General features: G+C 42.8%; 6 protein-coding genes across 10 annotated transcripts; 3 read left to right on the top strand and 3 right to left on the bottom strand.

Annotated features, from left to right (window-relative positions):
- Nucleotides 1-26,703: 26,703 nt before the first annotated feature.
- Nucleotides 26,704-74,096, top strand: DSP (desmoplakin). Of its 2 annotated transcripts, none has more exons than XM_035124690.3 (24): nt 26,704-27,405; nt 41,970-42,072; nt 42,955-43,103; nt 44,072-44,243; nt 46,671-46,799; nt 47,547-47,597; nt 48,326-48,487; nt 49,041-49,145; nt 50,299-50,394; nt 51,404-51,529; nt 52,123-52,275; nt 53,283-53,437; nt 54,579-54,705; nt 55,171-55,387; nt 56,254-56,465; nt 58,675-58,841; nt 59,470-59,608; nt 59,976-60,169; nt 61,262-61,424; nt 61,780-61,863; nt 62,873-62,980; nt 63,847-63,945; nt 65,651-67,945; nt 70,198-74,096. In XM_035124690.3, the coding sequence occupies exons 1-24, from the start codon at nt 27,176-27,178 to the stop codon at nt 73,399-73,401; spliced, it is 8,640 nt and encodes a 2,879-aa protein (XP_034980581.3). In that variant the 5' UTR covers nt 26,704-27,175; the 3' UTR covers nt 73,402-74,096. The 2 variants fall into 2 exon arrangements, with proteins under 2 accessions (XP_034980581.3, XP_034980582.3); XM_035124691.3 differs by having other exon boundaries at nt 65,651-66,616.
- A 4,119-nt stretch (nt 74,097-78,215) lies between these two features.
- Nucleotides 78,216-108,509, top strand: LOC118089788 (uncharacterized). Of its 4 annotated transcripts, none has more exons than XM_088675162.1 (7): nt 78,216-78,482; nt 82,240-82,407; nt 86,354-86,451; nt 88,433-88,577; nt 90,967-91,065; nt 97,481-97,531; nt 106,251-106,624. In XM_088675162.1, the coding sequence occupies exons 1-7, from the start codon at nt 78,341-78,343 to the stop codon at nt 106,604-106,606; spliced, it is 1,059 nt and encodes a 352-aa protein (XP_088531288.1). In that variant the 5' UTR covers nt 78,216-78,340; the 3' UTR covers nt 106,607-106,624. The 4 variants fall into 4 exon arrangements, with proteins under 4 accessions (XP_088531288.1, XP_088531291.1, XP_060133961.2 ...); XM_088675165.1 differs by lacking the exon at nt 106,251-106,624 and adding an exon at nt 106,682-108,076 and having other exon boundaries at nt 78,229-78,482; nt 90,967-91,091; nt 97,495-97,531; XM_035124696.3 differs by lacking the exon at nt 106,251-106,624 and adding an exon at nt 106,682-108,509 and having other exon boundaries at nt 78,237-78,482.
- Nucleotides 108,510-114,857: 6,348 nt separating this feature from the next.
- BMP6 (bone morphogenetic protein 6) lies at nt 114,858-201,957 on the top strand. The gene is made up of 7 exons (XM_035124694.3): nt 114,858-116,723; nt 181,305-181,497; nt 192,773-192,921; nt 194,644-194,841; nt 198,355-198,431; nt 199,550-199,660; nt 200,520-201,957. Exons 1-7 carry the CDS (start codon nt 116,075-116,077, stop codon nt 200,667-200,669), a joined length of 1,527 nt encoding a protein of 508 aa, XP_034980585.3. The 5' UTR covers nt 114,858-116,074; the 3' UTR covers nt 200,670-201,957.
- TXNDC5 (thioredoxin domain containing 5) lies at nt 201,790-228,993 on the bottom strand. The gene is made up of 10 exons (XM_035124695.3): nt 228,642-228,993; nt 223,918-224,067; nt 221,238-221,343; nt 220,090-220,186; nt 218,125-218,240; nt 213,083-213,169; nt 211,557-211,700; nt 209,759-209,841; nt 205,595-205,724; nt 201,790-203,363 (listed from the first exon to the last, which is right to left on the bottom strand). The coding sequence occupies exons 1-10, from the start codon at nt 228,848-228,850 to the stop codon at nt 203,241-203,243; spliced, it is 1,245 nt and encodes a 414-aa protein (XP_034980586.2). The 5' UTR covers nt 228,851-228,993; the 3' UTR covers nt 201,790-203,240.
- A 29,935-nt stretch (nt 228,994-258,928) lies between these two features.
- On the bottom strand, nt 258,929-269,618 carry BLOC1S5 (biogenesis of lysosomal organelles complex 1 subunit 5). The gene is made up of 5 exons (XM_035126204.3): nt 269,479-269,618; nt 267,324-267,406; nt 264,958-265,087; nt 264,087-264,145; nt 258,929-260,551 (listed from the first exon to the last, which is right to left on the bottom strand). Exons 1-5 carry the CDS (start codon nt 269,597-269,599, stop codon nt 260,375-260,377), a joined length of 570 nt encoding a protein of 189 aa, XP_034982095.3. The 5' UTR covers nt 269,600-269,618; the 3' UTR covers nt 258,929-260,374.
- Nucleotides 269,619-275,180: 5,562 nt separating this feature from the next.
- On the bottom strand, nt 275,181-279,055 carry EEF1E1 (eukaryotic translation elongation factor 1 epsilon 1). The gene is made up of 4 exons (XM_035126299.3): nt 278,937-279,055; nt 277,655-277,855; nt 276,651-276,746; nt 275,181-275,797 (listed from the first exon to the last, which is right to left on the bottom strand). Exons 1-4 carry the CDS (start codon nt 279,045-279,047, stop codon nt 275,660-275,662), a joined length of 546 nt encoding a protein of 181 aa, XP_034982190.2. The 5' UTR covers nt 279,048-279,055; the 3' UTR covers nt 275,181-275,659.
- Between the last annotated feature and the right edge of the window lie 9,303 nt (nt 279,056-288,358).

Below are 288,358 nucleotides of genomic sequence, written 5' to 3' on the forward strand. Positions count from 1 at the left end.
ATTTCTAAAGTTCAAATCGTCCTCCAAGCTCATAATATTCCAAATCTTCCCCTTACAGTCACCTAGATGTTTTCCACTTTCATCCGATTGTTCCAGCTGCTGAGATAAATGTCAAACGAAGTTTCACAGATGTTCTTTCTCCTGTGTGAGTTAATCAGTCCAGCCTCCCCATAAATCTTCTTAGTGGAGCTCCCTGTTGCGACGGAGTAGCAGCGCCATCTTAAAAGGCTCAAATCACTTTCATTTTCTCTCATAGCCATGAAGATTTACGATTTATTTATCTTTATAGAATTTACAGCTTTTTCAGGCAGGAGACCCAAACATCCAACCATGAACTCTTGGTAAATTAATGGATCTCCTTGCCCTATAGCTGAACTTAGCTTCAGGTCGCTGCTCCAATTTAAAGTGCGTCACAGCTCATAAATCCTCCGAACGCGTCCAGAACTCCTTCCGTCTGACTAGGGGGGGGCTTTTCTCATCGGCAACTTCACATCTTTAAGAAATATGCTCAGTAACAACAGCTATAAAGTTCAACTCACACAGTCTTTTGCTTCTCTTTCACTCCAAACAAGCCAGGACATCGCGTCCGGGAAGATACGAGGCAACAATATGAAGAAAAAATAAAAACTTGCTTCCCTTATCGCTCCGTCCCCATCAATCCTTCTTCCAGATGCCGTACATTCTTTGACTCCTCTCGCTCAGCAGCATAAAATTCTCAGCAGTAAACAGCGCTTCTTCCCCTCCTTCTGAAGTATGTCCATAGATTTAAGCCTAATTATCTTCTTTAACCATGGAAATCCCCGCCATGCAGATTAGCGTCCGGGAGTCCTGGCCGTCGTAAGTGCTCAGCCCAAGCTCCCCCCACTCCAAAAACAGTCGGAGTGGGTCTGGGGGCATCGCGGGCCAGCGGCCCCTCTCCGTAACCCCCGGAGAGGGTAGGGGGTTGCCATTTACTCCCCTAGCAACCGCCAAATTCCTTACGAAGGTCAGAGAGATGGAAAACAGGTCCGCCATTCCTGCAGGCGGAAACCGGAACCCAGCAACCTCAACTTTTTAACAATTTACCTGATTGCCATAGACTACAGGGAATGTAATACAGAGGAGTACATGGAATGTCCTCTAGATTAAGTAGGTCTGGTGGAAAAGGAATAGTTCTCTCTATCCCACGTCAGGAAAACTGCCTGATTTGTATGTTGGCCATGGAGGGAGTATAAAGCTCCCTCCAACCAGGCTGGCATGGAAATACTGTGGGCAAAGAAAAGAGGGGTGGCTTGCTGCCTTTTCTCTGCCAGCCTGCTTTTTGTTTCTGCAGAGGAGAAACATAAAGTTTCCTCAGCTCCCGGCACAGAAACCAAGCCTGCTGCCGCCACAGGAGGAACAAAAACTGGGCTAGCGAATGAGGGGGGAAGTGACCCACCCCTACAAGCCATGCTTTGGTAGAAGACATTTTAATTCTCAGCTATACTTTTCACAGCCTCTAGAGGGAGCCTCAACTTCATCCTCATAGGACAAAAAGGACTAGAAATAGATACTGAGATTCGTAAGTTTTTTGAATATATATATATATATATATATATATATATATATATATATATATAAAGGTACCAAATAAGGAGGGCATAAAAGATGGTTACTTTTAATGTAAATAACATTTGACGTGGCACGTCCTTTGTAGAAAGAAAGGAAAAGAATATATAACCATTTGCCCCACCATATTTAATAGGGCTTACTCCCTAGTGTGTTTTAAGATTTCAGGCTTAGTATTTTATTTTATTTTTTAAAAATGGCTTTCTGTCTACATGAGAGTCTACATGGCAATATTTATGGGAAAGACTACAACTGTCTTGATTACAGTTTCCTTATTAATTAGTACAGTATCCGCTACTACTAATCTAAAGGCAGGATTCAATAGCTATTTTATTCGGCCTTCGCCCAGAATTGTTGCCTCTACTTGCGAGAGCCCTGAGGTACCATAACAAGATGGCGGCTATGTTGCCTCATGCCCTTGCCTAATCCCCTTGCCTGCATTTCTTTGCTCTCCTGTTGTGGCTGACATAATTCTCTACTGCTTACTGGGTAGGCTAGACTTTAAATCAGATAAAAGTTTCAACACCTTCCTTCCAGCATTAGAGTCTGGGGTCCTGCGACAGCTTTCCTCTTGCGTCACGTGGCCCAGCTCCAAAATGGTAGAAGGCAACTTAAAAAACTTAGGCCAGTCCACGTGTCACCAGAGGACACATACCCTTTATGACTTCCTTTCTTCATTCAACTTCTGCCAAACACAAGACAAAGTCCAAGTTTTGTAGGCTGGAGATAAGACCGCTTCATTTGTTTGTCATCTCTTTCTTTATGGCTGCTGCACCTTTAATAACAGCCAGGCGCACAGAAACATAGCAGGTGGCACCTCTGCATTTCTGTTTCTTAGACCTGCTGTTGAACCCCAAGGAGCAGAGACGGTGCCAAAGATGGCAGCCCTAACCCTGTGTTGTGGGGGGGGGGGGAAGAGATGTGTGTGGGGATCCAGGTTGCAGTCCTCTACTCACTTGACCTGGGACTGCAAGACCCACTGCCAATGCAGTGGGGCTTAGAAGCATATAAATACAGTGCTAGGCTGCAAAATCCTGTACACCACGGGCGGGAAACATTTTTCAACCCAAGGGTTGTATTTCTTTTCCAAGGGCCATGTGCCAGGGGTGAACATAGTCAGAGGCAAAGGTGGACAGAGCAACAAATGCAAAATTGACCTTTGTACAGTGGTACCTCGGCTTAAGAACTTAATTTGTTCTGGAGGCCCGTTCTTAACCTGAAACTGTTCTTAACCTGAGGTACCACTTTGGCTAATGGGGCCTCCCACTGCTGCTGCTGTGCTGCCGCCACCGCCACAATTTCTGTTCTCATCCTGAAGCAAAGTTCTTAACCCGAGGTACAGTACTATTTCTGGGTTAGCGGAGTCTGTAACCTGAAGCGTCTGTAACCCGAGGTACCACTGTACGACACACTAGTTTCTGCACCACGTTTACCCAAAATGGTGCCTTCTAGATGTTTTGGGCTACAACTCCAACCATCTCTGGCTATTGGCCATGCCTGCTGAGGCTGATGGGAGGTGTAGGCCACAAAATCTGGAAGGCTACCATGTTGTCTTCCTCTGTTCTACATACACTCAAACGCCCCACTCCGTCTACCACTCAGAGAGCCCTGGATCCCCACTGTATAGCTTATGTTTTGTCAAGAGAGCTGAAATCACAAACCCCACGTCACAACAGCTTATATGGGAGCAAGACCCACTGAACTTGGTGTAACTGACTTCTGAGTAGATATTCATAGTATTGCATTATTAGTGGGGGGTCAATGTTAAGCTGAGGGCTTTTTTTCCCCCAGCAGGAGCTCACCGGAGCTCAGCTCTGGCACCTCTCAGGTCACAGTGGGAGCCAGTGCCACTTTAGGAGAACAAGGGAGGAGTTCATGGTGAGCCCTGGCCCTCTTTTCCTAGAAAAATAGCACTGGTTAAGCTGTTCAGTAATTTCCCTCCTCATATTCCTTCCAAAGGAATACTCTGGTGGAACACTTAGATCAGGGGTCCCCAAACTAAGGCCTGGAGGCCGGATGCAGCCCAATCACCTTCTCAATCTGGCCCATGGACGGTCCAGGAATCAGCATGTTTTTACATGAGTAGAATGTGTCCTTTTAAAAAAAAATGCAACTCTGGGTTATTTGTGGGGCCTGTCTGGTGTTTTTACATGAATAGAATGTGTGCTTTTATTTAAAATGCATCTCTGGGTTATTTGTGGGGCATAGGAATTTGTTCATATTTTTATCCCCAAAATATAGTCCAGCCCCACACAAGGTCTGAGGGACAGTGGCCTGGCCCCCTGCTGAAAAAGTTTGCTGACCCCTGACATAGATTGTCTAATAAACCATTCCCTCCATGTGAGAAACTGAAGAATCATCACATTCCTTTCACGATAGGCAAGAGAGGAAGTTGGAACTGAATCAGAGGAATTAGATCTCTTGTCTCAACTAGCAGGCGTATATGCCGAGATAGTAAGATTATGTGTTCCTCCCTTTTTCTCACATGGAGTGGGCTCTGTAGCTGCAAGTGCAGGAAAAGTGGACTTGTAAAAAAGAGAGAGAGAGAAAGAGATGCTTCACCTTTGCCACACTCCTTTTGTGATTAAACAACATCTAGCTATATCCTGTTTGGCTGTGTGTGCATGAAAACCTTGTCTTTGCTCAGATCCATTCTGAAAGTTAGAAATGGAGGCTAAGGTGTTTTCCTCTTTAGCTGAAATAGCACAATCAGGATTACACAAGAGCCAACAGTAGGGACTAGCCTGCTCTGGCAAATGAGGTAGTGCTCCAACAAGCCCTAGTCTGCCCTTAGTGGCTCCCACATTTCTGCCTTCTTACCTGCCTTCAATCCAGGAGGTGGCACTGGTTATCAGCTTCCTCCTTCTTAGTCTCAGCCTTTGCCACTATAGAACTCAGTAGAGAGGACTGGGCTAAACTAGCATTAGACGGCTTTGCCTGTCATTGGCTCTGGCTGCACCTACAATTGGCCCCTCTGTTTTGTGCCCTGCCAGTCTCAATAGGTAAAAACATACTGGTAACTACTTGGGACTAAGTCATCCTGAGTATGAACTCTTCCTGAAGGTTGTAAGCGCTTTGCTGGATCAGCCCAGGGTCCAGCATTGGTTTGCAATACCCCCAGCAACCAGTAGACTGTAGGTGGTCCACTGGAACCAGCGAGTATTCAAAAATGTTTTCTGACTCCCTCAGATCTGGGTGTGAGCTACGATCTTGGACCGCTTTCCAGATCTTCGTGTTCCCAGCGGGTTGTTAGTTTCTTCAGACAGGCACAGGCAAGTCTGAGGGAGGGAAATGTATTCATATATAAAGTGAAACCTATTTTTCCATCAACGCTTTGGTGTAGCTCCCTACTTGGGTGATATGAACTGAACGTTTTTTTATAATTTGCAAAGGTGGATTTACACTAATCTGGCACATTTCACCCCAAATATATAATCACAAGTGGGAGAATTCCACCTAGGAATTCTATTCAAACAAATTTTTACTCAGAGTAGACTTGTTAAAATTAACAAGTCCATTCATGTTACAGTATCAGGTGACTACAACCCCCAGTATGGAAGCATCCACTGGAATGTATTTGGGATAAAACTCTCTTTAGTGGTTCGAGATTTGCCAAGACCTGTCAGTTCTACAAATAATACACAAACACATATACTCAATTTGTTGTGAAAAGATACCTGACAGTCTCTGTTCATTTATTCATTTACTTTTTCTGATTGCAACGGAAGGAGCTGGTGCAATGCAGCTCTTAATAGGGATGGAAGGATCTGCCAATGTTTGTTTCTCCCAGCTTCTGGTTTCCCCTGCCTTGAATTTAGTCCTCCACAGTTTCACAACAATTTGTGATAATAATAAAAACCCTTATTAAAACTTGACAGCGTTTTAGTGCAGATGTCTATTATATACATTTTTTTTGCATGCAGTTTTGACTAACGCATGCATTTTTGTAAGCAATGGTCATAATACAATGCATTTTTTAATTATTATTATTTGGGTTGCTGGATTCCACCTCCCAGCCACCATGGCCAATGAACGAGGATGATGGGATCTGTAGTTTAGCAGCATCTGCAAAGCCATAGGCTCCTCCTCCTTGTTTTATAGCCACCATCCCAGGCTTAGAGAGGCTGTTTCAAACTCCTGGGTTGCAAAAGTCACCATAACATGAGCTTGCAGGAATATCATGCTAGTAATAGGTTTCCCCTCTGCAATGCTTTAGCCACATACTCATCAGAATAACCCAAAACTGTGCAGAGCTCCAGGCCTAGGCGTGCCCCAGCTATGTTGCTGAAATGAAAGTTGCCGCCTAACTGCTTTTGGGCAACACTGGATGAGCAGGTAAGGGCAGCTTGAGCACCCGTGGAAGGTGTATCCCGCACCACACTCATTATATGGCTTGCGAAGACTGATTTATGAAAAGCACTCAAATGCACCATAGCTAGGTTTGGAAAGCACTGGGTGTTTATGAAGTTATTACACAGAACAATATTTATATGCCCCCCAATAGCAAAATTATCTGAGTGACTTAACCATAAAAAAAGACACAAATATATATCAAGCAGAAAATAAGTACAGTGGTACCTTGGAAGTCGAACGGAATCTGTTCTGGAAGTCTTTTCGGGTTCCAAAACATTTGGAAGCCAAGGTATGGCTTCTGATTGGCTGCAGGAAGCTCCTGCAGCCAATCGGAAGCCGTGTTAAGTTGCATCAGACATTCGGGTTCCAAAAAAACGTTCACAAACCGGAACACTCCCTTCTAGGTTTGCGGCATTCAGGAGCCATAATGTTCGACTCGCAAGGTGTTCAGGATCCAAGGTATGACTGTATAGGAAGAACAAAACTTTTCAACAACAGCAAAAAATATATTGAACAGGTCTTCAATTTAAAACTAAGGGTTAAGGAGGTTTGGGGAAAATATAAAGGTCTGTGCATGGCACCCCAAAGACTGCCAAGTGGGTTCTTCCTTAAGGCAGATCATTCCACAGATAGGGTGCTGGGAATATTTTTATTCCCCAGACATTTTCTGCACCTTAGACATATGTAAAGAACTGAGTTACTAAACAGTTAGTCCGTACTTCTAATGCAGATTTCCTACCTTGTTATGTTGCCACCAAATATAGCTAACATGCTTGTTTTTCTTACAATCTTCCTGATTTAAATGAATAAAACTGTAAAAAGTAAGCCATTTTAATTGTTTCTATAAAATGCCAGCAGGCCTGTTTCCATACCTATGTTTCTAACAAGTGCACCTACCAGGCAGCTGGATTTGGCTTCCGACAAAAGCACACGCTGTTTTGACACGCAACACGTCAAGCAGTCCTAGGAGAGAGATTTGATAGTGTGGGCTTTCCGCAAACAGCCACCGTTCTTGACGTTTGCTACATGAACATGTTGTCTCCATAAATAAAGTTTATAGTCCTCCATAAGTAATAAACAAGCCTATTATAGCAGGAAATCTACACATTAGGTTTTTTATCACAGATCTAAATGGATGCCAGTTCATTTCTCGACAGGGGAGCCAAATGACAGCAAAAGCTGTTTCCTTGAGTGTGCAGCACCAGCTAGCTTTTGTGTACTTGTTTGTGCAGTGGTGAGGTTTCCACCTTAATCTGTGTTGGGGGGAAATGGTGACTGCAGTAAATATGGGCGTGTGGGATGCTACTCCCACATTGACACAGAGCCCAGTAAGTGAGGCAGGGAAAAAAAAACAGCACCAAGGTCTTTTGAAAGCCCAAATGCACCGAATTTGTCAAGAATGAAGTACGTTTGTCATTGTTCTAAAAACAGCTGGAGCAAATTAGGAAGTCAGTTCTGCACAAGTCACATTATGCTAAATAGATTGCAGTGACCCGTTTTGTCAAAAGATGGGTGCTGATATCAAAAGACTGCTGTGAGATTCGTGTATGCTGTTGCATGCTACCCCAATCTCCAAACTATCGGGGTGATATTACAGGGGTTCCAGGCGCGCTTATCCAGTTTTCGTGTTTCCTCTTGGAAAATGAGGAGACTGGGGTGTCATTATGGTGGATGGTTTATTTACATTGAGGGGCTCACAGCGTTAGCACTCTAAGAGCGTCCTGCTTTTCCCATAGCTGCAGCCCTGGATTTTTATTTTTATTTAATCAGCCATGGCTCTGACCCTCTCTCTAGCTTGCTGCGTTTTACAGACTGTCACCTTTACCAGATTGCAACCTCCCCCCTCCCATCCCATCCCAACTCACAGAATTCTGTGGAGAAGTCATGCCTGTTAAAGTGCTATAAGAGTACTTTAAAAATATGGTGTGGGTTAGGCCTAGGCACCCCTGACCATTAGGTCCAGTCTTGACCGACTCTGGAGTTGCGGCGCTCATCTTGTGTTATTGGCCGAGGGAGCCGGCGTACAGCTTCCAGGTCATGTGGCCAGCATGACAAAGCCACTTATGGCGAACCAGAGCAGTGCACGGAAATGCTGTTTACCTTCCCGCTGTAGCGGTACCTATTTACCTACTTGCACTTTGACGTGCTTTTGAACTACGTCCCTCGGTTAGGCCTAGACTAGGGCAAATTTCTTTAATAAAAATGAATAAGACCAACTGGGAACTGTAGTTTGTTAAGGGTACTGGAAATTGTAGCTCTCTGAGGGGGGAGACTACAGTTCCCAGGATTCTTTGGGAGATGTCGTTGTGCTTTAAATATATGTTGGATGTCTTTTAAATTTATGGTATGGAGCAGCCCTAAGAGGAGAGCTTAGAAGAAGCTAAAGGCAGAGAGTGAAAGGGTGTGTTCTGTCACCTTAATGACTAACAGTTCTGCAATGCAGTCCTGGACATGTCTACTCAGAAGTAAACCCAGTTGTCTTCAGTGGGGCTTACCGGCAGGTGGTCTAGATAAAGTGGACTCTTGCATCTGAAAACTTAAGCCATAATAAATATTTTAGTCTTTAAAGTGGCACAAAACTCTTGTTTTTTACCGGCTATCTATTTGCATAGCTAATTGCTCCTTTCAGTCTGTGAAAACTGTGTCTAGGTCCAGTCATACTCTGATTCCCCAACCCCTATTTTTCATTTTGTCAGCAGAAACTGATCCCACATTCACCCCATGAAACATCAGTCCCTCACCCTAAATTTCAGGTTTCTGAGTAACCACTGTGCCTTGATTTGAGACCATTAACTAGACTGGGCTATAGTTTTAATCTTGTTCTCAGGCTTTCCTGTGTTTATGTAGGAAAGGTCACAGAGAGCAGGCAGTACCAAGGCAGAAGAGACTAAGCAGACTACTTCTTGGGTGCATCAAAGGAATCCCTAACACATCTTTCTGTTTGCAAACTGACATATATATTACTCATTTGGATTACAGCTACTCCCACTAGTGACCAGAGAAAGCCTGAGTCTTTAAACACATTTTTCAAAGAATGGAACTAATTGCAAACACTTCATTTAAAAAAAAAAAGTAAGTTCTCTGTACTATTTTATGTCTGGTGGTCAATATGCAAGAATGCCCATGGTACTGTTCTTTTGGTCCTTTTGCGTGAGCACAGAATATTAGGACCAATGGTTTGATTTTATTGTTGACCATATAAAAAGCTGCTCTCTCCCATCTTTCTTCCCTCCGAACCCTGCTGGGTGCTCTGCTCACAATATGTGTTGTCAGGTATGATTGTTGCTGCCAGGGGCCCCTCCATGAAATCATCTGAATGTGAGTTGGTTATGAGATCCTCACCTCACCAACCTGAAATGCCGAGTGCCTGAGCCAAGTGCCTTGGGAAGATTTCATTTTAAAGATGAGATGTGATAGCATCAGCAAGCAGGCACCTACTGGTGCCACCTTTCCCCAGCCTCTTACCAGTACCAGTGTTTGCAGGTGCTGAACAGAACACACACATGACACTGTTGTTAGGGAATTTTATAGGGGGGGGGCACCCAAACGAGGCTTCATTTGGGAATCAAGATTGGCACTAATGCCCTCAAGGGGACCCCATTTGATCCTACAGCACCACTCTAGTATCGCACCAACACGAACCCCCTCAAGATCAAGCCCTGAGTAATAAAGGCTCCCTTTCCTACCCCTTCTCTGTTGCCTGAGACTCTATGTAACCATATTTCTTTATGAATGAATACAGTGTATCTTTATTTCTAAACGAAACCCCCTTTTTCTACTCTGGCCAAGGGCTCTCAGGGATGCAGGGAACAGCCATAATCCCTTAAGCAAGAGGTCAGGTAGCCAGGGTGGTGCTCCTCTGCATATCCATAATCCATTCAAGTACCATCTCCTGCCATTCCCAACCCTCCGAAGCCAGAGGCAATACTCACACTCGGACCCATTGTTTTTCCCCACCAGGTACTCAAGGATCCCCTCCCAGATACTTACTGGTACTTGCTTAACAATGTCCTGGGACATCGTGCATTGTTACCTTATGCTAATCCTGCTTACCTCCTGTTTACCTGTATGCTAATGCCCCTTGCACCTTCCCCTTTTCTGACGTTTTACCCTGTCACAAGTGATGTATGTATGATGCTTTCGATGTGCATTATGGGATGGTGGTGGGAAGTTTTAAAAGTTCTTGCAGCCCTGTTCACGGTGTTCAGTCTGGCATTGAACCTGCTGCGCAGTAATAAACCTTGCTGTTTGCTCCGGATCATGGCTGGACTCCTTCCTTTATACTCTGCAACGACCACAGGCCCTTGCCTGATGAGCTGGGTGGCTGAGCATTCTCGCACCCAGAATTTTGCCCTAACATTGTGAAGGTTGCAATTTCCCCGCTTGGCCATGCCCTTTTGCTTTTAGCAACAGCTCTACACACCCACAATTAGCAGGTGAAACTCTCCCCATCACTTATCTCTATGCTACCAAAAGCTTTGCTCGAATATTCAGTCTATGCATGTTGGTCTCCCACGAAATGCACAACTAATGTCTTAGGGCCTAAGTATTTGCTGGACTGCCACCACCTACATCAGCCTCATCCTTGAGATGAAGGGAAGACTCCCTCTTAGCTGTGCTGCGCTTGCGGAGGGTGGTGGCATGTGAGATGGAATTCTCCGCAATGGCACCCCAACTGTGTAACACCTTCACTGATTTGGTTGACGCCAGCATTGATGGGTTTTAACTGGAAAAGCTACTGTTATTTACTGAGGCACTTGGCTAAGTTGACTGGAGAAGATATTTTGTTGCTCTCTGGCACTGTGATGCAGCTTTGATTTATTGTTGTCACTGTGGTTTGAGTTTATTTTTTAAAGATTGCTTATTGTTATTATTAATGCATTATATTGTACTCCACTCTCGGATTAATTTTAATGAAGAGTGGGTTATAAATCACCCAAAGAAATAAATGAAACTTTAGCAACCTTGTTTATTGGACAGACAAAATCCAGGGTCTGGGGAATAGTTAATAATGAGCACATTGAGAATGAGCAGAGGAAATGGGAGCAGTGCTCTTCGTATAACAACCAGGAAGCATTGAAGCAAGACAAAGGGGGAGCATGGGAGAGTACGGTACCTGTTTTGCATGCAAAATGTCCTGGGTTCTATCTTGCCATATCTTGTTAAAAGGACTGGATAGGGAAGGTGATTTGATGTGGGAAAAACCCTGCCTGAAACACTGGAGAGTAGACAATATTGAGCATGGCCTAACAGAGCATTCCAAACTCCTGATTTGTTGTGCCAATGGGATTTGAATGGAGAGGGGGTGTCTCTGCTCAGTTTTCTCCAGCCCCACAAGCCTTTGGTGGCAGGGGAGCTCTACCAGTGGCATTCTTGCTGGCAGTTCAGGCACCAAAGGACTTGCTGGATCCTTGACAGATCCTGATGCCGTCCTACAATGACAGTGAGTCTGTTCCATGCCTCTTCACTGTGTCAGCCTGGGAGCTTGTGCAGCAACGGAGCATTTCCCCCCTGCCCCTCCACAGTCTGCCTTGTACCACACAAATGCCAGGGCTGTAGGTGTGGCATTGCCTGCACTGCTCCATCAAGCTCCACCGCTGCCAGCCAGGGCTTGGGGTTGCACCCTAATAGCTTGCCCTGTTGGAAGCCAGCTTCCTATGATGTAAAAGCAGAGTTCCCAAACTGTCATCCACAGAGGTGGAGCCATCAAACTTCTCCCTGCGATGCAGCTATTAAGGATACAGGAGTACCTTGTGGTCAAAAAAAGTTGGCACATCTCTATGGAATGCAGGGATCATCTGCCTTGCCTCTGCTTCAGGCTGAGGATCAACACATACTATAACTTGGAAACCTGCAAGATGAGTCTGAGTTGCTATTCAGACACCCTCAGGGAAAAGGAAGATGAAAGGTACAAGTGAACAAGCACCGATTGGTTTAATTTTACATTTTCCTACCCCATACTTTCCTGAGCAATTCCCCTCACTTTAAATTACATGAAAGAATGAACAGTACACAAGGTCAGAATATACAAGGTCCTTTATTAAATGCTTAATTTTATAGCCGGCTCTGCCAGTATCTCACCAACATACACAGACTTTTTGTTGTTGTCATCCATCTGTCTCAAGAGAAAGAGGAGTGCCCTCCTAGGGGGCAAGTCAAATCACTGTGTTAGCAGCACGGAAGTGACCTCCCAGGTAATGTGTATGGAGGTCTTGGGCTGCCCAGGAGGCAAGACTCCTCTCTCGACCTCGCTGATACAGGGGCGAACAAAGGCGTTGTGACACCTGGGGCAGGCATTGCTACGTAGGGCGCATGTGCGGCGTCGCTACGTACGATGCATGCACCGTAGGTAGTGACATCACACATGCGCTGTACATAGCGGTTTTCCGGCATCGCCACTCCAGTGCTGTGCAGAAGATGCCGAGATCCTCCGCTCTGTTTGTGGCTGTAGCAGCGGAGGAGGGATCCTGGCACTGTCCATATGGCGCTGGAGCAGCGGTGCCAGCAAACCGCTGAGTACAGTGCATGTGCAGCATCGCTTCGTACAGCACATGCGTGCGATGCCACACATGTGCTGTACATAGTGGTTTGCTGCTGGCTCCAGGATCCTCTGCTCACAGCTGCATCTGTGAACGGAGGATCCTCCACATGTTGCCGCAGCAGTGCGATGGCTGCTCACGCTGCCGCGAGCCCCCGCGGGGTGCCTCCTTGTCACCCCTGCAGACATGGCACCCGGGGCACACTGGTCCCCCACCCCCCATTGCACCGCCACTGCACTGATTTGGTCCAAAGGAAAGCCGAAGAACATGTTTGGCACCTGCTTCGCTGCAGGAGTTGCTGGAAGAAGGCATACAAGGCACTCTGGATTTATGTAGGTTTTACTCTTTTAGCCTTTTTTTCTCCAGAAGACAGCCGGCCAGTCGAAGCCATTCCTGGGGTGTGGCTGCTCTCGCATGCTGACTGAACTCAGAAAGCACCTCTGGAAAGTCAGTGAATCCAGGTGTGGAATTTCAGTGTGACATTCATCTAAGTGATTGAGGAACCACTGTTCCAGCAAAATTTTGCTGGTGGCCAAACCTCACCGGGCATGGAGGATCCATGATTAGATCTTCAGTGATGTTATTTTTTTTTTATTTGCTTAATTTAAAGCCGCTTCAAGGGGCTTCAGTTTTGACTGAAGAAGTGGCTCTGAGGAGCACTTAACCCATTTCCCTGATGTAAATTACCCTCCCAAAATCATGATTTGCCCTGAAACAAAGGGGAGAATGCAGGTATCTATACAGTACCATGTTTGTATCCCCCCCCCCCACAATTTTTAAATAGCTATTTCAGAGTGGGAGGTTTCGATATGGGGAATGGCAAAGGGCATCGTTGCTCTGATCAAAATCCAGCACAGCTGCTTTAAAATGGGAAAGAAAACAAACTCCCAAATATCTTATAATCTTGTGTGGTTGAGCCTTAAGCCTTTCATGGCACATCTGTGCCCCAAAGAGGGCCAAAGGGCAGTGGAAAAGAAAAGCAGCTGTACCAACTGCAGCTGCTGTACTACTGGTGTTGAATCTGAGGCTAGGGTGGGGCCTGCTGCTTAATTTCCAAAATCAGAGGTGCTGATGGGGGGGGGGAGAGAAGGCTCAAGTATTCCTGGAATGAATGATCTCTGCTCGGGTAGCTGTTCTTTTTCAGTGTGGAATGGCTGCTGTGTTTACACAGTAGTATTGGAAAAGAAGCCAGGTGTGCTCAGATATAGTTTGCTTTTTTAATCATTATGTACACGCTTTAGAGCTGAGCTCAGACCTGGAAAACAGGATCAGGGGCAAGCTAGTCAGGACTTCACAAGCAGGTGGTTTTAGGGTTCTGTTACTAAGACCCTTTTGATTTTCATGGAGGGGATCCCCACTAGAGAAGCGGGAACAGGTACCTTCTTTTTGATGCAACACTTATGTACAGTCATCCTGTCTCTGTTGGCTTCCTAAGGGCAGATGCACACCATACATTTAAACTGTATTCAAAATCTATTACTCCCCCCCCCCAATAATCGTGGGAACTATACTTCCCCCCTTCACAAAACTACTATTTGCAGTGCCCTTAACAAGTTCCAGGTCCCAGGATTCTTTGGAGAAAGTCACACCCTTTAAATGTGCGTTGAATATAGATGTAGAGAATGCATCTGCCTGAAATGAGAGACAAATCATTTATTGATCATGCACATCCATGTTTACTATGTCTGTGCTACTGAGCCACATGTGCTTGCACATTTCTGAGTAATGCAATTGATGGAATATGGGACAAAGCTGGACCCATAGGCCATAAACTGTATTTGCACTTATCATTTAGAGGTTCTGTTGCTCACAGAGAGTCAAGGGCAAATGTTTGTTTTATGATGTCAGCACAGATAAAATGACATATGATGAGTTAAGTGTCTGCTTAATCTAGACTGTCTGAAGCTCATGAATGAACGTTCCTGGCTTTGTTACTCTCCAGTAAACCAAACAGGAAATATGTGCATAGCCAGGATCTGTGTTTGGACCAGACAACAGGTGATGGATGAGGGATGTGTTTCTGAACAGTTCCCACAGCATGCAAATCATGCGGAGCTGCAACCAAATTTATTTTAACTGCAGGTGCTGAAAAGGGTAACTATATAGTGTGCCTACAATCATATCTTAAAGAGAGGACTCAGTGAAGTCCCCCTCACCCCAGTGGAGCTAACCTGGCTTCTTAATGCCTACACGATTATTTGGCAGACTTAATTATCAATGCTATGAGCACTGACAGAATGAATATGTATCCAGCCTTCTGTCATCCTTCAGGTGGAGTTGTCTGAAAGATAACTTCTCAAAATACTGCTTGCACGTTTATGCAATTTAATGGTTTGGGTACATCATCGTTATAATATTAACAACAACAACAGTTGAAAGGCTATGTGCACACTATACTGGCTGAAAATGCACCTAAGGTGTTCTTTTTCTTAATTTGGATCAAGGCTGGTTTGGGGGGAAATGCATCAAAGCACAGTATTTGATAATGAAATTACAGGATAGATGTGTATTGTATTGTATTGTATTGTATTGTATTGTATTGTATTGTATTGTATTGTATTGTATTGTATTGTATTGTGTGTACCCTGCTTCCCAAACGAGCAGTGGCAATGTGATGGCTGCAGAATAAACAGGACTGTGCATGCAGCCTCCATTTTTGAACAATGTTAAAAAACAAACTGCTTTTGGGGAATGAGTTGAGGGCATCAAAGCTTCGTGCATCATGGCATCCAAGGTCTCTGGCCAATCAGTACAATGCACAGCTGGTTTCTGCCCCAAAGATGTGGAACTGGTTTTCCCCAAGCGCAGTGCTGAGGAGAAGATGGCATGTATGAGCAAATGTAATGAGTGCAACCCTCACAGAAGCGCCACTGCTGAAAAGTATGTAGCATGTACACACCTTTGTCACGATGGCAACACCCTGCCTCAAACCTTCAAGGGGAAGAATTTTATTTATTTATTTTGGTGGTCTCCTATTTAGCCTGATCCCATAAATTTACCCTCCACATTTTTGCTGGAAACTCGGCGTCACTGTAAATCATGCCTCTCCCATTCTGCTCCTTCCTTTATTAGCTTTTTCACACCTTCCACTTTTAATTGCAGAGGCTGATCTCCAAGGCATTTGGGGATCCACTCACAACTCCACCCTGCTTAATTGTTTGGTGTTATCTCATTTCTTCCTTTTCATTCGTGTTCCCCAAAATTGGTGGGGATTTTTTTGGGGGGAAGGAGTGGGATGTCTAGAGCTGGTTGTGCTTTTCCTTTTAACAACAACAACAACAACAACAAAGATGTTTTCATCTTTATACAGTGGTACCTGTATTTACGAATAACTCTACTTATGAATGTTTCTACTTATGAACGGAGCTCCGTCCGCCATCTTGGATGCAGTTTAGATAGGGTTGCTTCGACTTACGATTTTTTTCGCCCAATGCATTCCTATGGGATTCGACTTACAATTTTTTTTGACTTACGAATGTGCGTTTGGAACGCATTAAATTCGTAAGTAGAGGTACCACTGTACTTTTTTCCAAACTTTTTTTATTTGACTTTTCTCCATGTCCCTTAGGTTAACAGAGTACTTTGGTAAATGGGATTTGTGCCGGGATCCCTATGGGTGGAGAACCTTTTCCATTGGAAGGGACACATTCCTTCAGAGCAGTCTTCTACAAGTGGTGGTAGGGCCAGAGGCAAAAGTGAGTAGAGCAATATCTGTTAATTTTTACCTTTGCAAAATAGGTTAGTATCTTCTCACGGCATCCCTCTCTGTCCTTCATCTAGGCAAGCAGGGTTCAAGCACACATTCCTACCAGGCAAAAACACTCAAGGGGGGTACATGCAAAGCAGATGTCAGGTGTGGCTTTGATGGGGGTGTGGCCTGGGAGACTCCTGACTCCTGGGTAGGCATGGGCAAATATATCAATTTGCTTCTCTCTCTTTCTTATATTTCCAGTCTTAAGCTTGTGGTTTGTTTTTTTAAAGTGCTCATGAAAATTCAACATCACTTTAGTGTGGATTTCTCACGATAGACACGTTTGTATACAATGTTACCCAATACACACGTGTTTGCAAAGCGATTTTCTGTAATAGAATTCATTTTTGTGCAGTATATCCACCAATACAGAGCTTTCCATACTTTTCATGTTGGTGACACACTTTTTTTAGTCATGCATCATTTCGCGACACAGTACTGTAATTCAGTTTCACTAGCAAACCGGATGTTAAACTAACCCCTTTCCAGCCCCGGAAGGAACGTGGGGAGTGTTCGTGCGACACACCTACACACTGCAGCCGGTGCACTAAATGTGTCGTGACACACGGTTTGGAAAGCTCTGCACTAATATATGCATTTATATGCAAACTTTACACTAGTATATACAATTTTTTTTGTACGCGTTACTTGGCTGGAGAACTACACTGCAAATTTCAGAGAAGTGCAAATTTCAAAGGATGCATGTGTTTCATTCAGTGTGCAACTTGTTTCAGGAAGTGCAAATTAGGTAAGTTCACCTTTAAATGCAAACTGAATCAGATTTCTTCCCCATCCTTATTCCTGAGTGCCAGATAGGAACTCCTGGAGGGCCGTGTTTGGGCCCCCGCCCCCCCCCTGGTTTACTTCTCCCTCTCCCTCTAGCTCTTGTGTTTTCTATTTTCACCCTTGTTTGCTCCTTGGATGCTATTCAAGGCTCCTGTGGAGCTGAAAGCTCACATTGGGGCTGTACTGAGGATTCTGTTTCTGGCTTAATTGGTTCAAACTTCTTGCTGTTTTATCAATACAAAAAGGCACACCCAATGTCTAATTAAAACTGGAGCAATGCCATAGATCAATTGGTAGACCAGTGTTACTCAAGACCAGGTGTTATCTCACACTTCTTTGTAGCTGTGCATCTCTTTGATCTTAAAATGAAACCCTTTGGGCAATGGCAGCAACAAATTTAGTGAGTATTAACACTTTTAACTAGAACAACAAGAAGGATGGTGAAACTACGGGCAGCACGCTGTGTAGGATATATGTTTAAGTGTTCATGTCCTGGGCATGATTTCTTAGTTAAAGAGAGTTAAGGCTTGTGAGAGGCAAGAAAGGAAGAAAAAACAGGAGCATTGACACTCCTTAGGGTAGGACCCACAGCTTGAGTATTAAAATGGGTGTGACTCATCCGAGTCTTTTTGTTCCAGAAGAAGCCACACCTCTTGGAAAAAGGTTCTCAGTGCCAGACAGAAAATTGCTTGTGCGAAAGATACCAAGGACATGTTTGAACAAGCAGGTTTGTGGATTTCTGCCAGTAGCGTGCGCGCGCGCCCACACACACACACACACACACACACCATTGTGATTTTGTTGTTTGATTAATGTGAATGGGTCAATTGCTCTGTTTCTGCTAGTGGTCAGACCACAAGTGACACCCAGGAGGAGGCGGCAGAGACTTGGACAACATTAATATTTCTTAATGACTGTCAGCCGTATGGGTGGAGCAGAGACCCAGCAGATGAGTGATGGGAAACAGCAGTTAATGCTGTCATAATGAGAGAGAGAGAGAGAGAGAGAGAGAGAGAGAGGGAGGGAGGGAGGGAGGGAGAGAAAGAATTGTGAGTTGGCAGAAAGAGAAGCATATTGAGCTACAGGGCCTCTCCCTGGGGATCTGTTGCCTGTTTGCCTCCATATGCACTGGCTCCGTACTTGTAAATAAAATACAAATATGCCCAAAGTCACCAGTGTATTTTTGGATACTCTGCAAATAGTCCAAAATAGGAATGCAAACAACACTGAGAGAGAAAACGACATTGTCACAAACTGATCCTACTTAATTGAAGACATACGGTAGATAGGCTGTTGTCTTGATCAATTGTGCGGGGTGGAGCTTTTATTCAAGTTGGCACCCCAGCGCTGTTTAATTTTCCAGTGGCGACCTGGAATTGGAAGATCCCAACTCTGCAAAGCAGTACTCAAAGTAGAGTAGTCCAGATTTTCCTCTTTGTAAAAGCAATCATTTCTACACATCTATCCACCCATAACTTGGTTAGCCTGCAATAGGTCCATCCCTTCCCATACACACTTCGCTTTAATTAAAACCTGCACAAAGAAGGTGCGTACACATGGCTTTGGTGTTAATGAAGATTAGGATCTAGGCCTGGCCATCCTTGGATAGTCTTAGGGAAACCTCTCACTATGGCTCCAGCATGAGTGCAAGCCTCTTAGGCAGGACTGATTCACAATTCTTCTTATTCACTAGGGACACTTTTTCGCAGTATTGCATGCATCTTCTCCAAACCTCCTGATCTTCCCGGCTGGAAAGCACCATGCTGCACACGCACACACCCTGTTGTGTTGGCACCATCTCTGCAGTCTCTGATCCACATAGGTGTTGCAAGAGGTTGTGCATAGATGGGAAAATTCCACCCCCTAGACAAGAATGGCTAAGAATCCAGTACAGGCAAGAAGAAAGAAGAGTGAAATGAAACTGTCAGCTAAAAAGCATCTAGAGAGCCTATGCATGCACGAAATGGCCAAACTAAGCACCAAGTGGTAGATCTGTGATCAGATTATTTTTATTTCTCTCTCCCCCCCCCTTTAAAGTATTTGCAGAGCCTGCCAGCTTGGACAGTGGAAGGGAGATACAGTGGTACCTCTACTTACGAATAACTCTACTTATGAATGTTCCTACTTACGAACAGAGCTCCGCCCGCCATCTTGGATGCGGTTTAGATAGGATTTTTTCTACTTACGAATTTTTAGATAGGGTTGCTTCTACTTATGAATTTTTTCTCCCAATGCATTCCTATGGGATTCGACTTACAATTTTTTCCGACTTACGAATGTGCATTCGGAACGCATTAAATTTGTAAGTAGAGGTACCACTGTAACCATTTCCTTAGGTCACTTCCTTGATCCACTCCAAGGCACCACTTTTTTGCACCACTGGAGAAAGCCACACAGCTACCTATGGCAGCAGTATATTCTTGTGTGTCTATTTATTATTATATTTTCAATTTTACATCCCAGAAATCCATCCTTCGTGAAACAATTTAGTAAATATATCTGAGAGTTAGCACTTGCACAGAAAAAGAACTGGACTCAGGGTGCATTGGGTCACATCATACCAAGAGAATAGCTGCAGAATTATTGCAGCCTGAAGATGTGAACAAGCTGCCCGAAGAAGCACAGTCAACCACCTACCCCCCTGCCTATCTTTTTAGAGCTAGCAATTGAAGGACTGACTGGGTAGCTCCAGGGTGTGATTAATCGGAGGAGGGTGAGGTACCACCTGCCTTTAAGGAGGCAGTGGTGCACCCCCCTCAAGTGGGCTTTTTTTGCACCCAGAAGTGCTAAACTACTATCACCCAGTGGCAACTATCTCTTAATTGGGCAAGATGCTGGCAGTCTAGCTTCAAACACACTTGGAGGAAACTGCTTATCTGAAGTCTGGACCTAATCAAGTCTGGCTTGAGGCCCAGTCATGGCACTGAAAGCGCTTTGGGTCTAGGGTTGCCAGACTCAATAGAGGACAGGGCTTCTGTGCCTTTAATTGCCCTGCTCTCTTTTGAGTCTGGAAACCTTAAAGAGAAACCAGCAGACCCTTTGTTTAATTTCCAAGCAAAGGGTCTGCTGGTTTCTCTTTAAGGTTTCCAGACTCAAAAGAGAGCAGGGCAATTAAAGGCACAGAAGTCCTGTCCTCTACTGAGTCTGGCAACCCTACTTTGGTCATCCTGGCTGATGACATTTGTTGGGAAAAGGTGGCAGGAGAGTGACTCCTAGACATCTCAGTGGCTTTCAATACATGGTTCTGCTCCTGCCTCCATTTACGGAAGAGGTAGTTATGGGAGGGCACCATGGCTTGTCTAAGAACAGAAACTAAGGTCCTGACAGAAAGGAGGTTTTTGAATGGGAGACTTTCTAGTTCAAAGCTTATAAAGCTACAGCCCTGTGCACCCATACTTGGGAGAAAGCCTGAGTGGACACAGTGGGTCCTAATTTCCAAATAAGCATGCTTAGGATTGTATACCAGCTATTACTGCCAGTACAGGTAATGTTTATAATAAAGGAGGGTTTCAGAAAGCCCCCTTTTCAAAGGGAAGGAAGGATGCATAGCTTCAGTGGAAGGAGAAGTAACTTCAAGTTTCCCCTTCTGCAGCCAGAAGCTTGAACTGAAGCTCTCCCTCCTAATCGGTCAGCTCTACAAACAGTATTTCTAAATGTTTTGGGTTGTTGTTTTTTTGCTGACTGTGACAGAGTCCATCATTTATAATGCAGGGAATTGTTCAAGAAAATGTCAAGGACAGCAAGTAATTAAGCCTTCCATTTCACTGTCAGAAAAGCCTTGTGTGAGGCAAGTAACATGATCCACTCTTGTCTATTGTCTACGGTGCCAGCTGCGCTGCCTTACTCCACCTGAAGCAAAACTGCTTAGGCATTTCAAGTTTTTCGGCTGAGCTGTCCATCAGGTCTGACAAGACTGAAACTTCATTCACCACACCCTCTGTGAGAAACATTCTGGGCGCTTCATGGAAGCAGGCATGCAGTCCTATAAAGGTTTTTGAAATGCTCTTTGTCTTGTGCGAAATAACTCATAACTGAAGACATCCTGTGCAAAGTACTTAGAATAGTTCTGTCAAGGATGACGTATTTGGGAAGGAGCTATAGACAGAACCACCTCGCTGAACATACTCAAGATACAGAAGGACTGGATGAAGTCTTAATTTTCTTGCTTATCTGACTTGGATCTGACCTGACACCCAAATTTCTTCCACGGGGGACTCAGAAAGACTTATTCTGAGGCGGTCTGCCATACTGGGCGAGGAAGATCAGCATTGTTTAGTAAAGTTGTTAGGCCTTTCTCACCACCATGAGAACATTGCCATGCACATGCCTTCTGCTCTGTGAACCTGACAAATGACAAGTTATTTCAGCTGTATCTACTAGAACAAAAACACGGGTAATGAAATTGCAGGATTCTTCTTTTAAAAAAGACACTTTTGACTCCCATTGATTTCAGTGGGAGAGATTACATCCTCAAGTCTCCTCTGTTTAAATTCAGTGTTGTGTTTAACAGGGTTGTATTGAAAGTATGATTTACTATTTTTCAGTCCCGAGGACATTATGTAATTGCTGCGCCACCACTGAAAGGGCCTTCTCTGTGGTGGCCACCTGTCTAGTCTAGTCTAACCAATGAACCTGGAATAGGACAGGTACAGTATATAGAAGAGGGGGCAAGAAGTAGGCGTGGAACTGGTGGAAGATAACTTCCCGTGTAAGTAGAGGTCTTCATGAAAATAGCACAAAGCTATTTGTGCAATTTTCCCTCTTAAAAATGAGTGTGAGGTGGGAATATTGCACATTTTCCCATCCATTGAGCTTTCTCAATGCTCCCTTTCTTCCAGCAGCGAATGTATGAACTAATGAACAGAATGGAAGCACACATGAAGGCAGTTAGTGACTGAAAGGATGCTCAACTTTACAGAGGACAGTCCCCTATCTGAAGGGTCATCCTGCCCAATTTAAAGAGCCATAAGAAGGGAAAACGGAGACCTTGAAGATGTCTGTCAACAATCAGCATATGGACAACAGACTGGGCAGGTACCCACCCCACCTAGTTATAGTGATCCACATGGTAGTGAGATGCACTGTATTTTTATTTGAATTTTAGTTATTTGTTCTACAAGTGCATCTATCCATATAAATCTGTGCATGCAAATTTTATTTAAATTTGTGTAATGCATTGCCTCTTTTTGGAGCGAAAAATTAAACCCTTCCTTATCCAGCTCCACGTCCTAATTGAATCCTCCCTCTCCCAGTGTCTGCCATTAATGTCTATGGGTTAATGGATCAACTACATTATGTCTACTTTAGCTCGTAGTCTAAACATTTAAGTTACATAATCGGCATTCACAGACTTTATCAGCCATTTTAGTTAACTTGTTTAACCACTGACACTCTGATTTCTTTGCACTCTTACTGATACTCCTACTTGAAAATGTAATTAGTCAGATGCAAGTGATGCTGCTACATGGTATTAATAGTGGGCGATTAGCTCACTGATTAAAAGATGTTATTATCATTTCATTTACATATCAAATTACTGTAGAGGCATTTCACATCTACAGAGGCAAAAGTGGCATTCAGAATTTAAGTTCTAAAATGAGACTTGTCTATTCTCAAACTCAAATTAGAAGTAATCCCTATTCTCAAATTCAAGTTAGAAGTAATCCCTTCTCATTTTGCCTAATTTCAGATGTTTGAGTGAGGCAGGCTGAAGTCTGTCACAGGAAAGCAGTTTGCACATGCTTTCTGTGTTTTAAATTGCAGCACCAGTCTGATCCTTACACCTATTTTCAAGGAGTCCAGGAAGAATGCCAAATAGCCAGATTTAAACTGGATATGGAACAACTGGATATGGTTCAAAATTGGGAAAGGAGTACGACAAGGTTGTATATTGTCTCCCTGCTTATTTAACTTATATGCAGAATTCATCATGCAAAAGGCTGGACTAGATGAATCCCAAGCCGGAATTAAGATTGCCGGAAGAAATATCAACAACCTCAGATATGCAGATGACACAACCTTGATGGCAGAAAGTGAGGAGGAATTAAAGAACCTTTTAATGAGGGTGAAAGAGGAGAGTGCAAAATATGGTCTGAAGCTCAACATCAAAAAACCCAAGATTATGGCCACTGGTCCCATCACCTCCTGGCAAATAGAAGGGGAAGAAATGGAGGCAGTGAGAGATTTTACTTTCTTGGGCTCCTTGATCACTGCAGATGGTGACAGCAGTCACGAAATTAAAAGATGCCTGCTTCTTGGGAGAAAAGCAATGACAAACCTAGACAGCATCTTAAAAAGCAGAGACATCACCTTGCCTACAAAGGTCTGTATAGTTAAAGCTATGGTTTTCCCAGTAGTGATGTATGGAAGTGAGAGCTGGACCATCAAGAAGGCTGATCGCCGAAGAATTGATGCTTTTGAATTATGGTGCTGGAGGAGACTCTTGAGAGTCCCATGGACTGCAAGAAGATCAAACCTATCTATTCTGAAGGAAATCAGCCCTGAGTGCTCCCTGGAAGGACAGATCGTGAAGCTGAGGCTCCAATACTTTGGCCACCTCATGAGAAGAGAAGACTCCCTGGAAAAGACCCTGATGTTGGGAAAGATGGAGGGCACAAGGAGAAGGGGACGCCAGAGGATGAGATAGTTGGACAGTGTTCTCGAAGCTACGAACATGAATTTGACCAAACTGCAGGAGGCAGTGGAAGACAGGAGTGCCTGGCGTGCTCTGGTCCATGGGGTCACGAAGAGTCGGACACGACTAAACAACTAAACAACAAACATTTGGCTCTTCACTTTGACGCACCTTTAACTACTACTTTTCTAGTCAGTGTCACACAATTTAAAACAAACATTAAAATACTAATGCAATAGCAATAGTGCTTAAATTTTAGCACAATTGTAAAAACTGACTTAAAAAAACCCCACACTGATGAAATTGTGTCCATAGACAAAATGGTTAACATAGCTGCCAAGTTTTCCCTTTTCTCGCGAGGAAGCCTATTCAGCATAAGGGAAAATCCCTTAAAAAAAGGGATAACTTGGCAGCTATGATGGTTAATGTCTCACTAAGGTGGACAGAACATAGGATGGAACACACACAGAGAATTGCTATCCTGGCTGAAATGTGAAGTCAGCTGCAATTCTGTATGTAGCTTAAGAGTGGAAGAGATAGGACTGGGCAGCATTCAAAGCTCAGTCTGGAAGAACACTTGTTTGTAAACACCTGCTTAACCTCTGCAGTCATTTTATCTCTATTATGAAGCAAAGCCTCTTGAACATTGCACTTTAGAACTTCAGTTTTCTAATACGGTCCTTGCCTAAGGGGTCAAGGAAGGTAACACCAGCAGAAAATGAAACAAAATAAAACCACACACAACAAAGGCAGTTACCCAATTAAATGAACATTATTCACTTAGAATTAAGTCTGGGATTTGGATGCCAGTATAAAGAGAAAAATTTAACGGCTCTTCCACAAAGGTTCAAAAATCTGACAGTCTTCTCAGGAAAGGGAATCTGTTACAATATTATCGGCAACCACAGATACTTTTTTTTTTCGCCTGTTCGGCTTTAACTTGGTGTGCTCAGACTTACTTGGCCTTAAAGGTCTTTAAGATATATTTAATAGTTGGTATAAGAAAATGTGTCCATTGGTTCATAGGAAGTAATTGTTTTTTGACTGATTGTACTGTGATTTTTTAGGGACGCAGGTGGTGCTGTGGGTTAAACCACAGAGCCTAGGGCTTGACGATCAGAAGGTCGGCGGTTCGAATCCCTGCGACGGGGTGAGCTCCCGTTGCTTGGTCCCAGCTCCTGCCAACCTAGCAGTTCGAAAGCACACCAGTGCAAGTAGATAAATAGGTACCGCTACAGCGGGAAGGTAAACGGTGTTTCTGTGTGCTGCTCTGGTTTGCCAGCAGTGGCTTTGTCATGCTGGCAACATGATCTGGAAGCTGTACGCCGGATCCCTTGGCCAATAATGCGAGATGAGCACTGCAACCCCCAGGGTCCCTTTGCCTTTACCTTTACTATGATTTTACTACATACTTCCTTTTGCTACTGTTAAAAACTAATCAAACTTTAAGGCATAAATATGGACATACTAAAGGTGGTGGGGCATCCCTGGTCAAGCATACCATTTGAAAACAAATCACACACTCCATACATATACCCCAGACACAACCTGGTACTCTGCATTAATTCATATGGAATAACTGGGGCTGGTTCAAGACCCTTAGCTGCCTGATCCGGAACAGTAAATGGTATTCAGTCATGGTAAACATTCCTCTCCTTTGGAAGGAAGGACTGGATAGACATGTAATAAATAAAGTATTGGGGTAGGGGCCAGGTAAGTCCCACCCCGTACAATTGAGCACATGCACCCTGCTTGAAAGGCAATGCCCATCAACTTTGTGATGATATATAATGAAAAGATGTTCAAAATAATGTTCATAAAAAACCCAGCAGCTTTTCTCTTGGGAATTATAGGGATAGAACTACCTAAAGCAGGGGTAGGCAACCTAAGGCCCGTGGGCCGGATGCAGCCCAATCACCTTCTCAGTCCGGCCCATGGATGGTCCGGGAATCCGCATGTTTTTACATGAGTAGAATGTGTCCTTTTATTTAAAATGCATCTCTGGGTTATTTGTGGGGCATAGAAATTCGTTCACCCCCCCCCCACAAGTATAGTCCGGCCCACCACATGGTCTGAGGGACCAGCCCACGGCTGAAAAAGGTTGCTGACCCCTGACCTAAAGTGTATAGAAACATATTCATGTATGGGACTGCCAGCGGCAAGAATGTTACTTGCCCCAAAATGGAAAGAAGTCGTCCCAGCAAAGGAAGAACAGATACCAAAACCTATGGAATATGCAGAAATGGCGAAACTTGCCGGAAGAATAAGAAATCAAGATAACAAACTTTTATTTTAAAAAATGGAAACGGTTTATTGAATATTTACAGATAAATTGTAAACAGATAAAAACATTGGCAGGATTATTGTAATAACCTGCAATTTCATAAGAGTATATATTTAAAGAAGATGAATAAATCAACAAATTAAGTTAACTTGGCTGTGCAGAAGATACTAAAAATGAATTTAAGTAACCACAGAAAGCGGGGAAAGGAAGTCAAGTTTTGAAATGTCAAAAGGATTGTAAAATCAGTGCCAATGTATAAATATGAAAAGTTTAAATAAAATAAAATTTAAAAAAAAAACTTTGTGGGGGGGGGCGGTACCCTCGAACATTCGGCTCCTGGGAGTTGCCTTCCTGGGAGGTTTTCTCCCACTGAGCTGCCAGGCGCAGCCCGGCCCCCTCCGCGCGCCTTCCCGAGGCTCCTCGCCGTCCAGGGTGGGGCCAGCGGGGCCTCAGCACTTTCCTTTCCTCCTGCGCGGTAAGGACGCCTGAGCGAGCCGGGCGTTGGCTCCCTCGCCTCTGGGTTGGGCCCAGGTAAAGGCGGAGAGAGAGATGTCAGGAGGGAGGGCTGCCGCGCAGCCTCTCCAAGTGTCCCAAGTCGCCAGGCGAGGGCTGCAGCAGCAGGGGGGCCGGAGGGCGGCGGCTCCACGCCCAGGCTTGCAAGTTGAGCAAAGAATCGCCCAAGGTGTGGCTTGGCCTCTCCGGTGCCAGCAGGGAGGGGACTGGCCCGTCTCCTCCTCTTCCCCAATCCCCGCCCGCCGCCACCATCTCCAGCAACGCCGCAGTTTCGGCTGCCTCCTCACCTGGACGCCGCCGCCGCCGCTCAGCACCACCAAGACCTGCGCCTCTCTCTCTCTCTTTCTGTTTTCCTTTAAAAGTTCCTACCTTGCTCTTCATTTGACCCCTCCCTTCCCCTTCCAATCCCCTTCCCCTCTTTAATGCCCAACCCCGGCCTTTGACCTCCATTTTGCCTCACCACCTTTGCACGCTTTCTCTTTCTCTTTTTTGGAGGGACTTTTTTGAACTCTGTCGCTTTTGGGGTTTGGCTGCCCGGAACTAACTCCGTGAGGACTTGCGCCTTGCGAAGGCTCCTTGCTGCCGGGCGTTGGAGGGAGGGGAAGAAAGAGAGCCAGAGGGGAGCAGCCTTTCGCCCGCGAGAGAAGTTCATGCTTTTGTTCTGAACAGTGGCTTTCCATTTCTGATTCTGAGGCACCCAAGTCTGAGCGAGCATCCCAGCCGCCAAGATGAGCATCAACGGATCCCACCCCAGGATCAACACGGTGGGGAGGATGATCAGAACCGACTCCGGGCCGGATATGCGCTATGATATTAACAACCATGCGATGCTGAGCGGCGGCGGCGGAGGTGGTGGTGGAGGAGGTGGTGGAGGAGGAGGGGGAAGCAGCCATACCCACACTCATAAGATGTATTACATCCAGAAAAACTACGGGGACATGAGCTCGGAAGGATACACGTAAGTGCACCCTGCCTAGATCTTCCATCCTGTTTTTTTCGTATTTTCCAGTTGGAAACAAGACGCACGCGTTAGGCGCGCATTTGTAGCTCGCTGTTGCTAACCCGAAGCGGTTTATGAAATGGTTCCCACCCTTGATTGTGATCAAAGCTCTCTGTATGTGAATAATAAATCCATCCATTCATTTGACGACGCCCCTACCCACTTTCCACATTGCACTTAATTTATTGGTGGAGAAGATAGTGGTTGCATTTGGAGTATTGACAAAGCCTCGGGGGCCTCTTAAAAAAAAGTGAACGCGCGGCGAAGTTCAGAACTTTTTGTTGCTGGTTCTCTGCAGGTTCTGTGTTTTGAAGTCTGGCTCAGTTGTTTGTTGTTGGATTTTAGAGCGCGGGTGGGGGGGGAGAAGGGGCTGATGAGAACTCCTTGCAAGTGGGGGGGATCTCAGCCCCATTGAAAACGTAAAGTTTCATGGCAGCTCTTGTCCTTATCTCTTACATGCCTTTGGCTGATAACCTCTGGCTGATAACCTTCTGGAATCCAGCTAAGTTTCCCCAGATAAGGATCCTTTGCAGTATAAGAGACTGACTTGTGAGTGGGAGTTGCCAGAAATCAAGGCTGAGAAAGTCTTCATCCTTACCCAGTTCTTTCAAGTGATACAACTGCTGAAGAATAATTAAATGTAGCTAGCTCTCCCTTGAGAAAGACTTTGGATTTATTGCCCCAAAAAGGGAAAAATGTGTTATATTTTCCTGTTCAAAAGGCACTGCTGTTTACAAGATAACATGCACCTGTGAGTCACTTCACACATTACATTTCCTATGAAGCTTTAAGTGCACCCAAAAGGTATGCCACAAATGTTTTCCAAACAAGCTGTATCACTCAGATTTATCAGGGAGCAGTGACTGGCTTCAGCGTCATGTGAATTGCGCAGTCCTTCACATGTGTAGTTCAACAAACATGCATGTAGTGGGAAGCTGTAGACATTTGTGACTCATCGGTCATGCAGGTTGTGTTATTTCTAACATGGAAGTGCATTCTGTAGAAGGAAAACCTTGACATATCAAAAAGTCCTTTACCTTGTTTTATTATTTACATTTGATTGGTTTTCATTTAACTCCGGCTCATAATGTGGTTTCAGTGGTGTGGTTGAGCTGTGGAAGAGGTGGACTGTGATGAGAGTGCTCTTGTGAGCATTGTTCTTTTCACTGAGTCTGATACTGTCCTGCACATTTTACATTTGGGGGGGGGGACTTGAGCTTGCAGATTAGAAGTTACCAACTTCTGAGGAATGTGTTTTGCAGTTCAAGTTCGCATAAATTTATTCCTCCTTTTCTGAGGTTCAGTAATTTGTTTTTTACTAGCTGGGTTGTAGTTTGTTAGACAGCTCAGAAAGGACTTTTCCTCTGCACCTTGGACACCTCCAGATTGACGTTTTACAGAATTGTTGCTCTTGACCAGGCATCCCAAAACTGCGGCCCTCCAGATGTTTTGGCCTACAACTCCCATGATCCCTAGGTAACAGAACCAGTGGTCAGGTATGATGGGAATTGTAGTCCAAAACATCTGGAGAGCCGAAGTTTGGGGATGCCTGCTCTTGACACAACCAACCTGCACTACTCATGGATTGATCCTGCTTTATTAGTTGTTCTGCAGTGGTTCCTCAAATGCTACCACTTTAATGCTCTCAGCAGGAACTAAAGTGCCGCAAAGGGGGGGGGACTCCCTTTCTTATGCAAAATTTGGGGATTTCAGCAGAAAGTCACTGGATAAGTACTAGAAATGAAGCAGGATGACTGTGGCAAAACTTTTCCAGGTACAAATCCAGGTTGCATATGGCTGCTCTGATTAGCATTATGAGCTCAAATCATCATGAATGCACAGTAAAAATGACACCTGGAAGCTATTCCAGTAATGGTGCCACATTGGTGTGTGGTGTTCTATGAATGTAAAAATTCCCAGAGGAATGTAGATAAGCTGCTATAGGAAACCAAGGACAAGCTGATCTGTCTGCATGAACGATAAAAATACAAGTCCACAGTCCACCTTGCAATGCAGCTGTTTACTTTTTCGGAACTTGGGCTGCACTTTCTGTGTGGGCGTGTATCCACAGGCAGCTGGTAAAACAGCATGCTTGTTTTCAAGTCCCCCTTCTGTGTTTGAAGAATCATTCCATTCTCATCCCCACCCCACCTCATAACCCTCGGCACTTTATTTCTTCTGCTTTGTTTATATTGCTCCCCCCCCCCGCCCCACTGAGAAACTCTCTGTTTCTAGTGTATCTGAAGAAGTGTGCATGCACACGAAAGCTCATACCAAAATATAAACTTAGTTGGTCTTTAAGGTGCTACTGAAGGAATTTTTTTATTTTGCTTCGACTCAGACCAACACGGCTACCTACCTGCAACTGGCTGTAGGCAGCTTAGCAGGGCAGCTTCACATATATTTTACCTATTTATTTGCAATGAGAAAAATGTTCTCTGTTTGGCTTATAAGCAGAATTAAAACAGTAACTTACAATAATGCAAAGTGACAACAAATCCAAAACAAACTAAAACTAGCAGCAGAGGATAACACCAGTACAGTACAAGTGATCTGAAAAGGACTATTTCAGATTGAAAAGCCTGGGAAAATAAAGTGTTCACCTGATGCTGAAAAGACCATAATGGATATTTTACATATATTGTTCATGTGCAATATATCGAGTTTGAACCACGTCATACATCAGAACAGTTGCAGTAGTGTATTTTTGTGTGGAAGCAAATAGAATCAGCATTTATGGGTCTTGTAGAAACTCCAGCAGAAGTGTTGTCTCAGTGGTATACACTCAGAATGTGGTATACACTCAGAAACCTAAACTCTTCTTGAAGTTGGGACACAACTTAATTCATCCTAAATTGTTAATTCCCGTTTTACAGATGGGGAATGGAGGTTGAAAGAGTGAGTTAAAAGTACTGAGTACTGAGATAAATGGGGTTAAGTTCCCACGTCTATTGAAGAATGCTTCATGCAGTTCTTTCTAGTGGTACAATTCTGGAGCTTTCTGGGCACAGTTCTTCCCTTCTAGAAAGTAAGCCTTAACGACCTTGGAAAACGTGATTAGGATTCCCTATATATCTGGGCATTGTATATCTGGACATTCAACCACCCCAGGCTAGCTCAGCAACAGCTATGCAGAGGCAAGATAGGATTTAGCATATGCAGTACAATCTGTGATCATGGGCAGAGGTACTCTTGTGGATGTGGAAAATGGCAGGAATGCAGTAGGTTAAATATTTGGCCAGGCTCATGAATTTCACCTGTTGGATTTTTTACCTGTCATGTAGCTGTTTAAGTGCATAGGAGCCCTGAAGCAATTAAACCTGGTAACCATACACAGGATTCCAGGAACTTTTCCTCTCCATTGGGTGTTGAAAAGTTCAGGGCTCTATAAGTATAGGTTGACCTTAGCAGTCATGGTTCAGCATCTCATTATTACACTTCCTTTTGTGTAGGACTGAACAATTGAAGGTGCTCTGAGCTGTTCCATCTTTTTTTCCAGTTTACTGCTGTTGCATATCAGCTCCTTGGTGCTTGTGTGGCTGAACAGGGCCACCATACAAGCACGTTGATAAATAAGACTTCAGTCCTAACTCCGCTTACCATGGAATAAGCTCTGTTGAATCCAGTAGAACAGGCACCCCCAAACTGCGGCCCTCCAGATGTTTTGGCTTACAACTCCCATGATCCCTAGCTAACAGGACCAGTGGTCGGGGAAGATGGGAATTGTAGCCCAAAACACCTGGAGGGCCGAAGCCTGGGGATGCCTGCAATAGAACTTGCTTCTGAATAGACATGGTTAGGACTGCAGCCTAACTGAAGGTATGCAATAGATGTGCCTGGTTCATTATGACCCTAGTTTGATTCCCTGTATAAAATGCTGTACAAGTAGATATGCTAAACTATTTATATAATTTTGTACTTTTCCTGTTGCAGAACTGGAGGCTAAATTTAGGGCTGGTTTCCACAAATTTAGCGTCTTGCAGAACTTTTATTACAGAAAGTTGAGTTACTTGTGAGTATAATTTGGTGCCTAAATTAAGAAAGGAATGCTGGCTCTGTATTGTTTCAAAAGGATCTGCCCACTTGTTTGTTAATCAGTGATTTACTAGTTAGAACTGCACATAGTATTGCAAGTTTCGCAAGCTTCTTGTATTTCACAGGTTAAACCTTATCTGGGCCCAAATTGGAGTCTGATTACATGGCAGATTTACACCCTTGTCAGCCCAGCAAAAGCTGCCAGCAATTTAATTACTATCCCATGTAACCTCAGAAGAATATTTCAAGATAGACGCAGGACTAGAAACCTTGCTTTTGTCTTTAGTGACAGCATAGTTTATCCCATGAATTCATCCCATGAGTTCCCTTACTGAAAGTAGTTCAGATTACCGTAGATTAGTAAACCTGGTAGCAGAGGAAGTGCATTAGGCAATAGAAGGCTGTAAAAACAATAGCTTCTATCCTTCCGACAACTAGTGACTTTCCTGGAAAGCATGCAGCATTTCAGAGGAGCACTTGTTAAACACAAAATTCAGTGCGCGTTTTCTTTATTTCTCTGTGTTCCCTTTGTGCCTGCAAAAACTTCCGAAACTTTGCACACTTCTCAGAAATTAGTCTTCAATATCAGGCGTTTAGCCCAGTTACTAATTTTTCTATGAACTGCATCCAAACAAATACTGCTTGTGTGTGTGAGAGAGAGAAAGAGAAATATGAAAATTTAAATGCAAAAGTGACGATACTTCCATCAGAGTTTCAGCATAGTTACCTTTGGGGCGGAGTCTTTGTCCTGCTAAGGCTTATTCTGTCGCCCTTTGTTCATTTTATTAACTAGTACCTTGCTCAGGTAGCATTGCCAGCCTCTCCCTGCCCCGAGGGGTTGAGCAAGCTGTCTCTGTAATGTTCCCAGCTTCTGTAACCCTGGGAACTGAGGAAGAGGGTGGTTTCTGTGGAACCTCAACTGACAGGGAATTACCCTGCTGCCCTCAGTTGCCAGCCTGTTTCTGCAATTCAATTAAAAAAAATTTTTTTATAACACCCTTAGCACTGTTTTAAACCAGCAATCCCTTTGAATTGTTCACACCGCAGAGCACAATAGCTAAAGCTACTCCCAGTAGGTTTGAGAGAAACCAAAGGTCTTTATATACCTCTAGCGCAGGCAGATGCAAACTCTGCCCTCCAGATGTTTTGGGACTACAACTCCCATCATCCCTGACCACTGGACCTGTTAGCTAGGGATTATGGGAGTTGTAGTCCCAAAGCATCTGGAGGGCTGAGTTTGCCTCTGCCTACTCTAGTGGTATTGGCTTCTGTAACTACAGGGTGGTGTTTGCCTCCTGTCGACACACAGTCTTTGCAAGTATTTACTCGATGAACATCAGCAGCACTATGCTATTTGTACAGGTGTGTGTCCACATATTATTTTTTTGCTCAGATCTTTAGCCAGTTTGATGTAGGATCCACAACAGTGATGCTGAATGAGATGAAAATGATGGCGCTCCATGTGGTAGAGCAGTGTGGGTTCCCAAAATGTGGTCCATGGATCATTGATGGGTCACAAGCCTCATTGAGGTAGTCTGTGGCATGTCCTCATTCAATGTCTGTATTGTTTTAAAATTGTATTTCCCCCCCCTGCTATGCAACATCTTCTGTTTCTTAATGTTGCATGCGTTTTAATTGTGTTAAAAATAGAATTCTGTGGAACGCGAATTGCAATACAATAAAATGCAAGGAGCAATAAAAAGACAATATTTAAAAATGTACAACATCTGGCAAAGCACATTACATTAGTGACAAACACCGTTGTAATAATTAAGAGGTCCACTAAGACCATCAACAATTTCCAGGCCTCCGTTTGCGGGGGGGGGGGGACTTTGGGAACCACTGTGATAGAGCATTGGATAATTATGATGATAAAACATGTCTGCTGAAAATTTTATGATTCTGTACTTACTACTTTAATTTTTTTTTTGTAAAATCCTGCCCTGCCCCATGTAGTTCAGATTACTCGCCTATTTTCTCTTAACAACCCTGCAAGGTAGGTTGAGCTAAGAGATAGTAACTGGCCTAATGTCACCTATTGATTTTCCTGGCTGTGTAGAAATTTGAACCTGGGTCTCTCTAGTCCAAACTCTTAACCACTACATCCCTCTCACAGCTTTCCTTCCTCACCATCCCAGACCCCCATTTAGGCTTGAAAACATCTGTCTACTGACACCAGCAGAAGGTTATTTTCAAGCCTAATTCCAGCATGTAGCTTCTTGATCTCTTTATCTGGTGCTTTTATAACAGGATGGCCATCTTCTGCCAGGGGATTTTCTCCATCTTGCTGTTTGGAGGTACAGAGGTTTATAGAATAATTTGTATGCGTTATCTTAGAAATCCTACCAGTGACATATACTGAGGTCAAGGTTATTAAGTAGCTTGCATCAGGTTACCTAGAGAGTTCATGGCAATATTTACCTGGGGATTTCCTGCCTCACAATTCGCACTCTCAATCACCAAGTTACCACTGTTCAATACCCCCCCCCCCGCCCACCGCTGTAACTGTTTCCTTTAAAGTTGGCCTGCATAAGGTTTCCAAGTGTATGGTACTTGCATTGATACTAACGATCATAACAGCCGCTTCAAAATCTGCTGTAGCAAATGTCCTTCCAATGTAACTTGCACAGGCAAGTCGGAATAGCAGACTGAACAGTCATGCAAAGACCAGAATTGCAGCTTATTTTTTTTAAAAAAAAGAAATTGGGATCTTCCTATGTCTCAGTTTTCAGAGCCCTGCCCTGTGTGAATAAATATACCAAGTCTCTTCTTTGCTAATAAAGGAAGGCTGCCACCCCATCGCAATATCCCAAGTTGTGCGTTAGGAGTGTCCTGTATATGCCGTGACTAATGAAATGATCACACGATAAAAAGCAAAGAGCAGAAGCTGCTTGCCAAGTACACTTCAATTGCACAGAGCTAATTATCGCAGGTGGGTTAGCTCAAGAGAGGGAGAGAGAAATGATAATAATAAAATAAACCCACTAGAAGCAAAGAGTGCTGCAACACAGTGAATCTTTTGACATGAGAAACTACCAGAGGGATAAGCCTCTTTGCCACAGACTCTGGGAGAGCTGCACATTAAGCATTGCCCCAAAGTTGGGTGTGCTGAGGCAGCATGCTTGATGCCCAAATATTGTGTCATTAACTGTGCGATGATTCTCTTTGAAGTCAAATGATATGGGGTACACAGTCCTAAAGGAGTGAAGCCAGTGTGTCATAGTGGAGAGGCTGCAATACAAAGAAGTCCTGTGTTCAAATCCCTATTCGGGCCCAGTGCAGATTTTTAGTCTGCTACTCTCTTAACCATGGCAAATGGATCAGAAGTAGGTTGTGGGCTTGTATAAGCCTCCTTTCAATCACCATTCGGTATTACTTATGCACTGTTGCTAACCATGGTGAACACTTAAACAGGCTGTTTCTTGATCAAGGTTTTGCATGCCGACTTTAACTCTCATTTCAAGGATTGGTTGAAAGAATTGGGAACCATAGCGATAGTTTGCATGTAATGCTGAACCTTGGTTAAGGAGAACAAAGCAAGGGGAATTAATGCTGGAGAGTGACTATGCTACAGTAGGAAAGTGCAGGGAAAGTACAGTGGGGGATAACGTCACTGGATAATCCCTGGGAAGATTAATGTTTAGTTTTGCTGTTACGATTCTCCAAAGCTAGGAATGGGCAGTGTTTTGTGTGACCTCAGGCTGTTAGCATTTTAAAAAGGAAGTAAAGTTCTTTACGATTGCAGAGGCAGGTTTGCCTTATTTATTTATTTATTGGAGCAATTTATTAATTGCTTCATTTTTGGGGGAAGTGGTCTCCAATGTATAAAAGGTATAAAATTTGTAATTTCCCAAATAGCCTCCAACTTATTAAAAAAAACAAGCAAACAGGCTGCTTGGCACATTCCTGGGTTAGTTTTGAAAGGGACAGACATTGGATCTGTCTTATTTGTGCCATTTAACCTTTTAAAAGTTTAAGAAACAAAACCAATGGAAACCTAATCATAGCAGCATTCTGCAGCTGATGAGGAATGGGTGTGTGAACTCTTTCAAAATAGCAATTACTAGTGGTGTAGAGATTTACACTTGATTTTCATTTCTGTGCAAGTCGCATCCAACCACAGTTGTAAATGCCAGCAAAATTTTATTCTGGTGTTAATCTTTTTGGTGTGGGAGTATCCAATCTTAGGGGGCAGTGAAGTTCACAGTTGTGTATGTTTAAGGTCGCTTTGGGATTTTAAAAATGAAAATAAGCGTGTGGTGGATCATGGCTTTGTGAACAATAGATAACTGAGACTCTTTCAAAACATCTCCACCAGTTTTGAAGTAGGTATCATGGGCGATTTAGACTGGTGGAGTGTGGGTAGGAAACGTGGCAAAGATAGGGATTGGTTGAAATGGTATTTGCCTTATTCCATAGCATAGAATCATAGCGTTGGAAGGGACCTCAGGGTCGCCTTGTTCGACCTCTTGGAATGCAGGAATTCCAACTAAAGAATGCCTGACAGATGGCCATTCTACCTCTGCTTGAAAGCCTCCACCGCCTTCAGAGGTAGTCTGCTCCACTGTCGAATAGCTCTTACCCTCAGAAGATAATTTTAAATCAGATGTGTGTGGCAGGTACTTTAGGGGAGAATCTTGGCAGACCTTAGAGCAGGCATAGGCAAACTCCAGCCCTCCAGATGTTTGGGACTACAATTCCCACCATCCCTGACCACTGGTCCTGTTAGTTAGGGATGGTGGGAATTGAAGTCCCAAAATCTGGAGGGCTGGAGTTTGCCTATGCCTGCCTTAGAGGCTCTCAGTGGGACAGAGTGCATTGTATGATACACTTGACAGAGTGAGGAGTCCTGCCCTCAGTGATCCACGGCGTTTCCCCCAGCTCTTTCTATTCGTTTTGGAATTAGAGCATCTCCTGAAATGTTCTGTACCTCCGATCTCATATATTTACCACAGTGGTAATACGTTGCATCCATATACAGAAAAATTAATGCACATAATAACAGCTTAACTCCCTTTTTCTCTACGCCTTGTAGGCTGCATTATTTCTTTAAGGGCCACCATGTGTAATTAATGTCAGAAGTTACTGTTGCCTGCATTACCGTATCTCCAAGTGATGCATCAGTGACTGTACAAGGTCCTTCAATGATTTAATCGTGGCACACGGTATTCCCCCCCCCCTTTGCATCTGAATTTCTTTAATCCAGGGTGCCTTTCGTTGTAACCCCATGCTTGTTCAGACAGGTTGGTTGGGAGGTGAAAATAGAAAGCACAATTCCTTTTTTCACATGGGAGAATTGCTTAATTATTTAAATATGAGCAATAAGAAGTCACAACTAATTCTTGTTATGCACGTGCTCATACACACAGAGAGAAGTAGCTTATCTAAAAGTAACGCTTAAAAGTAATTTTTAACCATTCTTAATATTTTAATAGTAGTCAAGAGTTTTCCTTGTGGGGCCCCACCTGAGTAATATTGCCCTGAGGTTTCTTCCTAGGGTGGTGTAGAGTTTTCTGCCCACCCCGCCCACATCCAAGGAAGGGTGTGTGTCTGGGTAGGGCTCATAGGCAGCCATTTAAGAGTTTGCAATCTAAATAATAATTAGGGCCAGCTAGTGATCAACCTTTGTGCGAAAGCGTAAAAAATGGGAGGAGTCCTATTCCCATTTACCTCAAACTCAAAACGGAGCATACCTGGGCGTGCATTCTCACATGCGCACACTTTGCTCTGATCCTTTTCGTACAAGTTGGGCAACTTCTGTACATATAGCTGAATGAATTGGACTATCCACATTCATGTTAGCTGCCTCATGCAGTAAGCCCAAAGCACTTTGCTGAGCTAGGCCCAAGTGTGGAGCAAAAAACAGTGCTGTTTTTGGGGGGACACTCTTTTCTCTGTGACACTCGAGATGCCTGGACTGTTTACAAAGGGACATGAAAAATCTGATGGGTGGCTGTTGCTGAAAGGATGCAAAAGTTGTTGATTTGCAAACAGAAAATGACACCTGGCAGTTGGAAAATGCATGCAGGGAGAGCGGTTGCAAATGAATATTTTCATTATTTCAGCAGAGGTTTTTCATTTACTCCCCCCCTCCCCCAGTGCAGGAGGGGGACGTACGCAAAATGAATTGAAAGCTTCCTATGCTTTCTTCCAGTCCCCTATCTGAATTCTGGGCCAATAAACGCCAGTCTCTTATCTGAATGCTGGATCAACAAATATATATGGTCCTTCCCATAATGCCCTTGCCCTGAGCTGGAGGGAAGACCATTTCCTCAACAATAATTGCGAGCAATCTACTCGCAAAGCCTCCTGACAACCCTTGATCGATCTCTACCTACCCTTTAGGAAGCATGCCTATGAACTTCGCTTTATGGCTCACAGTGGCATCAAGGTGCATTATGGACACTGGAAGGGTTTACGTTTCCATGGGAGAAAACAGGTGGCTGCTTGTGCTTCTTTGGGGGTTCACGGACTTCTTCGGGGGGTTCACCTCTCTGCTTTTTCTCCTCTGCCTACTTCAAGGGTTTTGTCTAAAGTGGGAGGATGGGCACGAGGAGTATATAGACTGGAGAAGGCATCAGCAGGAACTCTGCGTACACAAGGTCACATAGGCGCCATGTTCCTCCTTAGAAGTCTTCTCCATTTGGCCTGGAAGGCAGACTTGACAGAGCCATGCCCACCTGTGCTTCACCTGGCATCTTACGATGCCATGCACTGAACAGGTGAAGCCACGACACCCAATTCCAAAAGAAGAATCTGGAAGACTTAGGAACCCTGCTTGAATATGTCGTTTCTGAGTTTGGTTCCTTTTTCCGTCGCCCTGCACGGCAACAATGCAGCAGTGTTAGAAACTGGCATGGAAAAACTAGGAGCCAGAGGGCTTCTGGGACATGGGTTGTGGGCGCCGAAACGGAATGTCTAGTCACCGGGCGAGGCGGGCGGATAGCAAATCTATTGAAAAATACCGCCACAGCAACATAGTAAATGCTAGAGTTCCACCGGTAAAGGGCACACACATCCTGCTGAAATGGTCACAGTGCAAAACTGATATAGAAAAGTCAGGCCTTGGGGAAAAAATGACTATTGGACATCTTTCTTAGGCTGAATCGCATATGCACATGTAACAGCACGTGAAAATGATTATGGGTTGCACTCAATGCTAGTTGTCAGAGTGGATTTGATTTATATCAAATCAAATTGATTTAAATCACAATTTAAATTACTAGTCAGTAAGACTCAAATCTTTTTTTTTTTTACAGAAAGACTCATTCTTGCTGGTATAATCTTAATATTTACAACCAGATGAAGGTTTCATTTTTGGAATAAATTTTCAGAGTAGTTTTTACAGTTTATATCAAAAATTTCTGATTTGGTTATACTATTAGAAATACATAGACAGATAATTATGAAATCGTTGTGAGGTTTAATAAGTTAACTGTTTATATTTGGACAACTTTTCTGCTGTACTTTATTGGAAGGAGAAAAATAATCATTTCCTTGGTAACAATTTAAGCAATTTATTTAACCAAAACAATAACATTGTAGCATATGTATCCATGTTTGATAACTGATGTGGTTAAACGTTTTTTAAAAAAACAAACAAAACCTTAGACTGAGTTTTAGCACACATGAAAAACTTAAAACAAATCCTTATTTCCTGATGAATAGCCTTTGGACTATAATGTAACTTTAGAAAACTATCTTTTGAAATATTTTTTCACCAAAAGCATTTTATTTTAAAAATCCAATTTAAATAAAAAAAAATCCAATTTAAATCAATAAAGCTGATTTAAAGAAATAAATTATTTTATTTATTTATTTATTTTAGAAAATCATTGATTTTTATCCACCCTGGTTAGAGTAGACCTGTTGAAACATAGCTCACTTAATTTCTGTTTCTTTTTTCCTACTCCTTTGCTTCGTTCGATCAGACATAGAGCCTACTTTAAATCAGGAGGGGCAGCCCTTGCTGTCATATGAAGAAAGTCATTTAACAGGCCGCAAAGTTTGGCAGATATTAAAAGTATTGTGCATTTGAACAGCAGTGGCTGTTTTGCATGTGCCAGTTGTCACTTGATGTTTAATTCATTGCTTTATGAACTTGCATGTAAATCCATAATCGCATAGAAGTCACTAGGTGAACAATTATTATTATTATTATTATTATTATTATTATTATTATTATTATTATTTATTATGGGAGCTCTTGAATCTGAGTGCACAGGATAGAATTTAGCCTACACTGCAGAAAATAATCAGTACAAGTGAATGTACTTAGCCAGCTGGATTAGGCTTGGAAGTTTGTTGGTCTGTTTTAATAGAGGTGCTTCCATTTGGGAAATGCCTGAGCTTGTTGGAGAGCTCTGATGCCATCAGCGAGGTGTGGCTCCTAGTTTGCAGCACCTCACCCATAGACTACTAGTGCAGGCTTGCACCTGTGGCTGAATCCAGCATGACCAAACACTTGCAAAGCAGCCTCTCATACACAGCTATCCTTTGTGTATGTTATATATAAAGCGGCCTTTGAAGCAGAACCCCCCCCCCCCTTTTAACAGGGAGGTTGTTTCAAACTGCACTTTGCTCTGCTTCTCCTATAAGCAGGCTGCAGCAGTCTCCCCCCTGCTGCCCCTAAAAGAAGTAGGCAAGGGACTTTAATCTCTGCTCATCAGTTGATGAGCAAAGATGGAAATCCTGTTGTCTAGGCTTTGTGATCCTGTTCGCTGCTGCGAACTGAGGAGTGCAGCCAATGCAGGATTAAACCCTATCCTTCCACCCATCAGCTGACAGAACCAGTGACATCAGCTGGTGGGTGTTTGGGGGAAATAATAATAATAATTTATTATTTATACCCCGCCCATCTGGCCGGGTTCCCCCAGCCACCCTGGCCTGGCGAGTTACGTTAGACAGGCCAGAGGTTCCCCAACATGGTAGCATACATTTTTTTTAAAAAAAAGTTATCCAAAGCTAGTACAGTAGTCTCTTCTCTACTGTACTGGTACATTTTACCTACATAAAAGGAGATTTTCTAAGCAGACTACATTACTAAGCTATTCCTGTTAGAGGCACGATTTCCAGAATGTATTTTTCTGCCTTGAAAGTAATAGAATTGTAGAGTTGGAAGGGACCCTGGGTTTTTTTTAGTCCCACTCCCTGCAGCAGTGCAGGAATCTCTTGCCCAGCGTGGGGCTCAAACACATGACCCTGAGATTAAGAGGTCTGCTCTACTGACAGAGCTATCCCAGCTCAGTCTTCCAGTTGACAATACAGAATTCCAAAAGATGGTTCTCTTGGACTGTTATCACTAAGGAATCATTGTGTCTAAAAAGACAGATTAAGTCCCAGGTACGGAAATCCTCTGATTATACTGAACGTGTTTTGAGCTCTTGGGAATACTTACCAATGGAAAGAACCACATTATTGGGTTCCAAATCCACTCTGATCCCTTCTCTTTGGACGTATATAATCCCAAGCTCCCAAACTGTCTCTGAATATCTTGTTCAGGATAGGATCAGTTTACTTGGGAATACAGTTCTGGATAAAACTTCAGTAGTGGCAGAAGTTTACGTTATGTGTTGGCTTTCTTCTTATTATTACAAAACCTTGTCGTGCCTGGGCCCTTAGGCGCTGTTACATAAAAGGCTGGTTGGCAATACCCTCACCAAGATGCCACATACAGTATATAAATCTGGAATAGTATCTGGTTTTGTAGATTGGTTGAGAAAGCAAGGTCTGGTCTGTATTCTCTGTCTGGTTAAATATCCATAACAGGTTCAGAATATCAGGTACAGGCTTCAGCTTGAGTATTTATCATCATCACATCATCACCATCATCAGTGCTCTTGATGCTTTGTAGTATAATGATAAGTAAACCCCTTTCCCTAGGTTCTTTTAGCCTAAATGTAGACAGTTAAGGGAGGAGGTAATAGAGGAGTTGGCCAAGGATAACAAGGGATGGGTACAAAATCAAATACAGAGGTGTGTGCTTTGGCTTCATTTGAAATGAGATCTCAGTCCAGATTTCACAGAAGAAGGAGGGATTTGAAGGAAGACATCTGGTGTCATATATAATTCTGGAGGAATTTACAGAATGATGGGTAAGAAGGGAGAATGGACAATTTTGCAGAGTATTCCGACTGTCCTGGTGGTCTTGTTTGTTTCTAAGCTAGACTAAGAATGTCTGTTTCATACACCATTCACCATTGTTTCATTGGCAGAATGGCAATCACAAGCCAGTTGGTTTTTTTTATACTTAGCTCACATTCCCACCGTGGTTTTTATGAGGCTGCAGACTCAGCATTATAACTCTTGTGTGTGACACACACACAAAGGAGGGGCAAGTGTATCAAGGAGAATCTGTGAAGCTGCACAGGTTACAACACTTGTAATTTGAATAAGGTGTGCTGCTTGCCTTTGGAAAACGCGTTTAAAATCCATGATTAATGACATCTGTGTGATTAATTCGCGGCCTCTCTTTCTCCTTCCCTCAGCCACAATGGAACCGGCACAATGTCCAGGCGTCAAAACACCATTCAAGACCTCCTGCAAAATTGCTCCGATTGCCTCATGCGGGCCGAACTCATAGTGCAGCCTGTAAGTTTTCTTCCATCGCTGAACCTATAGGAATGCTAACCTGGATGAGATGCTGTTTCCCTGCTCTGAATGAGCAAGCGAGAACGCAGACCTCGGAAAAAGTGCTGTAGAACAGTTTATTACAGGGGTCGCCTGCTTTTTAAGACTTGTGTGCACATCTGGCTTTTTTTGAATATGTGCTGTGGGTCCCACTCCCTCTGGTCACTTCTTTCCCCACTCCCTCAGATCAGCTGCACTCTCGTGAGATGGGAAAATATAGTAAGTGCACACAAACGTAGTTTCATTTTTCCAAGGTAGGATTCAGTAGAATTAACCAGTAGAGTAGAAAGAGTGTCGTCCTCAAGTTCAAGGAGAAAAGATATTATCTTATGATCAAGGGGGAGTAGTTGGGGGTCGGGGAGCTCAGGGGCTTTGTAGACACCAAGAGGACGCTTCAAGGGTTCCGTTGCACCCATGTTGCTGACCCCCCAGTTTATTAGGAAGAGAGGTTCTGTAGCTTAGTGGTGCAGCACCTGCTCTGCAAACTCGGAAGGTTCCAGGTTCAATCCTTGGTCTCTCCAGTTACGAGGGATTAGCTAGCAGGTGATTGCAGAAGATTTCGAGACCTGATACCTATCAGATTAGGCAGTGCTTGTCACTTTTGTTTCTGTACCTGGTGTAGCTTAGGCATGCTAATAATGATAATGGATAACAGCAACAATCAATAATACACTACATATTTTTCAAATAGTAGCTGTTTCATGGGTTTCAGTGCATTACTGACAGAAAAATACTGGAGTTTAGAACATCTTACACATGTTGCCTCTTGCTATCACATTCTTTTTGCGGTGGTGGGGATTTGAACTAAATATGGTGATTTTTGGTTTCTTTCCTCTCACTTAGGAGCTGAAATATGGGGATGGTATCCAGATTAGCAGGAACCGAGAGCTGGAGGATTGTTTTGCTCAGGCAAACGAGCACATGGACATCCTAGATGGGCTGATCAGAGAGATGAGGCAAATGGGGCAGCCCTGTGAGCTGTACCAGAAAAGGTACCACATTCTGTTTTTGTCTCCTGGCCTCCTTCCACAGAGTTCTAGTTCTTATATGTGGGGTTGCCTCAGTTTACACTTAGCATAGTCCCAGCTTCTGCCAACCTAGCAGTTTGAAAGCACGTCAAAGTGCAAGTAGGTAAATAGGTACAGCTCTGGCGGGAAGGTAAACAGCGTTTCCGTGTGCTGCTCTGGTTCGCCAGAAGCGGCTTAGTCATGCTGGCCACATGGCCCAGAAGCTGTCTGCGGACAAACGCTGGCTCCCTCGGCCTATAGAGCGTGATGAGCACAACCCCAGAGCCGTTTGTGACTGAACCTAACGGTCAGGGGTACCTTTACCTTTACCTCTAGTTGCAGACATGATCCGTTCCGGGGTGGGCCGTTCACACCCCGAAAAGTCCGCAACTAGAGCGGCGCTTCCACGCAAGTGCGGAATGCGATGGAACACCTCCACGCATGTGCGAAGGACGCAGAATGCTTCTGTGCATGCATGAAGCATGCAGAACATTTCTGCGTATGCACGCAGCAAAGCCCGGAAGTATACACTTCTGGGTTTGCCACATTTGCAAGCCGAAAAGACGTAACATGAACCTAACGCAACATGAGGTATGACTGTATTTCATTCTGTGGAACACAAAGCATGGATTTCCCCCTTCCATTCCTATTGTTTTCAAGCCAGGAATGTCATGTTCATTGCACTTATTTATTTGTCTTTTTTAAAAACAAAAACAAAACTGCAGAGAACAAGTTTTGTGGATCGGGCATCTAGTGCATTATCCTCATATTCCATTGCTATTACTGGGTGTTACCCAGTAAGTTTATAGTGCTGGGGAACATTGGAGGACTTTATCCCCTATTTTTCATTACAAGCTTATGGTGGCTCAGAGCCACCTCCTCCTCCTCCTCCTTTGCTCCATCTCTTTCGGCTTACAGCCCCTTGACGTTGTTCTCCTTCGTTGGCCTTTCAGATTGCTTCAGCTTCAAGAGCAGATGCGCGCCCTCTACAAAGCTATCAGTGTACCTCGTGCCCGTAGGGCTAGCTCCAAAGGTGGTGCCTTTACCTCCCAGAGTGGATCGGGATGGGACGAATACACCAGGCGTTGCACCACAGAATGTCTGAACTGGATGAGGCAGCAGAAGGTAAAGCTGTGTGTGCTTCGTGTTCTGGCTTTTGTTGTTGAGAAAGTGGAAATGCATTTTTCTCCCCTCCACCAACACCACACCAGCCGGTTATTGCTCTGTCAATTCAGGGAGCGGCAGGCGTGTCTCCCTGGTTTCCCGTCGCCGGTGTTACTGTGGCATGCTGGGAAGGGTGAGGTGGGGAGATTGGCGCAGTGCAGACGCAGTGACAGAGCCAATTCAGTGCTCCTGCCAAGGTGTCCCTCCCGGTAAGCCACAGCGACACGACTGCGGAGAGGCAGTCCCCTTCCTATTGTCTGCTCCTGGGCATGGCACTTTCCAGCCTCAAAATAACGTATCGGCAGCAGGAGTCAAGGGAAAGTAAGCCCATTCCATTCTCTTGAGTCTGTGTTGTTTTAGAACCTTCTGGACGCACCTATTGCAAGCTCAGAACATTCATCCAAGCACGGCAAAGATTAACTCTATGTACACAATACATTGCTACAGTCATCCTATTTCTGCATAAAGAAAAGGGGTGTGGAAAAATAATGGTTCAGACAATGACTGAAGAAAAAAAAAGAATACGGTGGACAGAAAAAGAAACGAATCTAAGATCTCATGTGTCTGGCAAATTGGAAAAGAAAACAAGAGACCTGCAGATACGGCAATAAGTCATTTGCTAAAGGGGCTTGCAGTTTATATTTATGGTGTGGCTTCTTTAAGATGACTATTTGAATGGCAGCATAATTTCCCTACCTGTTCTGCAAGGGAACAGGCACCCCTCCTATAGCAGCAGCAGTAGCAGCCTAGGAAGCCCTTGCAGTGTTTAAGCTGTGACGGAGTCCAACTATGGTCACAGTTTACCTACCACAAATGTGAAATGCTCTTTCCAAAGGAAGCAACGTCACATGCATGGGGCAGGAAGCAGGAGGGGATGACACACACAATCACACTATTTCTACATAGTCTGTAGGTACAGAAGGGGAGGTGGGCCCCCCCTTTTAAGTCCCTCCCCAAATACCTGCTGTGTTGTCAGCCCAATGTAAATAGGCTTCCTTACCTAGTTGCCTTCCAACTTTCTTATCATACCTTGACCTTCTCTGGCTTTGCATTCTGTCTGCAGAGCCCAAGTTACAGCATGCCAAAGAAATGTGATACGTAGGGAAGCCCTCCCGGTAGCTTTTGTTTTCTTGCCAGCGTTTTGTTTTACTTCCCTGTCTTGGAGATAGGAAAGCTGTGGGCTTCAGACCTGGGTTGGGTTTCTCTGGTGGGGCTGGGAGCTGGAAATGAGTCACCTTTTTCGCTCGCACACTTTGACAAACGTTCATTCTTGCTGCTGCTTTGATGGCTTTGGCTCACAGCGAGCTGAAAAAAGAAGAAGGAATAAAGTTCTTTTTTTCAGATGGCCGGCAGCCTAAAATGGCTTCGCTTGCTGGAGCCATTCCAGCTTCGCTTAAGCACAGGTGTGGCTCAGGGTGGTGTCTGCTGTGGTAGCGTTATTGCTGTGCTGAATCATAATTAGTTCTTTTAAAAAAAACAGCTGATACCTGATTTTGAAGGTAGAAGAGAAATATCCTACACCATTCGAATGGGCAGAACATTTTCTGAAACGCAGCTCAGCTCTCCCAAATGACTTTCTTGCCCAAGGCTGTTTAGTGTCTCCCTTCCTCAGTCCACTGTCTGCAAAATGGGAATCTGAAAGAGTTGGCATGTGAAAGAATAGGATAGGGCACACTTCTTAATACTGTACTTCGTATGTTATCAGTACTTACATATTTACTGGTCATCTTAATTTTCACATGTTAAAAGCAACGGTAACACATGCTAGCAAGGACTGTGTGTGTGTGTGTGTGTGTGTGTGTGTGTGTGTGTTTATAGAAAGAGCTAGTTTCAAGTTCAAATTATTACAAACTTTCTTAACTTTACCATTTAGAAAATATGAAAAAAAATTTTTTGTCATGGTGTGCATGGAGCTGAGGGCTGCAGGGCAACAAGACATGGTGCACAAATTTAATAGTATTTGGGCGATTGCTGCACTAATGTGGCTGGAAAGGGTGGCTGGATGGAAATTAATCTTCCCTGTAAAAAGGTGGCATAATAACTTGGCTGCTGCTCATCTGTAGCTACCTGGGTGACGCCTCCTGAAGTTCTTCAGTGCCTGCTCTACTGTGGCACCTAAGGTAGTTTGTTACCTTTCTCCCTGCCTTGAAGAGCAGAAAGGGACGTTGGGGAAGGCTTTAGTCTTTTTCAATTTGCACGACTCCTGTGAAATAGTAACCCCAAGCAATAATATGCCAATCAAGGATAACCACCTGGTAGCTGACAAGCCATGTCTTCCTTGCAAAGCAGCTCTATATAACTTTGCTTATGCACCATTGTTTTAATTTTGCTTCACATTGGCACCTATATAAATGAACCACTAAAGAAGATGCTCATTCTTCCTTTCAGTCTGAAATGGAGTTAGTAAAATGGGGGTTTGATGCGGCAGCTATTGAGCAACAAATTGCCGACCACAGGAGATTCCATAATTCCATTGGAGACTATCGCTGGCACCTGGACAAAGTCAAAACCGACCTGGTAAGATACTGATTCTGCTCCCTTGATTTTTTGCATAGCTGCCTGTTTTAAATTGCTAACTGGCGGTTTCACATCTGGTGAAATATTTGAAAGAGCCCTGTTTTAGCACTCCTGTGTCTTGCTTATTCAGAAGTATTGGTGCATGAAAGAGCATTCTCTCCCCCCCATCACCCAAACACACTTTGTGTGGTTGTAAATGAGTCTAACTTGGGGTCAGCAGCAATGTATCGAGGGGCCTCCATTACACATTTTGGTATTCTATCAAAATATTTTAAGTATCTACACCCACTCCTTTCTACACTCTTTCTGCCTCTGTTCTCTTATGGACACTTCCTGGGTTGGGGACCCTTTGCCCCTACAGGTGTTGTTGAAATTCAGCTTGCATTGGCACCAACCAGCATGACCAGTGGTGAGGGATGATGGAAGATGGAGTCCTTCAACACCTGGAGTGTCGCAGGTTCCCCATCCCTGATCTAAAACACCCTGTGTTTCCCACTCAGGTTGGTGTTAAGCCCCAACACGGTCTCCTTTGCCATTTCTGCTTCTCCTTTGGTTGCCAGCATTCCCTTGCTTCTTCTTGTTGAGGCATGTGGTCATTGATGTGGCTATTTGTGATATAAAGAGGCTCCCCAGGAAACTGACTACAAATTATTTCATCTTAAATTTTGTTTCTGCAGAGGCACCCTTGGTAAATGGGTCAAATTTGTAAGCTGTAGATCTTTATTCTTTTTATTCTTTTGTCTGCAGCGTGAGAAGGCTGCTGTTCATCAGCTGGAGGAGGAATATGAATATCTTCTGGTAAGCTAAAGAGCAAAGGCCTTGTTATATGCGCTTTGCCCTCTTAACAGTGGAACATCCTTTTGAGTCAGGGAAGGCAACTATGAATCCCAAGAGGATGAAAAATGCAGGTTCAGCCCAGTTATGGTGGAACTTGACCGTTCTTAGCTTTTATTTCAACAATTAATCCTTAATTATAAAGTTGCATCTAAAAACTTGTGGGCAATACTTGCTGAAGTATCTCTGCATGGCAATTTACCCTTGCCCATTACAGTCGTACCTTGGAAGTTGAGCGGAATCCATTCTGGAAGTCCATTCGACTTCCAAACGTTCGGAAACCAAAATGCAGCTTCTAATTGGCTGCAGGAAGCTCCTGCAGCCAATCAGAAGCTGCAGAAGCCCCGTCAGACATTCGGTTCCCAAAAGAATGTTGGAAAACCAGAACACTCACTTCCAGGTTTCAATCGTTCGGGAGCCGATTTGTTCAGGAACCAAGGCATTTGAGATCCAAGGTACGACTGCATTTGCATTTTTAAAAAATGTTGTTGTCATGGAGCAGAATGCAGATTTCCTCTCCTTTTTTTTTTAGTGCAAAGTATCCCCAGCCCAAATGGGGCAAAAGAGCATTGGGTGTGTAGCCATTTGCTTTCCAGAGCTCTGCCTTGATCCCTCTGTTTTGTTCCACAGTTTTGTTTGCACAATATGCTTTGATCCTTAAGTCTGAAGCTCATTACTTTGATGTTTTGTAGAGATTCTCCTTTGAAAGAATGGATCAGTTGCGCCAGCTGCAAAACATTATCCAGGCCACTAGCAGAGAAATCATGTGGATCAATGACTGTGAGGAGGAGGAGCTTCTCTACGACTGGAGTGACAGGAACACCGATATTGCCCGGAAGCAGGAGGCCTTCTCTGTAAGTTACGCTAAGACATCATTGTTCCGACAGGCTTTCCCAGCTGGATAAATGGGTCATTACCATAAATGCAATAAATAAAATAAAATCTCCCACGAGTGTCTACCTAGTTACAGTTTCAGTCTTTTTAAAAAATGTATTTGCTGGCCTGGGGTTTGAACTGTTTTTAATTATCTTCAGTGTAATTCTCCTTGAGACAGTTGTTCAGAAGCAATTAATGAATCAGTGATGACGATAATACTTTGTGTGGCAGGGAAAAGGTACGAAAGATATTTTGGGTGCTTGATTCAGTAAGGCTGTTCTTGCTATCATATAGCACAAATTAAGTCTGGAAGGTTTGCAGGCCTATAAACGTTATGCCACGATATAAATATGCTTGATTGTATTAATTCCATTGACATTAGTGGGCTTGACTAGTTTAGCTTCAATCAGTTACAAACCCACTAATCTTACTGTATGCTGGTGATATGACCTTATATGCATTCAACTTTTACTGTCATTCTTCTTCTTATTTTAAGGTTGGCCTTAATGCTTTTTCCTTTTCTGTATACAGAAACGCATGAGCCAGCTGGAAGTTAAGGAAAAAGAACTCAACAAGCTGAAGCAAGAATGTGACCAATTGGTGGCTAACCAGCATCCTGCCTCAGACAAAATCGAGGTATATCTTAAACTTTCTGCGTTCTTGCTCTGCTCTTTTTTTCTGGAGGGTGTGATACAAAGGTTCCACAGAAGTGAAAGGTACTGCAAATCAGATCCTGAACCTTGACATTTTTGGTGGATCAACAAGAGTCAGTGTTAGAAACAATGCAGGACGACCTGCAGGCTGAACACGCCACAGTTGTGACGATTCAAAGACTGGTTGCTCTGGTTGTGTGGGGGACCATTTTATAACCCTGGTTTACAACTACGCTTAGTGATGGGCCGCTTTTGGTGTCTGAAGTGGAGGGCCACGTTTTCCTGTTGGTTTTCCTTTAAGGAAGTCCAGTTCCTTTAAGCCAAGTCCTGTTTATTGTCTCTTCCTCCCTCCAAAGCTGTTTTAGGAAGTTTAAAAAAACCCACAAACATTTTTAAATTGAATTTTACAATTTTATAATCAACATACTCTATCAGCAAAAATCACATAGAAAAAAAAAACGTAAATCCCTCAAGCTGGTCTGTGACCATAATAAAATATGAATTATGAACATAAATCCCCTTTCACCGCTCCCCCCACCCAGCGACTTCCCTCAACTTCTCCTTCTGGTTCTTTTACTATTTTCTCATTCTGCATACTTTAATATATTTTAAATTCATACTCTTTTACCTAAATGTTCTATTATCATCTGAATTTTATGTCAAACAGTTGAAATCACATATTTGTTTGTTTTCATATCATTCTTCTACATCTTTAACATACATTTTTTTAGTTGTGTTTACTCAAACCCTGCTATTGAGTCTACCGGTAATTCTTTACAATATTTCTGCAAATATAGTATAAATAAATTCCAGTCCTTTTTAAAGTCTCTGTTGTATTTATCTCTTAATCTTGCTGCAAGTTTCTCCATTTCTTCGTATTCCATCATTTTAAGTTGCCAGTCTTGGTATCTTCGTTGGTATCTTCGTTGGTATCTTATCGTCCTTCCATCTTTGAGCTAATAGAATCTAGGCAGCCGTTGTGGCGTACAAATAAGTTCCTTGATTCTTCTGGTATTTCTTGTCCTGTAGGAATTATAGCTGTTTTAGGAAGTTTTGAGAGGTGTCATTGCTAGCTAGGTAAAAGAGATGAATGAACAGAGGATGAACTGTGATTTATTTACTCTTTAAATATATAGGCCTACATGGATACCCTGCAAACTCAGTGGAGCTGGATTCTCCAGATCACCAAGTGCATTGATGTTCATCTCAAGGAAAATGCAGCATACTTTCAGGTGTGTGCAGTAATCACAGATATTAGAAGTTGAATCCCAAGCATTTAAACTCTGTTTGGTTGTATAATTTTTTTTGGGGGGGGGGAGGATTCACAAACATGCAATATCTTGCATTCCAACTATTGGTAAGTAAGGAACGTCAGATTGTGAGTTTAGTTTGTAGTAAGGAAGGGTTGCTAAATAAAGCATCTGAAATTGGATTGAAGGTAATAGGCTGTCTTTAGCTTAGTTTCCTTCATTTATTCTTCATATAGCCATGCTCTTGGAAGGGGATTGTATTCATATGTTCAAGTGCTGCATTTTCTATTAATGCATATTAGTCCAGTGTAGATTTTACGAGTTCAGCATTACTAATCTCTTAAAAGTCTGTTGGATCCTACAAGACTATACGGAAATCTCATTCAGGGTCCACTGTTATCATTATGTACAAAAAGTATACTTCACACCTTTAATTTATTTTACACCATAGATTTTATCCCCACAACAACCCTGTGAGTTAAGTTACAGGTGAAACTCGAAAAATTAGAATATCGTCGAAAAGTGCATTTATTTCAGTAATGCAACTTATTATTTATTTTTATTTTTTCAAATGCTTTCTTTTGGAAATTCCACAGTAATAAAACAGATAGTTACAATACTACAAAAATAAACATCACTATTACATTTCATGAATTACATTCCATTTATAATTGACCCGCCTAACGACAAATAATTACAATTACAACAAATAAAGGCTTGACATATCTTGCTTTGCATGTCATGCATCTATCTCATATATTGGTTTCACCTTTTAAATTGCGTTACTGAAATAAATGCGATATTCTAACTTTCCGAGTTTCACCTGTAGACTAAAAGAAAGTGACTGGCCCAAAGTCACCCAGTGACCTTCATGACTGAGTGGGGATTTGAGCCCTGGTCTCTCAAGTGCTAGTACAACACTCTAACCACTATGCCCCACTAGTGTGATTAGATAAAGACAATCATATGTATGTTTGCTTTTTATGCATAGTTTTTTGAGGAAGCCCAGTCAACTGAGAGCTATTTGAAGAATCTACAGGATTCCATCAGAAAGAAGTTCATCTGTGATAAGAATATGTCCTTGCAAGTTCTGTTGGAGCAGATCAAAGAGTTGGAGGTATGGCTGCCACTGTGTTTTGAGATCCCAAAGCTTCTTTCCACTTCAGCAGGAAGGGCAGATTTCCTTGTATATGAAAGATACTTCGTTTGAATGACAGGCAGCATGAAAGCTCATTGTGGTTATGTGAAGCCATTGGGTGAGGAAAAAGAGAGGAGTTCAATTGCAACTTCCAGGCCTTCTTGTCACGCTGATGCGATTAAAAATGAGCAGCCTCTGCTCTGGTCTATTTCACTGAGTATCTTATGCTTCATATATTTGGGACTTCTGCAGCATTTTATGTAGTCAAGCAGAACTCCAGGAACTTCAGGTGGATTTCTTAGTTTTCTTTTCCTCTGTTAATGATTGCAGAACCCCTAATTTTAGAACTTGAGTTTATAAAGTTAGAGTTTATAACTCGTAAGAATTTATAGAATTCTAAAATATAAACTCTGATATTCTCAAAATGTTACCACTGAAGTCTACCGAGATATTAGTCTTAAATTTGAAGAGAATCTGGATTCGACCGATAGCAAATGAAGGTTGGTGTTGGTGAATGCGGTTCCTTGTTTATAAGTATTTTTTGCCATGACAAACTTTCTCTGTCTTTCTAGAGCGAGCGAGAGAAAATTATGGAATACAAGAGACAAGTGCAAAATTTGGTGAATAAGTCTAAGAAGATTGTCCAGCTAAAGCCACGGAACCCTGATTATAAGAGCAATAAGCCAATCATTCTCAAGGCTCTGTGTGACTACAAACAAGATCTGGTAAGAATCATGCTATTGATTAATTACTCAACCGTTGATCGTATATATTATAGATTTATTGGCATTCTCATTCCAAGCACCTGAGGCAGGCTACTGTGTATCTTCAGTTAAAATCTGCTTAAAACAGAACAAACGTATTGGATGATAAACCCGTTCTAGTTTCTTTTTTACTGCAGCTTGCTAAGCAGGTGCTCAGGTAGAAATGTCTTCAAATGTTTCCAAAGATGCATGGAGTTGAACTACATTCAAATCTATTGCTTGGTATAGCCCTCGTAGGACTGTGCCATTCCTGAAGGTTGGGGAAACTGCTTGCTTGAATGAAGTATGATGTGTTCTAAGTGCTACAGAGAACACCCTGTGATTGACCCATCAAATGGTAGATTACGGTGTTCTGCATCACACCGCTGGGCACAGAGGGCAACCCCAGCACATATTGCAGTAGTTTAGCCTAACAATTTTTACATGAGGTTATTTTATGCATAAAGGTAAAGGGACCCCTGACCATTAGGTCCATTTGCGGACGACTCTGGGGTTGTGGCGCTCATCTCGCTTTACTGGCTGAGGGAGCCAGCATACAGCTTCCAGCTCATGTGGCCAGCATGACAAAGCCGCTTCTGGCGAACCAGAGCAATGCACGGAAACGCCGTTTACCTTCCCACTGTAGCAGTACCTATTTATCTACTTGCACTTTGATGTGCTTTCGAACTGCTGGGTGGGCAGGAGCTGGGACTGAGCAACAGGACCTCAGCCCAAGGCTCTGTGGTTTAACCCACAGCGCCACCCGCGTCCATATATAAAAAGTTGCATGTTAATAGGAATGCATGCCAGCTTCAATCTCGTATGTCTAGGCCTCCGGGTATCCAAGCCTTTTTAATATGTGTATTCAGACCTATGAGTAAAAGTTGTCTAGTTCCAACTAATTACAGCAACTGAAAACTACGTCATAAGTATTTACATTGTCCCAGTGTGTTAATGCCTACCATCGTTTTCCCCTGCCTTTTCCATAGAAAACCATGCGCAAAGGAGACGAGTGCATTTTGAAAGACAACAGCGAACGTAGCAAGTGGCATGTGACTGGGCCAGGAGGAGTCGATATGTTGGTGCCTTCTGTCAGCCTCATTATCCCTCCCCCTAACCCGTTAGCTGTGGATCTGGCGACCAAGTGAGTTGTTATTCATAAGGACCTGAAGCCCATATTGCTTGAATAGTAAGTCAGGCCTCCCCAAAGAAGTACGAGTTCTTCCCTGGCTCCGTATGTTGTGTATCTTTGATGGGGTCAGAAAAGGGCCCAGTTGCGTGTAACAGTGTCACTGGGTGGACTTTGCGCTGAGCACCCATCTATATATTATTTATGGAACTCAAGGCCAGCGAGCAAAAATATAATTTTGTGTTTTGAGTGGGAAGTGCTGGCTGTGAGCAAGTCTTTCAGGAAAGGGGAACTTCTTAGGTGTTGTGGGACTCCAACTCCCATCATCCTGGAGCATTTGCCATGTTGGCTGATGGGAATGAGTGTTCAAGAACATCTGGAGGACCAGAAGTTCTCCATCCCTGCTATAGAACGTCAGTCTCCATTGTGTTGCAACAGGAAACCTTTTTAGAGAGTAGGTTTTCCCCACCCCTCAAGATCCCATTTTGCAGCCTTTCTCCCAGATTCTAAGCAAACCTAATACTGACTGGAAACAAAATTTTTGGTTTAGTTTAATTCAGATTTGTTTTAATTTGTGGTTATTCAGTACAGATTAAAAAAGAATAAGGTTCTTTCATATTTATGTATTCTTTGGGGTTAAATGAGGTCACATCATTAGTTGAATGTATCGCAATACAGTGGTACCTCGGGTTACAAACACCTTGGGTTACAAACACTTCGGGTTACAGACTCCACTAACCCGGAAGTAGTACCTCGGGTTAAGAACTTTACCTCAGGATGAGAACAGAAATTGTGTGCCGGCGGCGCTGTGGCAGCGGGAGGCCCCATTAGCTAAAGTGGTACCTCAGGTTAAGAACGGTTTCAGGTTAAGAACGGACCTCCAGAACAAATTAAGTTCGTAACCAGGCGCACCACTGTATGGTATCCAACCCACTTTAGCCCTGCAGTACCTAGTTTGGGAATTATTGCACAAGGAGCAAACTTCTAGCTCTCAATGCGCTGCATCAAAAAGAGTCCACATTTATATTGAAAACACTTGTGTTTTCCTATTTGGGGTTTTGATCCCTTACCTGCTCAGGACGCTCGTCTTCAGGTTGACTAGTAGACACTGATGTTGCTTTTCGAACCTGAGTTAACACATTCATTGCCCCCTTAGGATTGAGCAATACTATGAGGCCATTATGGCTCTCTGGAATCAACTCTACATCAACATGAAAAGCCTGGTGTCGTGGCATTACTGCATGATTGACATTGAGAAGATAAAGACTCTGACTATTGCTAAGGTGGGTGTTGAAATGACTTCTATAAAGTTAGACCTGGAGCTTTTTTCATAGTCTCTGCAAATGTGTGCTTTTCCTAACTTTTGATTATAAGCACATATATAAGAAGACTTGGGTATATGCATTATAAGAAGACTTGGGTATATGCATTCTGGATTTCACAGGGGCTGTCTGCCTTTTCTCAAGCCTTGTTTGTATTGATAACGTTACCGGCAATTCTGCGGTCGACTCTTGCTTTTGCTGACCAAGACTCTCCCTGTTTCCTTTTATCGGCTCATTCCATTGCCTGCAACCTTAAGGCTCTTCATTCTAACGTAAACCTCCACGGTTAGCTCATTTTGTCATTGTTAATCCTACAAATATAAATAACTCTCCAGAATACCCCTCTTCTGTAGTCATCATTCTGGAGGTAGGCATCAACTTTCTTTGGCTGCTTTTCCTTAAATTGTTTCTGCCTGTTCATTTCAGCTGAAGACCATGCGCAGAGAAGATTACCAGAGAGTAATAGCTGACCTGGAGATTCATTATCAAGAATTCATCAGGAACAGCCAGGGCTCGGAGATGTTCGCAGATGAGGACAAGAGGAAAATCCAGACTCAGTTCTCCGATGCTCAGAAGCACTACCAAACATTGGTCATCCAGCTGCCAGGCCAACACCAGCAGCGTCCGCAGCAACCAAATCAAGGTTGGCTTCCCACAAGGGTGGTAGTAAACACACCATCTGTTGCAGGGTGCAGCCGTGCTTCACATTGGAAGCCTGCACAACTTGCGACCCACTGAGCCAAATGCAGCCCACCAACCATGCATGCAATTCACCTAGGCTGCGGTCAATTGTGTGTCCCTCTTCCATGTCTGGGACTGCAGAAATACAGGAATGTCAAGTACATGCTGGGCCGACAGGTACCTGGTGAACTGCATTCAGCCTGACGCATAGTTTGTTGTCCTCTTCCCTCCTTTTGTGTCATGCCTTTTAGACTGACGGCCGGGGCTGCCTTGTTCATTACTGAGTTTATGTACGTAAGCTACTCTGGGAGCTTCAAATCTAGTTCAGTATGGCCTGCATTGACTAGCCAGGAACCCCAGGGTTTCTGAGACTGTTCTCCTCCAGCCCTACCAGGAGATGACAGCGATTGAACCTGGGTTCTTTTGTACACAAAGCATGTGATTCACCACTGAACCATAGCCCTTCCCCGTAGCTTCCTCATAGGTAGGCCTCCGCTTCACCAAAAGGCTTAATGGGTACACTTAACCAAAAAATAGGACATTTGATGTGTGTGTAGGTAACTGGGTGCTGACCGCTATAGGCAAACACCTTTTAATCATCTGGAACCTCGCCTGACACATGCCCAATCGCTTGCATGCTCCTTGCCAGGTGGTGGGGCAGGAGAAATGCAGGCAGACTTATTCAGCAGTGTTTACAAGTTGTTCCCTATCCACAGCGCATTGTTTGCCATGACGTCACACCACCTCGATTCACAGGGGTTAATTTACCAAAACCGAAAACTGACCCACTGGTTGTTTTCCCTTTCTTCCCCCCCTTTCTAAAACCAGTTGTGACAACTGAAGTCACTCACCTGGGCTCGTCCAACCAAGTCCAGAATCAGAAGCAGGAGTTAGAGAAGCATGAAGCCTGGATGCTTATGGAACTCCAGAAGCTCCGTCGCCAAATCGAGAACTGTGAGCTCCGCATGGTGCAGAGAACCATCCTTCAGCCAGACCAAGGGGCCTCTCAGAATTTGTCCATCAGAATCAATGAATTAGAGGTACGTGTTGATTTGCAGCGGGCAAGCATAGCATGGTTGTGTGTGGTTCTGACCGAATGAAACACAAGCATCCCAAATCGTCTTGATTCCCTCTTTCCCCACTCTTCATATTCTTAAGAAGCACCAACGGTGCCAAGATGAATTGATATCACTAGTATAATAACACTGGTGGCATTTGTGGCCAATCTGTTGTGCAGTGAGGTCACGAGATGACGTCTTTCTACACTACAGCAAGTACTATAGCAGCTACTAGGAGAGAGATCATAGCTCAGTGGTAGAGAGCCAAGGATCAGCTAATACGTGACACGAGAGCCGTTGCCCGTCACTAGAAAATACTGAGCTAGATGGACACAACATTATCACAATAAAACACCCACCAACTCTGCTTGTTTATAAGCAGCGCAGCACATTTAGTATCAGTCAGGGCCACCACTGAGAAGACCCTGCCCCTGTCAGTCCTAACAACTCTTTCCGGCAGACTTTTAAAAAGTATGCATTTATCTCATACAATCAGAATTTCTTAGCTTGCAAAGATGGCCATCTTTCACAGCTGGTGGATCTGGTACCTGCACAGTATGTGTGTGCAGAGAGCTTGGAAGGATAGTAGAAAGTTTTTGGGGATTTGTACTAGAAGTTGCTTATTATGGGATTGCATGCCATAGAGCAGTGTTTCCCAACAAGTGGTCCGCGGACCCCCAGGGGTCCGCGGGCTATGCCAGAGGGGTCCGCAAGATCACCTCCCCGGCCGACGGCAGCACCGGGCGGCGGGCGACGTGTGCGCACCGGGCGGCGGGCGACGTGCGCGCACCGGGCGGCGGGCGGGCTGGCCAGCGCAGCGCCCCCGGAGCCGCGGCAAAAGTGTAAAGGAGTCCACCACAGCCGCGCTGTAAATGTGGGAGGGGCTGACGCTCCCGACGTTCGGGAGACCTTTGCGCACAAGCACAGTGGGGCGCATGCGCACAGCGCGGCTGTGGACTTCGGCGGCCACCGCGTGGTGTTCATGCGCCCATGGTGGCAGTAAGGCCAAGAAAAGGCTGTGTGGCATGTAAGTGCAAGAAAGGAAAAAGGAGGGGGAGGCGTGCCACATGCTCTGAGTCTGAGCCATCCGTGAACGGTGAGGAGCAGCCAGGCAAGGCTGGAAGGGAAATAATCGTAATTCGAGGGTGTGGGGCATTCAACATGCAAAGCAATTGAAGAGTGAGAATTTGAGCCAGCTCACCACCACCTATTGCCACGCAAGGAAGAGGTTTGGGGGACAGGTGCCTCAATGTGGCACGGTTTAGCTGCTCTGCTGTGCTTTGGACTCTGCACTCACTGATGTCTTTTTCTTCCAATCTTGCTCTTTGGCCACCCACCCTTCCTTGCTCTCCCCCAACCAGACCCTCACTCTATCCACATAGTTTTGATGATGACTTTAAATATGGGACAAACTGCGTCCTGTATTAAATCAATAAGCGAGTCCGTATTTTAAGGTTTAGGTGGCAACCCTAGAAGTAGACCATGAATTGCCATAATCTACCTGGGAGGGGAAAGGGAGAAACTGGGAGCCTGGTTTCATCAGCAGTTCTCCACATAGGGCACTTGGCCTACTCCTACACCACCTTGCCAAAATATTATGCTTTCATTTTTGTTTGTCTTCATAGCTGTTTTACTGCTGCTCTTATCCGTCAGGATGCCAGGGTTTTGGCAGGATGCCAGGGTGTGTGTGTGTGGACTAAGGCGGTTGGCAGAGTTATAGTTATTTTAAATGTCACAATGGTTTTGCGGCTCCCAATTGTTGTTGTTTTCTTTCTTTGGTTTGGAACCTAATATTTCAGAAATAATGGACTCAAAGGACAGATTTAACTCATCTCATTAAGAATTGAAAATTAAAACTAACTGTATACTGATGGAGTACTCTGTTGTAACTGTAAAAAACGTATAAAAAAGACTCTTAATTTGGCTGTCACTTTTTAATTTTAGAATTAGGAATTAATGGGGGTCCTTGTCACAATAGCGGCTCGATGAGGGGTCCTCGAGAAAATTTTGTTGGGAACCCCTGCCATAGAGAAAAGTACTGTCTAAACATCTCTTGCAGTACTTTTATTTTCTTAACATTAGCTGAAACACATGTTCTGTGGGGCAAGATAGATGATACGTCAATTGCAGGTTGTATATGTGATCTTAAGAAGTTTGTGAGAGTAAATAACATTTCTTTTCTCTCTCTCAGGGTATACAAAACGATTCTCAGACAATAGCGGTCGCTCTTAATGGACAGAAAGATTATCTCCCCAGATTTAGAGGCTCTGAAAAGTATCTCTATTTGCAGTCTGAAATAAGTACCTTGTTTCAGAAACTGGAAAATATTAATGGGGTCTCTGCTGGTTATTTGGACAGGTAAGGAAACAGACAAGCAGTCCTATGGTTATCCATATTATAGGTGTGCTTTGTTGCTATTTTTTAGTGATTAGTGCTTTTATTTAATCAAGTGCATGTTTTGAGGATTTAAATCCAACATACACCCGTAACTGTTAATATTTTAAACTAAGGTAACTCTAACCAAGGAGGTCCAATTTCTTCAGCAAAAGAAGCTGTACACAGCAGTGTCATTTATGCAGATGCCTAGTTTTCTATACTGTTGTTGACATCTATCCATCTCAAGAGACGATGAGAAAGTGTGCCATCGGGGGTGAAGTCAAGCCGTAACAAGGCCTGCTGTAGTTGTGGAGACTGATAGGAGAGAGACATGTTTTATTGCAGCTGGGGCAAATGAAGGCGTCCAGTTTCGTTTTCTATATATATTACTCAGATTGCATGTGGAACAGTTTGCATGCGGGCTTGAATTTCCTTAGATTCGACCGGCGACCAAAACCAACTTCATAGAGCCTATTACTCAGAATTAAGTTCTGCTGTGTCCAGTGGCACTTACTCCCAAGCAATGAGGGGTGGAGAGAAAAGAGACTGAAAGCAAACAATCTTTTCACAACCCTGCATTTGACTCTCTGATGGCATTGTTTTGCTACAGCTTGAATGCACTGAGGTCCCTGCTCCAGGCAATTCTCCAAACAGAAGACGTGATCCGAGTGTTCGAAGTCAGACTTACAGAAGAGGATACTCTTTCTTTGGACCCAGATAAAGTGGAAGCTTATCGAGCCTGCCTGAAGGTAAGAGAGAGGGTTTTATGTATATATCGGAGATTGAGCCATGAATTGGTTACTCACAATGTCTTAAAGACTTTGTGCTGTTTTTAAATTTGGGGGGGGGATGCTTAATGTTATAATATATTTGTATATTACGATTCATAATTTGGTCTTGCTTCCATAAATTAACATATTCTATTTCCTATGAATAAATAATCCAGTTTATGATTGTTCGCGTTCTCTAAATATTGCCAGATATGTTAAGTTTGATCATATGCAACCTATTCTGCTCTTTCTTGCAGCTGTCTGGATTATGTTGTGGTTGTGTTTACTTTCTGGTGAGAACTAGGATACAGAAGATAGCTTATTCTGTTGCTTATTTTTTTTCCAGAAAATGAAAGGAGACCTTAGTATGAAGAAGTCGCTGCTTAGTACCTTGGAGGCAGAGCTGCAGAGGGCTCACCAGGTCCACTCGCAGTCTTGCCAGTCGTATCCTCTCCACGATTTAGATTTTGGAAAGTTCACTGAAAAAGTTGGGCACCTCACAGACCGCTGGCAAAGGGTGGATAAGCAGATCGATGACAGGTTGGTTTGTGATTTCTAAAGAGTAACTTCAAATCAGGTGTTCAGTAAGTTGTAGACCTCGTGCACACATTGATGCTAACCATAGTTAATAGTTAAAGCTTAGGCATCTGGCAAAAAAAAAATCATTTAAAACTTGACTTTCCTAGTTCCTAGAATAGTTAAAGGCATCAGGGAGATCAGTTGAGCCTCAAGAGTGGTTTGCATTTTTGCTGGTCTAGACTCATAACTTTGGGGCTGTGACAGCTCTTTAGCCATAGTTAAGAAGGTCCAGGTTAACATTAGGTATGGTTTGTAAAGAAGCTACAGACCTTGGTTGACAAGCAACTTTTAACCATAAGCCAAAGTTAAGCTGCTGGGCTGGGTTCATACATAATGCCAAGTCATTTTCAGACTGAATTGATGAGTGTTTGACTTGAGATTGTAGTAGCTGAAAACGTGTTTCCCTAGGAAACTACAGCTACTTCTATGAAGATTCGAGTTTATAATATTTAGAATGGAATGCCACCACAGAATGTTGGAGGGAGGTAACACTTCCCTGACCTTCTAGCAACTGAGTTGCCACTGTTTACGGGAAAGGAGAGGGGTGAGGTAGCATGCAGGTCAGTGTGGAGCAAACACACTGGCAGGAGCACTGGATTGGCTCTGCCAGTGTGTTTGCACAATTCTGACCTCCCTGCAACTTCACCCCTCCTGGTAAGCAGCAGCAATTCAGCTGGTGGGAGGTCAGCTAAGTGCCATTGCCTCACTGCACTATCCACCACTGACTGGTGGATGTTAAAGCAGAAGGCATTTATGTTGGCATATGTTTATATTTCAGCTGTTGCATGGTATGCATATATTTCATGATATGTGCATTTACTTGGGACTTTTTGAAGTAGCAAAGTGGCTCTCTTTCAGTTCTTAGGAAGAGGCTGTGGCTCAGTGGAGCTTATATGCTTGGTGTATTGTTCCTAGGATTAATTCTGCTTGCAAAAACCTCTACCTCATATCTGGAAGATCTGCTTTCAATTATAGTGGGCAGCACTGGGCTGCATAGACTAGTGATGTGAATTAGTTTAAGGCAGCTTCATGTGTTCCTACATTGTCTTACAGGACCTGGGATTTAGAAAAACAGGTGAAACAGCTGAGAACCTATCGGGATCTTTACCAAGCTCTGAATAAATGGATCTGTGATGCCAGGCGCCGGCAGGAAACTATTGAAGCCATGAAGTTGGGAGATGTTAGCACCGTCATGAGATATCTGCAGGAGCAAAAGGTATTGTCTTGCACTCAGTGTTGCAAAGTGTTTCCCCTAAGTAATTTGGCTGATGTGAAACCAACTTGAATTCGGTGAAGTATTAGGAGTTTGTGTCAGAATCCCCGCTAATGTAATAATGATTAAGGATGCAAGTTATGAGCTTGATGTCCTGATTTCAAATCCCATCTCAGCTAAGCTTGCTTTGTACATCTTTGTCACCACAATTGTCTCTTGGGATCATCATGAGAGAGATATAGTATCATCAGTGGAGTGATTGACAAGTGTTGTCATTCTCTTGAACCAAAATAATACTTGACAGCTAGAAATCTGATAAAATTAATATTGTGGGGTTGTTGTTGTTGTTGTTTTGCAGAACTTGCATGCTGAAATCACAGGCAAGCGAGACAGAGTGGAAGATGTGATGAAGAATGCGGAGGTGTGCTCAGCTGCAATCAAGGTACTGTTATTTTTGAACATTTCCCTAAGAATATATCTTTTCCTACAAGAGCTTAATCTTGCAAGGCTTCCCTCTCTCTTCTTAATCCTAGACTAAATCCTTCTCACCCCTCAACACACTCACATTTCTCAGCACAATAGGCTCAGTTACTGGGCAAACCAAAGTTTACAAGATACAAATCCACTGACAGCCTCTGTATTTCTGGAAGTGTTTCCATGGCAGTCTGGCTGGCCCAAAACTTCCAGGGCAAATTTGGAAAAGCACAAATGCTGACAACAACCTGAGGTGACAACACCAAGCGATAGAAAATACGCACAGGATTATCTTGTGATTTTATTTTTGTGTTTCTAGTAGTTCTGTTCAGATTGCAGTACTGAGCATGCTTCCAGGAAGCATTTGAAAAAGAAAAAAATTGGTGGGTCTTACTTCCAAATCATTCTGTCATTCCCCTCTCTGGGTTAATCATGGAGCTGACTTTTGGAAGTTTAAGACATGTTATTTAAACCCCATTGATCTGCTTGTACAATAAATCCTTTTCTGTTGCCTTTCATTCATTCAAAGAGTTTTTAATGCAAGTTGTGTAAAAAAGTTTCTCTATCTTGCTTCCACCATGTCTGGTTATAAATGCATTCCTTATTCTTCTTTTTAGCAACTACTCTCTCCTCCAACCCTCTACCGTGCTGATTCTTAAAATCAGGATTTGGGGTTTTATTTATTATCTGTCTGTCTAAAACACACTCTTCATTACAAATGCCGTTCCAGAGAAGCTTGCAAATTTAATACATCACATAGGGACTGAAAACAAGGCAGATATTAACGACCTGCCAGCTAAAATAAACATCAACACTGGCACCAAAATTCCACCAGAAACCTGGGCAGATAACCAGGTCTTCAGCTGGTGTCAAAAGGTTGAAAGAGTAGGTTATTGCCTCCTTGCAACTCTGAACATCCAGGTCAGGAGGCATACGGTGGCTGTCTTTATGAAATGTGTTTTCTTCTCCTTCTGCAGGATTACGAACTGCAGGCTGCAGCTTATTGCTCAGGACTGGAGACTTTGCTGAACATTCCCATTAAGCGCAGCATGGTCCAGTCTCCTTCGGGGGTAATTCTGAAAGAGGTAAGTGATAATAAAGTGCATTTTCATGATAATTTGTAATGCAGGTTGGGGAATTGCATACTTGGGGTATACCTGTCATGTCAGAACCCCTCTGCGAATCAAAAGCTGGTGTGTTCTAGCCTAATTTCCCTCCTTGCTGACCTGTTTTTTCTGCAGGCAGGGTGGTTTAGGGTGGTTGGTTGGTTTTTTAAACACAGAGAAGAAGTTAAGCATGACACTCTTTCCCCCTCCCCCCCGGGCTTATAGTCTAAAGTGGCAAAATCTAGAAAGGGCTGCACCACAGGACGTTCCGTTATTGGTAGATCAGCTCTGAATCCATTTCAACTCGTTTATACTTACGTCAGGGACGCAGGTGGTGCTGTGGTATAAACCACTGAGCCTAGGGCTTGCCGATTGGAAGGTCAGCAGTTCGAATCCCTGTGACAGGGTGAGCTCCCGTTGCTCAGTCCCAGCTTCTGCCAACCTAGCATTCGAAAGCATGTCAAAGTGCAAGTAGATAAACTGGTACCGCTCCAGGCAGGAGGGTAAACGGTGTTTCCGTGCGCTGCTCTGGTTTTGCCAGAAGTGGCTTAGTCCTGCTGGCCACATGACCCAGAAAAACTGTCTGCGGACAAACGCCAGCTGCCTCGGCCAGTAAAGCGAGGTGAGCGCCACAACCCCAGAGTTGTTTGCAACTGGACTTAACGGTCAGGGGTGCTTTACCTTTTCCTTTACCTTTATACTTACGTCAGAGTCAATCTAGGATCAGGCTGGCATTTTATGTTAAAATAATAACAAAACAAAACCCCAGGCCTGTCGATGCAGACGAAACATAGCGTTCAGGATAGGTTGACAATAGATTGCTTTCTCCCCCCCTCTCCATGCAGGCTGCCGAGATCCAGTCTCGTTACATTGAACTTCTTACAAAATCGGGAGACTATTACAAGTTTTTGAGTGAAATGTTAAAGAGCTTGGAAGATTTAAAGGTAATATCCCTCTTCCTTTATGTATTGTGAATTGTCCAGTTCCTGGGTGCTTTGTAAATAGTTTTGATGCTGTTAATAATACCTTCATGCAATCAAAAATAACATTCTAAGGCTACACTTCTACAATGGAAACCAGATTTTCTTGCTATACGCGATTCAGCTTTTTTAGTCTTAAATTTTTTTAGTCTTAAATTTGAGGTGTGCATTCAGCAGATTCATACGATACAGATTTTTGTGGACTAGACCAATTTAGACTGCAGATAGAGCTGTTTCCTTGTTTGAACACTGCTTCCCGTAAGACAAAAGCCTCTCTCTGCACATAAAAAATGAGCATATTAGGAAGATTTTAGAGTAGCTTTCCTGGATATGTTAGTTGTTTAGGTGCATGAGGCTCCCCCCCCCCAAAAAATGAGGCATCCTTCAATCAAGTGATGGGCTCATCTGCAGTTTGAAGTTGTAATAGCTTAGAATGAGCTATTATCAGATGATTTGTTGTCTGTGTAGATTGATTCCTAGTTATTCCTGTTACAGTAGATGCAGGGTGGATAAAAAAACAATGTTTTTGTAAAAAAAATAATCAGATTTTTTTTTATTTAAATCAGATTTTTTTAAATAAAATGTTTTTGGAGGAAAAAATCTTTCTAAATATAGTTTTCTATTTAAGTTACATTATACTCCAAAGGCTATTCATCAGGAAATAAGGATGTGTTTTAAGTATTTCATGAAACTTTCATCTGGTTGTAAATATTAAGATTATACCAGCAAGAATGAGTCTTGCTGTAAAAAAATGATTTAAATCAAGTCTTACTGACTAGTGATTTAAAGCAAGTCTTACTGATTAGTGATTTAAATAGATTTTATTTAAATCAAATCCACCCTGAGTAGATGTGATTTTTCATTTTAGCTTCAGTAGTCACTCCCTCAAGTTCAGGACCCCTGAATTTGGTTTTGCACCAGCTTTACATAGGGCATAACCTGAATTTAAGCATGGCTTTGGATGCCCAGTCTTGGCCACTGAAGACATGAAGCAATAAAAACAGGATACTGAGAATGTACAGTTGTTGTTAAGGAACCAGTTTTCCTTCACATATTGAGATTAGCGTGCAGGGCACCCAAGAGGGAGAATACTATTTAGTGGCCGCTGTGAGTATTAGCACCTTCCCCTCTTTTTCCTTTTTGTATAAATTAGCCTGTTTGTGGACACCTGGTTTCTGTACAGTTGTTTTCTATTTGGTCCAATATTGGTTCAGACATGATATGTGATCAGCAAGTTTTTTTCTTTCAAAAAGCATTTTATATCATGCCTTTAAAAATGTTTTCCTAGGCTAACAAATGTGTAAAAATCAGAAAATGAACCCTAGAGCTCTGTTTTAAGTCTGCTTTTGGAGCTTGACGTAGGGTAGCATATATTCCTCCAGATTCAATGTTTTCTGGTGCATTAGGACTTTTGCACTGAAAACCATGGCATATTAAAAAGGCCTTGTTGAGAATGTCAGGAGTCTTGTCCATTATGGTTAACAAGAGAATGTGAAGTTTTTAAATAAAATAAAATAAACCAAACAGCAAAAAGGGCATTTTATTAAAATTAGCTGTGGAGTGGTGGTTTTTTGGTTTGTGTGTGTGTGTGTGTGAATGAGTAGCATATTGTTGGTCAAAAATGGTTACGATGGGTAATTTTTATCTTTCATGCTTTCTGAATCTGCAGATGAAAAGCACCAAAATAGAACTATTGGAAGAAGAGCTGAGACTAGCCAGAGATGCCAATTCCGATAACAGCAATAAACACAAATTCCTGGAGCAAAACCTGCAGAAGTACCAGTTGGAAATTTCCCAGCTGAAGGCCAAACTGATGGGTTTGGAAGAGTTGAAGAGGCAAGCAGAGTTGGATGGTGGCTCTGCCAAACAAAACTTGGACAAGTGCTATGGTCAAATAAAAGATCTGAATGACAGAATAACAAGACTGACTTATGAGATTGAAGATGAGAAGAGGAAAAGGAAGCTATTGGAGGACAGATATGACCAGCAGAAGACTGACTTTGACCAACTGCAGAAGACAAGGCAGAATGAGAAAGAAAGCCTTGGTTGGCAAAAGATAGAATCTGAGAAAGTCATCAAGGAGAAGGAATACGAGATAGAAAGGTTAAGGGTGCTTCTCCAGGACGAGGGGACTCGGAAGAGAGAATATGAGAATGAGCTGGCTAAGGTAAGAAACCAGTATAATGAGGAGATGAGTAATATAAAGAACAAGTATGAAACAGAGATTAACATTAAGAAGACCACCATCCACCAGATAGCATCCCAGAAAGAAGATGATGCCAAAAACCTCCGAGCCCAGATCGATAAGCTGCAGAGAGAGAACAGAGATCTGAAGGATGAGATCATCAGGCTCAATGACAGCATTTTGGATGCTACAGAGCAGCGGAGGAGAGCAGAAGAAAATATTCTTCAGCAGAAGGCTTGTGGCTCGGAGGTGGCTCAGCAGAAGCAACAGATCGAGCTGGAGCTGAAACAGATCATTCATCTGCGCAACGAGGACAACGCGAGGTACAAGCAAGCGCTTGAAGATGCTGCTTTGACCATCCAGGACAAAACCAAGGAGCTTGAAAGAGTAAAGATTCAGCTGCAGGAAGAGGCTAAAAACCGATGGGAACTTGAGAATGAATTGGCTAAGGTAAGGAACAGTTATGACGAGGAAATTATTAGTTTAAAGAACAAGTATGAGACTGAGATTAATATCACAAAGACCACAATAAATCAGGTGACTGTGCAGAAGGAAGAGGAATCCAGTAATTACCGAGCACAGCTCGACAATGTCGTGAGAGAAAATAGGAGCTTATGTGAGGAAATTAGGAGACTGAAGAACACCATAAGTCAGACATCGGAGAACCTTAGACAAGTGGAAGAAAATGCTCACCAGCAAAAAGCCTTTGGCTCTGAGATCTCCCAAAAGAAGCAGCAGCTTGAGATTGAGTTAAAACAGACTGTCCAGAAATACACTGAGGAGACCATGCGTTACAAGCAGTCTCTTGACGATGCTGGGAGGACAATTAAGGACAAAAACAAAGAGATTGAAAAGCTGAGAAAGTTGCTAGAAGCAGAAACAAACCAGAGGAAATCTCTGGAGGAGGAGAATATCCGATTGCAAAGAGTCCAGTACGATTTGGAGAAAGTTAACATCAACGCCACGGAGACCATCAGCAGGTTGAAAATCCAAGAGCAGGAACTGGGGCGGCTAAAAAGCGAATACGAGAGGCTTGCCCAGGACAAAAAGGGGAAAGATCAAGAAAGTACAAGGCTGCAGGGCACAATGAAAGAGCTGCAGCAGCAGAAACGCAAGCTGGAGGAGGAGCTTAGTAGGCAGGCTAGAGCCATAGCAGAAGAAACTTCCAAGAGGAAGGAAGTGGAAGTAGAGTTAGAAACTATGAGGAGGTCTTGCAGAGAGCAAGCTGTCAAGATCGCAAACCTTACGCAGCAGATAGAGGAGGTCTCGATGGTCAAGAAAAGGAGTGAAGATGACTTGAAGCACCAGAGAGAGGTGCTAGATGGTCAGATGAGGGAAAAGCAGAGATACCTGGAGGAGATAAGGAAGTACACTTCAGAGATCGAAACCTTGCGCCGCCAGGTGGTCCAGGAGCAAGACAATCTAAAACAAGCTCACATGCGCAACGAGCACTTGCAAAAGGCTATTGAGGACAAGAGCAAAAGCCTCAATGAGTGCAAAATAGAAATCGAAAGGCTTCAGTCTCTTACCGAGAACCTTACAAAAGAACACTTGATGTTAGAAGAAGAGCTGCGTAACGTGAGATTGGAGTATGATGATCTAAGAAGGGGCAGAAGTGAAGTGGATGAGGAAAAAAATGCCACAATTATTGAACTTAAGAGTCAACTACAAACAAGCAGCAAGCATACCCTGGAACTTCAGGGTCTGATAAATGGTTTACAGAAAGAAAGGGACAATTTGAGACAGGAAATTGAAAAATTCCAAAAGCAGGCTGTGGAGGTATTCACAAATATTTGATCACAACTTTACTGTCCCTCAGATAATTCATAATTCAACAGCAAATGCATTTTCAGCCAGTCATTGGACCCTAAATTTATGTATATTGATTTTAATTGATTCATTTTAAAATTTGATATAAAAATTCAACTGGCTTCTAAGTGCAGGTCTCCTGCAGGCATTTGGTTAGTCCTGTGAGAACAGGATGCTTGACTAGATGGGCCATTGGCCTGATCCTGCAAACTGTTCTTATGTTCTAAGCTGTAGGCCCAGATTTGGGTCGCTTCTAGACTAGTGCAAAGGAGCTATAAATCTTACCTATCATCTGCCATGCTTTTGTTACCTTTGGTGCTTAAAAAATATATATTTGGGCGATATTTAATTCCAGTAGAATTTAGCGTTTTTCCCTATGGAAAATTGGCCAACTCTTCATCATCCTTAGAAAGGAGCAGGACTTTGAAGACCAGGCCATATTTTCAAAACCTGTTGTTTCAGAGGCTACCCCCTGAAGTTCGGTTACTCTGACATCTCAACCTCCAAAGAGAAATGTACACAACTTTAATAGATAACTCAGGATTTATCTTTCACTGTGGTGCGGTATGCAATATGTTATTCATGAAGTTGCATGTTGGAGCTTATCCTTATCTCCTTTGCTTTTCTCATTTTTCATTTTGCTGTAGGGTAGTATATGTATATACATAAATACATACACACCTTAAAAAGTGTACATATGCAAAAGTGTATACATTGGTGTTGTATATTTGGTATACATTTTATTGCTGCTTATGTACCTATAGTATAAAATGCACATGTATACATATACATATATATATATGTATATATGTATATGCATGCTATACATGTCACTGCTTTCATTTCTTTCTTTAAAAAAGAAAAGAAATCTATGAGTCACAATCCTGCACAGAGCAGAGCATACTTAAGCCTATTGACATTGCCTCAAGTGTGCTTTATTCTGTGTTGGAGTCTGGCCATTTAGCCTAGTAGCTTGGGCTCATAATTTTCAAGTAAAATGATAGTTATGTTTCCCTATCTTTGTTTACTAGGAGCAACCCATCAGGCATTGCTACAGTTCAGCCTCAATTCATATCAATTAACTCGTTGAAATGAATGGAGAGCCTGCCTTAAGCAATGTTTGCTGAACTATATTGGTTTGCTAGTGGTCCAAAAGCAGTATTTTCCTCAGTGGGGTATCTGTTTGCTCTCATTGTCCCCTCCCCACACCTGTAATTCACACACACATTATTTTCATTCACTCAGATTCATCACATAGATACGTGATGGAACTTTATCCATTAGTCTAGTTGTAGTCTCAAAATGAGTGCTTTCTTGAAAGAAGAATCAGATTTTTGGAATTAATTAGAACTTTTTTGTTCAAATCAAAAGTTTATTGCATTAGCCATATAGCCATAGCACATATAAAAGATCAAACAGGCAACTGTCACACAACCAACATAGAATACAACAAATACAACTATAACATTAAATATATAATCCAGCTGAGTGTGGCTGGTAAGGTAAAAGACAAAGCAAGGCATGCCGACTCTGAGTTTTGTTAATGTAGGTAAATCGGCTCCAGGGAAGACCAGTCTGGATCTGATGTCGTGATGCAAATGTTTTGTAAACAGAGCAAAATGAAGGTCTCCTTTCAGTGGACACAAGATTTTATTAGCAAGGCAGTACTGAAGTGTAGGCATCCCAAATTACTTAGCTTCTGCTAGACTACTGTCAAAATTAAGACTGGATGCCGTATATATGTACAGGTGGGAAAGGGAAAATACTAAGCACTGACAGTACAATCCACCCCAAGTTAAGTATTTTTAATTCCTGTTGATTTCAAAGGGAAGAGATAGGATTGTGCTGTATGCACAAAGCTGCAGTCCTATGCACGCTTGCCTGGGAGTAATCCCCATTTAATTCTGTGGGTCTTACTTCTGAGTAGACTTGTATAGGACTGCGCTGTTAAATACATGCTTAATCTTTCCACTGAAACTGGCAGGACCCCAGTGTGCCAGACTCTCTGGTTAGAATTCTTTTTAGCCCATTTCTATCAGTGTGCTATCCTGTATTAATAAAACAAAATCCACAGCTGCATCTAAAACACCAGATTTATTACTCAGGGCTACAGTTACCCAGTGCCCCTTACAGGATAGGTTGAAATATAGGGAATATAGGATGTTAAGAAGAGGTACTAATTTTCTCCTTGTTTGTTTCTTTTTTTAAAAAAAACCCCATAGACATCCCATAGGATCCAAGAATCCAAAACCCAGTATACTCATATTATGCAGGAACGAGAAGCGCTGCTGATAAAAATTAATACCTTGGAACAAGACAAAGCAAGGTTGCTGAGGTTAGAGGAAGAGCTGAATCGGGCCAAAGGCACACTGGACTCAGAATCCCGCTTGAAAATGCGGCTGGAGAATGAGAAGCAGCAAATACTGAACGACTTAAATCAGTGGAAGAGCCAGTATTCCCGGAAGGAAGAGACAATCAGGAAGATTGAGTCTGAGCGAGATAAGAGCGAGAGGGAGAAGAGTGCCTTGCTGATAGAAATTGAGAGGCTGCAAGCAGAGATTAAGAGGATCGAAGAAAGGTACCGCTGCCGTTTGGAAGAGACAAGCAGAAAGAGCCATTCGGAGATGGAGGCTGAGCGCCTGAGGCTGCAAAGGGAAATTGAGAAACTGAAGCAGCGCCCATATGTGGCCAGCAGAGTCACCCAGACAGAAGAGGACTTTGCCATCGACCCTTCCAAATTACTCTTCAGCGGCCTGCGGAAAAAAATAACTGCTGTCCAGCTGCACGAATGCCAGCTGATCGACAAGTCCACCCTGGATAAGCTGCTGAGGGGGCAGAAGTCCGTGGAAGAAGTTGCTGCTGATCTCGAACCCTATCTCAGAGGAGCTGGGGCTATAGCTGGGGCCTCTCTTAGCCCTAAGGACAAATATTCCCTGGTGGAGGCTAAACGGAAGCAGCTTCTTAGCCCAGAAAACACCGTCTTCCTTTTGGAAGCCCAGGCAGCCACCGGAGGTGTGATTGACCCCCACCGCAACGAACTTCTCAGCGTGGACAGTGCAGTTGCTAGAGACCTGATCGATTTTGATGACCGGGAGCAAATCTACACCGCTGAAAAGGCTATCACCGGATTTAAAGATCCCTTCTCAGGGAAAACAGTGCCTGTGGCACAAGCCATTGGTAAACAGCTTATCGACAGGGAGACTGGCATACGTCTCCTTGAAGCTCAGTTGGCTGCGGGAGGAATCGTTGACCCCATCAACAGTGTGTTCTTGCCGAAAGACATTGCTTTAGCTCGTGGGCTGATTGATCGAGACCTGGTCAGATCCTTGAACCAACCTCAGAGTTTAAATAACTTAATTGACCCAATCACCAAGAAGGCCATAAGTTACACGAAGCTGAGGGCGAAATGCAGAATCGAACCACACACTGGTTTGCTCCTCCTTCCCGTGCAGAAGAGAAGCATGTCATTCCAAGGCATCAGGAAGCCCATTGACATCTCTGAGTTAGTCGACTCTGGCATCATTCGGGAGTCGACAGCAAATGACCTGGAAAGTGGAGTAATCACGGTTGAAGAAGTCAGTGACCGAATCAAAGATTTCCTCCAGGGCTCCAGCTGCATAGCTGGCATTTATAACGAGGCCACCAGAGAGAAGCTTGGCATTTACCAGGCCATGAAAATAGGTTTGGTCAGACCAGGGACAGCTCTTGAGCTTCTGGAAGCCCAGGCAGCCACTGGATTTGTCGTGGACCCTGTGAGCAATTCACGACACACTGTGGAAGAAGCTTACAAAAGAGGCCTAGTTGGAATAGAATTTAAAGAAAAACTCTTGTCTGCTGAAAGAGCAGTCACTGGGTACAAAGATCCAGAAACGGGAAACATCATCTCCTTGTTCCAAGCAATGAACAAGGAACTCATCGAGAGAGGCCATGGGATTCGTTTGCTGGAGGCACAGATAGCCACTGGTGGGATCATCGACCCGAAGGAAAGTCATCGGTTGCCAGTCGGCACGGCATACCAACGTGGCTACTTCGACAAAGAGCTGAATAACATTCTCTCCGATCCCAATGACGATACCAAAGGCTTTTTTGACCCCAACACAGAAGAAAACCTGACCTACTTGCAGTTGAAAGAAAGGTGCATAGTCGATGAAGGAAGTGGGCTCTGTCTCCTGCCCCTGAGAGAGAAGAAGAAAGTGGTGCAGACTTCGCAAAAAAACACCCTCAGGAAGCGCAGGGTCGTCATCGTAGATCCAGACACAAACAAGGAAATGTCCGTCCAGGAAGCGTACAATAAAGGCCTCATAGACTATGATACTTACCTGGAGCTTTCTGAGCAGGAATGCGAATGGGAAGAAATCACTATAACAGGTTCAGATGGGAGCACAAGAGTAGTGCTTGTTGACAGGAAAACGGGCCACCAGTATGACATCCAGGACACCATTGACAAAGGCCTTGTGGACAAGAAATTTTTTGAGCAATACCGTTCCGGGTCATTAAGCCTCACTCAGTTTGCAGACATGATTGCTTGCAAGAATGGCGGTGATGAAGTTTTCAGACACGAGTCCACTCGTTCCCCCACGGTCCTGAGTATCAAGAGTTCATCTATCAAGCTAAAGAGCAGTTCGGGCTCCGGCTCCGGCTCCTTTTCGGAGTCCCTCGAGGAAACGAGTCCAATCGCAGCCATATTTGACACAGAAAATTTGGAGAAGATCTCCATTTCAGAAGCCGTGCAACGGGGCATTGTTGACAGCATTACTGCCCAGCGTTTGCTCGAAGCCCAAGCTTGCACAGGAGGCATAATATGCCCCGTCACAGGACAACGGCTTTCCCTTCAGGAAGCGGTTGCCCAAGGCCTCATTGACCATGAGATGTCGACACGTCTGAAGCCAGCTCATAAAGCCTTCATAGGGTTTGAAGGCATCAAGGGCCGAAACAGAATGTCAGCCGCAGAGGCTGTGAAGGAAAAGTGGCTTCCTTATGAGGCTGGCCAGCGCTTCCTCGAGTTTCAGTTTATCACCGGAGGTCTCATTGACCCCGAAGTCCGCGGGAGAATAAGTACCGAAGAAGCCATTCGAAAAGGGTTGATTGATGGCCGGACAGCCCAGAGGTTACAAGACACCAGCAACTATGGGAAGATTTTGACCTGTCCCAAAACAAAGCTGAAAATCTCCTTCAAAGATGCAATGAATCGTTCGATGGTGGAAGACATAACTGGGCTCCGGTTACTGGAAGCTTCTTCGGTTTCATCCAAAGGCATCTCCAGCCCATACAATGTCTCTTCGGCACCAGGCTCACGCAGTGGATCCCGCAGTGGATCCCGCTCAGGCTCACGCAGTGGATCGAGGAGAGGAAGCTTTGATGCAAACACGAATGCCTCGTATTCTTATTCCTATACAACCATCAGCAGCAGCTCGCTTGGGCGCTAGTTATTAGCTAGCTAGCCTATCTGAATTTTGCACGGGAAGCATCTGCTGGGATCTGTATTCCTTCTTTGTTTTAACAAACAGAAAGAACTGGTTGGTGGTGATATTAGCACTTGCTTGGGTGAAATAGTTAAGCTGCAGAATAGAAGCCAAACCCAAATGCCAATAAAATAAATCTTTCTGGATGGGATGCTATGTTTCTGCATACATGTATATATAAATACACACACATATATGGATGTGTGCATGCTTTAAATGTCTTGGGTGCAGACTTCTCATAGTAAATGGAGGAAGCAAGTTCTCTCTCTGGTGTTGGCGTGCATCTTTCCTCATGTATTTAGCATTTGCTTTTGTTCCCTTCAAATAGTCATGCACGGCCACAAACTATTATCCCAGGCTTCATATTGTTTTTGTATCGGTGTTGATGTTTTTAAAGCCACTTTTTTATCAATGTGGATGTTGCAGTACACAACAGTTATGGTCTGAAAATCCTCTTCAACAAATGTTATACCCAATTGTGCTATGCTATATTCTCATTTGGTCACTCTGCATTTATTAGGGCAGGTTTATTATGATGTGCTTTTTCTTTTGCCTGTGGCTAAACATTTTTTGCTTGCTTGTTCCCTTTGTAATACCATGCAGGCCCATCTGTGTAACATTTACTATTCTGGCAATAAAAAAAAATTAACCACCTCTGATTCCTTTGTGGTAAATATCTTGGCATTAAATGTTTGTTATACTTGCAGTCTTGGCAGTGGCTAAACTAGCTGCAGTAGTTAACTGCAAAGTGAGTACTGCGAATTGGAGGTTCCCTTAGCCTCACATTTAACGGCTGCTTCAAATCTCAGCTGTAAATATCTGTGGTTGTCAAGGAAGCTAGGCACTTTAAATTCATGGTGGGGATATGATCACTAGAAACCATAGAACTGGATGGGAAGCCATTGGCAAGTACATTCCAAATTGCTTCTGGTTTCCTATCGGAAGTAACTGGTGAGCAGTTTTCTAGATCTACAACTCCATTGCTAAATGCTGAAGTACAGATGTGGAGAACTGCATCCATCCATTTAAAACTTACTTGATCATAGGAACATAGGAAGCTGCCTTATATCAGACCAGAGTATTTGTTCCATCTAACCCAATACTGACTGCTCTGACTGGCTGAAGTGTCTTTTCCATCACCAGAATCTTAGGCAGAGGTCTTCTCCATTACCTGCCATCTGATACTTCAAAAACAAGGGATTTGAACCTGGGACCTGCTACATCATGTGCTGTACACCTGAGCTATAGTGTCGTCTCTACTTTCAGCTCTCTTCTGTGGCAAACCAGTGAGATTAGCATGGAAACAAATTTCTTTTCTCTCAAAAAAGCAAGACACGGGTGGCTTATATCGTAGCCACCATTTAAAGCATCCTCTATCTATTGCAAGAACTACTACTCAAAAAACAGCATTGCTGGAAAGAGGTGGACCCAGGTGGCGCTGTGGTTAAGCCACTGAGCCTAGGGCTTGCTGATCAGAAGGTCGGCGGTTTGAATCCCTGTGACGGGGTGAGCTCCCGTTGCTTGGTCCCAGCTCCTGCCAACCTAGCAGTTCGAAAGCATGTCAAAAATGCAAGTAGATAAATAGGTACCGCTACAGCGGGAAGGTAAACGGCGTTTCCATGTGCTGCTCCGGTTCTCCAGAAGCGGCTTTGTCATGCTGGCCACATGACCTGGAAGCTATACGCCGGCTCCCTCGGCCAATAATGCGAGATGAGCGCGCAACCCCAGAGTCGGTCACGACTGGACCCAATGGTCAGGGGTCCCTTTACCTTTACCTTTACCTATCTATTGCAAGAACTACTACTCAAAAAACAGCATTGCTGGAAAGAGCAGGGGAACAAAGCACAGGAACCCTTGTTAGCTTGGCTGTTTTATAGTGGTTACTTCTCTATACCTGATGGGGATACACCTGTGATTTGGGGAGGCAGCACACTTTGACAATACGCAAATTAGACAAGGATGCATATAGTAGAAATTAGGGAAAGGAGGAAAAATGACACTTGGCCATTTTTACTTACAAATTATCATAATCTCATGTTGCAGTGTTCCAACACATGTCAGCAGAATCTTCCAACTGAATGTTCTATAAATGGGCAACTCCTTTACTAAGGGTGAGTGCCACAGTCTTTTACTTCACAGTCCAGAAATATCCGGGGGACCACTGTATCCAGGGAAGCCTAGTGGAATAGCCAATTTTGGAACAGCCAAATTGCAGAGTAGCCAAGAAATCCTGGATGAAGAAGCAGAAATTAACAGGGTTATAGCCCTGTCACCCTTCCTGCTACCTGGTTTCTGAGTGCAAAGTTAAAGAATATTCAGTCATTTACATTAGTAAAATATGGCATATGCAATCATCTTTTGCTCCGTTGGTAGGGTGGGATATAAATGAAATAAATAAAACACAGTTATCTTAATCTTATCCTCGCAACAGCCTTGGAGGTCGGTTAGGCTAAGAGTTAATGACAGAATGGCCTATGGTCACCCCCTGAGCTTCATGGTTGAGTGGGAATTTGAACCCTACTCTCCCAGATTTGACACCAACCAACTACACTGGCTCACCCGCATTTTGAAGTGGTACAAGGCAAGATGCAGGTTTGGGATGGAATGCCATCAGGCACTCGGTTTATTACCTCAATGAGAACTAACCTGTATTCTTGGCCACAGTACACCTTTGTGTAGAAACATATCTATCCAGACTACATACCCCAAGGCAGACCTGCTACATATCAACCAGTATACAAATATTACAAAGGATGCTTTGGGAAACAATGGTCAAAATGGTTGGCTCAGCTGCATGCAAAAACAGCTGTGGTTACCGGTAGGTCTGGTTGCTTTATTCTACAGTGGATTCGGAGTTTCACAGAAGGTAGCTGAAAATAATGGGGAAATGGAGTAGCACACTTAGACATTTGCCTTGTAAACTCTGGAATCTTACCAGGTCCAGGAAGGCCTGAACCCAGTTTTCTCCATTCACTTTTCTACCCATTTTCTCTTAGATAGTAAAAGCATATCACACAAAGTTCCATGAGTTGAAATAGATGATTTAAATGGTTAAGTAAAAAGCTTTGGGGTCCTTACCTTTGTCTCCATGAGCTCCTTTAGCTCCAGGATGACCAGCAAGTCCCACTAGTTTAGTCAATCAACACAGGGTTTGCCCTCTCTGCAGAGTAACTGCATTAATTTTCCCCCAAATATTAACCCAATGCAGCATGTCAGTGGTGCCTGTTCAGATGGCAATAATATGAGAACGGCATTGCTGAAAGAGTCTAAACTCAGTTATAAGGGTCTGCCTTAAAGTCTGCTAATGTATGCGTGTGCACATCATTTGACGACTTCAGTATCAAGTGATAACTTGCATGTGTGGATACAATGACATAGAGGTTTCATATCGCATTGCCTTTAAAAAGTATGTTTTTCAGTGGAGTTGGTTCATAAATTCAGTTGCTCATGATCAGGAGTAGAGATATCAAGTGCATGCATTTAGCCAAAGGGCTGCATTGTCTCATGGGGACCGCATGCCAATGGTGGCTGGTCAAAAAACTGAGCAGAGCGACAGATACCGGTACAGGACTGTTTTCATTTAGTGGGCTACATTCCAGCCGAGCAAACGAGAGGTTTCTGAGTGCACACAACACATCTATTCGTCCAGACAAGTGAGGGTCGTTATTACAGTTCAAGTACACAGCATTCAAGGAGGTTGTGGAGTAGGACCAGCAAGAGCCTGCAGACTGCACAAGCTGCACTTGTGCCACCTGAATGACAAAGAGAAGGGATGGACTGCAACAACACTGGTGGGAAACCGAAAGCATTTTTCTAGTTGTTGCCATCAAGGGTGAAGGGGTCCTCTTGATTATTCACCGGAGGTTATGCCCACACATTCAAACTTCAGCGGCAGAGCTGTGCCTGCAGCACCATCGTCACAGCCTTCCTGTGTACAGTTCCATGCACAGAGGCCCCCCTCAATAGCCTACCACAAGTGTTCAGACAACACATGCAGATATCAGAGGGCAGGGCAGCAAGGTCTAGCTCCCCATTCATGCACTGACTAAACTTGAGACTTATAAGGTTTTCTGCACTGAGCCCTAGCAAACTTGGTCCCTATACACCAGACACCCCCAAACCTCGGCCCTCCAGATGTTTTGGACTACAATTCCCATCTTCCCCGACCACTGGTCCTGTTAGCTAGGGATCATGGAAGTTGTAGGCCAAAACATCTGGAGGGCCACAGTTTGGGGATGCCTGCTATACACAGGCTCTCAAGGCTGCCGCTCTGCTATCACCCTAGTAGTTGTGTAATGCATCACACACATTACAAGAATGCAGAGCTGTGTCACACTTTCTCATTTAGCCATTTAAGCATTGCTTGAGACGACAGTGCTATCGTCTCATTGACCAGGAATCAATTGGGCTAACACTGAATCACCCACTGAAGGCTGCCAGCTGCAGGCCAAGAAAACAGGTGTTTTGGTCCCCTTGGTCCCCTCAAATATTTTATTGGTTCCTGTGCAAGAAAATGGTCCCTTGAGATCTTCCACCTCTGGGGCGAATTGCTCGCTATTACTTGCCACCACAGCCCTAAAACTATGGAGGCCTAGGCGATGGTTGGGAAACCAAGGGAAGGGCGTGTCCCCTGTCGTTGCCTTCGGGAACAGAGAAGCAGATTTCCACATGGCAGACCCTCCCAAGTGTCCCTATTTTCCAGGACAGCCCCGGATTAATAGGCTTCGTGGTCCCCAGCCACGTATGCAAAGCAGGAGGAGAGCCTGCCTTTGTGCAAACAAGGGGGCTGACAGCTCCGCGGTGAGTAATCAACGTTCATTCCACTTCGAAGCCATAGCGGGCGCCGTCGAGCCCTGCCGTCATTGGAGCCCCGTTGACCTTTCCCACTGCGCGCCCTGGAGAAATGGCCCAGCAGCTCCTCCGGTGCCAGTGCGCGCCTCTCCTCAGCCGAGGCCTCCGGAGGCCGAGAGCAGCCGCGGGGACCCCCGCCGTCGTTATGCAGGCGAGCTCGGCCAGCTCGAGTGCCGGAGAGCCGGCCGGAGAAGGTGAGTCGTTCTCCGGTTTTGGGGAGCGAAGACGAAGAGCCCTTTGGAAAGCAACTTTTTCGTTTCGGCGCAAAAGCGAGCCTCCTCGGCGCCGTGGTGGGCCGGGCTGGGAGTTTTATTCTGCAGCCGCGCGGCGACGCCTGCAGGTCAGGCTCCAACGCTGCAGAAATGAAAGGACAATGCGCCAAGCAAAAATTCAGCAGGTCGAGTCCCCCAATCCCCACCCCTATCAGCTGCTGGCTTGGCAGAAGTCCTTCTGATTTTCGACTTGTATGCAGCACAAGGCTGTGGTTTTAAATGCATCTATTTATTTGAACACACACACACACCTTACAGTCACAGCGTGGTGTACAGAAACAAAGCAAATTAAACTTAATGGAAACTGGACCAGATTAAAATTCCAACAAGAGAAGAAAGCAACATCAGAAATAGTGCAAGATGGGGACACTCATCAAAGTCGTTGTTGTTGTTGCATATTTGTTTATACCCCATCTTTTTCTCTTGACAGATACGCCAGGTGGCTTGCTGGTAAAATCAGGGGAACCACTCATTAAAAACAAACATCAATAGGATCTATTAAAAGCACATTCATCCAAGCCACCTGCCATCTAAGGATGTGCAACATTTGCTGTTGTCTGAAAGACTGGTGTCAAGATGGACCTCAGTGGGCAGGGAGCTCCATGGGTGTGGAGCCACCACAGAAATGGCCCTTCCCTGTGCCCCATGTGTTGGATCTCCTCCAACACAGGGACCGTTAGGAGTGCCTCATTTGCTGACCTCAGTTTGATATGGGAAAAGGTGCTCTTTCAAGTGCTTGGAATTAGGTGCAGTACTGCCAGAAAAAAAAGATGGCACCCTTTATCGCTGTCATGAACAACTAAGGACACAATCCTAACCCTAGTTGGCAGAGATGAGGGAGTTAGGATGTGGCAGACCTCCAGTTCAGCCAGCAGGGTCCCGTCCTCAGGCCATGTAGTAAATTTGTGGCTCTTTAGGGATCTGAAGCAAGGAGCCTCTGGTATGAAAATCCACATTGGGGTTAGAATGTTAAGTCTGGACACTTGCCCAGCTATGAAGCTCACTTAGGTGATCAAAGATTTTTGCCTGTAACCTTGAGGCCTAGAACCATTAAACATGAAAGCCAACGTTCTCATGGATTCATCAAAACTTGGGCCATGTTCCCCTTCGTCTTTAAAAATCTAAAACAAGGGCTAAACTAGACTAGAGCTAATACATCCTAGAGCCAACTGTGCCTCTTTGCAGACTGTATAGGCAGTCCAATAAAAGATGGCGCACATTGCCAATACATAGTGGGTGTAATTTCACAGCGTTCGAAGTGGCTCTAATTGTGCTTTAAGCGTTCTCTCGTGGGCAGTGAGAAGGAACTTGTTCAGAGACTGAAGTCCTTCATGTTCGAGTAGGCTGAGTAAACAGCTATGATGTAAATAGACTTTGATCCATCAAGCTGCCACGTGCCTACATTTTAATGAAAGGCATTTCAGGAGTAACTAAGCATTACTAAAGACCCTTCATACTGTAGCCTCCTGGTTTTTGAAAAATATTTTATTTTCTGGTGGTCTTTCTTACCAATTCATGTGGTAGTAGTTGTATCCATTGCATGCTGAGACCAATTATAAGCCAGCTTGTGAGCTTTATGTTATTTATGCGGCTGAACATCAGCAAAGAAATATGTCATTAAAAACTTTAAAAACTTGCTTACCCTGGCTATTTAAAACAAGACAAATGAATTAAGTTATACATCTTACACAGTGTTACAAATTGTGTTTGTAGGCATGAAAATAACAACTGGTTTTAAAATACTCATTATATGAATCAATTCTCTTTGTTCTTTGAAAGGGAAAGCAGTGTCTCATAATTAGGGTTGCCATATTTCAAAAAGTAAAATTCCTGACACCCACAAAGTTGCTGAGGTTTATTTTTGGGAAACCACCCCCAAAAATAGTGATTGTAAGCTTTTGGAGCTGTTTCTGTTGTTTTTCCATCGTGTTGCCATACATCTGGGTTTCCCCTGACATTATTTTGCTTATTCTGCAAAATTCCCCCCTGACGCCATTTTTATACCCGAAAACCAGGACATATCAGGAATTTTCCTGATGTATGGCAAGGCTACTCATAATTAGCTAAGTCAGTAATGTAAGAGCAAGTTCTGTCTTCCTTAGGGTTACTGCTATTGAGAGATGACTCATTAAAAAACTGAACATCTATTTTCCATTTTAATAATTTATAATAACTCCAATGTTTTGATGCTTTGATGGTGTTTCCTGCCTGGCAGAGGGTTGGACTGGATGGCCCTTGTGGTCTCTTCCAACTCTATGATTCTATGATTCTATGTTCGTTAATTTGTATTGTGGATATTTCAGTAAAAACAAGGGGTTGTAGTACATGCATTCAAAGCAGACCTAGCACAGGGAGAACTTTCCACTGCAGCCACCTGAGTTCTTGGATTCTCCTGAGAGTTGGGGAAGGACTTTGGGGAAGGTGTGGGACAGGGGAATGGAAAATATGAGTTAATTGCCTCTAGCTAATTTCCCCAGATTTTCTCCCCAAGGGAAGCAAGCAACAAAGAATTTGTTACAGTATTTGCATAAGCATCTTATACTTCAGATGGAAACCGCTTTTGAATGTTATGAAACACTTGTTTGGAGAGCCATTGTCCAAGATTTGGAATCATGGAATCATAGAATGATATAATTGTAGAGTTAGAAGGGACCCCAAGGGTCATCTAGTCCAACCCCCTGCAGTGCAGGAGTCTCCGCTAAAGCATCCATGACAGATGGCCATCCAGCCTCTGCTTAAAAGCCTCCAAGGAAGGAGAGTCCACAGCGTCCTGAGACGGTTCCCCTGTCGAACAGCTCTTACAATGGAGAACCATTGTGGTCCATTAGACAGATTTCTATCTGGAGTACTAAATTAAAATAACTCCACTGCCTCATATGTACTGGAAACGAAATGCATGGCTTATTTGAGCTGTTCCTGGGTCTTTGTTGATTTAAAGTGGAATTTGTGCTCCCCCCATCCTTGTTTGTGAGATGCACAGGCTGCTTATGTTGGAAGCATGCACATCTTGCTGCAGGTGGCATGGACCCAAGTTCCATTTTGGACATCAAAAAGAGGTGTGAAAGTAAGACTGGTTGCATTGCCTTCAGTGTAATCAAGGCAACATTGCTCAGCTCCCAACATTTTGGAGTTTGTGGACTGAAAAAAAGAGATTCCTAGCAAGAAAAGTGAGGAATCTGGAATCTGGGGGCTATGTGCCTGACAGTTTGGGTTGGGATCAAAGTTTTAAAATGATTCCTCGTCTAAAGCATTTTTCAACCTAAGACATTCCTTTTCAATTCAGTTATTTCTTGCTGTGCCTCAGCCCATTTTTAAAATAAAAAAATCCAGCTGTTCATTATTATTAATTTCCAGGAAATGCCCAGTGTCTTAATTTTATTCTTTGTATCCAAGCCTGATGATGAACTGCCTCACACTCTTGTCTCTGGGACAGGGAACGACAAGCTGCAAACAGATTGAATCCAGCCCATAGTGTTAGTTGTGTTCATGATGACATTGTAAACATGATACAGTATTAGCTTTACCTACTAACCGTTTCACGTGTCACCCCCTTCAGCCAGTCTTCCAAAATGTAGTTTACTATATTAATGGGTGACTCTAAAAAGGGGGGGGGGAAAGGAAAAGAAAGAATTAATAACCACACACCAGGGTTTCTTTTTGACCTGTTCTGTTTTCTCAGGAAGAAGGAATGTAATTACTGAAATCCGTGGGACCATAATGACAATTGGCATCAACAGGCCGGAAGCCAGGAATGCTGTGAACCAGGAGACTGCAGGATTGCTGGTGGAGGCTTTCAGATCGTTTGAAGAGAACAGCACGTTGACTGTGGCTGTGCTTCATGGGTTGGGTGAGGCCTTTATGCTGTATTCCTGGGCCATTCCTGAGCCTATGCAATGGCCATTGAGGGCCATTGGCAATGCAAGTGAACTGTCCTTTCCCCCTGCCCAGAAACTGGGTGTAACTGGGTGTGAGGTGACAGGTAAAGAGTGTCTTTAGTAAGGTGTGTTGGGAAGAAGTAGGGGGAGAACACAAAGACGGAGATCCATCTTGGGGCAGGCTGGCTGAAGGCCGAGTGGGAAAGATGCCTGGCTCTCTCCAGTGCTGCACTGCTGTGCGGAACAAGTGCCTCTTGAAAGGACCATGCTGTAAGATCTGGACTCCCTCCCTCCAAACTCAGATGTAAATATATGAATAGATCATACTTCTAAAAACTACAGCAACCTCTGCTGCATCTTCAGTTTTCCAAAGGAGGACAGACCCTGGAATCCCATGAATGGCTCTGCAGGGATTGGGGTGGCCTGTAACAATACTCTTCAGTCGTGCTCTCATTCGAAACCCTTTCCATCCAGCGTTCAATGTTCTGCATATACAGTAAGCCCACAACTTCCACACATTTAATTTGTGAACATTCAGCTTTAGACACATAGCAATATAAATAAATAAATGAAAAGAGGGCAGGGTTCTGGGGAAAATAACCTTGGCAATCTCACCAACCATTGAACCCAGTGGGCTTTGACTAGATGTGGTTTTGACTTTTAGCACAATCCAAGGAACATAGCCCCTGCACAAATTACGGGCCTACTGTACACTTAAAACTGTAATATTTGAATAGACACAAGAGCAAATTGATGCAAGAGGTATGAAGGGTATTTGTGTCATAAAAGCCTTAAAATAAGTTATCTGCTGTGGCTCGGGATATTTGCGCCAGCATCCAGAACTCATACATGCCTACAAAATTTCCCCTGGTAGTGAGTAGGAGCAACCATGATCCTTGGCTTAGCATTCCATCTTCAAGGAAACCATGGTTGATAAGCACAGAACAAACCTTGGCTTCTGATTGTGGTTTGTATGGAGAGAAACAAACCATGATCCCCATGGTTTGGATGCAACACTAGTGTTTGGATGCAACACTAAGCCAAGCATTGTGGTTTGTAGCTCCCACTTGCTTTAGCGGAGAGGAGTGAAGTGGGAGCAGTCTGCGTGTTCATGGTTTAACCATGGCTTCCCGTGATGTGCGAACACAACCACGATGTTGGCTAGAATCACATTGTGAAGGATCAGTTAAGTTTTTAACCAAGGAAAACAGCTGCCAGTGGCAACGGGCACCAAAAAATAATGGTGGTTATTTGGAGTGAGGCGTACCTTTTTCCAGGCCTTCTGAAAGCAGTTCTTTGAACCAAAAAAAAAAAAAAAAAAATGAAATGGGCAACCCACTTGGCACAAACTTTAGAAAATTGGCCATTGTGATATGTGATAATGAATCACACATTTAAATATGCGAGCGATAGTTGCAGCTACCAGCATGACAACATAACAAGCTTTCAGAGAAAAGCAAAACAGAGCGCGGGTTTTTCCTTCCTCATCTCTCCTTCCTCAGTAGATGGTCTACTTAACAATTCTGCTCTATAATTACAATATTTACTTTGCTGAGATAAAGAAAAACAGTATTTAGTGGAATCAGAAGCAGCTGCATTATTGGTAGTCTTGAGGGGGAAAGGATAGAGATTAGAGTTGGAAACTTTAAAACAAGAAAGATTTATGTATATTTTTGTTTTTTTAAGGGCTTTGTCCCTCAAGGATGTGTATACATAAGGTTATTTTTAGACCATCAATTTGATTGAGAAAATTATAGTGTTGGGACTTGATCCGAGAACAGTGGTCCCATCTGTTAAGCTCATATCTGGGTGATGCCTGCTTTGTGGCCTTTTATGTGCTGGGCTCAGCAAGTGAGTTATTCCCCTCCTCCCTTCACTGCACAGTTGCAGAGCTGGTTCTTAAAGTAAATACTGCGGGCACTCGTGCTTTGGTTTTCATCATGGTGGCACAGTCAACAGCAGCTCTTTCTTCTGCTTCCAACGCACACAAGAAGTCATGGTTCCCCCGCCACACAAGAAAAGGCTTGAATTAGCTGCCTGTGCGGTAGAGGAGGGAGTAGGGAGACACGGTTTTTGCTGATGACGTGGAGGATGTGCTGGCCGGTATACATGCCATCAGGAACCCTTTGAATGAAATTCTTGGCTGTGGTTAAAATGCTTCTTGCCCGGGGGGGGCGGGGATGATGTGCCCCTGTTAGGTTTTTGTACTGGAAGTTATTAAAATGCCATTCTAAAAAAGGGAGTGAATTTGATACACTTACATCCCCCCCACCCCAATTTCAGGTTTTGGCTGTTCTAATATTAGACTTAGGATGAAAAGCAATTTTGATTATTTTAATTCTGTGCTTTGTGCTCTGTATAGTGTAACTTTGTGTTGTGAACCGCCCTGAGACCTACGGGTATAGGGCAATATACAACTTATACAACTTTAATGAAGGAGGAGGAGGAGGAGGTTGATTTGGCCTGCAAAGTTTAATTTAGTTGATCACAAGCTGCAGACCAACCAGCAAAAAAAGGCAAAAGCAATTTTAGACTGCATTAACAGCAGTTCAAATGCATGCCAGTGCAAGCAGATAAATAGATACTGCTTCTGCGTTTCTGTGCGCTCTGGTTTCCATCATGGTGTCCTGTTGCTCCAGAAGCGGTTTGGTGATGCTAGCCACATGACCCAGAAAACTGTCTGTGGACAAACACCGGCTCCCTCGGCCTGAAAGCGAGATGAGCGCTGCCACCCCATAGTTGCCTTTGACTGGACTTAACCGTCCAGGGGTCCTTTTCCTTTCCCTTTTTGTTTGGTCAGACTGCATCTGGAGTATTGTATCCAATTATGGACACCACATTTTAAGGAGGACATCAACAAAGTGGAGTACACCCAGTGGGGGGTCGGGGGTCAACCAGGATAGTGAGAGTTCATCAGGAACATAGTCCCATGAGAGACTGTTGAAAAAGCACCATGAGTGGTATTCAACTAAGTGTTACTCAGAGGAGACCCATTGAAATTAATGAGCATGATTATTTCAGTAGGTCAATTCTGACTAAAACTTAGTTTTACCACCCAGTGTGTTTAGCCTACGGAAGATAAGAGTAAGTGGGGGATATAATATAATAATAATATAATAATAATAATTTATTATTTATACCCCGCCCATCTGGCTGGGTTTCCCCAGACACTCTGGGCGGCTTACAACAGAAAAATGAAAAAAAAACAATTAAACATTAAAAGCCTCCCTAAACAGGGCTGCCTTCAGATGTTTTCTAAAAATCTGGTAGTTGTTTTCCTCTTTGACATCTGATGGGAGGGCGTTCCACAGGGCAGGCGCCACCACTGAGAAGGCCCTCTGCCTGGTTCCCTGCAACTTGGCTTCTCGCAACGAGGGAACCGTCAGAAGGCCCTCGGTACTGGACCTCAGTGTCCGGGCAGAACGATGGGGGGTGGAGACGCTCCTTCAAACAAATAGTGGTCTTCAAACAGCTGAAGAGCTAACATGCAGAAGATGGAGTGGACATAAATCAGGTCTAGAACCAATGAGGGGAAATTGCAGGGAATCGGCTTTTGCCTAAGCATTAGCAGAAACCTCCTGGTGGTATGAGCTGTGTTAGACCATGGGAAAGGCTTCCTTGGGAGGTGGTGTGTTTTCCTTTGGTCGAGATATGTACATGGAGACTAGATGGGCATATGTCAAGGATGCTGTAGTTTCATCCTGCTCTGCAGGTCTTGGATGATCTCAGAGGTTGCTTCCAACTCTGCTATTCCATGAAAATTCCTCTACCCCATTGAAGAGCATCTAGAATGGCTCAAATAACCAAGAGCCTAGCCAAACAACAAAAAAGGCCGAATAGAAACCAAACTTTTTTTCTTTATTCCATAATCTTAACTTTTGTGTGTGTCTTTCTTCTTCTATGTGTGTGTGTTTTTAGGTGGCAATTTTTGTGCTGGTTATGATTTGAAGGAGTTGGCCCACGCCCCAACCTCTATCAAATTGGAACAAGATGTCACCCAAACGCCTGGCCCCATGGTATGTTCCGGAAGGAAATCCTGACGATTTTCTGAAAATCTGATGCCCTTCTCCACGGTAGTGTTTTGTTTCGCTATGGAAACCACAGCGCTTTTCAGTTAAATTTATAGACATTTTAAAAAAAAGTGGGAGGGAAAAGAGGAATCTTTCCTTCTCAGAAAATAACTCAAACCAAATGGGATTGTTTTCCCAAAAGAAAAGTTGTAATTTGTCTACTCCCAGCAAACGTGGGAATCAAGCACACTGTGCCCTGTGCTTTATATAATGTGAACTTGGTGTTTGAGTGTGCAGGGCCAGTTGTAGTGCCTATGGAAGCAGAGGTAAATAATGCAGTGTGGATGGGAAAGCTGTGATTCAGTCTACATGAGCATTAATTTGCGGTGCTGCTTCTTGCTTGCCCATGAATCACACAATATGTTTTGTTTCCTTCATGTATCACTGGGTTCGATAGACAAGAGTGAGTAACCCATGACCCTCCACATGTGGCTTGACTACAACTCCCCTGACCATTGGCCACGCAGCCTGGGGCTGATGGGAACATCTGGAATAGCCACTAATCCAGACACTAAAGGCATAGACTTTGAACTGATTTATCAGGATTATATTCTTAAAGGACATCAGAGGAGACAAAAGAGATGTGAGAAGAGGTGCCACGAAGTATGGGTTTTTGTTAGTTTTTAAATACGTTTAATAGCCCTGTAATGATAAGGGTTGCTTCTCAAATTCTGGGTGGGCAGTGGTTGTGGCCTGGCATGGCTCCCCCAGGATGCGGAAAATATTTTCTCCCTCACGGCTGGCTATTGGGATCCTCAGCTGGCTATGAGGGGTGATGGGATTGCCAGCCAAAACATTGAATCTGATGAGGCCAATGGTAGCCTTTGTGGGGTGTGGGCCATAACCCAGGCACAACCCTGTTCGATTATCAGCCTTCAGCCAGAAGGCTAATACAGGTTACATGCACAATGCCTGAGCCAAAGCCTACCTAGATCTGTAATCTGAGTGGACAGTATAGGACGCTATCTTCCAGAGATGCCTCAAAAGTCTATTTGGGTGTTTATTTAGCTGAACGTGTGAAGGGGCTGTGGGGGTCATTGTGTGTGCCCCTTCATTCCTCTGTAGCTGGATTTTAACTGAATGCGACCAAATGTTCTCCTCCCAGTGGTTGCGAACACCATGTGAAGAAGGTTTCCAGTTATAGGAAGGACTGTAACCACTTCCACTGTGGTTCCACCTGAATGTGTACAAGCTCCTGTCAGACCTTCCCCTTCAACATGGGAAGAAGGGCAGCATACGCAACTCCTCCATGGACACAATCAACAAATGTCTGAATGTATTTTTTGGTTTCTGGAGACTTGGACATAAAGGGCTCCCCTCAGTAATCCTAGATGGCGGGCCTCTTGCTTAAGGGATGGGCGAAATGCAATTAACTTCTTTTTCCTTGGAATTGAACATGGTAAAAAGGTAAAGGTAAAGGGACCCCTGACCATTAGGTCCAGTCGTGACCGACTCTGGGGTTGCACGCTCATCTCGCGTTATTGGCCGAGGGAGCCGGCGTATAGCTTCCAGGTCGTGTGGCCAGCATGACAAAGCCGCTTCTGGCGAACCAGAGCAGCACATGGAAATGACGTTTACCTTCCCGCTGTAGCGGTTCCTATTTATCTATTTGCATTTTGACGTGCTTTTGAACTGCTAGGTTGGCAGGAGCTGGGACCAAGCAACGGGAGCTCACCCCGTCACAGGGATTCGAACCGCCGACCTTCTGATCAGCAAGCCCTAGGCTCAGTGGTTTAACCCACAGCACCACCTGGGTCCTGTAATTTCCAGCTAACGTGGACACACTTCGCACGTTAGTTTTGACTATATGCTCTGCATCACCGTGAATGTTATTAATACGTTGTCTCTGGGTCAATACTGATTGGAATATACTGTATTCTAGTCCTATTGAATAATAGTTCTAACACTATTCCAATACCTGTTACAGGGTCCTTCCCGGATGAAGTTTTCTAAGCCAGTGATTGCTGCAGTGAGTGGATATGCAGTGGCTGGTGGGCTTGAACTATCCCTCTTGGCTGACTTGCGTGTGGTAGAAGAAAGTGCTATCTTCGGAGTGTTCTGTAGGCGTTTCGGTATGTTTTGTGAATTGCATGGAGTTTGGTTTCGAATGGGTATAAAAAGTGTGTGCGCCCTATATCTTTATGGTCGGCACAGCACATGGCCTCTGATTAGTTGATTAAGCTGCTAATTAAGGTTTACAGCGCTGACAAAAATGGGATAGGCTATAAAAGTATCAAAAGAGATTTTTTTTAAAAAACAACCTTTTTTTTTAATGTGAACAGTCTACTATACCTGCTCAAAAGACTTGCGAGCAGATTGGCACAGCTGACTTACTGAGTATATGTAGTAAATACATAGTAGGGCCAGTTTGGCTCAGCGGAGAGTGAAGCTATTTCGTCTTCAAATTGAAGATATTTTTGCAGCGCACGTCGTGTTCATTAATTTCAATGTGTTTACTCTGAGCAGAACTTCACTGAGTCCCACCCAATGGATTCATGGAGACTTAGGGTGGAATGCAGTGTTGCCCTGATGGTTCCATCAGGGAAAGCACTTCGGCTTGCCAGATGGAACAATGTCTCCTCTCCACCACCAACCCACATGCTGCTCCAGAGTTTATCGTAGCCCAGGGCTTCCACTGATGGGTCTCATTAGTTCATAGAATTGTAGAGTTGGAAGGAACCACGAAAATCATCTAGTCCAACTTCCTGCAATGTAAGGATCTTTTGCCCAATTCGGGCTAAACCCCACAATCCTGAGTTTAAGAGTCTCATGCTGTACTGAGCTATCCCTCAGGATAGTTGAATCCTGTCCTTACTCTCTGGCCACTATTCTTGGGCATTTCAGACAAATTGCTGACTTGAACTGTTTCCTTGCTCACTACACTAATTTTGCACTAGCTAAAGTCAGCCAAGGGTATAAAACATCTGAAAAGGGAACCACTGCAGACCAGGAAAAGATGGAAATTCAACAGGTGCAGGGGACAGGTTCATTGACACCGGCATTACTAAGCATAATTAGAATCAGAAATTAAAGAATTAAAAGAATGACCGCTTCCCCAACATAAAGGGGAGGCGCATTTTGCGCAGTCGCGCGCAGCCCCCCTTGGGAACCCTAGGGCAGATCTGGAAGTTTGGAGGCTGGCACAGCCTACCTGAGGCTGGAGGCTGGAGTCACCGCCCACTCCATCAGCCGACCAATCCGGCCGAAGGGGGCGTGCCAGGGGGATAGGCCAGGTAGGATCAGGTAGGCTTACCTGCACACAAAGAAGAGGGGCCATTCCTGGGAAGCAGCCGACCCGGAAGCTCCCTTTGCCAATAACGCGAGATGAGCGCCCCAACCGCAGAGTCGGTCACAACTCGACCTAATGGTCAGGGGTCCCTTTATCTTTTAAAGAAGCATTTGCTCAAATTGCACTGGGATCAATACACCTGATATCAGTACATTTGTCTCCTGTGCTTGCTGGGTTTTCAGAGTGTTGGAAGTAGCCGTGTTGTTTGCACATCACAGTAAACCGAAAGCCGCGCAAGGGCTGATTGTGCCCTGCTCATGCTGGGGAGAAACAATCCATGGCATCACATGATGTCTGCTCAAACAGATAATGATTGATAAGCCAAGTGCAAACCTTGGCTTGGGAACCAGTGTGGTGTAGTGGTTAAGAGCAGTGGACCCGTAATCTGGTGAACCGGGTTTGATTCCCTGCTCCTCCAGTGTGCCAGAGAGCCAGTGTGGTGTAGTGGTTAAGAGCGGTAGACTTGTAATCTGGGGAACCGGGTTCGTGTCTCCGCTCCTCCACATGCAGCTGCTGGGTGACCTTGGGCTAGTCACACTTCTCTGAAGTCTCTCAGCCCCACACACCTCACAGAGTGTTTGTTGTGGGGGAGGAAGGGAAAGGAGATTGTGAGCCGCTTTGAGACTCCCTCGGGTAGTGATAAAGCGGGATATCAAATCCAAACTCTTCTTCTTGGCTTAGGGTGGTTTGCTAGGAGTGAATCAAACCATGGTGCTTGGCTTGCACATGACCCTAAGCTCAAATATCATGATTTGCTTCTCCCCAGTGTAATCAGGGAGGAATGAAGTGGATGTGATTGGCTTGTGCACAGCAAACCATGGTTTATGGCTTACTGCGATTGTGAACATAGCCAGAGTCTCTGTAGGACACATCTCATTGCTTACCTTTTGGCCATGTGTTTCATGATAAGAAGGCAGTTGGATGGTAGATGAGGATTATACATGCCTTTATCCCACATTATGGGAGTATAACGTGTTAGGGTTGCCATATTTTGAGGAGCAAAATGACGACTCTCATTTTGCATACCCATGAAAAAGTGGGTGTGTCCTAGAAAAAGAGGACAATGGCGACCCTAGTTTCAGAGACATTAAGATTCCAGTTTGCTTAAAACTTGCTTATTTGAGTGGGGGTTCCCCCCTTTAACTATTGTTGGTTGGTTGTTGTTTTTTAAGGTGTTCCGCTGATAGATGGTGGCACTGTTAGACTACCAAAGCTAATTGGCCTTTCACGCGCGCTGGATCTCATCCTCACTGGGCGGCCCGTTGGTGCACAGGAAGCATTTCAGCTTGGGCTTCCTGTCGTGCCGCGCAGCCATTCAGTCGGGTTTCAGTTCAGCTGAGCTGAAACCGACGCGTCAAGGACTGGGCGCCCTGCTCCGGCGAAGCGGGCACCCTCAGAAATCTCAAGAGGGGCTTCTTGAGAACATGGACGGTCCGGCAGCGCAGTTTTGCGGGCTCCCCCCTCCCCGGAAAGGCTTAATTTTGAGCCCCCGAGAGCGAGGGGGTCGGAGCTGCAGCGCTATGGTGGACACAGCACTCTCCTTGACAGCGTGAAGCCGCAGGACTGAATGGCAACAGCGGGCGATTCTTCCTAACAAAAGGCTAAAGAATGGACCGTGAGTACTTAGGATATTAATCTGACTTAATTTGGAATAAATTGGCCACGGATAAGGGGTTTAAAAGAAGGAAGCCAGCCCCTTTCTACTGATTGAAACGGCAGCAGCAAAAGTTACTGAAGCCGCAAAGACTTTTTTCTTTCTAAGACTCTTTCTGGAGAGCTGTCAAACCTCCCCCATAGAGAGGGGGGGGGGAGACGATTTAGGTGTACTTAGAGAGCAATTAAGCAATTAAGCAATAAAGATCTAAAGGGAGTCATTTGCTGGAAACGGAGGACCTGTCAGCTCAGCCAGAGAATAGAGGCTTTGTTAGTGTAACAATGCCTCAAAAGAACTGAAAAAGAGCTGTTGAAGTCTGCCTCTTTTTAACTATTTGTAAAATTGGAGACAGTGTTATTTGGGAGTTAAGGACTTGCCACATTGTTGGAACTAAGTTATATTAAGAAGACTGCAATAGACTTTGTTGGATTTTGACTATACCCCTATGGACAGAAAGAAAGTACTTGCCGCCTGTGAGAAAGGAGCCTGATTTCCAGCACCTACCCAGTTGTTTGGGTTACAAGAAGGTTTGATGACCTTGGGAGCCAGCTGGGGGAAAGTGAGTGTTTTCCAGCATTGCAGCCTCTGTTGGTAATACAGGGGTGTTTCGAACTAAGAGGAAACGAAAGTAAATTCCAGCACGTTGGCTGCTGTGTGGATTACAAAATATTTTGGGTTTTGGAGAAAGAGAAAGTGTGTTCCAGCACATCAGCTGCTGTGTGGATTACAAATGATTTTTGGTTTGGTTGTGGAAGAACTTATGTGATTTCCAGCACGTTGGCTGCTGTGTGGATTACAAAATAATTTTAAGGGCAGGAATCCCACTGGTCTAGCACGCTAGCTGCTAAGTGGATTATAAAATTGGGGACTCTGCAAAGAAGGCATCTCTTTGGAATTAGAGACATAATAATTGCATTGTGGATTACAGTTTTCTGGCTTGGAAAGGCACATTAGCTGCCTGGTGGATTACAAATTATTTGGCAATCATAAAGGTGGAATATATAAATAAAAAATGTCGGGCACCGACAAAAAAATGCAATTGAGAAGGGATTCTAAAGATCAAGTTTTTCAAGAGCAAATTTTGGAATTTATGAAAGAAAATAAGCAGAGTCTACAAAGTTTAACTAAAGAGGTAAAAGCCACCACAAAGTGTCTCCAGGAATTTAAAGAAGAATTTGGTGTGATGAAAAAAGATCTTCAGGAAGTTAAAACACAGGTCTCTGGTTTAAATGTGAGAGTAACAGACATTGAAACAACTAAGCTAATAGACTTAGAAAAGTTGCAGGAAGAAACACAAATTAGGCTTGCTTTTATTGAACTACGGGATAAGGAGAATCAATTAAGACTCAGGAATTTGCCGGAGCTGGAGAAGGGAAAAGGAGATTTGGGAGATTTAATCGCACAAGAATTTTCTGATTGGTGGGGCCTGGACAAAGAAGAGATAAAAGCCACTATTTTGAGGGCTTACAGAGTAGGCCCAAAAAAGAAAAAGGATTCCAATTTCTTGAATGACTGTATAGTGGTTTTTCAAACAAAGGAGCAAAGAGATAAGATACTAGGTCACCACTACCAGAAAAAATTGGAAGTTCTCCAGCATACGGTAATTTTGTTTAAAGAAACTCCTAAATTCTTTTTGGCTAAAAGAAATAAATATTTAGACCTGACAACGATTTTGACGAGGAAAAATATTTTCTTTAAATGGAAATTTCCAGAAGGCCTGGCATTTAAATACAAACAAAAAGAATACAAGATCCGATCGGTTGAGGATAAAAGAAGATTTTTGGAAAGCCACGCAGAGGATTTTAAATCACCAACTGGAGGAGGCCAAGGTTTGGGAGCAGGAGCTGGACCAGGAGCATTCGATTTAGAATTGCTGGCAGGAGCAGGAGCAGGGATTGGCGCTGGACCAGGAGACGAAGATTAAACTTTAAAGTAAAACAAGATGGCGTTAAGAGTACTTTCGTGGAACGTGAATGGACTAAATTCATGCGTTAAAAGAAGGAAGATTTATCATGTAGTTAAAAAACAGAATTTGGACATTATCTGTTTACAAGAGACCCATGTAATTAGGACTCATAGAAGAATTTTACAAAATAAGTTATTGGGCCAAGAATTTATATCTTCTGATAAAGTTAAGAAAAGAGGGGTAGTCATCTATGTAAAGGAAAAATATAACCCTAGACTATTGTTTAAGGATGAAACAGGGAGATATATCGCAGTGGAAATATCTCTGCAAGGCGAAAAATGTTTGATACTTGGAATTTATGCACCAAATGAAGCTAAATCAGACTTTTTCAAGAACATTCATACTGCGCTGTTGGAATATTTGGATTATAAGATCATAATGATGGGAGATTTTAATGGGGCTGTATCGACTATGATGGATAGAACTCAAAGACAAAAAATATCTAATGATGGCAAGCTTCCAAAAACATTCTTTGATTTGGTGGAGAATTTTGATTTAGTAGATGTTTGGAGGCTAAAAAATCCATTAGAAAAAGAGTTCACTTTTTTTTCGGACTCGCAAAAGTCAGGAAGTAGATTGGACTATATTTGGATTACAAAGGACTTATGTCCAAAAGTGACAAAAAGCGAGATATGCCCCAGAACTTATTCAGACCACAACGCAGTTTTAATGGAGTTAAAACAGTACCTGCAGGGTTCTTTTAGATGGAGGATGAATGACTCTTTACTGAGAAATGAGCAGATAAATAATAAGGCCCAGAAGATGTTGAAAGATTATTTTGAATTAAATCTGAACAAAGGACAAAATATTACAATGGTTTGGGATGCCGGCAAAGCAGTAATGAGAGGATTCTTGATTCAACAGAATACAATTTGGAAGAAGAGGAGGAATGAAAAGAAGGAAAAGATTTTAGACAAATTGAAAGAAAAAGAAAAAAAATTGAGAGATAATCCAAAAAGTCAGGAAGTTCAAAAAGAGATAAAAGCTTTGCAGGTGCAGTACTCCCAAATAATAAATGAAGAAATTGAATGGAAAATTAGAAGAATGAAGCAAAGATCTTTCGAATCGGCCAATAAATGTGGAAAATTGTTGGCTTGGCAATTGAAGAAAAGACAAAAAGAGAATACAATTATAAAGATTATGGATGAAGGAAAATCTATTGAGAACCCTGCAGAGATACGGAAATGCTTTACAAAATATTACAAACAGTTATATAAAAGGGAAAAAGAAGATTTAGATGGAATTGAGAAGTTTATAAAAGAAAATGGACTGCAAAAAATTCCAACACAACAAAAGAGCCTACTGAATGGATTGATTACAAGACAGGAGGTTGAAACAGCAATACAAGAATTGAAAAACGACAAAGCCCCAGGACCTGATGGACTTACCTCCAAGTACTACAAAACATTAAAAAACTGGTTGATACAACCATTAATGGAGGTAGCAAATGAGATTTTAGGGGGGGGCAAAGCACCAGAGACTTGGAAAGAAGCTTTTATCTCTCTGATACCAAAACCGGATGTGGATAAGACTCAGGTTAAAAATTACAGACCAATCTCCTTACTAAATGTGGATTATAAGATATTTGCTAGTATTTTGGCATCAAGATTGAAAAGGGTGTTGAAAGACTTAATTCATAAAGACCAGGCAGGATTCCTGCCTGGTAGACATATGAAAGACAATGTGAGAATTATAATAGATATTCTTGAGAGATTGGAAGTGAAAATAAACACCAAAGCAATGTTAATTTTTGTAGATGCCGAAAAAGCTTTTGATAATATCTCTTGGAATTTTATGAAAAGAAATTTTGTAAAAATGGAGGTTGGCCAAAACTTTGTTAATGGGATTAATGGTATTTACTCTGAGCAAAGAGCTAAGATTATTGTAAATAATGTGGTCTCAGAAGAGATAAGAATTGAGAAAGGAACAAGACAAGGGTGCCCACTCTCCCCCCTGCTATTCATTTCCGTTCTGGAGGTTTTGTTGAACATGATAAGGAACGATGATGGTGTTAAAGGAATTACAGTGGGTACAAAACAATATAAGTTAAAAGCCTTTGCAGACGATTTAGTACTGACCTTGCAGAACCCTGAACAGAGTGCAGTGAGAGTACTGCAGATAATTCAAGAGTTTGGCAGTGTGGCAGGCTTTAAGTTAAATAAAGGGAAAACTAAAGTACTAGAAAAGAACTTGACATTGCAAGAGAGACAGAATATAGAGGATTGCACAGGACTGAAGTGTGTAAAAAAGGTGAAATACCTAGGAGTTAATATGACGTCAAAAAATTTGAACTTGTATAAAGACAATTATGAGAAACTTTGGAAAGAAATCCAAAGAGATTTGGAAGTATGGTCAAGGTTGAAATTGTCCTTAATGGGAAGAATTGCAACTGTTAAAATGAATGTATTGCCGAGAATGTTGTTTTTATTTCAGGCCCTACCGATAGTTGACAAAATGAAATGTTTTCAAGAGTGGCAGAAGACACTGTCTAAATTTGTCTGGCAGGGGAAGAAACCCAGGATTAAATACAAACTTTTGACTGATGTAAAAGAAAGAGGAGGATTCTCCTTGCCAGACTTAAAGATTTATTTTGAAGCCGCAGCTTTTTGTTGGTTGAAGGAATGGTTTTTGTTAGACAATGATGACTTGTTGGATTTAGAGGGCCATGATAATGCGTTTGGTTGGCATGCATATTTATGGTATGATAAAGTAAAATTACACAAAGGTTTTAAAAGCCATATAATTAGGAAATCATTGTTTAATGTTTGGATTAGATACAAAGATCTATTGGAAAGAAAAACTCCTAGGTGGATCTCACCACTTGAGGCAAAGAAACCTAAAAGGACAAATATGGATGAGAATAGGTTGAAATACAAAGATATCCTGATGGAGGTGGGAAACCACTTTAAGTTAAGGCCATATGAACAACTGAAAGATAGGTTGAGTGACTGGTTTCAGTATGTGCAGATAAATGAAGCATTCAAGCTAGATAAAAAAATAGGATTCCAGACAGAAAAGTCGAAATTAGAAACGGAGTTATTAGAGACAGACTACAAGAATTTGTCTAGAATGTATAATTTGTTGCTAGAATGGCATTTGAAAGATGAGCAAACAAAATCAGTGATGATTGAATGGGCCAAGGACTTGGGTCATAATGTGATGATGTCGGAGTGGGAAAAATTGTGGAAGAAGGGTATGAAATTTACGGCTTGTACTGTGTTGAAGGAAAATTTGATGAAAATGATGTATAGATGGTATTTGACGCCGGTCAAGCTGGCTAAAATGTATCACAAAAGCGACAATAAATGTTGGAAATGTAAGCAGGATGTTGGCTCATTCTACCATATGTGGTGGACATGCCCTAAGATAAAAGGCTTCTGGGAAATGATTTATAATGAGTTGAAAAAGATGTTTAAAAACACATTTTTGAAAAAACCGGAAGCCTTTTTGCTTGGAATAATTGGGGAAGAAATCCCCAAGGACGATGTTAATTTGTTTATGTATGCCACCACAGCCGCTAGGATCTTAATAGCACAATATTGGAAAAAAGAGGAACTGCCTTCGAGGCAGGAATGGCAAATGAAAATGATGGATTATATGGAATTGGCAGAATTGACAGGAAGACTCCGGGACCAAACAAATGACAAAGTTTTAAAAGATTGGAAGAAATTTAAAATATACATAGGGTATGAATTTGAAAACTAGATTTTGAACATCCAGGAAAATAAAGAAGTTAAGGCAATAGGGAAATAATAGAAGATTGAAAGGGAGAAAATATGATAGATGATATAAAGATGAAATTTTTGAAGTGTTAAAGAGACTATATGATGGGTAAGAAGGATGATTTAGAAACTGCTACAGAAGTTTATAAAAAAGAAAATCAGATAGTAGGGAATTGGGGAAGCCAGAGGACAATGAATATTAAAATGGATTAGAGATGATATATTTTTTGTTGTTGTATTTTTGTATTTTTGTATTTCTGTATTTTGATGTTTACTTTTTGTATTTGTGTTCTGTATGTGTGTTGATAAAATGTTTAATAAAAAATATAATTTAAAAAAAAAAAAGGAAGCATTTCAGCTTGGACTGGCTAATCGAATTGTTCCCAGTGGCCAAGGTAGGTGTCTTATGCACCATGTCACTAGTACTGGGTTTAAAACCAGTCACAGTCTCACAACATAACCTACCTCACAGAGTGAGGGAGCAGGAGAATCATGTGTACCTTCTTGGAGAAAAGGTGGGGTATAAACAAAGTAAATAAATAATAAGATTGGACTAATCCAGGGGTCAGCAAACTTTTTCAGCGGGGGGCTGGTCCCCTGTCCCTCAGACCTTGTGGGGGGCCGGACTATATTTTGAAAAAATATATGAATGAATTCCTATGTCCCACAAATAACCCAGAGATGCATTTTAAATAAAAGAACACATTCTACTCATGTAAAAAATGTCGATTCCCGGACCATCCGCGGGCCAGATTGGGCCGCATCCAGCCCCCGGGCCTTAGTTTGGGGACCCCTGGACTAATCCAGTGTATTATTGGGCTGCTACAGTCCTGCATGTTTCAGTTTCATTCAACCTGAATGGAATTAAATGCACCGAGTGGGATGCAAGACTGCAGCCTTTGTTGTGCTGAGTCATGTTTTTAGATAGGGAGATGACTTGTGGTCAAGATTGGACCAACAGGCTGGTGCAGAACAAAGGTCTAATCCAGACACCCCCCAAACTCGGCCCTCCAGCTGTTTTGGGACTACAGTTACCATCATCCCTGACCACTGGTCCTGTTAGCTAGGGATGATGGGAGTTGTAGTCTCAAAACAGCTGGAGGGCCAGTTTGGGGATGCCTGGTCCAATCTGTTGCAGGGCTCTGTTGGCATCTCCTTTAGTGAATGAAGGACCTGGTGCGCACCAGGAGTTTTCAACTACAGCTCCCATCAGCCCCAGCCAGCATGGCCGATGGAAGTTGTAGTCCAAAGTGTTCAGAGGGTTCTGGGTTTGCAAAGGCTGCTTTAGAGAAGTTCTTACTGGCCATAGACTAGCAGGCAAAAAGCAATTCGGAAGCCTAGCTTTCTAGCGTTTTTTTCCTTTTCCCCATGGGGTGGGTGGGAGAGGCTAGGCAGGATGCCCCCCCCCCTATCTCAGAGCCCTGTAGAACACATACGTCGCATGTGAACGTATAGCACCCTTTCTGTAGCCAGCAACTGGCAGCTCTTTGCGAACTTTCATTCCATTCAGAAGGCAGAACCCTGATTTCTGTTTAATTTAGAGCGCGGGTTTGACAACATGGAAATACATTTCTTTCAATAACAAGGGTGTGTCCCATCACGAAAACACATTCCTGCTGCTAACCTTTGACCACCGAGGGGGAACTACCTCCATTAAGGTAAATGCACACAGCAGTTCTCTTGACTAGACTCCGGAGGTTTCCTGCAGAAGGAAAAAGGAAGACCCTTCTGAATCAGGCTTTACCTCATTCTGAATTGGCATGGAAGCTGGCTTAAAAAAAACGACTAGCAACAGCTGCTTTGATTCAGCTTAAGCTGGTGGGGCTGCTGTTCTCCTCCCCACCCCCGACTTGTTAACAAAACGATGACAGCATGTAATGTACGTATCTGAATGCAAAACAAGATTTGGAAATTGCTGGTGGGGTGAGGCATCCGTATTGTAGCAGAGTTTTTAAAAGGAAATAAGCCAGGACTCAGAGTCAACTAGCCATAACAAAAAAGGTACATATTCAGATGTTTCTCTCTTTTTTTAGGCTTCCTGTGTATGCGAGTGTGTTAAAATTTAGATTATTTTGATCGTGGAAGTGTAATGGTGGGGTGGGTGAGGGAGATCATTAATAACACAGTAAGTTATTCAATCCCTCCTGAAGCTGCCGCCATTCTTCAGGTCCAAGAAGTGAGTAACGTCTCCACAGACTTTCTGCCCATGTGCTCTGTGCGTTCTGATATCCGGATTCCTTTTGAAAAATATGGCTGTTTTGGTTGGCATCTGGAGAAGTATCTTTTGAGAGAAACATGAATGAAACCCTGTTTTGTTTACCGTGAGCCAGGGATGTCCAAGTGGGGCCCCCCTGCAGACCAGATCCACACACACACACCAACAATTTTACCTGTCTCCCTCTAGCAGCCCTTCCAAACCTAATTGGAGATGTCTTTTCATACAGTTTCACTTGTAAGAAACAGAGCAAATGTTTTCAAGTACAAGAAACTGAGGATGCGGGTCTTACCCAAATTTACCTGGGGCTGGGATGGGAGCAAGTCCTGCTGAACTCAGCGGGAATTCATTTTGATCAGGCAAGCATAAAGGTAAAGGAACCCCTGACCATTAGGTCCAGTCATGACCGACTCTGGGGTTGCGCGCTCATCTCGCGTTATTGGCCAAGGGAGCCGGCGTACAGCTTCCAGGTCATGTGGCCAGCATGACAAAGCCGCTTCTGGCAAACCAGAGCAGCGCACGGAAATGCTGTTTACCTTCCCACTGTAGCGGTACCTATTTATCTACTTGCACTTTGACGTGCTTTCGAACTGCTAGGTGGGACCAAGCAACGGGAGCTCACCCCGTCGTGGGGATTCGAACTGCCGACCTTCTGATCGGCAAGCCCTAGGCTCTGTGTGTGGCATCTCTTTCGGATGTTATAAATATATGTATGTTAATAATAATAATAATAATAATAATAATAATAATAATAATGTAATAGTAAGTAAAGCACATACAGTCTATAACTGGAAATCGCTTTACTGCTTAGGAGCAACAGTTGCAGGGGGCGTTGGGCATCCATCTGTCTGAGAGACAATGGAGTGCGCTTCTGGGGGTGAAGTCAAACTGCTGCATTAGCAGCAATCAAGTGACCTCTCTAGGATGCAAGCCTGGGCAGTGTGTATGGAGGTCCTGGGCTACCCAGATGACAACATACCCCCCCCCCCCGGCTATGCTAATGTGGTCCAAAGCAGAGCAGAGCTATACATTTGTCACCATCTTGGCTGCAGGAATTGCCGGAAGGAGCCGTACAAGGCGCCATCCAATTGCCTTAGGGAGATAACTCTGGATTTGTGTTGGGTAGCCTTTTCTTTTCTCACAGATACCCAATAAGGCAGTAGAGGTTTAGGATCAGAGTGGAAGTTGCTGTTGGAAGGCCATAGGACTTTGGACTTTGTCATCATAGCTGTCAAGTTCTCCCTTTTTTTTAAAGGGAAATTCCCTTATGCCGAACAGGCTTCCTTAAGGGAAAACTTGACAGCAATGCTTTGCCATGGTGGGCCTTCCAAAGTCTGCTTCCTGGAATCATCGGGAAGCAAAATTGGGGCTTTGTTCAGGCTTAAATTTATTAAATGTAATATCCTGTGATTACTCCTATGCTCCAGCTTTATACTTTTGGTATGTGTGTACTGAAAATCAAAACACTTTTCTTATAAACTCAAAGCCACACGTAAAAAAAAAGGCCACATGTTCCTAGTGACAGAAATTGTACAGTTCTTGATTTCAACATAGGCCAAGAACAGATTTGCACTTCTGTGCTGCTGCTGCTTCTTTCTTATTTATTTATTTATTTATTTATTTATTATTTTAAATAAAATTTAAAAAACAGCATAGGCAACAGGTTGCACCTAAGCATGTACCCTGCCTGCCCCTATTTCCTAAGGTGAATTCTTGTTTCTCGTTGCTTTGTCCATGGCAAAGCCCATATTTTTGTATTTGGGGAAGCTTTTGAGAATTTGCTCTAAATAATATTTGCACGTTGACCTAAGTTACTATTCCAGCTCCCAGAAGTTAAATCCCCCCCCAAGGATTGGGGGTGGGTGAACAGATGCTCTGTGCCACAAAGCAAGGGTACAGCTTGACATTCGTACACACTGTAGCTGGTTGTGCTTTTGAACTTGCTAAGTGTAACCATATTTTGGGAGAATTTTTAATAAAATGCATTTTTTATATATTTCTTTTGCTTTTTAAAGTCATCTGAGTCCCAGGCTGTGGTTGTTAACTTAATTCTTTTCTGGTTGTCTAAAGACAGTGTGGCTACTTCCTCTCTAGCCCTTTATAGGCATTGCCAAAATACTGTAAGTGCAAAAAGTTAACCACAAGGGCCTGGGCAGTCCGGGGACCAGTGTCTTACTTCTGCTACCCCCACTTGTGTTCTCATCCCTCTCCAACTTGCGGAAGGCTGTCTTCTGAAATGGGGAGGCACCAGTATTTGTGGAGGCTTCCTGTGTGTTCTAGAACAGCGTTTCTCAACCACTGTTCCGCGGCACACTAGTGTGCCGCGAGATGCTGGCTGGTGTGCCGCAACGTGCGGCAATGAGAAGGGCGATTTGCATTGTCGCGTGCCTGGCGGCCGCCAATATACAACACTGACCCGCCGGAAAGCAATATTTCTCCTCCTCTTTCCCAAAGCTCAGTGCAAACGAGCCTGGCGGCCGCCAATACACAACACTGACCCGCCGGAAAGCAATATTTGGCAAGTGTTTCTTACAGTCATAATTATAATATAGGGCGGCACAGAGTTAACTTTTTAAACTTTTTTAATGGTGGTGTGCCTCGTGATTTTTTTCACGGAACAAGTGTGCCGTGGCCCAAAAAAGGTTGAGAAACACTGTTCTAGAAGCCTGGAAAATCCAGGTTCTAGAACCCCAGGGGTCTTCCAGAAGTATAGGAGGCCCCCCCACTTCAAAAGGTCAGCCTCCACCAACTCATGATAATGGTGAAGGGGGGGGGGGAGAGCTGGCACTCTTGTCCTCACTGTGCCTGAACAGGGCTTTTGGTCTGTTCCACAATTCCTTTCTCATCAAGATAAGATACTAAATGTTACAGAATGTATTTCAGCTATTCTGTAACAACTGTATCAATTATAAGATCCTTAAGTTTGGGTTTTGGGGTGTTTTTTTTAAAGAATCCTTAAATTTGGGTTTGTTTTTTAGTTGGTTATACTGTAAAGGAAAGTGTTGTGGCTGTTTTATTAGCGTACTGCATCAGAAACTAGTGCTTGGCAGGGCTCAATTAATAGTTCCAGTAAACAAATTCTTTTATTCTGTATTGCTTGTCTGTGGCAAATCACTGGCTCTATTTTGGTGATGGCATGTGGTGGGAGAAAAAGGGTAAATATATGAGAGACCCAGTTTTCGTCTGTGACATTTTGGGGGCATGTCTATTGTTTCAGCTGTATTTTATTTCTTTTGTTGGTGAAGCGGCAGCAGCAGGTTCCGGTGAGACCTCACAAGATCTCATCAAAATCTTACGAGAGATCGTCAAAATCTTGCATAATATCTTGTTGAAATGTGGCACTGCCTCTTTGCAGGTGCTGCTGTGCAGCACAGGTAAAAAGGTGGCAGTGGCAGAATGGCACCTTCATGTTTCACTGATAATAATAATAATAATAATAATAATAATAATAATAATAATATATTATTTATACCCCGCCCATCTGGCTGGGTTTCCCCAGCCACTCTGGGCAGCTTCCAACAGAAGTATTAAAATACACTAATTTACAGTGGTACCTCTACTTACGAATTTAATGCGTTACGAACGCACATTCGTAAGTTGAAAAAAAATGTAAGTCGAATCCCATAAGAATGCATTGGGAGAAAAAATTCGTAAGTCAAAGCAACCCTATCTAAAAATTCCTAAGTAGAAAAAAGCCTATCTAAACTGCATCCAAGATGGCGGACAGAGCTCCATTCGTAAGTAGAAACATTCGTAAGTAGAGTTACCGGTATTCGTAAGTAGAGGTACCACTGTATTAATCATTAAAAGCTTCCCTAAACAGGGTTGCCTTCAGATGTCCTCTAAAAGTCTGGTAGTTGTTTTTCTCTTTGCATCTGGTGGGAGGGCGTTCCACAGGGCAGGCGCCACCACCAAGAAGGCCCTCTGCCTGGTTCCCTGCAACTTGGCATCTCGCAGCGAGGGAACCGCCAGAAGGCCCTCGGTGCTGGACCTCAGTGTGCGGGCAGAACGATGGAGGTAGAGACGCTTCTTCAGGTATACTGGACTGAGGCCACTTAGGGCCTGCCCCTGGCTGTAGGGCCCTCTTCTCTGCCTGTCCTTCTTTCTCTTCCCTTTCATGTCCTCTGCCCTTTGCACACTATCTTGTTTTAGGTGGTAAAGATTCCATCCCTTTTATGCAGTATATAATTCCTACATGGTGCCTAGCACTTGTTTAAGCACATACTATTTATTTTTAGAAGAGGCCAAGGGTGTTCTAACAACTGAACCTTATTAGGAAATACTTACTGGTAATTAGAAGGTGAGTAACAGTGGAGAAATTTCCCCTTTTTAAGATGGTTTCCCATCACTCCTTATCCTCTCATGCAGCTGCCAGTGAACAAGTGGACACATTCAGTTCACATCAGGTAATGGCCAGGCCTACGAGACCTAGTCTGTGCACTGCACATGAGAACGGAACATGCGCCTCAAAACATACTCCCATAATGCTTTGTGACGCACGGGGTCCCCATGGCAGATGTCCAGAGATTCAATGATAGACGTTGACACAGAAAATATTTCTCAGGTTGTGGCACTTGATCGCACAGGAGGAGGAGATGAGGGGTAAGTTCTAATTTTAACAGTAAAAGGGTAAGGAGTACAGAAAAGGAAAAAATTGTTATCAGCTCCCTAACCCACGCCCTGCCTTCTTGGTTAAAATCAGACCACCACCTCACTCCCGTCTTTCTGCATGTTTGAGGCAGTTCTATATTTAAATACACAGAACTGCTGCTATCTAGCTTGACACTTAGCTTTTGGCGCATATGTGTACATTTCTATATTGGGATGTATTGGAAGTACAAATAAAGTTACACTGGGTTAAGTGTGGACGTGGATATTCAAACAAAGTTGTGATTATGTGCAGAATCGTAAGTATGAGGTTTTTTTTGGTGTGCTTTTAAATCGCTTTCCAATGCTTATATAAACAAACAATATTGGTTTCTTAGTGATGTTGTTGTTGAATTAATCAGTGTTTATTCACCACAGCCATCGCACTCTCTCTCTCTCTCTCTGATTTTGATCTGGGAGATCCGTGCGATATTTTTGGAAAAACATTTCTGGTCAAAGAAAAGGAGTGGTTGCTAGTTGTGTGAATTAGCAAGGTGTTGCTATTTCTCATTAAATACCCACTGCTTGACGTCTTCCATTAAAATATGCATTCACTTGATAAGGAAGGAAAGAAAGAAAATAGGGCAAAGACATCCATTTTTATTTTTAGATGGCTCTTCCCATGCTCTTCCATAGATGCAGAGTTCTTGGCCCTGCCCATATTGCCCAGAGATGGTATCTTCTTCCCAGGCTCTCCTTCTTCCCAGCCTTGTTTATTGTGACCATAGGGCTTGCCAGCAGATTATCAGAGAGACATTGATCCTCTTAATACCACTATGCATTGCTGTTGGTCTTCTTCTGGACTGAGGTCACAGTGTGGAGCAGAGGGGTGGGAGCTGCTTCTTGCAGTTTGGAATCTTCAGCTTTGAAATGTGTTTACTTGTCTTCAGCCAGTTTTGTTTTGCAATGTGTTCAGCAAATGTTCCTGCAGAAAGATATGCAGGCAGCTGTGAAACAGAAAGTTTTGTGCTGAAGCTCCTGGCGTCTGTTGTGTCTTCCTGGGTAGCAGAATATTCTTTTCTAAGCCAAGCATTCATCCCTCCCTTTTACTCTGCAATTGAATCCTATTACATTGAGGGTGTTTAGAGACTGGCATTACCTTCAGGAAATGAAAGGTTCGAGGTTATGGTAATGTAAAAGCAGTTTATATATATAAAAAATATAGCGCTAGTACTTAGAGGCTTAACTGAAGGCGTTACATGAAATGTAGAACATGTGTGAAATCATTTTAATGAGTTGTCTGGAAAGAATGAAGATGATACATACATTATAAAAGCCTATCTAACTTACTGAAAAGCATAACAGGTATAGAGCAGGAAATTAGTGATCTAATGGGTGAGCTTTGACTCACTGTTTTGGAATTACTGGATTAATACATAGGAACCACTGCACCAATAAAGTGGTACAAAGCAGAATGAGAATTAAGAGTAGACAGGAAATAATAATTGAAGCAAAGTCTCCATGGGATTAGAGATAGCAATAAAAATTTCTATGATCAAGGATTTCCACTCCACCAGGACTTCCTGCTCATGGAAGTTGCCGCTGTGATTTTTGCATGAAGATTATACTTTTCCTCTCATAAGTTAAGCAACAAATCGGCGCCAGCGGATCATGATAGTAGAAATATATATAAAAATAACTTCTTCAGATACCCATGTGCATGCATACGAAAGCTCATACCAAGAACAAACTTAGTTGGTCTCTAAAGTGCTACTGGACACTTATTTTTATTTTTTATATATATTTCTACTGCGTCAGACCAACACGGCTACCTACCTGAATCTAGGATCATGGTACTGTTCCCATAACATCTGATAGCTGGAGTTCACCTACCTTCTAAATAAAAACGAGAACCTCTTTTTGCTCTTACGCCTCAAAGAGGTTTGTTTTTAGAGTTTGGAAGAATTATTCACTCTATGATGATAAGCCTGCTTGCTGTATTTCTGCAGAAGTATATAAGTATAGATTATAGAAGATCCCCTCCCCTCTTCTTCCTGACCTTATACTGTCCTCAACACTAATGTCTCATAACAAATGTAACTGATCTGTAGAAAAGACTGTACAACTTGAAAAAAAGAGAGAAGGCATGTACTTTTGTAAAGCAAGAAAACCTTTAATAAGAATAAGAAGTATAGAAGATTTGAAAGGAGGCAAACCCAGAGCTGGGACTTAGATATAGAGCAGGACACATCCTGTCAAAAAAATGCAATTCCTCTGCTTTGGAAATGATTGAAGAATCCATTCACTCCCAGTGCAGAGATGCCGTCAGGATAAGCGTCTCTCAGGGGAAGCTGATTGGAAGGAGACGCAGAACAGTGAGTCATACAGAGACACACTGAGACATGAGGGGGTACAGTCATACCTCGACATCCGAATGATTCTACTTCCAAAGGTTTCGACTTCCGAAGTCGACAACCCCGGAAGTCTTTTCGGCGTGCGCACCCTGCACCTGCGCAAAGTGGCACGGTCAGTGCCTGCGCAGGAGCGCGGAATCGCGCTTCGCGCATGCGCAGAAACGGTGCTTCGACATCCGAAGACTTCAACTTACAAAGATGGCCGCGGAACGGATCGTCTTTGTAAGTCGAGGTACCACTGTACTCAAGTCTAGGTGCAGTTTTCTATTATTGTGTCCCACTTTCCCTAATTTTAAAATATGGTTGTGTTTCCCTTTTCTTTCTTCCAGCTCTCCAGCATGCCATTGAATTAGCAGAACAAATTTCAGCATTTCCCCAGCACTGCATGCGCGCAGACAGAAATTCTGCTTACTACAGTGCGTTTGATGCCTCTTCCTTCACAGAAGCCATGCAGTTTGAGTTTGACACAGGAGTACAGGTGGTGTTAGAAGAATCTGTTCCTGGTGCTAAGAAGTTCAGCTTGGGGCACGGGCGTGGTGGAGCAAAGTTGTAGCCGTTGAGTATAATGGCTCTTTCCTCTGAATGCATTAGCTTCACCCACTTTATAGTAGAAATAACTATGTTGCACTTGCAAAATAAGAAAAGCCACATGCAGTATACTATACAGTCATACCTTGGAAGTCGAACGGAATCCGTTCCACAAGTCCGTTCAAATTCCAAAACGTTTGGAAACCAAAGCTCGGCTTCTGATTGGCTGCAGGAAACTCCTTCAGCCAATCAGAAGCCATGTCGGACTTTCGGCTTCCGAAAAGTGTTTGCAAACCCAAAAAGCCACTTCTGGGTTTGCGGCGTTCGGGAGCCAAAACGTTCGGGAACTAAGCTGTTTGAAAACCAAGGCACGATTTTTATATGCATATCCCACTGAAATGCAGCCTTTAAAATGTTTTGTACAGTAGTCCCTCTTTAGAGGGTAGAAAATCCACACTTGAACTCATGCTAATGAGGGCTATATTTCTCAAAAAATGTAAATGTAGTTAAGAATTGCCAGCTATTTGTATATTCAAGGCCTAAAATGGTCACAGAATCACCACAATTCTTACCTCTTTGAAGCGTAAGTCCCATTGAACTCAATAGGATTTATTATGAGCAGATAAATATAGGACTGCTCTATTAGTGTTTTGAAAGGTGCCCATGACATAATTATTGCTTCTGAACTCATATATATATATATATATAGAGAGAGAGAGAGAGAGAGAGAGAGAGAGAGAGAGTTCTCTCATTTTCATCGAAAATCTTTCTTCCTATAAATACTTACATTATTTGTTGTTGTTGTTGACAAAATACTACTGATCCCTAATAAATATTGGTCACTAATGTGTATCTGAAACCCTAAGGAAATAGGTCCCAAAATAATCAGTTAATGAAGCTGCAATCCTGTACTTAGTTGCCTGGTAGTTAAGTTCCAATGTTCCTTATTTCTGAGAACATCTGTATTGCACTGGAAGTCTCTTTAGTTTAATAAGCTGGGCACTGCTGTTCTTGTATGTGTGCTCATTGTCTTCAAACACAGTAGCTTCTGCGTTTGCTCCCCTGGGAGGTGCTTTCCCTTGTATTAATGTGGTTGAAGAGTGTGCAAACACAGGACCTTGATATGTGCACTTGGGTGCACCACAGTGTTGTACATGTGAGCAAGTGTGCTTTTTAAAGATTCAAATATATGTTATGTGGGCCAGGAATGAGTTATACAACTTTAATTACCTATGACCTAGGACTCAGCTATACAGTTGCAAAGACCACAGCGCCACCCACATCCCTAAAATATATATTATATTTTCACAGCCTTTTAAATATATGTGTAGATTCAGTCCTACCCAACTAGAAAATTGCTGAAGGTTTTGGTGGGCCACTTAAAATATTTTTCTGCCTTTTGTTGGGCTTGCAATATTCAATGTTAGACGCTGCATGTTTTTTCATTGTGCTTTCCTTGATTCTTTTATTTCTCACAATGTATTTTACTGTCTTATTCCATGGAAAAATTCCATTCTATTAGAATAAGTCTATTGCAATTACTGAATTACATAGAATTCAAATGGTAATGTAATAAAATACAGCCTAAGAAATAAAAAGAAGCAATAAAAATACAATTAAAAATCAAAACAGCTATATAATGTGGAGTTGCTTCGGGTCACCTGAATGAAGTTTGCTGTCCACTGGTGGTGTATGGACCACAGTTTGGGAACCTTTGTCCTACTCATTAAAGCTGCCAGAGGAAATCTTCATGATAGGGAGTAGAGTTTGGATATGCATTCAAAAGGCCAGATTGAAATCCTGAGCCAATCATGACACTAGGTGGTCTTGAAAAGACATTTATGCAATACAACCTACATAATTGGGTTGTTATGTAGATGAAATAGCTTCAATTATGCCACCCTGAGCTCTTTGGAGGAAAGGCGAGATTATAAGGTGACAGATAAATTATACATTTAAGTACAGTGTTTTAGTTTTTTCTCCCTGATAAATGCTCTTAAATTCCTCTGCTGATGATTTCATGGGTGTATTTACAGTACATCACTGACAAAGAGGTGCCACACCTTCTGAATACTAGCACAGACAGTACCTTGGCTTTGGGGCAAGAATTTAAAGGAGCTAATTCAAAAAGCAAACTTGCCATTTCCCCTGTATGGAATAATTTCTAGTAAGCTAACTCTGGTTCGCCACCAGATGTCCTTCATGAGTAGGAAAATATGATATTCTGTATTCTGCATTCATAACATTCTAAGACCAGGACAGTGAAAGGAAAGTTTGAGAGTGAGAGAGAGAGAGCAAATATTAGGAGGTGAAACATTCTTTTAATAGTATTGGTGTTTTAATTCTGTAGCCTGAGACCTCATGGAACACCATTATGTTTTGTTCAGCAAGGCATAATTTTCTGTACCCTTAAAAAAAAACACCTTTAAAATTTCAAATGGAAATTTTACATATATGTAGGTGTAAATTCACATTTCCTCTCATCAGTTCCTTGACAGTCGTAGAGCATCCAGATGATTTTTTTAAAAATTAAAGTAACATGACCTGAATCCAAATGGAAACATTGCAATATTGAGCTCTGACTCCCCAGGGTCATACTTCTCCAAATGTGCAAGTGTAAATAAGGTCTGGCTGAAGATATATTGGTTTGCCTCTAAGTAAATATTGCTTTGCCTCTTAATAAAACGGGTATGCTCCATGCAGATTGGAAGGGTGCCCAGCCAAATGGGGACTAGGGAGAAAGCTGGGAGTGGGTACCCCCCAACTTATGGGAGAGCATGTGTGTGACTTCATTGAGGTCTGCAATAAATCGGTCGGGGAAACCCAGCAAACAGCCTGGAGACATGCAACCTGCCCTCATGATGCCATGGAACTCGGACAGCAGAGAGCAGGATCCAGGGCCCATTCCTCAGTTACGGAATGAGTTATGGCTGAAGTACAGCATTCAGCCTGAGGCAATTGGTAGTGGAAGAAGCCATGCATTCGGTGTTGTGGGCCGAAGTCCGTGGAACTCCCTCCCAACTGAAATTAGACAGACGCTCTTCAAGCTGGACTTCAGGAGCATGGCAAAAATTATCTTGCTCCGCCAGCCATTTTAAGGTAGTGTTCGGGTTCCAGTTTGGTTTCATGAAGTTTGGTTTAATTTTACGTAAACCGCTTGGAAATGCTCGCGATTGAATTAATTATATGAATCCCTTAAAAAAAATAAAGAACTGGCCCTTTGAAATGGATGCAGATGATCAAGCACATATTCGCAGAGCTCGGTTTCCGAATCCCCTTGTGCTCATGGTGATACTTCCATCCCCCTTGACAGCTTCGGAGGGGAACTTGGTCAAAGAGGTTTGCAGGCAGGAAACCCGGTGGCAGCTTTCGGCCAGGAGGAAGGCGGGCGGGGGAGTTAAGGGAGGAGGAGTGAGTGACCAAAGGAATGAGGAGCTGGCTAAGAAGAGGGGTGCACTCCGTTTGAAACCCCCACAAATGATCAGCTATATTATGTGGAACAAGTTTCATACCACACTGCCACAGTTTTTGCCCCAGATGCTGTCGTGTAAGCCTGAGTACCATAAGCTCAGAGGAAGTTTTGTGTTCTTCCCCCGAGACCTTTCATTGAGTGGCTGGGGAGACTCAGCCAGATGGGCGGGGTATAAATAATAAATTATTATTATTATTTCATTGGCTCCAGGGTAAAAAGACAACAACAAAGTTAACATTCCCAGGTCGTCCCTAGGAGTGACTCAGGCTGCCTGTGGAACCAGAAAGTATGGGGAGAGGGAGGGAGAAGAGAAAGAATCTTACCCTTTGCGATGTTTTGTTGTGGAACCTCACCTGTAGCAATTATTTTTTAGTTATGCTAATATGTTATAGCCTATATATTTTACAGACCCTGTTTCTTCTATAGCTGATCCCTAGGGAATGTTGTCACAATATCATAGCTGCCAAGTTATCCCTTTTTTAAAGGGATTTTCCCTTATGCTGAATAGGCTTCCTCGCGAGAAAAGGGAAAACTTGGCAGCTATGCACAATATGTGTGTGTGTGTGTGTGTGTGTGTGTGTGTGTGTGTGTGTGTGTGTTTAGGACTGTTGTGTCAATTTTGCATCAGTGGAGACCTCCTCTAAACCCCTCTGGGTTCCCTGCAGATGATAGGAGGGAAGATAATAAGATGAAGAGATTTCTGCACATTCCTCCCTCTTCCTTTACTAAAGTCCTGCAATGGTGAAATCGTAGTCCAGCAACATCTGGAGGACCATAGGTTCCCCACATGGGTGCAGCCAAGGGGGGCAGGGGGGCAGCTGCCCCCCCCCAAATCAGTAAAAATACTTAACTGAGATTCTGGTTACACCCATCGTTCCCCATTCCTACCTTAAAGGTGAACACATTGAAAAGAATTCTGTTTTTATAGGTGGATAGATAGAATCTTGTCTGAGCTGTGCATGTTTTGGTTTGCCTTAGACAAGCCCGTGTTTCCCAGGCTCAGTGCTGGAGTTTCCTTATCTGTAATATGGGAGCTATAACAGTGCTGTGCCTTTGTATGGCTGTAAAAATGCTGAATAATATGTTGGGGCTGTGGATTTTTTGGGAGCACTTAATTATGTAGTGCTTCAAGTAGTATTGTTTTTATTAAAACATGTACAATTTAATACGCAACCCACTCTTCTTTTAAAAAAAATAACTTGGATTGTTTGTTAGGCAAAAGAAAGGGAAAAAGCAAGTATGCCTGTTATCTTAAGAGATCTTTTGGAATGAACAAAGATTAACTGCTTAGTTTATAAAACAACAACAAAACAAAACAACCCTGTTCTAAGTTCATGGACTTCCTGTTAAAGTTATTCACAGGTTATTATACTTCCTGTTAACCACTCTGCTTGTGAAATAAGATACGTTGTTTTCGGTTTGAGGGCCTCCATAAATAAGTCGTGGAAGGGAGAAGGAAACACATGGGAGTATATAAACTTGCATCTGATCATCTGTGAACTTCTTTTCCATTACATGCTCGTCAGCCAGCAAGGGTACCGTTCTTGCGACCCCTTTTCAAATGGACTTGGAGCCTTAAGATCCATACAGATCCATTATTATTATTATTTTTAAAAAACATTGTCACCACCCCAATGTAAGTCAGTGTACTGACCTGGAAAGTTAGGATGGCCACGTGAGAGACAGGATAGGGCTGCTCTGCCTTTCGATAGCTGTATAGATGAGGAGGGAATTTCAGCAGGTGTAACTTCTCTCTTGTAGTGCTATGCTGTGAAGCAGCTATGTTGAACGTCCCATTGCTGCACATTTTGGGATGGCGAACTTAGGGCCCTCCCAGATTCTGTTTGGATGGCAACACTCCTTGATCCATGACCATGCTTGCTAGAGCTTATGGGAGTTTGAGAGTTTGAGTCCATCATCTGGAGCAGGGGTCGGTCATCAACCTTTTCCAGCCATGGGCCGGTCCTCCGTCCCTCAGACCATGTGGGGGGCCGGACTATATTTTGAAAAAAATATATGAACAAATTCCTGTGCCCCACAAATAACCCAGAGATGCATTTTAAATAAAAGCACACATTATACTCATGTAAAAACACCAAGCAGGCACCACAAATAACCCAGAGATGCATTTTAAATAAAAGCACACATGCTACTCATGTAAAAACACGCTGATTCCCGGACTGTCCACGGGCCGGATTGAGAAGACGATTGGGCTGGATCCAGCCCCCGGGCCTTAGGTTGCCTACCCCTGATCTGGAGGAATGATCAGTTTTTTTCCACCCTGCTTTAAAAGTCCAGCAGCCTCGTCTGTTGCAGCTGCTTAGTTACCCTTTTTGCAATGGACAATTCTGAACAAGACCCCCTGATCTTAAAAGACTTTTTTCTGAAAAAGCTGCATTCCCTAAGTCATTCACTCCAAAGCAGCTTCAAGTAAGAACCTTCATACAAAGTATGAAATAAGATGGGAGGTTAAACTCGCCGTTAAGAAGGATGAGAGAATTTTTCAAGTTTATTAAGTAAAGGTAAAGGACCCCTGACCATCAGGTCCAGTCATGTCCGACTCTGGGGTTGTGGCGCTCATCTCGCTCTATAGGCCGAGGGAGCCAGCGTTTGTCCGCAGACAGCTTCCGGGTCATGTGGCCAGCATGACTAAGCTGCTTCTGGCAAACCAGAGCAGCGCACGGAAACGCCGTTTACCTTCCCGCCGGAGTGGTCCCTATTTATCTACTTGCACTTTGACGTGCTTTTGAACTGCTAGGTGGGCAGGAGCTGGGACTGGGCAACGGGAGCTCACCCCATTGCAGGGATTCGAACCGCCGACCTCCTGAGACTTTCTACCCAGGAGGCTGGAGGCTCCGTTTAGAAGTCGCAGGATACTGCACATGCGTACAACGTAGAGGGGGATCGCGCCGTGCTGCGCGGGCTTTTTATTGGGAGGCTGGAGGGGTTTGGCTTGGGAGTCACGGGGTGGGGCGCCGACTGTCACCCCCCCCAGAGTGGAACCCGGGGTGGACCGCCCCTATCACCCCTCCTTGCTACGCCACTGGGGTGGGGGACAACAGGTTCCCCACCCCTGTGAAACTCTCTGGCTTCCATGGAGTTAGTGCGATCAGATTTTGTGGAAGCAAGACTTTGGAACAATTTCTAACGCAGTTCTCTAGTGAAAGGTGCCTTTTGTATACACTTGGACTTCTTAGATAGGAGTTGTTTTATATTATGGTGTTGTTGGGTGGGTTCTTTCTTTCTTTTGAACTGGTAGAATTTGTTACAGGACCTTGTTAATTTACATTTTTTAATAAAAAAGTTTATGTCCTGCTCTTCCTACCAAAGGAGCTCAGGGCGGTGTTAAAAGTTAATATCTATACTTGGTACCCGCTTTCTGAAGAAGAAGAAGAGCTACTGCCCTGCAAAATAACAGGAAAAGAACTTATAATGGATACGACGACTGAGCCTGTAATGTGCTGAGCATCTTCATTCTAAAACACAAGGCCAAGCAAATAAGGTTAGAATGGCTGCTGATCTAAATAGTTTCAGGGTGGGTTTCCATATGCCCTCATTTCATAACAGAAAAGTCACAGGCATAAGCACACATGGATAGGGTGTAAATTATAATAATATATGTGCCGTTATAAGGAGACTTCCTTCTGATCTCCTGGAAATGAAGAGGACCATGCTGCTATTCCAAGCCCATCTTGCATATTCTCTAGAGTACTGGTCTTCAGCTGGTGCTGGGGCCCATTAGCAGATTGTGGCCTGATCCAAGGTGGGTCGCTACAAGAGTGCAAATACATAGTAAAATATATATTTGACCATGCAGATATATAGTAAAATATTAATAAATTGGTCCCCAAATGCTTGTTTTGATTAAAAGTGGGTTCTGGGTCTGAAAATGTTGGAAATATCTACTCTAGGTTCTGGGCTCCCAAATGCCCTTTGCATCCCTTTACTTGCTTGTCAACCTTAGATTAGACAAACTGTAAGCATAGATGTGCTTGCCTTCTTTGAGGCCATTACAGAAACCCATGCTAGTGCACCTGATTGTATCCTTCAGTGCACTATGTTTCTAGGTTAAAGGAATGAGGCTTCCATGGCGCACACCTACAATAGAAGAGGCTTTTTGTTTTTGTTTTAAATAGCTCTTTGAAATCACAAAGTCTGCACAGTTGCTCAGTGGAGTTCGCCTAGTGGATTTTAGCCCAATACCACATGTGTTTCTTCAGAACTACCGTAAGCCATTATACTGAATGGGGAGGTTAGGTACACAAAAGGAAAGTATGCACAGAATTAGCCTGCGCTTCAAGAATGGGATGGTATCTGAATAAGCTACCAATTCCTACACAGAACTTAACGTCTGTTCCAAATTATCTCTCTCATTTTGCCTCCCTGATTACCACTGCTTCCCTTTTTTCTCTTTCACTATAAGAGACGTTAACAAATTTTAATACCCTGCAGAAACCACGCTAGGAAAAATAAAAACCCTCTCGCCTACAAAATACGTTCCGTCGAAGGCATTGTTTTATTGCAGCTTTCTCCAACCTGGTGCCCTCCAGATGTTTCAAACAACAGCCTATAGTCAGGTATGATTGGAAACGCATGGTCCAAAACATCTGGATTTTATCCTGGAAGGGACTCTCCCGCCCGCGCCAAACGGGCTTGAGAACCAATCTACTGTAATTCTTTAGCTCGGGGTCAGCAACAAAACCAAATGCATTCCTCCCTCGTCCTTTGCACACGTATATTTCCATTCCGGCAATGTCCTTTCTCTGTTTTAATCCTTATCCGCCTATACAGTATCTTATTCTGGGAAACGAGCAGAGAAGTCGAGCCGCCCGTCCGGCAAAAGCCAGCTCTGGAGTTTGCAGGAGGGAACGCCCCCTCCCGGGGAGGAGAGGCTTCGCACATGACAGACAGGGACCCGGAGCCTCTTTAATCGTCGCCTCCGCTGCCCATCAACGAGAGGAGGAGGCGGGCGCTTCCCTCCGCTGGGTCGTGGTACCTGCGAGCAACTTGCAGCCGCTCACATGAGTGACTCGAGGCTGCCCGAGCTGACGAGAGGAGAGCGCGCGCAATTGGGATTGCCTTGAAAAGCGCCCCCAGGCTTTCGCGCAAGGCTCTGAGAGGGAATTTGACAGGGAACTGGGCTGCTTTGCTTTTTAATTTTTTTTTGCAAGGAATTTGGTTCCTGGGGAGAAAGCAAGGACGTGGGAGCAACGCTTCTTTTTCCATTTTTTTTAAACTTTCGGCATTTTAGGTTGGGGTCCCTCTTCTTCTTCTTCGGTCCTCCATCCCACCCCTCGCCCAGCTCTGTCAAGAAGTGCATCTTCTTTTCCTTGTCCGAATTGCGAGGGAACTTCTCTGGGAAACGGGGGCGACGAGGCGGCTTGCTCTTACCCCCCCTGCGCTGCTTTCCATTCTCCCTTTGCTCTTTGACGCGCAAGAGGAGCAAAACAGACGCCGGGCAAAATTGAGACCCGCTCGGCGGGCGCGGAACCTCCGCGAGCCTCTCTCTGCTTTATATAGAGGGGAATTTGCACCTGACCAGGGAGAGGAATGAGGCTAACGACTATAAAGGAGTCTCCAAACCCTCCCCGTCCCCTTTCAATGAATTAAACCCCCCGAGGGGGATAGATAAAGCGAGGAGACTCAGGGCGCGCTCGAGAAGCGCTTCCGAGGTCCAGCGAAAAAGCGAGCAGGTTAGGCGAGGCGGGCGGGTGGAGGAGCGATGCCGCCTCCGAGGCTGCGCTGGCTTTGGTGGTGGGCGCTGGTGTGCAGTAGCGGCTGCTGCTCGCCGCCGCCTGCGCCGCCTCTGCCGGCCTTCGCGGGGGCGCTGCTGCCGGGCGGCGGCGAGGGCGCGAGCAGAAGCCAAGAGCAGCCCCAGGCGCCAGTCTCCTCCTCCTCCTCTTCGTCCCCGGCGGCGGGCTTCCTCTACCGGCGCCTCAAGTCTCACGAAAAGCGGGAGATGCAGAAGGAAATCCTCTCCGTGCTGGGCTTGCCGCACCGGCCCCGGCCGGCGCACGGCTTGGCTCGCCAAGAGGAGCAAGGAGCGGCTCCCCCCCTGCCGCCGACGCACCACCAGCGGAGGCAGCAGCAGCAGCAGCAGTTGGTGCCCCCTCCGGGCAGGCTGAACTCCGCGCCGCTCTTCATGCTGGATCTGTACAACACCCTGTCCAGCGAGGAGGACGAAGAGGGGACGCAGCAGCAGCAGCAGCGCACGAGCGGCAGGGAACCCCCGACGGCGCACCCGCTGCAGCGGAAAACGCTCCTCAGCCACCACCCAGGATCTGGCGGCGGCGGCTCCCCAGCCTTAGCCACCTCGCAGGATAGCGCCTTCCTCAGTGACGCGGACATGGTCATGAGCTTCGTCAACCTGGGTGAGTGTGAGGAGGAGGAAAGGGGTGGAGCCTTTGCGGAGCCGTCTTTAACACCTGGCGGCGTGTGCGTGTGTGGCGCGCGCGCTAGAAACTTGTCCTGCAAACGAACTGCGCGCGTGGGGTGGGGTTGCATTTATGGTTCTCTCTTACTCTATCTTGCTTCTCGTGTTTCTCTCTCTCTATCTCATTTTCTTGGAAAGTTGCTATCTCGGTTTAATCGTCATGCCAAAAAGGTGAGACCCACTTGCAACCGCCCCTCGCCAATTTCATGTACTAAATGAGCTCTGAAATCTTAATTCGCATAGTTGAGTTGCGTTCAGATGACATGATTTGCATGCCGTTTTATGAAGTTGGCAGGTGCATACGAAGCCCGAGAAGCGATCTTCCTGGAGCATGGGCGTAGCCAGGATTTATGTGGAGGTGGGGGCGGGGGCGGGGAGACAGGGCACTCACCTGTCATCATCCTCTGTCTGGCTCTGTCTAGCTGCAGATTCGGAATGAAATGTCTCAACAAGAGTTGCTTTAAATTACTTTTCTTTTGGCCCCAGGTGCTCAGAAAAATCTGTCAAAATCTACGATTTCTACTCTTACTTAAGGTTCTATTTATTTATTTATTTACTTGATGGGGGGGCAACTGCCCCCCTGGCTATGCCCATTTACTGAATTATTGCCAGCTTCTCTACATGCATGTATGTACAGTACCTACATATGTGGGTGTGTGTCTCTCTCTGTGTGTACCCATCTCTTGGGATGGTGGAAGTGTCTAAAAAGCACATTTTGGTAGTTATGAATGGACCACTCAAAAGCAGCAGGAGCCTTTCACTTCTCCATCTGCACAATCAATATTAATTGATTAAAGCAGGCATAGGCAAACTCGGCCCTCCAGATGTTTTGGGATTACAACTCCGATCATCCCTAGCTAACAGGACCAGTGGTCAGGGATGGTGAAAACTGTAGTCTCAAAACATCTGGAGGGCCAAGTTTGCCTATGCCTGGATTAAAGCCTCCTCTCATATCAGAAGAGCTTTTAGCTGTATGGGACATAAACAGATATTTTGAATACTTAAAAAGTTTCCTGATTCCATACATTGAAATTTACTTGCATGTAGAAGATCCCAGGTTCAGTCACTGGTATCTAAGATTAAAATAAGTCCAGGAACATCTCTGCCTAAGGCTTTAGAGAGCTGCTGATGACTAGAGTAAGCTCTGGGCTAGATGGAGTAGTGGTTGTGACATATCAAATCACACCTATTGGGGGTGCAACATAAATAAAGGGCTTGCTTCTACAATCCAGTGAAGTTATATTGTTATAATTCAGTTGGCACCCATCTGTTTTAGGAGACAACGGAGGAGCGCTCCTTTGGGGGTGAAGTCCAACCATTAAATTGGCCATTGTTAATCCAGGATTGTGCTAATAAGGACTTTTAGTAGCATTATGTACTTTGCACAGTTTCATTGCTGCACATCCCTTGCTCTTTAGTCACCTCAAGTAGCCACTGACTGTCCCCAGGCTTTCACTACTTTTGTGGATGGGATTCAGTCACATACCAGCAGAATCAATTTACACAATTACTGTAAAGTGAATCTGGTGCTCTTGTGCCACAAACACGCTTCCAAAATAATTGAACTTTTTGCAGTAAGGAAAGTGATGAGAAAATGCTCTGGAAAGTATGATATAACAGTTGATTGACACTGCATCTCCCTGCAGACAAATCTGAATGCATGCTCAATAAATGGGTCATCTGGAAGAGATCGCTGTCTATGCATAGTGCAATGCTTCTGTGTTCAGGTTCCATGAACATATGGTACTGACCATGGTACTGTTTCCATATGTCTTTGGCTGGCTTAGGATTGCTGACTCTAAGTATGCTACCAGAGGTCTGTTTCCTTCAAACATATATTGCATTTAGGTCATGAGCATGTATGCACATCCCAATATTGAAAACAAACCAAAAGTCTTGTTCACTGGAATAAGCACCCAAGCAGTAATAAAACACTTAGGGTTGTATGCAATTCAGTTGTACTCAGAGTAAACCCATTAAAATTAATGAACTGATGTTAGCTATGTCTCTTAATTTCACTGAGCCTCTTGGGCTTGCCGATCAGAAGGTTGGCGGTTCGAATCCTCATGACGGAATGAGCTCCCGTTGCTCTGTCCCATCTCCTGTCAACCTAGTAGTTCAAAAACATGCCAGTGCAAGTAGATAAATAGGTACTGCTACGGCAGGAAGGCAAATGACATTTCCGTGCGCTCTGGTTTCCGTCACGGTACTCCATTGCGCCAGAAGCGGTTTAGTCATGCTGGCCACGTGACTCAGAAATCTATCTGTGGACAAACACCGGCTCCCTCGGCCTGAAAGCGAGATGAGCACCGCAACGTCATAATCAACTTTGACTGGTCTTAACCCTCCAGGGGTCCTTTACCTTTTTTTTAACCTTAATTTCAATTGTCTATTCTGAGTAGGACTAACATTGGCTGCAATCTTATACATAGCACTGAGATCCATTTGGCTGCAATCTTATACATAGCACTGAGATCCATTTGGCTGCAATCTTATACATAGCACTGAGATCCATTTAACTTAGTGGGACTTTCTTCTGAATAAACTTGCATAGTATTGCTCTTGTTAATCCCTTGCATTTTCTTGGAGGGTTGATGACCTATAATATTAACCACTGTTTCTTTAAACAAACGAAGCTGATTTATACTGCTACAGGTTTGGGGTTGCGCTAGATGCCCTCTCGGTGTCCCTGGTAGCAGAGGCATAGGAAGCAGGGTGTGGTGGGTGCAGCCTGCCCTGGGTGTCATGACTGAGGGGGTGACAAAATGGCAGGCGAGCGGGCAGCACACCTCACGCCCGGCGACAGCAGCTCTTCTGACCTGGCAGCAGAGAGCAGCCCTCCTCAGCTGTGGTGAGGTGTGTGTCTGACCCAGCTGCGGAGAGCAGAAGGAGAGGGAGCAGCAGCTTCCCCGCCCCTCTCCTGCCCTGAACTGTGGCGTTTGGGAGGGCACCGTCTGTGCCGTGTGTGTGTGTGTAATAAAAACCTTATATCACAGAAATTGCAGCAGTCTTCAGTAACCTTCACTCAAAGGCAGTAAAACTTAAGGGATGTTATGGGACCTGCGAAACTTCTAGTCATTCAGAGACTATCTGTGTATGTTTGTGTGAGTGTGTGTATGCAATACAGTGGCACCTTGGTTCTCAAACGCATTGGTTCTCAAACGCCGAAAATCCGCAAGTAAGTGTTCTGGTTTGCAAATGTTTTTCGGAAGCCGAACGTCCAATGCAACTTCCGCTTGAGTACAGGAAGCAGCTCCTGCAGCCAATCAAAAGCTGCACCTTGGTTTTTGAACATTTCGGAAGTCAAATGGACTTCTAGAATGGATTACGTTTGGCGCTTTTGTTTCTGCTATTTATTTTGCATTTTTGTTTTTGAGACTTTTTCGGTTAATTTGTTTTTGTGACTGTGTGGAACCCAGTTCAGCTACTGACTGATTTATTGTGTGACTGCAGAAATTGATAAAAAGCCCCCCCCATCCAAATAATGACTATCATTTTTTAATTTTTTTTATCATTTACAATACTGTCTCATTTATTTTATTTTATAGTACAGTACATTGATTATTGCTTTCATTTTATGGATCAATGGTCTCATTAGATAGTAAAATTCATGTTAAATTGCTGCTTTAGGGGTTGTTTTTAAAAGTCTGGAACGGATTAATCTGTTTTACATTACTTTCTTTGGGAAAGCGCACCTTGATTTTAGAACGCTTTGGTTTTGGAACAGACTTCCGAAACAGATTAAGTTTGAGAACCAAGTTACTACTGTAATATCAGATCACTGTCCCATCTTGCCCAGTCATGTCTCTCCTGACAAGTATACTGCCCAAAATCCTTTTCATGCCAGGAATTGAACCTGATTCCTCCAGCATGCAAAACACATTCTCTGCTACCAAAAGTACGACCTCTTTCCAGACATCCTATCTTCCTAGGTAAACCACGTGCCAGCATATTCCAGAGCATTTTATACTTTCCAGTCCCTTAATTTATGTTGGATATTAAAAGCACTAAAAACTTCAGTGGCTGTGAGTTTGTGTGGTTAAAGTCTGACATACCGTCTAGGAAAACAGGGTCCGTCTTTTCCTGTGTATGGATGGACGCAGGTTAGCGACTCGTTCCCCAAATACCCCTCCCAAATGCACATAATTCCTCTGATCCCTTGGGAGTTGCTTCTTGGTGTATATGCAGATAAAAGGCATCGCTAGGTGCAGAGACAAACATTATTATTATTATTATTTTAAAAGCCACCCCTTTTCTGATTTAGGAAAGGGGGGTGCTTAAAGCCCTTACAGAACATGCTGATTTTCCTCTTCAACTATTTATCATCAGAAAGAGAGAATATAGCTTACTACTTGCTGCCTCCCCCACAAAAGGTGGCAGTTCCTTAGGGCTTGTCCACACTGTCTGCTTGTCCCATGCTTTCTAAGAACGAGTCTGAACAGTTTCCCCCTTGCCTGCTCCTTTTCTAGGGAAAACCTTTTCTTTAGCGGGAGAAAACCTGAGTTGCTATTCGCTTCAATTGAGCAATGAAGAGTGGTTTCCCTGGAGGGGAGAAGCAGTAAGACAAGACAAGAGGAAGTGTGGCTAAACCCCTTAGAGCTAGTTTAAATATTGCAGATAAGTGAAACCAAACCAAACCAGAAGCACAAATAACTTGTGTTGTGCAGAAGCAAATACTTTAAGACAGGCATCCCCAAACTCAGCCCTCCAGATGTTTTGGGACTACAGTTCCCACCATCCCTGACCACTGGTCCTGTTAGCTAGGGATGATGGGAGTTGTAGTCCCAAAACACCTGGAGGGCTGAGTTTGGGGATGCCTGCTTTAAGACATGCTACACATACTGTAAGTTTAGCAGATATCTCTGGGGCCCATGGGTTGGGGAAAAGCTTTGGTGAACCCTGTGTTGTGTGCAGAGCATTTTGGTGAGGCGATTTCAAAAGACGAATTGTGCTTTGATCGTTGGGGGTAATGGTCTCCTATGAGTACAATGAATGTTTGCAACCACTGGCGATGTAAAGAATTTACACACATATAAAAACCGCTCTGAAAATGCTTTTTTTTTTTAAAAAAAAGTGTTTTAAAGAATACTGTACACGGAGTTTTCCATAAGGCTCACCATCACCATCTAGCGTCACATCGTAGATTGCACTTAAAACACACTTAAAACGTTTTATTTGCAGCTGTGTAGCTGAGTCCTTAAAACACACTTAAAACGTTTTATTTGCAGCTGTGTAGCTGAGTCCTTAAAACACACTTAAAACGTTTTATTTGCAGCTGTGTAGCTGAGTCCTTAAAACACACTTAAAACGTTTTATTTGCAGCTGTGTAGCTGAGTCCTTAAAACACACTTAAAACGTTTTATTTGCAGCTGTGTAGCTGAGTCCTTAAAACACACTTAAAACGTTTTATTTGCAGCTGTGTAGCTGAGTCCTTAAAACACACTTAAAACGTTTTATTTGCAGCTGTGTAGCTGAGTCCTTAAAACACACTTAAAACGTTTTATTCGCAGCTGTGTAGCTGAGTCCTTAAAACACACTTAAAACGTTTTATTCGCAGCTGTGTAGCTGAGTCCTTAAAACACACTTAAAACGTTTTATTCGCAGCTGTGTAGCTGAGTCCTTAAAACACACTTAAAACGTTTTATTTGCAGCTGTGTAGCTGAGTCCTAAGCTGTAGTACCGGGTTCTGGGCATTGCTGTTCCTGCAATTCTAGGCTACACAGCATGGATGTGCTCAGTTTTCCCATCTCATTCTTGTCCCTTTTAGTCAATGTGAAGTGGTGCAGGACCACAAATGACTGTACAGTCTGCACGCACTTCAGAGTTGTTTAGGTTGTGTGTGTGTGCGAGTACATGGTCTTGCTATAAATCCAACTCATCCTTATGGTAGTTTATTAAACACACAGAATGAGGGGAAGCCCATAAATTTGTTTCCAGCTATAGAGAATGTGCTTAACTCGGATGAAAGTACATTGCACAATTGTGATTCTTATCTTAGAGAATAATGCAGAATGGATGAGAATGATCTCTTCTCTCTTCTCTAAGGAATACTGACTGACAGCTGGAATGCAGTAGAAAGATGAGTACAGAAGAATAAAGTATTAAAGCAGGCTTGATTAAAATGTTGATAGTTTATTTTTAAAAAAAGAGGATGGCATTTGAAGAGTATTTTTGGAACCGAAATATTATGCCATTTGAGATGGGGGAATAATGAAAATGAACTTCAGCATGCACAGTGAAATTCTGAGATCGTGAGAGAATTTTGGTATGTTGAGTTCATTGTGGATTTATATATATATATATATATATATATATATATATATATATATATATATATAATAGATGTTTTGATAAATGATGTTGATCATTAAGCTAAGCAGTAGAACTACGATAGCTATGCAGGAAATGGTTTCTTTAATGATTGTGCTGTTGAAATACCCTGCTGAACATTTTTCATGTTTTCAGTTCTAGTCCAACAATATGTTTACATCAATTTTCAAAACACTCCCAGTTGGCAACAGAAGTATGGGAACCAGAATGAACACTTTGCTAAGACATATTTAAAAAGAAGTCTGGTTAATTAATTTCATTAAATGGTGTTGGATAAGTTTCTGAACTAAAGACTGCATTTTGCTATATGGAATCTTAAGCCCCCCCACCATAGCTGCCAAGTTATCCCTTTTTTAAAGGGATTTTCCCTTATGCTGAATAGGCTTCCTCGCGAGAAAAGGGAAAACTTGGCAGCTATGCCCCCCACCCCTCCCCAAATTTACATACTAAAAGCAGGCAAGATGTTTCATTGTATCCTAACCTAGTTCTGCTGATGGTGGTGGCATCTATATACTGTATTACACAAACTCCTCCATTTCAGATTCTGTGGGGAAGGAAACTTCACTGGGGGAAGAATTGTAGAAAGATTCAAAGGACTGAATCTTTCAGAAAGGGAATCCTTTAATGAAGGATATTCTTTCCTAGAGGATAAAGCTAACAGTGGCTACTAACCATGATGCTTATGCTATATATATATGCAACAACAATAACTATTATTATTTATTATTTATACCCCACCCATCTTGCTGGGTTTCCCCCAGCCACTCTGGGTGGCTCCCAACAGAATATTAAAAACACGATAAAACATTAAAAAACCTCCCTAAACAGGGTTGCCTTCAGATGTGTTCTAAAAGTCAGATAGTTCTTTATTTCTTTGACATCTGGTGGGAGGGCGTTCCACAGGTCGGGTGCCACCACTGAGAAGGCCCTCTGCCTGGTCCTACCTCTTCTGTAAACTGGGCAGCCCAGGACCTCCATGCACCTCAGGGAGGTCTCTTCAGTGCTGCTAATGCAACAATTTGTCATGGGGCAGGAGTCAGCTACGCCTGCTGAACAGCAGCCTGAAGGGGGAGAAGGCAGAGTGACTCCACCTGCAGCTGATCAGCCTTCAGGGACACAGTGGAGAAGGCACTGATGAGAACCAGCTGGCTTCGGTCTTTTTAAGCAGAGCTTCCAGCAGCAGTCAGATGCTTATAGTTCCTAGTCCTACCTTGCTGCTTCCTGCTTGTCTTGACCCTTGACCCTTGGATTCCCTGACCCCTGGAGTATCTAACCACACCACACAGATTGCCATTCGCCTGACCATAGGACTGGACCTGACTTTGCATGCTGACTCTGTCTCCAGGCAAGTATGTACACCTCAGATAATCTTCTGGCCTCACCCTCCACTGAGCTCTACAGGTTGTTGTTCAGCAAAGAGACTACAACAGGTGGTTACCAGCCCCTTGCCTGGAGTAAGGATGAGGGTAGATAGTATGTTAATTTGCCTTTGTGTTCCGTGTTTAAAGTGCATGTGAGATAAAGCCATGCTTAGAGATGTCCAGTCACCCATGGCAAAGAAGAGCTGGGCTTTACTTCAGTCTGCATGGTGGGATGTTGCTTCATAGGCCACTGCAGAACAATTAAAACCTTGCCACCTGCTTTGTTGGCTGTTTGGAATATGCGACTCTTACTTTTTCAGAACATCTGAGCACACTGTAAATCATCTGATGTTTGTTGACACCCTTGATAGATATGAAAGCTGGACAATATGTTTATGACCTCTCTTTTTGTTACATTGTTTTATTTTGTAATTTTACTTTTGGGGACCTTTTGCTTTTCTAAGCTTTTTATTTATCTGAAAACTTTTTTTAAGCCTTTGTGCTGGGCAGATAATCATCTGAAAGAGATTTGAATCTATTTTCTTTCTAGTCCATTATTGCAGTGTTTCCCAACCAGTGTGCCTCCAGATGTTTTGGGACCACAACTGCCATCATTCCTGACCACTGGTCTTGCTAGCTAGGGATGGTGGGAGTTGTAGTCCCAAAACAGAGGCACACTGGTTGGGAAACACTGCATTATTGTAACATAAGTAACTAATGGAGGTTTGTGTTTGTAGATGACTTGGTGCAGGGGAAACCCTTTGAAAGGCTGGTTTAAGGTCTTCCTTTTGGGGGACAGTGAGGAGAGAGAGAGAGATATATATATATGAAATGAAATGCTCATCTGTTTAGGCAATCAAAATAATAATAATAATAATAATAATAATAATAATAATAATTATTATTTATACCCCGCCCATCTGGCTGGGTTTCCCCAGCCACTCTGGACGGCTTCCAACAGAAGAATAAAATAATTGATTAAAGATTAAAAGCCTCTCTAAACAGGGCTGCCTTCAGATGTCTTCTAAAAATTTGGTAGCTATTTTTCTCTTTGACATCTGATGGGAGGGTGTTCCACAGGGCGGGCACCACTACCGAGAAGGCCCTCTGCCTGGTTCCCTGCAACTTGGCTCTACGTGGGGCTACCTTTGAATTGTGCTCGGAAATGTACTGGGAGCCAATGTAGATTTTTCAAGACCGGTGTTATGTGGTCTCGGCCGCTCCCAGTCACCAGTCTAGCTGCTGCATTCTGGATTAGTTGTAGTTTCCGGGTCACCTTCAAAGGTAGCCCCACGTAGAGCGCATTGCAGTAGTCCAAGCGGGAAATAACTAGAGCATGCACCACTCTGGCGAGACAGTCTGCAAATAGCATTCATTACAGCAGATGAATTCTGAATCATGTCGTGTCATGGATAAAGTACCAGGAAACATGAATCAACACCAGAAACTTCTCACTAGAACCCAGCTTGCAAGCATCGATGATGCATTTTGCCTCTTTAACTAGAACTAGGTTTAACCAGATGTAGTTAATTGCTGCTTTCACTTCTGTCTTCTTTCTCCCCACTACTATTCCTAGTGTAGCATACTACACTTCTTATCTTAAACAATGACACTTTACAAAGAAGCAGAACAATATGCCATGAAATTGAGAATTTGGCCTAAATAGGCAGTGTGCTTTTGGCTTATCTGTCCTATTCTGAAAAGGTAGAAAGCATGGCCTCTTTGTAAAGACCACCCCACCCCAATACTCCAAATATGCATGGTATTGACAAAATTTCAGGGTGCCTATATTTTGTCCCTCCCCTATAAATCAGAATGGTGATGGAACTTAGTCTATCAATCATATGTTACAAAGAAATACAAGTATGAATTAAGCAACATACTTTTAACACACCGTGCTAGTTCATAGCTCTTTTGGTCTAGTGTAACTGCCTGGGCTGTGTACACACTCCTGTTTACTCTGTGCCCAGTACACTCCCACTGCTGGTTTGAGAAGCAGAGTACACATGATGCTAGCCACAACCCATATCCTGTATCTATGCTGTCATTTCTTATGAAATACTGCATTTTGATGTGTTCCACCACCACCCAGCTTTGCTCCAAACTGAAAGAATTGAAATTGGGGGGGAAAAGGAAAGTCCTTTCAGTACTTTGTTTTTCAAGCCGGTGATGTTTTCAGGGTAGTTTTGAAATTGCAGATCAAAAGGAGACCACTACATAGATGGTGATATGGTGTCTAAGGAATTTGTGAATTTGTGTTTCTGGCTTTGTGCAGTGCTTTAGCATGTTCTTGGTACTAAATACAGTGGTGCCTCGCTTAACAAACGCCCCGTAAGACAAAATTTTCGCTTAAAGAAAGGATTTTTCTAGCGGAGGTTGCCTCGCTAGACAAATTCGTTTTACAAAAAATTTGTCTAGTGAATTGCGGTTTCCCATAGGGATGCATTGAAATTCAATTAATGCGATCCTATGGGCAATTTTTTTAAAAATAAAATAAAATTCAATGCATTCCTATGGGATTCGCTAGACAAATTTTTCGTTATAAGAATAGACCCGTGGAACGAATTAAATTCGTCTAGTGAGGCACCACTGTATTTGAACAATCTCTTTATGCAGTCTTTCTTAAAGTGGTCATGCAAAAGTAGTTTTTATGGTGCATGTAAGAGATCACAATACTGTACTTGGGATGCTTTGAGGGGGTTGCATGAAGAAAAAACTGCTGAGGAGCTAAGTTCTCTAACCTATGATCTAAGCAGGAATGTATATAATACCTTTTATTTCCCCCCAGCCCATGTTCTGCACTTCCACAGCCTCCCACTTTGAGCCACCTAAATACCAGTGTAGTAGTGGCTAAATGTTGAACTCTTAATGCCTGTCATCCCTGGTCAGCATGATCAATGGTCAGGGGTGATAGGAGCTCTACTCCAGCAGTATCCGGAGGGCCAAAGCTTAGCTACCCCTGCAGTAGAGGAATCTCCTGGCCTAGTGTATGAAAACTGGCTCTTCCTCTGCACTAGATTGTATCAAGTTCACAAGTTGATGCAAAAGGGTCAAGAGTAGTTTCACAGAGTGTTTGCCAGAAGTAGCAATATCTTTTTTAAAAAAACCCTCATATTAGTAAACAGAATATCTTGTTTCTATTGCTGGGGCCAGAGATTAAAAACAAAGATAATGTATTACATAGTGACTAAGTAACTTTGCAGAATGCTAATCTTCTTGGGAGAAAAGCAATGACAAACCTAGACAGCATCTTAAAAAGCAGAGACATCACCTTGCCTACAAAGGTCCGTATAGTTAAAGCTATGGTTTTCCCAGTAGTGATGTATGGAAGTGAGAGCTGGACCATAAAGAAGGCTGATTGCCGAAGAATTGATGCTTTTGAATTATGGTGCTGGAGGAGACTCTTGAGAGTCCCATGGATTGCAAGAAGATCAAACCTATCAATTCTTAAGGAAATCAGCCCTGAGTGCTCACTGGAAGGACAGATTGTGAAGCTGAGGCTCCAATACTTTGGCCACCTCATGAGAAGAGAAGACTCCCTGGAAAAGACCCTGATGTTGGGAAAGATTGAGGGCACTAGGAGAAGGGGACGACAGAGGATGAGATGGTTGGACAGTGTTCTCGAAGCTACGAACATGAGTTTGACCAAACTGCGGGAGGCAGTGCAGGACAGGAGTGCCTGGCGTGCTCTGGTTCATGGGGTCACAAAGAGTCGGACACAACTAAACGACTAAACAACAACAATCTTCACATTTAGCGCAACTGCTCTTTGTAGTGTACTGATGCCCAGCGGATCAGTAACTCAGTTTCCCTCTAGATTTTTCAAACATTTGTTGATACTTCACATTTATTTATGCAAACATTTTAGAATTCCTTAGAGTTCTAGAATTGCATTTCATTAGACAGCAGGAAAGTCAAGTTTGCTACCAAGCATGCACTTGGTGGGGAGCAGCCAGGTGACAAATATATTATTGCAAGCCACCCCATTCTCTGAGCAGTGCAAGGCTCCAGGTGCTTACATGGTTCCTTTTGGAAATGAGGCACATCAGACACTTTGGTACCTTTAGAATATATGGTTTATTTACACATATATACAACCTGAGCCATAAAGAAGGCTGATCGCCGAAGAATTGATGCTTTTGAATTATGGTGCTGGAGGAGACTCTTGAGAGTCCCATGGACTGCAAGAAGATCAAACCTATCCATTCTTAAGGAAATCAGCCCTGAGTGCTCCCTGGAAGGACAGATCGTGAAGCTGAGGCTCCAATACTTTGGCCACCTCATGAGAAGAGAAGAATCCTTGGAAAAGACCCTGATGTTGGGAAAGATTGAGGGCACTAGGAGAAGGGGACGACAGAGGACGAGATGGTTGGACAGTGTTCTCGAAGCTACGAACATGAGTTTGACCAAACTGCGGGAGGCAGTGCAAGACAGGAGTGCCTGGCGTGCTATGGTCCATGGGGTCACGAAGAGTGGGACACGACTAAACGACTAAACAACAACAACACAACCTGAGCCAATGATTGAGGGGTTCACAGCATCAACAACCCAAAGAGAGTCTCGCTTCTCCCATAGCCACAGCCTTGGATTCCAAGAGAAATCAGGCATGGCTCTGCCTCTCTGGCTTTTCAGCTCGCTTGCCTTTACCAGCCTGTAACTCCCCCCACCCCCTCACATCAGGGTCAACTCTCAGCTCTTAACTCTGGCTTTTGTTCTAACTCTCTCAGAGCTGGAGAAGGAGCCTCACCCATTTGTGATCTGGCACAGAGCCTTTGCTTTCTTAATGGCTCATCACCCTTCCTTTGTTTTCTTAATGGCCCATGTCCCAGGTGATCTCCTGAACATGGAAAGCTGGGTCCAAGGATTAGAAGTCTGTCATATAATTTAACACCCCCAAGTCTTGATTAAATTCTAACACCTACTGGACCCAGGAATTTAGGGGGAGTCTGGCATGCACAAATCCGTAACACCATATAGCAAGTCAACATGCTGGAGAGATTGAGCAGCCGTGAAATCACCCAGGCTATCATGATGATGTTTTTTGTTGTTGTTGCCATAGCTTTTTAGGAGTCAGTCCTTCCATTCTTTTTAAGCAAACAAAATAAATGTTTTGTTTGCTTAAGATTCTTCAATAATTTCATTATTAAAGATGCATGATTTGCAGTTTTCTGTTGGTGCATCATTTAAATCCTCGGCCATAAAAGCATATGTTTTTAGCGAACTGCCCCACACAGGTGCATATGCAAAAATACTTATCTTGTCATTTTCAGTATTATGGTTGCTTAGAGGGTATTGCTTGTAAAGAGGTTAGATGTTCTGTTTACCCAAGGGCGAAAGAGTGACATAACGTCTATTTGAAGCAAAGGCACCTTTCCCATTAGGCAACAAGGATTAATTGAATACAGAGCAAGGCTTCTTAGGCACACTGGGATGTTTATATTTTAGCATGGAGATACTGGGGGCAGGGGGAACATTGCTGAAGGCACATCAGCACAACGCGTGAATTTAGGGATTGCTAGTCTCTGCAGTTCATACTTGTTGGCAAGACCCCCGATCCCACATCCAGCTAGAGAGCAAGTGTGGGCAAAACGTTACATCCAGTTATGAAAACTATAACATACACAGTAATATAGAGTTTCCCCCTAAACCAGGGGTGTCAAACTCAAATTCATCGGGGGCCGCATCAGCAGTTTGGTCACCCTCAAAGGGCCGGTTGTATCTGTAGGACTATGTGTCCACTCTTTATTATCATAAATTATTGTCACTGCATTCAATTATTACTGTTTTTTTAAATAATGTAAGTAATAACTAGCTCTGAAAGCAGAAACATAGTCAGAATAATGGCAAGTAGATATTCAAATGTATAATTATTGTACAATTTATTGAAAAATGATTTTTGGTAACTGCACTGGGTGGTGGAGGGTTTCATGCAGGGTTTCATGCAGGACCTTTGCAGAGCTACTAGTACCTGGAGATGCTGGGATCCTTCTGCATGCAGGACAGATGTTCACCAAAGGGACTGGCTGAGGTTGACTCACTAGAGCTGCTCTCCTGGTTCCAGGGTTTAAGGGCCAGAAGTATAAAGCAGCATCCTATGTTTCTGAGGAGAGGGAGAGGGAGGGGAGGGGAGGGAGGGAGGAAGAAAAGAGGGAGTGGGAGGGAGAGAGGACGAAAGGAAAGAGGGGAGAGAAAGAAGAGTAGGAAATAAGGAAAGGAATAAAGAAGGAAAGAAAAAGAAAGAGGGAGAGAAGACGGAAAGGGAGAAAGAAGGAAGGAAGTAGAGGGAAAGAAAGAATAAGAATGAGGGAGAGGAAGAAAGATGGGAAGGACAGAAGGAAGAAAGGAAGGAAGAAAGAAAGAGAAAGAAAGAAAGAAAGAAAGAAAGAAAGAAAGAAAGAAAGAAAGAAAAGAGGGAGCAGGAGGGAGAGAGGAAGGAAAGAGGTGAGAGAAAGAAGAGTAGGAAAGAAGGAATAAAGAAGGAAAGAAAAAGAAAGAGGGAGAGAAGACAGAGATAAAGAAGGAAGGAAGGAAGGAGAGGGAAAGAAAGAATAAGAATGAGAGAGAGGAAGAAAGAAAGGGAAGGGGGGGGGTCGCCGCCTTGATTCAGCGCCAGAAAAGAGCACGAAGGGACCCAGGGGCAAAAAGCATTTCCCGTGCAGCGTGAGGCAGCGGGTGTCCGTTTTAGGAGAAGTGCGTAAAGCCTCAGAGTTGCACGTTCATGAGGCTGAGCCGCAGCAGGAAGAGGAGGTGAGGCAAGAGGAGGAGGAGGAGGAGGAGGCTTGCCTGGTCGGTGCCCAGCAGCGCCGTGCGGAGAGTCCCGAGCCTCTGGGACGCAGCAGTGCTCTGTAGCACTTTGAATCCTCCTCCTCCTCCACGCAGCGCTGCTGGGTGCTTTGTCTGTGCTTCAGCAGCAGCAGCAGCCGTTTCCAGGCGCCGAGCCGTGGCAGGAGGAGGATTCAAAGTGCTACAGAGCACTGCTGCGTCGCAGAGGCTCGGGACTCTCCGTGCGGCGCTGCTCCGGCCGCCTTTCTACCCCCCCCGCCCCAGCTGTTTGTCGGCGCTTTGTCGGCGCGGCGCTTCAGCAGCAAGGTCCCGCTGCTGGGTCCCGCTGGCTGGGGCGCTCGGCGGGCCACATGACGAGGTCTGGCGGGCTGGATTTGGGCCCCGGGCCTTGTGTTTGACACCCGTGCCCTAAACGTTAGTGTAGCTGAGAACATTTTATGCAGGGTGAAAAGGCAGGGAGAGAGGTAATTTGCAAGCAGTGAGTGGGGCCAAAAATTAAGATCAGAGGTACTTCTCGCTCCTTCTCTCCCAGTCCCCTTTTTCCTTGCTGAGCATCCCTTCCTCAGCTGGATAAACTGTATCTCCTCTGCAGTGTTCTCATGATAATTGGGCCTCTGCTGCTATTAAGCTTCTTCCTATGAATGAATGAGTGTTCTCGAAGCTACGAACATGAGTTTGACCAAACTGCGGGAGGCAGTGGAAGACAGAAGTGCCTGGCGTGCTATGGTCCATGGGGGTCACGAAGAGTCGGACACAACTAAACGACTAAACAACAACAATGAATGAATGAATGAATCTTTATTTGCGTCAGCCATTGGCCATAGCAATAAAACAACAACACGATATACAAAGAATAGAAATAAAAAAGTCAATTATATAAAATACATTTTAGGGTTTTGAATCAATAGTCAAATAGCGGATCTTATTCTAATTGCTCCAACTAATTCTTCCAATGCTTAATATAATAGCTGAATGGGAGGGATTTCCATCAGCATTGTAAGAGGGAGAGGGCAGGGTTTTGTTGTTGTTGTTTTTTTAAAAAAATCCTATCCTTGCAATCTTCCTTGTGCTGTTCAACTAGTGGACTGTGGGGAAAAGGGGGCTGGACTGCAGGAAAAAAAGGGCTCCTTTGGAGAAACGGTTTAAAAATAAACAATTTCGATCCACTTCTTCCTGCTGCTTGGCTGGTGGGCCAGTAGCAGTCCAGGGAGCACAGATTGCACACTGCTTAACAACAATAGAAACTGAAAAATAGAAAAGGGGGCATGTTTCTTAGAGACTGTGTGTGCTGACTGGAGAATGCATATGCTTCCCAGAAAATATACAAAATTCACTTGATATAGGTGCATGCCCCAATATTTGTTGAGGGTTATGTATATTGGGTGGTAAAGGTGCCCCAGACCATCAGGTCCAGTCATGTCCGACTCTGGGGTTGCGGCGCTCATCTCGCTCTATAGGCCGAGGGAGCCGGCGTTTGTCCGCAGACAGTTTCCGGGTCACGTGGCCAGCATGACAAAGCTGCTTCTGGAGAACCAGAGCAGCGCACGAAAACACCGTTTACCTTCCCGCTGGAGCGGTCCCTATTTATCTACTTGCACTTTGATGTGCTTTTGAACTGCTAGGTGGGCAGGAGCTGGGACCGAGCAACGGGAGCTCACCCTGTTGCAGGGATTCGAACCGGCGACCTTCTGATCAGCAAGCCCTAGACTCTGTGGTTTAACTCACAGCACCACCTGGGTCCCTATATTGGCTGGTAAATGTGCACAATTCTCTCTTCACGTAAGAGGCCTGGTAAATGTGCACAATTGCCGGTTGTTGTGCATACTAACCACTGAATATATATCAATCTGCCATTAATCTCTGTTTCATGAGCGCATTTGAAAGTGCTAGAAATCCCAGTTTTAACTGAGAACTAGAATTCTTAACTTAAAAGGTAATGGTTGAAAACCAGATTTTCTGCAATCTGCTCTCCCCCCCCCCCTCACCACCTTCCTCAGCCTTTTCCACAATTCCTTTTTTTTGCGGGTGGAGACTAAGCAAATTGTTAGCCTTTTATTTGTCCCACATCTTGATTTGAGAAAGGGGATATAGGGAAGCCAGCCCAGCCACATGGCAGTCATGGAAATCTTTTACCCCCACCCATTCTTCACCTCCCAGTGCAAGACAGATATTCAGTTTCTTAATTGTTGAGGTGGGAGGAACCCTTTCATTTTACTTCAAAGCAAATGAGCAGTGGCTATAGAGATAATGATTTGTTTAAGTTATTGTTATAAACAGTGCAGGAAAAGCATAAACATGGATGTCATGCCAACATTCAGTATTACATACAGAATAAGCTCTAGTCTAGTGGATGTCATTGCCTTGCCTTTTTTCATTTTCTCCAACAAGGGATGTGCAATTTCCTATTTTTAAACTGGATACTCTTTTGCTTACTGGGATTGTTAAGATGAAAGACTACAACCGTTTACTACAAGGAAAGAGGGCTCAAAGTACAGGAATGTTGCTCTTTTGCTCTTTATTTTAAATACTTAGGCTGCGATCCTATGCACATTTGCCTGAGAGTAAGTCCGGTTGAACACAACAGGGCTTACTCATGAGTCGTCATCTCACGTCACTGCACTGCTCATGACTGCAATAGCAGCTTAGACAAAACATTCCATTCTATGGTGCACGTGTTGTTTACCAACTGGAAAAGGTAAATTATATACCTTTTCAAGATACCTTTTTGCAAAGTTGTTTTACAAACACTTAGATCTGACGACAAGCAGTATGGAAATTGCACATTTAGAAGATGACAGGGAGAATTCGAAACCAACAGGACCAGAGGTTCTTGAAGGATTGGACTAAATTTGAGAAATATTTGAAAGAAAATTGTAAACAAAAAAATTATGCTTGTAGGTTTACAAGAAGTTTTGTAAGGAGAACTATATGAAATATTACAGGAAAAAGTTAAGAAAGGAAAAATTGGTTATTGTTTTTTTAAAGTAATAGTGAATTACGAAATATAGAAGAAGTTAGGATGATTGGAAATCTTTAGACGTGGCTGAGGGAAGTCCAAAAAGATTGTATAAGATGTGAAGGAATGTTGAATGATGTATGGAATGTATGTAAAAACTTAATAAAAATATTTATAAAGGAAATTGCATATTTAGAAGCATATATTCTTCAGTGATGGACAGGAGAGACACAAGTTAAAAGCTTTATAACAATACTATAGAATAGGGTAGCATTAACTATACATTACAATGGATAAAATGTTAATTGCCTGTGGATGCCAGGGACGTAGGGTTTGAAATCGTGTAGGAATTTGTTTAAAGTCATGTCTTGAACAACCTTGTTCTAACTATGAACCCACAACTGTCATTAGCTTTACTGATAACCCAATAGAGCAGAACTGCATTTTTTAAAAAAACCATTCTGATCTAGAAGTCATGCCCAAGGCAGAGTCATGGATGCTTGAAGGGCCTTCTCATCCAAGGGAGATCCAAATACATTCTTCTGTCTGTTGACTGGGAAGAAGTATATAGGACTGGAATAGTGCTACTGGTGCTGAGCAATGCTTTTGGTGCAATGCTCCACTTCCCCCTCCTCCTGTGTGAATGTGCTGCTTTCATTGCTTCCCTTGTGGTATGATCCCTATCAGGAATACCAGCTTGGCCCCGTGGCCATGGTTGCCTGGGGCCATGGTTGCCATGCAGTGTGCACTGCCCAGACACTGAAATTTGTGGGTGCCATGGGGAATTTTGTGGGTGCTCGGGAACCCAGGGAGTTGGCACCTATGATCCGTATTATACTTTTTCTGCCGCTCTACAAACAATCGGGAAATCTGCAAGATAAAATTTTGAAAAGCTGAATGGTACAGGGGGGCGATGGCAGCTGCCTTTCTGGAAGGGTGCACCACCCATTGCAGTTTTCTTATGTGGGTGTCCACAAAAATCTGTAGTTGGCCCTGCAAGCGCCTGGGGTGTGGGTCTCCTGGCAGCACTATTAACTTAATAAAAATTTACTTGCAATTCTGCTCCTAGGAGTGCTCGATTCAACATGCAATCATAAAATAAAGCCATAACAATCCAATAAAACTAAACAGTCTGCAGCAGCAGCATCCAGCTAAGATGATGTGGCTTCTACACAGCGTTAGCATGTGGTGCCTACATAAATTGGTGCTTTTGGTCAGAAAAATGCACAGAGCGGGGGATAGGTAGGCAGGAGGTACAGAAGGAGCGCTGCTCTGCTCCCATGCAGATGTCACTATGGAAAAAGAAGGGATGCAAAACAGGCCCCTGTCACCTGACCTTAATACCCGACTTGGGGCATACGGGGAATCAGTGCTGGGAGGTATGCAGCACCAGTTAAACCTGGTCCAGAAACCAATTGGCAGCCAGTGCAAGGAAGCCAGTAGCTTTTTCTAAGAAGAGATGAAGCTGGTAGCTGTGCTGTTCCCATGTTGCAGTGTTCCTATGTTTCTGGAGAAATGTTTTTAAGACGAGAAGACTGATACTTCAGAGTTATATTCAAAGCCAGGAGCCCTGTTTTTAGCAGGGCTATAGGCTTTTGTTGGGACGTGGGTGGTGCTGTGGTCTAAACCACAGAGCCTAGGGTTTGCCAATCGGAAGATTGGCGGTTCGAATCCCCGGGACGGGGTGAGCTCCCGTTGCTCGGTCCCAGCTCCTGACAACCTAGCAGTTCGAAAGCACCTCAAAGTGTAAGTAGATAAATAGGTACCGCTCCGGGGGGGGGGGGAGGTAAACAGCGTTTCCGTGCACTGCTCTGGTTTCGCTTAGTGGCTTAGTCATGCTGGCCACATGACCCAGAAAAACTGTCTGCGGACAAACATCGTCTCCCTTGGCCAGTAAAGTGAGATGAGTGCCGCAACCCCAGAGTTGTTCGCAACTGGACTTGACTGTCAGGGGTCCTTTCCTTTTTTTATAGGCTTTTGTTAATCACAGTTGGTGGTCTTGCGACTGGCAGCCTTGAGCATAGATTCATTCTTCGTGGGAGTGAAGGTCCTTGCTGGAAAAAAGTTCTGACTGCTAGAGATCTAGCTGTTGTTGGCCTTGCGGGCAATATGCTGTGCAACACTGATAGTAGTCGATTTGGAGTTAACAGCCACAGCTTGCAAACATTGCCAATTTAATAATAAAACACCTAGCAATTTATTTCTGGCGCAATATTACAAAATGGGTGCATTGGTACACTGTGTGCTCACAACATTTCTTATTTACACAACCAGGCATGGACCACAGTTGTAAGCCACGTGCATGGGAGCTTTAAATATGGCTGGTGTCCTTTGCCATAACCGTGTGCAACAGGAACAACAATAGAAACACAATAATCTAGACTCTTTTTCAGGTTAAAGTAGTGAATAGATTTTGTACATTGCATGTCTTAATTCAGATCATTCCAAAGGGATGCTTTAGGCCAAACAAAATACCAAAAGGTAGACATGGGAGTTTGGGGGAGTAAATTCCTAACAAATTATTTGCATAATTGTTGAGTCAATAATTCATATTTCATCCACTACCGCAAGAGGCTCAGGTCACATTGAAATGTATCATGAGCTGGAAGGTCCACTGATAATTTACATTTGTAATTATACTCAAAACCTCCACGTACCTTGAGGATACCATTGCTGGCAGACTGATTCTATTTCAGCCACTGCCTTAAAGAAGACTGGAAGCGTTGGCTTTTAAGGAAGTTGCAGAAATGAACATCGGTTAGCTTGAGACTTCTAGTTACTCTTAGCAATACTCTTTTGGGGAGAGAGGACCCTTGGCCAGGGAAGGGCTCAAAGAGAGAGAAACTGAGTGTGATGCTCAGAAACGTAAAGGACCAAAAGATAAAGCTGGCTTAGTTATTTGTCTTGGAGTTGGATGCAAGGCAGTTCCAAGAGATGTAAGAAATAGAGGGAGGGTTGCAGTGCACCTGATGCAAGCAAAAATGAAGCAACTTTCACCTGACATGAAAAGGAGATTTGAATGATACGCTTGTTAGAGATGATCGTGTTTGCCTCCCCCCTCCCCCCTGCCGTCTCCCTTGGATGTGATCCTTTGCACCAGCTGGCCGAAGCCTGTTAGAAGTGTGGTCTGCCCAGAATGTGGGAAAGAATGGATAAAATGTGGAAAACTTGATCATTTTGCTGAAATGGAGAACATCTCAAGGCACAACTATGATGTTTACACTGGCAGAAGCAGATGAAAGCCCACATGATTTCTTCATTGGTATCATAAATTCTTCAGTTTTGGAATATGAGAGGTATCTGGATTTTCTCATAAATGATAGCAAAATTGAACTTCAACATTTATGGGGGCACAAAAACAAACCCAGTGGGTGGGATTCAGCAGAAGCTTTGTGCATGAACTTCCACTTGTGCAGTGGGGCTTCCCCCCTCCCCCTGCACACCCCCAAAGCTGGCGGGGGGGGGGAAGAGTCAGAGCCCCCAGCACAGCCAGAGAGGGGTGGGGTGGGGAATCATTCCATCTGGCAAACAGAAGTCGTGTGCAGATGGAATGTTCATCATAGTGCAATGTTTAATTCTACCCAGTGTCTAAATAAATTACAAATCATTTCATGCTGAAAAACTTCCTCGTTAATAGTATACTCCAGCAACAGGCTAGAGAGGGTTGGATAAATTGGTTTTAGGGCGTATGTTGCTTACAGGAGCAATACTCTAGAAACCTAGAACCTTTCTAATTTGCATGATTTACAGTCAGTGCTTGTAATTCATGCACCATTATGCTGTTCATGCATGGTAAATGTGGGAACATAGCCATTGTTCATCAGTTTTCCATCCCAATTAAGGCACATGGTCTGACTTATTCTACTGGCTATGTGCTCTTGCCTATAGATGCGCTCGATTCTGAAGGAAGCATGAAGCAACAACACACACACACACACACACACACACACACACACACACACACAGCGCCATCACAGTGGAGTAAGCCACCACTAAAATCAACTGGGCTGCTCCAGTGTTTAAGTTGAGAGTTGTTGTTGTTGTTGTTGTTGTTGTTGTTGTTGTTGTTGTTGTATGTTTAGTGTTTTAAGTCCCGTCCCCCCATGTCTTCAGCTCTTTAGCCCTCCTTAAAGATTCCACCCATTTCCCAGAAAAATATATATTCCTACTGTATTTTGGGAAGGAAGGGCAAGTAGAAGGCAAAGGGTCAGGAGAATTGAGTCTGAAGACTGAATTAGGTAAGACGAAATCCTTTCAATTAGCAATTCCATGGGTGGCTTTTACAAAACAAATGTCAAGTGTGTGCACAATCTAGACCAACTCCATCTAAACTAAATGTGATTTATAGAAAGTATGCTTTCAGATCCAAAGAGGGATTTAATCCAGATCTTGGAAATAGTTGATCACTTGGTCACCTGCAGCAAGTAAGAATAACCTTAAGGCCAACTAGGCAGGGAAACTTTACCAAATGTTCTTTTTTGTTTCAGGCCACATGTGTATAGACTGGCAGATTAGGGTTTGAGGGGCTAGTAACTGCGGGTTTGTGCTATAAGGTTGCAAAATCTGTATCGGGGAAATAGTTAAACCCATCTCTGACTTCATACTGTAGCCTTAAATCTGAAGCTGCATGGATGCCATGAGGAAGACCGGGTTCTGCACTGCAGTCATTTCTCTGTGTTACACTATGAGGTTGCTAGATCCTGGATGGACTTTTGAGAACAATCAGCACATTCCCCTGTGTGTTGCATGAGATATGTTTAAGTGGGTGCCTCTGGCAGTTGGGGTGTTTTGAGACAGAGTTCCTCACCCCCCCCAGTACTGTAACATTAAATTTGATTGGAACAAAGCCAGAGATGTAGCTGAGGTCTTCAGACCTTCTCAAGAATGATGGCTGAAAACCACCCTTTCCTTCTTCCACCCTTCCCTCTATTTTGCTGTGCAATATTTATTAAGGCTTGTTACAAGTTTGGAATACTTGTAGCGCACAGATGTTTTGTGAGGCTTGTTATTTTCTATGCTGGAGGTTATGAGTCAGATTACTGTTAAGCAAAATGTTTATGTGAAATCATTTCTGAGTCATATATTTGCATCATATACAACCTGTCTGACAATCAAAACATTCACCACTCTGCTAATGATTATATGAACTTTTCCAGCGCTCTGCTCCAACATAACATAATTACACAGAAAAGCACAATAAATTACTTTGACAGCGTTCTCCATGTGCCTTATTGTGATCTCTTGACATTATCTCACCACTACTCAGAACTGCAAGACTAACATGCAGCTCAACTGTGTGAATGTCGTTTCGGAAAGACCTTTCTTAACCTATTGTGTGCACATTAATTAATAGATGGTGCAGATGTTCCAAATATTTTTTGGGAGGTGCACAGGGGTATAATTTGCATATATGTACAGTACCTGTTTATTTATTTATTATTTATTGCAACTGAGGAATGTATTTGCAAGGTTTATAACCTAATCTCCTGATAGGTCAGGTTTTCTGTGCTTGTGTAGGTGATAGGTTCAAATATATATGTGGGTTGGAAATGAGGAGTTGTGATCAGGAAAGACACCTACAAATGTTACCTCAATGGTTTGGAAGCCTCTGAGGCATGTCCACTTTTTGCATTGCTTTGGCAACATTGAAGGTCATGTGGGAAGAGCTGGCATCATAGCTATTTCTGATGCCAACATTAGTCTTCCCAAAAGCTGAGGCAATGCTCTTCTAAAAAGGAGCACATCATTCCATTCCCCTGCATTAATTGGGCTTCTGTTGGACTGGAATGAGATGACTACTGACTGGAAGTGGCCCCATGCTGGTTTAATAAGCTATAATGGCTGGCACAATTTGTTTTAAAGGACTTTGATGACTTTTGCCCAGATCCTATCAGCCCATATGTGCAAAAGGCAGCTCTGATGTGTACTCATAATTGTCATGTTCACTCAAGCGTTCCCATTCACCTTAGTTGTGTTGGGTAGCCTTCGTGGTCATGTCATTTTGCATGTGGATTATCCTGCATATAAGAAAACCCTACCTCGCGGCTTTTGGATTTGAGCCATTCTGTAAACCTTGCAAGAACATACACTATATATCTCACAACAGTATGTACACAAGATTGGTCTACCATTCAGTAGAGTGAGGTGAATGCTTTAGGTTAGGTGACAGATGCTGTGAGGTAAAAAGGTAAAGGTAAAGAACCCCTGGACGGTTAAGCCCAATCAAAGGTGACTATGGGGTTGCGGCGCTCATCTCGCTTTCAGGCCGAGGGAGCCGGCGTTTGTCCACAGACAACTTTCCGGGTCATGTGGCCAGCATGACTAAACCACTTCTGGCACAACGGAACACCTTGACAGAAACCAGAGCGCATGGAAATGCCATTTACTTTCCCACCGCAGTGGTACCTATTTATCTACTTATGTACATTGACGTGCTTTTGAACTGCAAGGCTGGCAGGAGCTGGGACAGAGCCACGGGAGCTCACCCCGTCGTGGGGATTCTAACCGCTGACCTTCTAATCAGCAAGCCCAAGAGGTGGGATTACTGCGACCCCAACTCTGCTGTTCCTCCTGAACTGCTGTTCACTCTCAGGAGGACACCAGATCTATATATATACTATGGCTTGTCCTGGGTCCCCCAAACTGTCTTAGGAAACCTTAACAGTCTTGGGTGTAGTGAAGGACTCTCTTGTCACCAGTACTAAAGTTGGATCCAGCTGTCATTCCAGGTGGCTTTTGGAGTACAGTACAGTGGTACCTCGACTTACGAATGACTCGACAACCGATTTTTTTCGACTTACGAATGGGGGTAATGGCCGCGCGCTTACGAATGTCTCAACATCCGGGGGAAAACTGTGGCGGTTTTAGATGGGGATTTTTCGACTTACGAATTTTTCCATTTTCAATGCATTCCTATGGGAAATCGCGTTTCCAATGGCCTTTTTTGATTTGCGAATTTTTCAACTTACGAAGGTGCCTTCGGAACGGATTAAATTCGTAAGTCGAGGCACCACTGCATATGGACCAGGGAGTGTGTGCGTGTCCATGTTGTCCTTCTCCTTAAGCTGCAAAATGTCTTGCGCACACATGTTTCCACTTTAAATATGTCGCACTAAGAAAAAACACAATTTGTGAGGTCTTACCTCTCAAATGCTAAAATGTTTCCAATCTCATAATTCTGAAAGAGGTATCGGAAAACATGAATATAACAGGTCCATTATTGAAGAGACACGCTCCACTATTATGAACCATAGCTGCCAACCCTTCATTTTTTTTGCGGGGAACTCACTTATTCCAAGCCACAACTGTCAGCCTTCCCCCTTTTTTTGCTGGAAATTCCCTTATTCCAGTGCCGTTTCCCGCTGCTATTCTGGATTGTTAGATATACCGTAGACTGTCCCCAGGACAGGTGATGCTGCTGCTGATCCCTTATTTTCAAATCTGAAAGTTGACAACTATGTTATGAACATGCCAGAATCTGGTGAAGTTAGTGTGAGAAAATAAATGCAGGTGGACAGTGTGTTAGAAAAGAGCATATACTGGTAACTCCCAAAAGCTATTAGCTATGGAAATTGCTATTTTTTTAATAATAAAAAAACACTTTTCAATTAGTAGACTGAGCTCAGGGTTTTTTGGCAAACATTGGTGTGTGTGTGTGTGTGTGTGTGTGTGTGTGTGTGTGTACATATATACATACCGCACCCCCCCTTTTTTTAAAGAAAACCCCACAGGCTGTCTTAAATTGACCTTCATTTTTTTTAAATTTAGATGTTTTATTACCTAGATTCTACTTCAAAACCGTGTGGAGACTTTAAATGGCAAGCTTTTTAAAGAGCTGACATGTCACAGTGTGAAAGTTTGGTTTATGGTCTTTCAGCATTCGCTTTTCTGAGCTGGATTATAATATGTGTGGAGGATACTGGCAGACTCTGAAACTATAAAATACTGCTGGATTTCATCACTTTTACTAGACTGGCACTGTGCAGGCTGCAGGATGGACTCTGATGACATTCTTTATGTCTGTGGTGAAAAAGTCAAGTGTGGACAATACCATAATAGCTTTTCTGAAAGTATGTTAGCTAGGCCATACGTTAATTGTTAACGAGCCTGTGAGTGTGTGTGTGTGTGTTTTGAAGCCATAAAAAAAAGCTTCCGCACATAATGTTGGACAGCCTTTCCTTAACCGAGGTCTCTGACTAGTGCGAGTGACGAATGCCTAATTGGACTACGAGGACCAATATATTGTGAAGTGTAGTGGAAAATGCCCCAAAAATCTGCTGGATGAAGGCCATTTATCCTGAGTCAGTTCCTAGCCCTGTAAACAAACACAGCTGCTTGAGTGTAGAATCGGTGAATAAGAGCGGTAAAAATGGTGATGCGTTGCTAGTGAGATCACGGCAGAAAAAATATGTAACGCACGAGGCTGCGTCAGGACTAGCGGCTATCTTCGGCCGAGATTGGCCATTTCTGTTTATATAGCTCATATATTTATGGCACTGTAGGGTAACATTAACATGAGTAAGTCGTTCTCATTCCCCAACAGCTCATGCAACAAGCCAGCCAGAATGTTAAGCGCTGTTGAGCTGATAATGCTAAACTTTGAGAAATGGTCTGTAAGCATTTGGTCAGATGTATCTTCATTTAATGTCCAACCTTTTCCCAATGAAAATAGGGGCATCCTATTCCATAATAATTTTATAATTTATACCCTGCCCTTCTAACTGGGTTGCCCTAGCCACTCTGGGAGGCTTCCAACATATAGAAAAACATAATATGACAAACAGGTTTTTTTTTTTAAAAAAACCCTCCCTATACAGGGCTGCCTTGTCTTCTAAAGGTTGTGTAGTTACTTATCTCCTTGGCTCAGGGATCGTATAACTCCATACCCTCCAACTTTTCTCTGAAGAAAATTGGGACGTCCTGAAAATACGGGCGCCTTAAGGAAAAGTGGAACATTCCAGGATCAAATCAGAAACTGGGACAGCTTCTGTAAATCTGGTACTGTCCCTGGAAAATAAGGACACTTGAAGGGTCTGTGTTCATACATGCTCTCCCTTTTTGGAAGGACCGTGCCTTCCTAATATGTCCCTGATGCAATATTTCTTCACGCCAGCGGAGAGTCAGTTACTGTTCCTTTAAATCTTTGCAAATATGTGGTTTAAAAACCACTGCACATTGCTAAGATTAGTGACACAAGAATTGGGAGCTAGGTCCACTCGGTCATTGGTAAAACTTCTTCAGCACCAGTTTAACTTAAGCACCCCAGTTGACATGTTTTGACACCCTTGAGGATAATTGGTTCACATAGCCACACCACCGCAAGATATATTTTCTGTTCTGTAACTCCTACACTCCTCTTTTAATAACAGGAATAGTTCCTATTTTCTAAGTGGCAGGAGGCACTGCTTTAATTTATCCCCTCACATTTAATATTTAAAAAGAGAGAGAATGAAGTTGACTCTTTGAAGTCCCCTGGACTCTTCTTTTTTGCTTGCTTAAAAAGGTAAAGGTAAAGGGCCCCTGACAGTCCAGTCGCAGATGAGACTGGGGTTGCAGCGCTCATCTCGCTTTACAGGCAGAGGGAGCCGGTGTTTGTCCGCAGACAGTTTTTCCGGGTCATGTCGCCAGCATGACTAAGCCACTTCTAGCACAAAGGAACACTGAAACTAAAGCAGCACACGGAAACACAGTTTACCTTCCTGCCAGAGTGGTACCTATTTATCTACTTGCACTTTTTGGGGTGCTTTCAAACTGCTAGGTTGGCAGGAGCTGGGACTGAGCAACGGGAGCTCACCCCGCTGTGGGGATTCGAACCGCCGACCTTTTGATCGGCAAGCCCAAGAGCAGGCATAGGCAACCTTGGCCCTCCAGATATTTTGGGACTACAACTCCCATCACCCCTAGCTAACAGGACCAGTGGTCAGGGATGATGGGAGTTGTAGTCCCAAAACATCTGGAGGGCCGAGGTTGCCTATGCCTGCCCAAGAGGCTCAGTGGTTTAGACCACAGCGCCACCCGCGTCCCTTTGTTTGCTTAAGAGAGTAGTTAATGAAAAAGTAGAAATAAACTTTTCAGACATTATCAGGATGGTGACTGAATGCTTTAAATTGTTTTTAACATTGTAAGCCACCACACCAGCTAATTAACAACTAATAAATCTCTCAAATAGGTAAAGTACTTTGGACTCAACTTATATGGCACTTCTTCAGTACTTGAATTTTGACTTTCGGATTCAGTCTCCTCAGCTAGTACTTGGTCTTTCAATATAGAGAAGGAATTGCATTTGAGATTATACTACCGCCATGACTTGGAATGGATAGTGGCCACTAAGCGGGTTTCCATAGTGGAAGTAAACATGTTGGTTACGGGGACATTTTGGACTAACACCGTGAAACCCTGGAATGGAGTGAAAACCACAACCAAGTTTTAACTGATGCTGGTATAGCTCCACATAGAACCACTCCGAACTAGGAATGGACATAATCCTGTGAAGATCACCGCAAGTTGACAAATTGAACCATACGTGCTCAACCATGTTGTTATTTAACTGGGAAACATTTGAATGATGGAGGGTTATTAAAATGTTCTTTTAGGATTAGTTATCCAGACAGGTATGTTATATTCCCACCACGTAGTGATGTAACAGCTGTCTCATTCAGACTAATGAACCTGTATCACGGAGATGGAACTGTGGGTAATGTCCCTTCATGTTTTCTGGTCTGTTCCATGAGCAGCTGATGAATGGACTCCCTTCTGAGGTGTCTGGGAGGGAAGTCTGACACAACTGCCTGGAAGGAAATGATATTCATATGCTTCTCTTGTTATGACCTTATTAAAAGAAGCTTACCACCAGAATATTGCTTGTTCTCTTGTTAAATAAGTATTTCAAGGAACACACTGGAATACTCCATGTGTGTTAAAAGAAGATTTAAGAGAAGCCAGGTCTGGACTGGATATAAATACAGAGGCCAAAAACTCTGGGAACCAATAGCTAAAAAATATTCAATATATTAGGTAGCTCTTGCTTAAATGTACACAGACCCTCCAAGTGTCCCTGCTTTCCATGGCTGCCCCAGTTTCTGATTTGATCCTGGAATGTCCCCCTTTTCCTTAGGATGTCCCTATTTTCATTGGAGAAAGGTTGGTGGGAATGGAGTTTTGAGCCAAGGAGATAAGTAACTATACAACCTTTAGAAGACATCTGAAGGCAGCCGGGTATAAGGAAGTTTTTTTTTTTAAAAAAAAAGTTGAATGTTTTATTATGTTTTAGTGTATGTTGGAAGTCACCCAGAGTGGCTGGGGCAACCCAGTCAGATTGGCGGAGTATAAATAAATTGTTGTTGTTGTTTGTTTATACCCGGCCGATCTGGCTGGGCTTCCCCAGCGACTCTGGGCAGTTTCCAACAGAATATTAAAATACAATAACCTATTAAACATTAAAAGCTTCCCTAAACAGGGCTGCCTTCAAATGTCTTCTAAAAGTCTGGTAGTTGTTTTTCTCTTTGACATCTGCTGGGAGGGTGTTCCACAGGGCGGGTGCCACTACTGAGAAGGCCCTCTGTCTGGTTCCCTGTAACTAGGCTTCTCGTAGCGAGGGAACCGCCAGAAGGCCCTTGGCGCTGGACCTCAGTGTCTGGGCACAATGATGGGAGTGGAGACGCTTCTTCAGGTATACTGGACCCAAGGCTATTTAGGGCGTTAAAGGTCAACACCAACACTTTGAATTGTGCTCGGAAACATACTGGGAGTAAACGTACTATTATTATTGAATAGGATGTTCCCATTTTCATTGGAGAAATGTTGGAGGGTATGCATTTATGCAAGTTGCAATATGCCTTGCCCAGAATGCATTGCTCTGAGGAAGGACTGCCCCTGAACCTTTGTAAATGTGAGGCAGAAGTGAGGAGAAAGAGAATCCTGGAAGGGACCCCAAGGGTCATCAAGTCCAACCCCCTGCATTGCAGCAATCCCAGCTAAAGTATCCATGATAGATGGCCATCCAACCTGTTCTTAAAAACCTCCAAGGAAGGAGAGTCCACAACCTCTCAAGGGAGGTTGTGCTGCTCCCTGGGCCAGTATCCAGGCCAGCAAGTGGGGGGCCTGGAGGGTGCTAATTTGCCAACCGCCAAGCCCACCACCTGAGGCAGTTGTCACCACATAATCCAGCCAGGCATGTGTGTGCTACCCAAGCATAGATAAACACTATAAAATTAGAGTTTGATAACAAGCTTCTATTTTTTGAACCCCAAAAAGAGCTGGATGTCAAATGTTTCTAGAATTGCTATCCAGTAAACTCAATATCCACCAACACTCTAAACGTCGGTTAATGCAAAGCTTTCTATATCTACAGTCGTACCTCGGGTTTCGACCACCTCGGTTTGAGAACAATTCGGGTTACGAACTGCGCAACCCCGGAAGTGTTTTCGCCGCGCGTGTGTGCATGCGCAAAATGGCGCTTCGGGTCGCGTTCGGGTTACGAACTTTTCGGGTTGCGAACTGCGATCCGGAACGGATCGTGTTCGTAACCTGAGGTATTACTGTAATGCAGAATTTAAATTTTCTAGCTGAGCAGAATATTTGCAGCTTGAAAGAATTAATAAAAAATAACTGAGCTAGTTACTTTTTTTTTATTGCAATCAGCCAATATTTCTTTAGTGGGCAAGTGCAACCAGCAGTTAAACAATATTCAGGCATTTATTCACCAATGAAAATGTCAGTTTCTCAGAAATGGAAAGAGATTCAGGCTGCAATCCTGTAGTCACTTACCTGTGAGTATGTGCTGTTGAGGTCAGTGGTACTTTATTCTGCGTAAGCGTGTATAGTATTGCACTGTAACAGTGGAGTCCTAAACTTATGCCCTCAAGAGGGACCGAGCAATCCACGAACACCTTTTACCTGCCAGTGCAGGGTGTGTTTGTGTGTCTCCAAAAGCCTTACACAGAAATAAATGCTCCTGTCCTCCCTGCTCCCATGCAAGGAGATGGGACCACTAGCAGCCCATGTGAGACACTGCTGCTCTCCTGGCTGCCAAACACAGTGCATCGCTAGTGCTTTTCACAGAGGGGGGGCACAAGGTGCGCGGAATTTGCTGCAACAGCAAGATCGTTGGATTGGCTTCGCCATGCTGCACCACCCTGAGCTCCCCATGCCTCGCGCCTCTCTCTAGTAGGCGCCAGCGATGCACAGTGTTCGGAAGGTAGCAGAGCAGTAATGCCCTCTCTTATGCTCCTGTATGGGTCACTGCTGGATGGAGCCAGGATCTCATCACTGTCAACTTCAGCTTTTTGCACTCATTGGGAGAAGTGGAGACAGGCACTCGCGATGGAGACTGCAGCAAAAGAATTTGCCGGTCTGGGTGAAAGCCTGGTTTTGTGTACATTCGATCTAACATGTGACATAAAAAGCTTCTGTCCTCATCGTTTTTCATTTATGTTATTCTGCGTATGTCACCGGTCCTCTGTTGTTGGGCCAGAATTTCTGAGTAATCTGCAAGAGTGAGGAAAAAGGGGGGAAAGAGTCTTAGGCAAAAGCTTCGCTGTGTGGCATTTAAAAATATACAGCAATTTTAAATGCCGGTTTAACACAGTTCTTGCCATACAGCATCATTCTTTAACAACAGACAGTGTGTGTGTGTGTGTGTGTGTGTGTGTGTGTGTATGTGTATATTATATATATGACTAAACTTGGGTGTGGAAGACTACTTTGTCCATTGAGACTATTTGGGAATTTTTATGGGCCTCCCAGCATTCCTCCTGGAGAATGCTGGAGGTCTGCGAAGGAGAAGGGGTGGGGGTGGGGAAGCCAACACAATAGGAGAACCCTGCCAAGAAAAGGGCCGAAGTGTCCACAAACGTTTACAGAGTTCATTATGGGAGCCAGTCGCAGCTTGCGGCTTTCCCCAACTGGAATAGTTTGAATAACTCTGTAATACTGGTGCAGTTAGTACATGTGGCTGGCCACACACGGCTGTCAGCCAGATGTCTTATTCTGTGTAAATGTAAAAGGATTCTGGGGGTTGGGTTGGGTTGGTTATTTGTGTCATATTTATTGGTGTGTGTGTGTGTGTGTGTGTGTGTGTGTGTGTGTGTGTGTAAGTATTCAGTCCGTTCACTCCACCTCACATTTCATTGGCACAGGAGCCCAAGGTTTCATGGAACTATTTAAGCCAGAATGTCCCCAAACTTGCCATAACTGAGGCACACTTATTTTCTGAATTAAAATAGGCTGTGTGTATATATAAAAAAAGCATTTCTTTCAGCCAAGGTAAGGGTAAGTATGACCTCCCCTCAGAAGAGTCAGCCCCCTGCATGAGTCAATGTTCTGGGCATGCCTTCTAATTGGAAAGAGGTGAACCCGAGACTGTAATCCAGAGACACCATTGGCAAATACCTCTTGGAACAGGGCAATTCTGCTGTGACCTTTCCAGAGCAGTGACTCATGCATGGAGATGGCAAGTAGGCCTCTTTCGGAGCCTTTGATTATTCAACTCGTTTCTCATTGTACATTAGCATTTCTCTCGGGGCAGACACATGATAGGAGCTGGCGATTTAAGGAAAAGGGGAAATGTGTGGACGTTCCGCATTTTTATGGATCCTGTTATTTATTATCATGTGTGTACCAAATATGGATGATTCTACCTCCCTTTTACCCTCTTCCTGCTTATCTTGGATCTTCATGCTTTCGCCAGGATATAGAAAGGGATAGAAACTCCCAAATTTGGTCAGCTTATTGTGGAAGGGGGGATATGTGGGAAAGTGAGATGTAGCTGAAATGCAGGTGGTTATATCTCCTATCTATCTCCCTTCCCCACATCTCCCCCCCTTCTTCCTTTTTTTTTTTTTTGGTATGGCTAGGATCCTGAGGTTCATTTTTTGCAGTCAGATGTAGAATAATGGCTAATTCTCTCTCTCTCATTCTCTCTCTCTCTCTCTCTCTCTCTCTCTCTCTGTGTGTGTGTGTGTGTGTGTCTCTGTGTGTGTGTGTGTGTACACACAGATGCCAAAGCAGTGGCTGAGGGGGAAGTTACCTACTGTTACTTACACACTAGGGAGATCTAAATTTTACGTCTGAGTAACTACCTTGAATTTTAAGGGTGCGGCTTATATGTGGGTGCGGCTTATATTCGGGCCAATACGGTACTTGTGTAACACACAGACTGAGAGGACATGTGTATCTGGACATGCAATACTTGGGATTATTAGGATGCTGACAAGTCATTCTACTCCTTGCCTGTTCATAACATCCACTACTTTGTCGTCACGTTTGCTGCTGTCTTGACAATGAGCACCATCGTAGTGTCTTAAAGCTTATAAAATCAATGATGCTAACGCAGAGGGGAAAACCAGTGGAGTCCTTTTCGTATCATATCAGTGCCCCGTAAGCAAAAGCAAGCCTGCGTTGCGTCGTAATTTTCTGTGTCATTATTATTATTTATTAAACCCATGGAGAGAAATGTAACATTTAGAGACAAAACTTCATTCTTTTGTTGGGATGTGTCTGAAAAAGCAACTGTTTTTGTGAAAGGGTACATAGTTGTGGGTAAGTGTAGGAGGTTGGGTAGCACAGTAAATCAGAAGGCGGTGTTTTAAGAAGCCAGGCTGGTTTAGTCACCTGTGTTATTCTTAACTCTAAATGCTGACTCAAAGGAAGAGGTGAATTCGAGGGAGCAAAGGTTTCTTTTATTTAGGTGCAGCCAGGCGATGTGGTGAGGTGAAGCAGCTGCCACAGGCGGCACAGTGCCCCCTGCAGGTGAAACACCCACCCCACCCCACCCTGGAGAAGGGCAGCACCAGCATAGCCTTGTGGACAGAGATCTGTGTCACAGTTCAGCCTATTATGTGCAGCTAAAATGGGAGCCTGTGGGGCTAGCTCAGCTGAACTACATGACTTATCTTCCTTGGATCTGTGCAGAGTCACTCTGGAGGGGAAAGAGACTTGACCCTTTTCAGGGTTGCTTCCTGCCCTCCCAGTTGTGCACTACCACACTAAACTGCCCACGCAGGAAACTTCCATACAGATGTTTTTCCTTAGAAACACAAGCAGGGTTCCCCTTCCTTATAAGAATAAGGGAAAACTATGACCAGCCAGGACAAGAGCATCATTGTCCTAGAAGCTTGGATCTGGAGCCCAGGTGGGTGACTGGGAAATCTCTGTGTGTTATATGTTTGAGTTGGCAGGAGTGGTAAACAGATGAGTAAAGTGAGTAGGAGACACAAGAATGTTGCAGAATGGATGAATAGCTGAGCCTGAGCAGATGAGTAATGATGTGGAAGAATTAATAAGGAGCATTGAATGAGTGATGTCTAGGCAAGTCCTGTGTCTGCTTGAATGTTGCTGTGTGTTTTGGCAATCTGTTTGTTGGTGATACATACCAGGGGGTGTGGTCAAAGTTGCATTGTATGTACATGCTATTAACAAAACACCAGAGGAGCCATTTCCCTGTTTTTCTCAGTCTAACCCTCCCTTGCATAATAAACTCAATATTGCGCATATAGGATTAAGTTATGTCACTAATACTTGGGTTCTGGCGATTTGAAAAGGTTCGACAGCACAGAAAATGGTTTGTGTCACCACTGCTCAGAATGACTTCCCGTGAGCCTGAACAAAACAAGAATTGCCATGTTGGATTGTGTCAGTCTTAGTACATCATTCTGTTTCCAACGGTGACCCGCCATATGCTTTTCAAAATAATGAAAGCGGAGTGTCTGGTATTTAAACCATAGTTTACGTAACTGACTTGTTTCAACAAACCATACTTAACCTATACAACCATTTTGAGTTCGGCATAACACCAAACTGTGGTTAATCTAAAACAGAAATGGCAACTAATCCAAGGCTTTTACAGTCACATCCTTGTCATGATAAACCATGGCTTACCATTATGCCCAGACACTGTTGATTGTAGGACAACCCATGAAACAATAAAAGGACAAACCATATGACAGTAATAAGAGGAACCATACAATTAGTAGCAATAAAAGAGCAATGGTTACAATCACTACAATTAATACTAAAGATGAGGTTAGTTATAAGCTACAGAGTGAGTTAGCTACATGTATGGAAGCTAATTGACGAATCAGAACATTTGTATCATCTCAGGTTGGTTGGTACCTTCCCTGATTTATGGCATACATTCTAGCTAATCACTGTGGTGCTGAACAACCTTTTTTCATGGGCTGTCCTGATCAACTTCAATAAAATATTGTGGGGACCCAAGTAAGCCCCGCCCTGCCTAATTGATCACATGACACAGTGCACACACACCATTTGAATGGGAATGACCATTCATCCTCAAATATTTTATTGTGGGGGCCGAAGCCCCCACAGCCCTTAGGAGTCGGCTCCTATGAGCTCAATAGTGGAAGGTTCGGGATAGACAAAATGGTACATGGCACATAGTTAAACTATGGAAATCACTAACATAAGATGTAATGATGGCTGCCAACCTTAAAAAGGGCATTAAATGAAGTTAAGTTCTAACTTTGTGGTGGAATCTCAAAACTATCTACATCTACTGGGGGAGATAATTCCCAAGGAAGGCTGCTGCAACAGAGAAGGTTCTGTCTCATCTCACCAAATAGTGGCCTATACCCACTGGCTGGATGATGGCTTTATACTGCTTCCGGGAACAAAAAGCAACAGCAGGAGTTGCCTTCATATCTTGTTTCTTGACTTTTCATAGGTGTCAGGTTGGCCATTGTTGGAAACAAGATACTGAACAAGATGGTCCTTTGGTCTAAATCAGAATGGATGGTTTTATGCTTTTATAAAAACTGGATAAAAGTGGCTGGATTTGCTGTTGCAGCACATATAATATTCGAGAGTGTAGTGTGTTGTAAGGATGATGGCTTAATGACATTTTTAATTTAAAAAAACTGGATGGAATTTTTGTTTTAATATTTTGAAGGTTTACTTTATACACTTTTTGAGCCTTTTGCTTAAATAACAAATGATGCTGTTGATGGATGATTAAGAAAATGCAATAATATTTGCCAGTGTCCAGTTCTGGTGAAGTGGAACTTATAGGTGGATTGGGAGGATGCAGGCGCCGGAAGAGGTGAAAGGACAGTCTGAAACAGATCAGGATTCTAGTACCAAGGGTGACCAAAGGCAGGTTTTCAGGACCCTGGACAGAGCCCCGGAAACAGGATAGTTGTTCCAATGAGAGCTGGGTCTCAGCTGAGCCCTTTTGTGTGTACTCCTGGGCCTGATTACTCATTTCTGGTGCTACTGTCTGCAGGGGTGGAGAGATCCTTAAAAAAGCATCTGTCTGCCTTGGAATCCAGCACTCTTTATCAGCTCCCCAGTCTGTTACTAGTCATGTTGCCTTTGTTGGCAGGCAGGCTCAGTGCCCTTGGAAGTGAGAATGCCAACCCTTCAACAAAATCAGGTTCAAGGACTGCAGAATCAGGAACTCTGTTCTTTTTGGCTCAGGCTCGGTGCCTCTTCAGTCTGCCACTGGCTCCCCACCCTTTGTGCCTGCAAGTCCGAGTCAAGCTACTAGTGATTTTGTAGTCTTTGCTACAAGGATCCAATGATCCTGGGAGCTTTCCAGGGGTTCATCAATATGGTTAGGTCATTTGAATTGTAATTCCAAACCACAGGTTGGCACTAGATGAACAAACTCTGCACTCATAAGTTTCCAATTCTCCTGATTTGTGCTCAGATCTGAAATAATGGAAAATGATAGTTTGCTGCTAGCACCTGAACTGGCAAGTTATGGTTTGAACAAATCATATTTGCCCTGTTTGAATGTAATGCTAAGCTGGATGCGAGAAGGGAAATTGGAATGCATGAGGGTCAAGGAAGGGAGTGGGTGAGCACAGGATTCATTTGTGTAGTCCCAAACAGTAGTTTGGTGGTACATCTGAACTGACCCAATGTTACTAACAGCTGGCATGCAACCCTGATTAATAATAATAATAATAATAATAATAATAATAATAATAAATGCATTTCATTTCTATACCACTTTATATTTTTAAGAGGGAAAAAAATACCAATGCAGTTTACAATATACATCAAAGAATCAAATAAAACAATCAGGATTAAACATGATAAAGGTAAAGGTACCCCTGACCATTAGGTCCAGTCGTGACTGTCTCTGGGGATGCGGCGCTCATCTCACGTTATGATAGAAGTAAGTAAAACATTCAGAAGAGCATAATTAACAGGAAACTAAAGCTTTCAAAATGAAAAATTACAAAGGAGGGTCAATTACAGAATGCACATTTAAAGAAGCCAAGTTAACAAAATCTCAAACATTGCAGTGGTGGGAGCAGAGGAGGGGAGCGTAAGCAAAGGGGCTCACAGAAAATTGGGCGATGGGTTTAAGAATATGGAGCAAAGGACTCCATCCACAACAGCTCCTTATGATGGGCCATACCAATGCAAAAAGGCTAATTGGACAGCGCCTAAAAGACCTTGAGCAACAGAACAATCTGGCCATCATAAAGAAATCCTGCCCTTGGTTTACCATCTTTCCCCCCTCCCAGCTGGAACCCCTGTCACGATATCTGTATAAACTAACCATCTCAAAATTCAGACGTGCTTTTACACTAGCCAGATTGGATGTGCTGCCCTCCGCCGTACTCGAGGGCAGATTTCAAAAGATTCCAGCAGAAAAACGACTCTGTCCCTGTGGAATCGGCAACACAGAAACAGTGGCTCACATCCTTCTGTCATGTCCTCTCTACAAAGACTTGCGGCTCGATCTCATTACACCCCTACTTCTAACTTTCCCAGGCCGCCCAACTGAGGCCATGTTGTTCTTTCTTCTATCAGATCAAAATGACCTGAGAACAACAAAAGTTGCCAGATTTATCGAGGGTGCAATGAGATTAAGGACTACCTTTTAAACGACAACCACAGTCATATGATCCTTTTATCCATGTTGTTTTTAATTCTATATTGCATGTATTTTGTTGCTATGGCTGTTGGCTATGCAAATAAAGTTTATATCTATCTATCTATCTATGGAGCAAAGGAAGAGGCAAGAGAATAGGCATTGGCTAGCAAATGCCTCCAGTATTGATATCCATTTCTGATGGGGGGACCACAGGAGAGTTTTAGACTTGTTCTAGGATTTGCTTTCAGTTCACTCAGGGTAGCAGGGAAGCTCAACAAAGCAGGAGAGTGGCCCACCTCTCAGAATATTCTGCAAAGCACTGCAGTTCCATCGCAAACAGTTTCCTTGGCAGACCTGCTGCAGCAGATGGATCGGCATGGAAAAGGTCCCCTAAAAGATGTAATTGGGTTTCTTTTTCATTCCTGCTTCCACAGTCTCTATTCCTTAAGCCCATTTTTAAAGGGGCAGCTGAAGGATTCTAAACAATACCAGAACATAAATTCCACAGTAAGTGCAACAGACAAACCAGATGTGTCTTGGCATACACCATGTCCATGCAGATGGTATGCAAATTATGCCACGCATGCAAATATGAGTATAAAAATTAGTTGCAGCTTAATAGGTGGCCCTCAGTGAGCATTACGTAGGTTTCCCTCCCCTGTTTGTAGTGCAGAGGGTGTTTATGACAGTAGAATTTGTGCTTGCAAAAGTGTTTTGGAAAGTATAAGTGAAATAAGCTTAATGTCTAACAGTGTGACACTTGTACAGCTTGCTTCCTCCCTCAACCATGTAGAGTAATTCGCAGCAAAAGAAGTTTGTGATGGTAACACAAGGTTAATTGTTGTATGTTCGAGTGTGATTGATTTTACACACACACACGGAAGTGTAGCCTTTAGGCATTTTGCATCTTTCAACATTATGGAAAACACACATATTATAAGACTGCCCATACTTTCTACAAGAGCAGAAGAGAAGATTTGTAGCAGTTTGTTTTAATTCCATTTTGATTTCTTAAATGGATCTGGTCCCTCCCCCCCTCTTTTCCTTTTTAATCTGTTTATGGGGCAGGAGTATGTGCCTGAAAAAACACTTGTACATAAAACAGCTGTTAAATGAATCTCCACACACTGAGATCAAGAGAATGTGAAGAAATATGTACTTCCAAAGACCTCTTTGCCAACTTGGATACTCCTTCAGAAAATAAATACAATCTTGCTACAAGTTTTTGGTAACTTAGTTACTGAAAAATAAATTGTGCTACTTAGACCTTAGAAGTTTGCCTGCCCTCCGATCCAAAGTCTTTAGCTCATAGGCAGAACCGAGTTTAAAAGATACCCTTGAATTTAGATAATATAATTATGTGTGACCCAATTAGCTATTCTTTGAGTAGCACAGCAGTTTCTGCACAGTAGTCTCGAGAGTTCTCAAAACTTTTTCCAGATCAGCACTCTCCTGGCCAGGTGTGAACTAAAACGTAGAATCATAGAATTGAAGAGTTGGAAGGCAGCCCAAGGACCATCTAGTACAGGCATCCCCAAACTGCGGCCCTCCAGATGTTTTGGCCTACAACTCCCATGATCCCTAGCTAACAGGACCAATGGTCGGGGAAGATGGGAATTGTAGTCCAAAACATCTGGAGGGCCGAAGTTTGGGGATGCCTGATCTAGTACAACCCCCTGCAGTGCAGGAGTCTAAACTAAAGCATGGCCATCCAAATTCTGCTTACCGGTAAAAACTTCTAAGGAAGGAGAGCCCACAACCTTCCAAGGGATACCGTTACTGTTGAACAGCTCTTACTGTCAGAAAATTCTTCCTGAAGTTTGGTCAGGATCTCCTTTCTAATATGGTTTTTCATTATCCAGTGCCAATACAACCCCCCCCCCAAAAAAAGTAGACGCAAATTACAGCGCTGACAATGACTGGTTATAGGAAGCCTTTTAGAAGTAACAAACTGGGATCTAGCCAAATAATGAAGGAACATTGTGCATTATGGAGTTCATTGTGCATTTAGGTTTATCCCACACAGGGAATTTACCGCTTTATCAGTGTACATACAAGTTCTGGGTATTGTTGGTCCATGGTGAAATGGGGGGGGGAGTGTTTTGAGTTTTCCTTAGATAATAACTAAGGAAAAGAAGACCACTCGTTGGTGTTCATTCAACTTCCAACTCCAGGCAGCCTAAAAGTGATGGAATAAGGCCACACACAAGTGACCCCAGTATATTTTAAGTGTTCCGTAGGGAACAGGTCCAGAGAACAATCGGAAGAATAGGAGGCCGGTCCCAGCGCTGCCAATCAGCATTAAGTTGACTAGCACATGTTATGTGGCTCACACAGACAGCTGTGCTCTGAAGGATGGAGAAGACCTTCACATCTCTCCAACTGATCTCACCTCCTAGAGGATGTCCTCCCTGCCTTTGAGAAACATGGTGATAATACATTTAATGCATTTAAATCTGCTTCAAGGTATGAAAAATGTGAGGCTTTTTCTAGAAGGGAGGCACTGCCCGTAGCTCCCAGGACATAGTCTGAAGGCACACTTCTGCATCAGACCTCCTTCCTGCAAGTTTGTTTCATGTCTGAGTGTGTCCTTTCCAGTAGACTGAAATTCGTTGTAAAGCCATATCCCTTTAAAGTTCCTCAGGAGCGCAGTACAGATGTTTTTGCAGTTCGTTTCCAAACAGCTGCCTTTCCTTTCTTTGGTCTGTTTTCCCTTATTTATCAAATCCATTGGGGAAGGCTTCCTTGGCTTGGAACTCTGGCAATTGTTTCCTCGGCCGAAAGTATTTGAGAGCTGCATAGAGATATTGCTTCACAAGTAGCACCTGCTACTGCAGTAGGTTTATAGATTTAACAGGTTGTTTTCATGGGGTGCGTAGGGGGGGGGGTTGTGTGAGTGAGAGAGCATATGTATGAAGATTCTGTAGGTTTCCATCAACCTCGGAGAGCTGTCATCCCCCAGTGACACTCCTGACATATCTAGCATTCCATAAAACAATACAGGAGATGGAAAAGCACTCACTCGCAAATGGAGAAAATGCTTCTTGGTCTGTGGAGCAACGGCTGAGGCCCCAAACCCCTGTGCAGGGAAATCTAAGCCAAAAATTTCCTTGAGGGCAGTCCATCTTAAAAGCTTTAGCTAGGTGGCTTATCTCACAAGTTCCCCTAACTTTTGATACCTGGGCCCCTGCTTTCCTGGATAAAAAAATGGAGATGCACTTGGCCAAATCATTCCAGGAATAAATATAACCATTCCTTGTAACTGACCAGAACAATGGGCCGGGGGGGGGGGAAGAGACTTGGTGTGTGTGTGTGTTGAGCTGCTCCTTTGGAAAACTGTGAAAAACTATGGATTTGCTGCTTGTAGGAAGTACTTCACTCTCTGCTTCGTCATATGCTAAAATTTGCATGCGTGCAAGTAAATGCAAACAGCACAAGCTTCAAGTCATCTGTCATTTTGGTAAGCAACCGGGTAAGCACTGCTCCTGGAACTCACCAAATTGGAAAACTTGTGACGGACGGATGACATGCAATTGATTAAAGTCCACTTCTCACCCAGGTGATAAACCTGCGAGTTGACTGCACCAGTTCAGACTTCAGGTGTTTGGAGGGGGCTGCGACGTAACTGGATTTTCCTGTATACAAAACCAAAACCTTGCACATAGAAAACCTGATATCAGGGAGAAGGTTTCTACCATGATAGGTTTCTCCCTGATATGCTAGTATTCTGCATGCAGGGATTTATTTTTAAAAATATATATTCAATGGCATTTTCTCCATTTTCCTCTTCTCACAGAGCTTTCATTCACCCTATTGAGATAAACAGCAGCTTGAGATGGAGGTGGGGATTATAGGATCATAGAATTGTAGAGTCAGAAGGGACTCTGAGGATCATCTAGTCCAACCCCCTGCAGCTGTCCCTTGTGGGGATCGAACCTGCAACTTTGGTGTTATCAGCACAAATCTCTAAGCAACGGAGCTATGGAGAATGCTGAGTGTGGGGAAATGGTTAACCCACCCACTCTTCCAATGCCATTGTAGCTCCCATCAAATCCCGAGCACCCTGCAGCTTCTTTTGCATTATTATTATTTTTAAATTGTTTGTGGGCCAGTCATAGTTGTCTTGCACCTCATGTAGATCATCAGCTCCGAGAACTAGACAAAAGTAGTGCCTGTTTTCCAAGTGCTGAGAGGTTGAAAAAGCTGAGAAGTGTTGAGTTTGAAAAGAAAGCTGACGTTGTGGACTACTTTTAAAAACAACCTGGTTTGGAATAAGACTTCTGCTCCATGTGAGGAGAAAACAGCACAATCATTTTAACCCAATAATTACACAAGAGCTGTGTGTGTGTGTGTAAAGGGCATTTTATATTGTTCCCACATTCTTAGAGAGCCAAAGAGGTGGGGAAGAGGCAGGTTAGCTGCTCAGCTATGAAGTTTGCTGACTGGCCTTGCACTCAGTCCCTGTTCCAGCAAGCATGGGAATCTGCTGCAATTGACCTCTCTGACATGTTTAATGATATAATTAGAACGGCTGTTGAGGAACAGGAGTAGAGTAACTTGCTAAGTCAATCAGCATCTTTTCTTAATGCAGAAGAGTTTACTTTGGAAAAGCTGCTTGCTTTTACCATTAGATAGATAGATACGGTAGATAATTCTGCTCATGTTGAAACGCTTGCGTTGCATTTAAAACTAAACCAAACAGATTTTTCAGGTACGCCCGGGGCCACTCTGCTTTTTGCTGTATTGCTGAGGGAAGCTGTTTAGCTGGAGATGGATTTTGAACTTTTGTCCGGAATTCCGTTGAATTCCTGTTCGGAGTCAAGTATCCGTGCAGACCTTGAAAACCCAGGCTGTAAACTGACGGCAGTAACTAGAGAAGGCTTTGTCTGGAGTTGGAAAGCGCCTGACTTAAACCCTTGCCGCTCTCCAATAAATAATGCTCCTGGCACTTCTTGGAATGTTTCTCTGGTATCATCTTTAAGGCTCTCCTTGTGACTTGCTGTCACCTCATTGTTGACATAACTTTTTTATTATTGTTGAGCTCAAAAGAAAGCGAGTGGGGTGGGAACCAGCTACAAGAAAACACCCATGACGTGAAGCTTGATCCTCAAGAGCTCTGATTAAGTACAAACTTCACTAAAACCTACGAATCTTCCACTCTGAGCTACAGATAATTGTGTAAAGGCTTTTTCCCCTCTTGCCCTGCTGTTATTTCCATAAACTGACACCCCCCACCCACCCCAGTATCCTTTATTTGTACACAGCAAGCCTGATACGGAACTGGGTAGCTCAGTCAGTAGAGCGCGAGACTCTTAATCTCAGGGCCGTGGGATCGAGTCTCAAATTGGGCAAAATATTCTAACATTACAGGGGGTTGGGCTAGATGACCCTCGTGGTCCCTTCCATTTCTACGATTCTATGAAGTTTTAGGGAATATCACCTGACCTGTTCAATTGGATGAAAAAATGTTTCCTTGCCAGTGTGGTTGGTCTTGTTGCAGTTTCTTTTTGGGCCAAAAATATGTGCTGGGGCACAGGCTGAATCCCCTGGGCTGCCTCTGAGCATTTCCTGACATGCTTTCACTCCTGCCTCCAGTAACCACACACTGTTCTTACTGCTTTATTTCCAATAACCTTGGCTTTGGCTGCCTGGCATCTTCTGCAGCATATATGTACGTGTGTGCACACGTTTTGTTATATTTTATTATGAATAACAACAATATAAATGCCTTTTGAATAAATTGCCTAATATTTCCAAGTGTGCAGATATCTAAAGGTAGTCCCTGTTTGCAGGCATACAATCTAATAAGGCACAGCACAAAAGGAAAAGGGAATGGGGAGGGAAGAGGAAAGCAAACATTGAAGCAGCTGCTTGTTTATTGGCTGATAGATGTGGCTGTCTTAGTTTCTGCCTCATCGTTATGTTCCTCCTGGAAGGCAGTGGGTGCAGCCTCTTCCCTTCCCAGCAGCCCTTGGTCTCCTGACCAGTGGCAGAAGCCAGAGTCAGTGTGCCTCCCTTCTCTTCTTCAGTCCCATGGAAACCTTCTGTTGGAGCAGAGTTCTCTTTCTGGCAGAAGCAAGAAGCAAGCAGTTGCTCGCCCTCTGTCCTGTGGATGGAACCAGGCTGGTCTCTCTCTCATGTTTTATGTGTTATTGTTAGCTGTCTTGGACGCTTAGAGAGGAAACTAGAAATTTAAATAAGAAATATGACTACATAAGTATGTCAATGTTTAATGCAGAGTAGAGCAACTATTTATTCAAAGTACTACATATGAAATAACTTGAGAGCACATGCAGCAAAATATTGGTTGCTTTTAGTAATGTTTCTTTAATATTAAAAAATGAATGAATGAGTGAATGTCTTTTTACAGACTGGGTTCTTAGGCTAACATTCCACGTTATCATCTTCCCTACCCCGTTGCCCTAAATAAAAAATTCAATTGAAGTGGTCACACACAAGTTTTCTGCACTGTGCCCCCAAGTTCCAATTTAGTGCAGTATTGGAAATGTTTGAAAAATGGTGAACTGAGCATGCAATGGGGCATTCTGATCACTGCTTCACTTCTGCAGTATTTCTGCCTACCGTGACCTCAAGGTTGGCAGTGGAGAACAGTCTCCAAAGAGGGAAAGCCAGACCCCAAACTGGTGGTGTGGGTTGGCCTTCAGAAAGATTTTAACCTGTCCTTCCTACAAATTTTTCTTGCAACTAGAACTCCCAATCCTTACCATGTCCAATCGGAAGCAAGTACTTACACCCAGGTTAAGCGAGGTTAGGATTTCAGCCTTGAGCAAGACATGGCAGCCCTGCTCATGTCATCCCCCTCAGACATTGCTCTTTATTTCTGCTTTCTACTGCTCCTGGGTAGGCAGTGAAGATTTAGAATCTAGATGAGTTATTTTCTTGACAGTGAAACAAGTAAACACTGGTTTTGAGGTTTTATTCCTGAAGCCTGGATTTGTTGGTTGCAGTATGCACATAACAACTGTCCTTGTTTTCAAGCAGGAACAGGCAGTAAACAGGAAAGCTTGCAGCTTAGGATTCCAGAAAAGCAGATGTGCTCAAACCAACTAATAGGTTTTTCTCTCTCCTACCAATGGTGACCCAAATTCTGTGTGACAAATGCTCACAGCTGCCAACTCTGAATTTTTGTGAAGAGCTGCCCAGTTTATCCAATTAGCTAAGAATAAGATGAAAGTCGGAGGTATCGCTACTTGATTTAGAACATTTTCTGTGCATTTGTATACAACTCTGTGGATTAGAATGAAACATATGCTACAGTGAGTAAATATTATGATTAATTATATTATCCGGCCCCTTCCTAATATACATGCAAAGGAAAGCTTTATTGCTAAAATAGAATGAGAGGGGGAGCATGGGAATCAACAAAATATGAGCAATTTAGAAAATAGAAGGGAAGTTAGAATTCTAACTTTTCTGTTTTGCTGTTTTGTGTATTATCTTCACAAATACATGCATTTTCTGCATACAATTGCCATTATTTCCTTGGAGAACAGCACCATTAAATTTGGAGAATTGAAGTCTTTGAATAAGAGGTGTGGTTTGGTTCACTTATTGGTTCCAGAAGTGGAAATTTGATAGATTCACATTAAAATGTAAACCAGATGAATTGCCCCCCCCCCAATCTCAAGTTCAGGGGTCACCAAACTTTTTCAGCAGGGGGCCGGTCCACTGTCCCTCAGACCTTGGGGGGGGGGCGGACTATATTTTGAAAAAAAATATGAACGAATTCCTATGCCCCACAAATAACCCAGAGATGCATTTTAAATAAAAGGACACATTCTACTCATGTAAAAACATGCTGATTCCCAGACCGTCTGCGGGCCGGATTGAAAAGGCGATTGGACCGCATCCGGCCCCCGGGCCTTAGTTTCGGTACCCTGCTCTAGTTCATAGGCACTGTTAACACAAAGGACAAAATGATACTGATGATGGTCATCTACAGCCAACCCAAGACATTTTGCTGCTTGAGGCGAAGGAGAAGTTATGTCCCCCTTGTCCCATTACAGATATAGAAGCCAACGTGGCTGGCAGCTGAATATTACGTCAGCATCCTCTGGTCATATCTGAAAGTTGCAGGTTAGCTTAGGGGCCACAGGTCTGGCCATGTGTCCCACATAACTCTCTCCGCAAATATCTCTCTTCCTCCCTGCATTGACTGCCTGAGACAGCTGCCGTACTCTCCCTAATGGTAGGGCCAGCCCTGGCAGATTCCTTTGATATTGTGTATTGTGTATTGTGTAATATCAAGGCAAGGTTTTTAATGTATAGATAGATAGCCAGAAAGAGATTTATTCATCACAGCGATAGAGAAGATTTTCATTAAGATAAGGGGACAGAAGCACCTTGCAAACTAACTTGTCTGATGTTGCAAGGACCTTTTGTAGGCAGTAGCCTGATGAATGAGGGAGACTGAACAGGTGGTAGGCTGAGCATTGATATATAATACACCTACTGTCTGCCAGGTTACCTACCTCTTGCTAATTAATTAGTGATGGACATTTAGCATATCGCTTAATCCTCTTCCGTAGTTCTTTTTTAAAAAAAATTGAAGAAAAAGAATTTTTAAACAATACAAATTACCAATAACATAGCCAATTACAATCCCCCTCCCTCCCTCCCTCTCCCCTCTCTGATTTGTTTGTACATATTGTTTTCTGCACGTTATAAAATTGTACATATCATTATGACCTTATCTATCATATGTTCTACTAATAAAATGTGGATGTTTGTTCAAAACCTGCCAAGGAGTCCAGATCCTTTTGTTGTCTTTTTAAAGAGTTTGTAAAAAGTTCCCATTCTTCTTTGAAGTCACAGTTGCCCTTCTCATGTTGTTTGTATGTCATCTTTGCCAACTCCACATAACTCAACAGTTTTTCTTGCCATTGTTCTTTCGTTGGGATTTCCTCATTCTTCCGTCTTTGTGCTAACAAGACTCTTGCCGCAGTTCTCTTTCCATTCTAATTACTCCATAAAGCAATGTTATCTGTTAATAATTTCCACCAAAGCAATGACAAATGAACGAATAAGTGAAAACATCAAACTCCTGCTCCCACTGACATCAATTTAAAGAGGAAATGTTCAGTGTTTCTTAAAAAAAACACCCTCCAGCTTCCAAGAATGTTGATCATTTAATTTGACAAATACTTAACACTTGTTAAACAGTTTTATCAAAGCTGTACAGTTTGCACAAATGGTTGAATGCCTACATTTAGTTTATCAGTAAGCAAACAGCAGGAACTTAAAAAGTTTCTCTTTAATTTTGGCAGGATGTTTGTAATGCTCCGCTTAAAATAAAGAAAAGAAAGAGAAACACACAACCCTGTTTTGGAAAACAAAATGCTTTTAATGTTCTGCTTGTGGAATTCCCCCAACCTGGACAGCTGGCCGGCGGCAGTTCTGCACACTCTCATCCCATAGCCCTCAATATTTACTTTTCATGAATTTATAAAAATACTACCACATGTAAACTTGCAATTTAATTTTACTTCAGTTGGGGTTATTTTGGCCAAGCCTTAAACCATAACAGAATTAGTCTGAGAATACCAAGTATGAAAACTTAGCAGCGAATTACTTCTAGCCTAGCAACATAAAAAGTGTTCTGTAGGTTTTTTCTGGAAAAGTATTTTTATTATTATTATTTTTAAAAAATAAATATATAAATTGGAACAGAAAAATATTATTCCCTCTTGAATCCACTGCAACTTGTTAAATACTGCCTTGGAAGATCCTTTTCTAAACATTTTGATTCCAAAATCTCATTAAAGTTAGATTTATAGCCGAGTACCTTTTTTATGTTGGGCTGTATCCATCCCAATTAGTTAAGAAAACCTTAGGTGTCAACTATAAAAATTCTGAATGTGCAAACTGCTGCTCCCAAATGTTCAAGACACTCTAAGGAATATCTAGACTTTTATGAAGCGTACAATTGAATACGCAGAGATTTCTGGCTTGTAAGTGTAAAGGTAAAAATATATGTGCCTATGAAACTTGAGAAGTTTGCTCACTATTTCTCATTTTGGTGTGATGATGGAGGTGTCATTTCAACATGGAGGGCAAGTTTCTTCCAAGATTTTGGATGTACTCAGGATTAAATAACAGCATTTATTGTTTCAGTTTGTTTTATATACCTCAGAATGTGATGGCTGTTGACGCAGGTCAACATGGCTTAGGGCCAAGCTATCTGAAAGACTATTTTCTCATATGAATCTGCAGGCACATAGCAAGGGAGGAGCGAAGGGGGTGGGCCGCCCCTAGCTCCAGTCTGGCGGGGGCAGCGCCACCGGCCCCTGGCCTGCCCCTGGCCTCCTCCGCCTGAGCAGGAAGAAGCAGAGCGCTGCCCGAGTGCTGCTTCCGCTGCTCGAGCAGAGCAGCAGCGTAACCTGGACGGACTGTGCATGTGCGAACATGTGCAGTCCGTCCTGGCGCGTGCGTCGTGACGTCACGACACATGTGTCAGGGTGCATGTGCGCTGCGGAGTGACGCCCCGCCCCCAGGGGGCGCCGCCGCAGGCAGCCAAGCAGCACTGTTCGCCACTGTGAACCTGCCTGGGATCTGCAGGGAGGCCCTTCTCTCCTTCCCTCAGTCCCACCACCCTCACAAACATGCTTGGTGGGGATGTGGGAAAGGGCTTTCTTAGTGGTTGCTCCCAGACTCGGGAACTCCCTCCCTGGAGAAGCCAGACTGGCTCCTTCCTTGTGTTTTTTTTCTTTCTTTTAATTGGGTTTTATAAACAAGAATAATGTTACACAAATAAGTATACCAAGTTTTCTCATGTCATATGTAACGTATATTTTACTTTGTGTGTGAGGGGTCAGTGTTAACTTGTATGGGTTCTCCTACTCTTCACTTGTTGTATTTCCTTGATGGTGAGAGAGGTTGGGTGTGGCTGGTTGTCTTTGGTTGGCTGTAGTGAGAATTGTTTCTGTGTGTGAGCGCGTGTGAGTGTGTATTTTTGAATCAGGTTAGCCAGATTGATTCCTTCCTAAGCTGTTGGCGGATTCTTGTTGTTGTCTTGTTGGGCTGCGAATGTGATAAAGGGGAAACCAAACTGGAGTGAAGGTGTCTTCTTCTATTTGTCCCCATGTCAGTTTCAGTTTATTGGTAAGTTTTTCTAATAAGCCTGTTTTCCATACTATTTGATACCATTGGTCCAGGCTTACTCCTGACAGGTCTGTCCAGTGTTGCCTCATTCCTCGTTGTTGACCTTCTGTTGGCCGGTGAAGGCTTTCTTGTTCCACCAGGATTTTGGGAATTGACCTTTATTGTAATTATTTGTAGGTTTTAAACAGATTTTATACATGTATAGTGTTTTAATTCTATTAATATTTAATTTTTTAAATAAAAATAATAATAATCATTTTTTCAGTTTGTAGAGGTTTTAAAAAATCTGTAAGCAGCCTTGAGTCCAGGCAGGGAAAAAGACTGGGTATAAATAAATAGATGAATAATAACAATCAGCAGCCAGCCATTTTTTGTTAAGCATATGAGCCATATATCCCTAGTACCTGGTGTCAATTTAATTGTTGACAGCGGTGAACACGCACAGTGCATAAAAAGAACCAGTAAGATGAGCAAAAAACTAGGAACTCCTAATCAATCATATGTGGTCTGAAACATGGGGAGCAAGGGGTTCATTGCATCTCCCTGCCCTCACTAAATGGCAGCCCTGGGAATAAGCATTTATACAGTCCGCTGGTAACTTGTGTGCATTTGACTTGTGCATGTTTAGCTTTACGCTCTTAGCAAAATAATTTTTTAAAGGGGGCGAGCGTCCGACTTCGGCAATCCCACCTGCCACTGCACACAATATGTTTTGATTATACAGTGGTACCTCGACTTACGAATGACTTGACTTACGAATGTTTCGAGTTACGAACAGAGTTCCGTCCGCCATTTTGGATGCGGTTTAGATAGGATTTCTTTGACTTACGAATTTTTAAATAGGATTTTTTCGACTTACGGATTTTTTTTAAAAAAATTCCCCATTGGCTTCGACTTACAAATTTTTCGACTTACGAAGGTCCGTTTGGAACGGATTAAATTTGTAAGTCGAGGTACCACTGTACGTGGTTTTGGCTTTAGGCACGGTCCCTGGATTGTAACCCCGTGTAGGTTGCAGGCTTAGTGTACTTCAAAACAATTCATACTATAGCTCTGGTGGCTAGAAGTCGGCTCGCCTAACACTGTTAGCCTTTGCCACAGGCGAAAAGAAGTTTTAAGATGAGCCATGACTACTGCTGGGCAGTAAATTTTCCTGTGTCTGGTGAGCTTCCTCAGGACATCATACATGCCTTTGTAGCATTAGAAAATGTGTGATGTTGAGCAACTGAGTTACCAGAACAGAACTGGTAGGAGGGCTAGAGGTATTTAGTGAAGGGGGGACTTTGCAGGGGGCAAAGTTCTTCTGACACATATTAATCTTTATTTGGTTGCTTGTAGCCATGTCCTGAATTAGTTCTCTAGTTTTAAATGTTTGTACCCACACATTCCCATGAAGGTGATGGTGTGTACTGTGGAATCAATGGTTTCAATGAGAACTGCCAACATGGTCAAGAAACCACTGTTCCTGGGAAGTTTTGTTGCCAGTCTAAGCAGGAGGATCGTGGTCTAAATGAGAATAGAAAAGGAATGAAGCTGTGAATAAAAAAAAAAAGCATGTAGAATTGTCAAAGGAGCAGTGTGGAGAAGCTGTCCCTGCGTCACCCTGATTTGTGTGTGATTAGGTAATTCCACATGTAGGTGGGTGAGTTGGGGGGTGGGAGGCATAGGAAGGCCAACTTAAGTAGTTTTCCTGTCTAATTATATCCAAGCAGTCACTTAGATTTGGATTAAATATTGGCCTGTAGTAATAAATAAGAATAATTTGTCCTTGTACCCAGAGGAGGATGCTATAAATAAAAGCACTGGAAATGAAGGATATTTTTTTTATAAAAGAAGCATTGCTAGTTCAATTTGTACACTGTGCTAATTATGCAATACAGTGGTACCTCGGTTTATGAACACAATTGGTTCCGGAAGTCTGTTCATAAACTGAAGCGTTCATAAACTGAAGCGAACTTTCCCATTGAAAGTAATGGAAAGTGGATTAATCTGTTCGCGGAGTACTTAAACTGAAGCGTTCATAAACTGAAGCAAAGTTTTCCATTGAAAGTAATGGAAAGTGGATTAATCCGTTCCAGACGGGTCCGCGGAGTACTTAAACTGAAGCGTTCATAAACTGAAGCATGGGTGTAATTGGTTCCGGAAGTCTGTTCATAAACTGAAGCGTTCATAAACTGAAGCGAACTTTCCCATTGAAAGTAATGGAAAATGAATTAATCCGTTCCAGATGGTTCCACGCCGTTCATAAACTGAAAATTCATAAACCGAGGTGTTCATAAACCGAGGTTCCACTGTATGTTTATTATTTTATTGTCCTGTGTTGTGTTGCTTTGTTTTAATTGCATTCCAAACCACCCTGAGATAAATATTACGAAAGGTACTATATAAAACACCTTAAATAAATTAACAAATAAAATGGATTGTGGAAAAATGACATCTCCACTTCCATGTTGCAAATGCCGTGAGCGCCGCTGAGTTTTGCTGTTCTTAAAGCTTCAATAACCCCCAAATTCTTCTCCTCCCTCCTCGAATTGTAACAACTTGTGCACTTAAATCAATTCTTCATAACTAGCGTCTGACTCACTGAAACCTGATAGAGACAGTCCTGCAAGAAAGAAGTGATGTTGCAGCTATGGACCACGCCTGTCTGGATCCACATGAATCTTAATTAGAAACAAATTTCAGTGAATAGGGAATCATTTCCTTTTTGGATTAAATTATACCCTCTTCTGTGCGTAGGCGACTCTCCTGAAGCCAGTGTGTGTGTGTGTGTGTGTGTGTGTGTGTGTGTGTGTGTGTGTATTGACAGGAGAGAATCTGGCCTTGTTAACTTAAGATCCAGGATGAGAGTATTCTAAGATGGAGCGCAGATAGCTGGTGCCAGCTCACGCTTCTCCCGCAGGTTTGGCTTGCTTTTAATGCGCTCGTCTGGTTTCTAGAAATGTTTGAGGAGCTCCATCAGAATTGGGGTGGGTGGGGAATCTCCTCTCTCTCTCCTCTCTCGCTCTTTACAAGCGTTGGTTTAGTTTGTTGAATCAGATGAAATAGTTTCTACCCAAACATGAGATGTAATCTGGAAAAAATCTTGGAGGAGCAGCTTCAGCCTTAAATTGTCTGCACGTGTGCCTTTCACATCAGCTGCACCTGCTTGGCAATTACCAAGAGAAATCTTTTCACTGGTGGCCTCTATGATAAATGACAGGCACATAACTCACAGCACTGTGGCTCCGTTAGGAATTGCAAACAGTGAGGCAACTATAGTGCCAGCTTTGATCATTCAGAATTATAGTAAAATATGATATGATTATTGAGATGAAGGAACGGGGTTGTTGAAAATGACCCAAATATCTATTAAAACTTCAGGTTTTTTAAGGAGGGGACGGACGGACGGACAGAGAGGCAGCTAGCCACTTTTCTGACTTCTTGGGGAAAGCGATATATTTTAAGCATGTATTTATTCTCTGTTTTAATGCTTATTTAATATGTGTTCAGGGTAGGTAATTTATTAATATGTGTTCACTCTTAAAATATTACCTGCCATAAATACTTGAGAAGGGAGTGTGTCTGAATTTCAAATATGGCAGGATGCCAAGGTAGAGAGTACTGGTTAAAGGACCAGGGAGACCTTGGATGCGAATCTGTACTCAGCCATGAAGCTCACTGGGTGACCTTGGGCCAGTCACACACTCTCAGCCAAACCTACCTCACAGGGATTTTTTTGGAAGATAAAATGATAGGGAGCAATCCATGCCTCACTGAACTTCTTGGAAGAAGGGGAGGATAAAAATGCCACAAATAAATATGGCTCTGCTTTGTGAAGAATCTTCCCCCACTCCCTAAAATCATTGTGAAGGATAATCCAAAACAAGAAACATTATGGCCTCAGGCAGTGGCTTGTCTTCCCCTAGTACCCTGAGGGTCTGATGCTCCCAAGAGGGCCCTGCAATGAAAATTTCATTTCTCTTGGCTTCAGGTTTCTAGGTGATCATGTGTTAAGTACAAGCATTGCTAAAACAATTTGGTCATGCATGTTAACCCTAGAGAAGTTCTCGAATCAAGATAGCCGCCCTGCATCAAAAAAAACCCCAATGATTTGAGCCATTGTAAGAATAATTTGGGACGCGGGTGAGCCTAGGGCTTGCCGATCAGAAGGTTGGCAGCTCAAATCCCCGCGACGGGCTGAGCTCCCGTTACTCGGTCCCAGCTCCTGCCAACCTTGCAGTTCAAAAGCACGCCAGTGCAAGTAGATAAATAGGTACAGCTCTGGCAGGAAGGTAAACGGCGTTTCTGTGCGCTGCTCTGGTTTCACCAGAAGCAGCTTAGTCATGCTGGCCGCATGACCCGGGAAAACTATCTGCGGACAAACCTCGGCTCCCTCGGCCAGTAAAGCGAAATGCGTGCCGCAACCCCAGAGTCGTTCGCGACTGGACTTAACTGTCAGGGGTCCTTTACCTTTACAAAGAATAATTTAGAACTGACATGGCAGTAGTTATCCTCTTGTCTTTTGCTGTCCTCGGCAAAACATCAGTATGTTGAATTGACTCCTCGGAATCAATGCAAAGTTTCCAACTTAGAAAGGCAAAGCAGCTGGTCTTCACTTACAGCATGGGAGGGGAACCTCTGGTCCACAGGTCACACTTGGCTCACCAGGTGTTCAGAATTTGGTGCGTGGCTGCCAATGCCCAATCAGGAACCTTAGAGTACACTCCTGATTATTCATTGGCAAGGGGAAGCAGGCTTTTGCTCTGCCCTGTTTCGGCTGATGGGTGAGCTAGAGCTGAAGCTGCATTAGAGCTTTATCTAGCTGTTAATCCACTTTTCCTCCATTCACATGAGACCGGAGTAGTAATTCACACCCATATGTAATTGTATCTGTATGAGGAGCGGCTTAAGTCTTTCCTGTTCATTACCAGTAGGTGTTCCCTTTTATGTTTCCCCCAGCTTGGTTTATTCTGTTATGCCAATAAAGTACTGACAGGGCATGCACACAGATAGCCGAATGCTTCATCTCACTATAACTGGTAAATGGCTGCTGACCTCATACACATGTGCCTTTCCTTTTTTGGACCCAGCTAACCCATAGGCGTCAACTTCTGGATAGGAAAATAAGGGAAAATAAGGGATCAGCGGCAGTGCGGCACCAGAAGTTGCTTCTGCGCATGTCCAGACATGGGCAGAGCAGCACTGGAAATCGGAAGCGACTTCTGGTGCCGGGCTGCCCGTGTTCGCATGTTTGGGCACCAGAAATCGCTTCTGCGCATGCTCTGGCATGTGCAGAGGCGATTTCTGAAGCCAAATGAGCGCGCAGCCAGCCGGGAGCCGGGACACGGCTGCCGGCACCGGCATGAGCTGCAAATCCGGGGGATTTATGGGATACTTTTGAATTCGGGAGACCAGCGGGAAACAGATTTAAATCCGGGGGTTTCCCGCGAAAAACAGGAGACTTGACAGCTATGAGCTAACCTCATGCATAGAGCACATTTCATCATGCAATTGAGCAAGCAGGGAGTGCAAATGCAAAGGAAGTGTTTTGAAACTGTGGGTTTTTAGAGGAATGCATTAAAAGCTGGGATTTCAGGAAATGAATACCATGCCCCTCTCACCTTTGCAATTAATTCCGGGGCTAAGTAGCCTTGTGTATTGACAAATAGTTATCAGCACATTAAAAAGAAGAACCTGGGCAGGGATATTGAATGTGAACCATCCTTGTCAGTACTGATAAGCTTCAGCTTGCAAATGCATACAAGAGTTTATTTGTTTTACTTGCAAAGAATCTTCTTAATGCTGTGGTTGAATCAGTTTGGTCTAGGGCAGATGAAATATCTGACTGCTTTGGAAACTTGTTTTGAAGGTGGTATTTGGAAATATAATGCTCTTCTTCAGAACAGTTGCAAGTTTAAGAGTGATCAGTAAGTTTGTAAGGCTAGTAAAAAAAAAAAGGCTCACAGTGTACAAATATTTCACCGAGCTGTTGATTTCCTTGTTGAGTCATGTTAATAAGCATGGCTAACCACCGATGAAAGAGTGATGAAGACTAAATGAAAGGAGTCTGGTAATATCGTGGGGAAAGCATTTGAAAACATTCACGCTGTTGGCATTCCACAATCTGGGCTAATTGTAACAACATTTGCTGAAAGCTCTGAGTTACCATCTTTTCCCTATAAAACAATAAGCCTGCGACATTTCAAAAAACAATATGGAGAGAACTGGGAAGTTACCATCCAGAGATTCCTACGGTAAGAAGCCTAAATAGCTCTGATTTACTGTCCTGGGCCAAGAAGACTCTGGGGAGATATAGTACCTTTCTAGTAGTAGCTAGCTTTTATGTTACACGGGTAGAGCCTATGCTTGGCTCTCTTTAAAATGACCTAGGAATTGCCTTGGAGCTGATAGCCCACGGTTCCAAACAAGTGGTTGCAAAAATCTGATCCCTATACTCAGTGTCTTTGCCCACAGCTCACTACCTCAAATGTCAAATACAGTTTCTAAAATACAGTTTTGTTTAAGAGCTTGAAACGGCTTGCATTTACATCTCCCATGCTTGAGAGAGGCTGTCCAGCTCCATGCTGCTATGTTATGTGGTGCAAGATGTAGTCTTCAACTTCTTCAGACCTGGGACCCAGCTTTAACCCAAACATGCATTTTTTGGACCTGTTTTTTCATCCCACCCCATATATCTGCATGGTGGTCGTGCTGCTGTTGTGACCCACCTTATATCAGACCTTGACATGGTAGGTAAAAAAAGGTAAAGGACCCCTGACAGTTAAGTCCAGTCGCAGGTGACACTGGGGTTGCGGTGCTCATCTCGCTTTACAGGCCGAGGGAGCCGACGTTTGTCCGCAGACAGTTTTTCTGGGTCATGTGGCCAGCATGACTAAGCCACTTCTGGCGCAACAGGACACCGAAACCAGAGCAGCTCATGGAAATGCCATTTACCTTCCTGCCAGAGCGATATCTATTTATCTACTTGCACTTTTTTTGCGTGCTTTCGAACTGCTAGGTTGGCAGGAGCCATAGCTGCCAAGTTATCCCTTTTTTACAGGGATTTTCCCTTATGCTGAATAGGCTTCCTCGCGAGAAAAGTGAAAACTTGGCAGCTATGGCAGGAGCTGGGACAGAGCAACAGGAGCTCACCCCGTTGTGGGGATTAGAACCGCCGACCTTCTGATCGACAAGCCCAAGAGGCTCAGTGGTTTAGACCACAGCGCCACCCATGTCCCCAACAGACCAGTTGGGTTCCCCAACAGACCAGTTGAAGACCTATGATTGAATGAAAGGTTTGCAAAGTCAAACACAGCAATAGCACTGAGATTAGTCCTAGTTTCTGACAGAAGAGTTGTCGATGTTGTAAGTCAGTCTCCTCTTTCCTGAGCAAAGGTTGTGCTTCATAAGCCATGATCTAGTGTGAGAACACAGAGCTCTGTACAAGTCGGGGCACCCTCATTTATTTTAGTGCCAAGGAATGCTTCACTTGGCGCTCATTAGAAGTTTACAGCATTCCTAGACGTGAAAATTGGGGTTGGGAGAGAAGCCCCTGCTTACATGAAACTAATAGTTTTCAATTACAGTCCAATAATAGCCTCATCATAATAATGCCAAATTATAAATACAATTATTAATAATCATTCAAATACTGAAATATATAATTTTGTTAAAGTGCCACCTGCGTGCTAGATTTGATGATTTTCTTTATTTCTGTGTTCCAAAATCTTACTAGTTTCAATTACATTCCGGTCATAATAATAATCCCTTATACAACAGTTGCAGTATTAATAACTTCTGTTTGTGTTGACATATTAAATGATTTATAAAACTTCAAGTGAGGAACTCGAACTATATCCTTGTTCTTCCTGTGTGTGGCAATTATTCTGCCCATGAAGTTTTTTCCTGTTCTTGTAAGATGTCTTTCTTTTTCCTGATTGTTGCTATTATCCACCATGCCTTGGGTGGAGCTGGTATCCCATTGTTGTTCCATAAATTTCTTCATTGTTTTGCACCGATAACTTTAACAACAGCTGCAAAAGTCGCTCTATCCCAATAAATAAACTGTTGTCACCATTTTCCCTCTCAGCCTGGGAAGAAGAGCCTGCCGAACTGCAGATGGCTCAATAATGAACCTCCTCAGTTCCTTGGCAGCTCCCAGACTCCTTTAATTCTTCCTTCCAGCTGAAGATATATGACCAATTATCCTTCCAATTAAATTCCAAGTCCTCTTAGCATTATTCAGTTCACTTCGTAGATAATAAAGGATGGGGAAGAGTCAGCTCTAAGTTTCCATTGTAAACCTTTCGCAAAATAGAGCTTCCCTCCCTTTTTCCTTTTTTTTTTTAACACACACGGTTCCATTTGATGTTATATTCCATATTTATAATCAAATTTCTTCCATCCTCACATGTACAAATATAATTTGAACTACCATTCAGAGGTGGGTTGCCTAATCATAAATGTAGAGAATAAAACTTTAAATAAAAAAACCTGTAGCCTTCCTTCCCGCCTCCACCGTCTTTTGCACCAAATGAAGTCTTATCTCAAATTCAAATCTTAAAAGTCCTTGCAGTTGGTTTGTTCCGCGGTTTGTGATTTCATCTCTTCTAGCACGTGCCTGTACTTTAGTCCAACTAAGCTCTAATTAACAGGAGAACCTCTGCTTCTTAATGGCGGCGTTGGAGGGTTTTCAGCAGGCAAAGTGCTTTTGCACTCAGCACCTTCCAGCCCCCCACATTCCATGCTGGAGCGAGAGCCAGTTACAGAGACAAACTGCGGGTGAAGCCTGTTCTCCCCCCCCCATCCCTGGGGGGAATTCGCAAGGATGATTTACCCTCAATCATCCTTGTTTTTCCTTTGCCAACGATCTCCTGCTGTCATAGGGGCTGCCTCCATTAAGGCAGAGCGGAACTGGAAGCTTTGAGCTACTCCTGATGACCTAATTATCAAGCATTTGCTTGTAAAGTGCTTTACACAGAGGTTGGATGTTAATGAGTTTGGTATTCCATGAGTTTGTCTGCAGGGAGTTTATCTTAAAATGAGCATTCATGCTGATTTGCCTTCACAGTCTTTATATGTCTCCTTGCTAATCCTTTGTTCATTCCACACTTTTCTGTGTGTTTCGCCATCATCTTCCTGACTCTGTGAATTTGTTGTGCTCGGGTGACAGAGCATTTTAAGCCATTTTAATGGTGGGATTCTGAATTTCTAGTTTGCTTCGGAATCCCCCCCGCAAAATGCTGACAGTCTGGAGGCGACTTTTGTCCAGAGTTTGATTTCAGACTGAAATTTCTTTTATTTCTTTCATATCTGTTCTCTATAACTCTCATATATAGGGAAAGGTCTCCACGCAGGGATTCTTAAAAAATGTCAGCTATTTTGTTCAGCACCATTTCCCACAACCCAGTAGGTGAAAGCAAAGTTCAGAAGCTGACTTGTTCCCCTCTTTGGTAGACTCAGTATCACAAATGAGTTCATTGTGCTATTATCTCTTAACAATGTATAGTTCATAACTGATAGCATATTTTGGAGGGTTGTGAAATCATGCAATGACATACAGGTATGAGAAAAGACCTCCCTCTATTCATGCCATGCAGATTGCTATCAGGGCGGCAATTCGGCCTGGTGACAGGTGGTATCTCATTAGAATTCCACATATAATGGAATATTTATAACATTCTGATTTCTTAAGCATTCACTCGCTGGAGGCCTTCCTTGTTTTTATATACTTCAAAATGCATGGAAGCACTAAGGAGCATGGATACCAGTGCTCTGTTATGTACATCCCATAACAATCTTTCCAGAAGAGTCTGCCACTTAATTGTACCGAATGTTTAATGTATCAAGAACATTTTTTGGCTCACGGCTTTCGATCACTGGAATGCTGTACCTCCAGAGGTTTGGCAAAGCCTGAACCATAACAGATTACTTTTAACTGAGCAGTCATGTAGTAGTTGGGGATAGTTAATCAGCTGTTTTCCTGCCAGTTGAACAACTTATTTTCCACTTTGTAGTATCTTTTTTTCTTTTTTCTTTTTTAAAAAGAGAAATTCTAAATACCCTTGGAACTTGAGAAACAGAGTGAGTTTATGTAATATAACCTAATGAACTATTTTAGGATAGAAAGGCTAGACCAAAGAAGTAGAATAGAAATGGAAGAACGCTGACATGTTGAAAATGAAATGATTTTACCCAGCGGTGACGATTGGAAAGCACATTTTCTTCTCCAAATTCCTTTTTACAGTAAAAGCACAGGCAGACTTCCATGGGTATAGTTGTTGTTTTTTTTTAAAAAAAATCAAAGCTTGAAGTTCATTCTTTTTGATTATATTAAAGAAGCATAAAATAGCCAAGAAATCTGTGGTCCAGAGTAGTTTGTTCTGCTAATTTTTCCTTGGGTATTTAAAAACCACAAGGATTTGGAATGGCTCAGAAATGGCTGTTTGTTTATACACCTACTTGTTGGAGGCTCAAATTTTTGTTCTCCATTTCAAATCTTGTTAATATAAATGTGAGTATGAAATTACAGAATAAGTGTTTTGTGCCTAAATAGGAAACATTTGTAATGTGATATGCCTTGTATTACTTACAGTCCTGAGGGGCTTTTCATATTAACATGCTCTGGGAGAGTGCAATTGCGATACAGCGAACTTTTTCCAAGAGTAGACTATCACTGTCCTCCAGCAGCAAAAGCATATTTCGAATGTTTCCAGAGCATTTCAGGACTGATGCTTCTAACAGTGACTGGTGTTGACATAAATTCCATTTTGCAATAAGTTCGTTACCTGCAGCGTTAGCTATGAAATGTTCTGACTGTGGGCACTGAGTGCCTTTTTTAAAATAGATACCTTTTCATAATGTATTAAAGCCATGGACCTGCTCTAAATCAATGAGGTTTTACAAATACAGTATAGTGCATTTCACTTAGCTAAATCAAACCAACCAGCATGCTCTTAACTTTTATATCTTAGAGGATCATTTGAATGGGAGGAGGGTTTTTGCCTTCACATGCTGCTTGCGGACTTCCTGGGAAACTTCTGACTGACCATTGTTAGAAACTGGACTTGGTGGTCCCCTAGGTATGGTTTAGTAGAGCTTTGCTTATGAATGATTTGTTATTACCACAAGGTTCCAAGTGTCCTTTACTGTATTGCTATACTATTTGTTCAGAGCTACGTGAATATGGTTTCTGGGAATTCCTGCCTGCAGGTAGCTTAGCTCAGGGGTGGCCCAGCCCTTTTTACCGCCCCATTGCCAGCCCCACTGAAGACTCACTTACTGGGGTTGTGCTGCCGCAGGTTCCAGTGAGATGTTGTGGGATCTTGCGGGACTCTCATGCGATGTCACGGGGCTCTTGCACAATCTTGTTGGAATCCAGAAGCTCTGCGTCATGGATGGGCCAGCCCTGGCTTAGCTGCACCAGTAAGCTAACCTGACATTCTCCAGTTAATTTTGCATACTGATATTCTTCAAATCCATACCCTGTGCAAAAGCTTCTGAATGGAAATATGGGGGTGGGGGTGAATTCAGTGTCTGTAAGACTTGCCAAGAGATCTGCTCCACTTAACAGTGAGGAGGAGTTGCGGTGGACCACGTGGCCACCCACTCCCCTCCGGGGGTGGGGGACAGATTTCCACGTCACCCAGAGGCTCCCGGCCATGCCATCACCCAGCCAGCCAATCCGCTGGCTGGGGAGGCGTGACCAGGCCCCATTTAAACAGAGGCACTCACATTCTGTAACCAATAAAGTTGGGGGCAAAATTTGCCCAATAACATTAACCTAATATCCGTGTCCTGGTGTCTCATTCATTGATGAGGAGGTGGTTTCGGGGTCTCGACACACAACTGATTTTGCCTCTGTCTCATATTTTATTAAGCTGGTCTATCTGTACCTCCAGGGACCCAGGTGGCACTGTGGGTTAAACTACAGACTCTAGGGCTTGCTGATCAGAAGGTCGGCGGTTCAAATCCCTGCAATGGGGTGAGCTCCCGTTGCTCGGTCCCAGCTCCTGCCCACCTAGCAGTTCGAAAGCACATCAAAGTGCAAGTAGATAAATAGGGGCCGCTCTGGCGGGAAGGTAAACGGCGTTTCCGTGCGCTGCTCTGGTTCGCCAGAAGCAGCTTTGTCATGCTGGCCACATGACCCGGAAGCTGTCTGCGGACAAACGTCGGCTCCCTCGGCCTATAGAGCGAGATGAGCGCCGCAACCCCAGAGTCGGACACGACTGGACCTGATGGTCAGGGGCCTTTACCCTATCTATCTGTACTACTGTGTCAGAATTAAGCCAACGCTTTTGACTCTTCAGATCTTGTTTATTCATATTTCAGTTGGTGTCCCCTCCCACTGGAACAATCTTTTTCGCTAGCTTTTCCACCAAGATTGTTGGTTAATTCCCAGCGTATTGTTTCCCTGACTTTTGCACCCTCCTGTTTAAAATTACAGCAAGTTTTCATGCAGAAATGGAAGCTACATATTTTAGAGTAAGACTATCTGCAACTGGACTGCAGCATCCAATCTCTTTATCAGATGGACAGAGGCATTCCAAGTATGTTCTAAAGCATCAGGGGATACTAATTTTAAAACCGTATGTGTAGAGAGAGAATTTAGAAACTGGGCTTTAAAAAAAATAAAATAAAACGAACCCTCTGTGCAGATGGTCAGAGCTTGCCCTGCAACGTTCAGGTTCATAACCATTTATTTCAGATTTGTTGATCTGGAATTACTATTACCTCCTGCTTTTCTACTCATCATCGGCAAAGGGAAGTAGAATCTCCCAGTGACGTTACTGTGCAATGTAAACTACATGGCAAAACCATTGAATATGTATCTGTTTTCATCAACTGAATTGATAATTCATTTTCACCTGCAACGTAAATGAATTCTAAACACCATTTCCAGAAGGAAAGTGGCAGGTAGAGAAATAGCTCTGTAACATTTATATATTGCACCGTTTTTTGTTGTTGTTACCAAAGATACATTGTACTAACTAATTAGGGTTGCCATTCCCCCCCTCCCCCGCCTTGCAAGGCAACTGCATGGATGGCCGGCGGAAATTTGACAGGTGTAGCTTTGACCAGCATTGGATTTCCATACTGTTAAAAGCTGTGGTTGTATTCAGCTTATTGTACGGCTATAAGAGACATAGAAGCCCTGTTCCAGGAGGCAACAATAAAACGGATTCCAGCATTTCGAGATCAGGCCAACATGGGTATTCTAGTCTTGATTGTTATTAATGCAGGTAGTGGCATAAGCCTGTCTAAGATGTGGGGCAAGAACTTGTTCCCAGTAGACCCTGATAGGTACGGGGAGCATGTGAATCTGTGGCCCACTCACAAGCTCTTAGCTGGTTATATCTGTAATGGCTCATGGAAGTCTGCTTAGCTAGAAACACCTATTAGTGTATATCAGCTATTACAACAGGTAGGTGTTAAAGGTTTTGGCCACTGATCAAGGTGCTGCTAGATCAGGAGTAGCCAATATGGCGCCCTCCAGATGTTGCTGAACTACAGTTCCCAGTCAGGGGTGATGGAAGCAACAACACCTGGAAGGTGTTCACTATGGAAAGGTGGCATACCAAAGAAAAGAGAGGTGTATGTATAGCATCAGCAGTCGGAGGCAAGTGTCGGGTATTCTTTGAAAGCATGGTAATTTGAGAAATAATACGTCATATTTATTAATAGAAGCAGCCACTGAACACCGTCATGTTCTTCCCCATTAGGAGAACGATGGCCAAGCATATTTGAGAAAAGTGTAGCCCCACAGTGTTTGATTGCCTCATCCTTCCCTGCATGCCGTTGGTTGGTAAAATTAGGAGGTGTACACAGATACATTGGGTTATAACTTAGTATTGGTTTCCATAAGCTTGCACTCAGACCAGCCTGAACCAAATCACATTGCGGGTTGGTGGGAAAAGACTGGAAGGTACAATGAGAAAGGACCCTCTTCTTAACATGGCTGCTTTTCATTTTTGCGCACACGATTTGTTCTTTCAATAATAAGGTCACTTATTGCAGTGTAACATGAGAACAGTGCAAGCTGGTTATGTCCTGGAAATGAACAGAAAGGGGGTTTGCCTGTCCAAGTCTGCCAAGGTTTCTAAGAAGCCGGATCTTTTAATAAGAAGAAAATTTGCAAAACAAAGTATTTAGACAGAAAGAAGTACATTGGGAACAGCACCACCGTACACATGTTTACTGGTATGGGGTTCCAGCCAGTGTCAGCTTTCTGAAACGTGTTTTGTTGTAGAGAATAGCTTGAACATGGAAGAGAACATGAAACTTGTAAGTGCATTATGGTGGGTGACGTAAAGCAAAACCCAGAATAATACTGAGTTTACCTGCTTGGTTTAAGCTATCTTGTGCTGTGTTGTAGCCAAGTTCAGTAGATTTTGGCTTTCCTTGGTAAATAATGGTCTGATATGATAAGCAACGGCAACACATGAAGTATGATTGGCAGGATTAGTCTTATGTATTTGAGTGACTGCAGTGGAGCACTTCCAACTAGGGATGGACAAATCCATCCCAGCTTGTTCTCTCCAATTTCTGTATGTGGAAACCTTAAAGTAAACCTTAAATTATGGAACAATACAATTACATTTTCAGCATTGTATACAATTACCGTGAAGAAAATTTACTAAAGATGGTTTTTAGGTGTTACCCAACACCCAGCAAATTGGTAAAGATAAACAAAAGAAGATTCAACCGATGCTGGAAATGTATGGATGCGGAAGGCATGTTAATCCACATGTGGTGATAGTGCAAAAGGGCAAAAGAATTTAGGAGGATGATCCATGAAGAACTTAAGAAGATGCTCCAATGTTAATTCTTCCCCAAACCAGAAGCATTCCTGCTAGCCATAATAGGACAGAAAATCCTAAACGAAGCAAAAAACCCATTCTTCTATGCAACAGCAATGGCAAGGATAACATATGCGAAAATGTGGAAAGAAAGGGCGATCCTGGCAAAAGATCAGTGGCTGTTCAAACTAATAGAATTTATAGAAATATGATGGCCACAATAAGGAACATGGAGAAGAAAATAATAAGTGAGTGGGTATTACTAGAAAGATATTTTAAAAAGAGCCAGAGTAGTGTTAAATAAACAGGCAGGGTTAGATTTATGAACACCAATTAAAAAAGGGTAAAAGGATATGTACAGCAGGGGAAAAGAAAAAAGGGATGGAATACAAACCAAGGAGATGGCAGCAAAATTAAATGAAAATCTAGGATGTCAAGGAAAGATAGGCTGGGAAGTCTTCACATGATAGATGTTTTATGGTTGTAATAGATAATTACTATTCTATTAGATGTTGTATTAAATGTTTAAAAGAGGTGATAAAGAAAAACTAGAATAACACGGGGGGGGAATGAATGTATGTAATGAAAAAATGAAATTTTTTAAAAATAATAGTTATTGTTGCTGCTAGCAGAAAAGCACTGTTCCAACTGTTTGATTTTAGGAGTAGAGTGTGTAGTTTTGGTACAGCTTTAAGAGTTTCAGGGAGGGAGTTGCACCAACAATACTTAAAACTTTGAAAGCAAGAGCTGCTCATGCTATACTTTTCAAGCACACCTATTAATTTTGCCACATAAGTAATGCATCCCCGTTATCAAAGACCTATTGATACTTAACTCAGTGGCAAAGCTTTCACTGGGTTATACTGGATTATACTGGGTTATACTGGATTAAGGTTATAAGATTGTTCGATATGCTGGTGCAATAGCAAATTCTATACAAAACGGCAGAGTATATGGCCCTGGTCTTGTATTCTGATGTGCCTAATGTAGTTCCATCTCTGAAAAATAAGTAAGAGGAATTTCAGATGGCATGGCATTCCCATGCACACTGCATCCACGTTATTTGGGAAAAGTCAAGAAATAAATGTAACAAATACTTTTTCTTATCTCTATTGACATGAAACGACTAAATGTGGCTATGTCAAGTATGAATGGGTGAATTGAGGATCTCACTTGCTTCAATTCCATGCAGGCTTTCTTGTGAAATTTCAGTTGCTTTTTAATTTAAAATACTTGAAGCTTGAACATTTTTCTGGGGCACTTTTTGGAACAAAATAGAGTGAGAAGTGGAGAATGTTGAAAAACCACAGTTAAATTGAATTATCTTATTTGTTTTAAACAGTTGAATATGACAAGGAATTCACACCTTACCAGCGACACCACAAGGAATTCAAGTTTAATTTGTCTCGGATTCCAGAAGGAGAGGCTGTTACCGCTGCCGAGTTCCGAATCTACAAGGATTGTGTTTTCGGAGGCTTTAAAAACCAAACCTTTCTGATTAGCATCTATCAAGTATTGAAAGAACATCAGAACAGGTTTGTGCCTTTCACTGCTAAAACTGTAAAACCTGGAGGGAGGGAGACTTAATTCCCCCCCCCTTTTGTTGGCAGGAATCATTTACTGGATACACTTAAGTTGGTAGGGAAAATACTTCCCATTTAACTCATTTGGACTGGCTTCAGAGTAGACATATATAGAATTGTACTGTTTAATATGGTTCTCTTTTTTTTGTAACATCTTTATTGAAAGTTCAAAAAGCACATACTGTAACTTATATGTGCACCAAACATGGCGAGATGCAAACGAAAAAGAGAAAGAGAAAAACAAAACCCATGCAGAAGGGGAAACAAAGGGGGAGGACACCCAAAACTGTATATTTTACAAGGTTGTTATTGTTCTTCACCAGATCTTAACCTATTACAGTATTTGTAACAATGGGGTTCCAAGTACCATTGACTTTGTCCATGGCAAGTCTGCGTTTATATGCAAGTTGTTCATATGTTGCTAATTTGTATAAGTCTTCAATCCAATCGTAGAAGGGAGCCACATTTTTATTTTTGCAATTCATAAGTATCAGTCTTTTTGCTGTGGAAAGGGCACAGAGAGTCCACTTGTATTGTCCTTTGGTAAGGTTCCATGTGCTGGGTAATTCAAGAGGATATTTTGCTCTGTAAATGTAAGGTTGTTCCGTACAGTTCTGTTGATGGTTTCAGTTACCTTCTGCCAAAAATCTTTCAAAATAGGACAGTGAAAAAACATATGTTTTAGAGAAGCATTATCCCTGTTGCATCTCCAACATCTCCATACCTTAGACAGCCCCTTTTTAAAACAAACGTAATGGGGTCCAGCAAGGGACGCGGGTGGCGCTGTGGGTTAAACCACTGAGCCTAGAGCAGGCATCCCCAAACTTTGGCCCTCCAGATGTTTTGGACTACAATTCCCATCATCCCTGACCACTGGTCCTCTTAGCTAGGGATCATGGGAGTTGTAGGCCAAAACATCTGGAGGGCCGCAGTTTGGGGATGCCTGGCCTAGAGCTTGCCGATCAGAAGGTTGGGCAGTTCGAATCCCCGCGACGGGGTGAGCTCCCATTGCTCGGTCCCAGCTCTTGCCAACCTAACGGTTCGAAAGCATGTCAAAGTGCAAGTAGATAAATAGGTACCGCTCTGGCAGGAAGGTAAACGGCGTTTCCATGTGCTGCTCTGGTTCGCCAGAAGCGGCTTAGTCATGGTGGCCACATGACCCGGAAGCTGTACGCCGGCTCCCTTGGCCAATAAAGCAAGATGAGCGCTGCAACCCCAGAGTCAGTCATGACTGGACCTAATGGTCAGGGGTCCCTTTACCTTTTTAATGGGGTCCAGTATATTCTAAATATTATTTTTTGTTGTATGAGATTGTAGTGTTTAATATGTTCCATCCCAATAGGTTGGACCTGGTCAAATAAAGGTAATTAAAAGCACCACCCTAAAATTCCAAACTCCTCCTGGCTAAGAATCCAAAGCCCATCATTCACTCAAAGTCAGCCCAGATAAGGAGGTTTTAGGGGGCTTCTGAAATAGGCTCCAGCTGGGATTTCAGCTGGGAGTCCCTGGAGGGAAGCTGTTCCATAGCTGATACCTATGATTTGTATTTCAATAGCAATGATTGGATATGAACAACATTAACACAACTGCATCAAGAAAGTTGCTCAGGTAGCTGCTCTACGGTGCCTAAAATAAAGACTGAGCAAGCCAGGTATTTGGAAACCAAAGTTTTATGTACTTTTAACTAAATTAGAACTGCCATTATAAGAATCTATGTAGCATTCTTGGACAATTGCATTGTTTTAGATTATACCATGAATATGCTTATGTACGGTGGTACTGATAAAGTGAACAAAGGAGATTTTGTAAGTAAAAGGGGTGAACAGCATGGACATATGAAGGAGGACTTGCAGATGAGGAGTTTGAAGATTTGTCAAGCAATGTGTGTCGAGTTGTGAGGAAGCAAGTCTGCTTGCATATAGAGGAAGGAGTACAGAGTCCATGTGTATGTGTTTGTTGTGTAATATCTAATTATAGGTATAGAAAGGGTATGGTGGAGGGGGGGAATACCCTTGTGTTTTTATGGGTTCCCTATACAGTATACAAAAAAACCCTCCAATTCATGAAAAGCTTTCAGTCACACTTTGCAACAGAATGGTGTGCGTCTGATGTCTTCTGATTACTGGATAATTTGACACTTGCTTCTATGGACTCTTCCATTTTGGCTAGCTAAAAAGGCATGAAAGCCCATCTGCAAGTTGTGCCAAATGGAGTCGTCTGTGTGTAGATATTCCAAGCATCGTTGCAACCCTTTTTAATATACAAGCAATTCCTGGTTTAGGAGCTTCTGAATGGCACACGGCCACACACACATGCACAGCGCTGAACTTGGAAACAGCCCCAAAATGTCACGAAAAGGGGCTGGTCTGGGCTTACACGTGCTCTGTGGACGCTCATGGGGGTCAGAACCCCTGTGCAAAACAAAGATTGCCCTGTATATATGTATACGGTATTAAACACCTTCTGGCCCAACTCTGAGATTATTTCATGAAAATTCCACAAACTGCAAGCTCTGTGAAACTGTCAGGCTTTAAAATAAGCATTGTGACCAAATGCATAAAGTCAGGTTGGTTTGATCTCAAATGTGTGCTCTGTATTGGTCTCACCATGGGTGCATTTCAGATCTCATACAAACACTCCAGCAATCACCAGGGAAGAAGCCTTGGCTCTTCTGAAGCCAGTGGGAGGCTTGCCATTCACTTCAGTGGTGCCAGAATCACACCTTAGGGACTTGTTCTTGGGCCATGCAGTAGTAGCAACCGTATCCAGGAAAGCCCAAAGTATGAAGCCATACACGATCTCATAAGCATGGGTTTTTAAAAAATAAAAAATAAAAATTCACTGTAGCTTCTTTGAATAATTTGGACCCAAATTTGCTTGGAACAATTCTGTCCCCTTATTATCTCTTTATCATCCTCCCTGCCCCCGTCTGGTAATTTAAAATGAGAACTTCTGCACAAGTTGTAGCTAACATGTTTTTCTTAATTTTTTGCTTCTTTTGTGTTGATGATTCATTTGGAATATATTGCTTTCCTATTGGGAACAGTCTTTTAAGGCTCAAGAGTGGAGAGAAGGACAAAATTACTTAAAAGAAAAGAAAAAAAAGAACCCAAGCCAGCAACGATTTCTAAGACACCGAGTTCCAGAAAATGTTCCCTATAAGCCAAAAGTGAGCAGCTGCCTCTTACTTAAACTACAGGCTTCTCATTCTTTTCTTTGAGACTAATGATGTGAGCAAATATGTTGTGTTCCTTAACATTTGATGAGATGGTTTTCAATAGCTATGAATCTATAGAGTCCATGAAGTTGAACCAAAGGCAGATTGCTCTGTTGTCCGCTTAGAAGTAGGATGAGCCCTTTTGAGTTGGGGTTGTTTGTTTAGTTTGAGGGCAAAGTGTCAGGCCTCACAATAGTTTTAAAAATTAGAGGCTGTGAGGGTGAATTGAACCTAAAACCATGCAATAGTTTGGGGGGACTTCGGTAGTAGAATCCTGGACTTTACTAATTCAGACCACAGATCTTCCCACATAAACAATGACCTGCATGTAGCAAAGCAGTACATCAGAGAACATGAGAACAGAGAAGGATGCCCACTTTCCTAATGTGTCTAGTTTGTGACACACAAAGGAAAATTTAAGTTGGGGAACATTAAAAAAAAGACCTCTTTTGCAAAACCCTTCTCTGCCATGTTGCAGAGATGGCCAGGAGTCAGGCACCCCTGAATTGTATTTACTTATTTATCACATTGGTACTTGATACTTAGTTTATTTTATGAGGTATCATAAAAAGATTAAATTTTGCATATAGATTGGGGCTTGTCACGCAAAACCGTGACTTGTAATGGTTTTGCAGAGATAGAATTGCCTCTCCTTCTGCTGTGAGCACTAGATAGTTACCTCCTCCTACCTGGCCAATTCCACCCTGGCAACACCTCCCCCGGCCGGATTGGACGGCTGGCTGTGTGGGCGGAGACCACAGGTATCCAGCCCGGGAAGGTGGTGCCAGCATCCGAACTGCTGGGGGCTGCCTGAGGCTCCCAGGGTGCTACGCGCGACTGCACAAAATGCACACCCCTTTTATATGGGGAATGGTCATTGCAGAGATAGAATTGCCTAATGGGGAAGTGGCAAATAGATAAGATCATCTAATCCAGCGTTTTCCAAACTTGGGTCTCCAGCTGTTTTTGGACTACAACTCCCATCATCCCTAGCTAGCAGGACCAGTGGTCAGGGATGATGGGAATTGTAGTCCAAAAACAGATGGAGTTGGGCAAACGCTGATCTAACCCTTTACCTTAACTGGAGCTGCTGTGTTGTTTTAATTACTTGAATATAACTTTTGAATGGATCGTCATTTAAATGCATGCTCAAAGTATTTCTTAAACTAGCAAGGTGTCTTAGGGGAACATTATTGTATTGCTACCATTTAAGTCAACACAAAAGTAGAAATGGTACTTGTGGAATTGTTACGGTATTATAAAAGTCATTCAGCCAAATGTGATTTAGGAGGGTTTTAAAAGTCTTAATGAATAGTCAGAATGAAGCTTCCTTTTCTATCTTTTAGGGCTCTTAAAAATAATAATAATACAAGGGGAAAGTTGTGGTAGTGGTTTTAAATCACATCATCATTGCAGACCACATTTTATCATTACGAAAACCGCTGGCGTTGTTAACAAGACATAATGGAAAGATTAATGATATTCTTGTAAGGTAGGTCAGGTTTCTGGCCAACCTTAGCATCCCTTGGAGAAAATTACACAGCTTTTCTTCAATTGTTTGTGAAGGCAATAACCCTAGTAAAAGAAAATGATGGTAACATTTGACCTTATTTCAAGAGGAACCATCTAAGTTGAAACCACAACATTCTCTTACCTCTTTCCCCATGAGTTATTTCTTCCCTGATTTAATGACAGTTCTTAAATCAGGGCACAGGAATTTGTTGGCATAATATAGTTTAAAAAAAATTTCTTTCTTGCTTGAAGACTGTTGAAAATGCACCAGTGTAAACGCAGATAATGGCTTATCAAACACCTGCCAAGCTCATATTGGACGTTTTTCCATGATACATCAAGTTGTGAGTAGTTTGGAGGATGTGTAAGACTGTATCAAATTACAATTATCATTTGTTGTTGTCATTATTATTTTTATAACATATAAGAGAAAATAGTTTAAAAATAATTAAACTGTAATATAATTACTTCTTGGTGGTAATGTGGTCCCTGTGGAATGCCCTCCCATCAGATGTCAATGAGATAAAGAACTACACAATTTTTAGAACACATCTGAAGACAGTCCTGTATCGGGATGTTTTTAATGTTTGATGTTTTATTATGTTTTTATATTCTGCTGGAAGCTTCTCAGAGTGATTGGGGAAACCCAGCTAGATAGGTGAGGTGGTGGTAATAGTAACAACAACAACAATAACAACAACAACATTTATTATTATTATTATTATTATTATTATTATTATTATTATTATTATTATTATGAAAACAATCTAGTAAAGAAGAGCACAGCACTATTAAAGGCCAACTTTCAGCTTCTTGTGCCTAAACCATGTCAGCACCACATCAAAAATATGTTTGAATTTGGCAACAATTAAAGGTAAAATTGCTAGGAAACACATCTGTGACAGCCCATTGAACTGAGGGGGAGTTATGCAACAGTATACATCCACAAGGGTATAAGGTCAATGCAGACCTTGAAGCATCAGTCGTAAAAGCGTCCAAAGGATAGGCTGCCATGTTTTCTGAAGCATCTGCAACTACCGTAGTAATCCTGCCATTAGGTAATGTAAATTGTTTCACATAGAAAATACAGGAATCTGGAGATGTAGAAGGAAGTTTGGTAGAATGACATGGGGGGGGGGAAGCAAAAGAGGTTGCACCTCTGGCTCTTATCAATTAGAGAGGCACTGATCCAAATTAGGCAGACAGTCCACACACTCCAAGGGAAAGAGCAATCAACGCCCGGAGCCTCAAAACTGGCCTGTGGTTGGGCTGAAATCCTGAAAACAGTAACACAGATCACCTGTGTGAATGGCTCATCTAGGGAATCCAGTCACCAGCTGTTCAAGATCTCATTTACCCTGCAACTCCTTGCCTTAAAGGACATGAGATCCACCTGTAAGCTGTAGACCACTATAGGAATGTGAGGCTACAGACAAAGGTATGGTCCCTTGCAAGCCACTGAGGGTTGAAACCTGGAACAGTTATCAGGATCTGCAGCAAAGTATAAGGGAAGCATGTTGGCCTTTGGTTTCTGCTCAGCTTGGAAGTGACCATAGCCTGGCAGATCCCAGGTCTGCCTTGACAGACAGCCAAAATGGGGCACCATCTCTCTCTCTCTTTCTCCAAAGTCATACCTGGTTCGTTATCAAATGCAAAGGTTTGTAGTAGATTTTCCAGACACGATTGTCAAGAAGCTAGTATCCCTGTGACTAGAAGATAAAGAAGTGTTGAGTTTGTGGTAAAGACGGCAGCTGAATGTTAGACCTCTCTGGGAACGAGGTAATTCATTTGGAAGGAGGCCTTTAAAGTGAGAGGAAAGTAAATGGAATTTATTTTTAGAAAGCGTTTGTTTACATAATATAGAAAGAAACTTTGAAATTTTCTTTAGCCCATTGACGTGTCAGGTCAGAAGTACAGGACTAAAGCTTTGTGGCTGATCAAATATATAAAGCCCTGGGGCTTGATTATTTTTTCCAAAGGTAAATATCCTGTTAACTCACCCCTCCTCACCCCTCACCCCCCCAAAAAAATCCTCCTACACTGTCCAAACAACTAGTCTATTAAAAACCACAAGTCTGTGGCATGAGATGATGATCAAAGGGAGATACTCCATCTCAATGGGTCGTGTTTGTCTTGCTCCTTTTTGCGCGGGAACTGTTTATTAAAGGCGGCCTGGTGCTTGTGTATAGGTTATTGCAGATGTAAGAATAGGAGAAAGGGGTGGAACTCTACTGTTGATATTCCTTTACTCTAGTGCACCACATTGTAATTATAATTATATTTATTATACTTAATACTGATTAAGAGTATTAAATTCCCCCGCACCATCCCAACAGGAAATTGAGCCAAATGAGTGCCCAAGTTTCTAATCCAAAATAGGGTTGCAATATGTCCAGGATTTCCCAGATATATCCGGAATACCGCAGTCGGCAGCAGTGTCCGGGCTGAAATCGGTAAAACGTACAGGAAAATCCAGATGCATGGTAGCCCATAGCCGCTGGAGTTAGCTGGTCAAAGATTTCGTCCAACGCAGGAAGGGTATACCAATATATATGGCTTGCCTTTAAATGCAGAGTTGTAGCCTGTGCCCACAAACACTCTCATAACTTAAGTTTTAAAAAAATATCCTTCCTGTGGTGACCACTGTGCTCAGTCTAGACTGCTATGTCAACGTGTTGTTGAAGAATAGTAAACAAACGAAAAAAGAAGTTGTTCAGCATGAAGAGCGTTTTAGTGAGTTTGGGATAATTAATGGCTCAGTAAATGGCTGCTGATGTGTAATAGTCCTGTTAAGAACCTGAGTAATGCTGACCTTTGAAGACAGGCCAAAACCTGTGGTCCTTAGAACCATAATTAAAATAAGAGGACCCTGTCTGAAATTGAATGGCTTGAAGAAAGTGTTCTTTTTGTTCTCACTGCATTTTAAGGGATATTTCTGCCTGGTTGAAAAAATATATAACTGAAGGGCTGGATAGAGAGTGTAGGAAAGTAGGCAATGTTGGAAAAAAGGTATATATGAAATATAGCTTTTTATAGCTCTGATGTTTTGCTGTGGCAGTGCTCCATGGTGTGATGTGTGCTCAGGGAAGAGAGGGAAAATTATTTTAACCTGGCTGCCTCAGTAATATAGAAGCAAAACCAGTAGCAACTTCATCAATTACGTAAATTTCTATAATATAATCGGTGCTGAGGTAAATGATTGGAATGAATTAAAATCTTCCAGCTTCTTGCCCAAAGAAAGAAGTTTTAGTTGTATAGTAAAAGAAATGTTTAGATTTCATGGGAAAATACATATCATATTCAGTTGCAAAAGTGCTTGTCCTGTAAATGCTCTAAATAGGTGACAGGATGTATCGGTTTAAGAATAGTAGCTCAGAGGTGATATTTATAAAATAGCAAATGGACATTCTTCCTAGAAAAGCTGAAGCTAATTTTTCCGTTCTCAAGAGCCTTGTGGGATAGAAATTCCAGAAATAAGTGATTTCTTCTCAGCAACAGAGTCCATATTGCTTAGGTAGTCCTGGTCACTGCTTTATTTTTTCCTAGCTCATGTGTTTGATGACCTTATTTATTCTTGAAGGGCTTTACTGAAGAGTAAAAACTGTGTGTGTGTTGTGTGTACATACACAAATACATTCGTACATATGTATGTAGGCGGGCAATGCCCAAGAAGCTATTCTCCCATATTCTCTTTGATTAATACCGTAATAATAATAATAATAATAATAATAATAATAATAATAATATGCCCAGGCTAGGACTGAAGAGATTTGGTTCACAAACCAGAGTCAACCCTGGAGCTCAGCAGATGACATTGGGCTAGTCGCACACTCTTATCCCTACAACAACCCTGTAAAGTACTTACAGGTAGGTAGCCGTGTTGGTCTGACGTAGTCGAAACAAAATAAAAAAATTCCTTCCAGCAGCACCTTAAAGACCAACTAAGTTTTTATTTTGGTATGAGCTTTCCTGTGCATGCACACTTCTTCAGATACACTGAAGCAGAAGTCCCCAAGCACTTATGTAGGGAAAGGGTGGGGGGGTATCACTAAGAAGGGTGGTGGAAATGGGTGATTGACTGACTGATAGCTGTTGACGACTGTGAACGACTGCAAATGGTCTTGCATGAAAAAACAAGGGTTGGGATGGCTGAAGATCGCTTTATCATGTATAATGAGATAAGAATCCTATGTCTCTGTTCAAACCAGGTCCCTCCATGGTTTTGAGCTTGGTGATAAGTTGCAATTCAGCAACTTCTCTTTCCAGTCTATTTCTGAAATTCTTTTGTAGTAAGACTAGTAGTAATTCTTTTGTAAAGTAGGTTAGGCTAAGATTGCGTGGGAAGGGGATGTGAACCCGTATATGCTGTGAACAGCTCCTGGCAAGCGAAATCTGAATTGTGTTTCTTTGTGAATGGAGATAGCTCAGTCCATTGAGCATCAGACTCTTAAATCTCATGGTTGTGGATTTGAGTCCCGTGTTGGGCCAAGGACTCCTGCGTTGCAGGGGGTTGTGCTAGATAACCCTTGGGGTCCCTTCCAACTCTGGTTTGCCGTCTAAACATTGTCACATCAACACAATATGTTTAAATTAGATGGCTTCCCCCAAAGAATCCTGGGAACTGTAGTTTAAGGGTGCTGGAGATTGAAGCTCTTGTGAGGTGTAAAATTACAGTTTCCAGGTGTTGGGGTTTTTTTTAGGAGGAACCAAGACAAGGTTCTATGAGTGGATGGATCTTTCTTAGCAAGAGGACAATTCTTCTGTATTGCAGGTGATGAAGAAAGGTTAGGCCAGGTCATCATGAGGAGTGGAAATCGGGCATGAAAAACACAGCATGCTGCCAGCTGTTTCAGAAAAGAGCTTGCATAGTTTTTAGAGTATGTGTGGTCCAGTTTCTCCTCTAGTTTGTCTTCTACTGCAAGCAAACAGGTGTGGGTCTCGGGGGTGGGGGTGGGGTGTGTGTTTCTGCTTGGGGGCCAGCTTGCAAAATGTGTATATTTACACCTGAATTGGGAAGGAGTCGGTGTACTTAAGAAAGTTTACCGCGAGTCCCTCAGGGACCTGTTTGCTTTTTTGGACATCAGTTTGGAAACTGTGTGTATCTGCACCTGACTTGAAAAGGCTGAGCTTTCAGTCGTTTTGTAAATACATAGCAGCTGCTCTTGTGGCTTAAGTGGTGGAGTTTCGAACTTAAGGTCTAAATATTCAGAGCTGCTGAAAGGTGGTTGAAAGTGCAGAACGGACTTTGCTGTGTGAAGATTTCTATGAGTCATCTCCATTGGTGATTTAAATGTTAATTTAATCCATCTGGCTTTTAGTGGTAAGCCAGTGAACAGGGAATAACACATTTTGTGTGAATTAATGTTTGAAAACCGTAAATATTAGTGGGAAAGGTTGTGGCATTCCTGTACGTATAGGATTTCCCAATGCCATCATGTATGTCCACTGAATTTGGGCTAACGGACTCAAACAGCAGATTTATCTTCAGGCTATTGAAACGTTGCTCCCGATAAGCTATATGCTTGTGTGAATGGACATAGAAACGATGACTTTGGGTAAAAAAAGAGTTTTTATCAAGCTCTATCTTCCCATGAGGAAAAAATGTTCTCTCCAATTCAGAGACTCCCTTATCGTTTCTTTGTATAAACATTTCGTCATTTTGCAGAGTGGCTCTTAAACTAGGGTCATTGTCTTCGTTGTAGGGCTCAACTTCACATTTCTTAAACAAAACACACACATGCATACGTAACAAAAGTGTGATTGCTCCTTGATCTGGCGAGGAGAACTTGCTTGTGTGTGAGAGTGCAAGCGTAACCCTTTCTCCATGTGCCATTTCTATGCTTTGTAAAAATTTTTTTAAAAAACCATAACTTCCTCAGTTCCAAATTTATGTTTCCCTCTGCAAACACACACCTCAGACTCCACAAGAGCAAGCAATAGGCTGGAATATGCAAGTGCTGTTCAGTTCTCAGTGGCTCCCACTGAGTTTTGTATGGTGGTGTATTGGTAGAGGAGCACAGGAAAGCACAGCTCTGTAGTGTTTAGTTTGGAGATAAGAGATCCTTTTAACTGTCCCATGCCTGGCATCTGATTACATCAGGTGGTTGGCCAGGTGCGTGTGGTTCCTCCAAACAGCCTTGTGGGACAACTTAAGAAGGCTGGCAGGCCCAATTAGGCCCATGGCCTGGAGGTTCCCCACTGGTGGTGTAGAGGAAGTCAGAGAATGAGGAAACGGATTAAGAAGAGACTGGATACTTCTTTCCTTTGATGGGTGGCATATTAATAATAATATGATGATGATTGTGCAGGGAACAGTTGAATGCATGTAAAATCAGGATTTCATGCTGTGTGTAAATTTCTAGTGACAGCTGAGAAGTGTTTCGAACATTGCCTCCTCTTAGCGAAGAAGCCGTGAAAGCAAATGGGAAATTTGGACCAGAATAATGGTGAAATGCTCTCTCTGTTTCTCCCTCCCTCCTGTTTCTTCTTCTTCTTCAGAGATTCAGATCTGTTTTTGCTGGACACCAGAGCAGTATGGGCCTCCGAAGAAGGCTGGCTGGAGTTTGACATCACTGCCACCAGCAACATGTGGGTGATAAACCCTCATCATAACTTGGGACTCCAGATGAGCGTGGTGACCAGGGACGGTAGGTAACAGGCCAACATACTTTAAACATCTGGCCAATGTCCTAGTCATTAATTGGAAGCTCTGTTTATAGTGTTCAGCTGTGATGTGATGATCTGGCTAATGTAGCCAAGCACACAGCTGTGATGTGATGGCCGGGCTCTGGATCCAACTGCACATATTGGAAAGCTGCTCGCTCTAGGCTGCATGCCCTATGTCCGTGGCTGTGAAATTTTGGGAATGCCTGACTTCTGGATGCGGGGGGTTGGGGAGTTGGGCAAGGTGCTTAATGCAAGGTTTTTCTTAAATATAAATAATACCCACAGGTCTCTGTGTGGGGCTGTGGAAGTGTCTTCTGGGAGAGTGATGTGAGCTCCTCAATTTCGACTCAATTTTTGTGTATCTTTCAACTGGACCAAGGGGCCTTCTGTTTACTTGTCTGCTGATGAAATGCCACAGTGCATAACATTTCCTCAGTGTTTCAACCTCTTTTCCTGATCCAGATACGGAGAGGAACTTGTGCTAAGTTTTTGGGAGTTCTCCTCTCATGCTTCCCTTTTGCAACATGCCACAGATAATTTGGGGCCATTGGAGCCCCAGAGATTGACAGAATATATTTCACCTTCTGGCGGAATTCAATAGAGCATATGAAGCTGCAAGGGTGCCAACTTGAATCAAATATTGGGGGCGGGTGGGGGGGCGGGTAAGCCCTGTGAAGTATAGGTGGGTTCCCATGAGGCAAGACACAGCGATAACAGCAAGAACTTTTATTGAACTACATAACTGGGAAACAGGGGCAAAGCAACTGCTTATATACATTCCTGAAAGCATGGGCCGCTCCCACTCCCGCCGTGATTGGCTGTCTAAACTTCCAAGCTGCGAATCAAGACTCAAGAGTTCAAGGGCCAATGGCAGAGGCCCTAATCCTGAAATGTTCTGTGATTGGACACCATATATCGAATCAGAACACAGCTCAGAATCCTTAGTTCAGACTCAAGCTCAGGCAAACAGAGACCACTGAATACATAACACCTTGCCCCACATAATCAAAAGACACAGCACACACACCATTTGAATGACATTGCCCATTAATTCAGGGTGGGTGGGTGGCTCAAATGTTTTACGGGGGGGGGGGCGTGCAAAGGGACCTCAGCCCCTAGGATTTGGCTCCTATGCAAACCTGCCTTGTATGTGGCATCTAGTCTGGCTCATGATTGCTTTCTGAAGCCCGGTAATTGGAGAGTGGAGAAAGATCATTGCTCATCCCCATTGCTAAAGCAATTAGAACGGATGGTTCAAAATAATAAACCCTCCAGAATAAACGCTACGAGAACGAGATAAGAAGAGCTGTGAGATAAAATAATTTTTGTTGAATTTGATTAATTTGCCGTTTTTGCACAGGTCCCAGAGTTGTCATTATTTTTTATATGGAGTACACATAACCCCGACCTATTCCTAAATATTGTCCACTCATTTCCTCCTAAATTTGCTAATTAGCAGAGTGAAGTACCTCTTACAGCACTTGTGTATACTTGTGGCCTTTGGAGCCTTAAAGAAGCTTGTGAAATTTCACTGAAAATTAGAGTATCCTATGATATCAGCTATAGAGGAGGAGGAGAGAGGGGAAAACTAAAGAGGGGGGTTCAGAAGAACATTAGTTGTAGGAAAGCAGCTGTGTTGCTCAAAAGAGCTATTCAGAAACACTGTGCTCTTTATATGACACACCTTTTTTTTTAATTTATAGGTCTCGGTATAAACCCTAGAGAAGCAGGACTAATAGGTCGGGATGGCCCTTATGACAAACAGCCTTTCATGGTGGCTTTTTTCAAAGTGAGTGAGGTTCACGTTCGAACGGCTAGGTCAGCCTCCAACAGGCGGAGGGAACAGAGTCGAAACCGCTCTACCCAGCCTCAAGATGTTTCCAGGGTATCCAGTATCACAGGTAACCTCTTTGAATTGCATCCTGGATTATGTGAAAATGAAAAGGGAAGAAAAATACTATTTTTAGCTATCGTTTCTCAAGCACTTTACATTTAGAAGCTGCTTCGAATTCATCTCACATCGTTTGAGTGTTTCATTTCTTCTTTTTTCTTTCTTTCTCATTGTCACAAAAGTAAGTTTAGATGACCTTCCAAGGGAGGATCTGTTCCCTGGATAGCAGGAACAAGTTTGTGTAGAGTGGGACATCACTAAAAATCATGTTGGCTTATCCACAGCAAAGTTGGAGGAGTAGCCCTACCATTAGGCAGGGTGAGGTAGCTGACCAAACTTATCCTGCAGCCTTGTGAAGCTTGTGAAAAACTGAAAAATAATAGTAATGATTGTTTAAGACTATTCCACTTGACAAGTAAGTAATAAGTCATGTATACAAGTCCAGGCCAAAAGTGGCAAACTAAGCATTTGTCCGGGGTGCAAACCTGCTTCCCAATTGTCTTGGGAACAGAGAATGAGCTGTTGTCTGAACTGTTCAGAGGAGATACCCAGGGACAGCCTAGGAGTGCCTTGGTTTAAACCAGGCATCCCCAAACTGCGGCCCTCCAGATGTTTAGGCCTACAACTCCCATGATCCCTAACTAACAGGACCAGTGGTCAGGGAAGATGGGAATTGTGGTCCAAAACATCTGGAGGGCCGAAGTTTGGGGATGCCTGGTTTAAACTGTCAGAGGAGCTTCCTTTAGCTGAGGTCACAGCAGTTGAGCTTCAGCTCACTTGTAACGGGGAGGAAATAAAGAAATGGCAGGGCAGGCAGTAAAAACAACAAAGAAATTTAACACCCTACTCAGTTTTTTTTTAATTGTGTTATTGTTAACACTACTCAGTGGATCATTGAGAGTGGGCACAGAATTTTAATTTGTCTAAGGCAACAACAACCACAACAAAAAAAAGCCCTGTGCCACTCCTACACACACAACAGTGAATTGTTATGCTTTAAGACAGTTAAGTTTCCTTTGCTGCAACAGCTTATTTAAGTGCTGGCCTTGATTCAGCTGCATATGCTACATAAACAGCTGTTTGGTATACCTTTGCAACCGGTTATCTGACAGCACAGTTCCGTTTGCTTATTCAGTAACTATAGCAATAGATTCGTGCTCTCAGTATGGAAGCCTACTCATTTCTCAAAGCATTGGTGTAAAAGATGTTCAGTCAACGTGTGTATCAGTCCAGGGTTTTATGACAGAACTGTAACTTGACTGACATCTTGTGTTGGTGATGTCTGAGGCAGCACAGATTACTTTCGAGTTAACTGCAAACTGTTGGTGAACTGATAATGCCATGGCACGATCACACATTTCAGGATGTTAAGGCCTTGTGCCCATTCCAAAACCCACTGTGGTTTTCATCAGAGGAATTTGTAAGCGATGTGGGCTTTTCTCCACCATTGGCCAGAGAACTTGGGAGATAAGGCACAGCAGGAATAGGCGTCTAAAGTTGCATGCTTCTTGCTTCTTTGTGCATACTGTCAAAGTACAGCCATATGAGAGTATACTGAAGCGAGGCATTTCATTATCTCTCCTAAGCTGACTCCTTTTGTGTTAAGTGGGTTAATCAGTTTACAACAGCTGTATCCTTCAAAACAATCGCCTGCTAAACCAAACCCTGCGAAAAGGAGAGTCGTAGAGATCTCTTTCAAAACAATGTTGATGTATCCTGGATATTAATTATATTGTGTTTTGGAAGGATTAGCTCCAATAAATATAGCTTACTTACTTTCAGTGGAGAGAAGCTTTAAAAGATGTTAAGTTCAGCCCATGGAAATGCCGAATTTCACATTAGAACAAAGCTTTCTTGTGGTTAAGTTTTGAGGGACGTTCTCTCCAAGGTGCTCCCCACATCTTGGGCTGGGGTGGTGGGGAGGAATAGCATCTATTTATATTTGTGTAAATGTGAAATATTTTAGTTTTTATGCAAGTTTAAACTTTTCCATTAACTGATATTGAAACAAAAGTTAAAAACTAGTTCAGGACCAACTACATACAAATTAGTAGGTGCCAATACAGTACTCAATCCTGTCTTTTGCACAAATGAATTCCAGCGCTGAGTACAGGCGTCTGCAGTGCTTTGTTAACAGTGCAAAGTGTAAAAAAAGCTGATTTCTAGGCTGATAGTTACCAACCAAATTTTTACTAATTTCCAGCCTTTATTTTTCTTTCTGCTACAACTCGCTGCCTAATTGCTGCATATATGTGTGTGTGTGTGTTGTTTTCTTTGTTGGTGTTTTAATGTGGACGAGTATTGAGTGAGGATGGTGGAAGTTGTTATCCAAAACATCTGGAAGGCTCCAGGTTGGCCAAAACTGTAAAATGTGTCCTGAAACTGTACCACACGATTCTCCCGATTGCTTTCCAGCTGCTAGCTTGGACTGGAAGTACAAGAAGCAGGCATTTAACAATGCTTTCCACTTTTCCACTCAAGCACAAGTGGCCTTGATTTGAAAGCCAATGGCTTGTCTAAAAACTTCTAGTGATGGGGAGTGCATTCTTATACCAGCTAACCATCTTTTGCCAAGTTGATTAAATTTGTGATTCAAGTAGAGCCAGTCTGAAGATCTGAAATTGCAATTCTTAAGATTTATTTTTATTTTTAAAAAAGAAACACTCCCCAAGCTCTTACACTGTTCTCTTTTTAAAACAACTCCCAATCTCTTGTGGTTTCTAGGGTTAGGTTTATTTTGAGGGAGAGGGATGCCAAAACACTGTGCCCCAGCTGTATTCTGTGATCGCTTGACATGCTTTTAGCATCATACTTTCCCCTTTAAGTAAATACTGGATTATTATTTTTAAAGTTTCCTTCGAGACCCTGAGGAATTGCAAACAAATAGAAAGATGGTATCTAGAAAGTTGCCCAAGTCCTCCTCTCTGCGGCCTGGTGGCATTGAGTCAGTTAGCAAAGGGCCTCTCTCTCTGCAGCCTTGCAGATTACAGGTGCCAAGAGGCTGCAACAAAATTTTGTAAGCATCCGACTAGTAGTAATCTATCATGACTTAGGTTGTGATATCTGAAGCACTGCACCCCATATGATGTAAACCTCTGTGGCCAGGTTGGCGCTGGCAAAAACCTTGTCTGTGTTCGTTTAATTTCAAATACAGTGGTACCTCTGGTTAAGAACTTAATTCGTTCCGGAGGTCCGTTCTTAACCTGAAACTTTTTCTTAACCTGAGGTACCACTTTAGCTAATGGGACCTCCCGCTGATGCCGCCGCACCGCCAGAGCACAATTTCCGTTCTTATCCTGAAGCAAAGTTCTTAACCCGAGGTACTATTTCTGGGTTAGCGGAGTCTGTAACCTGAAGCGTCTGTAACCCAAGGTACCACTGTAGCAGTTTGATAAGTGAGAATTTTGCTTTGGATCTGCATTAGGCTTTAAAAAGCCACAAAATGTCTCTGCCATATTCTGGTGATAGGGTTTTTAAATATGTTGTTTCAAATATATATCCCCCCCTTTATACTTCCTCATAGATTACAACAGCAGTGACCTAAAAACAGCTTGCAGAAAGCATGAACTTTATGTTAGCTTCCAAGACTTGGGATGGCAGGTATGTGATGTTTCTATGTCCATAAACATGCTCTGAAAACAATGCTCAGAAGACTAGATCCCCCCCCACCAGACTGAGTTCTGTGTTAGCATATCTTGGAAGAAAGTGTGGCGAAAGTCTACTTCCATTGAGTTACAATTTTTTCAGATGTTTATTTTGCATTCAGCTTTAAGTAGCTAGATTGCATTTTAGTATGTAGAGAACAATTCCATAGGCTCACCATCAGTGTTTTTAAGCTCCACACAATTGTCACTAAAGATGGCTTCCACCATTTTAAATTTCCTTTAAAAAATAAAATGTTTCTATTTATGTGGCTGGTTCCTTTAACAGCCAAAATCACTATAGCAGTCATGTAGAATGAGATTTCTTTCTTCTATCCTCTTTGCTGTATTGCACCCATGTGTATTCTAATGTACATAATTATGGCATGATGTTTAACACAATGTGTGTTGGCTAGTCCAGTCATAAGGCTTTTTTGGTTCTTGCTAAAAATGCAGGATTTTTTTACATACTAGTATCAACCAGTGGTTGACTGTCACTGGTTTCACATGTTAAATGGTTCCAACTCTTTAAAAAACTTGGAAGCTTCAGTAGATTTGCACACGGTTTTGTGTAAGCCCAGATTGCACATACCCTGAAACATCTGTAAAAAGGGTGTCGAACCATAACGTGTTGCATCATAAGCTAAACCAAGTGTATAACCCACCACAACCATGGCTTAATGTGTGTAACTAGTACTGTAACCGTACACTTTTATTATAAAAATAATGATGTCAGGTAAGCATTTTAATAGTATGTTCTGGTTTATGTCTGCTTTTGGCATGTACAGCTCTCTACACATATGTGTAGGAGGGGTAGAGAGAATTAAACAGGGCACTGAATCATGCTCCATAGATATTTATAATACAGTACTCTGTACCTATAGCCGATACTTGAATACTGAAGCCAGGACATAAGAAGCTTGGGTATAAGGAAGTGGCAACTCTCCTAACATGCACCGTATTCTGTAGTTTGACACAGGGAGGGTTCTGATAAGCACAATTTCAGCAATGAAATGGACCAACCTGTATGCATTTGCAATAGTTATGCTTCATAGATGTAATATTATTCTTATAAAGGACTGGATAATTGCACCAAAGGGCTATCCTGCAAACTACTGCGATGGAGAATGTTCTTTCCCACTCAATGCTCATATGAACGCCACCAATCATGCCATTGTGCAGACTTTGGTAAGTAGAGGCCTTGGCTTAGCTCACAGATGCTGTAAAACAGTTCACCCTGCCTGGTTCCCCCCCACCCAAAAAAAACATGGTAGCTTTGGGGAGTGAAGAAGCTCCAATTTGTCTCTTTCATATCGGTGGCAAAATGTAAGACTGGGGTGTGGGGGTGAGCAATTAATCCCACATTTGTGGTTGGGTCTTGGGTAAATGAGGATGGCCAAGGAATTGCACTTGCAGGAAAGCAACTCCGGGATTAGAAATTCACCCCATTAAATGAATTAACCAGCTGTGGGGTGGAGCAAGTTATTTTGTTACCTTTTCTATCCAACCTTTCCTTTAATGAGCCGAGAGCAGCTGTTTTAGCCTAATACACTTGGCTAATTGAGTAAGAATTTGAACTGTGATTCTCATGCTGGTGAGAGGAGACAGAATTTTTCAAGAGACCTTTGACATACGGTGTAATTTTACTTTTCAAAATACTTCCTTCATGTAGCTTAACGGCACATTACACCTTTGATGCTAAAAATGCCACTTCCAAGTCTCAATAAATATTTATCTCTAACAGGTAGGATCATGTTGTATGTGGGTGATTTAATATTTTCTTGCCTACCACAATGCCAAGAAAAACTGCTTAACCTTCCCTAGGTTGCAGGGAAGTCATCATCGGCATTAGTGGAAATCTACCATGAGACAAAGGGATACGGGGGATTAATGGAACTATACATTGAAAAGTCTAATCTTTAGGGCACAGAGTTGGCCATGGAGATTAAAAAGAGTTAACCGAAGCTGCTTGGAGTCAGGCTCAGAAATGTGAGATTAACAAGTTGGGCTGAAGTTACAAATATGTTTGTCAATTTACTTAAAACAGGTTCACCTAATGAATCCAGAGAACGTTCCTAAGCCGTGTTGTGCCCCTACGAAGCTGAACGCAATCTCAGTTCTCTACTTCGATGACAATTCCAACGTCATTTTGAAAAAATACAGGAACATGGTGGTAAGAGCTTGTGGATGTCACTGACGAAAAGTTCCATTCAGAAAGATCTGGTGCGCCGTTCTAAATAACTTCCATCCAGTGCCTCAAAGGGAAAATCTGAAGCTTCTAGAACTGTATTTGTGCCTTAAGGAGGATTTTTTTTGGTTGTTGTTTGTTTTTAAGCAGAAGCAGGGGGCTCCAATGCTACTTGTCCTTTTAAAGTATTTGCACAATGGGAGCCTTTGGTTCTTCTAATTTCTAAGTACACCAAAGAAGATTATAAAGTATGGACCATGGCTGAAGCAGCAAAGGTACAGACCAAAAAACCTGCACGCTGTTTCGATCTTCAATTCAGTTTCTCTAAGCAGGCACCTGCCAAATCCTGGTGGCGATGCCCACAAGGAAAAAACAGAGGCTGTGTAGCTAAGAAATGAAATGCACTATTCAAGGCAAAAATCTCCATCCTTAAATGTAGCCAAACCAAGCTCTCCTTGCTTAACTTTAAAGACCTGCAAACTGAAGGTGAGAACTTTGATCGGCAAGGTAAGTGCCTTGCAAGAACTGCTGCACTTAGGTTCTTGCAACACACACTGTGTTAAAAGCAAGTTTTGTCCCTTGCCCTTCAACAGTGACATAACTGGCAACGTGCCCCTATAGCTATCACAGAAGGAAGTGTTCTAGAGGTTAAATTGTCCCATCAGGCTAACAGGAAGAAACTTGTACATTTGTTCGAAAGGCAATTTCTATGCTTACATTCCGCAGCTCTCCCTGTTGCTTGTTTTGATCCCTCCCCTCCTTTTGAAAGCCTGACTGAAGAGGAACATAGGAAGGTGGGGAGCAGAGGTTGTAGGACAAGACCAAGCAGGAGGACTGGCTTGCACTTACTTACTAGTGAGATGGCAAGTTACTCAGTCTCACTGACCCAATTAAAAGCACTCTTCAGATTCCGATCTGGTTGGCCAGGAATAAACTTGCACCTCTCACTTCTACGAACATGAATTTAAAATGTATATACAATACTTATTTCTTATGTAAGAGAAATGTTTCCCCAATGCAAGGAAAAGTGCACTTCCCTTTGACTACTTTGCTCTTGTAAATAAATGAAAATGATAATTTATTGCAACTGTCAGATATAGTAATTTTGATGTACTATTAGCAAGACCAATTTTTTTTTGTAAAAAAAAAGATTTATTCAGAAACTGTGTGTGTAAACAATTGTACCACTTGATTTTTACAAGAGTCATGACTTGCAGTTCAGCCTGCTCATGAGATTGTGCTTCATAAGGTTTTTAAAAGTCACCATGTAGAATAAAGGCTCCCTTTAAGGCAGAAACATGTGTGTTGATCTGATACATCTGCCATATCTCAATTAGCTCTTTCCATACTTCCTATCTGTTATGTACCCCCTGACTCTACACCCCCACCCCCAAATTTGTCCTGGACACATTTCCTGGCCTTCAATAGGAAGGGCAAAAGTACAGTACAAAAATGAGAAATGTAGATATGGCTAATGAAAGTTGCATTGCTCCATCTGCAACAAACAAATGGCAACAGCATCTTTCTACACATAAAACATCTAGCCTATGTACAAACCTGAAAACTCCCCCAATCAAATGGCAATAAATGTTTATATATAAACCAGATTTTTTTCCAGCATCTAGTTTGCTGCTGTAGTTTAAGTGTCTATCAGTACCTGCACTAGAAATTCTTTGGCTTTAAGTCTGTCATATTGAATACTAAACTGGAAAGGAGGGGGTAGGCTGGAGAGAAGCTACTCAGAGCGAAAGACCACCTGGAAAATCTTACAGGTAAGTTTTTGTTCCTTTGTTTATGTTTCCTGGAAAGAGGCTCTGTAACCATGATTAATAAACTACAGCCCCTGAAGTAAAAAATAATCATCTCTAGGTTTCAAAAAATTCTTAAAAATCAGTTTAAAATTTTTCTTTAAAAAGGGATGACTGGTCATGATGTGGGTCTGCACAAAGGGAGCCAAATCTCTTTGCAAATGGCTGAACAGAACCGTTGTGTGAGCTGTCAAATAATAAATTCAGGCACGCATAATTACCATTGATTTTTGTTGTACACCCCTCATGATGAGAGAACCCCAAATGACAGCAATGGTCAGGGGTGTCTTTCCAAATTGTGTGTGTCTTTTCCTTTGACGTTTCTCTTGATGAGGCATTTAAAAAGCACTGATTTGCCACATATAAGGTTTACAATGTGCAGTTTTGCACGGTCCAGGCATGTAGTAAATTTGTAACCTGTGTAAACTGCCATCATCTACCAGTCCCCCTTAATTTTAACCTTTTCTTACTGGTTTTAGATACAAAAAGGCAACTGACTACCAGGACAAATGGAAGTTCATTAACACAACTAATAATGAAAACTGTTTCCAATTTGAACTATGGTTGCTTGTTGTAAGCTTCCCTTAAGCTCAGCACAGGAGGGCTTTAGGGGAAACACACACACACACACACACAGGGGATACCACATTTTAGTACATTCAGTTTCCCAAATGACAACTATTGGAAATCTGATACCCGCACACCTTGATTCAACTCCCTTGTTTACTGGAGAGACACAGCTTGAGGAGCAGTATCCAAACAGGCATGTTTTCTACAGTTCATCCTTTGCTTGCCCCAGGACAAAGTTGTGCAGTGTTTCAAGATCTCTGGCTCCTGTGTGCTCAGTGACTTTTTCCCCACCACGGAAAAGCATCAGTGTTGGGTAGCCACGCACCTTCAAAAGGAGAGGGGGGGGAGTAGGTTAGAAAGCAACTGCAATGCTGTATGTACTGACTCAAAAGTAATAGGCTCTTCCATATGGCCAGCATGGCACTGCTTGGACTCTTGTTTTTTGCAGTGTCCACACCTCATCCTTGTCACCAAAATGCCAACCTGTACTTCCCCCACCCCCTCCAGATTTCCTCTTGAGAAAAGCTGAGAACTTAAAACAAGCTTATATATTATATATATATATATATATATATATATATATATATATATATATATATATATATATGAGTGTCACTGCTGGGGGGAAAGGAGTTTCAACAGGTGGCCTCATGTTCATAAAATGAGCAAATTAGCACAAGACCTGTCATAAGACAGAGTAAGTAGTTGGGGTTGCTTAAATCTGAGTAGAAGGTACGTTTATGCTAATTGTTCTGTAAATTAAGATAACCTCTCTCTTCAAACGTTCTCCAACTTTAGCTGAAAGCACCTCAAGATCTGCTCGTATTGCTGAGGAGGGGGGAGTAGTATCAAACCGGGCTTTATTCTTTTCCTTCTGTTTTCCAAGCTTCGCCAAAGGCCACACTATATACCGTACATTTAAACCACTATGATACCACTTCAAACCTTTAACGGCTTCCCCCAAAGAATTCTGGGAGGTGGTGAGAGTTGTTAGGAGACCCCTATTCCCCTGCGTGGTTTAACATTCAATCCCTATTCACAGAGAACTCTGGGAATTGCAGCTCTGTGAGGGGAATAGGGATCTCCTACCAACTCTCAGCATCTTCAATAAAGTGCTCCCAGAATTCTTTGGGGGAAGCCGTTAAAGGTTTAAAGTGTTATCATACGGGTTTACACTAGCACCAACTCCTGGGGGCCCGGGCACCCACAAAAAATAATTATGGGTATTCGGCACCTGGCCTCCTGGGGCTGTGGAAATTGCGTCTTGGGGGCACCTCCCAGGCCCAGACGCTGCTGGGCACCCATAATCTGGGGCCCAATTAAGTGCCAGTGCTGGTTTAAATGTGTAGTGTGCATGTGGCCCAAGAGTTTCCTCCCTCCTCCGGCAGGAGGAAGCCCCTGTTGCATGGAGGTGTCAGAGATTTGTGAAAAGAAAAAAGCAGCAAAAAGAGGCAGGTATCTCCATGCAGCAGGAAGGTTCCCCCTTCCTTGTTGCTTCCCGCTTCCCTTCCCACAAACTTCTCATCAGGACTGATTTGATTCCCCTCTCCTCCTCTCTCAGCAACACAACTGGATTGCAAGGTGCTTTAAGTTGAAGTTAAACAACAGCTGGAGATAGCCGTGAGAGAGGAAATACCTTTAACATACAGAGAACACATGCAACTCCCCCAGCCCTGCCAGAAAAGTGGCCCCCATCAGTATGTACAGTGGTACCTCGACTTAACGAATGCCTCGACTTCCGAAGGTTTCGACTTCCGAAGTCCGCAAACCCCGGAAGTATTTTCGCCGTGTGCGCGGAACTTCTGCACATACGCAGAAGCGGGGTGCACGGTCTGCGCACGAACAAAGCACAAAATGGATGCTTCGACTTACGAAGGATTCGACTTACAAAGAGCGCCACAGAACGAATCGCCTTCGTAAGTCGAGGTACCACCGTAGTTTAATTAGAAAAATTAATTCCGGCCAAGTACGGTCAGAATGAAATGTATTCAAGGAGCTTGGTTATGATCAAGGCTGTACCGAGAACTCTGTATGTGCAGTGGGGCTTTGGAGATTACCTCCTCCGTTTTCAAAGCATCCCCACAGTGTCCCCAAAGCCACACCCTTTCCACCCATTTTAGTACAGTAGTACCTCTGGTTACGTAACCCTCTGGTTACATAAACTTCGGGATGCAAAAGCGGCAAACCCAGAAGTATTTTACCGGGTTTTGCCGCATGCGCAGAAGCGGTCCTCAGGTTGCAGAAACCTTGGGATCCGACTGGACCTCCGGAACGGACCCTGTATGCAACCGGAGGTACCACTGTAGTTTCAGAACCACATCTGACCACACGTAGTCAGTGGGGTTAAGCAGGTACAACGAGCACATATGTAGAAACTCCTCAGCTTTAGCTCATGTCTTTTTACACAACCCATAGTGAAAAGCTTCTGTACGCATTCTTCCCTGCAGCAGACACTAGTTACTTTGGAGAGTTAACTGTAAACCAAGCAGCCGCACACTTGCAATTTCAACAATTAAGCGCAAACACAGTGTAAAGCCATCTAGCTTCCATACTTACGGAAAATCTATTGCAGACATTGCGTTCCATGGTGCAGTCAACTTTTGCTATCTTGACATCGACTGGTCCTGGAAAGTTCTTTTTTGAGAGATTCTCCCAAGTGGGAGCCAGGTTTTTACAATGACCGCACCTGCAAGGGGGGGGGGAGAGAATTAGAATGAAAACATTTATCATTTTAAAAATAAAATAAAAAAATCCCTATGTTGATTTCAATATATAACAAAGGTTTGTTTCTTTTAAGTAATATTTTTAAAGTTCAAAATAATACTTTTCAAGCCAGAATCTCAAATAAAAAGCACAAATTGAGAAAAACCCATGCTACCGCATGAGACATTGGATTATTTTCAATAGCCATACAACACCAAAAAGCATTGAGTTGTATCTACTTCAACCATTCTTCTTAGGCAGCACTAGTTCATTCAAAAATTACAAATAACACTTTGTCCCACATTTGATGAGGCAAGGCTCGGCGAAAGGTCAGGAAGAGCCCCTGCACTCATCGTTCCTTAGGAGGGTGTAGATCTCCTTGAAGAGCAGCACGAGACTCTACTGCTTTCCAAGTGCTTTGTGAAAGGAGCAGAGACAGCAATAAACTTAATTTTGGCTACCAATTTAAAGGGGGGAGAGGGAACCCACTGATAATGCATCTTTTTCTGTTGTGATGTAAATGTGCCCTCCTCTAACAATCTAGGTTTCCTCAAAGTTGGAGATTATGTCTCATAGTCCTCAAATTAGGAAATAACGTACCATTTAAACAAATGCTTCTGAAGCCACAGCCCTAAACCCACCTATTGCTAAGTAGGTTATTGCTGAAATCAATGAAGCAAAATGTCTTCGCACCACAGCCCAAGCTTACCTAAAACTCAGAAAGCAATAAAGCAAGGTTTCCACCTCTGACATGTTGTTTATACAACACTGAGGCTAAAATTTAAAATATGCTACTATCCATCACTTCTTTGCTACCTCAAAAAAAGGTTTGTTTGTTTTTTAGAGGAGGAGGAGGAGTGGCTTTGTTATTCTAGAAGTAGGTCTATTTCAAAATCACAACTCTTAGCACAGCTAGTGCCCCAACCCTTTAAGTTACCTCGCCAGAAAAACCTAAGGAGATTTATTCCTTTGTTGCTGGTCTGTTCTTCTTGTAACAGATTCATGAATTTAAAATTTGCCTCCATAAACCAAAGAGGGTCCAAATATTGTGAGGTTTAAATATGAGGAAGTGGCTGGCTTGCTGGTTTGCTCATTTCCTCCCTGCATCCCATAATAACTTATCCGGCAAGCAACAGAATTATCTTAAGATGCAGCAGGGTAACCAGGCAAGCACTGGGATGCTTAATGTTTTCTGCCAATCCAAATGCCCATCTGATGTTCCAGTCACATTTGCACAGGGAGCAGATGCAGGACTTTGAAACAGATCTGCTTCCCATGGAACACCCAATCTGTGTTATGTAACAACGTGGCATGCAATCCAGTCACAAGCAAAGCACTTTGATGCTCCACTGCAAAGAGTCTAAATACTTACTAAATTGTGGCCACAGCATGTCCACAGTAAGCTGCACTGGAATAAACCTGCAAACCAACTTGGTGCATGAATGAACTGGCAGCCTTCAAGCTGAAATCAGCCTACGCACGTGAATCGATTTTTGATCTATCACTTGCTGTGACATTACAGTAAGTTCTGCACTACTTTCCCAGCCAGTAGCTGCTTGAAGGCACTACTTATAAAAGTACTGTATTAAAAACCTGCTCCCTGCCTTGGGAAACAAAAGTAACAATTTTTAAGGTCTCTTACTATATACAGGGTGTGTATTAAGAAGGCTACTGACCATACATACTGAAAACTACAGTTATTAAGAGGAGATGGGCTTTTTACTTGTCATTCAGCTTAATGTTAATATTTACTTAAAACAAAGTAAAGGGCAAAAGGAGACCTTGGAGAACTAGCGGTTGCTTAGCCAAACATAAAACAGCTGACATGCAAGAGAAAAAGGTCAATTTGTATACAATGAACTATAATTGTGTACACAATTTAGCTGACCAGGAATAGGCTACTGGCTATTTGTGTAGTAAACATTAGCCTGAACTGAAGCTTTTCATGGAAACAACTTGTTGCCAAATGAGAGTGGATTTGGTCAGGTGGCATTTAGAATATCTTTAACGCAGCCCTCACTTTTGGATATTTAGCATCCTTGTGGCATGGCTCTTTTTAGAATGAAGTCAGGAGAGAATGGAAGCTATATTTGGAATGCAGCTCTGCTCTAAGATTTGCAGATAGGGTTGCCAGACTCAATAGTGGACAGGACTTCTGTGCCTTTAATTGCCCTGCTCTCTTTTGAGTCTGGAAACCTTAAAGAGAAAAACAGCAGACCCTTTGTTTAATTTCCAAGCAAAGGGTCTGCTGGTTTCTTTAAGGTTTCCAGACTCAAAAGAGAGCAGGGCAATTAAAGGCACAGAAGTCCTGTCCTCTACTGAGTCTGGCAACCCTATTAGAGCTCAGTGAATTCTACAAGTATCTCCTCTCTTTCACATGTATCATTCTCACCTGTAAATAATTAAGACCAGACCAGTTTCACATAATGTCATTCATCTAAGTGCCAGGACCTGGTAAGTGGCAGGCTTGGTGGGTGAATTGCATAGGGATAACCTACGTGTTATATTGCTAACATCTTCCCCAAACTCCAGGTTTCCCTACTATCAACAATAGCATAGGATAAGAAGGTGGGAAGTCTCCAGGAGCCTGGAATCCCAGCAAAGACACCACAGAACAGTATGATGGAGCTAGCACTGCATGAGATCAAGAACTGAACCACTTCTGTAGTTAAATAAATTTTCATATCCATGCTTGGCCATCAAGTCACTAGGTGGTCTTCAGCCAGTCTCTGGGCCGATCCACACACCATATTTATCACTTAATGACTACAGCAGCACACATCTGTCATTAAGTCACCACCGATCTAACAGAATTTTTGCCTGGCAATTTTGTTTGCTGTCATATGAGTGGAGAAGTGGGATATAGCTCAAACAACTGAACTTTAGTCCATCAAACAGAACGGGTTGGATCTAGACTGTGTCATTCTTAGACTCGCTGAAATCAATTGAGGAGGCAACTCAAATCTTTTTCAATATGAACAATTCATACTTTCAGTATAATGAGGCTCTGCAAAACTGACTTACACGTATGTGTGAACCAGACCCCAACCTCATAGTACTGATTGTGCGCCAATGACAATTAAATAAGATCTGATACCCCTCCCTCCAAATAAAACATGCTTAAACCTCTGGGGTTCTATGTAGCAGAATAATTCTTTTTTAGTATCAGTTTAGGCAGGATCATATGTTATAAAGCAAGACGTACAAAATGTCATACATGCAGAATCTTGAGACTATTGTGGCCTGAGTCAAATACTTCCAACACAAAGGCATGGGAACAGGTACATTAAGAGGACAATCTCAGCAGGATTTGGACACGTGTAAAATGTATTTTTAAAGATTTGAGACACAAAGCAAAGTAGAAAAGTAGAAGGGGAAGAGCTGAGAGCATGGTTTTCCTGTGCAACTGCAGGAGGGGAGGATCATCACAGCATGGCATTGAGACGGAGAAGATATCACCTTGCTTAACTTTCAAAGGCACCTCTCTCTTTCCTCCTGCGCACCACCATTGCTAGGCACAAAATCCTTTCTGTTTCCTGACTGGTAAGACCTCCCAGCAGTTGCACATGAAAGAAAGAGGAGAAGCCCTTCTGCAACAGGGAGAGGTGCTGCCATTGGTTAATCTGACAGGGGTAGGTGGACCTCTTCATGGAGTCTGCTAGGCCTGATTTAGCATGTAGGCTCACCATTCCTGCCTCTAAACAGCCAGCAAATAAATGGTCTGCCAGGGGTACCTCCAGCTCATCTCAAACAAGACAAGGAGGCAAAGAATAGCTCCCAGATGGAAACTAGTTTTCACTTCTGAATAAATGCTACCAACAGGTAAATAAGATCACAATTATCCCACTCTAAAGGTGGAAATAAGTAAGTGGGGAGAACAGCAGCAACAGCAGCAGCAGCACAGAAACAAAAAGTTCAAATGCCTGCGATCCCAAATGTTTTCTCTGTTGAAAACATTTATCAATTCACTTCATTTGTTGATTTAGTAATCAATAAAATCTCAGGCAGAAAACTTACCACGGAGCATAGAACTTAATGAAGGTGATCCCCTGAGACACTTCTTTATCAAAGTCTTTTTCAGAGAGGGAAAGGACTTTGCCCTGTCAAAGGAAAGGGATGTGAAAGTCAAACGGCTTCAAGCATACCACTCCTATGATGTTGTATTAAGAAAGAGGGGTCCATAGAAGAAGCCATGCCACACATATGCCAAATGCCACAGTGTGGAGATTTCCCAACCTCCACCCCAATGCATGAGGCTTTTCAATACATACATACATACATACATACATACATACATACAGTCATACCTCGGTTTAAGTACGCTTCGGTTTGAGTACTTTCAGTTTAAGTACTCCGCGGACCGTCTGGAACGGATTAATCTACTTTCTATTACTTTCAATGGGAAAGTTCACTTCAGGTTAAGTACGCTTCAGTTTAAGTACTCCGCGGACCGTCTGGAACGGATTAATCCACTTTCTCTGACTTTCAATGGGAAAGTTTGCTTCAGGTTAAGTACGCTTCAGTTTAAGTACTCCGCGGACCGTCTGGAACAGATTCATCCACTTTCCATTACTTTCAATGGGAAAGTTCACTTCAGGTTAAGTACGCTTCAGTTTAAGTAATCCGCGGACCCGTCTGGAACGGATTAATCCACTTTCTATTACTTTCAATGGGAAAGTTTGCTTCAGGTTAAGTACGCTTCAGGTTAAGTACAGACGTCCGGAACCAATTGTGTACTTAAACCGAGGTACCACTGTACATACATTTCAATACATACATACATATATTTCAATACAGGTTGCTTCCCCTCCACAAAGCACCCTTGCTGGGCTAGGCCAATTGTTTTCCCTGCAGTTCATCTCATCAGGCGAGAGCCATTGGAAGGGGGAAAAGGGTGGCACTCAGAGATACATATGCAGCTAAGGAGCTAATTAAAAGCACTCTGTGAAGCACTCCTTGAAAATCCCTCATATGAGTACTGCAGCCTAAATGGACATCACTATCATTTTAATTTTCTGGATTTGAATATCTTGTTCAGCACCTCCTGTTTTATTGTAGTCCCATCGTCGCCCTCCATTTGTTCCCTGCCTTCTTGCTGTGCCAACCCAAAACAGGGCCGAATCTGATTATGACTACCTTTGTCCTGGCAACAAGCTGTGATGTCACAAGGATGGTGACTTAAGTGAGAAAGAGGCTACAGGAAATGTTAACTTATACCATCCAATAGGAAGTCAACACCTCTCTATTTAGCTACATCTATTATCTATCCATATATTATCTTTAACACAAAAGTATGAGCAGCCAGGAACCATTTCATCCAGAAATGAACCCGATAGACATAGTATAGCAACATATGTATGTTTGTGCATGTTTACATGAATGCACAGCTCCGCGGCAGCAGTCAACGCACACTTTTAAAAAAGCAACAACAGCTTTATTGCAAATTCTGATCAAGTGTTATAACCAGAACCCTAGTGGAGGTGTGACAGCAAAGTTCAGAGAATAATTTTTAGGGTTTGGGGAAAACAAAGAGGTATTATTTAGGACATGGGTAGGCAAACTAAGGCCCGGGGGCCGGATCTGGCCCAATTGCCTTCTAAATCCGGCCTGCGGATGGTCCAGAAATCAGCATGTTTTTTAGAGAGTAGAATGTGCCCTTTTATTTAAAATACATCTCTGGGTTATTTGTGGAGCATAGGAATTTGTTCAAACCCCCCCCCCCCAAAAAAAAACCAGTCCAGCCCCCCACACGGTCTGAGAGACATTGGACTGGCTCCCGCTGAAAAAGTTTGCTGACCCCTGATTTAGGACTTACCTCTTCCTCTGGAATTGCTTCTCTAGGTGGTGATGGTACTTCTGTAGGTTTAGCATCTCCTGAGGCTTCTTTGGTGTCTTTTAGCTGGGATTCTACATATTCTTTCAAAGAGTCGAAATCTCTCTTCCCTTTATATTGGTCAACCTACAAAACAACAGTGACAACATGCGAATTACTTAGTTTAGCAAACCATTCTTGAAACCCCATTTGAAGATGTTCACGTTTGTTTTTTGCCAAGAAAGAGATCCCTGCAAATCTTAATGCATTTTGAGTAACAAAGTAAGAGTTTCAGGAAGTTAAGAGTTCCTTTAAAAACGAAAATAAAACTTTGCATTTTCCCTTCTATTTTTTCAAAAAATTCCACCTACCCATCCACAAAAACCAAAACCAAAACACAACAAGACCATGTGAAGAAAAAGCAGCTTCAAAATTTATGGAAATTTCACATCTCTGTCTAGAACCCGAAGTTATCAGCATTCTAAAAGGTGTGAGGAACTTCCATGACTATAGGAGGCCCTGAACACGAGGGAACTTGAAAGGAGCTGTGTAACTATTGGGGGAGCACTAAAGGCACGATCCCTGCAGTAAAATAATAATAATAATAATAATAATAATAATAATAATAATAATAAATTCTTTATACCCTGCCCACCCATCTGGTTGGGTTTCCCCAGCCACTCTGGGCAGCTCCCAACAAAACATTAAAAACACGATAAAACATCAAACATTAGAAACTTCCCTAAACGGCTGCCTTCAGATGTCTTCTAAAAGTCAGACAGTTGTTTATTTCCTTGACATCTGGTGGGAGGGCGTTTCACAAGGCGCGCGCCACTACCAAGAAGGCCCTCTGCCTTCATCTCCTTTTAAAACTTGTGTTGCCCCTTCAAGTGAGCAATAACTGAATAGGAAGCGCCAGGAATTAAGGCAAGTGCTTTGAAGCCAAAGCACACATTCCGGGAGCAAGGTAATTATTCTCTCCCCTGATGCTCATGAATGCCCTCCATCATCCCACCCCACCCAACCCGGTGAGGAGGAAGATCCACAAGGACCCAATGCTCCACTGACCATAGCTGCCAAGTTATCCCTTTTTTAAAGGGATTTTCCCTTATGCTGAATAGGCTTCCTCGTGAGAAAAGGGAAAACTTGGCAGCTATGCCACTGACTGGAGCATGTTTCTCCTTATCAACCTTGTCCAAAGGCAACACCCATGATAGCTTTACACCTCCTCTGTGAAAACGGGAGCTCAGAAATGGAAGCTGGAGGTATTTTATATGTGTGTGTGTTTGCATTATATGTATGTATGAGTGTGTGTGTGTGTGTGTGTGTGTGTGTATAAAATGACATGTTTGTTCTACTCGGCATTTCACAGCTCCTATGACCTGTGGCTACATAAAGATTCAGTTTCACAAACTACACCATCGGGCTTTCAGAGTCCATTCCAGGGGAGGCCTGAAAGTGACACAATCGATCCCGTCACATAAACATAGGAAACTGAATAAAGGGGACAAGATTCATGATAACCTCACCTTTTCTCCTCCTCTGAACCAAAGGAGGGTTGGGTAACCGCGCACTTGGTTTTCCGAGCAGACTTCATTATGTTGTGTGCAATCCACCTGAAACATCACACAAGTATCAAGTAATAAGGCCATTGTGAATTTCACAAAGTAAAGGTATAAGCTGTCAGCAGGTGCGTTGAAATATTTAACTCTCGCTGTGCAAAAAAAAAGACACAACTGCTGAAGGGTGTCGCCATGATTACTTATATAAAGCACCTAAACATACTGGGCACGGCACAAGATTGAAAACAGCACATTTTCCTGCCCATGGGGGTTGCATCTAAAACAGCACGGAACAAAAGAAGAAGATGAAAAAAATGCTATAAACTAAAACGAAGTAAAAGGAGTGATAATAAAATATAATTAAATTACATTAAAATGAGAACAATAAAAAGAAAATAAATTTGGGGCAGGGGAATGCAAGAAAACATGTGAAATCCTATATGTTAAGGGGGAGGAGTTCCATTCCTTAGAAGCTGTAAGAGAGACAATGTGCAGAGCTAGAACGGACAGCTTAATAGGTTCAATGAATAGAAGGACCCAGGAAGAAAACAGAGAGAAAGCAGGAGCAGAAATGTGAAGAGAAGCAAAATAAGACTCATGGGGCCAACAGACGACGCCAGTGAAGAGAAAAATACAGAAGAGAAACACATAGAGGTGTAACATGACTGAAACACAACCAAACAAAAAGTTAAATGAGCAGAAGAGCTGGGAATGGAGAGAAGAGTTTTAAGTAGAGAGACAGGGAGATTGGTGAGGGATGCATTACAAAAAACCCTTGCAACGTAAAAGGGAGAGTATAAGGGCTTAAAAAGGTGAAGGGACCCCTGACCATTAGGTCCAGTCGTGACTGACTCTGGGGTTGCGCGCTCATCTCGCATTATTGGCCGAGGGAGCCGAGGTATAGCTTCCAGGTCATGTGGCCAGCATGACAAAGCCGCTTCTGGCGAACCAGAGCAGCGCACGGAAACGCCGTTTACCTTCCTGCTGTAGCGGTTCCTATTTATCTACTTGCATTTTGACATGCTTTCGAACTGCTAGGTTGGCAGGAGCTGGGACCAAGCAACGGGAGCTCACCCCGTCACAGGGATTCGAACCGCCGACCTTCTGATCAGCAAGCCCAATTGATCAGAAGGTGTGTGTGTGTGTCTGTGTGTGGTACTTTTAAAAAAAAGTGTTATAAAAGAGAGAACCCACAGACCTCAGCTAGAGCAGTAATCTGAGCCAAGGAAGAGAAAGAAGGATCAAAGACAGTGCCCAGCCTCTTAACTTGCTGAGAAGACTGAAGAGTGAAGTTGCTGACTGAAAGAGAAAGAGAAGGGGGAAGGTAATTTAAGGGGAAAACACGACAAATCCCATCCTTTGTATACAGTGTTTGTGATAATGATCCAACATCCCAGCAGAAGGTGGTGATAAGACAGTTGGAAGCATTAGACAGACTGGTGTTAGGAGGCAGTATTGGCTCTGAAAAGCAGGTGCTGGAAGCACAAAACAGGGGAGGGGCCTTGCCTTCGTGGCCAGCTTTAGGTTTCCTGAAGGCACCTGGCTGGTCTCCCTTGGAAACAGGGCTGCTGGGCTAATGAACACTCAGGCTGACCCAGCAAGGCTCTTGAGATGTTTTTTTGCAAGGGGGGAGAGAAAGAAAAGGGACACAGTGAGAAAGGAAGGAAGAGAAAGGCAGAGTTGGACAGCACCATATAACAAAAGAGTTTCAAGAGCAAGACTAAATGGTCCAAAGAACCTAAAGACTGAGCTCAGCAGACACCAGTTCAGAGAGGAAACTGAGAAAGAAGAGTGCCCATTAAAGGAAGCTTTAAAAGGGCAAGTCACAACGGGAGGGAAGCCAGGAAAGGAGAGTATCAACAAACCCCTAAATAACGCCGAGGACTAAGGCATAGCTGCCAAGTTATCCCCTTTTTTTAAGGGAAATTCCCTTATGCTGAATAGGCTTCCTCGTGAGAAAAGGGAAAACTTGGCAGCTATGGACTAAGGAGCAGAGAGGGATCAACTGTGTCAGAACATGAGGCAAGATCAATAGGAGCAAGAGGATTTTATATTGGGTGGTCTCAATAGAATGCAGATGTTGAATACCAGCCGGGAAAAGGTTCAAATCGTATGAATAGAATTAGAGAGGAAAGAACAGATGTAGTATTTATTGTGGGGGGGAAAGGAAGGAAAGAAGGAAGGATGGATGGATGGATGGATGGAAGGAAGGAAGGAAGGAAGGAAGGAAGGGGGGGTACTGGATCAAAAGGATTGAAGGAAGAAGAAAAGCAGCATCAGGAAATGAAAGCTGAAAAGATGGGTAAAAATAGTGATGATGATGATGATGATGATAATCATAATAATAATCATAATGAAGAATACAGCCAGAACTAGAGAGTAATGAAGAATGAAGAGCACAAATCGATAAGCTATTGGACAAAATTATTACAGGAAACTGATGAAGGGACAGCAGAGGAGAAGGATAATGATGAGCATGAAGTAGTGAACCGATGCTAAGGATGGAGAAGTTGAAGACTCAAGAAAGTGAAAGAAGTAAGCTTGGTTACCAGAAGGATAAGATGAAAGCATTAAATTAGAATTACGTGAAATTTGGTCCAGGGGCATCCAGGAGCTCTGAGCCAGAAGCAAAAGGAGCATGAGAAGGAAGAGAAGAAAGGCTAAGGTGTGGGGGGTAAACGCTGCAGCAAGAAAAGCTCCTGTTCACTGCTCCATTCAGCCAGCCTCGTCTTACGTTTTCTCCCAGCATTCAGTTAGCATTTGTTGCCTACTAAGCAACAAATGTAAGCTGTTAGTCCCCTCTTAGGGTTTTTCTCCACCATTTTTTGGGTACTTCTGCAAAAAAACTCGGGGATATTGCAGGGTGGTTAATGTATTTATTTAAACCCCTTGTCTACTTGCCTTTCCTCATCTAAAGCTGTGCATGGTTAGTGTTGCTTTGGCTGCATAAGCAACAACATTCATAGCCATTTGTAGGGAATGATTAGACAGCAGAATCGATGGGAGATGTGAGAAGTGAGAGAATCTTGAAGACAGAGAAAATGCCGAGCACAAATTTATCAGAATGAGGGTTAATTTGTAAAGTGAAACCAACAGGAATAAGAATTGGAAGGGAAGAAAGGAGGAAAGTAAGCCAGGACTCAAAAGTCAAAACAGGATGGCGATAAATCACAGCAGCCCACAAATTAAAAGGAGCAGTGAAAAGAACACACACTTTGGAGCAAACAGTTAAACTGTGGAACTCACTGCCACAGGAGGTAGTGGTGGCCACCCACTTAGGTGGCTTTAAAAGAGGATTAGGCAAATTCAGGGAGGATATCAAAGGCTACTAATGATGGCGATGTTCTGCCTCTGTTGCTGGAAACCACAGGGGGGAAAGAGTGCTCTTTTGCTCAAATTCTGCTTGTGGGTTTCTCACAGGCATCTGGTTGACAATTACAAGAACAGGATTCTGGACTAAATGGGCCATTGGCCTGATCCAGCAGGCTCTTCTTATATTGGAAGCAAGAGATAGAATTAGAAGAGGGAAAATAAAGAATCTGGAGCAAGCAAGAAGATGAGAACAGATGACTTGCCACTACAACCTTCAAGGTGGGAGGAGTGAGAAAAGGCTAGTGAATGACTTAAGTAAGAACATCCAAGGCCAGCAGTCCACTAGAGAGACTAGAAGAGCAAGAAGAGAGAGAGAAAATTCAGAGGAAGGAATCAAGTAGTGTGGCTTGTTCGATAGCTGCAGGAAAAGTAAATGAGAATGGTAATCAAGGCAAACCAACAACAACATGACAAAGAACTTAAACTAAATTAGGATGTTGAGGACAATGTGCAGTAGGGCTGAGAGCAACACTACCAGCTAACAAGCATGAAGTTAAGGGGTGGGGAGACGTCAGAGAACAGCAGTCCAAACATCTTTGAAAAGCAAAATTGCAAATGCTTTGCACAATGGCCTAGATCCAGACTAACAGCACAATCCTAGCCATATTTACCCAGGTAAAAGGGGTTAGGATTACATCCGAAATCCATTACACTTTGTAGCTCCATTGAAATCAATGAGGGCAGTTAGTTTTTGGCAAGTTTAGATCAAATTGATTTCAGTGGATTAAGTGTAACAGGCTTGGTGTGGATCCAACTCAATATTTTTGAAGGCAGGCAGAACACTTGTCTGCGTGGGTTTCAACAAGCATTTATTTGCCCCCTTCCAAATGTGCTCTTGGTTAGAAAAACAAAATGAAAATATTGATTTAATGGGTTTTTTTAAACAACAACAACAACAGCAGCAACACAAAATAAGTATCAGACTTTCCTTCCAATGTCATGTGTAGTTTGTCTCCCAAAAGACCCCAAATACGTTATTCCATCTAAAATATTAACCGTGCACCCAGTTGAACATTTCAGGCTGGGAGAGCAATCTTTTCCACCAGAAAGCTAACAATATGACTACACTCCTGTTTTTATAGTTAGCTGAAGTTATTCCAACACCCACACACATCTGCCTGAAGATGGAAAGAAGGGCTCCATCATCATAAAAGCTGTAGGGACCCTGCCTTTTCCTTCTTTAAAATAACAAGGCCCTGGTATGGCTATATTCCTATTAACCACTCAATCACTTGCCCACAAAGAGTAAGAACCCCTCCTGTGTAAGCAGTTTGCTACTTACTGTTTCTGTAACAGACAATTTGTTTGATTTTGCTGTTAACTGTCCTGATTTTTATTTTTATGTTATTTTTTAAAATGTGGAAAGGCCGGGTACAAAGGTTTTAAATGAGTAAATAAACTGCCCTGCGACATACACACAGGTAAGATAAATATTTTGTGGGCAGGTTCAAGCAAAACAAGCAAGGCACCAGATATATTTTTTTAAACCGAGATGTGCAAATGGACTGCCAGGAGTATTATACCGCAGAGTAAATGAAGTTAATTGCAGGTTAATGGAGGAAACAGCCTTCTCCCATCGTAGATGTTACTGCCGAAGTACATAATGTTCAATTTAAGACCTTGTAAACGAAGCCTACCTTGCCGATCTTGGCAGTCCCCGAATTTTCAAGGTGCTGGGCCAACTGCTCCCAAGTTGGCGCCAGGGCCTTGCAGTGGCCACACCAGGGGGCAAAGAATTTGATAAAGTGATTGCCTAAAAAAACAACAACAACAAGGTTTATTTAAAAATAAATAAATAAACAGGGCTCACTTCACTCATTCCAGCAGTGATTATGTGTCTGTCTTTATGCAGACAAACAACACTGGAAGGTATACTGCTACCCTTTACCATGGCTGGCTTTCCATTCTCAAGAGACGGGGATCTGCTGTGTAAAACAGGGGGCTCGTTCCCACCTGTAGCTCCCAGTCACTTGCTCCATACGTCCCCTAGCACAGCCACTTAGAAACCTTGGTAAGATAAGCAAGGTAACTTTGCCTGACCTTCTTCCCCAATCTCCTCTCTACTACACTGTAGTCAGAAACTTTACGCAGCACTTTTCTTTTTTTACACAAGGCTACTAAAGGTAAAAGGCAAAGGACCCCTGGACGGTTAAGTCCAGTCAAAGGTGACTATGGGGTTGTGGTGCTCATCTCGCTTTTCAGGCTGAGGGAGCCAGCGTTTGTCCACAGACAGCTTTCCAGGTCATGTGGCCAGCAGGACTAAACCGCTTCTGGCGCAACGGGACACCGTGACAGAAGCCAGAGCGCACGGAAACACCGTTTACCTTCCCGCCGCAGCAGTACCTATTTATCTACTTGCACTGGTGTGCTTTCAAACTGCTAGGTTGGCAGGAGCTAGGACAGAGCAATGGGAGCTCACTCTGTCACAGGGATTCGAACCGCTGACCTTCTGATTGGCAAGTGCAAGAGGCTCAGTGGTCTAGAGTCTAGACCACAGTGCCACCCACACCACAAGGCTATAAAGAATATTGATTGCAAAATGTTTCCTCTAAAACTTCATCTCCTCTGAGTCTTGCAGGCCTCGAGGTTATCAGCAGGTGAAAGGTTATCAGCAACTTATGGCCTTTTGGAGTTCTCAGTGGAGAAAGTTTGCTGGAGGTGCCAGAACAACAAGGATGGGAAAAGGCCTTTCCTTAAACCTCCGGTCTCACTGGGTCTGAAGGCGGCTCAGAGCAATCTCCACCTGCCCTGGAAGTATGTTGCCAAGCGTCAGGTCCTGGGTGACAATAGGTTAACAGCCGAATTTTGAGGATTACAGTTCATCTTAGTATGCTGAAAGTAGACCTTCTGCCTCCATAAGGACACAAAAAGAGCCCTGCTGGATCAGGCCAAAGACCAATCTAGTCCAGCGTTCTTTTCTTACAGTGGCCAAACAGATGCCTATAGAAAGCTTGCAAGGAGGACCTGGGTGCTCACAGCCTCCTCCCTCTCCCCTTCACACAAACCAGTGAACAAGTCAGGAAGTCTTCAGTTGCGTCCAAACTGGGAAACTATGGTTAATGGCGTTGGAACAATGCAGGGCATGATGCCAACTTCAAACCACGGTTTCAGGCTTGCTCTGAAACCATTAAGTAAAACCTTCCTGATTTCATAGAAACACAGAATTGTAGAGTTGGAAGGGAATACGAGGGTAATCTAGTCCAAACCACCACCACCCTGCAATACAGGGATCTTTTTGCCCAATGTGGGGATCAAACACACGGCCCCAAGATTAAGAATCTCATGCTCTACCAATTGAGCTGTCCTTTGTTCACCTGCCTACGTGAAAGGAGTTGTTGTAGTGGCTACATGCACAGGGCATGAGGATGATTTGTAACACGGCTTCAAAACTCAGGATATGAACATTCAAAACATGGCAAGTGTCATTAGTCTGCGCAATGCTTGAGCTGTGACCCAGGAACTCTCAAGATGAAATCTCATTTCTGCTACACAGATTCATTAGATAGCCTATTCATTATGGGACACTGTACCACTGTTACATAAATTTATTAAATATAAAGAGCATTAAAAAAAAGGATTTGCAGCAATAACTATCAAGTTACCTTCTGCAACATGCGTTTTGAAATTGGCTGATGTGAGCTCATATAGACCCTGCTTCGATTCCGGGTCTTTGGGAGACTCTGGTTCAGAATCTTTCTCCTATCATACAAAGGAAAATTACATTAACAACGCTATTGTATCTCAAGACAGACACAGCTGGCTATATAGCTGCATGCATAATGAAACTGCAGGTATAAATTTGTGGTTATACTCACAGCAAACATGACAACACTCCTTCGCAGTTTCAGATAAAAGCATACACGTATAAGCTAACATGCTGTATACCAGGCATCCCCAAACTGCGGCCCTCCAGATGTTTTGGCCTCCAACTCCCATGATCCCTAGCTAACAGGACCAGTGGTCAGGGATGATGGGAATTGTAGTCCAAAACATCTGGAGGGCCAAAGTTTGGGGGTGCCTGCTGTATACACATTCATAACACAACTCAGGCCATCCATCCAAATGTAACTACTACTTGCATGGAATTATTTCCCCCCAAAGGTAAACACACACACATATATAATGTATGTTATGTCTGCAGATAAATAACTTTCATTTTCCTAGAGCAACAAATGAGAGGCAGCCAACTTTCAAGAAAAAACAAAGCAATGCTGGCAGCAGCAGCACCGAGGGTATGTTGTGTGTGTGTGTGTGTGTGTGTGTGTGTGTGTGTGTGTGTGTGTGTGCAGTGCTCTAAGTTCAACCAGTTTACTTCCTTAGCCCACACATAACCAGGAGAGCTTGCATTTGGTTCAGTGTAGGAATGAAGGATAAAATATAATAATACCCACATTCAGCTACCGTTTCCCTTCAATGTGAACGGCATTGGTCTTTAAAAACAAGGACATTACTGATGGCTGTTCATTCATTACTGCCCAGCTCAAATTATTAGAGGAAGAGGTAGGATAGCACAACGCCCCAGACCCTCATTTGGCCAATTTTAGCTGCATCGTGTCCCCTCTTTGTTTTCTAACACATTATCTAAGGGAGGAATGCAAAATGTATGGCGTCCTGGCCTTCTATGGGCTCCCGTTATAATTCAATAACTGATATGCTGTATTTGCACTCTTTTAAAAACAAACAAAAAACAGTTTGAAAGGCATTTTATTTTGTGTCTCCTGAAAGAAGGAAGGACTCTTTGATCACTTACAGCAGGTTCTTCTTTTAGTGTCTTCAGCATCCAGTTCTCCAGCGACTGGAAGTCTCTAGGTCCCTGGTATTTTGCAGCTTCTTGGCCTGGTCTAAGCAGTTTCAGGCTGCAAATGCAAGACAACACATGTAAATGTTTTTAAGGTCATGCGATGTCGAAACATTCTGAAAACGACTGTACTTTTCCCGTCATGTCCCAGCTCAAAGAACCTTCCTCAGGGTGGTCTCTTTAATCCTAAATTTTCACAGTTGTGTTGATTTCAGTAGCACGGCATTGGCTTTCCAAGGTCACAATTTCTCTGCAAACTTTCAAAAAGACTTAAAAAAACTGAAGACAGCTTCAAATCTGTGACAGAGGTAGTTTGAATGCCCTTTCACTGCCGTGAAAACGTAACAGTACCACCTTCTGTACCCGAAACAAACTATTTGCAATGCTGGGGGGGGGGGGAGTTGGGGAAAATGGGGTCTATAGATTAGCGTCTGTGATGTCACTAGCATATGTGCACCTCCACCCAAACAATTCATTGAGCAGTTCTGCAACTGCTTTAAAATTGCTTGTGTTGCTTTTTCTTGGTAATGTCAAGGGCGAAAAAAGGTAAAGGACCCCTGACAGTTAAGTCCAGTTGCGGACGACTCTGGGGTTGCAGCACTCATCTCACTTTATAGGCTGAGGAAGCCGGCGTTTGTCCGCAGTTTTTCCGGGTCATGTGGCCAGCATGACTAAGCCGCTTCTGGCACAACGGAACACTGATTCCACAGCAGTGCACGGAAATGCAGTTTACCTTCCTGCCCGAGTGGCACCTATTTATCTACTTGCAGTTTTTTGCGTGCTTTCGAACTGCTAGGTTGGCAGGAGCTGGGACCAAGCAACGGGAGCTCACCCCGTCGTGGGGATTCGAACCACCGACCTTCTGATCGGCAAGCCCAAGAGGCTCAGTGGTTTAGACCACAGCGCCACCCGTGTTTACAGATATAAACTCTGCTTACACACACGTGTATATATTTGAGGACAGCATGCCTGAAACATAAAGGGACAGAGCCAATCGCATGTTTAAACTTGCAAGATATGTACCGTATTACAAGCCCAACTGCAAGGCTAGGTTCTCACACTACAAGAGCCCATTGTGACTACTGTTGCATGTTACACCTGTCTTCTTATGAAACATTCTATATCAGCATATTAAGAAATCTTAAGTGAATAAAATGTTAAGAAACTTAGACCAGAGGCCTCACCACTATCTGCCCAAACATGTCGAGTGAGGAGTCCTGGTTACCTGCCATTTGCCAATAAAGCATTGGATATTCACAGTAAGTATGAAATCAAGAACTTGCCGACCTCATGCAAATTCAGCCTGCCCAGGCTGTAGTATATACGCCCCTGCAACAGGGAAGAGCTCTTCAAAGGGAGGCTATATCTGCAGAATCATCTAACAGGCTACCCTTGCCAAGAAGCTGGCGGTGGAGCTCCCAGGGTGTCGTCAATTAGGTTCTTCCTGGTTTAGCAAATGAACATGGGCCTTGGAGAAGGAAATGCTCAGTAATTACTATACCAGATGAGGTGTGGTCCTCTCACCCCAACCTACCAGAGCAATTCAACCACCTTCTGCTACCTATAACACTTTTGCATCACCTTGGCACATTTGCACAGCTGTTCCTCTTATCCATGTACAGGCAAACATATGGGTGTGCTCACTGCACTTTTCACTAAAACCCAAGAGGAGCAAGGAGGAAACAGAAAGTGCATCTAATATTGGAAGGTTTTCATTGCTAGTACTGCTCAGTGTAGATCCACTGAAGTTAATGAGCATTGCTAACATACGTTTATTAATTTCAATATGTCTACTCTAAGCAGAAGCTAGTTGAATACAGCCCATTGCTTTTATTTCCTTGTGCAATTATATATCACTTCAGAATACATAATCCAATGGTACAGTCCAATGGCACATAAGCCCACCAACCAGGCTGAAGCTAAGCAGAGGCACTGGCTGGCTTAACGTTTTTTCCTGCATCATGATTTTTGCCGTTGCCTGCTCTTGTGGTTCGCTGTCCCCTGAATGAGGCAGACGAGAGCTGAGCCAGCTGAGTTAACAAGGGCTGCAGGAATCGAGAGAAGCACTGGCTGACTTCACAGTGTTCCCCACATTGTGATTTTTCCATAGCACACACACACACACACCACATTGCCAGGGTCCAAAAATTATGAAACCGATGTCACGATATGGACATCAAACCAGTTTTAGACAATATATTGTTATTATCACCTAGCCTAAGTGCCTAAATGGAAGATTTCCCAAGAACCTCATAAATGATGCCTTGAGTTCCATAACAGAACAAAGGCAGGATATTAATTTAAGAAAATAAAGAAACAATATCAAGAGGGCTTTTTAAAAAACCCAATCACTATGTGATTGCTACATGGGCTGCTGCTAGGTAGAAGGTCTGTTCACAAAACAGGGAAAAAGAGGATTCTGGTCCTTCCCAGGTACAAAACAGAATCTAATGTATAACACACAATACTGTATATTCCATGCACTTGGCAAAAAAGACGAGCCTGCTGACATATAGCATTTCACCACAATGCTACACTATAAGCACTCAAAAGCAACTGCCCCCTCATGCTGGCATGGGCCTAAGGGAAATACGCAGAACAATTAACGGATGCAATGCTCCTTTAAACGTACGTCGGGTATCCTCTGACACTATACTCGGAACACAGTGGCGTATCCGCAGTGCAGTCCACTTTGACAACATAGACCTGTGGATCTTCCATGCTGTTGTACTTGTCTGCAAGATCGTTCCATGTTGGCTGCAAGCGCTGGCAGTGCCCACACCTGGGGTAAAAAAAGGAGATGATTAATGAATTCATTTTCCTTTGTTACAGGGATTACTGAGATCATCTGCATGTGGTTTAGAATCTCCATTTCCAACCACACTTATCGTCTTAACAGAAAGCCGGGAGCTGGGCTTTGGTCCGATTTCATGTTTCAGTTGATGATTTCCAAACCATGTTCTGGGGAAACACTGAGGTTCCTTGGAAGCTTATTGGTAGTTTCAATAATGGCCGGAAATTTTCTCTAAAAGATTTCTCATCTCCTGTTACTGATGGGGTGCCACCAAGGAAGTGTACTGGATACAATCTCAGTTCACGCGAGTTAACAGTGATGTGAAATGAGTATGTAGCCCTAGAACATCCCAGAAACCTCAGCATATTGGAGGAATTCCATGAGAGAGACACAGCAGTTTTCCTGCACACAACTTGATATGATGGAAAGGACTCCCAAAATGTGCAAAGTCTGAAACTACTGTATCTAGCAACTAATGTGCGTCAAACACTTCTTATTACTACTACTACTATTAATAATAATAATAAATTACTTTTGACAAACACTCAGCAGAGTTTTAAGCATTTGTTCTGACATTAGTTAGTTGTTCAAAGAGATAAAGAGTGTGTCTAAAGCAGCTCTTTGGATCCCAAACATAATAATGCTGCTTTGAATAAGAAGATTGCATTATAACAGCAAACAGTGTGACTGTTGCAGAAAATAGAATCGTCAAGTTGATGTGAAGTTCAATCAAGACCATCACTGGACAAGAAGCATCAGGTATACTCTGTAAGACCTCCCAATGTAGTGTGGGAAAGGCACTTTTCTTTAACCTCACATTATGTGTCACCTTGACCCTAATCCAGGATATCTATAAGGGGTTAGGAGCTCAAGCAGACCAATTCCATCTCCCTCCATTTTCTTCTATTTTTTAAACTGATACTGTCAACATTCCACATGCCCTAGAAGTCAAAATTGAGCTGCTTTAGGGCTTCCTAACGTTTCTTTTTATTTTACAAGGTAGTATCCATTTTCAAAGACTTCCCTCAAGTGTGCAGAAATCATCCCTTTTTTTATAGGTGGCCTGTTTTACTTCCACACTAATTGGTGCAAGAGCAGACCACACAAGTCTGGCATTACTGTATTGTGCATTAGAGCAGTGTTTCCCAACCTTGTGCCTCCAGATGTTTTCGGACTACAATTCCCATCATTCCTGACCACTGGTCTTGCTAGCTAGGGATGATGGGAATTGTAGTCTCAAAACATCTGGAGGCACAAGGTTGGGAAACACTGCATTAGAGCAGTGTTTCTCAACCAGTGTGCCTCCAGATGTTTTGGGACTACAACTCCCATCATTCCTGACCACTGGTCTTGCTAGCTAGGGATGATGGGAGTTGTAGTCCCAAAACATCTGGAGGCACACTGGTTGAGAAACACTGCATTAGAGAGATGTATGGTCCACGCATTCCTTTCCTAGGATCCCTTTGTCCCCTTCAGAGCAATTTCGCAAAGGCCAAAACTCACATTATGATTTACCCTCTTAGCAAGCTAGCTTGAATGAATTGATTAATTATGGTCACAGACCAGAAATAGCAAGCTGGCTTTGTCCCAGTAGCAATAATCACAAATATTCACCATGTGCCACATGAGAACCTCCGTTTTAATACTCTGTGTTCCCAGAAGCATCTTGGAAAAAGAGGGAAGACCATGAACTCAATGATTGGGGTGGGAGGGTGAGTATGTGTTTCACATAATGACTATCTGCAAATGCTACAACCGGTACGAGATCACTTGCACACATAGGGAAATTCCACCCCACCGCCACCAAGTGTCCCTCTGGCTACCACAAGGCATGTGTGGAGAAAGACCAGGTGTTGCTGAACTCAAACTCCTAGCATCCTTGACCACTGGCTATGCTAGATGGGGCTGATAGGACTTGGGAGTCCAACAACTCCCTGGTTTCCCATGTTAAAGGGGACATTTCCCTATGATGAAGGTGGGGAAACCCAGATTGCACATCTCATGGCAGAAGAAATGCTCAAGGTGCTGCCTTTGTAACAATGAGCTGTATATATGAAGACACCCACAGAAGACGCCTATTTGTATTGCAGAAAGAGGAATTGAAAACCTCTCGATCCTTTAACTCAGCATGGGCTAATGTTTCATGTTAGGAGTTTTCCCCATTTTCCTTTCTAGCTATAAATTCACATTTGAAGTGGGGACACACAGGAGACCCTGGAGACACGCTGGATACTACTGGAGCTAAAGGGGGCAACCTGACTAGGCCATTGCTAGCTACTTGAAAATTGCCCCCACGTACCCCAAGTGGTGACTCAGCTCCTGATTGCAGCGCAATTCCTACTAGGAGTCTACCCCTTTAAAAATAAAATTTTAAAGTCAGTTCAGTGCTGATTTGAACACTTCTCAATTATTAAGATGGTTGGGTGACGCCAGAAGTCTCCTGCTTTGCCTTGCCAAGAGCTCTGCACAGATCAACACTTCCTATATTAACATCTCAGAGCAAGATTATCTGTGCATATAGACTCTATCTCAGAAGGAACTCCTTCTATTTACCTTTTTCTTTGCCCTGAGGCACAGACCTAGGAAAGATGTCAATTCTTAATTAGCTGTTTGCATTTACTGCAGAAGCCTCAGCTGCCTTAAGAGAAAATAGCCTGGAAACCACTTTTGCATGGGCTTTATTGGAGGACTATGCAACACTGCTTATGGATTTTCAGTGAGTAAAAAAATGGCATTTTATTAATGACAGAGCTGGTCTGAGACCTGCCAGTAAAACAAGTTATGGCCTGAGTTCTAGTAAACCTAGGCTCAAATTAAAGGAGGGGAGGAGAGGGGAAAGAGGTTAACATGCTATGTCCTGCTGTTTAGTTTAGATTCCACTTGGAGGGGGGGGTTTGCTTTGTCTTTGGTCAGTTAGGACCTGTGAATGGGATCCAGCAATGACAGACTTGTCTGCAACAATAGAAATGGTTTTTCTATGGGTCCTTTGTATGCTATGAAAATTTGAACAAAAGAAGTATATCAAATTTTTTTAAAGGCACAAATACTTCCCTCCATTAGTTTTCCCTTTACTGTCTATTTAATGTTAGGCCAGATACATATTTTTTCAAGTTTCTTTTTTAAGACACTTGAAAAATAGCAAAGCTTTTTTTTAAAAAAAATAATGATGTGCTGGTAGGCAAACTACTAAACCTTTCTGTAGGCTAGCAATTGTGAACTAATCTGCAACCCTGAAGTTGCAGGATTTTTCTAATCACAGAAGTTGTCTCTGCAATCTTCTGCGTCCTCCACTCCAGAATGTACACTGCTCACATGCAGAGCTCATTTGTCTGCGCAGTTACCTGACTTCTGTGCTGGCCATTTCATGAACACACCTGCACTTAAAATGCACGTACAGATAAGTGATGAACTACTTCGGGTATTACTGCCAGCAATCGATCCAACATAACTTGCTCCCATGAACTTTTTCATTTAGCCCTGCCCACCTCGTCCCAACATCCTGTTCTTACCAACCAGATGCCCATGGGAAGCCCAAAAGCAAGACCTGAGCGCCGATAGCCCTCTCCTGACTTGCCCATCCACCCCAACGACCCACTTTCAGAGGTACACTGCCTCAAGACAGTGCAGGTACCATCATGGCTAGTATTTATACCCTGCCTGGTCCCATGGGTGAAGCGTGGCTTACGGTAATGCCATTAAACTCTCTCTGGGGACAGAGGGTAAAAGTCACAAGTGGGGGCAGGTTGCAGCAGCTACTTCTGCAGGGAAAGAAAACCTCCTTGCGGGTTTTCTGCCCCTGAGGTGGTAGAGCACCTGCTCTCTCCCCAACCGCACCCAGGAATAATAATAGGGCGCAGAGGCAGCACAGCTAGATTAACAGAACCATAGGACTGTAGAGTTGGAAGGGGTACCCAGGGGGTCATCTAGTCCAACCCGGTGCCATGCAGGAAGATGCAGCTGTTCCCAAAAAAGGGGCTGCTGCTGCGAGATCCCGCCAACTTCTACGCAAATACCCAAGGCTTCGTGGAGACTGTTTAAAGACCCCTTTACAGGCTAAACTTAGAATATCGTTGAAAAGTGCTTTTAATTCAGTAATAAAACTTAAAAGATGAAACCAATATATGAGATAGATGCATAACATGCAAAGCAAGTTATGTCAAGCCTTTATTTGTTGTAATTATTTGTCGTTTGGTGGGTCAATTATTAATGGAATGTAATTAATGAAATAGTGATGTTTATTTTTGTATTTTTGTAACTATTTGTTTTATTACTGTGGAATTTTCAAAAGAAAGCATTTGTAAAAATAAAAATAAAAAATAAGTTGCATTACTGAAATAAATGCACTTTTCGACGACATTCTAATTTTCCGAGTTTCACCTGTGGTCGCGTGTGCGTATTTGTGGAGGCACCGGGTGGAGGATGGAGGAGGAGGAGCCTCCTCCGCCGCCCCCCCCCAGCCTCCTGGACCCCCCCCCCCAGCCACCCTGCCACGTCAGCGGGAGGAGCAGACCTGGGCGCGCGCCCACCCCCTTCCCTTTCCCCAGGCCGCCGCCGCCGCTCACCACGGGGCGAAGAACATGACGAAGTGCGGCGCGCTCTGGGCGCCATGGCGCAGCATCTCGGCGCTGTAGAGATGCCGCGCGTGGGGGTCCGCTTCGCCGCCCGCCTCCGTCCCCTCGGCCCAAGCGGGGCCCGCGCCTAAGGAGAGGCAGCCGAGCAGCAGCAGGGCCAGGCAGGCCGTGGAGTGGTGGTGGGGGGAGGAGGTGGCCATGGCGGCGGTGCAAACGGAAAGAGAAAGAGAGCGAGGAAAGAAGGAAGGAAGGAAGAAAGAAGCCGGCCCGGGCCACGTCTCCCCTCCCGGCCAACCCCGCCTGCTCCTGCTGCTGCTGCTGCTGCTGCTGCTGCTGCGAGGGCGGCGTCTCCTCAGCCTCCGCCCCCGTTCCGCCTGCCTCGGAGGAGTCAAAGGGCGACGGGGAGGGGCCGGCAGGGAAAGGGCGGCGACGCCGAAGCGCGCTTCTTTTTCCGTCGCGGCTCGGTGCAAAGTTGCGCCTGTGAGGAAGCTACCCGTTAAGTTTCGAAAGAAGCGGTTCGGGGACTCAAGGGAGCGGAGGAGGAGGAGGAGGAAGAGACCCCCCTCTCAGGGCCGCTGCTGTTGGCCAGCCAGCGCGTGGGGCGTGGTCGCCTTAAGCACGTGCGCATCCCGCTCTGAGGTCTGTAATGAGGAGTGGCGCTCTTAAGGAACTACCATAGCGGTGCCTTTTCACAACGCAATTCGACATGCCTAGACCGCACGGAGTAGTTTGTGTGGGGGATTGTTCCCAGGCATAGGAGCCAACTTGAATAAAATATTGAAGGGGGTGTGCGCGAGATTTGCAATTGTTGCAAGGTGCGTTTCCTCCCAACGCTGAAGAACCTAAACACTCGCATCCAGTACTGGAAGCAGAGCTGAACCTGAGCCACGTGCCTGTGAATAGCGATAGTGGGATTCACACAGAGTGCTATTGCTCGCAGAATTCCCACATTCATATGGTTGCCTACTATGAGAACAGGACGTTGGAGTAGATGGCCCTTTGTCTGATCCAGCAGGGTTCTTATGTTCTTAAGAACGAATTAAATAGCTTTGCTCTTGTATTATTCTTCCATTCCTAGTTTGTTGACACAAGAGGACCTAGCCATGTCATAAAGGCTTTGCACAGCTAATCACTATGTTAACAAAGATATACCGGTAAATTTGGGGAGTACCATACGTAGAATGTAAGTTTAGGACGAATTAGAATGGGACCTAGTGGACACGGGTGTTCCGGTGTCTATCCTACCTAAAAGCTGAGCTGGGCTTTCATGACACTCATCTAGCCTGTTTTATAGCTAAGGATAAGATAGCGAGGCAAATCCTGTAACCAGAGCTGACTCTGTAAGAGAAATGCACCAGTTAGTTGAATCAAGAAAACCGCTATTTGCCACAGGCCTAACTTTGACACGGGACCCAGGTGGCACTGTGGGTTAAACCACAGTCTAGGGCTTGCTGATCAGAAGGTCAGTGGTTCGAATCCCTGCAACGGAGTGAGCTCCCGTTGCTCGGTCCCAGCTCCTGCCCACCTAGCAGTTTGAAAGCACATCAAAGTGCAAGTAGATAAATAGGGACCGCTCCAGCGGGAAGGTAAACAGTGTTTCCGTGTGCTGCTCTGGTTCGCTAGAAGCAGCTTAGTCATGCTGGCCACATGACCCGGAAGCTGTCTGTGGACAAACGCCGGCTCCCTCGGCCTCTAGAGCGAGATGAGCCCTGGACCTGTTGGTCAGGGGCCCTAACTTTGACACACGCACACACACAACAAACACTACCAATGTTAATGTAACATTTGTTAGCTGATGTATAACAAGCCACTTGAATGAACAATTTCAATTGAGAATTTGCTATTAACTTGTCCTACAATTCAGAGAGTCTTCAAAAGGACACAGATTCTCCAAGTCTCCCAAATATAGTGGAGTGTTTTATTTTGACAGCTGTCCTTTGACTGAAATGCTGGTCTCTCCAGAGAGATAATGTGATGTAATTTTCATGACAGCCCAATTGTCATTGGTTAGGAAGGATATTATAATCTCAGTGGAGAGGGAAAAAGTGATTCTGCCATCTGTAAGCGTCTATCCCAATTACTTCAATGATTTGTACCTCTCATGTAGGGCTGGGAATGGAAACTTCTACAAGCTGTTGAATAAAATGACATAATTTTGCCACCCACAAAACATTATGCAGTATGACAGTTTAAGAGATGGTAAGAGCAGACAGAAAGTACAATCTCATAACAAGTGGATACTTTTTTGCTTCCCTGCCCCACTCCAGAAGTGTTTTTACGAACAATCATAGGAATGGCTAGGTCAATCTGCTTTGTACCCCTACTCTACTTTTTGCCCTTGACTCAGTGTGTGTTTGGCTGGAGATACTGCCTCCGCTATTGCTGTCTAGCCAAACCTTGAACTTCAGGAGCTCATTCCTATAGCTTCTATAACCATGCCCCCAAAGGGAGTCCAAAGATGTTGGCAGGTGTGTTGGTTTATTATTATACACAAAGGTACCAAAGAGCAGCTTGAAACAAACTTTATTAGGATCAGTCCTGTTTCCTAAAACTAATTCCACTGAAAGCCTTGTTAGCATTTCATTCACAGAGCAAGAAGGCTCTGATCTGGCATTCCTGCAGATTATGTCCATCATTCTTGCACTGAAAAAAGACCCAAAGCTCCCTGGCCCTGCATGACCCCCCCACACACACACACACTCTGCTGCATCTCAGCCATCTAAAGAGTAACCTGACCCCCTAGTCTAGTCTAGTGCTTCCAATGCTTGAAACTCTCCCAGAATGTGCCATCTTTCCCCCTTCTTTAAAACCCCTCCTCAAAACACTCAATTCCTGTGAAGTCTACCACTCAACTGAAACAAAGCTGTGTTAAGTATTGACAATTGCATTTGCTCTATCCATCCTATTTACCCAAGCTTCTCCTTCCCCATCCTTTGAATTTAGCTGGTCAGCTCCCAGAGGCAGGGCTGTGTGTATTTCAGTTATGTTGTCCTGGCAGAGTGGCTCATATCCTACTTGGCTTTCTATAGGCACCAGGTTGGTCACACTGAGAACAGAATGCTGGACTCAACAAATGTTTGGTTTGATCCAGCAAAGCTCTTCTTATGTAAGTACTGTGTACTATTGATGGATTGCATCATCATCACCACCACCACCCTCTCAAGTCTTCAACAATCCAGTAAACCAGGTGAGCTTACAAGAACAGCTGCATGGTGACAGGCACCCCATATTCTTTCCCCACTTGGTTCCTGTCAGCCATGTACATAGATGGGCAAGGGAGCAAGGGAGTTTTGTGCATTTTAACTCTGTGCTGGAACAGCCCAGTTCCCTAAAAAAAAGAAACACTGCGTACTAATTCTACTTTGCACACAGCACCTGCAACTTCCACAAATCTATTATTAGATATTAACCGGTAGATTCCTGACCACCCTGACTGCAGTTTCAGAGAACAGTTTCAGCAGTTACTTCCCTTCACTGGCTGCTTGGGCAGAACTGGCTCAAGGTGCTGTTCTGTTGGTTTTCTATCTTGAAAGTTGAGATCATCTCTCATTGAACCAACTTTGAGGAAGTGTAAAGCAAATGAAAAGATGCTGCTAGGTTACTTTTGTAACTTTTTGAGATATGATCATCTCTGCTCTAGCCATTTTTTCTTAAGCTAGAGGTTGCTGACAGTCAACGGAACTCTTTTGTTTTCTTTTGCATTAGTGGTTTGTCCTATGAAAACTATGAAACAGATCTATTCACTCTGCTTGGAACACAGGTATTGGTGGATTATCCCAGGCTTCTCTGTAACATAGGATATGTTCGGCAAAGTTTTGAGGCCATGACTTTAGCACTTCAATCAATTGACTTCTGGGCTTATCCAGCCTCCACTTAGCTAGCGCAGACATTAGCCATCAATTGACCGACCCTCCATTAATTTGTCTTATCCCTTTTTTAAAACCATCTCAGTCAATGGTTATCATCACATTTTTGTGGCGGCGAATTCCATAAATGATGTTGTGTATGAAGAAGTCCTCTCTCTTATCTGTCCTGAAACTACTGCCTTCCAGCTCCCTTGGGTGACCACAAGTTACAGTATTACGGGAACGGGATGAAAAACCTCCATCTACTCTCCACATAATTGGATAAATCTATATCATATTCTCCATGAATTGTCCTTTTCTAGGCTAAAACCCTTTAGCCTTTTCATGTAGGGAATGTGCACCAACCCCCTTCATCACTTTGTTGTTTTCAAATGTCACTTTTCTATGACATCTTTTCTGAGATGGGCTAACCAAAAAATGCACACGGTGTTTCAAATGCATCCACAGAATAGGTTTGTATAAGGGCATTACAGCACTGGAATTTTTATTTCTGATTCTCAATAATCCCTAGCAAGGAATTTGCCATTTTTACAGATGCCACACACACTTGACGGTTCCATTAAGCTATTAACTGAGGGCCAGATTCCATTAAGTAAATGTGCTTGCAGGAGAGCCAGCTTAATGAGTTCTGCTGGGCTATTGCACAGATGGAAGAGTGGGTAGGTCATTTTCTTTCGGAAACAGCTTGGTCCCATGAATCCCGTGGATCAGTCGCTGCACGGTGCTGTGCTGGGGTGAGGATGCAGCAGCAGAGCTGGAAGCTTTACTCTCTTTATGAGAAATCTCTGGTGCACTGGCTCCCGGTGGAGTACAGGATCAGGTTTAAGGTGCTGGTTTTGACCTTTAAAGCCCTATGCGGCTTGGGACCCTTGTACCTACAGGACCGCCTCTCCTGGTATGCCCCGCGGAGGACTTTAAGGTCCACAAACAACAATATTCTGGCGATCCCGAGCCATAAGGTGGCTAGATTGGCCTCAACTAGGGCCAGGGCCTTTTCAGTATTGGCCCCAACTTGGTGGAACGCTCTCTCACAGGAGACCAGGACCCTGCGGGATTTGTCATTTTCCACAGGGCCTGCAAGACAGAGCTGTTCCACCTGGCCTTTGGGTTGGATTCAGTCTGACCCTTGTGTTTTCCTCCCTCATGGTTTGGGTTTATGGACTACTTAAAATGAGGCTGCATTTTAAATTTAATATTGTATTTTAATCTGTATTTTAATTAATTGTTTTTTTCTTTTATGTGTTATTGTAATTTAATTGGTGTTAGCCGCCCTGAGCCCAGTTTTGACTAGGGAGGGCAGGGTATAAATAAAATAATAATAATAATAATAATAATAATAATAATAATAATAATAATAATAATATTTTCCTTTAGTGGGCCTAAAGCTTGCAATAGAAGAAAACGAATTTTCTGTGTCATAGGTACGTTGCTGCTGCTACTGTTAAGAAAACAGCAACACACTTGTTGCGGTTCTCTCCCATTAAAAACATAGGGTCATACGAAGACTGCTGTTGGACCAGGCCAAATCCCTATCTAGCCCAGCATTCTGTTTCCACAGTGGCCAACAAGATGTCTATGTGGGATGTTTGCACTGGCATCCGCATTGCCTGTTGGTCCGCTGCCAAGAAAACGCAGCACTAGAAGGCCCTTAGTTACCAGCAAAATGTCCAGGAGTGGAAGCTGTACTAACCCATTAAGCTCATATAAAGGCCCCCAGACAGTTGGAAGGCCACGCTGGGAACTAGTTGAGAGCCTGGGAAATATCTGAATGAAGAACAGGGGAAGGTAGAAATACTCTGCTGCTTCCTAGTCCTAAAGTGGCTGGGCGGCCGATAGCTTTGCTCTAGATTGGAATTCTGATACTGGTTCCTGAATATATGCAGTTGACTTGCAATGTAATCGTATGCATGTCTACTCAGACGTGAGTCCTGCTGAGTTCAGGATTGAAGTCCTAAGGGCTCTTATGTCAAACACCTAAACTGAAGATAACGTTGGTAGTATACATACTACCACTTAACAAAATAGCACATTCTCTTGCACAGTTCTTGTCATTAAAATTAATGGGAGCTGTACAATAACAAGTGTCCTCTTCGCAGCAGTGGAAGACAAACTGTAAAAGCAGACATTTGATCTGATTAGCCTTTAGAGGAAGAAAGAAAATTGGTCTGTAAAATAAATAAAATAATCCAAGGACTGTATAGTGTTACTTCAGCCTTGTGAATGAAATGCATATTTGTGACATTTAGCCCTTTCATAGTTCTTAATCATTTTAAATCCAAGTACTTTGACTTAACAGGATTGCTGATTGCACAGTAAGCCACAATTTGCTATAAATAACAGGAGGTGAGTTCCAGGATCAGCTCGTTCAAAGTGATTAAGTATTTGGAGTGTAATGTCTGTGGTGGGCAAAAACGCTTGTTATAAATCTACTAAATGTACCAACAAAATAATAAATTTACTGAAGTGACAGCTTTAAACCCCAAACCTGCCTTGGTATTCAGAAAACACACAATTGGAACAATGAGATCATATGAAAGGATTCTTTAACATTAGCAGATGGTGCTTAATTTAAAATATTTGTATGCTGTTTTTTTAGGGGAAACCCTCTCAAGGCATCTTCCAGCATGTACAATCACATCCAGAGTGACAAATCATTTCAATCTGAGGGCCACATCCCCACATGGTCTTCATGGTCTTCATGTCAAGGGTGGGGGGGGGAGGCAAAAAATTGACAGGGCAACAAAAGTGTCTCTTTAACTTTTTGCACAGGCTACTATTTCCAAGACACAGAAAAGTAAGAGTTTCCCATATACGTACTTTCTTTACACTTTTCCTTCTTTCATCCAAGCAGGCAAGAGACATTGCCATGGACACTGTGGAGCTAGGCAAAAACACTTGTGTGCATAGCAGGGTTCGTGATGAGTGTAGCCTGAGGAGGAATCGTTCTGAGGGCCAGAGAAGCCTGGAGGACCACATATAATCAATAATCAATGTAAAACCACAGCAATAAAGTTAATATATAACCAGTTACACTAATATAACCAATTGTACTAATCGCAAATGACATTGAGTTTAGTAAGAACAATAAACTCAGATATATAAAATAGCATCAAATATACAACAAACCCAAATCATCTTTATTTCAGCTAAGTATGTTTTAACCATTAAGCAGATTTAAGCTCTGTCCTGCTTGGCGAGGTCAGGTTGACACAGGACATCGACATCCATCAATGGGACAGAGGTCATGACCCCAACAGCACTGCCAGATCCCAACCAGCACAAGGTAGCATGTCAGTCAGTACCCTGGAGAGCTCACTGGCTAAGACTCACACAGGAAGAGCTGTTGCTTCAGCAAGATGCTGAAACCTTCTGAGCTTCTATGAAGGCTGGTTGACCTGATCCTCCGATTGGCCCTGCTCTCTCTGTTCTTTTAAAGGGCCAGTGCCCTATTCTGTAACTGCTGATTCCTATGGCATGGCTGCATGTATTGGAGGGATGTCCTCTGAGCTGGACAAGTCTAGAGTTGTGTGTGGAGAAACTCTCTTACCAAAGATGGTAAAATTTACATTAGTCGCCTAATTTTGCCTCCGGCCCCATCCACCACACCTTGGAAAGTTGCCTAGAAGGGAATGTGGTCCCCCAGGGTAAAAGAGGTACCCTGCCCCTGTTATAAAAGGTGAAAAGTGGGAATATGCATCTTCTAATTCTGAATATGTTAACAAGGACTCTGCACCACAGTACAATTGACTATTGATGGTTGTGTTTTCTGGTGCTGAGAGCAATGCACGCTGGAAAATATATGACTGCTTTTGTGACAATTACTGAATATAGAAAAAACATTGTGGAACACATAGTGATAAACTATGTGTTTTATCTGCCATCCTATTATGCTGCTTTGTTCTTCCACTTGTGGTGCCTCTTTTAGCATTACACCATAAGTTATTGTGGAAAGAGGCTACATGTTTTCCACCTGTAATTTGAAAGTGCCTCGCACACAAAAATAAGTGACAATAATACTGTGAGACACCCCAGGGATTAAAAAAACAACAACCCCATCACAGTAGATCTGAAGACAACAACATCGTTTTCAATATTAGACACAGCCATTCAAAACTCAGAGGACTGCAGAGCAGGTCTCTGCCAAGACAGTAATAACCCATAAACAATCGGATGGTTTTTCCCAGACCACCAATCCACTAACATTATTTTTTTTTTTTTACTACTAGTCTAAATTTATTTTTTTCATTTATACCCCATCGCTCTTGCTACAATATGGCAGCTCAAAATAGCTTGTAAAAAGGAATAAAATTTCAAAAGCAAACATTTGTAAACTAAATTAAAGCAAACCTAGTTAAAAAAGACAAAATATAAACTCCCTGCTCCCCATGCCTCTGAGATGAAAATGTTTTAATCCTGTGCATATATTCTTGGGAGCCCTGCCTCACTGCAATCAAGGCGGCCGCAGTCCAAAACTTACTTAAATGTGAGTAACCCCCACTGAGGCTTACTTCTGAGTGGACATGTTTAGGATCACAATGTGTGTTTAGAAGCCTTGATTTCTGTTCTGAAAAAGGACAGCACTCCGGAAAACGCTCCCAATGCCTATTCTCTTAGTATTTTCTTTTTGATATTTGAACTTGTTATATAATCTTCTGTCTTAACCCTGTAGAAATGCAAAGGGAGACTTTTCAGAGTACCAGGCTGTTTGTAGGTGGCTCAAGGTTTCAGTTTTGGGGGCAGAGACTAATGTCAGGGAGGAACTGGGCAAATGGCTTGCGTTGCCATATACCCAGATCCAAGTTCATTTTAAAGATGAACCATAAGAAGAGAGAACACGGAGGCTTTGAGAGTGGACTGAGGAGACACACAGGTCACCTAGTCTTTCTGAACTGTAGCATGTGCGCATTTCATGCAAATCTGTGCGAAAGTGCTGTTGCACTTGGGTTCTGCTTCCTGGCTTCGCATAGGTATCAGGTTGGCCACTGTGAGAACAGGATCCTGGACTAGATGGTCCCTTGTCCAGGGAGTAGGGAGTAAGATCAGCACAGTGGAGGGATGAATCAGTGAACAGAATTTGTGTAAGGGAAGGGATTCCCATGGGAACAGAAACGAGGCGGGGGGTAGATAGGAAAACATTTGGTTGGCTTCAAAAATTTTAACTGAGAAGAGATGGGATGGAATAGGCAATGAATCAGTGGTCCTCCAGACGTTGTTGGACTCCAATTCCCATCAACCCTGGCCAGCATTGAAGTCCAAAAAACCCCTGGAGGACCACAGGTCCCTCATCTCTGATCGAATGGGCTGCATCTTGCTTATCAAGATACAGTATTTGTCTGGATTGTTACTGTACAGCCACATATTAGCAGGCTGGTCAGTCAAAGGATTTCCCCACCCTGGAGAAAGACGTTGGCAATTCAAATGCAGCCTATGGGATCATTCATAGCCTACTACTGGGACAGAGGGTTGTTAAGATCCTAGATTGAGGATAGTCCATGGTACTAATTTGCAAACATAAATAAACAACTTTAACGGTGAGACGTGGAAACTCAGGTAAGAATGGTCCCTTGTGTGAGCCTGCCTCTTCCTTGTATCCTACAAGTTATCTGTGTTCTTCCAGAACTCCAGAGCCCTCACCGCACTGAGTGATAAGTTAGAACGCAAGCCTTTTCTGCCAATTGTTTTTGGCAAATGGACCAAGGAAGACTATTGTTGTTGCTGACTGTTATCTCTGCCTCCAATCCCACTTGGCAGAAATTCAAACCTATCTTGCTGGTGTTGGAAACTAGGCTTTTGAAAATCTGGATGAGTCAACTCATTAACAAACAAGGAAATGGGAACCAGTCTTAACAAAATATGTACATAAAATAGTTTATTGGATGCTATGCTGTTTGTCCTCATAGCTGTGACACTGTTTTTTATCTTGCTTCACAGTCTTCCTAACAATGGGGAGGGGAGGTCAATGGTTATCAAATTTTAATCAGCCTCAGTGTTGATGTATTACTTACATAGCACAGAAAATATTTTAAGCATTTTCACGGATGGGGGTGGTGGAGCTCAGGAATGCCCATTTAATATTTTTACCATTGTTTAATGCCAGTCATTGCTCTACAGCAGAGATGGGGAAACTTGAGCCTTCCAGCTATTGTTGGACCTCAACTTCCATCAGCCCCAGCCAGCAGAACCAATGGTGAGGGATGATGGGAGTTGTATCCCAACAATATCTCTGCCCCATCCCTGCTCAATACCAAGGATGGCCAGTATCTTTGGTCATGGGACGTTCTCCAAATACTAGTTTATGGACAGTAACATCTAACCTCCTTGTGCATGGCCACATTCACTCTGTAAAAAATGTACAGAATCACCTACAATAATAGCTTCACATGTATAGACACTTGCATCCTGATGGCATAGAGTTATCCTGTGTGAGTGTGTGTTGTTGGGGGAACAAATGTGCTTCCTGTAAGAACCTTCAAGAAGGAGGTCAGGGGGTTTCTAAAACCTACTTCATTTCAAGGATTTTCAGTGACAAAAGAACAGTACATTAACCAACATCTGATTTCAAACATAATGACCTACATGTGCCCTTTTCAGTTACCAGAGATCAAATAACACACAATATCTCTTTCTCTTTGGCGATCACTCGTAGCCGAGTAAGATTGTCTTCCATTAACACGGTTTTAACAATGGGTCCGTAAGTGACTGTGGAGGCCAATTCTGGATCCACACGCCCTTCCGCAGTGGGGACATTGGTTTCCAGGTGGGAGTTGATCACAGTGTGGATTTGCCAAGTGTGCCTTCCTCTTAGCACATTTCTCCCTTGCGTCCTGAGAGCGAGTTTCTTCAAAGCCCATGACACCTATGGTAAAGGCTGTTCTCCAACTGGAGCACTCGCAGGCCAGAGTTTCCCAGTTGTCAGTGTTTATACTACATTTTTTTAGATTTGCCTTGAGACAGTCTTTAAACCTCTTTTGTTGACCACCAGCATTACGCTTTCCATTTTTAAGTTCGGAATAGAGTAGTTGCTTTGGAAGACGATAATCAGGCATCTGCACAACATGACCAGTCCATATTACAGATTTCTATCACGTCACCCATCTTCTAAACTTCATCGTTTAAAAATAAAAGGTTTTTTGTTAGCATCATAATATAAATTTAAGATGGGAATCTAGTAAGCCTTTTATGCATCTTAATTTTAGAGTCAATATTATACTAGAGGTGAGCAACATTTTTAAGAATGTATGGTGAGCCCTACTGATTTAGGCCAAAGGCCCACCCAATTCAGCATCCTATGGGAAACCTAATGCAGGACACACGCAATAGCAGTCTCTCATTTGCCTTCCCTAGCAGCTGGTATTCATACTGCCTCCGATATAAAGGTAATAATATAAAGACACTGTAACTAGTAGGCAGTCAATATAGTGGTATTCTCCATGGCTTTGGTCTAATCCACTTTCCAAGTCATCCAAATTAGTGGCTATCGCTACATCTTGCAGGAGCAAATTCCATAGTTTTAAGTATGCACTGTGTGAAGAATGACTTCCTTTTGTCTGTCCTGGATCTCCCAGCATTCAGCTTCATTGACATTCTGTTATTATGAAAGGGGGAACTATACTGGAACAAAAAATTTAAACATTTCCATCTACATATATTGGTGTATCTTGCTATGATAAAGGAATAACCTCTCACAGGAAAAGGGAAAGCCAAGACTGATTGAGCTGTTCTGCTAATCTCAGAATCTCCATGATATATCTGAGTAGTCCTGTCTCCAGTCAACGAACACTAGAAAAGACAAGTTGCAAAACTACCCAGCCACTCATTGTCTCCTTAGTCACCTGTAGCCAAATTGTATCATTTGAGGATCGGATGCTATGTGACATTAAAGTTACGTTGCTCAGCACTGTGTTAGTCTGAAGATGCTAGCTTGAACTTTGCACCCAAGCCCAAGGCTGTTGTCATCAAGTCTTCAAAGCACAGGATATCACCCAAAGATAAACACTGGAAGAAAACCTCCAAGACCTGTACTCTCTGTGTCAATCTTGCAAAACTGTTTGACCTTATAAACTGGAACACTCTCTTGAATTCTTCATGAACCTGGCCACTATTTTTCATATTGGTTCCAGCATTATGACTCATGCTGTTGACAAATGGCAAACAATGGAGAAATTTTATATCAAGACTGGCCCCTGCCAGAGCTGTGTGTTGGCACCTTTCCTTTTCGACGTGCTATTTGCTGGTTTAACAGATACACTGGGGGCTGTTGACCATGAGGTTTATGTTGTATGCATATTCACTTTCAGTAGAAACATCTTTAGTTTTTTTTAAATTAAATATATGCTGAAATAGAAAACTGAGGATGCCAACTATTCTGACAGAATGCTGTTGTAGAAACAGCAGCCAATACATATATAACAACCCATGCAGATCAAGAAAATATTTCATTTAAAAAACCAATTTTAAATTTTTTTACCAACTACTGAATACTGAATAGGCCAAATTGAGAAACTGCTGTGTGATTGGTTATTTCCCCATTTGCCCGAGAAGCAGTTAATTGTCAGCTTTCTTTCAAGGACAGAACATTGGAAATGTGTGCTGTTTCCATAATTCATTTACAGTCAAAACAGGTCCTAGACGAGTACAAAACAATAATACAAATGGCCAGTGCTGACCCCAAAAGTAACACTAGCACCTTAAAACTCCAAATTGGCAGTCTAGTCAAAATCCCAACTGCTTCAAGCCTATGCTTTTTGCCCAGCAAGGCAAAAGCTCTCTGAACCCTAACTAAGATAGATGGCTCTGATCTCATTTCTTTGCTCGGAGACCTGCCTAAAGATCTGTTAGCATTCAGGACCAAGTTCAGGACGCCTGGTGGGAGAGTATTTTGTAGTTAGTTAGACAATGGATATAAAAAAACAGTCCTTTTGAGTTAAGACTCTGGACACTTTTTGCATGCATGTCTTTGAGAAGTATCTTCTATACAAAGACCAATTCCTGGATCTTCCAGATCTTAAGGCCTTACCACAAACCTATTTTTCCATGCAACAAATGCACAGCTGTTGCTCATTCGTTGTACAATCTCAAGACATCTTTCTTGTATGGTAGTGCTTCCATTGTGGAGCCATCTATTTTTCTCAGCAGTCCACTATTCTTCGCTTAGACGGTGCAAACATATTACAACTGCTGTGTGGAATGTGGTTTTGCCATGATCATGATACAAATTGGGATGAGAATGGCCATGCTGCCTCACACTATTTCATGATCTTCTCTTTGCCCTTTTAAGGGAGTAGCAAGTCTTGAGCTATGAGGTCGAGCATAGGGGAGATGATGATTTTACAAAGACCCACCTTCTTGAAATGAAGGATGTTGCTGTGGGGCTTACACAACCCTGAGAATGTTTTTTGCTTTTTAAAGGACTCTGGATTTTCATGTGGACAAACAGAGATACACACATCATCCACTTATTTACCCCCCCCCCCCAAAAAAATGAAGAACCGCATGATGTGTGTCTTAGGTTTGCCATGCAGCAGAGGTGAGTGGGCTAATGTTCAAGAAAAACAAGACTAAAGCCTCCTTGGGCTCAGAGAACTAGTTTATGATTCTTTGGATCCACGCCCATTCTCTGGATTTATAGGGCTGTAAATGTCCTCCTTACTTTATTATCTTGTAGTGCTCTTTAAACACTCCTCAGAAGTGGCAGGACCGTCGTCACTCAACTAAGGAAATATTAATAGGTCGATTGTGAATTAATTCCAGTCAATGAACAGATCAATCGACAGAACCTGCAAACAAGATGCGTTCGGATAAAATAGTCTGCCTGGAGACAAAAGGATTAGTTGTTTTTATACACATGTGCACATGCCGGTCACAGCAGGCACCACCTTAGAAGAGGCATTCCCTCATGCGCGAGAGACTTGGCATTTACCCTCCTCCAAGATGATGCTTGCCACTCCATGCTTCTGCATGCTCCTGCATAAAAACAATTAACAATACTTTTTTTAAAAAAAGTTGCTTGATCCGCCAGATGCATCATATTCATCTATCAACAAGTTTTTAAACCAACCCCTGCCACTTCCTGTCTTTATAAAGAAATGCCACCAACATACCCCACACCCCCCAAGTAATAAAAGATGGTGGCAACCCTGCTGCTAAATTGTTGAGCCTCATACTCACAGCAATTTACACAGAGATACAGTCTGTTTCTTCTATGCTAACTATGGGACTCTTATTATTCATTAATTTGGAAGTGTGGAGGGGATGGCCATGGGGCGTAGTCCCATCAAATTAGTATTCTGGGGCAAAAGTCCAGGGCCCCAACTCAGGAGCAAGAGTATCTTCATATGTAGCAAGGCTGGCTTGCCGCCATGTTTTGAAGTAAGTGAAGCAATACCCATTGCCACCTAAAGAGGGCGTGCGGAGGGGGAGCGCAAAGTAAGTCTAATATCCCCTAAATTACAATACAGTATTGCTGTGGGCTCTTTTCCTTTTCTAGCTTCTCCTCTACCCTGAATTGAATCAATTCAGCTCAGATTCTGTGAGTTTTATTGAGGGTAGGGGAAAAGAATGGCAGCTTTTCAAGTATGCAGGGCGATAGCATGTCATTTCAGGGTTTTTTTGGCACTCGACGCAAGGTGCTAAAATGTCTCGAGGCTGGCACTGTTGATAGGTGTGATAGGATGACAAACTCTGGAACGATGGGGGAGAAGGAAGGCAGGGGTGGAAAAACAAAGAATACCCTTTTTATTCTAGTCTCTCCCTTGCCCAAGATATATTGTGGCTCCTTCAGTTAAGGTCAGTGGTTCATTTGGTGGCGACAATTTCGAGGAGGCTGTGCTCGAGGGGGGCTGCTGTGCCTGTCGTCCGGTGGCCGGACATGGGAGCAGACTGAGCCCAATTAGCGGACAGCAGGCCCATCCGGTTGGCTGGTTCTGCTGTCTTGTGCGTCCTACACGTTACCGCAATTGAGGCTCCAAAACAGAAAACTCCCCAGGGCACCAAAAGTGCCAGCAGCAGCCAACTTGTTTCAGTTATTTAGTTTAATTGCACCTAGGTGGGCTGGGGTGTTCTTGAGCCTTTCCTTTTTCTGCCTTTTATGGCTTGGTTTGAACGCAAGCCGCTGGCAGGGGCTACAACTGCAGCCTCTGCCCTGAGAGAATATGAAACCTCCTTTAGGACACCTTTGGTTCATGACTGTGGTTGGCTTCCTATTTCGCCAGAAGGCATGATAGTGGTATGGGCGAGAAAATGGCTGAGAGTACTACAGCCGTCTTTGTGTGCTCACTCCTGGGACATCTTACCGTAAGCGCTTATTGATCCAGGCCTTTAACCTGGCTTCATTCACTTCAGTTTCCAACTGCCCTTCAGGCTAAACAACGTAGCCTTCTGAGTCCTGACATTCCTCATTTACTCTGACTGCCTCCGCCTGTGTTTTCTTTCAGCATGTCCTAAATCAGAGGTTGAACAGCTGAGTTCTTTTAAAGGAAATGAAAAAGATCTGCTCACTTCTTTTGCATGATAATGGAAGACTCTAAAGGGGAAGGCTGGAAATGGAGTATTCTTTGACTTGCCTCCCTGCCTTCCTGCCATTTACTGCTGAATTGGAGCAAATGTCAACTGAGTTTTCTCTGGATTGACATTTGCTCCGATTTAGCACTAAAGAGTGGGTTTTCCAGGGCAAAGCAGCAGGGCAAACGCAAAAGTGCTTGGGCCCATGCCTTGAAAGCATGGGGACAAACAGAAAACCACTTGGACCCATGCTTTCTAGGCACAGGAAAAGTGGAAGTTAATTGGGTTTAAACACAGTTAATTGAGGAATATTCCTCGCCTCTCAAATGTTTATAGCAGTGGTTCTCAACCTGTGTCCTAGGGCTCTTGGAAGCTTGTCAAGGGTCCTTCATTGAGGAGACCAGTAATGATGGAAAGGCTTCTGTGAAACAGCCCACCATTAGCAATCACCCCCCCCCCCCCAAACATGCAGCCACAGAACAATATTGGGTGCAGAGCGAAGTGGAGCAATGGTGAGGCAGAGTATGAACTGATTGTGCACCCCCAAATATGCCTCTGAATCCTTTGCAACATGCAAAGTGCCTATGGCAAGGTGAGGCATGTTATATATACAGTATATAGATAGTTAGACAGACAGACAGACAGACAGACAGACAGACAGACAGACAGACAGACAGAAAGACAGATAGATGATAGATATTATGACCAATGTGCAGTTTTTCCTTGGCAAAGAAATCAATGTGGAAAGGGTTCATTGAAACTAGAAAGTTTGCAATTGCTGGCCTGCAGTAAGGCTGGTAGTGTCTCCAATGTTTACTAATGGATTTTGCATGAGGTTGGACTTGTGGGAGTGCTTAAATATTTGGATAAACAACAACAAAAATATTGCGTTAGTTTGCAAAAGGGTTTATGAGGATTAGAGGGCACTGCAAAAATTTGGAAAAGAAGCACTATCATGGTTGAAGTGCAGAATAGTGGAAAGCAATTATTTTATTACCAAGATTATTATCTAGTGTGCAGATAATGTAACTGTAAATGGTTTTTTTAAAAAGCCATTGTAGATAATTCAATGAAAACCTCTCCACCCAAGCTAACCAGGAAGTTGGTATTAATAAAAGGGTGGGGAACAGCACCGTTCAATAAAAAGACTGCTCTATTAATAGATAAAAATACTCTGAATATTTTAAATTATTGCTACTTGTGGTGGCGCCCATGCCAAAGACTGGCCACCCATGTCCCATACTGAAGTGCTTTCCATGTAGGAAAAGCAAAAGGTCTGAAGCAACACCAATGAGTCAAACATGACCTTAAAAAACCATCTGCAGCAAACAAGGTGTTCACTCTTTTAGACTTCATTTGCCTAACTCTCTACCAGAAACCTGCCAGCCAAAAGGACCAAATTGGTGCCAACAATGTGAGGAGAAACAAGTAACCAAAGGGTTAACTGTGTTCTGTATAGCACCTGACCACTGAGGAATATCATGTTACAGAATGTACCAGAAGTGTTTCTGTATGTATCAGTTGGTTTCGTTTCTGCCTGGGAGACGGTCGCAAGATGTCTGCGCTCTCACCAGGTTGTTTGTTATTTTCTCTCTAGAATAAACTTAAGTAGTTATTAAGAACACTTTGGACTCTGTGTGTTCTTAAGAGGCTTTTTATCCAACGGCTATACAAGCTTTCGCTGTGTGAGAAGAAGAAGAACTCTGCTGTGTGTGTTTTACTGCCAGCCCGGTTCTACGGAAGCAGAGAAGCGCAGAGGAAGCGCGCCGGGCGATAATCAGTGGCTCCTAATTGAGTCATAAACAACTCAACGGAGCCCTATACCCGTCACAGGTTATGGGTGACAGGTTATGGGAGATAACAGGTCATGGACCCACCTGTCACAAGTTCTGGGTGACAGGTTATGGGTCATAGAACCTAATCAATCACCAAAGCAATAAAAGGTGATTGCAGCTGTAAAAGCCGTGGAGACAGCCGGTGTAAAGAGCTAGCTGGGAGAAACCTGTTGTTTTGCAGTCGGCAATTAACAGATGCACTCGCTAGCAGAAAGACCCTGTACCAGAAGGCTGGGATCCGCAGTCTACCCGGAGGAGCAACGTCAGCTATTCTGAGTGAGTACACAGACACGGAGCCCGGGGGTGGACAAGATGGCGGAGCAGCTACAGGAGTCATTTGTCGTGCCGTTCCAGAGGTTGAATGGCGACAACTATGCAGAGTGGAGAGAAAGGGCCAGAATGTGGTTGCTGGGAAAGGATTTGTGGACTTGTGTGTTAAATCCTCCAACCCCTGTCGCTGATAATTCAGCAGCTGAAGCACAGAGGTTTGCAGCAGAAACCAGGAAAGACAATAAGGCTCTATGTGCCATTGCCAGGAGCTGTGATGAGGAACAGAGACGCCAGAAAGAATCGGCTGAGAAGGGGGGCCATGGGCGCAGAGAAGCCAGTGGGGGTGCAGTAAAAAGCACTGAGGAATCCACTGTGAGTGCGTCCGCAACAAGGCTTTGTTTTCGGTGCCAGGAGCCGGGGCACGTAGCGAGATTCTGCCCAGCTCCGGAAGCAGCCAAGGTCACTCAGCCAGGTGCCAGGCAACCCAGCGGATGTGGTCGTGGGACCAGCCAGCAGCGCCGAGGCAGAGGACGTGGGAAAACTCCAGATAAGCCTGTCAGCCGTCTTTCTGCTGCCTTAGCAACGGTTCGAAACAGAGGACAGGACAGTTTCGCTTTTATTATCGACTCAGGCAGCAACCATCATCTTGTACCGCCTTCAGGACAGATCCTGAACTGCAGGCCACTTGAAGATGAAAAAAGCCTGCATCTTGCTGATGGTTCTTCTGGAACAATTAAAAGCAAGGGTGTTTTTTATATGCAATGCTTAGACACTAACCTTGATGTTTATGTTGTACCAGGCATGGAGAATGGTCTTTTAAGTGTGTCTTGCTTATTGCGTGAGGGCTTTGAAATAAGTTTTGCCAATGGTGTTTGCAAAATTGCCAGAGATGGGGCTGAGCTGGTAAGTGTTACTGTTGGGTCTGATGGTCTGTTTGTCCTAGATGGGAGGGGGCAAGCAGGTGGAAGTAACACTGGTGATGCTCAGGCTAAAAGTGCCAATACCCCAAAGGGCACAGAGGGCGCTATCCATAAGGATTGTATTCATGCTTGGCACAGAAGATATTGTCACATGTCTTTTCCTTATGTGCAAAAAGCCCCTGATTTAGTCAAAGGTTGCAGGTTCAAGCCATGTCAAAAACACCTGCAATGCCGCGCATGTGCGAAAGCGAAGACGAAGAGATGCTCTTATCCTAGGTCTGAGAGGAAGAGCACAAAGCCATTTCAGTTAGTGCACTTGGATATTTCTGGGCCTATGTCAACGTTAAGTTTAGGTGGTTCAAAATATGTTTTGTGTCTTCTGGATGATTTCAGTCATTTTTCCTGGGTCATAACACTGAAAGAGAAGGGGGAGGCTGCCAGAGTGATACAGGAGTGGGTAGCCGAAGTAGAACTACAGTTCTCCGTCACTGTCCAGTGTTTCCAGAGTGACAGGGCGGGAGAGTTTTTGAGTGCAGAACTACAAGGGTTTTTCCGCAGCAAGGGAATTAGACACAGAAAAACCGCTCCTTTTAGTCCACAGGAGAATGGTTTAGCTGAAAGGAAATTTAGAACGCTGTCTGAACTGGTAGAGGCAACGTTGTTTGATGCAGGACTACCCCAGAAGTTTTGGGGGGAATGCTATAAATTTGTGAATTATTGTTCAAACCGCGCTTTTAATTCAGTTGTGGACAACACACCCTACTACATGTTGTATGGCAAAGTTCCGAAGGTGCACTATTTCAGAACTTTTGGGTGTGAGGCTTGGGTTTTAATTCCAAAGCAGAAGCGCAGAAAGGGAGGATCAAGATCCAGAAAAATGATCTTCTGTGGTTACGAACCAAACTCAAAGGCTTGGAGGTTTGTACCAGCAGAGGGGGACCAAACCCGCGTTCACATTAGCAGGAGTGCTACGTTCTGTGAACAAGAGGGCTGGAGACGCATTCATGCTAACCCCGAAGTTCTTCTTGACTGGTCTTCAGGTTTTGACCAGGAAGAGGAAACTCAGGTAGCTGATGCTGGAGTTCCAGGTGCTGCAGGACCAGATCCAGGTCAGGCAGCTGGTCCAAGTGGTGTAGCTCCTAGGGAAGTGAAGCAAGTAGTCAGAAGCGCACCGACTTCACCCCAGGTCAAGCCTGGGAGGTACAGCAAACGTGGTAGGTCACCCACTTCACCCAAAGCAAGCCCAGAGGGGGCTGCAAAGCGTAGTAAGTCTCTTGACAGTGCTGCTAGTCCGAGAGAGCCACAGTCAGAGACAAGCAGTTCGGATTTAGAGGGGGAAGATGTGGGACCAAGGCGTTCAAAACGCACCACGAAAGGTAAACCACCTGAAAGGTTTTCAGCTGTCAGTGTATGGGCGAACCTAGCAGTGTGTGAGCCTGAAAGCTTTGAAGAGGTGCAACAGTTATCAGTGGAGGAAGCTAGTAAGTGGAAAGTTGCAATGGAGAAAGAGTTGAACTCCATGCAATCTCTTGGTGTGTATAGCCTAACACAGTTGCCAGAAGGCAAGAAAGCAGTCAGTTGTAGGTGGGTCTACAGGCTGAAACCCACAGTGACTGGAGAGCCTCAGTACAAGGCTAGATTAGTGGCTAGAGGTTTTACTCAGAAGAAAGGAATCCACTACACAGATGTCTTTAGTCCGACTTCGAGAGCGGAATCTTTTAGGATGCTTTTAGCGACTGCAGCGCAGAGAGGCCTAGTGGTCAACCACTTTGATGTGGACACCGCTTATTTGAACTCTGACCTCCAGGAGGAGTTGTACATGTTGCCTCCTCCAGGGTTTGAGAGTGACGTGCCAGGTCAGGTGTGGAAGCTGCACAAGTCGATCTATGGTCTGAAGCAATCCGCTAAAAATTGGAATTCATGTCTTGATTCTGTTTTGAAGAGCCTAGGTTTCAGGAAGAGTCTAGCTGACAGTTGTCTGTATCTCAGAGGTGAAGGAGAACAGCAAGAACTGTTGCTTGTCTATGTTGATGACTTGATCTGCTTAGCAAAGAGCCAGATGCAAGTGCAGAAGTTTGCAAAAGAGCTAGGCAAGAGGTTCAAACTCAAGAATCTAGGTGCAGTGAATGTTTATCTAGGTGTGCAGATAGACAGAACTGAGGATGGAAGTTTTTTGCTCAGTCAGAAAGGCAAGATTGAACATTTGCTTGAGAAGTTCAGAATGTCTGATTGTAAAGGGGTCAGAACACCCATGGAGACAAACTTTGTGAAAGATTCACAAGTGAAGGACAAAGTAGCGTTTGAGAGTCCTGAAGTGTTTCAGTCAGCGCTAGGGAGTCTGTTGTATTTGTCACAATGGAGCAGACCAGATATTGCTTTTGCAGTCAATTTGCTCAGTAGAGAAGCATCGAAACCTAGCGTGCATGCTTGGAATGGCATTAAGAGAGTGCTTAGGTATTTGCAGGAGACCAAAGAGTATTGTTTGGAGATGTCAGCGCAAGGTGAGCCACAACTCACTTGTTTTGCAGATGCTGATTGGGCCAATCAGGAGGACAGGAAGTCAGTGACTGGTTTGGTAGTCAAGTTTGGAAATGCCCTGATTGGTTGGCGGTCGCGCAGGCAAAGCCTAATAGCAATGTCTTCCACGGAAGCCGAATTCTGTGCGTTGTCTGCGACATGCACTGAATTGGAGTACTACAGATGTTTGGTCCAGGAAATCTGGGGTGATTGTAGTCAGCCCATCACTGTTTGGGGCGACAATCAACCATCTTTGAGACTGGCGGAGTCTGGACAGTTCAAGGCCAGAACCAAACACTTAGACATCCGCTTCCGAAACGTATGTCAGAGCATACAGGTAGGCTTGGTGAAGTTGAGGTATTGTCCAAGTCAAGAGAACCTAGCAGATGGGTTCACAAAACCCTTGAGTTTCCAACGGCATGGGGAATTCTGTGAAGGGTTGGTTTTGGGGTAAGTTTGGATACCCGCTATCCCCAGTGTTCAGGTGAGAGGGGGTGTGAGGAGAAACAAGTAACCAAAGGGTTAACTGTGTTCTGTATAGCACCTGACCACTGAGGAATATCATGTTACAGAATGTACCAGAAGTGTTTCTGTATGTATCAGTTGGTTTCGTTTCTGCCTGGGAGACGGTCGCAAGATGTCTGCGCTCTCACCAGGTTGTTTGTTATTTTCTCTCTAGAATAAACTTAAGTAGTTATTAAGAACACTTTGGACTCTGTGTGTTCTTAAGAGGCTTTTTATCCAACGGCTATACAAGCTTTCGCTGTGTGAGAAGAAGAAGAACTCTGCTGTGTGTGTTTTACTGCCAGCCCGGTTCTACGGAAGCAGAGAAGCGCAGAGGAAGCGCGCCGGGCGATAATCAGTGGCTCCTAATTGAGTCATAAACAACTCAACGGAGCCCTATACCCGTCACAAACAACAGTGGCAAGTTCTAGAGGTGCACATGGCCTGCAAACAAAGTGTTAAGCAAAACTCAGCAATGCAACCCACAAAAGCCAAATACTGTAACCAGTAAATTAATCTGACCTTCTCCTTTTCTTGGATGTCAGTCTAGCAAGGGTATGTTCCACAGATACAAAAAGGAAGTTGTTAATAAGGGAACAGAGAAGCTGAGCTCACTATGGAGCAGACGCCTTTGCAAATCACCCTTGCATTCCCTTTGAATGTCCATTGTATAACAACGTCACTCAAAATACTATTGCAGTTTCAATTAATAGCTAATGATTTCTAAAGACTGAGAATACATGCCATGTGTGAGACTGTAAAAACAGTATTTATACCATGCTGTCCTATTTCACTTTGTAACAAGGCTGAGGAACTTGTAATCCCAACAATTTCGGGCCTGCCACAGCTCCCATCACCCCTGACCACCCCAACCACAGATGGAGGGCCATGTTTATAATATCACAAAGGGAATGCTGTTGAACTGCTAGAAAGGAAACAAAAAGAAAACCACCTGTCTTCTTAAAGTTGTTTCTCCCTGTCAGTTTACAGTTTATTTGGTAATTTTACTTTATGGAGATACAAATGAAAGATGGGCGTTCTATTGCTACTGAACTATTTTATCATGTGGTTCCTGTTTCTCTTGCTGGTGGTTGAGATGCTGCTGCTCAAAGGCCACCAAGAAAGAAGCTATATGCCTGTCACTGTAGGAAAGAAACATATACAAATGGTTCATTGTTCCTGTACTGAAGAAAAATAACATGTCATTTGCAGTCTCTCTGCCCACACCTCACTTGATATCTCCTCCCTCACCAGTGCCAAATACACAGTAATCTATTGCCCTGAGATGTCAAATTCCAAGCGAAGGAAACTGAAATGTCATACCTTCATTCATAGCACCATCTCATGGAACTATTTTTTCCGGATTCTTGGGAAGTTGAAGTATTTCAGAAGAATATCAGGAACTGTTGTTTTAGCTTGTTTGGTAAGTAGATAATTGCCTTCCAACTCTACATGTTTTTCAGGAAATGATGTGAGTGTTGTATTGTTCCTAGATGGGGGCAGCAATGTTTTTTAACAAGGCGCACATACATATATGTATTCTTTTTTTAAAAAAGAAACAAACACAACAAGACCATGTAGTCTTAAGTCTCTGAAGCTGAATCAGACTTTCTGTAGATAAGACTTTGTCCCAGACAAATTGTTCATGCGACTGAAAGTGTTTCAGAAGGCATGCAAGCAACAGGAAAAGAAAAAGAAAAGAAAAAGCACCCCCAAAACAAAACCTATTATAATTAGACTAAAAAAAGGTCGTTTATACAATGGGATATCAGCTACAACCAGAACGTGCCTCTGGGAAAAATCAGAACTTTTCTATGTGATCCTAACAAACAAGACATTATGAGTAATAAGAATGACAATTGTGCAGTTTCTTTCAAAATTGTTTTCATCTTAAAATGAGTAGTTCAAAGGAGTCATTTCAGTAGGAACATTGGGACAATTATAGTTCAACAACCCAATTCTAGCTGGGTAACTTTGTATGGCATGCCAGCTGGTCATCTAAATCAGAAAACTGATTTTGCTCATTTTTGTGATGTTATTCTTGTGGTACAGGGGCCACTGAATTCTTCCTGTGCCAGATAATGTGAGGAGCCCCAAGTCACATGGAAAGAGCCCACACTGCAGCTCTTTGCCATGCCAGCATTGCCTTATTTTTTGCAACATTATGATACTGCAGTGCTAACACCCAGCTCCATTTCTCCATCCCACACATAAAGCATAAAGTCATGCACTCAGTGAAGCTTATTGATCCACTATATGTAGGACTGTATCCAATGAAGTCTTCCCATCAATCCAAGAACTTCTGCTATTGCAACAGAACTTCCCCTTCCTCTCCTCTACCTGTTGCCCCCCCCCCCCATCTGGTCTGGAGGGTTGGGGGAACTCTTTGAACATACTTGAGGGGTATACGGGGTGGGGGTAGAGGTAGGGGAATGTCTGCTGCACAAGTGGAAATCCTTCTGCTAATGGGATAACTTGATTGAATACAACCCAGTTTGTTTGTTTTTCAGATTAGGAACTGGGTGATCTGGCCCTGTGACAGGAGTCATTGCAAGAACAGTGCATGAATATGTGGTGCCTGTCAAAGAGGAGTAGTAACCAAACTCCTGAATTATTTTCTCAATGTTGCAGAAGCAGGTCTAAGCGATCAGTAAAGAAAGCAGCATTCTTTAGTGCTGAATTGGTAGAATCTTAAACGTGGGTTAAAGTGAAGTAAACTGTGTGATGTGTCTAATCCTAGTCTCCTGTGGCCATGTGAACAAATAATGACCACTTGACATCCTGCTCCTGTACATTTTTATCCAGAAGGAAGTCCCATTGGTTTTACTAAGACCCACTACCAAATAAGTTGGCAGAGAATTGCAGCCTTCCTGCCCCCAAAAAACAAATGTGCTTTTTTTTTTGCAGAGCCCTTCAAGGATGCTCACAGATCCCTGATTGAAAAACAGACATTGAAAGGATGGGGAATACATATTTTAGCGAGCCTTCCATTGCAAACAATGTAGGAATGAACACGGATATTGTAGGAAAAGGACAAGGAAAACAATTATTTGAGAGTGAGGAGGAGGAGCCAGTTGGCAAAGTCCATAGACTTCACCACTTCAGACTGTAGGTGGGCGATTGCTTTATGTAGAGAAACAGTCAGAAGTACAAACAAGCAAATCACCTCTCAGTGACATTCTTCACCGGCCAGAGGCCACTAATCCATACCATCAAAGACCCTTGAGGTCTGGTTCTTTATGCTGCTTTTAGGAAGCAGAATCCCTTCTTTCTTCACATGTTGCTTCTCTAGGGTCTCTCATCCAAGGTCTAGAAAGCAGGCTGCACAATATCCCCAAATAACTGAAGACTAAAGTTAGCAATAACAGGCAAACGTAACCTTATCCTAGATTACTTCAAGACAAAAAAAAGCACCAAAAATGGTATAAAGATGTCCTTAAAAGGAAGCTGAAATGGGACTTTCTTCTAAGCAGTGCTTTTTTCCTGGGAGTACTCAAGGGTATTCAGTACCTACACCTTTTTCTTTTTCTAGAAGAGAAGCACTGCTTCTAAGTAATGTTTGAAGGCTGGGATGTTAGAACTGGTGTGAATGCAGTTAAGTACATCTCAGATGCGCATAGTACCTTCAATGCTCATACTGACATCTGCTGGTGAGCAACAAATCATATAACAATGATATCAAGTGACTGACTTATGTCAGCAGGCTGACCAATTTTCACAAGCAGACTGATCACAGTCTGTTTTCTTCATAATTTTTCTTTTTTTTGCATAAAAGTGTTGAGCAAACAGTAGCAAAACAAGAAACAGCTTCCTTTACATTGCCAGTAAAAGTCACAATGAAATACTAGACTTTATTGACAGAATACAAGGACATGGTTCATCTAGGGTCGTGTGCCCAGTAGAAGCATCGTTCCCTCCCACAGCAAATGCAGTTGGTGAGTTCAGAGGGGACCGATGGCGAAACAGGACCACTGAAAAACAAGCATGGTCCTGGGAAATCCCAATATCTTATGAATAATAAAAACAGTAAAAAAAAACAAACCCAAAACTTTGAGAGTTTTGACCACTGAATGCTGAGTTTCAAGGAGTGGAAAACTTAAAACTAGGGGAGAAGAAATGAAATGGAATATTGTGGCATGGCTGGCTGGACAAAATAGAGCAGCACTCTATTTTGCTACAGGTCCCACTTGTCAGCTATAACACTGTATTATAACTGTGTGCCAATCCATATCCCAAATTGTTGTATTCTGTATTTGTCAAGCACAAAGTATCTGTATTGACAGCAAATAGGGCACAAATGAAGAATGCTGTGTATAGAAACATATAATGCTTATTCCCCTTGATTCAAATTTTCTGACAGAAGAGCTCATTCACATATCTCCTCCTCCTTCATTTCTTCTTTTGCAGTATATGTTAACAGTCTACTTATCTAAACAGTGTAACATGCATAGCTGCCAAGTTTTCCCTTTTCTCGCGAGGAAGCCTATTCAGCATAAGGGAATTTCCCTTTAAAAAAAAAGGGAGAACTTGGCAGCTATGGTAACATGTGAGCAGACAATTCACAGCCTTCAGGGGCAGCAACTTCCATACAAGCTGCGATACAGTTTTTCATCCAATCTTCTTTAGGAATTTAGTTAAGCCTGAATTTTTCAATAACTTTAGAACCAGTATAAAAGGTTGTTATGAATGTTTATCAGCTTTTGTGAGCTTTCACGCAACTCACATACTCTTTTAAATTTGTAGTACACCACTACTACAATAAAGGCAAGATATCATTTATATAAAATGCTTAACACCTATTTATCAAAGATGTGTACAGCTGAGTTTAAAAAATGTCAGTATATGTATTCCATTTGGGTTTTTTAAAAGCCTAAAAAATTGTAACTATTATGTAAAACTGATTGACAGTAGTTTATTAAAAACAAATCAAAAAAGGTGTTTGCCTTTCCAATAATCTTGAAAGATAGGTAGACCCGTCACCACTATAAATTTTGGATAAGAAATTGAAGCTGAGATGTGTCCAAAGCCTAATAGCAAATCTATGGTGGAGCAAGGATTGTTGTTTAGTTGTGTCCAACTCTTCGTGACCCCATGGACCAGAGCATGCCAGGCACTCCTGTCTTCCACTGCCTCCCGCAGTTTGGTCAGACTCATGTTGGTAGCTTCGAGAACACTGTCCAACCATCTCGTCCTCTGTCGTCCTCCTCAGAATGGATTTCCTTCAGAATGGATAGGTTTGATCTTCTTGCAGTCCACGGTACTCTCAAGACTCTCCTCCAGCACCATAATTCAAAAGCATCAATTCAAAAGCAAGGATAAAGCCCAGCAATGTTTAAAGTCTCTTTCCCCCGAAAACAAAATATAAGATCAAAATACCTATCACCAAAATAGGCATTACAGATCTGTACTAGTTGTAATTAAAGCAGAAGCAGCCAACATGAGTCCTATGAATGAATCTGTTTTGCAAGTGTTAATATTGCCTACTTGTGTCTAAATGATTTTAGGAATCAAACTATGTATCAGGATGGATAAAAATCAATGATTTTTTAAAATAAAAAAATCAGATTTTTTAAATTTGAATCGGATTTTTATTTAGATTGGATTTTTTTAAAAAATAAAATGCTTTTGGAGGAAAAATCTTTTTTCTATTTAAGTTACATCATAGTCCAAAGGCTATTAATCAGGAAATAAGGATTTGTTTTAAGTATTTCATGTGTGCTAAAACTCCGTCTAAGGTTGTTGTTGTTTTTAATTGTTTAACCACATCAGTTAACAAACATGGATACATATGCTACAATGTTATTGTTTTAGTTAAATAAATTGTTTAAATTGTTATTAAGGAAATGATTATTTTTCTCCTTCCAATAAAGTACAGCAGAAAAGTTGTCCAAATATAAACAGTTAACTTATTAAACCTCACAATAATTTCATAATGATCTGTCAATGTATTTCTAATGGTATAACCAAATCAGTAATTTTTGACATAACTGTAAAAACTACTCTGAAAATTTATTATTTAAAAAATGAAAGCTTCATATGGTTGTAAATACTAAGATTATACCAGCATGAATGAGACTTTCTGTAAAAAAATAAAAAAGATTTAAATCTTACTGACTAGTGATTTAAATCAAGTCTTACTGACTAGTGATTTAAATCGATTTGATTTAAATCAGATCCACCCTGCTATGTATATTTTAGGGTGCAGTATCAAACACTCTTGGAAGTTATATCAGGTACTGAGTTTAAAGAACCTGTGTTAACACTAAGAAATGAGGACAGAGAACCTTGTCTGTTAGGTTCCTTTGAAAATTTTACCAACCATGGGCGGTCAATTTTGACCCATTTTAAATGTTGGCGTCTTCATCCTAACATTTTAACATGACTGCTGCTACCAAAGATGTTGCTGGCATAAGAACTCTTTACCAGTTTGCCCATACATACTGTAATGTGCTGTGAGATCTAATGGCAGTTAAAATATCTGCCAATGGTTGGCTGAGCTGCCGTGCTGTCACTGAATGTCCACAAGCATTTTAAGTACTGAGGGAAGGAAAAGGCAGACAACAGAATTTTCAAAAACTGTCTGGCTTTTGTGAGGGAAGTGAAAGACTGTTTTGGCTATTCTTGAACAAAATGCCTTTAGAGACAGGATGAATTTTTTCTTGTACAGGCAGACTAAGGGGAATGATGAGAAGAGGTTCTAGGAAGTTTAAAAGACATGAAGCAGAGAGCACAAAGCCCAAGACAGCATATGCTAAAAAAACGGAATTCATTTTGGCAACTGAATAAAAATCGAAATACAAGATAAATGCTAAATGAATTACAAATTGGCAAATATTAATTTGTTACTCAATTATTTTTGTTTTTCTCTAAACTTGGAATGCATGCTAGTGGAGGTTACCTAAGGAGGGAAGGGTGAAAAAAGCAAATGACCAGTTCTTAGTTAAATCTGTTTTTAGTCAAAGTCAATTGTTGCTCACATAAAGCAAACTAAAATCTCATCACAAGCCCCAAACTGTACAACTTATTTCCTGTAATACATGGGGTGTTCCTAGGCTTGTTCATTGGTTCCTGGAGCCTTAATATTCACTGGGAGTGGAGGAATTAGTCTGCTGTATGTGAGCAGCTATCTGGACTAAAAATAAATGCCACTTTAGACAGACATAGACATAGCCTAACAATGGGGGCCCTTTTTCCTATTTGTCTGAAATTTGGCAGGTCTGATCCCTTGGAGGGGTAGCAGAATGTCTGAAAATTCAATGCCAATTGGACAAAGAACACAGCACTTACAGGCAGAAGAAAAGCAGCTTGGACTCCCATTGAGAGAAACAGGAGGAGGGAAGGAAACAAATGAAACAGCAAATTAATAATAAACACGATTGTAACAAATGACTAATGAAATGAATGAGGTTCCTAAAGAACAACCATGGATGGAGCAACTTTTTTTTCTTTCTTGCAAGAAGCAGGAATATGATGTAGGTAGAAGAAAATGCATATATCCTTGACTTAGGCTGGGAAAATGCATGTATCAGGTATGGAGACCCTCCAATCCGTGGAATAAATTAGGCTTGGAAGGGGTCCTAATTGGCACACCTTGGACACATCATATATACCTGCTTTTATATATGATGTCAGGTAAATTTGCAGCTGCCAAGGAACAATAGGGAGCATTAAAGTGCCCTCCCAATTGTTCCTTGCCAAGCAAGGCTTTCAAATGGCACTTTTAAAATGTGACCTTCATCCACTCAGGAACTCTAAAGTACAACTGATCCTTGCCAGAAAGTGGGTTCAGCTGAGTTCCTTTGCAGGTGTGATTTGAATCCAACCTGGGCATGCAAAGGGGGGGGGGGTGTCATCTGATGTCATGGTAATGTCAGGATATTGATGGGTGGGCAACCACACCTACCTGTCGAAGTGCCTAGGGCAGGAGTGGGGGGGGGAGAGAGCTCAAGATCTGAACCCACTGTCCCCCAACCCCTGTTGTATATTATTAACACAAAATATGAAAGTACTATATAGGTAAGGAAGCTGGATGGTTAATAATTAGATAGGCTGAAGGAGGCAGGATGGAGATGGCAAAGGGGTGAAATAAACAGTGAAAAGCAATGAGCAGTGGAAGGCGTCAAGAAGAAAGTAGGACAAGGGAAACACTCAACTTAGGCACAAGAGGGGCTGCAAGCTTTTAGCAGACAAGGAGTGGATGGAAAAGGAGGCTCTGGATGTTAGAGAATTGTAAAGCTAAGATATAAGGCAGCCATTTCCAGACAGTGAGAAACTAGCAGCTACATCTTCTGGGAAGTACAGCTGCTTTTGCTGAACCCAGATGTGCATAGCGCTAGGCTAGGCATTTCCTTCGATCCCTGCTTCAGAGCTTTAAAACCCATGGAAGGGTCACACAGCTGGTGTCATACCTTAAGTTAACTTCAACAGGAGAAATTCTTTAAAAAAAAACCAATATCCAAGTTACAAGAAGTTGGTATTTGCTCTTAAGACCAACACAGAGTTAAAAACCAAGAGCGACCTTCTGAACTGTCTCAAATTCAATTCTACAATAAGCCATGCAGATTCTTAATTTACTTCCCAACATCAGTGAGTTCACAGACATTTGAAAAACTGCTTTGCATCAATTTCGTTAGAGGTTCTCCCCGCCCCCCTCGCAGCGTGTGAAATGCTTTAAAGTCATCCATTTCCCCTCCTGCCCCCCCCCCGCCATCCACAAGAGAATTCACAACATTCCAGCATGCCTCCGTGCTGGCAAGTGCTCTTTTCAGCCCAGGTACCTGATGATGATTGATGAAGCTGTCAGCCCTACGGTAGTGGATAGAGCAGCTTGGCAGAGGTTCAGTGTTATTGAAAGAAATCACAAATACTTATTCCATCTCCTCTGCTCACTTTAATCACATTATCAACAGGCTGCCAGGATGGAGCCTTGACACTAAGCCATACATTCACACAGGCAACCATTGTTGGCCATCTGCAGTTGCAACACAGATAATGAGTAATTTTGTTTTACATGTTCCTATTTTATGCACTGCCTAGCTGTTAAAATAACACTTGATCTTCCTGTTCCTCACTTAGCCTGCCTTGGCTTTCATCCTGTTATTAATGAATTCTTTGAAAGTTAGGTTACAAAGGACTAATCAAGGAGCTTTCCCTCCGTTATTCTAATATTTAATGCAGATTAATCACAGTGAAGACAGGAGCACATCATGCTCCATAATACCATCTCCTTGTAGGAACACAAATTGATATGTGAAGTTGTTCATCTCGAGCAAAAGTTGCTCACACGCAGTGCTCAAAAAAAGTAGTAGTTGTCCCCTGTAATGCTATAAAACAGGAGGAATAATACTTTTGAAAATCTCAGGTTGTCACCCATTCTTGCTATTCTATTTAAAAAAACAACAACAACATCAGTTCTTTGGAGAGATCTTTCAGATTTCTTTGTGGTGAGATTTCTAGCAAAAAGTCTGTCCATAAACCTCAGGGCATTGTACTTCCATAACTCTGTAGCTTTGGAGGATTTCTCAAATTTAATTTTCACCATCATCCTTGTTCTGAAAGCCAAGGCATAATTGTGAAAGTGCTCATTTGACTTCCCTGCATGAAGAATGGGATGCATTTACAAGATGAATGGTTGTACATAGAAACAGAGAAACTAATTTAGATTATCAAGGGAGAATACTGTTTATGTTCCTACATAGACCTGTTTTTTTATTTTAAAAAAACACTTAACATAAATACTTGCCTCAGACAATCAAATCCTATCTAAGTTTAGTAACTCCAGTTTATGTTTCATGTACCTGTATGGAGCCCCTTCACTCCTCCTTTTATATGAGTGGGGAAACAAGCCAGGAAACTTCAGTTAAAGCTACGTCTGGACCAGGAAACTATGGTTAATGGCTTCCAAACAAGCCAGGACACAATAGACCATGTCCATGGGGTTAAAGCTGGCTTACAAATTCTCACTTATTTGGAAGCTATTAAGCATGGTTTCTCAGTTCAGACACAACAGGAAGCCATGCTTAACTGCGGCTTCCTGGTTTGTTTCTCCACTGAAAGGAGATGGGGACCAAAGGGAGTGAGTGTGATGGCACTGAGCTTGAGAATATCCTGGCTTATTAAGCAAAGGCTTGGTCACCTGAATGCCGCCAGTATCAGTGCCAAAGAACAATTACAGCAGTTATAGAGCCCCCTTATGCCTACTATGCTATTTGAATTCTGGTACTTCCTTGGTAACCCTGAAATTGGAAGACGTTGGAATAAGAAGAAAAGCAATACTGCAAATGAGGAACAATCTTACTGAGCATGAGAGTTTCTTAAAGAGCGTGTTTAGCAAGGTCCTTTTCCATTGCGGCATATTGCTCTTTGAGCCGCTCCATCGCTTTGATGTGCTCTTCGTCCACGACTGCTTTTGCGTTCTGCTGCTCCTTCACGAACTCCTCCCACAGAGCTCTGCGTCGTGTTTCACCAACCATTAGCTTCTCAGTCTGAAGCTGAGAAGGAAAAGGAAGTTACAAAAGGAAACATCCATGCAGTTTCGGTTTTGTGGTACAAAAATATAACAAAAAAGGTGACAAGTAGTTTACAGGGCAGACCTGGTGTCACTGCTAACAAGGCGAGAATGGAAGCCAGCTTTCACTATAACAGGGGCCCTTATACTTTGCCACCATCCTGGGTGAGAAAACAACGGCCCAACCATGTTTTTGCTTCAGTTCCTCCCTGCTGCAGCTTGCTTTCATTCTGATTTATCCCCTCCCCACCACAATTGCTATTTGCTATCTGCTAAATCTAGTTTTTGGCTTCCCCTTGCACTTTATTCTTTCTTCTTACACTGCTATTTGTAAATTGGATTGTGCTGTTTCTAGCGCTTTTCCCATAGTATGTGCAATTGTATACAGGCAACAACCAACTGACGCACGACTGTGTATGCACACATCGCCGTAACCCAGAAGTGGCTGGGTGGAAAAGGGGGCAGGGGGTGAAAGGGGCTTCCAGGTACTCCGCCAACACACGCGAGGGTCAGGAATGTAACCCCTGTGCAAAATGGTTGTTGCCTATTCTACAGTGTGTGGGCAAATTGCTTTATGTACTGTTGGAGGAGGCAGCACAGAACAAGGAAAATTTAAGTGAATGAATAAAGCAAAATCTGTATTTTTAAAATCTGTATTTCTAAAATCATCCTATCAGCCACTTCAATTTGTGTTTGTTTTTACATAAATACCCAGACAGACACAGTAAGTCCTTGGCAATACTCTGGACTGGCAACACTCAATATTTAACTTGAAAGTTTAATAAGCAGTGGCAACTCCATTTAATAACCTCTTTTATCCAGCACTGATACCTAACTTCAGCAAAACGCATGAAATAAGGCATTGCAACCACTGATTTTTGATATGCTCCTTTAAAAAAAATAAAAAGTGACCCTGGATCACAAGAACCTTGTATTTAGTATTTGTCGCCCTCCATCTTAAGATATACACACATAAGAAACGTGAAGTGTAGCCAGGACACAGGACTGTCTTGTTCATGTAGAATTAAGCTGCCTAATCACACATAAACTAGGGAAAGCCATCAATTACAAAATATTATTTTTCAGCATGCCCAGGATGGTGCAGAGGCTGGAAGGGAAATCTGGCGAGCAAACTAAAGCTGGTTCTAAATAATTTTTCAGCCGTCCTTTCCAATTAAGGAATAAAGCAACACAAGATAAGGCTGGCATGGTAAAGAGCATGGTCAGTTCTATGGTGTGGGGCATTATGTTCAACATACATTTACCCTAGCCAATACTAAAGCCTCACTATTGTGCTATTTCTGAACATTATACACAAACATTATAAATCTTCCTGGCTGTGGATCTCCTATAGTCTTCACACAGCCACCACCATGATAAATCTACCAGATATATGAATAAATTGCTACCACATGTATTGACAGAAAATATCAGCAGTCATGATGTCTGAAATAAGGATGGAGCTATGTAGAGCCATTGGCTGGCTTCATGGTTTTTCCCACGTCGTGGTTTTTGCATAGCACAGACATGCGCATCGTGATTTGCGATATATTGCCAGGTCAAACACTATGAAATTGATATCACCACACGGACTTCAAACCGGTTTGAGATGACATAGCAATGTATTGCCCAGCCCTACCCGAAACCACCTCTTTGGGGCTTTCTTACCATGGTACTGTATTACATCTGCACCAATATTAACTTTAACTGTGGTTAGGTTCAAACTAGTGACTGACGCCAGCGCTTGAAGTGGGTAAAGGTATACATTGGTGCAGATCTAACACTGCATCATGGCTAAAGGAAAGAATTTGTGTGTAAGCGAAGAGGAGGGAATGTGTGTACCCGTGGTATACTCCCAATATTTTAGCCAAGTTGAATAAATTGGGAATTTTACATTCACATTATGTCTGATATCATTTAAATGTTATCCATCATTTTCATATACAAATAAAAACATTGACTGTAGCTGCAGCCATCTTACAATGCAGCTCTATTACAGCCTAAAGAGCTGAACAGGTTGCCTATCCATAATAGTGAAGGACAGAACTAACATGGAGAATTAACTTCTTGCACAGTTTTTCCTAATCCTGAGGTTTTAGAATATCTGTATTACAAACAAGCAATGTGCAGCCATGTGAGAGATTCCAGTGAGTCACATGCTCTTATAATATGGCCTTTCATTAAATAACATCCACAAGTATGAAACACTTCCATTTCAATAAGCTGTATTCATAATATGTTCAGTGTTTTCAACTAAGCAGGAAAGATTTACATTTCCATTCTGTTGGATATTTTTTGTTCCACGAAAAATAGGGATTTGGGTTTCTTTAACCATCTCTTTCCCCTTTCTCAAGCTGTGAAGGAAATTCTAAGAAAAACTTTCCACATACCGAGAAAGTGGAAGAGATCTAGTAACTCTGTTATTTTTATAGTGCTTTTTGAAGGCTTACTAATGGCGGCTCTCCTCAACCTTTCTACATTTTTTGCAGCTATTCCGAAGGAAAGTGAGCTTCTAGAACCATATTATGTTTTACTGAAGGCTCTGCAGGAATCTGCAAATTTCTTGCACATTGCCGTTTGGCAGTCTCAGGGATAATCAGTTTCAACACATGTAGCATGTAATGTATCAGAGGCCTGCAGAATGCAAACTATGTATTTGCATTACCCCTAAATGCAGCTTTACTTTAAATCCATGCTGGGTTGGAAAGTGGCCAAGTCAACATGTTGCTGAAGTTTATGGATTAATAGTAGCACCCTTCATTCATCTGGAAAGTGTGCTACACACGCAAGGAGGAGACTGTGGGGACTAGGGTGCTAGCTCCCCCCCCCCCGGCTGTCTCCTTCCACCTTACATAGGGTGACCTAGGGAAAAAAGCGAGCCTCTTGTGGTCATGGAGGCTCTCTGAAACTGTTGGAACCCAAGAAAATCTAAAGGTCCAGAATGCGAGGGTATGGGGAGCCTCCACAAATACAAGAGGTTCCTTGCTTCACTGAGTAGCCCTTAACAAGCTGAAAGGCAGAATGGTGGTCGGGGCAGAGGTAGCACAGCTCCCCTTATGTGTTAGCATGCTTTTTTCAGTGACAGAGCGGGTATGTACCTGGACAAAAATATTATATTTAACTGAAAGGCATCCACTACTAAGCATATGCTAAAGCATTCATTAATTGGTTCACAGCCAGTTGTTTCCTCTCTGGCTTATATGCTGTGTTGGATGCAGAATTAAGATATAATGTAAAGACTCAGCAGCAGAACACTTGCTGCTGAGATAGTAAGAACGAACAAACAAAGGAACAAAGGAAACCACAAAATCCCGTTTACCATAGCAAAACCTAACTAGCTGTAGGTGTAGGGAATGAAAAAGTAGAGAAGGGAAGATTGAAGGCTGCAGAACAATTATTCTGAAACCATAGAGTGTTTTGGTGCAAGGAAAAACTACATAAAAACTACACAGAATATCACCAGAATACTTTGCAGGTTAGACCTGGCATTAGTTCTTAACGAGTTTATTAATCCTTACCTTTCTTTCTTCCTGCTCTCTCCCCTGGAGTCTGTTGATCATTTCATTGGCTACCTGTACTGAAATGTATAGGTTACAATTGTTTCATTGGCTATTCTCATTTTAAGGGATTTCTGACAAGAGATATTTAATCTCACTGCACAGAGAAGCTGTGGATCTTAACCGTATTGAGGTCTAGTTTCAGCCAGGATGCCCTTGTCAAAATATATATAAAGAAAAAAATTATGGTTAGATTAGTCTTACATAATATTTTTGACCCAGCTGGGTGAACTTTAAAAGCCACTGAGATTTTTGAATCAAGGTGGTCTAAATTCTGTGCCTACACATATTCCATTAATTTCAACATTCACTTATGTTGCATAACACTTTTTCTGCTAGTCATTGAGACATTTGTATCTATGCAGGATGCTGGGAAACAAACTACATAAAAATGTAATATCTGCAACCATTTTCTGCTTTAAACATGGCAACTTATAAATATATGGCTAAAGAGGAATAGAATTATCTCCCAAGTTTTGCTGCCTGTGTATATCTCCAGTCATCTTATTCTTTCAACCTCATACAGTGGTTTTTATTTTCCTACATTTATATCCTGCCTTCTTTCCATTATGGGACCCAGGGTGGCATAAACCTGGTTCCCAGGTGGTCACCCACCCAAACACTAACCAGACCTAGACTGCTTAGCTTCAGTAAAGTAGTGTACCTTTCTCTATCTCCTTTTGAATATGGCCCATAATGGTGTGAATAAAAGGGCTACCTGATGGCTACTTTACATAAAGACTCCAACTTTATGTGGAGCTGCTTGGTGTCTGTCTAAGAATCCAAACACTTTGTAAAAGGCATAGAAGAAACCCAGTAATTTCTAGCTTACATCTCCCGAGAGCTTCATTTAGGTTTCCTTGCATCATTTGTTCACACTTGGGCAGAGTTTGGTCATTTGTCTCAAAAGTTGTGTTCTTCAAGTTTTCAAGAACCCGCACTTCTCGGAGACCACGTTTTTCCTATTGAGAAAGTTAAAAGGGGGGCATTTCTATATATTCCACGAGGTTCATTTGCTGTTATTTAGATGCTACCTTGAAGTTAGTAAATGGACCCTCCCTTTAAAAATGTTCTTAAACAGTACAGGATATCTAGACCTTTCTCACTTAATGCTTCAAAATGTTAATGGAGCACAACCTCATTATTAACACACCTCATTTATATATATATAAAAAATTAAAACCCAAAGTTTTGCTTTTGCTCATTTCATCAACAATTCTTAACAGAAACCAACTGGGAGCTATCACTAAATTCAGGGTCCACACACACCTCTGCTCTGACCATTCAGCTTGAGGTTTTGCTGCCATCTTGTGGAAAATATATTCAACATTTAAAAACAAAACAAAAAACAAAGGCATCTCTTTAATATGGGAAAATATAAGTCTGATTACATTACAGGTAATTTTAAAAGATGCTTTCTTTTTCAGACAGATTATGAACATCAAGAATTAAGTATTATTTCCTTGGGATAATTTTTAATGTTGTAGGTATGGAAAGGAGATTCCCTATGAAAGCTCTCAAATGCCTATTTCTTTGCACCAGTTACTGAGGTCCCCCACCACCTGCTGGCCATTTCCTGCTACTGTGGTAGTTTCTTCTACTAGAAACAGCAGCAGTGACAGTGTTAAAGACAGCAGCAGGAGAGAAGGAGAGGTGTGTCTTTCCACCTGGATAGTAAGGCCAGACGCCGTACAATCTAATCTTTTATTAAAAAGTAAATAACAAAAAACAAAAAAACAAAGAAAAATCACACTAATAGTCTTTGTGGTTGTAAATGAAACTACAAGTTTCCGATGCTTTGAAACACTGCCAAATTATGATTTTCATGCTTTTAAAGATCAGGTCCCCAAATGTCAACAGCTGGCATTTTCAAGAGACAGTGTTATGAGCAATGCAAACATCTAAAAGCTGCAGATAATCTATTCCATATTTACTTGTCACAAAAGCGCATACCAAAGAAAGATAAGAGAGCAGAAAAAACAAGAAAGTTTACAAGAAATAAAAAGAAAACAAAAAGAATAAATTCCCCTTGAAAAGAGATAATGAAACAGGATAGCAAGATATTGCAAATGCAATATTTAAGGAAAATAAACCAGGGAATAGAGTGGAATATTAAGTATTTAAAACAGAAACAATTTGAAGAAGTGAACAAGCCAGGGAAATTATTAGCTTGGCAAATAAAGAAAAAACAAGAAAAACCCTGCATTAATGGAATAAATGTAGGAGGCAGAGTTGTGGAAACCTGAAAGAAATAAGAATCTTCAATGGTACATTGGGCAATAGATATTGGTCATAATGTAGAACTGGATGGGCATATTTATGGAATGTGGATATAAAATTTACAGTAGGTTATAGTTTAAGAGAAAACTATATGAAAATGCTATATAGATGGTACCTAACATCTAGTAGTTTGGCAGTGATGTATAAATCCAAATTGAATATGTGTTGGAGAAAGAGAAAGAAGATACCTTTTTCATATGTAGTGATCTTGTAATAAGGTTAAAGCTTACTGAAAAAGATGTTTAAGATAACAAAAAACCAGAAGCTTTTCTTTCAGGAATTATAGGATCACAACTACCTAAACAGTATATAAATTTATTTATGTATGCAACCACAGCTGCAAGAATGTTATTTGCCCCAAAATGGAAGAAATGAGAGGTCCTGACAAGAGAAGAATGGATACAGAAGTCAATGGACTATGCAGAAATGGCAAAACTTACCCGAAGAATAAGAAATCAAGATAACATTTTTAAAAAGGAATTGAAATGGTTTACTGAGTATTTACAAACTGTAAACAGATTAAGACACTGGCAGGATTAATGTAAAAACCTGCAGTTTCAAAATGTATAAGAGATATATACGGGAATAAATATATAACAGAATATGTTGAGATAATTTGGAGTATGCAGAAAGATGAAAAGAAATGTAAAGAACCACAGAAAGAGGGGGAAGGAGTCAGGAGTATGTATTGCTAAAATGATGATTGAATAATTGTTGTAATATATATAAATGAAAATTATAAATAAAAAAATTTATAAAAATATTTACTTGTCAAAATGGTGGGTTTATTATTTATAAAAAAGGTTAACAGCCATTCATGAAATATTTCTCTGAAATCTTAAGATGACTGTACTTTAGAACTATCCCCTCCCCCATTTACAAGGTACATTATTTCAAAATGTATAATATCAAACCTACTTCAAATTCTTTAATGAAATAACGAATTTCTCCTTGAATAACAGGTCTGTGATCCAAAATTCTGGAATATATTTCTCCAACATCTACAAGAAAAGTAAAGAGACATGTTCATGATTAATAAAAACATGTATGCGATACCAGGGACCTGCAAGAAATCATGGTGGCTCTTTCCTCTCCGATTCTCTCTCTCTCTCTGAACCCCCAAACTCCATCTCCTCTTTTAGCAGGCCACCTCTTCCTTTCTCTTGTACTTTATCTTGATTTCACTCTTTCTCCATCAATTACAGGGAGAGAACAGCCTCCAGGATGATGAAGAACTAGTTTTGCTACTTGCTGCCTTATAGTGAAATAATATTCATCATCGCGATCTGCCCCTAATACCAGTCCTGGGTGATATATGGATATATCACCCAGGCCTAATTCTAAGTTTGAGTACAGTAAACCAGCCAGTGAAATATACGAAGCCTGGGCTGTATCACCCTTAAAATGCATTCCCCTCGGCTAACAGAGGCAGCCAAACATGTAAAAGGCCTTTTAACTATGAAAGGATTGGCACATAACTTTGCAACATAAGCTACACTATTCAAATACTACTTTGCTTCCTAAAGAAAAAAAAGAGGCAATTAGAACTGTAGACAGAATAATACTGAATACAGTAGAAATAACTGAGCTTTTTAAAGCTTGTACACAGAGATTAATGATAACTTTTCTAATGTTTTATAAAAGTTGGAGTAGCATATTTTAAAAGAAATAAAAGAGGCCTAACTAACTTCATTATTATTCAACTCATTGGGGGTTTTATGCTCAGTCTGCACCCTTTCCTTTTCTTTGACAATGTCAAGCCTCTCACCATTTGCCACCACTCTCCAAGTTGAAAGGTCTTGCAGTCCAATCATAACTTTTGGGATTTAAAAAACCTGATCGATGTAGAATTAGTTGTACCTAAACCCATGCATAACCTAGCATAGGACTGGATTGTTAGGATTTTTTCAGAGCAATTGGAGGATCTCAGAGCTAATCTCTAAGAAAGTTCCAAAGATCTGATATCAGGCATGTACCAAGGAGTGAACATTTTTGTGGACTTTTATATGAAAACCTTAATGAAATATTTGCAGGGAATATTGTACCCAGAATATTGTTCTGACTATGGTTGAATCCACACTACAGCCCCTCGTTTGCAAAGCAGCACTATACTAATCCTCCCCCCACCAAAAAACCCCAATTGGTGGCCGGATTTAAGTTTGATGAGGCCCTAAGCTACTGAAGGTAATGGTGCTCTTTATATGTCCAGCTCATAGCTGCCAAGTTATCCCTTTTTTAAAGGGATTTTCCCTTATGCTGAATAGGCTTCCTCGCTAGAAAAGGGAAAACTTGGCAGCTATGGTCCAGCTGTCTTTTGTCAACAACAAATTGTCACTGTTTTTTGTGTTGACATATATGCTATATGGTAATTTATGGACCAAATGGGTATCTAAAGCCATTTGCACATAACAAAATATGTACATCATAGGAGCCTACACAACACAAAACACGGATGCTGTATGTTTTTATCTTATATTTTGGAAATGTACATCCAGGTTTTTTTTTCTTTAATTTTTTTTGGGGCCCCCAAGAGAGTGGGGGCCTTAAGTTATAGCTTGTTTAGATTATACATAAATCCGGCACTGGACACACTGTATACAATATCATGCCAAAAATCCCTTGTTAATAATATGAGTCTGTATTACACGCTTCTGGGAAGCACAGTAAAAAGTGGAATGATCTACATGACATTTGAAAGGTATCCCACTTGTCTAAGTTTCACTCCCTTTCCTGTGCCACCTCCAGGAATGACCTCTGGAAGGAGCGCAGAGAGAAGAAACGCATGGTGCATCTGCAGCAGCATAACCAGGCGCCTTCATCTGCCCCAGCTGACAGAAAACATGTCTCTCCTACAGCCACAGCTTTGCAACAGCCGCCTAAACTGGAGAAGCCCATTCAAACAACAGGACACGTTCACGCATGCGCCCCAGGAGGCGCCTTTCCGACTTGAGAACCTATGCCGCGCATGCGCTCTAGGAAACTCCTTTCTAGACTGAGAAACCGAGGCTGCGTACGCGCACCACCCGAGTTTGTTATCACCTCACTGAGGGTTAAAAATCCGAGTCCTTCTTACCCTTTAATATAGGATGTGAGGACGACGCCCCCAGCGAGCCTCGCTTCTTACTAGCGCCGCCGGACAGTGGCGGTTCTCCAGTTTTATTTGGGCTGAGGGTCACAGGACCCCCTCCGTTCATCTCGTTCCTTACTGCCAGCAACCGCCGCGGTGGGGCGGACTTTGGGCTCAATGCTTGGACAGCGCATGCGCAGCTGTCATAGTGCCTGTGAGGGCAGGGATGGGAAGCCTTGCGAGTAGGACGCATGCGCGCTTTCGTTTTGCCGGGAAGTTCGCGGCCCGAGTGCGGGAGGAGGGGGATTGGTGGCCGTGACATCACCCAAGCCTATACTGTATGCTCTTTCAATACTGTCATGATGATGGTTAGTGTTAAAGAGTTAAGAAGAAGCCAGCCTCCAGCTGGGATATGATCGCTATATCCCTTTGTGTTTGTGTGCGAGCGTGTTCTTATTTTTTTATTTTTACATTTATTCCCCCCTGACTTTATATTGTAAAAATGCCGCTTTTAATTTGGGGGTACTGTATCTTTCATTTTTTAAATGCAAGTTTGCGAACTGTTCGGATGCCTGACAGTGCAATCCTAACCCTGTCTACTCAGAAGTGAGTCGCACTGATTTCAATGCGATTTACCCTCTGGTAAGCGTTAGGATTGCAGCCTTTGTTGATGGGTGATAGTGCACGTGGCTTGTTTTTTTATTTACTTTTTTTACCGTGTTTTGTATTTTTTTATTAAAAAATAGCTTGAAAGCCTTTTAAGAGGGTTTTAGACTCAAATCTCCATTGAATGTCCATTTACAATGTGCAGCTTCTCCTGGAGAACCCTGGGAACTGTAGTTTATTAGGGGTTCTGGAAATTGTAACAAAATAAAAAAAATCCTTCAGTAGCACCTTAAAGACCAACTAAGTTTTTATTTTGGTATGAGCTTTTGTGTGCATGCACACTTCATCAGATATGCACACGAAAGCTCATACAAAAATAAAAACTTGGTTGGTCTTTAAGGTGCTACTGAAGGAATTTTTTTATTTTGTTTCGACTCAGACCAACATGGCTACCTACCTGTAACTGGAAATTGTAAGTCTGTGAGGGGAAAACTATAGCATTCTAGAAAGATTTGTGGTAATTCATGTGCTTTAAATGTGCTCTGAGTGCCCTTTGAATGGTGTGAATCTGCCCTTGACAGACAGTAAATACATGTCATAAAATAAAAAGCATTGTTGATAGTTTTGATTGTCGCTCAAAACATTTAACATGGAAAGTCTGGACTTTGAAGTCATCTTATTTTACTTGTTATATTGTATCGTATTGCACTGTTTTAATTAGGGTTTTGTAGTAATTTTGGATTATGTGGAATGCTTTATCTGAGTGGATGTGGTAACCGAGTAATTTCATTGTTCCCGCAAGGGGACAATGACAATAAAGATTATCTTATGTAGACTGATTGCCTATCTTTCCTCAGGCACACTGGGACACCAGAACCATAAAGAGAGAGTATCAAGAACAGTTGTAGAAAAAGCCAAATACACACAAACACAATATTGCACAAACCTCCCTTTAATCCAACCCAATGAGCTGTACAGAGGAAGCATGGTTTATGTAGATAGCATCTCTTTAGGTTGAGGATAGTGGAAATTCTGGTGGGGAAGGCAGGGCAATAGGAAGCAAGAAAATTTGGGGCTGGTGTTGTCTTGGACACTTGCATGGACTGCACAGAAAGCCCTTGTAATCTGTATTATACCCATGTTTTTCCCTTCATAGAGGAGGGAGCACTAAGGTGTAAATGCAGCTGTCAGAAAGGTACACCAGAATCAGCTGTGTGAAGTAATTTAGCAAAAGCATGCGTTGGAGGGGAGTGTTAGGCAGGTGGTATTTGCTACTTGCCTACAACTACGGCTATTCTGTAGTGTGCTTTTGTTGCAGCACTATCCACTAGTTATTCATAATGTTGTTGATCATTTGACTCCCCTACCCCCAATAATATAGTGTCAATAATTTTCCAGGTGTTGGTTTGAGAATTTCCTTCCTATCCGCTCCAATCACCAAATAAGATTTTAGCCCCTTTGCTAAAGACAGGACTTTCATCTTGCAACCAATTGTCAGAAGTCGAGGTGCCTCATATCTCTTTCCCTACCCCCTGCACAGAGATAATTTTCCTACAGCAAAGAGCACACGTTTCCAATAGTGAAACAGCTATTTTGGCACAAATGTATGACTCCTGCAGTCATACAGCAAAACATGCAGGCTACATTTCATACATGATGGTCTAAATGCCTTTTTCTGTAGAGATATTTCTATATTTCTATGCAGTGGGGGAAATGCAATGTATGAATTACAGAACTGAACTGAATGGCAGTCAGTTTTTTAACAGGTGGCCTTCAAAGCCACAAATGTTGCTTTCATAAAATAGGGTCTGGTGCACAGGTGCACAATTCAGGTTGCTTTTTTGCATTGTATGCTCACATAATTTTGTCACAGTTTAGTCACTGAAGCGTTTTCTTTTTCTTTCTAATGGAAAGGAAAGCAGGCAGTAGTTATAAAAAGGCAGCGTTTGCAGATCCTGTACCTGTCAGTTCATACGATGGAGTCATCAAGTCATAAAGCTCTGGGAATATTTATGGCTCTGAGCATGAAAATCAACATATGTAGTCATCATATAGAGTTTTGGGGAAGATTTACTAAACAAATTGTGTCACGTTTGCCTTGCTAGGGAACCCGCTTTCTCTTTTAGGGATCATCTTGCCATTTATGATTAGTGTTAGCGGCTTTCTGGATTGTAAAATCTTCGGATTAACATGCCGAGTCCTGTCATTTTTCCCACAGGCTGTCTAGCAATGATAATCCACTAAAGGATTGTTTCATCCAAGTGGCGGTGTTTGAGTCAAATGCTGGCAACAGGCAGGGAAACCCAAACCTGTTGAGGCAGACTTCTCACGACACACAAAGATTTGGAATGACAGCCTTTAAGAGAGGGGTTGGGGGGGGGGCTTGAGCAGAAAGGGAGACATACATTGCGTGAGCAGAATAAGACCATGGGCAGCATCTGTGATGGAAGACTGAGACCCTGGTCGTGATTGTTGGAAGTTTGTGGGCTGTGATGATGATCCTGGTCAAGGCAGGCCTGGGGCTGCACTCTTTGGAGTAGTTGCCTTGTCAGATTAGTCATATGGTTACCATATTTGATGCTCAACCTGGACAGACAGGCCTGCCAGGCAGGAACTGCTCAGGCAGATGATGTTAGGGGGAGCACAAAAATTACCCACTGCAAGACTAAGAAGACAGATGACACCCAGCAGGAACAGCAAGCCAAATCCACGGAATCCACAATACAGCTGGCTGGCCCTAGGCTACCTGCCTCTTTGAAGTGGAATAGACATCACCGACGAGCTGTCACGTTAGATCATGAGACTGGAAAAAGCTGAGAGAGATTTAGTTCATCCAATAAAATGGAAAGTTTAATGGCTCCATATCTTCCTAAGGGGGGCCAAGGTAACACAGGAATGGAAAAGGGGGGAATCCTTAAGATGCAACCACAATAAAAAAATTGCCAACCTCCCCCTTTTTTCAGGGGAGTGAAGGATGAGCCAGGCTCTCTTCAGCAGCAGCTGAAATGATTGCAGTCACTACCCATACAGGAAATAAAAGTTACGCCTGCAGAAACGCTAGGCAAAGCAGTAACAAGCAATCACTACAAAATCAAGCTCCCTCTCCAATCTTTAACATTTTTCTACATTACTCTAAAGCTTGGGGGGCTATAGCTAATGATATAGATCCACCACACATGACATGGAGTGCTGGAATGCAAAGGTGGTGTACGCAAGAATCTGTAATATTCAAAAAGCATACAAATACAATAGGCCTTCTTTCTTATAAATGCTTTGTGATAAAGATTTGACCCAATTTATTTAGAAGCGAAAGGACATAATTTCATTTCACTACATCAGAAGTATAGCACTATGGTTCCTAATACACAGAAAAGTGTTTTTAAAGTGTAGGGAGGATATATGAAATGGAGTGTTCTGATAATGGAGAACAGCAGGCTTGTCTAATTACAGATGCTGAGAAGAAATATTGCTCTCCAAAGGGCAAAAGTTAAAAAGCCACCAATCTATTAAACCACCACATTTCTACAAGTTTTAGATTGATGGTTAAAAGTCCATAAAAACAGGAGAGGCAGTTTTTTAAAAAGGCAAATGAGAAAGGATTGAACATGTATTTAATTCTATGACAAAAAAAGGAAAGATAAAAAGTGAAATATGGCCAGTCCAGAGTAAGGATGGTTTAAAGCAGGATAATAGACCCCTACAATTTAATGGAAACTATCACTAGAAAAGAGATAGCAGCTGTCCTACCTGCAGGCAAAAACCTTTTAAAACTTTTCTTCCCAATCTTTTTTTTTTCTGATGACTTAACTCCTATGAGTGATGGTATGGGGCAAAGTTGTATCCGTACTGCTTGAATCAAAGAAATAGTATTATCTTGCTGATGGTAATAATAGGTAACCTGTTTTGAGACTGCATGGCTATAAATGCGTATTTAAGTTTATTTTATTTCCTTCCCCCCACCCACCTTTTCCCCCAAGCTCAAGGTGGGGTACATGGTTCTCCCCCTCATTTAATCTCCACAACAACTCTAGAGAGTTAGGTTAGGCTGAAAGGCAGTGATTTATCCAATAGTATGTAAATATATACTTTCATAGGACACCTCGAAATCACTCTTTGAATTTCGTAGATTTCCATGGCACTGCCATATCCCTTGCTGTGCGTAGCAAGATTCTTCTCCTCCCACTTTAAAACAAAGTGTTTCATACCAGATGGAACCAAGACAGATTGCCACATGTCTGAACCCATTACAAGGTGTGGGAAATCGCCTGACAATGGATTGAAAATCATTTCATCCTGGTGTACATAGTAAGGCTAAAATTGAGGAATAAATACATTTCTCACCAAACGTGAACAGTGATTTAAAGCCCCAAGTTAGGTTAACTATTGGGGGGGGGGTGCTCTCTCATAAAAGCAAAGTAGAATATTTGTTGTTACTTAAAATGGGGCTGGTCAATGCAATTCTTCTAAATAAAATAATGAAAACGAAAATAATGGCTTAGAAAGGGATAAAGTGGTGGGTCTCATGCTATGTACTATATAATGATGGGCACTATGTATGTAGCAGCTTCCGCAAAATAATACAGTTGGCCTCCACTTGTTAGAATGGCAGGAGATAAAGTCTGTTCCATTCATGCAGTTCGATGCAACCCACTGTCATTTGTATATTTCCCTTCCTGAGGAGGTCAGGAATAGTACACATTGAGTTTCTGGGTACCTTCCTATTCTGGTACTGGTCAGGTTACCAACAGAGATGTATGTATTAACAAATGCCTGCAAACCATTCTGCAGGTCAACAATTCCTAAATGTACTGTAATATGTAAACACCAGCTCCTCTTACTGAACATGGAATGTGCCTAAACTAGAGAGAGGACCACCTACATTTTTTTGCACTGGGCATAAGTTGCTGCCTGAAAATAATAAGGCACAAAAGGCGGGAGCCTGAAAACGGCAGAAAATATAATGAAGAGGCTTCTGTGGAACTAAGATAGTATGAGTTTTGTTTTTAAAAGATTAGTTCCTTATTCCATTCACTCTTGATACTTTAATCTTTTGTATCAATTCCTATCTTCCCCAACCCCTAGAAATAAATAATAAAAACAAGGGCTTTTAAAATAATTTATCACATAAATATGATTTGCTACCAATACATTTGGCTTCTGCTTCAAAATTATTGGCACAATATATTTTTTCATAGTAACTTTTTACAAAACAAGTGTAAACATTCATAGGAGAAAAATACAAGGGAGTACTATGCATGATACAATTCAGACCAACAGCACAGCTGACATATTGCAGTAAAAGTTCTATACGTTTCCATATGATAAAAGCTAAGTTCCTATATATCGGTATGGTTAAAAGAAATGTTCTACTTTAAGAAGCTTGATTCACATTTCACTTGTTGAAATTTGCCAAAACAACTGTTTTAATGAAGTCCGTATTTCTAGACAGCTACTCAATGCAACTTTATTACTTTAGGCACCAACTGTTCAGCTTCACATAGGGAAATGGCAGAAACCAAGGTTTGCACATTAGTTGTTCTAAAGGACGTTTTTCACTTCCTAGGAATTCCTAACACAGCACTTAATGTGTATTGTAGAGTCTGTTCTTGATGAAGACTATGCTAGACAGATGTTGCCGGATACCTGGATAATGCTGAATATGATTAAACCAACGAGAGACGTTAAGGTATTTCTCCTTCTCCTGCACTGTAAGGTCAGCCTAAATAATGGAAGAAAAAGTAAGTTTCAACTATTACGATTAGCAGCGATATATAGTGTCCATTAACCTGTTAAATCAGGTCTCAAAATTTGAATTGTGGAAATATGGCTCATTCATTTGATTTCATACTAAATAAGATTCTTCACTAGTTTACCACCATGATCCAATCCTCATTCCTATGCAACAACAAAAAACTATGAGTTCTTTTATTGTTCTGGTTTCATCTGTTCTGCTATCACATAAACTTGGCCTAACCCAAGATATGTTACCTATGTTAACTTTGCCAACCCCAATATTCAAATAATACAATTCACTCTGTGCTTATTGTTCTATTTACTATGTTTACTAATGTAATGGCTGCATAATATGGAAACAGGCAGCCCTATTTAGGGAAGTTTTTAATCTTTAAGAAATTACTGTATTTTAATATTTCTGTTGGAAGCCGCCCAGAGTGGCTGGGGAAACCCAGCCAGATGGGCGGGGTATAAATAATAAATTATTATTATAATTATTCAAAGGTTAAAGGGCTGGGGAAGTAAACTTCCCGATGGATGACCTTGGACTGGTCCTTTGCCCCCATTCCACCCTGCAGAATATTAGAGATGGAGGGAAGAACCCCAATTTGTTGCTTTCATGCTCCAGATGTATAAGATACAGATAACCTTGATATTATGGAAATATAGTCAGGAAAACACCAAACGTTTTTTCTATTCTACACTAACATAATGGAAAAACCCTTGAAACGTTACGACCCTTTTCTTCTGAAGTTACTATTGACAGAGGAACGGAAATCAAATTCTGAAAAGAGAAAGGCATCTCCCAACCAAAGCTGTAATACCAAGCTTGTACTCACTATGATGTGGTGCAGTCCATAGTACAGTAAAATATCTGCTAAAGTAAAATTGTGTCCTGTAATATAGACTTTGTCTTCAAGGTATGAATTCAGGTCCTAGAAAGAAACAAAATGAATGCACTTCAAAACAAAAGAAATACTTAAAATACACTCTTCCACATACTGTCACCACGACTGATGGGCCTATATGTATGCACAATCACTACAGAGTAATTGAATATGTAGTCTGGGCATGTCTCCCAGTTCCTCAACCGGTTCTTCCACTCTGCTCAATGCTGACTCAGGGTGCTAAAGCAGATAGGGACTGAAAATATAGAGTGAAAATTGTTGTTCCATTCCTCTCCCAACAGTTCCTTATAATATATAGGCATAATGTATCCTTACTCAGAATAGTTGCTATGAACTAAGAATGGAAGAAAAGTAGTGGAGGATGATCCATAAGGGCTAATGGGGCACTGCCTCACCAAGTTCAGACTGCTCTCAGCCAGTCCCCACCTGCCTCCTTCCTTCTTTACAATGAGTTCAGGGGGTGGCCCTGGCTGTCAGCTTCCTTCTCAAGTCTCAGTGCTACCTTTGCAGAAGTCAGCAAAGAGGACTCTGGCCCTACCTGTTATTGGTCTGTCTCCTGGTTCCAATGGGCAGCCTCCACTGGTTACCAGTGAATGACAGCTCTTTTCAGGAGGACGAACAGTCACACAATCCATTAACTAAGAATTAGACCGAAAGTAAAATCAGACTGAAAATTTGGTACCAAGCACAGAGCATTGTGCATCCGAAGCTACGCACATTTAAATCCCATTGATTTCAATGGGATAGTCAACTACCATGAGTACCTTAAGAGATATTCTATATGAACTGCCACTTGTTAAATTCAGTTCATATTGGAAAAAAAGCACACTGCTAATTTCAGTGGGTCTACTCTGAGTAAAACTTAATTGGAAACAACCCAGCAATTATGCTACCTTGAGATCCAAACTTTCAGTGTGTGAAATTGTTACTCTTACCTTCAAAATTAATCGAATATCTTCTTTACTGGACTGTTTATCTATTTGTGTTACTCTGTATTCTAACCACTGCTGAACTATTGCTTTCTCTTCTATGGTGCTCCCAAGCAGCTGTTCCTTCTTTGCTTGTTTGACTAAATGGATGGCTATAGTTGTCAGTCCTGTCAAACTGGGGCCATTGTTCATCTGTAGTACAGGAGTCTAAGAGAAGGAATTCAAGCCAATTCAGTTATTCGGATGTAGAACAAGATTTGAACTTCTGCTGCAAGGCATCTTGTCAAACTCCATTTTATAAAAGAAAAGCTACCTTGTGTGAAATAAAAGTCCAACTAAATTTATTGGAAATCAATCCCAGGTGATTACAGGAAGAAATGTGGTTTTATGACCCTCTACACATGTTATAGGTAGGTAGCCGTGTTGGTCTGAGTCGAAACAAAATAAAAAAATTCCTTCAGTAGCACCTTAAAGACCAACTAAGTTGTTATTTTGGTATGAGCTTTCGTGTGCATGCACACTTGTGTATCTGATGAAGTGTGCATGCACACGAAAGCTCTTACCTCTACACATGGTTTTTGTTTTTATCATTTTCAGCAGAACACACCCACAATCAAAAAAGCCGAAAAACTGAACAGAGAAAGAACACCAAGGGGACCCAAAGCCTTGCTTCATAATATTTCAAATACAAGTGGGTCCAATTTGGAATATTTCAGCTATTGATTTCCTACAAAATAAGTAATGGGGAAACAGGCAGAGAGACTTCTTGGTAGTGGCACCCGCCCTGTGGAACGCCCTCCCATCAGATGTCAAGGAAATAAATACTGTCCAACCATCTTGTCCTCTGTCGTCCCCTTCTCGTTGTGCCCTCAATCTTTCCCAGCATCAGGGAGTATTCTCTTCTCATGAGGTGGCCAAAGATATATCTATCTATATCTGTCTATATAGTCAGGTTACTTATTCTTGCCAATTTAGCAGTTTCAAGCGTCCTCCCACGAGACACCTGCGAAGTTAGCAATTATTATTATTATTTTGTGCAAGCAGTTAGCTTTGCCTAGAGAGCTGCAAAACATCCTGGCACCGGCACAGTTCATAGGACCATGTGTCAGAGGGGGTTGGACTAGATGAGCCTTGGGGACCCCCTTCCAAGCCTATACAGTTCTGTGGAGAATCTCCATTCAAACGCGCGTCGGTCGGTCGGTCTGCCTGGCGGAGGCGACCAGCTCCTCCCTCCCTCCATTAACCGCCAACCCCCCTTCCCTCCCCGGCACCCCCGGTTCCTCTTCACCTTCCGCTCTCCTTGTCCGCTGTACTTGTTCCCCTTCTTCAAGCCCAGCGACTTCTCTAGCAGGCTCAGCTCCTCGGCGGCCGGACCAGGCCCCACGACGGCAGCCGCCATCTTTCGGCGAAAGGGAAGAAGGGGTGGGGGGCGGGGCGCTCTCAGCCGAGCGGCCTGCCTACGCCACGATTGGGGGAGGCTCGTTTAGTCCCGCCCCTCGCGAGGCGTGTCTCCCTTACTGGCCGAATCGGAGAAGACGCCGGAGAGGGACTGACGTGGGCAAGGTGGCGGGCGCGTTGGCGCGCATGCGCGAGAGGGCACGAGCGCGCCCCTTGATAGCCCGGTCTGCTTTGCACCCAAGAGGCTGCTGCCGGTTTAAAGCGGGATCCATCGCAATCTCGGGTGCTGGGGTAGCAAACGCAGCCTGCATCTCTCCAGCGAGAAGCTGCCAGATCTCTTGCAATGGGAGGAGATGCACGAAGGAACTGGATCATGCCATAAGTCCTTTCTCCTCCTCGTCCTCAGAAGATTGCTTGTTTGTTTTCGTTTTTAAAGTTGCACACATTTATAGGCATGGATTTACGTACCCAGTCAGTGAGCAGACTGTCCTAATCTTCTCTTTCACTGACATATTCTTTGGATCGCTGCATCCCCAAATAAATTTCCACCCCTTCCTCTCTATTCATTTGTCTTGTCCACTGCTAGTAATTAGTCAAGTTCATCCTCCTGCCTGGAAATGAACCATGATACCGTCTCTTCTTAAATATTCTTCAAAACAGTTCCAATCCTTATTTTTTGCCCAATTTCTTATTTTGGCTGTTAAGCTTGCCAATTCTGTGAATTCTACTTTATGCAGCCATTGTTCTTTGGTCAGGGTTGCCTCCTCCTTCCAAAACTTTGCATAGGCTATTCTTTGTGGCCGCTATTGCATAAAGGAAAAGATTTTTAACTTTGGAATATTCCCCTATTATTGCTAATACGAAGGGTTCTAGCTTTTTAGAGAAGGTGAATCTAAACTTTTTAAAAATTCATTGTAAACCATTCCCCAAAATTTCTTTGCAAGCTTGCATAGCCACCACATGTGTACTAATGATCTTCAACTTCCAGACATTTCAAATATAAGTTTGATCCTCTCTTACACATTTTTTGCAATCTTACCGACCGTCAATTACCACCTGTAGATCATTTTTTTTTGGATATTCTCTTTAATTGCATAAGGTGGTTTCAGTAGCTGCTATTCCTGGTGGCTGTATAGAAACTCAGAATCAAATGCAGCATGACACTGAATTCCTATTTTTGGGGAACAACAGTAGGAGGGGGCTCTGCCTTGTAGACTATTTATTTTTTGTTTGTTAAATTTCTATACCTCCATCCGAGGATCACAGGGTGGTTTGTTTTGTTTTATTAAATTTGCATACCCTTTGGACCAGGGAGGCAGCTGCCCTCCTACCAAGTAAGTAAAAAAACACCAAAAAACTAACTGACCAATTGCCTCGCAAATAGCTCAGTTCTGCCCCCCCCCCACATAAACCCTGCCCTCCTAACATAAATACCAACTACGCCTATGCCCCTCCCTTGGAAATGGCCTTTTTGATCCAAACAGCATACAATGTGAAGCCAAGGTTTATTCATTGTTCAGTTACTCTTTATCCATTGGGGTTTGCTTGGGCGAAACAAACCATGATCCCTGGTTCAGATGTAACACTAGGCCAGTGATTGTGGCTTGCTGCTCTCACTTGGGCTAGGGTTTACTGTGATGGTGTGAACTAGGGACTCAGCTACACGGCTGCAAATAAAATGTTTTAAATGTGTTGTAAAGTGCAATATACAAATGTGACACAAGATGGGGACAGTGAGCTATGCAAAATTCAATTGATTTTTAAAAACTTTTTTTTAATATAAAAAAAGCATTTTCACAGCGTTTTTTTATGTGTGTGTAGATTCCACCTAGGTCAAGGAGTGAATGCTCACCCTGTTCAGATGCAATAATCCCAACTGTCTTCCAAAAAGACATGATGGGCTATTGGTTATATTGTAGGTTTGTTAGTATAAATTATTTTAACTGATTTTAACACTGTAATACACCCTGGAACGTTATGGGGAAGAAATTTTCATCATCATCATCATTGAAGTACACAGAAACCATGTGCAATCCAGTTTAACCAAATTCTTTTGCAGCCTTGAGTGATAATGTGATTTTTTATATGAATGCCCCATGACCAAATGCCAAAAGAACATTGCAGTCCAGCATAATTTCCCTCTATTCTGCCACCATCTAAACTTGATCGTATGTTGTGTAGCAGATCTTTCTTTTGATTTTCAAAAATATTTGGAGCTTAGCATCTAACAGACCTGCTGATTAGTCATTTAAATACACCTAATATTTCTAGGGACCGTTTTTTTTTTTGCTGTACAGATAGGAAATCTTTATAAGTGAAAATCAAGAAATATCTATATCTATATGCCAGTGCTCCTGAAGTCAGCGTCAAATTCTCCACTGACAGCCATGTAGCTAACTTTTGTAAATAATCCTGCTTGTCATGTCAGTATCATGCAGTCCCCCAATAAATAGTGCATTTGACATTTTGCTCAGCATGATTTATATTGCAATGTAGACGACTTATTTCTTGGATTTCCACCTATTCATATTAAAAGCATGCTCTTTTTGGACTGAAAAACAATGCAGGCATGGACCTGAGCTGTTTCTGGTGTGCATATCTCCTTTGTTCCAGTAGATGGAGCTTCATGATTAAAGCATGGTGATGGCAACATGCCTCGGAGAGGGAGGGTGATGGTGCAGTTCCACTTTGCTTAGAGGGATCAGTGTTCTGTGAGCATGCTTGCTGTATGGGTTCATGCGCGTGCAACACACACCCATGTCAGGACCCTCAGTCTCAGTGGAAAGAACTTGAAATATCTATTCTGTCAAACAGAGCGCAACTCTAATCTACTGTTATCATAGTCAAGTTTTAACTTGAAAGTACCTTAGGTTATAAATTAAACGTCAGAAACAATTAATTTGGCGCATGAAACATGAAGCGGATATGACTGTCCTTCGGAGAAAGCCTGACAGCTTTATGGATGTCACTTTAGGATCTGTTAAAACGAGCCTTGCTTGCCAGCGAATTTTTGAGTGTGTCATCTTGCTGTTAGCTGTACCATAATTTTTTGTCAATGTAGCTTTGAGTCTTAAACATTGCAGAAGCCTTCGCCAATTAGGGCCAAAGCTAAACAATGCTTGCACTGGGTATTGGAGATTTAATTATAAATCGAGAATACAAAGTTAGATGGCATATGAAAGGAAAGTCTTTCACATTAGGGCAAATCTTCTCCCTGTTGCTAATACAACCCTTGAACTCTTGCCATTGGGGTGAGTTCAAGTCCCCCTGTAGAAGGAAATCTTCATTTTATCTTGCTATGATTATGCATTCTACTCTGTGTTGTATTTTCCACGGAGAGGTATGCTTAGGGAATGCAAGTTATTTCTGGATCAGAGATTCCTAAAAAGCATCTTAGTAGTGATTCATAACCAGCATTTCAGTCTTTGCAGGGGGGCCAAAGCAACCAAATATATAAATAAAATGTTGGATTTGGCAGTGAGAGAGAGCATGAATTGTACACTCTCGGCCTAACCCACCTCACAGGGTCGTTGTGAGGATAAGATGGAAGTGGGGAATACAAATGTAATTAAAAGCTGGTGCCGACTTCCAGCCATTTTAGCCCAGGCTGATTCTCCCATGTTCATGCTGCATTTGTACCATATTTAATGCCACAGTATGGTTAAAGGTGAATTCAAGTTTGCACAGAAGGGGCTAGAAATCAGCTTTAAAAAGGGCCCGTAGCAGTTGGATACACACAGCCCCATTCCATCCTCCCTTTTATTTGCTATTATTTATTTATTCCCCACAACCCCAATGTTTATAATGCCCACCCAGAATAATTTGCATCTCTTGCTTCTGCTCTCCACCCGACAAACCTCCACGTTTTAAAAACAGTGTTGTGGTTGTTCCCCTCTGCATATTTACTCCAGCTGTCATTGTGGATAAAGGCTTGTGTTAGGTTAAGTCTGTGTGTGATTGCAGCCTCAACCTCCGTACTGTACAATTAAACACAGAGATATTGCTGTTACTCACTTTCATGTGGACTTCAAACTGGGGGTTTGTGAAAAAGACTGCAGTTTTTGCTTGAACTGACTGAATCATTGAGGTTCATAAGGACCTGGCCTTTCTAGAACAACATTTTTGTTTAATGATTATTTTAATAAATTGTTTGGTTTTTATGTATACTGCTGATATACATACATGCTTACTGATTTTTAATAATAATAATAATAATAATAATAATAATAATAATACATAATATTGCTTTTGTTGCCCCTTGTTTACCTTGTGGGCCACCCTAAACATGATTCCCTTTGTAGAAAGGCAGCAAATAAATTCAAGCCCAACCTAATCTGAAATGTTGAAAGGAAGGGCCTGCCAGGTGACAAGACATCTTTCACTTCCAGTTTTGTCTTACCTGAGATCCTTATCCTGAGATGAAGGCATCTTGAATGATTGAGCAGCATAAGCATGTGCACTGCATACTAGCAAAGGGACCACATCTCTCCATATTGGAAACCAGTCTGTGAAGCTCCCGAAAGCCTTTTAGCCAAGAGAGAGAGGGAGGGAGGGAGAGAGACTTCTAACCAGCAAGCAGCTCGATCAGTAGCAGCTGCTGTTGTGAACGAGACTTGTGTTAGAGACGCGAATGTGTTAAAGAAGTGCTGTCATCACCTGAGGCAGGGTCCATTGGCACATCTTCAGCAGCAAGGAGGATCCTGGACTGTCCCCACGGGAGACGATGGCAGCTTGTCGTGAAATTTTTGCAACAGAATGTCTTTCCGATGTTCTGAATTCGCCCCAGGAAGAGGGGTGACCTCAACGCTGCCCCTTAAAACATGCAATACTATCACCCATTCTCTAATACACTGGTCTCCCTGCCCCCATCAGGCTTTAATTTAATAACAATAATTTATAAGTCTTACATAGAATTCAGAAGTGCTTGATATTTAAGCCTTCCTTACAACAACCTACCACAGCAGGGTAGAAGGAAAGGGCCTTGCCCAAGGCCACTGAGCGCATGGGTGTGGACTTCCTGCTCACAGCTCACGCTCTAACCCTAAAGCGTGCCAGTTTTCTTCACGGGATAGGCTTTATGTGACCACTACAGCGAGGACTGCTTGAGAATGGCTCTTTCAGGATACCAGCAGAGTGATTAGGTTCTGCCTCAAGTTTTGCCTTCGTTTTGTTTGCACAAGTGATTCGTTCTGCTTCAAGTTCCATTTAAGGTACCGCCTCATAGCCCTAGATTTTAGGGGGTCAGAAAGACACACTAGGATGAACCAGGTCTTCAACCTGTGTTGGCTCGTTTCTCCCTAGGTTCACTTCACAACCATATAGGCTGTAGCCAGGGGCTTTTTCCCCCAGCCAAAACTCACTGGAACTCAGTTCCGACATCTCTCAGGTGGGTGCCGCTGCCATTATATGAAAACAAGGGAGGTGCTCATGGAGAGTTCCAGCACCCCTTTTTCTAGAAAAATAACACTTGAAGAATGAGTTCCATATTGGTTTGCCCGCAAGAGCTCAGGACCAATAAATGAGCTTCCCAGTTTTGATCAGTGGGACGTTGGAGGGTATGTTGTCTTTCTACACCAGCCATAATTGCCAATGGTGGTGAGGATCTGGAAAGGTGTTGTATATTTGTATGAACGATACCATCATACCAACCTGGGGTAAAAAAGGTCTGTCGTCTTTTGATTAGTTTTCATTTTGAGCTGCAATATATGGGTTTCAGCCACTTTTGATTGACGGAATTTGTGTGGAGAGGGTAACAACATTTAGATTTCTAGGCATTGAGTTACAGGAGGATCTGTCCTGGAGTGTTAACACAAAGGGGCTTGTGAAGAAGGCGCAGCAGAGACTGTATTTTTTGAGAATTTTAAGGAAAAACCATCTTCCACAAAAGCTGCTGCTTGCCTTCTATCACTGTGCCATACAGAGCGTGCTCACATACGGTTTATGTGTGTGGTACGGAAGCTGTACTTCTCAGGATAGAGCAGGGCTGAGCAGAATTATTAAAACAGCAGAGAGCATTATTGGCTGCTCACTCTCCACCTTAGAACAAATCTACACCACCAGGTGCCATAGAAAAGCACTAGACATATCAAGAGATCCAACGCACCCTGGTCACCATTTGTTTCAGCTCCTGCCATCGGGACAGAGATATAGAACAATGCAGGCAAGAACGAGCCGTCTCAGGAACAGTTTCTTCTCTAGAGCGATTTTGGCCTTAAATGGAAAGCCTGGACTTTGAAGTCATCTTATTTTACTTGTTATTTTGTATTATATTTACTGTTTTTAATTAGGTTTTGTAATTTTGGATTATGCGGAATGCTTTATCTGAGTGGATGTAGCAACCGAGTAATTTCGTTGTTCCCGCAAGGGGACAATGACAATAAAGATATCTTATCTTATCTTCAGCCCTCATCTCCCAGGCCCAAGTCCAACGGAGTCTCATGGGACCTCTATTTACGATGTTGCTTTTCGTAATTTACAGTTGCAGGATACAACAGGAGTTTTTGTAAACTGCTAAAGAGCAGTTTGGATTACCAAACTGCAAAGTAATTTTATTTCTCCACAGAGACAGGGTGGTAAAATAAAAAAAACCCCTCAAGATTTTGGCCCATGCTAGTTGTTATATAACCTCCTAGAACAACAACTCTCTCAAACCGAAAAACATCACAGTGGACATGATCACTATGTGCAAATCTATATTTAATCTATCAGCTTGCATAAGGACAACTGAATTTGTGTCTCTCTCTATGAATTTAAGGCACTGTCTGCTTGTCAGAGCTCTTTTTCCAAGCTGACATTAACTGCAGCCAAGGAAAACATCTCTATTGACATCAGCATATGCATACAGTATGATGCATTTTGGGGACAGAATGTGATACTGCGTGGCAAACTGAAAAGGGAAGCACAAGGCGAAGAAAATCCTTTATTTCTTGAGAGCCTTGCATTGCGCAGAATGGCTTCTTTGAGGAGCAACTGAGGAGCAACTGAAGGGAAATATATAGTAGTTTGTTCCTTTACTACTATTTCTTTTGCCATGAAATGGTGGCTTAGCAGATTATGCAAACAATGTCTTATGAACAAGGAGGTCCACAAAGATTATGAATTCAGAGCTGAAGGCTGCAGTCTGAAAACTTGCCTGAAACCCCAGAGAACTGCTGCCAGTCTGTGTAGACAGTAGTGAGCTAGATAGACCTGGTGTAAGACAGCTTCCAATGCAGTCCTAAATATGCTTACTAGTGAGCAGACCCTATGGAACACAATGGGACCTACTTGCAAATGAACCTGCCTAGGATTGCATTGCACGTTTGACTGTGCTTCTGCCAACTGCATTTCACAGAGCAGGATTGCGTTTTTGAACAAACCATTGTTTTGTTTCATTATCATGCACTGCTTCGCACATCTCTTGATGGAAAAATGGTGCATATGGTTTTTTTAAAAAAAGATATAAACAAAACTAGTGATGCACCATGGTTGGGAGTAAAAGACTGTGTTGCAAATAGACTGGGTTTTCCGTTTTGTTTAACATTTCTTAGCTTTGAATTGCTGTGTGCAATGGTAGTTGAAGGGGTGTCAAGTTGAGGTTCCTTGCTGAATGTGCATCCTGCTTTTCATTCTGATACCTCCTTCCTGAAGGGAAATTTCAAATATATTCCATGTTTCACATTTCTCCAGAGCTCCTGGAAAATGGGGTTAGAGGGCTGGATTAGGATTTCTACTTGAAATGCAGAATGATCTTATTTTCTGATGTCTTACTACCAAAGCTGCAACCCTAACCATGTGTATTGAAAAGTAAGTCCTTTTGAATTCTATGGTACTTACTCCCAGGTAAGTGGAGTTATGATGGCAGCCTAAGTGTGCACAGAACTGCAGCCTTAAGCCTACATGGAGTAGTTACATATGGGATCGCACAATTAATATTACTAGTCACTTAAAAATAAGTTATTGATAATACTTAACTATGCAGTTAATACACCAGATTGAGAAGATAACTGGTAATAATTTAGGAAAGAAGTACAAATCAAAGCATTTTGAGATTTAGACTGATTTCTTTTTTTTAAAAAAAAAAGTGCGTGTAGAAAAGGAACATGTCTTCAAATCCTTTTCATGCAAGTTCATTTTCTGCAGGAAAAGGGAATTTAATCTGCTCGACGCACCAAATCATTGAGAGAGCAGTACATTTATTCATTAAAGTAATCAATCAGTGGAAATAGGATTTCCCCAGTATATATATTAAATGGCAGAAATGATGAGTTCATAAAAATGTCAAGAAATTTTCATCTCTGTTATCTCTTTCTTAGGTCAGCTCTCTCCAAACAGATTATCTCATTTGTGGGAGACCTCTTTAGTCTATCTTTCTCATGGAAAGTAGAGTATCTATAGTACCATGCAGACATTAAAATTAAGCAGAAATGATAGGAATTGTCAAGCACAGCAAGAACGACGATAACCTGCTCTTTTGAATGAATAGGCTGGCGTTAGTAGTTGCTCATTTCTGCAATGAATATATTAATGGTTCCCTTAGAAAAATACCAGCCTCTGTCAGTATTTGGTGACATGGGGCAAAATTTCTTCACAGGATTGCTGTGGAAATAGAATGAGAGAAAATGCTATGGGTTTGCCTGCGTGTTTGCATCTGTTTGCTTTCCCATCTAATTTTCATAGCTTTCCCCTATAAATTTGGATTTACTTGATACGGGGATAATCCAATAAATGGGGGTAAATTGGGCTCCAAACCGTTCCACTCGAGGTCAACTGCCATCAACCCTGCGATCTAACAATGTCTAGAAGGCTACAGACTCCTCAACCCTGTTAAAAAGGAAGAAAGGTTCCCAGTGAAAGAGGATTCTATCCTCACATCCCTTCTGGTCTCCATCTCACTGAAACTTTATACAGAGCTTCTCTCTGCTACATTCCTGGTTTTTCTGAAACGGCTGATTCCTTAATTTGTCCGCCTTCTTCCATCACCTGCAGTTCCACCTGCACTCTTGGCATCTAAGGCTCCACCCTTCATGAAAATAGGAAGGTTAGCATAAATCATGCCACGTTTTTAAAAGGCTGTTCTTTGAGAAAGTCTAGGTCCAGACAGAGGAACCCACAGACTGCCTCATCAGGCTTATGTCACTGTCCTTTTGCTTCAACTTTGAATGGATGGTACACAATAAAGCCTTAGGAAGGAAAAATACAACTGGATGATTGAATATAGCACCTCTCTATCCAATTGTCCCAGATTGCTTTGGAAGAGCAAAAGCACACATAGGCTGCGTGCAAATAATTCCCAAAGAATCTTGGAGACTTTAGTTTACTCCTCACAGAAAT

This window comes from Zootoca vivipara, chromosome 8 (assembly GCF_965207765.1).
Source record: "Zootoca vivipara chromosome 8, rZooViv2.hap1.1, whole genome shotgun sequence".
In the NCBI taxonomy this organism is placed as follows: domain Eukaryota; kingdom Metazoa; phylum Chordata; class Lepidosauria; order Squamata; family Lacertidae; genus Zootoca; species Zootoca vivipara.

Coding starts and splice junctions, on each gene's coding strand:
- LOC118089788 (XM_088675162.1), top strand. CDS start 78,341: ATGGCCCAGCAGCTCCTCCGGTGCCAGTGCGCGCCTCTCCTCAGCCGA. Junction 82,408..86,353: donor GGCTGTGCTTCATGGGTTGG/GTGAGGCCTTTA, acceptor GTGTGTTTTTAG/GTGGCAATTTTTGTGCTGGT. Junction 97,532..106,250: donor AATTGTTCCCAGTGGCCAAG/GTAGGTGTCTTA, acceptor ATTCACTCCCAG/TGCAGAGATGCCGTCAGGAT.
- DSP (XM_035124690.3), top strand. CDS start 27,176: ATGAGCATCAACGGATCCCACCCCAGGATCAACACGGTGGGGAGGATG. Junction 49,146..50,298: donor CTGCCTCAGACAAAATCGAG/GTATATCTTAAA, acceptor TTAAATATATAG/GCCTACATGGATACCCTGCA. Junction 55,388..56,253: donor TCCGCAGCAACCAAATCAAG/GTTGGCTTCCCA, acceptor TTCTAAAACCAG/TTGTGACAACTGAAGTCACT.
- TXNDC5 (XM_035124695.3), bottom strand. CDS start 228,850: ATGGCCACCTCCTCCCCCCACCACCACTCCACGGCCTGCCTGGCCCTG. Junction 224,068..228,641: donor GTCATGTTCTTCGCCCCGTG/GTGAGCGGCGGC, acceptor TTTTTACCCCAG/GTGTGGGCACTGCCAGCGCT. Junction 213,170..218,124: donor GGACTGCCAAGATCGGCAAG/GTAGGCTTCGTT, acceptor GTGATGTTTCAG/GTGGATTGCACACAACATAA.
- EEF1E1 (XM_035126299.3), bottom strand. CDS start 279,047: ATGGCGGCTGCCGTCGTGGGGCCTGGTCCGGCCGCCGAGGAGCTGAGC. Junction 276,747..277,654: donor ATATTCGATTAATTTTGAAG/GTAAGAGTAACA, acceptor GTTTCTTTCTAG/GACCTGAATTCATACCTTGA. Junction 275,798..276,650: donor ATGGACTGCACCACATCATA/GTGAGTACAAGC, acceptor TCCATTATTTAG/GCTGACCTTACAGTGCAGGA.
- BLOC1S5 (XM_035126204.3), bottom strand. CDS start 269,599: ATGAACGGAGGGGGTCCTGTGACCCTCAGCCCAAATAAAACTGGAGAA. Junction 264,146..264,957: donor AAATGAAGCTCTCGGGAGAT/GTAAGCTAGAAA, acceptor TATACATTTCAG/TACAGGTAGCCAATGAAATG. Junction 260,552..264,086: donor GAGAGCAGGAAGAAAGAAAG/GTAAGGATTAAT, acceptor TTTCCTTCTCAG/CTTCAGACTGAGAAGCTAAT.
- BMP6 (XM_035124694.3), top strand. CDS start 116,075: ATGCCGCCTCCGAGGCTGCGCTGGCTTTGGTGGTGGGCGCTGGTGTGC. Junction 192,922..194,643: donor GAGCGTGGTGACCAGGGACG/GTAGGTAACAGG, acceptor TTTAATTTATAG/GTCTCGGTATAAACCCTAGA. Junction 199,661..200,519: donor ATGCCATTGTGCAGACTTTG/GTAAGTAGAGGC, acceptor TACTTAAAACAG/GTTCACCTAATGAATCCAGA.